This window comes from Sciurus carolinensis, chromosome 4 (genome assembly GCF_902686445.1).
Source record: "Sciurus carolinensis chromosome 4, mSciCar1.2, whole genome shotgun sequence".
Classification (NCBI taxonomy): Eukaryota; Metazoa; Chordata; class Mammalia; order Rodentia; family Sciuridae; genus Sciurus; species Sciurus carolinensis.
In genome coordinates this window covers 61,476,455-61,764,812 of record NC_062216.1, presented here as the reverse complement: position 1 = coordinate 61,764,812, position 288,358 = coordinate 61,476,455, and the positions used below count along the sequence as shown (strand labels likewise).

The window sequence follows — 288,358 nt, the reverse complement described above, 5'->3', positions numbered from 1 at the left end:
TTATTATTTACTAACAATATGATCTTTTAATCTCTTTGCAATTGCAATTATTCTGGAAAACTCATCTTTAACCATCCTTAGGAGATTACTCACACCTGTCATCTCTTTTTATAGATTGGTTCTTTCCCGAATTCATCTGAACATTCTTCAAAACAGCTCTTTCTTTATACTTTCATTTCATTTCTAGAAATATGTTATGAAACTTTTTGAGTTGTAGAGAGAATGGTCTTTTGAGCACTTGTTTGATGGATCTAGACCATAGCTAGATGAGAGGTTACACAGACCTAGAAACAGATTTGAAAGGTAGTATCAGATCCCAGACCCAACCATAACACATGCAATGGCATTACCAGGAGAATGGGAAGAAGTCCAGACCAGCAGGCAGAACAACATTCAAGAGATCTGGAAAATCCAACAGGATTGATCTCAGGAATAGTTCAAAAGCAGGCAAACCAGTGCTTTAAGAAGCATGTGGAATAATTAAAATTGAATTCTGATATACAATGGATAACAAATTCGAAAGGTAGGCAGCCAGAGAGATGAACCACTAGAATCAATAGTAGATTTGCCAAAAAGATTTTCAACCTGGAAAAGTGACCAAGATTAGAATCAAGAGCATGGAACAAAATAGAGAACCACTGAGCTTAGGTAAAGTCTCAGAGGCATGAATTAGTAGTTATCATATCCAATATTCTTGGTTTAGAAACCCCTTCAATGTCTTCTTAAATTAGAATTGACCCTAGTGGTCCTATGTCTCTTGATTCAGGGTTTTGATATGGTGGCAGAAAGGAGGGATGGTAGGCATAATCTTACATAACATATGGAAAACTCAAAATTGTCCCAGTAAATCATCATTTCTATTAAAAATGATTACATGTTTAGCAGGGCACTGTGGTATGCCCTATAGTCAGAGCTACTGAGCCGGGAGTTTGAGATCAGCCTGGGCAATATGGTAACTCTCCATTTCAAAAAAACAATAAACAAACACAAAAACCCCACCTTACATGTTTAATTCATATATTGAAATTACTAGAACTGATAAATCTTACTATTTCACCAAAATCCAAAGTAAATATTAATATAGTTCCCACTTTACAGAGCAAAATCTAGATAATTTCTAGGTATACATATGTAGATGTTTGGAGACTAGGGGTCCCGCTGAGGGTGAGGATGTATGGTGTCTACCCCAGTTCAGACACCAGAGACCAGGCTCTGAAGGCACAGATCTAATTTTACTTAGGATTGTACAAGACATATATAGGCACATTATCCAATCAGGTTAACATGCTTGTTAAAGCATAACAGAATCAGCCTATTGGTGAGTTATATGTGAAGATAATGTAAACAAACCAAGTATGTCTAAGTGATTCTGCCCAGCAACAAGTCTGAGACAAAGGACTGGGGAGAATGTTTCTTTTTTCTAGTACTTGGAGAAAAGTGGAGATCAGAGTGTCCCTTATGTATATGTTGTTTTTCAAGTGCTTTTAGCTCAAAGTAATTTTTATGCTAACGTGGAATATTTTAGGGTGGGCTATTCTGCCACCCTTCACAACTAAAATTTTTAATGAAAAAGAAGGAAAATATATAAAGAGTTTAGCTAAATTAACATAGTTATTAACTTTAGTGTCCAAGGGTGATATTTAATCTAGCATTTACATATGACTTTCATAATATTTTCATTTTTCTTTTGTATCAAATATCAACAATTCATTGACCTAACTTTGATATATATGCTATCAGTGTAACCATATGTAAGAAACTTGCAATATTGCCAAAGAAGAGAATAAAACCCATCTATCCACTGACAGCAAGTCCAGAACAAAAATATGAGTAGGCTGGAAGTTGTTAATAATTGATTTGTTCAATGCAGAGTGAGTTGTCACAAGAAGATGAAGAGTGGCCAAATTCTCTGTATTGCATTTTATAGACTAGGAGGTGAATTCAGGTATTACATGCTCCCTGAAGACCAATAAACCTATTATCCACAAAGCACACATTGCACCACAGTGGCACAGTTGTTACCCTGACAAACATTAATTTTTTTTTGTCTTTCTTCTGTGAACACACAAGATAATTTTCAAGAAAAGAAATGAAGATAGTGCATATTATTGAAAAAGAACTAAGTGCCTATTGTGAACTGAATCATGGCCCTCCCATTCGTGTACTGAAGCCCTAATCCCCAGTTGTGACTATATTTGGAGACAGGCCTTTCAGGAGATAATTAAGGTTAAATGAGATCTTGTCTGAGAAGAAAGTATCCCCTGCTATTGCTTGTGCATTTCCTTAGACATGTGGTTCAGAGAAAAAGTTGAGAACCACTGGATCAGGTAGGTGATTTCTATGATTCCTTCAAGTTCTAATAGTCTCTCACTTGTATGTCATAATTCACAATCTGAGCTGCATGGCATGCTGGGACATTCTAAGTCGTAGGTTCCATGAGCCAGAATCAGAGAGTGGCAGTGCCATGGGAAAACCTGTGGGTCCAAACTCCCCCTGAGGAAAAGATGTGCGGACAAATCAGCAGTGTGTATAACAAATCCATGGAGATGTGGGAAACCCCAGGTGAATCTAGGTCTGTAGATCCACAGTACTTTCTAAGAAGAGAAACTCGATTCTAAGAGCAATGGACACACCACTGGGTACAGAATTTCTGGACAATGGTGAGTCTCAGAATCACATGCATTTCTGGGACCATAAATCATGAAGTACTGACAAAACAGTCATTGCAAGAATACCAAGAATCCTGGAGGGAAGGGAATCTGGATTATAGTCTCTCAAAATGGGATGCAGAGCCACATTTTGTTTCCAGTGGTTAGGCTGCATAGGGGCCAAGAATGTTGGTGGACCAATCAGATAGATTGGCTATACCTGGAAGCCAGGATGGTGTGCATCTGTTGATTTGCAAAAGGTAAAGAATACAGGCAGTCTGTTGCTCATTGCTGCTTAGTGTTCATACAGTCATCTAGGGCTCTTTCCACCTTTAGCATATCAGTTATTTCTATAATCCACTCATGAGTAGGGAGAGCTTCTCATTTCTTGCATTTTTCATGGATTTCAGAAATGGGTAGGGCTGAACCTGCAAAGGGTAAAATATAAGCAAGTACTGACCAACACTTGGCCAGTAGAAGAGGGTATAGACTTCTTTAGGTTCATTTCAGAGATTGGAACAAGGACTGGATGATCATAGGTGGTAATAGGAGGACTTGACTCACTAAGGAACAGTTGTATAGAGTTGAACGAAATTAATTCCTCATCATTTAAGTGTTGAATTTAAGATCTGTGAGGGATGCCATTGAGGATGTACTCTGTTGAGATAGAAATTGAACTAGAAAATCACAAAGAGGCTGGTCAACTGTGTTCTTACATTTTAATTCCATTCTGTTTCTTTTTAGTGAATCAAACTTACCTAGATGTGCCAGGGGTAGGTTTAAAAAAAGCTTTTGGGACTGGGTTTGTGACTCAGTGGTAGAGTGCTTGTCTGGCATGCATGAGGCACTGGGTTTGATTCTCAGTACCACATAAAAATAAACAAAATAAAGGTATTGTATCCCTCTAAAATTAATTAAAAAAAAAAAAACTTCTGGTATTGGCCTCTACCAACACTTATTACTTCCTTTTTGTTTGACCAATTTTGACTTCTTGTTCCTCTGTCTCACATTCAGTGATTTCTGTCTTCCTTTTGGTTTAGTTCCTTGAATTCTTATTTTTTCATAAATCACTAATTTGCTTTCCCATTTTAGATATAAAACACAATTCAAGCTGAAAATCTTTATGAAAAATTTTGATATTCATCTCCTACACCTCATATTATTATCTAATGTGACTCTGTTTATGTCCCATGGGACACACTAGATAGGTTTGCTTTCAGTTCAGGCTTTACTGCCAAGAGAGGGAAATTGGACAGACTTCTCCATTATCATGTCTTTCTTTTGTGCAGACTAAATGATGTAGGAAGTGACCTGAGCTTACTGTACTTCTGAAACTACACTTTTCAAGAAAGGAGCATTTGAGGACAAAAATTAAATTAAAGGAATGGAGAAAGAAAAATGAGATGAGGTTATTTTTGAGCAGTAACTGAAGATGTACTTGAGAAGGGATATGACTGTCAATGGTTTGAGTTCCCTGAAGCAGACCCTGTGTCAAGAATTCATGTGCAAGTGATTTATTAAAAATACTTCCAGGACAATTGGGCAAGGGATTAGGGGATGCAGGGCAGGGACAGGAAAGAAACTGAGCAAAGATGAAAATTCAGGTACTCTGTTAAATGGTTATTGCTGTGTACAAACTTGGTAACTTACACAATGATTTATTACCTCAAGATTCTTTAAGTTAGAAGTCCAGGCACAGTGTAACTGGGTCCTCTGTTCAGGGTCTCAATCAAGTTGTCCTTTGGAATTGCAATCTCATCTGAGGCTCAGGGTTCTAAGCTCACTTGGCTGTTGGTAGAATTCATTTCCTTGTAGCTGTAGGATTCAAGGTGTCTTTCTTCTGCAAGGGACAGTACATTTTTTATTTTAGAAAAGGCCTAAGCACTCTTAAAGATTCACCAGATTAGGTCAAGCCCATTCCAGATAATCTCCTTTCTTATGAATCAAAGTCAACTGATTAGGGATCTTAATTATAGCTGTAAAATCCTCTAAGATTTTTTCAAATAATGTAACATAATCATAGGAGTAGTTGTCTGTCACATTTACAGGTCCTGGATACATTCAAGGGGAGTGGGTGATATCAGAGTATGGGTCATTACCTGTCATCTTGGAATTCTGCCTACCACAGGTGTAATACAAGATTCAGCCTAATCTCATAGGGAGCTCTGGAGTGGATTTACACTTTAGAATTTGTGGAAACTTGACTTCCATGTCCTGTCACCATCATTGATTAAAGGCCTCTCCAGAGGACACAAACTTCTAGGCATACTGGCCTTTCCACAGGTGTGGTGTTATGGTTTGGATATGATGTGTCCCCCAAAAACTCACATGTGAGACAATGCAGGAAGGTTCAGGGGAGAAATGATTGGACTGTAAGAGTGTTAACCCAATCATTGAATTAACCCAAATGGGATTAATTGAAGTGGTAGGGTATGGCTGGAGGAGGTGGGAATTGGGGCATGGCCACAGAGTATATATTTTGTATCTGGAGAGTGGAGAACTCTCTCTCTGCTTCCTGGTGATGTGAGCTGCTTCCCTCTTCCACACTTTTCCACCATGATGTTCTACCTCACCTGGGGCCCCAAGGAATGGAGCCGATCTTCTATGGACTAAGACCTCTGAAACCATGAGCCCTCAAATAAATGTTTTCTCCTCTACAATTGTGTTGGTCAGATCCTTTTAGTCACAGCAGCAAAAAAGCTGACTAAAAACATGTGCACAGAAGTTCTTACACAGGTATACAAAGAAAGTTACAGGTACAAGCCATTATAAACAAAAGAACATAGAATATGAAGGAGGAGCACAGAACGAATGAAGGAGGCATGAGGAATCCTGGTGAAGAACCAACAATGGTCACTCCTTGTAATACTCAGATCTACTTGAGTCCCATTGTACTTGAGTCACTTCATCCTTCCACAGCTCCTTCAAGAAGGTGGTTGGTTACATTTCTTGGGGGAAACTTACCAGTGGAACTTAAGTGAGAGCAACTAAAACACCCATTTCTGATGTTGGTCTTTAAATTACATCTGACTTTCCTTCGTAGCATAACCCTCCTCTACTACCCATTCTAATTTCTCTAACCCTTAGTGAGCATTTCTGCTGGCGTAGATGACTTACCTGAAGAGGTGACCCAAAGAGTCTGAGTCTCAGGTCACTAGGCCCTTATAAGTAATTTTTCCTGCAATTGTACTTTCAGAGCTAAAACTGGCCATGAAAGCACCAAGGACTGCCCAAGTGGATCATCCGAATCCTAAATACATCACTCTTGCCCCATTCTGTAGTAGCAGCTCTACCTCCTCATGATGAACAGGATCAATTGCCCCTTCCAGGATAGTAACTCCTTTCTTTGCCTTTTATTCTACTGGGAAGAGGAATCTACATGAACAGGGGGCAGTTCTAGCTTTACATTTTTTAGGACTCTTGGGGTGTCCTATGGTGGAAACAATCTCATTCTGGCCACCAGGATAGATTGATTCATGGAACCTACACTTGTAGTGACAGAACGGATAAATTGTCCCAAATGGATCACTGGGAAGTGTCAACAGTATTATTTCAATTTCTACTCTGTGGTTTCTGTGCCCCTGCACTTTACCTCTGGGGGGCAGAGCACCATGTGAAGCTCATTGGCATAAGGTACATACAATCTCCTGATGGACAGGATTCTAACCTTGCAGGGTGACATCTCTAAACTGGTGCAATAACTGCATCTTTAATAGCATTCCAGTGCCCGATCAAGCCAGCTGTACCTTGGCAATATAGTCCATGGAATGACCAATGGATCTTGCAATAGACATATTTTGTGATTCCTTTTCTTAGGTGAGTCCCTTGGTCTATGACCTTTTCATGTGGCACATCAAGGTATTGTCAGCAAGGAAATCAGACCTATAGAATCTGCCAATTTCAGTTAAAATCAGTTACTGTTCTTTACAGGTTGGAAGGAATCTGTTGCAATCAACCACCATGGGGTTCACTGGTCTCCTTGAAGGAAAGTACCATATTGGGAGCACAGTGTCAGTCCCCACTATTGAGAGACGTTTAGCGGTAACAATAGCTAAATTGGCACTGATGAAAGGGAGTCTATGCTGTGAACCCTATATAACCTCTGTATTACTTCACTTTTTGTTGCTATAACAAAATAACTGAGACCGGTACTTAAAAAGTGAAAAGATGTTCATTTACTCACATTTTTTTAATTGAAAAGTCTATAAAGTAGGGCAGTGGCTCTGGCAAGGGTTCCTTTAGCTACATCACATTATGGTAGATGATATTAAGGCAGGAACATATGTGAAAGTAAGAGATTACATGAAAAGCCAGAAAGTCAGAAAGACTGAAGAGGGACCATTGTTTCTCTTTTATAACAACTCTCTCACAAGAGCTAATCATGGTCCCATGAGGAGTACCTTAATCCCTTCTGAGGGCAGCACCCCCAATGGCCTAATGATCCCCCACTCAACCGCATTTTTTAAAGAGTCCATCATCTCTTAACATTACCATACTGGAACCAAACTTCTAGTACACGAATCCTTAGGGGACACACTCAAACCATATCCAAATCATAGCAGCCTCCTCCTTGACCTTCTTTGTTTATCTGCAGATGGCTAGGCATCTAGAAGCTGTTGGGGCAAGCCCTTAGTTGTTTAATCCCTCTCCTGCAATGGATCCATTCCATTTTGCAGTGGATACAAAGAACCTCATACTTTGAACCCATTCCTACAGGCCTCTAAGCTGTCATGTTTTCAGTCTTACTTCTTCCAGACCTCTGACCAACCAACAGAACTCTTCACCATAGCTTATGAACTATGATGAAACAATGGAGTGGTGGTGGAACTGGTCCATTCCTGTGCAGGCAAAAAGTCTATGCAATATCTGTTCAGAATTAAAAAACAATATCAAAAATACCTTTAAATTAGTCTGTTTTTTATTATCACTGTATAGGGGCAGTTCTAAAAATTGTTAGTGTTAAATTATCCTTTCATGTTGCTGGAGTGGACTGCTCCTACTATTGTTCCTCTATTTTGCTGTTTCTTGGCCCAAGAATTCTTGATGACCTTATTCCAGACCACTTCTCTTTTCACACAAAGAGATGATCAGGTGTACTGTGTGAAAATCAGCCATTGCGGAGGTTTTCCCTCACTGCTATCTTTCAGGACCACTCCTGCATAGGACCATAGTGCAACCAAGCCCATTTGTAGCTTCTTCCAATGATCTGGCCCATCCATGAGCCATTGTGGTAATTAAGTTCACCCTGTCTCTGGTAGTTAAGAGCCACCCTCTGGCCTCCAGTGTTCCAGAATCCTATCATTCCCATTGTCATTAAGGAGAAACATTCTGTGATGACACCTCAGACTAGTAAACCTGTACAATGAAGGACCCCACATGAGGACACTCTTGAGACACTCTCCTCAGCACATTCCTTAAAACATAAGTGAAAGGAGTGTCTTCTGGGCTCATGCAAAGAACATAGACAACTGACAGTTCCACAAGTTAAATAATAGATTCATTCAGACACATCCTTATTTCTGAGTCTTTTAGTACTATCCTTAATGGTCTGCCAAGGTATTTTTGGCATCTCTTCCTCTTTTAATGTGGGTCATTTTCCTTCACAAACTTTCAAAAGCCATCTCAATGGCACATTAGGTTAGGTTCCACTGCTAGAGTATGAATCTCAAGTCACAGGGTGGTGCCCTTATATTAAAAACCTCTCCTCTATCCAGCTAAGCAGACAGTCCCCTCTTCTTCCAGCAAACACAAGATCCACTCCAGAACTAATCTACCAGGACTTGAAGCTCCTTTAGTGAACACTTTCTTTGACAGGGAAAATACTTTCCCCAAGAGGCCACAATGACACTTGTTCCTTGTTGTTGGATTACTGACCAGAAAGAGAGGAGGCTGTTGAACTTGAGGGGTGCAAATATTGTCTTGAGGAGCACAAGGCATCTGCTTCACCTGAAGACTCTACAGGATCTTCAGGTGAGGGGCGAGGTGCTCCTCTAGCAAGGGAAAGTAGTCCCTTCTGGTTCTCAAGTCATCAAGGTCGGAGTCTTCAAGGTTCTCAAGTGCATCTACCGGATGTTGCTATCCCAAGTCTCAGGTCCACACTCCCCCCTGGACAAGGCCCTGTCTCTGGTCTAGGAGACTTTATGGGGCTGCAAATTCATCCTTTTCTAAAGTTCTGCTTACAATTAGGTGCAGCCTGGTCTTTAGCATCATATGTCCTCTGGTTTTTGGAAACAAACAGTCTGTTAATAATGCTGAGTAGCCTTTTGACTTTTACACCTGAGCTTGTAATTTTTTCTTTAGTTCATTAATAATGCCCAGAAACAATCAACCAATTTCACAGTCCTTATAATAACCATTTCCCTCATACTTCCCAAACAACAAAGAAATTACACAGACCAGGAGAGGCTCCTTCTGTGTCCCATCCCAAATTGCCACAGTGAAAGTCTTAGTGATTACAATTCTACAGTGTGACAGGGACCATCAATCCTCCGTGTATTCTACCAGTGAGGGAATTCTGGTTGCCATCTGGCTGGCAAGTGAACCAACACCAGAACTCAGTTTCCCAGGGTTGTGTTCTGAACTCACTGCCCAAAAACTAGACTCTGAGACAAGGATTTGTGATCCAGTAATTTAGTGATGAGGCACTTCCAGGAGAAATCTGTTGGAAGTGGGGATGCACACAAGACAGGGAAGGGAAGGAAGTGAAGTGAGTGTAAAATTCTGGGACAAGGCTCAACTTCATCATGGCCCTGTTGGGAATTATGGAGTATTTATAATTTATTAGCCCAAAGGTAGACCCACAAAAGATAAGGGAGATGGGCTTTTACATGTGTGTGCATGTGTGCTCACACACACATTAGTCATTGACTAAGGTGGAACCCTCCAGGGAGAGGTAGACATCCAGGTACATCTGCCTCTCTGCCAGCGTGGACATTGGCACTGGTAGCCCTTGGTCAGTGCTCTGAAGCGGGCTGATATGAGTTGTTGAAAGCAAAAGCCGGGCAATGGAGGAGGGTGTCCAAAGAAACCAAAGAAATGGTAAAAGCATCTGAAGGAATCTTCCCAAATGTCCACTACCCTGATCAAAGAGGGTGATTATCACAGTGGCACATTTGTCATCATGTCCAAGGGACTTTCTGGAATAATTGAGTAGTTGGATCTCTGGGTGGGGTAGAGAGGTGCAAACCACAGGACAATAGTAGGGCCAAGTCAGTAGGTCTTTTGCATTGTGTCTACTGAATCAGGGTGATGAGGATTGTCTCTTGTAAGTGCACGTGTGTGTGTGTGTGTGTGTGTGAGATTGGCAATTCCTCAGTGTGGGCAGGATGCTTATGTTCCCCATTATTTAATTTTCTTTAGTATCAATGAGTCCACATTCTAATATTAATGGTATAAAGGAAGGATATTGTTCTTTGCTTCATGGTGGATGCTTTGCTGCACCATGCTTACTTGCAGAAATACAAAGCAAAGAGAGGACAGCAGTGGAAATAGATCTGATTACTGCTGAGCACTCAACTAACCTAAAACCTGATTTACAGGCACTACAGATGGTGCACATACAATCATAGTTAAAAGCAAAACCAAACTAAAGACAAGCTCTTAGATATTACCCTGTCTCAAAATAAAAAGGATTGGGGATGTGGCTCAGTGGTAAAGTGTCCCTGGATTCAATCCCTGACATATTTTTTTTAAAAATCCATAATAAGAATTAACTTTTGTTGGGGCATGGTGGTGCATACCCATAATCCCAGCAGTTCAGGAGGCTGAGGTGGGAGGATCTTGAATTCAAAGTCAGCCTTGGCAACTTCGGGAGGCCCTAAGCAACTCAGTGAGACCCTGTCTCTACATAAAATGCAAAAACGTGCTTGGGAATGTGGCTCAGTTGTTGATGTGCCCTTGAGATCCCTAGCACCAAAAAAAAAAAAAAAAAAAGAATTAACTTTTGGGAAGGGATGAAGTTAAATGAGATTCACTTATTCAGCAAGCATGTGCTACACACTTGTTATATGCCAGGCATTTTGTTAGGGGAGAAACACACAGTGATGAATAACACACAGTACTTCTCCTTGAGGTTGCAAATTAGTGGAGGAAGCACATATACATAGTCATACAGTATGAATGTACATGTACATGATACAAAGTTGTTCTGTGAACAAAAATAAGAGTATATACAGGTTCAAAAGGCATAGAGAATGAAGCTGCTTAGAGATGTCTTAGAAATACTTGTTAAAACTGGTTACAAACTGGTTAAAGACTCAAAGGCCTTAATCTTTCTCCTACCGTAGAAGGGTGGGAGCATTATGTCACATCTGCTTTTAGTTTTAAAAAATTTTTATTTGTTCTAATTAGTTACATACAAGTAGAATGCATTTGTGCATTTCAACAAATCATACATAAATGGAGTATAATTTCTCATTTTTCTGATTGTACCTATTGTAGGATCACATCAGTCATGCAATCATACATGTACATGAGGTAATAACGTCTGTTTCACTCTACTGTCTTTCCTAACCCCATACCTATTCCTTGCCCTTCACTCCTCTCTACCTAAAGTAACTATTCTTCTCTGGCACCTCCCCAATTATTGTGGATTAGCATCTGCATATCAGAGAAAACATTTGGCCTTTGGTTTTTTGGGTTTGGTTTATTTCGCTTAGCATGATATTCTCCAACTCCATGTACCACCAGCAAATGCCATAATTTCATTCTTCTTTAAAGCTGAGTAATATCCCATCATATATTTTCTTTATCCATTTATCTGTTGAAGGACACCTAGGTGGGTTCCACAGTTTAGCTATTGTGAGTTGAGCTGCTATAAACATTTGATGTGGCTGTGTCACTGTAGTATGCTGATTTTAAGTCCTTTGAATATATATACGAAGGAATGGGATAGCTGGGTCAATTGGTAGAAGGTAACTCTGAAGTATTTAGAAAGAGCACTCAAAAATTATTGTGAGGGGTCTCTGAAGAGTGCAGTTAGGGTCTGCCAAGGTGTGGAAAGGGAGTCAAGTGGTAAGATCTTTGTCAGGGTTTGGATCTAGGTCAGATTGAGGATCATGGTTGAGGGTTAGGCTTCAGGTTTAGGGCTTGTGTTAGCACTAAGGAGAGGTGTAGGCCTAGGATTATGGTTTAGTGTTTTGTTTAAATTCTTAAAGGTAAGAAGCATTGGAATGATTAGAAGGTTTATAAGGGTTAGGATTAACGTTAGGGATAGGGTTATGGTGAATTTTAGGTCTAGTGTTTTAAGTTTAGAGTGTTAAGGCTTGTTAGAGTTTTGGTTAGGTTAAGAGGGTTAGATCAATGCAAATCAAAACTACTCTAAGACTTCATCTTACTCTAATCAGAATGGCAATTATCAAGAATATCAGCAACAATAAATGTTGGTGAGGATGTGGGGGAAAAGGTACACTTGTGCACTGTTGGTGGGAATGCAAATTGGTGCAACCATTAAAGTGAAGCAGTGTTGAGATTCCTCAGAGAACTTGGAATGGAACCATCATTTGACCCACTCTTTGGTTTATACTTAAAGGACTTAAAATGTTGCATGTGTTTCTGACTGCCTCCCAAAGCTGCTTTATAGCAGAGGAGAAGACAGCTTAATCACAGCACCTTATTAAGTTTTGCTAAATCTTATTTAAAATTAATATTTTGTTAACTCTTAAAGGGCTATCATGATAACTATCAACGAATTTTTATTTGCTTCTACCATGATAGCTCCTGTGAGGAGAGGAACCCTAAAGGTTGAAAGTCTACAAAGACTTTCCTGGTTTCTCCAGATAAAGTTTTTTCCTGCACATTCTACATTTTTTGGACATGATATACATATTGCACGGTATATTATATTGCAATTTGTGCTCTTACTCCAACTGAAATGACATATTTTTGGATTTAGTGACACATTTAACCTGGGCTAATAGAAGCTGGTACTATAGTTTATATGTAGATGGTTTTTAATAAATATTTGTGCATAAATGAGTGAATAAGTAAACGTATAGCCAAGACCTTGCAGTGATATTAGATTGATTGCTCATGAAAAAGTAATTAAAATATTACAAATTTAGGTTACTGATAACACAGTTGGGAAAATAAATGCTTTGTAGCTCTACCATCAAGGATGGGTAGAAGAGAAAATAATTAAGGAAGACAATTCAGAATAATAAATGAATGAATCAACTTAGCATCTATAATGTACAAGATACCATATCAGGGCAAAGTGTAAGAGTGAACAATACTGCCCCTCATATACAGTGATTATACAATGAAAATTGTTGTCCTATCACAAAGGAAATATAGTGTACAAGGAGGTTGTACATAGGGTGACCTAAGTGAGGGACCTATATTAGTGTGATATTTAGGTGGAGACCAGAGTGAGTTAAAGGTATACAATTGAATTAACTTCTAGTGCTACCACAATAAATGGCCACAAACTTGGTGGCTTGAAACAACAAAAATTTCTTCTCTTATAGTTTTGGAAGCCAGAAGTCCAAAATTAAGGTGTTGGCAATGTCATATTTTCTCTGAAGACACAAGGGGGAAATCTTTCCTTGTCTCTTCCAGCTTCTGGTAGCTCCTGGAGTTCCTTGGCTTGGGGCAACATTGCTTAGATCTCTGCCTCTGTCTTCATATGGGCTTCTTCTCCTTCAGGTCTTCTCCTTTTAGTTTGTGTGTCTCAAATCTCCCTCTTTTCTCTCAGTCTTTAGATAATCTCAAGATCCTTAATTTAATGACATCTACAAAGATAACTTCCAAATAAGATCACATGTCACAAGTACTGAGAGTTAAGAACTTGGATGCGTCTCTTGGTTTGTAGTCCAATCCTTCTATAGAGAGGAAGCAGCAAATCTGAAGACCCTACTGTAGAAATAACATGATAGTTTTATTCAAGAAATCAAAAGGAGGACTTCCATTTTGGAGAACACTGAACAGGTACATTTATAACTTCTTATCAAGCTCTCATTTTAAATGAACTTGAAATGAATAGATTCATAAAGGCAAAAAAGAAAAAAAAGGAAAAAGCACAGAGATAACAAAGAAGAAGTGAGGTCATACATTTTTGGAAACTAGTAAGCAGGGGGAGGAGTTTTAATTAACTTTAATAGAGCAGAGAAAACTGAAACTTAATATTCATTTTTAAATTTGTTCTAATTAGTTATACATGACAGCAGAATGCATTTCAAATCATTGTACACAAATGGAGCACAACTCTTCATTTCTCTGGTTGTATATGCTGTAGAGTCACACCATTTGTGCAATCATACATGTACAAAGGGTAATAATATCCATCTCATCCCACCATCTTTCTCACCCCACACTCCCTCCCCTTCCCTCACTCCCTTCTGTCCAATCCAAAGTTCCTCCATTCTTCCCTTGCCCACCGCCATTATGGGTCAGCATCTGCCTATCAGAGAAAACATTTGGCTTTTGGTTTTTTGGGATTGGCTCATTTTACTTAGCATGATATTCTCCAACTCCATCCATTTACCTGCAAATGCCATAATTTTATTCTTCTTTAAGGCTGAGTAATATTCCATTGTGTATATATACAAAAGTTTTATTATTTATTGAAGGGCATCTAGGTTGGTTCCACAGTTTAGCTATTGTGAATTGAGTTGCTATAAACATTGATGTAGCTGTGTCACTGTAGTATATTGATTTTAAGTTCCTTGGGTATAGATCAAGGAATGGAATAGCTGGGTCAAATTGTGGTTCCATTCTGGTTTTCTAAAGAATCTCCATACTGCATTTCAGAGTGGTTGCACTAAATTTGCACTCCCACCAGCAATGAATGAGTGAGACTTTTCCCCCACATCCTCACCAACACTTATGTTGCTTGTGTTCTTGATAATTGCCGTTCTGACTAGAGTGAGATGAAATCTTAGAGTAGTTTTGATTTGCATTTCTCTAATTATGGGAGATATTGAACTTTTTTATGTATTTGTTGATCAATTATATTTCTTTTGTGAAGTGTCTGTTTAGTTCCTTAGTCCATTTATTGATTAAGGCACTTGTTCTTTTGGTGTTAAATTTTTTGTGTTCTTTATATATCCTAGAGATAAATGCTTTATCTGAGGTGCATGTGGTAAAGATTTTCTCCCAGTCTGTAAGCTCTCTCTTCACATAATTGATTGTTTCCTTTGCTGAGAAGAAGCTTTTTAGTTTGAATGCATTCCATTTATTGATTTTTGATTTTGCTAATTGCACTTTAGGAGTTTTGTTAAGAAAATCAGCTCCTAAGCTGACAAGGTGGAAATTTGGTCCTACTTTTTCTTCTATTAGGCATGGGGTCTCTGGACTAATTCCTAGAACATTTATCCACTTTGAGTTAAGTTTTGTGCAGGGTGTGAGAGAGGGGTTTAATTTTGTTTTGCTGCATATGGATTTCCAGTTTCTCCAGCACCATTTGTTGAAGAGGCTATATTTTTTCCAGTGTATGTTTTTGGCAACTTTGTCTAGCATGAGATAACTGTATTTACATGGGTTTGTCTCTGTGTTTTCTATTCCACACCACTGGTCTACCTGTCTATTTTGGTGCCAATACCATGCTGTTTTTGTTACTATAGTTCTGTAGCATAGTTTAAGTTCTGGTATTTTGATGCCTCCTGCTTCACTCTTCTTGCTAAAGATTGCTTTGACTATTCTAGGTCTCTTATTTTTCCAAATGAATTTCATGATTGATTTTTCTATTTCTATGAAAAAAGACATTGGGATTTTAATTGGAATTGCATTAAACTTGTATAACACTTTGGGTAGAATGGTCATTTTGACAATATTAATTCTACCTATCCAAGAGTATGGGAGAGCTTTCCATCTTCTAAGGTGTTCTTTAATTTCTTTCTTTAGTGTTCTACAGTTTTAAGTGTAGAGGTCTTTCACCTCTTTTGTTAGATTGATTCCCAAGTATTTTTTTTTTTTTGATGCTATTGTGAATGAAGTAGTTTTCCTAATTTCTCTTTCAGAGGATTCATCACTGATGTACAGAAATACTTTTCACTTATGGGCATTGATTTTATATCCTGCTACTTAGCTGAATTCATTTATTAGTTCTAGAAGTTTTCTGGTGGAGTTATTTGGATCTTCTGAGTAGAATCATGTTATCTGCAAATAGTGATAGTTTGAGTTCTTCTTTTCCAATTTGTATCCCTTTAATTTCTTTTGTCTGTCTGATTGCTCTAGCTAGAGTTTCAAGGATGATTTTGAATATAAGTGGTGAAAGAGGGCATCACCGTCTTTTTCTAGTTTTTAAAGGGAATGCTTTCAATTTTTCTCCATTTAGAATGATGTTGGCCTTGGGTTTAGCATAGATAGCTTTTACAATTTGAGGTATGTTCCTCATATCCCTATATTTTCTAGTGTTTTTAACATGAAGGGGTACTCTATTTTGTCAAATGCTTTTTATGCATCTATTGAGATGAACATATGATTCTTATCTTTAAGTCTATTGATTTGATGAATTATGTTTATTGATTTCCATATGTTGAACCAACCCTGCATTCCTGGGATGAATCCCACTTGATCATGGTGCACTATCTTTTAAATATGTTTTTGTATGTGATTTTATGGAATTTTATTGAGAATTTTTGCATCTATGTTCATCAGGGATATTGGTTTCTTTCCTTGATGTGTCTTTGTCTGGTTTTAGTATCAGGGTGTATTAGCCTCATAGAAATGAGTTTAGAAGGGTTCCCTCCTTTTCTATTTCATGGAATATGTTGAGGAGTATTGATATTAGTTTGTCTTTGAAAGTCTTGTAGAAATCAGCTGAAAATCTGTCTGGTTCTGGGCTTTCTCGGGTGGTGGAATTTTGATGGTATCTTCTATTTCATTGCTTGAAATTGATCTGTTTAAATTGTGTATGTCCTCCTGATTCAGTTTGGGTAGATCATATGTCTATAGAAATTTGTTGGTGTCCTCAAGATTTTCTATTTTATTTGAGTATAAATTTTCAAAACAGTTTCCAATTATCTTCTGTATTTTGATAGTGTCTGTCATGATATTTCCTTTTTCATCAGGAATTTTACTAATTTGAATTTTCTCTCTCCTTCATTAGTGTGGCTAAGGATTTACAATTTTATTTATTTTTTCAAAGTATCAACTTCTAATTTTGTCAACTTTTTGAATTGTTTCTTTTGTTTCAATTTCATTGATTTCAGCTCTGATTTTAACTATTTCCTGTCTTCTACCACTTTTGTTGTTGATTTGTTCTTCTTTTTCTAGGGCTTTGAGATGTAATGTTAGGTCATATATGTTGATTTTTTATTCTTTTAATGAATGAGCTCAATGCAATAAACTTTCTTCTCATCACTGCCTTCATAGTGTCTCAGAGATTTTGATATTATATTGGTGTTCTCATTTACCTCTAAGAATTTTTTTTTATCTCCTCCCTGATGTCTTCTGCTATTTATACATCATTCAATAGTGTATTAGTCTCCAGGTGTTGGATGGAATAGCTTCTATTTTTTATGTTATTGTTGATTTCTACTTTCACTCCATTATGATCTGATAGAATGCATGGTAGTATTTCTATTTTTTTGTATTTGCTAATAGTTGCTTTGTGGCATAACATGTGGTCTATTTTGGAGAAGGATCCATGTGCTGCTGAGAAAAAAGTGTATTTTCTCATTGATGGATGGAATATTCTAAAATGTCTGTTAAGTCTAAATTATTGATTGTATTATTAGTTATGTAGTTCCTTGGTTTAGTTTTTGTTTGGAATATCTATCCAGTGGTGAGAAAGGTGTGCTCAAGTCACCAAGTATTTTTGTGTTGTGGTCTTGAAATTGAGAAGGGTTTGTTTGATGTACATAGATGCTGCATTATTAGAGACATAAATATTCATGATTGTTATGTCTTGTTGATGTATAATTCCCATAAGCAGTATAAAATGTCCTTCCTTATTCCTTCTGACGACCTTTGGCTTGAGGTCCACTTTATCTGATATGAGGATGGAAACGCCTGCTTGTTTACACAGTGCATGTGAGTGATCTGTTTTTTTTTTCCCAACCTTTCACCTGCAGTCTGTGCATGTTTTTCCTGGGAGGTGAGTCTCTTGAAGACAGCATATTATTGGGTCTTTTTTTTGAATCCAATCTGCTAGTCTACTTCTTTTGATTGATGAGTTTAGGCCATTAACATTCAGAGTTATTATTGAGATATGATTTGTATTCCTGGTCATTTTGGTTTATTTTTTGTTTTTAACTTGACTTTGTTTCTCCTTTGATTGGCTTTTCCTTAAGTATAGTTCCTCCTTCTGCTGATTTTCATTTTTGTTTTTCATTTCCGTCTCATGGAATATTTTGCTGAGAATGTTCTGTAGTGCTGGCTTTCTACTTGTAAATTCTTTTAACTTTTCTTTGTCATGTAAGGTTTTTATTTCATCATCAAATCTGAAGCTTAATTTTTCTGTATGTAAGATTCTTGGTTGGCATTCATTTTCTTTCAGAACTTGGTATATGTTGTTCTAGGTCCTCTTGGTTTTTAGGATCTGGGTGGAGAAATCTGCTGATATCTGAATTGGTTTCCCCCTGTATGTGATCTGATGCTTTTCTCTTGTGGTCTTTAAAATTCTATCCTTATTTTGTATGCTAGGCATTTTCATTATAATGTATCTTGGTGTGGGTCTGCTATAATTTTGTACATTTGGAGTCCTGTAAACCTCCTGTAGTTGATTCTCCATTCATTATTCAGGTTTGGGAAATTTTCTGATATTATTTTATTGAAAAGATTGTGCATTCCTTTGGATTTTATCTCTGTGCCTTCCCCTGTCTCGATACATCTTAAATTTCATCTTTTCATGTGGTCCCCTAATTCTTGGAAGTTCTGTTCGTGGTTTCTTACCATCTTCACTGTGTGGTCGACTTTAGTTTCAAGAGTATATCTTTTGTCTTCATTGCCTGAGGTTCTGTCTTCCAAGTGATCTAGTCTGTTGGTGATGCTTTTAATTTGGTTTATTATTTCCTTCATTTCAAGGATTTCTAGTTTTTTTTTTAAGAATCTCTATCTCTTTATTGAAGTGATCTTTTGCTACCTGCATTTGCTCTCTTCTATCATCCTTTACTTCACAGATCATTTTAACTATGTAAATTCTGAACTCCTCTGACATTTCTTCTACCGTGCTCTCAATTGATTCTATTATTGTGGCATCTTGGTTTGTTTTGGGGTGCTTTCTTCCCTTGTTTTTTTCATGTTGTTTGTGTGTCTTCCCCTCTAGCAGTGTGGATTGAGGTATTATGGTTTCTGCCCTTAGGTTTATAATGTCCCTGTAGGTTTCCAATATCTCATCTTTAAGGGGGAGATCAATATTAACAACATACAATGCAAACAGTATGTAGCCTTAAACCAAATAACTCCTATTAAGACATTTACATTTTTGTCACAATAAACAAAAATGATATGTTCAATTATTATCTACAATATAAACGGTAGGTTTGCAAAAGGGTCTACAGTTTCTTATGGTAGACAACAAGAGGGTGGGGGTATAGGATGTGATGTTTATGAGGTAGTAGGTGAGAATCTAGAGGTATTAGATCATAGGAAGAGTGAAAGAGGAATCCAAAGAAGTTGGTTGTTAGCAAGAGAAAAGAGAGAAGGAAACTGCAGGGAAACAGATAACTGAGAGGAAAATATATAGAGTGTTTTTTAAAAAGTAAAAATAAAAGAATATACAATAAAACTGGAATATACTATTCAGACATCCCAGTCCTTCGTAGCCTGATGCATGAAAAGTACTTGGTTTCAAAAATATCAGAGATTTGAGAGCGGGAAACAAAAAGAGAAAAATGAAAAAACAATCTTGAAGGAAAATTGAATAATTATTTCTGTTAAAATTTAGTATCATCTCTGCTTCCTTTCTCATCCAATCTGTGGGGTTGTCTGAAGGTTGCTGGTAACTCCACCCTCAGAGTGCTGAAGGTTATTAGGGTGGGAGGGTTAGTCTTAGAGGTAGAACTTCTCAAGGCAGAGTGTAGCAATTGCCATTCCTATCGGAGGACTGCATACCAGGAATCTCTTTGGGGTCCACTCATGTGATGCTGGTCTTATCCCCTTATGTCACCTGCAGACCTCACAATTCCTGCTCTTTAATTCAGTCTCTAAATTGTATCTCTCCTGCCCCTGCCCTTTTGATTTCCTAATCTGGAACCTCTCTCTCCAGAGGTCCTGAGGGTTGAGTGCTGGGACTTGTGCACCTGTCAAGGGAAATTGTTCTGTATTGGATGGATAAGGACCAGGTGTTGAAAGCTGTGGGCTGGTCACATAGCTGCAAGTGGTGGGCCAGGTTGGTGCCTAGGGGAATTGTTGGGAGACTGGGGATTGGTAAGCTGGGGGTTGCCAAACCAGTGGGACCAGGTGATCAGTAGATGCCAGACTGGGGAGGGAGGCAGGGACAAGACTGGTGTTGGGTCCCAGCAAGTGCTGCCTAAGTTGATCCTGGGAACCCAGTGGGTGTGGGGCTGGTTGGCTGAGCAAGCCAGGATTAAGATGCCCTCACACCCTCTTCCAGCCTACCAACCCTGTGCAAGTCTCTCTCCTGCCTCTGCAGCAAGATGGTGGCTATTAGCACACCTAGCAGGGAGACCTCAGGTGTAACCAAGCCTGCAGGGACTTACTGATGGTCTTCCAGGTCCTGGTTGTTGTCCCTAGATGGAAGCAGCCACATCCCTCATTGGTGGCAGCAAACCTGTAAGTATCTTGATCTTGGGCTTCCAGGCCCTGGCCATTGTCCCAAATTGGAAGCTGCACCAACTAAACATGGAGGTGGCAGAACTAGAGGTAACCCAAGATGACAATGGTGGTGTCCCAAGATGGAAGTGACTGCTTTCAGAGAAAGGGCAGTGAGGGCAGGCAGTGCAGTGGTGTTGGACTGCCTGTTCAGAGATGCAGCACTGTGGCTGGTGGTGCTGCAGTAGGTGCCTGCCTCCAGGACCTGTTCATCGTCCCAAGGTGGAGGCTTCCATTCAAGGGTGCTATGGCAGCAGCTGCAGTGTCCCAAGATGGAGGTGGCCAGGGGAGTCACATGTTGTTAGATGGGGAGGTGCTGTGCAGGAGGTTGTGTGACTGAAAGCTATATTCTTATATTGGAGAATTATAAGAAGCAGAAAACTAATTTCCCTTAAAACCACAAAAAGAGTCAGTTACTAAAGGCCCCAGGAGCAGTGAAAGCTAAGAGTAAGTGTTGGAGTCAAAAGTGATGTTTAGGTCTGGGGAGATAGCTCAGTCGGTAGAGTGCTTGCCTTCCAAGCACAAGGCCCTGGGTTCGATCCCCAGCACCACAAAACAAACAAACAAACAAAAAAGCAATGTTTAGCCAGAAATCTATATATAAAAGAGATTCCTAGATCCCTTTCTTCGTGTTTCATAACTAAATGCAACCCTTCCTCCAGCTCCTAAAGGACACCAAAGGTTAAAGTCTGGAGAAATTGAATTAGAGAAGTTGAGGACATCAGACAGAGTGGAGAGGAGTCAGTCAGGACATATAGAAGGCAGAGTAGGTAAGAATCTTTATTCTGAAAGGTGGAGACCCTCACCCAGCCAGTCATCTTTTCCTGTTTGCCTCTCAGAATGGTAACAACCAAACTTATACCTTCCATTCAATGACAGAGGGTACCCTTCTCTCTTTTTTGTCATGCTGGATATTGAACCCAGGGCCTTATGCATGCTAGGCAAGCACTACACTGAGCTACAGCCCCAAACCCTGAGAGGGTACTTCTCTAGGGAAAAAGAATGATCCCAGAAAAATAAAGTTAAACAAACTGATATTTTTAGGTCTCTTGAATTGCCAGGTCCTTACTCAAATGCCCTACAGTGGTTAAACCAGCTATGCATGGTGTTCTTCAGTCAGTTCTTCAGTATGCCAATGAGTAGGAATTGAAATTCACAGTTTACCACAAACTGGAAAAAAGTCAATATCATAAAGTACAGAGCCTAAAACAGAAAAGCAACTCTGAGGGAGCAGATAATGTGAAGAACAGATAAAAACTTCATATTTAATATCCTAAAAAAATTAGGAATGATACTTCATCCATGAAAAAATAATAGATTCCTATAAAAATAAGGTCAGACACAATAAAGAGTATTTGGCAAATAAAAATGTGAAAGATGAAATAAAAGCTGAACAGAGGTTGAAAGATAATGTCAGGAGAATCTCTCAATACACAACAAAATAACAATGTGATAAAATGTAGGATAATATATCTGATATAAAGGAATTTCAGAAAGAGAAAAAAATTTGAACCAAGTGTCAAGATTTGAAACTATCCCTAAGTTCCTAGGAGAATGAATGAAAAAACCAGAAGTTTAGTGTGTTAGTCAGCTTTCTGTTGCTGTAACAAAATACCTGAGATAATTTACTTAAAAGGAGGAAAGATTTATTTTGGTTCCTAGTTTTAGAGGCTTCAGTTCATGGTTGGCTATCTCCATTGTGTTTGGACCTATAGTAAGGCTCTGAGCATGTGTTAGATAGAGCAAAGTTGCTCACCTCATGGCAGCTGGGAAGCAAAGAGGGAGGAAAGGACCAGAGTTCCGATGTCCCCTTCAAGTGCAGGCCCTCACAAGAACCTAACTTCCTTTCACTGGGATCCACCACCTTGTACTACCACAACCAGCTGGAGAAAAAAGTCATCAACACATGATCTTTGGGGGACATTTAAGGTCTAACCCATAACATATAACATCAGCACCTTGGAATCCTCACAAAAAGTCTTCTAGTCACACTGACTGATGTTTATTCTCTAATAGATTTTGCAGAAAAGGCAGACATGAACAACTTGCAAAACACTGAGTTTTAATGTATTAATAATAGGTGGTCTATACCCCTTTGTACTTGAAAGTTTTACTGGATATAACATCCTTGACTCACATTTCCTTTCCTTGAGTATCTTAAATAGTAGCTCCATTTTCTTTTGGCATAAACCATTCCTGACAAAAATTTGTATCTAATTTATTTTCCTTTTTATCACTTGCTCTTTGTATAGATGTCCCAAAAGTTTTTTTCAAAGTAAGTTATTTTTCTCCCTCCGTCCTTCCCTTTCTTTCTTTTTTCTTTCTTTTCTTTCTTTTCTTTCTTTCTTTCTTTCTTTCTTTCTTTCTTTCTTTCTTTCTTTCTTTCTTTCTTTCTCTCTCTCTCTCTCTCTCTCTCTCTCTCTCTCTCTTTCTTTCTTTCTTTCTTTCTTTCTTCTTTTTCATTTTTTTTTCTATTCTTCTCACTGGCAATGGGACCCAGGGCCTTTCACATGCTAAGCAAGCACTCTATCACTAAGCCATACCCCCAGCCCAGGTTATATTTTTAGAATATGTCTTGCTATTGGAGGTTCTTAGGTTGATGAAGTTTGGGACATTAAGTGCTCTTTCAATATGTAGTTTTCCATTTTTTTAAAGTTTAGACAGATTTTCTTGAATTAAAGAGTTTAATATTTATTTTGTCCAGTTGCTTTACATGGAACAGATGCTTTGTTTGTGCCTGCTGATGGGGCAGTCAAAACCATCGCCCACTTTCAGATGCTGTTGTACATTTGACCCTCTGTGTTCCCACTGAACACTTTTGGCTCTGGAGTTTCTCCTGTTTTGAGGTCTTTCAACTCCTGTTGCCTCCCTCTGCTTTCTTTTGCATAGACACAGATACCACATAGGTATCAGGGTTTATGCGAGTTCATCCTTACCTGTGTGCTTTGGGGTTTGTGGGGGATATCTTGTTACCTAGTTTTGTTTTTAGTTTTGCTATACAATTACTCTGTTTTCAGATGGGGATCTGGGGTTATAAAAAACTACATTGCTGCTGCTGCTGTCTTTCCATAATCCCTCTCACTGGAATAAAGAGTAAAACTAAAAATTTCAGAAAGGAGCAAGAAACCATAGTGCTGGAAGCAAGAAAGCAACAAAGAAATGTCTTTGATCCTAAGGGGAAAATATTTTTTAACCTACAATTCTCTACCCAAGTAAATTATAAGAAAGATGAACTAGAATGAGAGAGTGAGTTGTGAACTATTGTTTTATTTTAAAACTTGCAGTTTTACTTGACTTAAAAAACAAAAACAAAAGTGGTGAGACCTTTTCTTCTAACTAAATAAAAATAAAAATTAAATAATAAAATCCCCAAGTGACTGATGTATAATGAGTAAGGGTAAGGAACACTTGAGATAAAGCTAGAACATCAGAGGGCATTTGGAAAGACCATGTGTGATAATGTGGAAATGAAAAATATTTGCACAAGATGTAGTCAGGAGACAATGTTGGTCCATTTCATGTGTAACATGTTGTAAAACATAGTCACAAAACAGAATTCAACAGGAAGAGAACAATAAAAATTCTACTTGGTAAAATAAGTAGGTCAATTATATTTAGCTTAACTTTACGGATTCATTTATCATGTATTTATTAGGTTATAATGATAACCAAAACAACACCATTCCTGCCTCATTTTGCTTAGAGTGTAGAGGGGAAGGAACAGCCTAAATTTAAAAATCATAGAAATATGTAACTATAACTATGATAAACTATGATAACCAGAAAACATGCAGGGCATACAGCAGTGAGGCAGTCTTCTGGGTGACACAGAAGAGTTTCCTTTCAAGGAAACAAAAGCTGGCCATGATGCTTGGAGCAGAGAGGGAAGAGGCAAGTTGTATATGATGAGAATGAAGAGCTAAGGGGAGGCCAGATCATGCAGGGCTGTGAGGGATGAAATCAGGATGCCATCTTTTTTGTAACAAAAATGGGAAATATTGAATAGTTTTATACTAGAAAGTTGTAAGATCAGATTTCTATTTTTAAAAGATCACTCCATGATGCCATCTCTATTACTTTAAATAACACATACATATATACTTTCAACAAACGAAGAATAGAGGGAAACTTCCTCAATGTTCTTGATAAAGAACCATTGAACCTGGCCTAGTGGCACACGCCTGTAATCCCAGTGACTTGGAGGCTGAGGCAGGAGGATTGCAAGTTTGAAGCCAGTTTCAACAACCCTGTCCCCAAAATAAAAGAGGTTGGCAATGTAGCTTAGTGGTAAAGCACTCCTGGGTTCAATCCTCAGTACCAAAATATATAAATAAATTTAGCAAACAAACTAGCTAACATCATATTTAATAATGACTGTTATAGGCTGAATTGTGTTCCCCTCCCACCAAATTCATATATTGAAGTTTAACTGCTGATACTTCTGAATGTAACTGTATGTGGGGATGGATTCTTTAAAGAGATAAGTTAAAACGAGGTCATTAGAGTGACCTCTAATCCAATATGGTTGGTGTCATAAGAAGAAGAGCTGAGTACACAGACAGGCACAGAGGGAGGACATATGAAGGCAAAAGGAGAAGGTGGTCATCTGTAAGCTAAGGAAAGAAGCCTTAGAAGAAACCAACCCTGCCGACACCTTGATCTCAGACTTCGGGCTCCAGTATTGTGAGATGCCAAAGTGCCACCCAGTCTGTGGCACTTTGTTATGGCATGCCTGCAAACGAACACAGTGAGAAACTAAGTGTTTTTCTGCTAAGGTCAGCACAAAGGCAAGGATGTCCCCCTCACCATGCCTATTCAACATCTTACCGAAAGTCTTAGTAAATTCAGTAAGACAAGAAAAGGAAATAAAGTGTACAGATATGGGAGAAAGAAAACTGTCTTCACTTGCAAGTGAAAGAATTATATATAGAAAATCTCAAATAATCAGTTACAAAAACAAAAGCCCCCTAAAATCTTCCTGGACCTAATTCAGGATATAAGGTTAATATACACAAGTTAATTTCTTTCTTATATACCAGCAATGAATAATTAGAATTTGAAATTTAAAGTACAATGTATTCACATTGGTACCAAAAAGTGAAGCACACAGGCATAAATATAACAAAATAAGTGTATGGTCTATATGAGGAAAACCACAAAACTCATAAAAGAAATCAGAGATGCAAACAAATTGAAAATGTCCTATGTACATGTAGGAAGATTGTCTCAATATTGTCAAGATGCCACTTCTTTCTCAATGGAATCAATTTCAACAGGTTACTTTATCATTGATTTATAGATTTAATGCAATCCCAGTCAAAATCCAAGCAAGTTATCTTACAGATATGCTGATATGTTTTTGCATACGTGTAGACATTCTTTAGAAAGATTATAAATTGCTAACAGGGATTGACTCTGGGGTGAGAAGCAGGGCATCTGGGGAGAGACTTGCTTTTATAACTTTTGAATTTTATGCCAGGTGCATGTATGTAGATGAAAACAATTAGACTAGAAAAGAATTTATACTAGATCAAACAGATACAGCATAAAAGAGAGATTAAGTCCAGGTCTTCTGAACTATACCTGAATGCTTTTTTCCACTGACACCATGAAAGTTGATAAGAGAGGGGATTTCTCTTTGTGTAGGATAGTAAGAGAGGGGATGGAAAGAGCCTCATGGTCAGATTAGGAATGGGCTAGGCACAGTGTTGGCTAAGCAGGGTGTTTGCTGTTCTGTAAAGCAGGGCAAGCTGCCCAAGTTTTATGTAGTGGGAAATTTGATGAAAATAATAGTAAGGGCATGTTTTTTCTTTTTTCTTTTTTTTGAGGTTCACTCCTTTTTGATTGGACCATCCATTTAGTCATACTTCAAAGGGGTGAATTAGAAAAGTGAGGTGTCTTAGTTCATTTGGGCTGCTATAACAAAATACCACAGACTGGGTAATTTAAAAACAACAGAAATGTATTTCATAGTTCAGGAGACTGGAATGTAAAACATTAAGGGGAAGCAGATTAGCTAACAGATTTTGAGTCTAATGAGGGATTTCTGCTTCTAAGATGGCACCTTGTTGCTATGTCCTCACAGGTTGCAAGGGGTAAGGGAGCTCACCAGAATTAGTAGAACAAGAAGAAATGGAGGGCTGACTTCATCAGAAGCTAAGGAGAGAGCATATCCATTGAGTAATTGGGAGGAAGGGAGGAAAGGTTATGGAAAAAAGCATCTGGAGCAACTCTACCCTCTACACTGATTGCTTTTTCTCCTGGACAAAAGATTGAGGAAGCCTGTGTTCAAATTAAAATTACTTCTCAGTGTTATAAAAGAATCTAGGATCTAAAAGTCATTGCATTTTTACATGTAAGCCCAGCTGTAATGCAATAATTTGCATTTATATAGCAACATTCATCTAAAGCAGAAATGTGCTTCCCCAGCATTAACTCATTAATCCTCACAATGTCCTTGTGAAGGAGCTGGCCAGCATGATTATCCCCCTTTCACAAATAAGAAAAATGGAACCACTGAGAGAGTAAGTGATTTGGGTGAGAATAGGTTGAGTCTATGTAGGGAGTTAATGCTAGTATTAATACAAGTCTCTTGGAAATGAGTTATAAATGATCTGCTCAACAGAGTTTGGTGTTCAGATTCCTCAAAAATTTTTAGTACATGAATATCTTACTTTGGCTTTATAACCAACAGAATCAGATTATTATTCAGGTTTTATTCACCCTGAAGGATGAAGAACAAAATTTGTCTCATGGGATTTCAAGTCACATACCTCCCTGACTAATAACTTTAGAGCCCAGGAGTCACAGACTCTATGAAAGGAATTTCAAGAAGAGGGTAATAATAAGAGAAAGACTCTTGGTTCCGATAGGTTATTAGCAATTTGTTTTGGTTTTTAAACACCCCAATATCCAACTTTAAAATAAAAAATTGAGCCAACCACAGTGGCACACACCTGTCTGCAGTCCCAGCTATGTGTGTGGCTGAGATAGGAGGATCACTTGATACAGCCTGGGCAACCATCTTTAAACACGGTTCCATTTTTTTTTTTTTTCCCTATAATGGGCTGTTTGAGAAGCCTGTCTACATGGCTTCAGTTTTCTTTTTCTCTCTTAAATTGACTTACCAATATACTTTCTTGTCCCTTATTAACAACTTTTCCTGATTTTTTTTTTCCCTTTACAATCTGATTCTCCTTTGTAAAAATCTTTCCTGTGACTCTGAGCTTATGTGGGGTTTTATTTCCCTAAATCCAGTGCCCTCATAATGACTGCCCTGCCCTGATGATTTCTGGACTTATTTAAGATTTACCATTTACAGTCCTGAAGTTCTCTGCTCTTTTCTAACTTCTGAGGTGGAGTAAGGTGGATTTTTCCTTGAGTTAACAGATCATTCATTGGAAAAGACAAGTCTTTGCTTCTTATACCTTATGAATGCATCTCAGGAAACATTTGTGTATTTCAGACACAACTCTTAGAAGCCAGCAGTCTCGTTCCTGACCATTGTTTGGTCTAATGAAAAAATGATGACAAGATTCTCAGTTGAACATGGAGGCAACAGGGATTTTTTTGTCAAGACATAGAGCATATTTTGGTGTGGAAATTAAATCACATGGACATTTGTAAAGAGGGGAAGGGAAATAAAGTAATTTGGGGTGGTGAGGAGAATTCAAATCATATCTCTGTTAACTATGTGATTAGTATCTGATTACTCTTACAACTCTCTTGGGCACCTACATGCTTTCTAGTCAGGGCTAGACATGAAGAAGTGTGTGTGTGTGTGTGTGTTGTGTGTGTGTGTGTGTGTTTTCAGTGATACTTGTCTTTGGAGTATGTTGCCATCTTGCATCATTATTATTACTATTGCTATGTTTAGGAACTCCAGATTCCAAAAGCTAATGCTGAGTTTGGCTTGGTGGCCTTCCTCTACCTTCCTCTAAGGTAACAGAGGGCATCAGGAAAAGACAGACGGTGTAATGATGTAACTTTAACCTGTGAGAGTCAACTTGCTCTTTCATCTACAGAAACAGTCTGAGGAAGTGACGAAGTATAGAGTCAAAGATAGAGACTCAAACTATAACTCATGTGCTGAATATTCTTATTTGGGCAGTATTTGTTAGCCCATTATGTTAGCTGTTGGGCCTGGGGGAAGGAGGAAGGAGATGGAAATGAGGTCTTTTTATCACTTCAGAAAATAATTTGATATGGACATTACAAGGGTATATTACTCTTTGAAAAATCTTAGCCAAATAAGGGGCTAGGTTTGTAGTTCAGTGGTAGAGTGCTTGTCTAGCATGTGTGAGGCACTGAGTTCAATCCTCAGCACTGCATAAAAATAAATTAAACAAAGGTATTGTGTCCATCTACAACTAAAAAATATATATTAAGAAAAAAATCTTAGCTAAATAAGAAAAGAAAAAGAATTATAAGCCGAGCCTGGTGGTGCAAGCTTGTAATCCCAGCAGCTCAGGAGGCTGAGGCAGGAGGATCCCAAGTTCAAAGCCAGCCTCAAAAAAGCAATTCACTGAAACCCTGTCTCTAAATAAAATACAAAATAGGGCTGGGGATGTGACTCAGTGGTCCAGTACTCCTGAGTTCAATCCCCAGCACCTCCCTCGCCAAAAAAAGAATTGCAGCTATAAAGGGATGCAGAGTCAAACAAAACAAAACAAAACAAACAAACAAAAAAACTAGCAAGCAAGCAAGTATCCCCTATCCTACCGAGATTTTATGAAATAAAGTTAGGATATTTTGTTTCTGTCTTTACATCTAAATACTTCCTTTGGTTTTTGACTTTTGGCAAAAATATCCCAGTCTCTACTCTGTATCCCACACTCAGTCCAAGTGGATTAGTGGGACTGACTCTGTCCCTCTACTACAAAAGTGAGAACAAATCCCATGCTGAGGTAAGCAGAGTATTACCCCGAGTCCTGTCAATCGACTCAGGAATTGACCTAATCCAAGCCAAGTCAATGAAATAAGCTTCAGAATTTTTATTGGGAACTATAGGGATAGAATTACTCTCTTACTGATGTGGTTACTAAGGTGATAGGAGGTTACCTTAGATCAGCTAGAGCTGCAGGTAGACATGTTTTATCATTCTCTGGGGAAGAACCTGCATAAGAATGAAATTAACATAGAGGAAGGCACAACCAATAGAGACAGAGGTTACAATGAAATTGAATATTTAAATCCAGCCTTGATGAAATAGAAAATGCATTCCTTGACTTTTTTTCAGTTACAGGAGCCAGTACATTATTTTTCTTTTGTATAAACAAATTTAAGTTGCACATCTTGTGCCTGAGAACCAAAGGGTTCTGACTAATATTACTTTTTATTGATTAATGTCTTCCTCTTTCCATTGATTTGTTTGACTTGTCTATTTTTAATATAAGCTCAACATTTTTTATTGTCATAAAATATACATAACATAAAATTCACCCTTCTAACTCTTTTTAAGTGTACAATCTAGTGGCATTAAGTACATTTACAATGTTGTACAACTACCGCCACCTTCCATTTAGCTCAGCCTTTCTGAAAAAGCAATATTTCAGTTAAATTTTCTTCTTTATAATCTGCTTCCTAAGAGGTCTAGTCAATTACAGTAATACTGGATCAAAACCATTACATGAAATTAACTTACAAAAGCAATACTTGTAAGGGCAAAGAAATAATCCATCCACAGGTCACAAAGGAGCTATTTCTCCCAGATACATATTGAATAGACACAATCTTGTTGTACCCTGAATACCTTTTAGTTTAATATTAGTTTTATAGAAGGGCCCAGTACAAGGAAAGCCTTATTAAGCAATGAAGCTAGTTTAAGACTCAAAATTAGAGACACAAATGGATGTATAAACACCTCTGGATCCCCCCTGGCAGGTCAAATTGCTCCAAGTCCTGCATCCTATTGTTGGAAATATCAGGTGTCCTGGGCACCCGAGGAGCTGAAATAAACACTTGGACACTAATCAGCTCTGCCAGGAAGGCAAGAATTTTACTTCTACGCACAGAAGGGTGCACTGCAATCAAAACCGAAAGCAGGAACATTGAACAGGAAGTCTGCTGAGCTTTTTCATCCCTGGCACAAGATCCCGCCCCCAGATCCTCATTAGCTGAATACTATGGGGGTGCACAATCTTCCTGAGCATCACCTAGGTTTTACTGTCTCCATTGAGTTACTTATAGTAATATACCTTTAGTTGTCCCCACCTCCCTTTGTTCTCTTGTGGTAGAAAAGTCCTCTTGGATTGAGTGCCTTTTGGCATGTGTACAGTTACTGAGAAGTGGAGGCTGAGGAAGTACAGATATAGATAGGCAAGCAACCATTGTAGGAAAATGGTTGTCAGGAAATGAGGGGATTAAAATGGAGCTTCTCTGGTTTGACAGAAAAGATTGAAAGTCTTTTTTGATTTGCATCACTTTCACCCTTCAGAGTCTTTAAAAACTAATTTTGAAAGCATTTTAAAACTTGGATCAATGGCGAATAAAGGACAATGAAGTGAATTATTGGTGGGGCACAGGTATAATAGAACACAGTAAGATGGCCTCTTGGAGAGTTCGTGTGTCTGGTGAAAGGGCTAGACAGTACTGCTGAAAAGGATGCTAGCTCAGGTTGCATCTGGAGACAACAGTGGAGGTTTCCATTTAAAATCCTAGGGGAAGTGGTCTTTTGTTTCCTAATATTTAAATATGCCTCCTTTCCTTTTCCTTCTTCTGTTGTTTCTCTCCTTGTATCTCTTGACGAGTTTTTCTCTCACATGTCCACCTTTCTCTCTCTTCCTTTTCTTTGCCTTAGTCCTGTCTCATTCCCAGAGACAGCAGCAGGCAGCACTTAATCATGTCCCCAAATCTCCTTAGAACTCCAGAGTGAATCCATTTCTGGTCAGGAATCACCTTGATTTCTCAAAGAAACTAGACTTGCCCTGTTCTCTTGGCTAACTGCGTGGAATTTTAGAAGTCATGTTTCTTCTTATGTGCATGAAATTTCTTTGTAGATGTTGGGTTATTGTGATTTTTAAGAGTTCTGATACATCAAGTTCTCAGACATCCTCCAATGGAAAATGCAAAAGAAATTATAGTGGTCCCAGTCTAGAGTTCTTATCTAGAGAAAGTATAATGTAGGAATAATTTTCTCAAGTCTTATACAAGGAACTGCTGATCAAAGATAATTCAAAAAAATTGACAAGGATTAAAACATTGTCCTGCTTCCTTCTTTACATATAACTTGTGATGTTGAGGTTATTGTGTTGAATTTTGATTTAACAATATGTTGCACATGTTGGGAATTACCTCACACCTGTGAGAAGACAAGTTTTTCTCTAAAGGGATTAATTATTTTTGGTGTCATTTATCCAGCTGGCCTTAACTGAATACATCCAACCTTAGAAAATCTAACAGGATGATTACTTGTGTTCCATTGAGGCCTCTTTCTTTTCAGGGAAATATTTTAAAGAGTTTTCAGGGAGACACACGTCTGAATGTGAACAACTGGGAAAGAGATATAAAGCTGCCGGAAGTTTGACATTAGCTACTTTCCTATCTAGAATGTATTTTTCTAGATACTGTTATGGTCACAGAATACCATGTTCTGTCCCAGAAAATACCGTGCAATCCACCCTTTCCCAGCACAGCTCGTAGGTCAAGTTGTAGATAAGTAATAGTAGATGGATCATTTGGCTTTTTGCTAAATGGTGCTTTTTTTTGAGTCAGTTAAATGATTATGTACTTCACTAAAAGGTGATTTACAGTCAGGGCTTCAGGAAAGGGCAAGTTCATGTTGCATCAAAATTATAGGGAGTCTAGAAAGCTGGTCTTCAAAGAAAAGGGGGAGAATGACTTAGCAATGCAGGCAAAAAGAGATTGGAGATCACATAACACCCCATATTGGTTAGGGGAAGTAATGTTAGCTGCTACAATAGACAAAATCCAGTGGCTTAACTGATACCTATTAGTGTTTGACATAATAATTTATTTGTAGCTATGTAAGATGCTCTGTGTTGCATAATGTGCATTAATTGAGTCCATTAGACTGCTGGGTGGTCTTGTACTTAACCATCCAGGGACCTATGGTCCTTCCCTTTTGCTATGGCCTCCTCTAGGGGCTCATAATTGTATTTTTGATACCCTTTACTATATTAGTTAAATAATGCTCTGTAACAGATGAATCACCAAGCCCAAAATAGTCTTGACAAAATAGTCATTTACTGCTTGTTCACATAAAGAAATTTGAGATTTCTAGTTGGAGCAGAGTCAACCATGTGAACATTCTGGGACCCAGAATCCTTCCATCTATGGTTCCATGTCCCCTTCCCATCAAGAATTTGGAATGCTACCATTTGTTTTGTTTTGTTTGTTTTGGTGGTGGTAGGGGTTAAACCCAGAGCCTTGCATGCATTAGGCAAGCCCTCTACCATGGAGTTACATCCCCAGTCCATGTATAGGTGTTTTTATGAGCTAGACCTTCAAAAGGGAATGTCATGTCTACTTACATTCCACTGTTAAGATCTCAGTCTTTCGCCCCAGCTAACTAAAGGAAGGTTGGGGAACATAGTCTAGCTGTGTCCCCTAGAGGTAAGGAAGGTGGACTTGGGAGCAACTAGGTGATATTTATCACAAATAACCACTATGATATTTTCTACTTCCTTTTCTTTCTTTTTCTTGCATAACACTTAAGACTGTAAGATATACTATATGTATTTTGATTTTACTGCCTATTTCTACTACTATTGTGTAAATTCTTTGATTTAAAAAAAATAGATTTGTTTGGCATGGCACAGTGGTGCCTGTAATCCCAGCTACTTGAGAGACTGAGGCAGAAGAATTGCAAGTTCAAGGTCAGCCTTGGCAACTTAGTGAAATCCTGTCTCAAAATAAAATACATATTTAAAAAGGGGCTGGTGTTGTAGCTCAATGGTAGAATACCCCTGGTTCAATCCCCAGAATTCCCCACCCTGCAACACACAATTTTCAGGGAAATTATTTACTGCTATATCTGCATCATTTAGAATATAGGATAATAGATGTTCAATAAATATTTACTGAATAAATGAATGAATAAGACTAAAAACTTCTTTTTCCCTATGTAGTTCAATCATCTCTGCTTTGTTTCCTATCTGTGAAAGTGGGGCTTCTTGTTATCGTTGTTTTGTGGAGCTCAGGATCAAACCCAAGGCCTTGTGCATGCCAGGCAAGCACCTTACCACTGAGCTATATCCCCAGTCTCTATGAAAGTGTTTTTGGTTGCTTGTGTCTTTTCCAAAATATGTCTTTTCACTTGAGATAATTCTACTGTGGTTCTTTTCTCTTCTGGCAACTATAAAAAGCCTGAATTGAGATAGTACTTGCCTCATGAAATAGACTAGGATATGGGAGGAGATGGGGCCTGAAGGCTTCATCAAGCAAATTTTACCTCTTAGGTATGTTTTACAGCATATCAGATTTTTTTTTTTCTGTTTTGTTGTTATAGTATTCCAGCCATGTGTTAGCTTTAAGAATATTAAGCATGGGTCTGGGGTTGTGGCTTGGTGGTAGAGTGCTCACCTAGCACATGTGAGGTACTGGGTTTGATCCTCAGAACGACATAAAAATAAATAAAATAAAATTTAAAAAGTTATTGTGTCCATCTACAACTAAAAAATTTTTTTTTTAATTTGAGGCAATATGACAGAGACTACTAACTGTCCAAAAATTCCATTCCCTCCCCCTATAATAAAAGAGTCATTGTCTTCCATGGCTCTACATTTCCCAGCTTCCCTTATAGCTAGGTATGACCATGTGACTCATGTGTTCCCAGTGGAATGAGCAAAAGTGGTGTGTGCAGCTTTCTCCTTATTTGTTTAAAGGGTATCCCCAGTTTGAGTAGCCTGAGTGCCTATGAAGCCATACAAGGAGACCACAAGGCAGCTCTCAGTGTGAGACCCTGAGGAATCATGTGTATAGATTTTCCCACCAACCTGGAATAACCTTCTGGACTACCATGAGAGATAGAAATAATTTTTTTAAATGCTATTTTTTTAAGTTCTTTAAAAATTATTATTTTTTCCTCATATTTTTGGTGCATTATAATTGTATATAATGATGGGATTTGTTGTTACATATCTGTACATGCACACGACGCACAATATAATTATAATTTGGCCAATATCACTCCCCAGCACTTCCCTTCTCCCTCCTCTTTCTCCTTTTCAGTCCCTTCCCTCTACTAATCTCTTTGATTTTCTGTGAGATCCACCCACCTTTTCTTTTCCTTTTTCCTCTCTAACTTCTGCATCTGATAGAAAACATATGACCCTTAACCTTCTGAGGTTGACTTATTTCCGCTTAACATATGGTCTCTAGTTCCATCCATTTTCCTGAAAATGACATAATTTCATTTTTCTTTATGAGTGATTAAAACTCCACTGTGTTTATATACCACATTTTCTTTATCCATTTATTTGTTGATGGATACCTAGGCCTATTCTATAGTTTGGCTATTGTGAATTGTGCTGCTATGAACATGGGTGTGCATGTATCACTGTAGTAAGATGACTTTAATTCTTTAGGATAAATACTGAGGAGTGCTATAGCTGGGTTATAATGTTATTCTATGCTTTGTCTTTTGAGGAAACTCCATGCTGATTTTCATAGTGGTTTTACTAATTTACAATCCTGTCAACAGTGTAAATGTTCCTTTTTCTCTGCATCCTTTCCAGCATTTATTATTATTTGTATTATTGATGATTGCCATTCTGATTGGTGTGAGATGAAATATCAGTGTAGTTTAGGTTTGCATTCTCTAATTGCTAATGTCATTGAACTTTTTTTCATATATTTGTTGGCCATTTGTATTTCTTCTTCTAAGAAGTGTCTGTTGTATTTATTTGCCCATTTATTAATTGGGTTATTTGCTTTTTTAGTGTGAAGTTTTTTGAGTTCTTTATATATTCGAGATATTAATCCTCTGTTAGAAAAGCAGCAAAGATTTTTCTCCCATTCAGCAGGTTCTCTTTTCACAATTCTCATTGTTTCTTGTACTAGGCAGAAAAAATGCTACATTATTTCTTGATGTCTTGTAACAACAGACTAATGAGAGAGACCCCAAAAGAGTGTCTTGGAGGTCCAAATTAGGACTGTGAGGTCTAATTGTTCTCTTCTCTGCTTTGGTGTGATGATTAAATTGTAGGCATTAGGCTGGGTCTGATTGTGCATGTCTATAATTCCAGTGACTCCTCAAGAGACTGAGGCAGGAGGATCAGAGGCCAGCCTTGGCAGCCTAACAAGACTCTGTCTCAAAATAAAAATAAAAAATGGGTTGGGGTATAACTCAGTATAGAGTGCCCCTGAGTTAAATCCACAGTACCACATATACACACAAATAAATAAAGTAAAATCAAAGGCATTAGGGTCAAACAACTTGGGTCGAACCCTGATTTTTCCATTTTCTGGTCCAAACATACAAATGAACCGTGTATTTTACTTAATCTCTCTGGGCCTTAGTTCTCTCTTTTGTCATATAACAAAGCAGCAGTTTACTGTAAATGTTTAAGAAACAGTAGTGATTTCAATGTTTATTCTAAGAATCCCTCCTCCATTACCAAATTTGGGGTGTTTGTGTGTATGTGTGGTACTGTGGATTTAACTCAGGGGTACTCTATACTGAGTTATACCCCAGCCCATTTTTAATTTTTTCTGCCCAAAGTGGATTTCCTTATAAGGTGCAGGAAGAGCTTTGGTTTAACTAAGTCAACCATGGTTGAACACTGAATGCCATCAGCAGAGTTTCAGAGGTGTTAGAAAGGAAAGCAAGTTTTATAGAGCTAAAGGGGGATTTTAGAAGTAAGGGAGACTTTCTAATTGTTTTTGAGGTGCATTTGGCAGCCCTTGCAATGAGGCAAGCAAGGAGTTTGAGAATATTTCAATAGAGGAAGGAGTGTTCAATATCAGGAGCAGAGGGTTTTCTGGAGCCAGCCATTTCCTGGAATAAGTGGAGGTCAATGGAGTGCTATTTTGTGGTGCTTTTTTTTGTGATCAGACTGTCATAATGGTCCTTTGGTGGGTTGGTTGCTGTGGCAGGCAGTTTCTCACACAGTAGTTTGGTCCTTTTTGTTGCTGAATAATATAAATGTAACATAATATACCATTCCATACTAAACTGCAATTTATTTATCCATTGATGAATCCTCTTGTAAGAAAACTCAATAGGCAATTAATAAATTTGTCAAACTATTAGTTAGGAGGATAGTATTCATATTGCAAAAGTATTCTTCAATTTAAAGTTTTTCTCCCTAAGTTCTTATCTTTAACTAGGAATAATCCTAGCAGCACTTAAATTATAGGTTTATTTATAGAAAGTAGACACACATTTTTTTTCTTTCCTTCTTTATGTGGCAGCAATAAGAAAAGAACCCATGGTCTTGTACATTCCAGGCAAGTGCTCTACCACTGAGCTACATCCCCAGCCCAATTTAAATGCTTTTTAATTTTTTAATTTATTTATTTGGTACTGGGGATTGAACCTAAGGGCACTGAACTATTGAGCCACATCCCCAACCCTTTTTTATTTTTTATTTTCAGACAGAGTGTCAGTTGCTGAGGGCCTTGCTAAGTATCTGAGGCTGGCTTTGAACTTGTGATCCTCAGACCTCAGCCTCCCAAGTTGCTGGGATTATAGGCGTGTGCCCCGCACCTGGCTATATGCTTTTTTCTAAGTGTAAAGATTTTATGTGTATACTTTTAGGGTTTTATTCCAAAGTATTCTTGGTAAGATTCCTTTTTATGACCCCAGAGCTTACTGAGACTCAATCATGCATTTAGTGATGATTTTTCATACTCTCTTGGGGAAAAGAAGTAGAACAATGAAACTGTTAACTAGTTTTCTCAAGCATCACCAAGATCCAACTATACTTTTCTTTGGAAAAAAAAAAAAAAACTCACATTATCATCACAAATGGAGCACTTACAAAGTTCCTATGAGACACTGCTGTGCAGATGTCTATATCTATGGTTGTACTAATATTAACATGATTAGTACTAACTGATATTAATATTATACTAATATTGGAACTAATATGAATACTAGTAATAGAACAAAGGAATGGAGATAAATCTATTCATTGACTCCTTCTTAACAGAGGTAACAGAACTATAATTAGATGATATCCTTGTTCTTTTCTTCATCAAAATAGTCTAAGGGGTCAGAGTGCTTTAACCCTTTGAGGTAGAGGAAACTATGGAATCTAAGAATACTGTGTTCCTTTTTTAAAGGTAGAAAGTGGGGGATGAGAGGATGCATCTAATTAAATATGCAAAAATAAGGACCCTATTAGGCTAAAAATGGTGTGATAATAACTTGTTTAATTTTATTTTGATTAGAAAATAAACAGGTGTTCAAAATGATTTTTACTGACGTCTTTGTCTTTTGGCATTTTAAAACTTTTTCCTATAATTTATTTAAAAGAAACAAATTAGATGTAATGTCCCCCAAAAAGAAGTGATCCCTTATTTTAGCAAATGTTTAGCATAGTTACTAATTGATTTTCTTATATATGTCTCTATAACTCATCACTTTTCCTGAGCAGGTAGAAGAATGATAATTTGCAAGATTGTATTATCTACTTACAAGTACTCATGTGATTTCTCTCTCAGAAATCTCTTTGATTAAATGCCTGCATCTTACTTATCTTTCTTCTAAAAATAATAGATTATTTGGCGTTATTATTTTCATGTAACAAACACTTATGTGCTAGGTGTCAGGGATGCAGTAGTGAACCATCAATAATCTTATCCTGAAAGCAAGTTGAAAATACTGTCAATGAACAGTTTGTCAAGTTGAGATTTTTCTTTTGGGGAAAAGATGCAGAGAAGTGAGGAATAAAGAAAAAGACCTGAAGTGAGATTTCTTTGTCTTTCTTTTTCTTTTCTTTCTTTCTTTCTTTCTTTCTTTTTTAAATTTTTAAGCAAGATTTCTTAAGGAATGGAGTCGCCCTTATCATCTTTCCTTCCATGAGCTGGGAAAGACAAGAAATTTGGTACTCCAGAGGTGGAGGTTTGGGATTAAAATTATCATTGTATAGAAGGAACCCTATTCCCTTGCTCTAAAATAGAACATTATTTATAAGATGCAACACACAAAGAATGGCATTCTTTAAATTTAAGAGAGATGGAAGATGTAGCATGGGTTTGTATAATGATAGACATACAGATCAAAGAACAAAACAAGTTTGCTTTATCTTACAGAAAAAGTGAAATTTATTTGAAATTATCCTTATAAGGTAAAAATGGGCAGAAATTCAATCTTGAAGATGTTTTTAAATGAATTTTTAAAATAATTTAATTTAGCATATTTTTTGTTATACAGATGAGAAAGTCTATTGTCTTTATTTTTTATTTGTTCTGATTTGTTATACATGACAGTAGAATGCATTTATGCATTATGATAAATCACACACTTTTTAATTTTTTTTTTTTTTTTAGTTGTGGATGGACACAATACCTTTATTTTATTTATTTTTATGTGGTGCTGAGGATTTAACCCAGTGCCCCATACATGTGAGCCAAGTCCTCTACCACTGAGCCACAACCCCAGCCCGAACAAGTTCTTTTCAACAACTTTCTACTGTTTACTGATAGAGAGAGAGAGAGAGAGAGAGAGAGAGAGAGAGAGAGAGTCTTAAATGCAAACACTAAATTCCCACACTGACCTGTTTCCTTTGATACCTAATCAGTGGCCTACGATGTTCAGAGCAGGAGGGGATTGCTCTGAAAGATAAGAGCCATCCCTTGCTATTTGAGTGACTGTTCATGCTGGCAGCAATTTTCACAGAGAGAGAAAACACCAGATACAAGGGAAGAAAAGTTCCTTTCCATTTTCTGTTCCTCTATAATGCCAAAAATAATCTGCTGAAAGTTAGGGGGTGAGGAAAACTAACAGATGACTAATGCTTTGTATATTTAAAATTTTTTTCATTTTTGTAAACATCAGATCTCAGCCAGGAGCTTCTTTCCCCCAAGAAAGTCTGACTAGAAACCGGGGATCAGATAACCCTGTTGTCTGAGCTCACAGCATCCTCTACTCCCCATTTCATGGCACTTAGCACCCCCATCCTGACCACATTTCACCGATTCACAGATGCCCTTTCTTTCATATTTGGTTTTCATCAAGGGAGGGGTATATCTTATTGTTATTCTTGCAGAAATAGCAGTTGTGGAGTAGTTATCATAGTCTGCACAAGTGTCAATGCCCAATGTACCAGCATCAAAACTTATAAAATAGGTGTCAGTGGCATGGAAGAAAGTCCCTGAGACAAGAGTGGAGCTCTCTTAACCTCTGGGAACCCAAGGGTTGTGGAGTTGAAATAGAGGGGGATGGTGAATCCAACCATTCCAAAATGGGAGTCAAAAGCCAGCTTAGGATCCCAGTCCCAGCAGCTTCTAATTCTTTCATGGACTCTTCTAAGAAATGCTGCATGGCTCATACTCTTGGTGTCATAGAGGAGATCAGTGTGTAGGTAAATCTTCTAAAAAGGGGATTTAGAAGAGAAGGGCTCTGACTCTACAAATGTTTTAGGAATATATTAACCAACTTATTTTCCTTCACCAGTTTTCCTTCTTAGGTATTCACAAGAATATATGCAATCCATATTTAATTAAGTCTAAACTCTTTCAATAAGCATAAAAAATTCTAAAGGATAACAAAGATTTGTATCATCATATAATTTTCTTTTTTTTTTTTTCTTTCTTAGGGGTGCCTGAAACAATGGTGTGTTAACTATGATATAATAGCTATTTAGTGTCTGTATTTTCCAGGCCACAGGGAAGGGCCAGATGTGCTTCCTTTACCTCTGGATCCTCAGCAGCTGGCACCAGACTGGGACAGAGCAGGCACTAAATATCTTTCTGATGAAGTGACTTGAATAGAGTCCCTGCCAGGCAAAGCCAAGACTGAGACCAAAGGGTTAGTGCTCAAGACAGATGTGGAAATCTGAAAACCAGCTTGCTGCTTCTGGCATTTGACTCTGTTAGTCTTTCATTTAACCATAATACCACTATGCAGTGTTTCTTGGTATTGCTTTGTAAAATTAGAAACCCTGTGCCGACAACCTGACAAACTTACAGACCCTTCTCCCCTTCCTCTGCTTATCTCTACTTTGGCATAGGAACTGGGTGTTCAGACTATATGAGTAAGTGGAAGTAAGTGGAAGTGTGTCAGGTAAACTAAATAAGAAAGAATGGTGCTATGTTAGAAGTCTACAGAAACTGTATATGTAAGCCTTTCATCACTGTGACCAAAATACCTGATTTAAACAACTTAAAGAAGGAAAGATTTATTTTGGCTCATTGTTTCAGTTGGTGGTTGACTGGCTCCACTTTTCTGGGCTGGAGATGAGGCAGAATATCATGGCGGAAGGGACTAGCAGAGGAAAGCTGCTCAACTCTAGGCAGCTGAAGAGAGACAGAAGGGGAGGAAAGGACAAAAGATACTGTTTCAGGCATGTCTCTTGTGACTTACTTCCTCTAACCATAACCCACCTTCTGCAGTTTCCACTGCCCTAAATTTTTTTTAAAAAATGAATTGACCACAGTGAATAATTATTTTGTACTGAGTAGAATAATAATTTAAGATTTAACAAGTAAGAGATTCTGCAGGCCCAGTGATAATCTGGTGGTGGTGGTGGAAGCTGTTATTAATTGAATGTTCACAATGTGCCTGATGTTATTCTTCATATTATCTAATTCCACAATATCCCATTGAAGTAGGCACTGTTATTTTTGTCGTATAATGAGGAAATGAGGCTGGGATGAATTCTTTATCCAAAGTTACACACCTTATATGTAAGCAGAACTGAAATGAGCTTAGGCTGGTGAGCTTCAAAGTCATGTGTAAAACATACTGTAGAAGAGCTCAGCCTGGTTAAAATTTAAATTCACAAATGCCTAGGAAAATTTGAGACATAGAAAACATTCAAATTAGGTAAATTTTGAAAATATTAAACATATGATTATTTTATCATTTCTTATTTTTTGGCAGCCCTGATTTCCTGAAGCTTTAACCAAGACTTCACCTGCCTGTTGCTATGGATCAAATGCTTGTGTCCCCTCAAATTCACATGCTAAATCGAATCACCAATGTGGTGGTATTGGAAAGTGAATCTTTTGGGTGGGCCCTGCACAATTAGGATTAGTTCCCTTGTATGAGGAGATAAGAACACTAGCTGGCTCTCTTTCCACTGTGTGAGGATGCAATGAGGAGTCAAAATTCGGCAACCCAGAAAAGGATCTTCACCGCAACTTGACACTGCTGGCAGCCTGATCTTGGACTTCCAGCCTCCATAACTGTGAGAAATTACTTTCTGTTCCTTATAACTTGACCAATTTATGGTACTTTGCTAAAGCAGTTTGGATCAAGATACCTATCATACAACCCAGCAAAGTCTACAAGTATCCTGTTGTCACTTTGGGCTTCTGGAGAAAAGTCACTACTGTATCTTGCAGTTGTCTTTCTCCATACATGATGCATGTGAGAATAAGAGAGCAGTTCAATGACAGGGAGAGAAGGCAATCGAAAGTCAAAGGAAGGTAAGAACAAAGAACTGTGAAGGAACCTATGAAAAATTGAGAGGAGAAAGATATCACTGCCTGATGCCCTAAGGACAGCTGACAATTGGCGTGAGATTTTTCATGTCTTTTAACACAATGGAAAACCCATGACCTTGCTTTATTTATGAGGCAACTGAATATTCTCACTCTAAAATGAGTTTTCAAGACTCCTGTTTGTATTAGATTAAAGAAAAGCAATCTCTTCATAAGTTTTCAAGTACTCAGTGTTTTTAGCTATTCAGATTTTTCTTTGTGAATGTATTAAAACCATTAACTTTTCATGATACCCATGAATTTGCAGAAATAGAGAAATATATCATCCAATTTAAGGTATAAAATGTATCCTACTTCTTTTAGTCTTGCTCTTTAATTATCATTTTTCTGAACTTAAATTATACAGCTATCACACTGTGCAAATAAAAAATTTCTACCTTGACACGATCAAAACAAGATATTTGGGTACATAACTAAATTGCATGTTTATCTTCAATATATCTGATTCATTGCCTTACAAAGAACTTGTTTAATTATTGGATGTAAGAAAGCACTGATTTCATGCTGCCTGGGTGAGCATTGACTCCAAGTAAATGAAATGTCCAGAATAAGCAAAACTATAGAAACAGAAAGATTTGTGGTTCTTAGAGCTGAGAAGTAAGGAGTTGGTAGAAATTGGGATTGACAGCTCATTGGTAAGGGGTTTCTTCTATGAGGGATGAAAAGTCTCTAAAATTAAAATCATAGCAATGCTGGTGAACTGTCCTTTTTCACTTCCCTTTAAAACCCAGCAAATTTACACAAGAGAGTACCTGTAAGTATTGGGATAGCAAGCTTACATGGTTACATTCAGTTATAGTGATGAGACCTGCTATTGTTTTTATCTTGTGTTTTGCAAAGTTGGAATGTGGCCAGTGATTTCAAATCTATACACGGAGTGCAATGTTTTCTGGTGTAATTAGCAAGTGAGAATGTAAATGACTGATGCTCTGTTTCTAATTTTAGCTTAACCATAAAATCATCTTTTAAAACCAGGAACTACAACATAAAAAAGGAACTTATATTTAAATAACAATGCTCCATCTGTAGAAAATCAAACCCAATTACAGTAACCCTTTATTTTCTCTGTGCCCTCATTGTTGAATATCCAGGCAAGTCAAGAGGATAATGCCTTAGCATCTTTTTTCTCCTGCTTGCAGTTATGCAATGAATGAGTAAATGCACACACACAAAAAGATACATTAAAGGAGATCACATATGTGAAAGAAAATAACAGAGTGTCTAGCATGTGGTGGGTATGTGATAAATAAATGATACAGTAGTTTCTTAATAAATAGAAGGGGATTGTTTCCTGCAAAATAGAAAGCAGGCTTCATCTTGAAGCTTTTCACTAATGCATAATTACTATTTCATTATATGAGCGATTCAGGATATAATTAGTGAGTTTTAGTAGTTAGACCTTTGCATATTGGGGTAGTGGCTGGAGAACAGAATGTCGAAAGGAGATGATCTATTCTTTTGTTAGGACTCACACTTTGTTAACATGCATGGATAAAAGAATATTCCATCTGTTTGGTGGGTGTTGGTATCTTTAACCTTTCACTCTGATCTCCTGTGAGAACTGTCAGGAAATTTTTTAATTTTCACTCTTCTCCTTTGAGAACCACAAATCAAGTTGTAGATATAGTGTCTTGGGAGACAAAGACACTTTCCAACTTAGCAACGCCAGCCTTCAAGCTGATTTGAGAGAGGTGTTGAGGGCCCAGATACCATGCCAAATTGCTTTGACCTGCAACAGTAATGGGACACAGAGAGATTAGAGAATTCAGAGAAAACACGAAGCACAGCAAGCCATTCCGGCAATTTCATTAAATGTCCCCATAGTGGCCAAGCATCTAACAACACACTCATCCAGTTAGGAGTGGGGAATGTCCAAAACACCTTTAGGGGAGCCCTGAAGACAGACATAAGATCTGTAGCCTTTCTAAAATCAGATAGTGGCGGCCTTGTTTTAAGGATGCATAGGAAAAATGAGGTGTATCATTCGCTCATTCATAAATTTCATTCTTCCATTTAGCTTAATAAATATGAGTGTCAATTATGTATCAGACTCTCTCTTAGATAGTGGAGATACTTTAAAATTAATGGTGATGCTGAAATGGAAATGGAGAAAGGGGAAAAGAAAATATAGTTATTTCTAATCGTCCCTTACCTCCTAAGAAGAAGCAGCCTAGGTTGTTACTGACTAAAGTTAATAGCGAGAAGGGTCAAAGTGGCAATAAACAGAGAACAAGGAGAAATAGTGGGATTGTATCAGAAAAAAAGCTTTATTGGAAGATGAGAAAGAATAGCCCTGGGAAAGGGAAGTAGTGAGGGAGAGAGAAAAGCTTGAGCAAACTGAATCTGCTGGGAACTGATTTTAAAGCTCCTGGAAACTGATTTTAAATCCTGATGAGTGCTTTTATGATTACTTCTGCAACTGTGGAATTAGAAAAAGAAACTGTGAGAAGGGGGAAAACTGACAAAGAGTTTGAATTAGTGACTTATTCTTTTGGAATTTTCTTCTTGGTTATTTTTGAATTGATAAAAGCATTCAGACAAAGAGTTAAAAACATCTCTTTCCTAATCTATCACATAGTTCTTCTTCCCTAAGGCACCTACTGTTATTTTTGTTGTTGTTGTTCTTTTAGTAGTATTTTATGCAATTAAAAACAAATATAGGCAGCGTACTCCGGCACGCAAGCAGCTTCAGGGACCAGGATAGGGCAGCCAGAGACTTCCCCAAGTAGCCTGGACCCCTGCGGTGGGAGGTGCCTTTCAAGGCTAGCTTCTCGGACCAGATCGCCCAGTGAGAGGCTTTCTACATAGAGCCAGCCACAAGTCCCCGAACCAACGGAGAGCTTCGATCCACAAGCAGCCTCTGGGATCAGGGCAGGGCAGCCAGAGACCTCTTCAGGCAGCTCTGCCCACTCCGGCTGCAGGCTCTTTCCACGGGGCGTTCCAAGATGGCGGCCTAGATGGTGACTGCATCCCCAGTCGCTCCAGAACCCAGGAGTTAAGAAGGGGAGGCATTGAGAGACTCGGATTGAAATAGAGTCACGGGTGAGTCTGCCCACTGGGTAAAGCTTGGCCCAGGTGGCAGGCACAGATAGGGGTGGCTTATCAGAGCAGGGCAGGGCAGCTAGAGTCTTCCCCAGGTAGCCTTCCACACTCTGGCGGTGGGCTCCTCCCACACGGCCAGCTGCATGGTGCAGGCCCCCAGTGAGAGCCTTTCCGCACAGAGCCAGCTCCAAATCCTGGAACCAGTAGGGGGCTAGGGGCAGCTTTCTTCGGATGCACTGCATTATCAAATTCCTCCAAGACATCAGGCTACTGAAGGCTGGGAGGTGAAACACTGGAAATCTACCGGGACACTGTAAGCCAATAATGGAAATCTGCAGTATCTCAGGGTCCCACTGACAGCTGACCAATATGAGAAAACAAGGGAAGAAAATGTCCCAAACAAACCTAGATACTACATCAATAAAACCCAATGACAGCACAGCAGAAGAAATGTCAGAAAGGGAGTTCAGAATGTACATAATTAAAACGATCAGGGAAGCTAATGAGGAGATGAAAGAACAAATGCAGGCATTGAAAAAGGAGATGAAAGAGCAAATGCAGGCATTGAATTATGAGATGAAAGAGCAAATGCAGGCATTAAATGATCGCACCAATCAACAGTTAAAAGACCAAATACGGGAAGCAAGAGATCATTTCAATAAAGAGTTAGAGATACTGAAAAAAAAGCAAACTGAAATACTTGAAATGAAGGAAGCAATAAACCAAGTTAAAAACTCCATAGAAAGCATAACCAATAGGATAGAACACCTGGAAGACAGAACCTCAGACATTGAAGAAAAATTATTTAATCTTGAAAACAAAGTTGGCTAAACAGAGAAGATGGTAAGAAATCATGAACAGAATCTACAAGAATTATGGGATATCATGAAAAGGCCAAATTTAAGAATTATTGGGATTGAGGAAGGCTTAGAGAAACAAACCAAAGGAATGAACAATCTATTCAATGAAATAATATCAGAAAATTTCCCAAATCTGAAGAATGAAATGGAAAACCAGTACAAGAGGCTTATAGAACTCCAAACATACAAAATTACAACAGACCCACACCAAGGCACATTATTATGAAAATACCTAACATACAAAATAAAGACAGAATTTTAAAGGCCGCGAGAGAAAAGAATCAAATTACATTCAGGGGGAAACCAATAAGAATATCAGCAGATTTTTCAATCCAGACCCTAAAAGCTAGAAGGGCCTGGAACAACATTTTTCAAGCCTTGAAAGAAAACGGATGCCAACCAAGAATCTTATACCCAGCAAAACTTACCTTCAAATTTGATGATGAAATAAGATCCTTCCATGATAAACAAAAGCTAAAGGAATTTACAAAAAGAAAGCCAGCATTACAGAACATTCTCAACAAAATATTCCATGAGGAAGAGATGAAAAACAACGATGCAAATCAGCAACAGGAGGCGCTAGCCTAAAGGAATAGCCAAATAAAGGAGAAACCAAATCATGTCAAAAACAAATATGAGTCAATTGACTGGGAATACAAATCATATCACAATAATAACCCTGAATGTTAATGGCCTGAACTCATCAATCAAAAGACATAGACTGGCAGATTGGATTAAAAAGAAAAATCCAACAATATGCTGCCTGCAAGAGACTCATCTCATAGAAAGAGACACCCATAGACTAAAGGTGAAAGGATGGGGAAAAACATACTATGCACATGGACTCAGCAAAAAAGCTGGAGTATCCATCCTCATTTCAGATAATGTGGACTTCAAGCCAAAGTTAGTCAGAAGGGATAAAGAAGGACATTTCATACTGCTTAAGGGAAGCATAAATCAGCAAGACATAACAATCATAAATATCTATGCCCCGAACATTGGCTCATCCACGTATGTCAAACAAGTCCTTCTCAATTCCAGAAATCAAATAGACCACAACACAATAATACTAGGTGATTTTAACACACCTCTCTCACCACTGGATAGATCGTCCAAACAAAAATTGAATAAAGAAACTATAGATCTCAACAACACAATCAACAATTTAGACTTAATGGACATATATAGAATATACCATCCAACAAAGAACGAATACACTTTCTTCTCGGCAGCACATGGATCCTTCTCTAAAATAGACCATATTTTATGCCACAAAGCTACTGTTAGCAAATACAAGAAGATAGAGATACTACCTTGTACTCTATCAGATCATAATGGATTGAAATTAGAAATAAATGACAGAATAAAAAACAGAAACTTCTCCAATACCTGGAGATTATATAATACACTATTATATGATGAATGGATAACAGAAGACATCAGGAGGGAAATAAAAAAATTCTTAGAAGTAAACAAGAACAAAGACGCATCATATCAAAATCTCTGGGACACTATGAAAGCAGTACTTAGAGGAAGATTTATTTCATGGGGTGCATTCCAAAAAAGAAGTAGAAATCAACAAATAAACGACTTAACACTACAGCTCAAAGCGCTAGAAAAAGAAGAGCAGACCAATACCAAAAGTAGTAGAAGACAGGAAATAGTTAAAATCAGAGCCGAAATCAATGAAATCGAAACAAAAGAAACAATTGGAAAAATTAACAAAATAAATAGTTGGTTCTTTGAAAAAATAAACAAAATTGATAAACCCTTAGCCACAGTAACAAAGAGAAAGAGGGAGAAAACTCAAATTACTAAAATTCGGAATGAACAAGGAAACATCACAACAGACACGAGTGAAATACAAAACATAATTAGAAGCTATTTTGAAAATCTATACTCCAACAAAACAGAAAACCTCGAAGACATCAACAAATTTCTAGAGACATATGAATTACCTAAACTGAACGAGGAGGACATACACAACTTAAATAAACCAATTTCAAGCAATGAAATAGAAGAGGTCATCAAAAGCCTACCAACAAAGAAAGTCCAGGACCAGATGGGTTCTCAGCCGAGTTCTACAAAACCTTTAAAGAAGAGCTCATTCCAATACTCCTCAAAGTATTCCATGAAATAGAAGAGGAGGGAACCCTCCCAAACTCATTCTATGAAGCCAATATCACCCTGATAACTAAACCAGACAGAGACACATCGAGGAAAGAAAATTTCAGACCAATATCCTTAATGAACATCGACGCAAAAATTCTCAACAAAATTTTAGCAAATTGCATACAAATATATATTAAAAACATAGTGCACCACGATCAAGTGGGTTTTATCCCAGGGATGCAAAGTTGGTTCAACATTCGGAAATCAATAAATGTCATTCACCATATCAACAGACTTAAAGTTAAGAATCACATGATTATTTCAATAGATGCATTCGATAAAATACAGCACCCCTTCATGCTCAAAACACTAGAAAAAATTGGGGTAGTGGGAACATTCCTTAACATTATAAAGGCCATCTATGCTAAGCCCAGGGCTAATATCATTCTAAATGGTGAAAAACTGAAAGCGTTCCCCTAAAAACTGGAACAAGGCAGGGATGCCCTCTTTCACCACTTCTATTCAACATCGTCCTTGAGACTCTAGCCAGAGCAATTAGACAAACCAAAGAAATTAAAGGGATACGAATAGGAAAAGAAGAACTCAAACTATCCTTGTTCACTGATGACGTGATTATATATTTAGAGGAACCTGGAAATTCCTCCAGAAAACTTTTAGAACTCATAAGTGAATTCAGTAAAGTAGCAGGTTACAAGATCAATGCTCATAAATCCAATGCATTTTTATACATAAGTGATGAATCTTCAGAAAGAGAAATTAGGAAAACTACCCCATTCACAAGAGCATTGAAAAAAATAAAATACTTGGGAATCAATCTCACAAAAGAGGTGAAAGACCTCTACAATGAGAACTACAGAACACTAAAGAAAGAAATTCAAGAAAACCTTAGAAGATGGAAAGATCTCCCATGTTCCTGGATAGGCAGAATTAATATTTTCAAAATGGCTATACTACCTAAAGTGCTATACAGATTCAATGCAATTCCAATTAAAATCCCAATGATGTACCTTGCAGAAATAGATCAAGCAATTATGAAATTCATCTGGAAGAATAAAAAACCTAGAATAACTAAAGCAATCCTCAGTAGCAAGAGCGAAGCAGGGGGTATTGCAATACCAGATCTTCAACTCTACTACAAAGCAATAGTAACAAAAACGGCATGGTATTGGTACCAAAATAGACAGGTAGATCAATGGTACAGAATAGAGGACATGGACACAAACCCAAATAAATACAATTTTCTCATACTAGACAAAGGGGCCAAAAATATGCAATGGAGAAAAGATAGCCTCTTCAACAAATGGTGCTGGAAAAACTGGAAAACCATATGCAACAAAATGAAATTAAACCCCTATCTCTCATTCTACACAAAACTCAACTCAAAATGGATCAAGGACCTCGGAATCAGACCAGAGACCCTGCATCTTATAGAAGAAAAAGTAGGTCCAAATCTTCAACTTGTTGGCTTAGGATCAGACTTCCTTAACAGGACTCCCATAGCACAAGAAATAAAAGCAAGAATCAACAACTGGGATAGTTTCAAACTAAAAAGCTTTTTCTCAGCAAAGGAAACTATCAGCAATGTGAAGAGAGAGCCTACAGAGTGGGAGAATATCTTTGCCAACCATACCTCCGATAGAGCGCTAATTTCCAGAATCTATAAAGAACTCAAAAAACTCTACACGAAGAATACAAATAATCCAATCAACAAATGGGCTAAGGAAATGAACAGACACTTCACAGAAGAAGATGTACAAGTAATCAGATATATGAAAAAATGTTCAACATCCCTAGTAATAAGGGAAATGCAAATCAAAACTACCCTAAGATTTCATCTCACCCCAATTAGAATGGCGATTATCAAGAACACAAGCAACAATAGGTGTTGGAGAGGATGTGGTGAAAAAGGAACACTCATACATTGCTGGTGGGGTTGCAAATTAGTGTAGCCACTCTGGAAAGCAGTGTGGAGATTCCTCAGAAAGCGTGGAATGGAACCACCATTTGACCCAGCTATCCCACTCCTTGGCCTATACCCTAAGGACTTAAAATCAGCATACTACAGAGATACAGTCACATCAATGTTCATTGCTGCTCAATTCACCATAGCCAGATTGTGGAACCAACCTAGATGCCCTTCAGTTGATGAATGGATAAAGAAAGTATGGCATATATATACAATGGAATATTACTCCGCAATGAAGAATGATAAAATTATGGCATTTACAGGCAAATGGATGAAATTGGAGAATATCATGCTAAGTGAGATAAGTCAATCTCAAAAAACTAAAGGACGAATGATCTCGCTGATAAGCGGATGAGGACACATAATGGGGGGTGGGAGGGGTTAGCATTAGGTTTAGGATTAGGTTTAGGGTTAGGGATAAGGAGAGCGGTAAGAATGAAGGAAAGAAGGACTGTATAGAGGGGAAAGAGGGGTGGGAGGGGTGGGGGGGAGGAAAAAAAATAATCAAACATCATTTCCCTATGTAAATGTATGATTACACAAATGGTATGCCTTGACTCTATGTACAAATAGAGAAACAACATGTATCCCATTTGTATACAATAATTAAAAAAAATTTCATTTTCATATTATATGTGTATTTTCACATATGCATAAAATAAAATCCTGGGAGGACAGTGATTCAAACTATTCACAATAGTTATTTTGAATGACAGGGTTGTGGGAGATCATGTTTCTTTAAACTCATCTTTCAAAGTTTATGCCAAAGTATCTATTACTTTTATAATGAGATAAGAAATTTTTGTTAATGTTTTGTAATTTTTTACAATTTTTTCCTATGCTCTTTACCTCTTGGCAGAAATCGAAGGGCAGATTTATAAAATCTTTCCGTCTCTCTCACTGCATTCTCCCTTATAACTAGTTCCATTTTTCTTTTAGTGTAAAACATATGAACATCATTTAACCTAAGGAAGAATAAGTAATCGAATGGACATATTGCAGAGTTTAGACCCTATACAGTATTTTCTCAATAAACTAAAAATTGACATGTGCCACTTTCTAAAGAAAAAAAATAAAAATTAAAAAAAAAATAAAAACAAATATAGGGGCTATGGTCGTGACTCAGTGGTAGAGCATTTGCCTAGCATGTGTGAGGCATTGAGTTCGATCCGCAGCTCCATGTAAAAAAATAAACAAGTAGAAATAAAGTTATTTTAAAAAGCAAATATAAGTATGCAATATTCTCCTTCCCTTTATGCAAATGTTATCACAATGTCCAGAGGAAAAACTTTGAAAATTGTCTGAGATTAGAATTACAATTTTGTGGGAATGCTTGGTTTGGCACTGAATATAATCAGATTCAGAATCAAAGATAGGGGCTGGGGATGTAGCTCAGTGGTGGAGCACTTGTCAAGCACATGAAAGGCCCCGAGTTTCATTCCCAGCACAAAGAAGTGGGGGCGGATTTTTAAAAATGTATTTTAAGACAGGGTCGATAAGTTTCAAAGGCTGGACTCAAACTTGCAATCCTTCTGAGTTGCTGGTATTACAGTCATGTACCACCCCACCACATCCTCTGTTGAGTATTAACAAGCAACACAAATCTCTTCACACCTTTTGACTACCTCCTATTTTTGTCCATGCATACAACTCTTCCTCAGACCTCCTTGTCCCTGGTGTTCTACTCCTTGTTTTCAGCTCTTGACTGAACAGTCCAACCATTTGTCACTGCCTATGAGACTCAGGCTACCTTTCTTTAGCACAAAATGGTTGAACAGGCAACAATCACCAAAGCCCTGTCCGTTGGGAGAATTTCCCTTCACACTGGTGGTCAGAGTCATCTCTGGTAAATAATATGATGTTATTAATATAGTGGACCAAGGTCTTATTCTATAGAATGTCCAGAGAATTAAGTTCCCTCTGGGTTATATTTTGATAGACTGTGCAATAGTTAACAATACTCCTGTGGTAAGATAGTAAATGTATAGTTTTGTCCAAATGAATATAATCTTTCTGATCTGTCTTACCGATAGAGATGGAAAATAAGGCATGTCATAGCTCCATGGCCACACTTCGTGTAACAGAGGCAGTATTAATAAGATTCAACAGAGATACCACACCTGACGTTGTAGGTACAATTTGGGCTATAATTTGGTTGGGTTTAAGGTGTTTTTGTTGCTGTCTTCCAAGATATAATTTTTGTAGGAGAATTGGAAAGTTAAAGGAATATATGGTTTAGACCATTAATCCCCGTATCCTCCAGGCGTTTAAGAATACAACGAATCTTTTTCATTCCTCCTGGGATATGGCATATATATATATATATATATATATATATAATTATATATTATAATTAAATTATATCTATTTACTTTATATCAGTGCTGGAGAAGAAGAAGTTACTGCTTCCCCTTCACCATTTTTATAAAGTTTATCCTACAAACCAAGCAACCAATGTAGGTATTTTGTCAACTATTAAGTATATGTGATCCAGTAATACATACATATATAAATACATATACACATTTGCAAGACACAAAAATAAGTTAATTATATAAAAAATACACAAATAATTAATTGTGTTTTTATATACTAGGATGAACAATAAGAAGTACCAAGTACTGGCAAGGACATGGAAGAATTGCTGGTGGAAATGTAAAATGACACAACTACTTTGGAGAACAATTTGGTAGTTTCTTAAAGAGTTAAACATACACTTTCTACATAATGTAGTCATTTCATTTCCAAATATTTACCTAAGAAAAATGAAAACAAATGTATATAATAACACTTGAACACAACTATTTTCATAGCACCTTTTTTTTTTTTTTTTTTTTTCTGTGCTGAGGATTAAACCCTGGGCCTCCCATGGGCTAGGTGAAGCATTCTGCAACTGAGCCACATCCCTAGCTCTAGTAGCCTTGTTTTTAATAGTCAAAAACTAGATACAACCTAAATGACCATCAATAGATGAAAAAAAATGAATGAATTTAGTAAGTTCATATAGTGGAATACTATTTAACAATAAGGAGTGAATTACTGATGCACATGACAATATAGATGAATTTCAAAATAATTATGCTGATTAAAAATAGGCAGAAGAAAAAAGAGTATATAGTATATGTATCAATTTATATGAAATTCTAGAAAATGCAAACTTATCTATAGGTGAAAAATTGTCCAATGATTGCTCAAAGATGGGAGAGAGTGTAAGGATGGGTATCAGAGAGGAAGAACACTTTTTCAGGGGATGGATATATTCATTGTTTTGACTCCAGTAAAGGTTTGGTAGTTATATACATAATCAAAACTTATCACATTGTACACTTAACATAGATACAGTGTTTTGAATGTTAATTATGCATCAACAAAATAAAACTTGAATGTCTTTTGACTAAGAAACTTCACTGGGTAATATATGTGTAAAATATATTTAATACAGCATTTGGTTGACATTGTAAAAGCTGAAAACAATGCAATGCTCATAATAAGAGGATTAGTTAAATAAAATTTTGATGCCTTCATAAAATGAAGCACTAAAGTCACTAAAAATAATCTCTACAGAGAAAGATTTGCAAGATACTTTAAACCTAAATAGTAATTTGTTCGCTGGTGAGAATATAAAATGGCGTGTCGACTGTGAATAATGGTTTGACAGTTCTTCAAAAAAATTAAACTCTCTTAGGTATTTACCTTAGAGAATTGAAAATATATGTCCCTGCAAAAACTTGAACATGAATATTCATAGCAGCATTATTCATCGTAACCAAAAAGTGGAAACAACTCAAATGATAAATGGATAAACAAAAAGTATATCCATAAAATGGATTATCATTCAGGCATAAAAAGGGATGAAGTACTGGTGCATGCTGGTTAATATAGAATAACCTGGGAACATTATGCTACATGAAGGAAGCCAAACATAGAAGGTCACATTTTGTATGGTTTCTTTGATATGAAATGTCCAAAATAGAAAAATCCTAAAGACAGAAAATAAATTAGTGACTGACATAGTCTGGGGGAAAGGAGGAATTGGGACTAACTACTGATAGTACAGGGTTTCTTTGGGTGGGATAAAAATATTCTGGAGAGTGTGGTGATGTTTGTACAACCTAATGAATTTGAGTGTATGCTTTCAAATAGTGAATTATATTTTATATGCAGTATATCTCAATTTTAAAAAAAGTTATGTAAAAAAAAGCCTTTGAGTAGTAAAAGGTGTAAACATAAAAAAGTAATTAGGATATAGTATAATTGGGTGTGGTAGAATACCATTTTGTTTAAAAATCATATGTATATACTAATATGTTTGCATATGCTAATACTACGCACATAATAACATATGCATATAAATAAATTTGGAAGATAATTCACTGAACTGAGGAATGATTAGGAGAAACTTTGAGGAGTGAGATAAGGAGAACCTTTATTTTTTAAATAACACAAATTTAAACTTTTTTTTAAACAAACATGTGATGAAGTAAAATTAAAGACTTTGTAAAATTATTTAAGAAATATACTAGCAGAGTTCACTAGTAAATATGTTGCATAGAAAATCTTTTAAAAATCCTTTAAAGTGGAAATCACTTTATTTACTTTTTATAAACTTTTTTTTGTACATTGAAAGAAATAATTTTCCTTTAATATGCAGGATATATATATAATAGGAGATTTGTACACTGAGTTTTTAAAATTACAGGCTTAAGCATTGTTAATTTTTAAAAAATCTATTTTTCATTTTATACAGAATAATCCGAAGTCTGCATCATGACTCAACAATATAGGGCTTACAACATATCCATCTCAACAGTGGGTTCTGGGAATTGGGGATCCACACAAACCCAGGTAGGAGGTTTATTTTTGGTTTTGGTACTGGGGATAAAAGTTCCATCCTCAGTCCTTTTTATTTTTTTATTTGCAACAAGGTTTTTACTAAGTTGCTTACGGTCTCCTGATCCTCCTGTCTTGTCTCCTGAGTTGCTGTGATTCCAGGTGTGTGCCACTACACTTGTGGGAAAAAGGGGACATAGGAGGAGTATCTCAATCCTTTCTCAAAGAAAACGTGGTATAGCATGCCAAGTCGCTGAAAAACTGTTCTAACACCGATTACTGTACTGTGAGCTCTTGGGAAAGATGCAGGAAAAAGAGATTGATAAATAAGAGGTGCTTTCTTTTTTAAGTTTATTTTAGTTGATATATAAAAATATAAAAAGTATACCTATTAATGGGGTACCATGTAATGTTTCAATACACGTGTACATTGTATAATGTTTAGGTTAAACATGTCTATCTTCTCAAACACTTATTTCTTTATGGGGAAAACCTTCAACGACTGCTTCTGCTGGATTTCTGAAATGTGTAGTTCATTCTTGTTAACTATGATCACCCTATTGTGCAATAGCACACCAGAATTTCTTGCTCCTATCTAACTGTAACTTAGTTCCCATTGACCAGCCTTGCCTTGTTCCCTGGCCTGTGTATTTACCCTGGACTCTGGTAACCAATACTACTGTCAACTTCTATGAAGTCCACTTTTTTAGGCTCTGCATATGAATGACAAGCACTTTTCTGTGCCTGGCTTATTTCACTTAACTTAATGATTTCCACTTCCATCCATGTTGTTTAACTGTTAGAATTTGTTCTTTCTTATGGCTGAGTAGTGTTCCATTGTGTTGAGGGGGCATTTTCCAGTGGCAAAGGATGAGGAGGGAGTCTAACTATTTTGAATGACCCCAGCCCTAAAACCTGATATTCAAAAGAGACCATGTTCAATCTTGAATCATTACCCTGTTCAAAAAGAGATGCCAGTACCTGTGAGACAGACCATTGATATGCTGGTCATTTGTGACCCTCTGTTCTATGCCCTTCAGCATGTTGGTGGCATGGAGGGGATGGCAGTCAGAGGCTTGTAATCTGTGAAAGTAAAAAGTTGTTTGTTCACATTAAGCACTGATAAAGTCATAAGACAGGGAAGATCACAGATCAGACAGAACTGCTATTTTAGTCAGAAGGCTATTTTAGTCAGCTTTTGGGTCGCTGTGATCAAAAGACTTAGTAAGAACAATTAAAGGAGGAAAAGTTTATTTCAGCTCCTGGTTTCAGAAATCTCAGTCCACCATTGGCTAACTTTCGGGTTCTGATCTTGAGATGAAGCAGAACATCATGGCGAAAGAGTATGACAGAGGAAAGCTGCTCAGATATGGCAAGAAGAGAAAGCTCCAAACACCAGGGACAAAAATATAAACCCCAAAGGCACACTTTCAGTGATCCACTTCCATCCTCCAATCATACCCTTCCTGCCTATTGTTATCATCCAGTTAATCTGTATCAGTTTTAGAAGACTCCTCATATGTAAACCATAGCAAAGTGTCTATTAGGGACTAAGAGGGAAGGTCCACAGCATCCTCAGCTTGAGGTGCAGGTAGTATGGAAAGTCTGAAATAAGGTTAGTATTGAAGTGGTGGAAAACAGAGAACTCCCAGACCTTAATTTTAATGGAATGATTTTAAAAAGAGAAATCAAAGACAGGGTGCCAGTCACAACAAATGCCCTGCCTTCATGGTTATCTAGTAGATTAAAAAAAATTGCTGGAGCATGTCCACATAACAAATAGCTCTTGCTAGAAGGTATTTGTGTGGTTGGGAGAGGGTCACAAGGCTTGGTGCAGCTGATGATTCAATATATTCTCATGAGAACAGGGACAGAGTCCTATCTTGCTGGTCTTTAGAGCCCTGGTAGAATAGAATTAAAATCTCCAGATTGAAGATTCTCTGCAACCACTTTAACCCAGGGAAAGAAGAGCAGTTGCTCACAATAGAGAAGGTAAGGAGCCAAACCTAACCCATACCACATGCATTAGGCTTGCTCATCCTACATCTGATGAGCAATTTATATCAGAAAGGGGAATGGAATTGGTTTCATCTTTTTTGTTTTATTGTTGGTGATTGAATCCAGGGGCACTTAACCATTGAGTTAAACTAGCTAAACTGCTGAGGCTGGTTTTGAACTTGGATCATCCTGCTTCAGTCTCCCAAGTTGTTGGAATTACAGGCTTGCACAACCATGCCTAGTTGGTTTCATCTTTTATTATTTTAATTTTTAATTTTTTTTGTTGTAGATGGACATAATACCTTTATTTTATTTATTTATTTTTATGTGGTGCTGAGGATGGAACCCAGTGCCTCACACATGCTAGGCAAATGCTCTACCACTGAGCCACAACCCCAGCCCTGGTTTCATCTTTTAAAGTGTTTCATTTATATTTTAACCTCAGAAGTATTTTCAGTGTCTCAGATAAAATTTTATCTTAAGTCTTTAAAGGCCCCCTGAAACAAGACAAAAGTATACTTTTAATTTAATCATCCTTATTTTCTGGTAATCATTTTTTCCCCTGTCTCCATTTTTACCCTGATTCTGAGTCCACACACTTTATCAGGCTATCTGTGCTTGTGGACTTGGGCCTCTGTAGAGGGAGACATGGGGCTTCACTCCAGATGAACTGTGCAGTACACCTAGAGCCTGTGACACCCCATCTGGGTTATGTATGCACTCATCTTCATCAGACCATGGTACTAGAGTAGTTTCCACTCAGCATCTACATTGGGCAAAGGATTCTTGTCCTTGCCCTGCTCTAAAAGGAAATTGGACACAATTTTGTACAGTTGAACCAGCTTAAACATGAGGGCATTAGGCAGGTGTTTCACAGCATATGTTTGTTGACAGGTAAATCATTAATCTGTCTTCCTTAACACTGCATGATCACAACCTGGCACAGTCAGTCCTGAGTGGGGATTGTTCCAGGTGTAGTCTTGTGAATTTTCATCTTATGTATCTTTGTCCACTGCCTTCTTGTTAGCCAGGCAAGCATTTCCTGATTTACCTGTCCATGTAGAGGCCCTGCCTGCCTATTCATGACTGCTGCAAAAGATGGTTAAAGGTCTAAAAGTTCACCAAATGACTGTTATGGGTGCTTCCAATGCTGGTCACCATGGGTGGTGAGGTGCATGTGTATGAGCTCAGTGAACTGAGCATCAGTGTAGCCTAACATGTTGGTGAGTTTGTGGGATCAGACCAACTGAGAACCAGTGGCCCAATACTATAGCCCTCCTGGGAGAGATTTCAGTAGATCTTTGTTGTAGCACACAAGGTAGCTTTGTGATTGGATCCATTTGATCTTCAAAAATCAACTCCAAGTTGGTTGATCCCCTCTGCATATGTTCGGGTACGATTACTTTCAGAGTTGAGGGCTATAATGGCTGTTCAGAGCTGAGTCACAGGGTGTAGGTCATTGGGAAAGTTGCCAGCATGGTGACCACATGAGAAGGCAGAGTTGCCTTCTTTGCCACTCTTAAAAACAAAAACAAAGACAACTTTTCTTTTTGAGATGGGGTTTGTTATGTTGCCCAGGCCAACCTTGAACTTGCTATCCTTCCACCTCAGCTTCCTGAGTAGCTGGGATTATAGGTGTGTGCCACCACATACACTCTTTTGAGAGCAAAAATACCTGTTCCTCTGTTGGGATCTGTTCAGTTACCATCAACCAAAGTAAGCACCCTTAGACTTGGAAAAAAGTTTCTGGCATCGGAAATGGTCAATTCCTTCATGCCTACCCTGCCAACATATACCATGTGCACCAGTGAGTTGGCCCAGCCCTGTTGCTGCCTGTAGGTCTTAATTCTGGCCCGATTCTTAGGTACCAGGTCAGTCAATATGTCTTTCAAATTTGTTGAGGAAGCACTGGCATACCAAGCAGCCTGAACAAAGACAGGATGCATTCTTGATTTCCAAGAGCTGGGAGGCCACAGTGAGTGAGGCACAGTGGGGAGAACTCTGGCATGTGGTGAGGAAGGAAGGAGGTGTAAAGAACTGTGGCAGGAATGACAACCACACTGGCAGGTGGACAGGATTCTTGAAATATTTTTAGTTTGAAAGTATTTTTTTTCTCAATACAAACCTGACTATTGAGCTTAAGAGAACTCCCTAATATTTTAATGTTACTTTTCAAAAAGCTTATTTCTCATGATCTGTTCAGACTCTACTTAAGGAGATTATTTTTTTTCCCAATTATGAGTTATAGTCACAATTAGATCTTTATAGATTCAAAATTATCCCCCGTCTCAAACTGAGCAAAATAAACACCAAGAGTAGCTGAGCTTTCCTCTTTTTGATCACAGATGCCTCCATATGATGGCATGGCAGCCATGATACTATACCTTTCAGATCTACTCTTGCAGGGATGATAATTAACCAAGGGCAGTGGCAGCTGCTTTGCCCATTTCCATCACTGTATTTAAACCAGTGTACTGCTTCCCCAGGACTGTTCCCATTGACTCTCTTGGTAGAATACTAAGGCAGGCCTATATATGGAAGACATAGGACTTCTTTGGAGGGCAATTTTGGACTCAGGCCTTGTTGAAACTTCCTTCGAACAAGGCTGCTGGCTAAGGTCTCCCTTCTCTCCTTCATAGGGGTCAAATCAGCATTGTCCCAGCCCTCCATTTTCTCTCACCAGTATTTATCCCAATAAATCTCTTACATATCTAATTCTATCTTGGCTTTTGCTTCTCAGATGACCTGGTAGAATGACCCAAGAAAATGATTTGAGACTGATGTATTAACCATCCAGTGGGTAAGGAGGATGTCAACTTGGTTATAGATATAGGGACATGGAGTGTCCCTAGCATAAGATAATAAGTCAAATGCGGAAGATTTCATTGATGGTGACCTGGGAAAATGTCCTGGTAGAGAAGAAAGATGTAGATGTGATGTTTGAGGCATTTGAAAGCTATGGAGAGAAAAATGTCCTCAGAAACAGCAGAGTTGGATGACTACTGTTAAGTTGAATTGATGCCAGTAGAGAATATTGAGTATAGTTAAACAAGCAGCTTATAGCTAGCTGTGTGAGTCTTATGAAGAGGTCCCTACTTTCTGCAGGGTGGCAGAATAGACACAGTTGAACAGGCTAAAGATCAAGTAGTTGGAATCACAGAGATTTATAGATGTTCAAATATTTAGCTAGGAATACTGTGCTGGGGTGGGGCAGGTGTAAGGGAATCTGGGAGCCTGGGAAAACCTGGGACCCTGAAAACTGGGATGAGGATGTAGGTGGATACCATTCTGCTGTTCTCTCTCTCTCTCTCTCTCTCTCTCTCTCTCTCTCTCTCTCTCTCTCTCTCCCTCTCTGTGCTGGAGATGGAACTCAGGGTCTTTTGCATGCTAGCAAAACATTCTACCACTGAACCACACTCCCAGACACTCCTCTCCCAATCTTTTAGACTTGCAAAGGTGTCTCATGATTCTTGTAAGAGCTAGCACTTCTATTGTGCAAGAAGATGTTGCAGAGGCCTCTCCCTCACAAGGCGATATGTGTTCCTCACAGTAGCTGCCCTCTTTTCTCCCATAATCTGATGACCAAAGATCAGTTCTAGCATAACCTGGGTAGGTATGTGCTAGGATCGATTAACAAGAAAGGAAACTGTATACCAGATGAGTTTCAAGAATTAGCTAGCATATACTGACAGGAGCCAGAGGAATACACTTTGGACTGCATTTTGAGAGTGCTTGAATAAGGAACTTGGAATTTGCTTTCTCAGAACCTGAGATCTAATATTATGTCAAGGACCTCAGGGAATAGGACAATCTCAGTATACCTGTGGTGGTTCTTTGAAATCTGGAAAATGATGTTTGAAGTTTGCAGAACTACTCAATTTGGAATAGGATAATACATTTCCAGTGCCTTCAAGGCTGTGACCTTACAGCCATTTTACATAGCACATCATTCCTCCTATAGGAATGAACTTCTTCCTGGCATGAAAAGTAGCCACTCTGGTTGAAGTTTTTCTTATTGTAACAGGTTTTTATTTCCAGGTAACATGTCTATGGAAGACTTAATTCTGAATAGAGATATATATATTACCAGAAACTAATTTTTTTCTATTATACTCTGCTTTATCAAAAAAGTAAAACATTTAAATTGTGCTATAGAAATTCAGATGTTGTCTTGTGATCTTTAAACAATAAATGAATAATTTCCCCCTAAAAAAAATGACCAAAAAACTCAGTAAAGTAGAAATTTCTGAATTGCCCTCAATAGGAAAGAAGTCTGCAACAGGTCTAGGTTACAGTGATTAGATGAAGGAATGAAGATACTGAGGGATGTGGGGACTCTAGAATGTACCTCGAAAGCATTCACTCTCCTGCCAACTGAAGTTTTCAGGGGGCTCAATAGTCAGGAGCATGTTAGGACATCTTCTCTAAAGTAAAAGACAAACAGATGCATCCTGCATCACTACTAGGTAAAAGATGTTCAGCACTTGGATAATCCTCTTTGTGTTTGAGTGACAACTTATTCCACAGATAAGAATACTCTGGCCCATATGGTATGTGACTACCAGCTTTGAATAGGACTTAGAGCATGAAACAGCTCTGTAACATGTACACCAGCCCTGCTGCTTGATCCATGTGATCAAACAGACCCTATGGCTTTGGAAGTGTCAGTAAAGGGAAAAGATGCTGAGAGAATGAATGGAGCTTATAGCAAGTTCCAGGGAGAGAATTAGCTTCCCCAATGCAGCCCCTGAAATTCTTGAAAAAAGTTATGCCAATCACTGAAGGAATAAATATCTTTCAAGAAATAGCAATTAAAGTGTCACTGGGCCCTGGTGGAAATATTCTGGACCATGGGTACATAATTACCCATTACGACGGGTTCTATTGAACCCTTCAAGTCATAAAGTTGAATAGGTCCAGCATTCCAGCATCAGAACTTGTTATATTCAAGATCAAGACTAAGCAGGACCAGAGACCATTAGTTCACTGCATGGATAGGCTGTCAGCAACCCTCTGTCATCTCATATGTATATCCATTTGGAAGTTCCCATATGACTAGCTGAAGGAGGAAGGAAAAGCCTGTACTTGACTTATGGATGGAGTAGTTCAGTACATGGGTGCAGGCTGAAAATGGGTAGGATGACCTTGAAAGAGAGTGGAGAGGGAGAATCTTCTCAATGGGGAGAGCTATAAGCACTGCACCTGGTATGAAGGACTGCACCACTTTGTATGGAAGAAGTGTCTTGAGATAAAAAATAAATCTGTAGTTCCTGGGTAGTGATCCATGGCCTGGCCATCTGATCAGGAGCCTGAAAGAAAAAGGATGGGAAGATCAAGGCAAACAGATCTGAAGTAGAGGCTTGTGGGTGGACATATGGGAATGGACAAAACTGTGAATATTAATATTCCATGGAAGAGACACTGAACATGACTCATACTGCTATTGGTCATCTCAGAATTGGCACGATGGGCATATGAACAGAGTGGACATGGTAGCAGAGACAGAGGCATAACTAGGGGATCCACTTCACAGCAAAGGATGTGGATGGTATAGGCCTTCAAACACAGATACCACATTATCTACAAGCCAGCCTCACAAAATGCAGAAACAATCTGTGGGTCAATCAGGAGAATAGGAAATATAAGAGATACATGTTTATGGCCACCACAAGTTCCAGTTTGCCCTGTACAGATCCACACCTCCACCTAATTGATATACTGACCCAGCTTCTGTGCTCTGAAATCTATTGCTGCCTTTACACTGAGGGTGTGCTTCTTTTAGACTGCTCCTCATCAATGACGGTGACAGGGTTACCAAGTAGGCCTGTACCTGCAAGATGCTGGCCTCCTCTAAGGAGCAGGTATCGTTCAAGCACTCTCCATAGGCATGGCTGAAAGTTGCTTAGAATAGCACTTGGTCTAGGAAATAACTTCTTTATCTCCTTCTTCCTTTCTTTCCTCCCTCTGTAGCTTCCTCTCTTCTTCACAGGGGCAGAACTGCATCATAGTCTGATGGCTCGTCCATTAGCTCCTTCTCCATTTCCCCTCTCTGGTTTTTTCTTTTATAAATTACTTGCACATCTAATCCCATCTTGGCATCTGTTTCTAAGAGGACCCAGACTAACACAGATGGCTTGTATCTATGCTGGTGGGCATCTAAGATAGAATGGCAAATATGTCAATCTTGCATGCTAAGTATGGTCAACTGGTGATGGCTGCCAGGAGAATGCTGGGTTGAGAAATATTCTAGAGTTATATCTATTCCATTGTAATGATAGTCATTGTCTATTGGAAAAGTTCGCCATGACAAAGGAATGTATGTGGTCTTGCCCTTTCATTAATCACTACTAATGAAATCTCTATCAAGAAGGGTTATGGTCAGAGAGCTACTATATGTGAAACTCCTATTATTGATGAATGGCATCCATAATGATAGTGAATTATTAATGATAATGATGGTTTAATGATTAATAATATGGATGATTCTGAAATAATTAAGAAATTATGCAATAATATAATTATATAATCATATGTAATTAATAATAGTGCTTACTGATGAATTATGGTTATGAAATGGTATATCATTGAGAATACTAAAGTAATACTAAATATAAGAAAATTTGTGGCTTAATTATTTAAGCAATAGTATTTTCACACCAAATGATGGTGAGTCATATGGAATCTAGAGAAAAAGATTGAAAGCATCAGATTTTGTTAGTGGTTTCTTCTCTGACTTGGGGTAACTGTGCTCTGATGAGCCAAAATGAATATTGCTGTTTTCTTTGCAGGTCTACATCATGAAGCCCATCACAACAGGATGCTATTCATGAGTATTACTCATTTTCCTACTGATTTTATATTTTCCCAGCAACATTCTGATGTTAATCAGGCTTTAAAAGCTGATTTTCTTACTGAAAACAATATGCTGACTAGTTTTCTAGTGTTTTATTTTTTCTAGTATTATTTCTTTCCTCTACGAAGTCATTTTTAAAATTATAAAATAATGCTTATCATAAATAATAAGTATAAAAGCAAAATTCTAAGTCCACTTCTTATGCAGACCTTCCTTCCAATCCTATTCCCTAGGAGTAATGCTTTGTTTTTTGTTATAAATTAATTGGTTTCTTCATTGGATATCCAGTGCTCAAGATTTTAATGATCTTGTTTAGAAGGAATCTCTTGTGAATTTGCTCAGAATGAATTAGTAAAACTTAGTTTCTAAATACACATTAATTTCTAAATACATTCAGTCCTTTTTATCTTCATGAACTAGTCTTTTGTTAAGTCTTTTATGACAGCCAACAATTTGCTTTGCAAGAAGTGTAAACTTTATTTACCATTCACAGTTGCTAAGAGATCAGTTTAGGAGAATATGTGTAGTGCTGAGCTCACTGCATTTTATGATTTATTTAGCCCTATGAACTACTACTCACTTATTTTTGTGTGAATCGTATCACTTTCAACTTTTTTTCTAGGAGTCTTTTCACATCCACCCCCACTCAAGGATAAAGTAGAGAGTGAGAAAAGTAACTTTAGTCCAAGTGTGAATCACTACACACCCACTTCAACAGCTTTTTAAAAAAGAATACAGGAAGACAAAATTGAAATTATATAGATGGGCTATTTTTTGTTTCTTAAGATTATTGTTATTATTGGCTATTTTCAAACTCAAAGTAACTCCTGATGAGAGAAATTAGTTCCCTAAGATGGGTAAGGATAATCTTTCAGTGTTCATAAAGTTTATTTTGAAATATTTTACTCAGTAGAGAACACATGGATTTTTAAAAAATGCTTTCCTTACTAGAATTCAGGGAAAATATCTTTAACTTAAGATCCATAAGGGAAATTATTATTTTAGAATCAGAAAAGACAACTTACCAAAATAATATTGATAAAATTATAAAGACAGGTATAATTGTATAACTTAAAAAACTTAAATCATGGTTTTACAAGAAAGAGGGACGAAATTATTTTCACAAATAAACCAAACTTATAGAGTGTACTCATTTTATTTAAGGCTGATGAGTTTTAAAAATAATTTCAATACTAAAAAAAATGATAAAATTTTTTGAGAATAACTTTTTAGATGGTACAGACATTATGGTAAACATTAATACAGAAATATAGTTGACTATAGAGTTAAAATTAGAGATATTTTCCCATAGATTAAAAAGATTTTTTCCCAAAAGCAACTCATTTACTCTCTCACAGTTTCATCAAATTAGAATTAATTTTTATTTCTATTAGCAGGCAAGATATAGCACAGAAATAAAAATTCTCTAAAATATTAATAGACATACCCACTTTATCTTTTTCATTAAATAAAATGTGGAATTATTTTGTATCACATTTATTATTTACCAGTTTTCATAAAATGTAATGCTGTAAATGTAGTTACCAAAATATACTGTAGAAATATCTCTGGGAGAAGCTGTGGTTTAGTAAATATTGCATTTGTTCAAGATAGTGACAGAGAAGCAAGCCTACTGTTCTCATAGGTTTTATTCTCTAATATTCATTTTTTGATATTAGAAGTCAGATAAGATTTAATAATGATTTGAGGCAAAATTAACATGCCTTAAACTTTTTTTTTATTGTAAACAAATGGGATACAAGTTGTTTCTCTGTTTGTACATGGAGTAAAGGCATACCATTTGTGTAATCATAAATTTACATAGGGTAATGTTGTTTGATTCATTCTGTTATTTTTTCCCTTTCCCCCCACCTCTCCCACCCCTCTTAAACTTTTAATATAACAAAGAGCACAGTAGTGTGGGAATGTCCTTTCAGTTATCAGACCCAGTGGGTTAGACTGATAAGTTTGATCATCTTCTATTTAAGGTCAGTGATTGTTGCTTGAGGAGCTTTATTTAATACATTTGTTTCCATTTTTTCTGTTCTTTTAAAATTTTAATGTTGCCTGTGGGTTAGTCAAGATATCAAGGTCGGAATGAAAATTTGCATGCCGTTTTAATACTGAATTTTTTTCTAGTTTGGGAGAAGCTGTTCTCTGCCCTCATGAAGTTGTTTGTAGCTTCATGTGTCCTACTGCTGTGATTCTTTTTTTTTTTTTTTTTTGTGGTGCTGGGGATTTGAACTCAGGAGGGCCTTGTGCTTGTGAGGCAAGCACTCTACCAACTGAGCTATATCCCCAGTCCTGTGATTATTAATATACATGCTGAAGTTTAGATTCCCATAAAACCTTTGCCATGACTTTATCTATTATACTATCTGACTCATGTCAATTTTTTCCAGAACATTTATGTCTTGTCCTTATTTTCATATATGAGGAATGAAATTTACTTCATTTTAAAATTGTATCTTTTTATGTATGTATGTATGTATGTATTTATTTATTTATTTTGCTGTGCTGGGAATCAAAACCAGGGCATCCTGTGTTCTAGGGAAGTACTCTACTGAGCTACTTCCCAGCCTCCAAACTTTTACTTTAAATACGAACCTATGTGAATGACCTTTGCAGTGTCATCTGAATTGAAATAAAGGCTTTGAAGGCATACTAGCTTTCATGCTAATGTTATCTTCTTGTTCAACCAGATGACAAAACTACTAATAAAGCAATAAATAGACAAACACTCTTTTGGCACATTTTCTACTTACTTATTCCCACGTCTGGTAGGATTGGTTTTTATAGGTCCTACCTAAACATGATTTTAGAAGCCATAGCAACTGGATTTAAATTCCTAAAGACACAACAGATTTGGGGGGCACAAATGAAATAACAGAATAAACACATGGTAAGATCAACAATCAAGTTATTTCTGAAAAATAAAAATCCATAATAATTACACATATAAACCAGTTTATTAGATTGTCAGTGATACTTTGAGACAAATTCAAGTTATTTTATTTTACTTTATATAAACAGAGGAAGGGAGGAAAGTTTTAAACTTCAAGCTTGTTCAGCATGTGTGCAGTTAGCATCCACAAAAGCACCATTGGATATGGAAGAATTAGCACCACAGAATTTTAGGACCTAACTGTTAACATGCATCACTGAAAAACTTGGAACCAAAAGTAGTACATGGTATGGTCTATTATAAACAATACAAGGCAATTTATGATTTCTTCTCATACGGTACAATACAATCACAATCAATGAGAACCTTTTAAGTACAATACAAGACAAAAAACACCTGTACCCTGTTAACACTACAGCAGTTACAGATTTTAAAAAAATGTTTCTTGTAAGAGGCAGTGGGTTGAATGATCCCTCCCCGCCCTCAATTTTTAAATTCAGAGTTGTGTAGTTACATGATCTCTTGAGAAAGTATTTTCAAATCTACATGTCTTCTACCTCAATGCTGACAAATGGTGGTTTGAAAACGGAAAGGCTGGATGAATTAAACAAGAAACCAAAAAATTTGAAAAGAGTCAAGAAATACTCCACTGTGGTGGAAGGTTTTCCACACAAGATCAGTTTGAAAATGATGCCAGTGGTGTTGATACTTCTCTTCCTTTCCGTGGAGGAATGCCAAGTACAGAAGCCTTGGATTCATGATGAACTTCGATTCATTTCTTTCACCAAATGCTTTTACTCTGGAGTGTAACATTAGAGATTTATTCCTTATTCCTCAACTGTTTTTGTAGTATCATTGGGTTGTTCCTTATGCTTGGTTTGACAACAGTGAAAAGGGTTGATATTCTCTCTGGATTTAGGGCAATTTGTGAGCTAAAGAAAAGATATTAATTTAAATTTAGCAAATAGGAAATTTTAAAGGGAGTTTCACTATTTTCACAGTACAAACCCATATTATTGAAAACCTTTCTGTTAGAAAGCATGTAACAAACCCTTAATTTTAGTTGTGCCTAGACCAATTTTGGCATATGAGAAGATACTGTATAAGAAATGTGCAGTAAGAATAGATACAGGTATATTCAGATCTCAATGCATTGATGCCAAGGAAAATATATTTTTACTCACCAAGAGAAGAATATACCTTGAAGCATCTATGCAGACACATGAATCAATCATGTATCTGCCCAGCTTCTAATTCTGGAATAGTGATAACAGGGTCATTTAGGAAAAAGTACTCAATTACAGTACAGCGGCAATTTTATGTTGTCTATATTTAACAGTGAACATTTTTGAAAATAGAATCAGTACTATACGGTAAGTTTACAATTCACCATGTCTATACTTGTAATACATGCGGTTATTTGTTTTCCAAATTTTTAAAAATCCCACTAGGACCAACATCTTTCAGAACAACAATCTAACATTAAACAAAACTTTCTAAGGAAAATATTTAGCATCACAGATATTTGAGAAAAGTCTGTTATTCAGCATCACAAAATACTCAATAGATCTACATTTAAGATTGTTCATGCCTTGACATTAACACACCTTTGGGTTAATGTATCTTATTTTAAAAAGAAAACAAACAAACCAAACAACTGACATGGAATTTGTCTTTAGTCTCTCCTTGATAAGAACAGACCTGATTAACTTGACTTCTTTTCTATACCATGAAATGGTGACTCCATCTAAGAAATTGCATTTACATTTAGTAAAAAGCATTTCAAACTAGAGATAGAAAAATGGTGACACAAAGAAAGACTTAAAGATAAGTGACATTATAGAAAAAAATTTTTAAAAATATTCTGCTCTCAAACAAAAAAGAAAGCAAAGTTCGTTCACTTTGAAATATTCTGTTGAAAAACATTCTTGAATGAAAGTTAGCCTATCTTAATGAATGTCAAAAAGATGTTAAGTTTCACTTGAGAGGGTGAAACCCTTTTGAAAAAAATTATCCTATGCTTTTCCTGCTGAACTACATTCATTCTATAAATCTACCGATTTCCTGAAGAAGAATACTGCACATAGCAGTACATTTTTGTAGATGATTTAAATTTGATAATTCACCAGGTATGGCTGACTTGAGCAAAGAAGAAACAAAACTGACTTCTTAATGTTTTATATTAAAAAAACTCAGCTAAAATAAAACTGAATTATGATAGGCTAGCTTAATAATTTTGATTGCCCTTATATTTGCTAAACATTTCAAGACAAGGTAGTAACAATTAAAAATAAAATTTTTAAAGTAAAAATTGTCCAAAAATTGTTCAGTGATAAAGTCTTAAATTTTACAATATTTTAACTTCAAATGATTGTAGACTAACTTAGACAGTTTTGCCATTATCACATACACTTTTGTTACTCTTGAGTTTTATTTTTGTATTGCTCATTGGTTATATTATGTAACATAATGTTCTGTTAAATTAAAATAGTTTGATTTATTACATTATACTCTAAGTGGTTTTAGAAAAACATATAACTAGGATAAATTTATAAAAGGATAAAGAATATTTTAAGAGATTTTAGACATTCTATACAGACAAAAAGCTAGTTCAAGGTAATAAAGTGCCTTCTTTTCCAGGTAATTAATTTTTCACTAAAATATTTTAAGGCTTTATAAGAAACCCAACATTATCAGAAGTTTGATAGTATAGGGGGTTATATTATTAATTAGCATTCTTTTGTAGCTCTTATATTATTTAATCTTTCAATCCATATAGTAATCTTTAATAACTAGTAGCTTGAAATTATAAACTTAAATTATCAATTCTGAATTCATTTTGTGGGTAAAGGAGAAGATGTATCATTTTTAAATGCTGTGACTTGTACATAAGACTCTCATGTTGCTTGGGAACAATCTGGTTTATGTCATAATCTACAGCAGCCGACGTCCCTCAAAAAATTCAATAGAATATTTAATCCTATGGCAAATGGGCTATTATTTTGTTCATTCATTCATATATTGTTTTCTTTACATTTAAAATGATTGTGCAGCCTAAAATAAAAAAGACCAGAGAAAACTAACAGGAAATTCTTCAGATATAGGCACAATGAATACCTTTTATTGCAACAGACTGTGCATAATCTGTATTGATGCCAACAGTTAATATTGAGCATTTATATCCCTTTTGCTTCTACTATCCATGGGTATATCACAGTAAAATACTATTAACCTAATAAGAGTGTATCTACATGATAGCCATAATCATACAGAATTCTAATTATTATATATTTAATTATTTCTCTTTGGGGGCATGTATGTTTTAAGCACATCTGTATACTCAGTTATTTAGGAAGGCCCAGATTTTAGGATGAATTATGACAACATAGATAACTAACTGCTCAGTCACTTTTAACCAATAAAACCCAATTAAAATGTTTGAAAATTCATTTTAGGAATTTAGCTATTTTGAAAAGATTACTGAAATGAAGTACAAGATTAAATGGGCATGATACCTAAAATGCTTTTCTGATTACCACTGGGTTAATTAAAAATGTTCCTTAAGTTAAAGGTTTTGTGGTCAGGATAGAGAAGGTGAGTGAAGACTCATTGAAAAGAATGGTTTAAGTTAATGTTCCACATAATTAGAAAAATAGGAATTATCAGTAGGGGAAAAGTGCTAGTCTTAGAATTGGGTTTGGTTTTGAATCTAAAGCCTAGTGAGAGAAATTCTAGGGTTTAAAAAAATTAAAGTGGCATAAACCTTTGTAATTGCACATTCCTTTACCAAAGTGCCACAAGTTACCATTTTTCTAAAATGCACGATTCTAATTTTCAGAATCTAACTATATATACAGTTTTACCTTTTTCATACTAGTATACTACAGTTTCACAAACTTAGCAGAAATATAACTAGGAAGATGAATTATAACTTTCTAAAAATGATAGTGTGTGTATGTTAAAAAAATAACTGTTAGGAGCCTTTGTCATTATGAAGATTCAAATCCAAGTATAGACAAAGCATTCCATGAAACATGAAAACATCACGAGAGCTTGTTTAGGCAAATTTTAGTAATACTCTGCCAGACAATGCACAGAGGTCAATATGCTTAACAGAAAACAAATTGATTTATTTATCCTGTTTTTTTAAAATCTATTTTACCACATATGATACTTATTCTCTTCAATCATGGAAGCAACAATATTATCTAGAAACCATATTATCTAGAAACTTCAGTTTTCAAAACCTTCAAATACTGAGGTTTCTAGCCTTAACTGCTCATTCCTATGAAGTATGGCAAAAATGTTGATGGGTGTGTTACTTATTTTCATGATTCTATCTCTCTATTCTAAATAGAAGTATACAGAGATAAAATAATGAGGACAAAAAAACAATAGAGACCAAAACACAAATATACAGAGTGAATAAGACAGTAAGTCATTGTATGAAAGTTCTTTGTAGTACTGAATTTGGTCAATCAGGGAAAGATAATTAAAAATGGAGTTCTCTTTACCATGTAATAATTGTATGATTATATATTTTTACAAATAAATGGCATGCACATAAATTTAAATTTTGAATATTTTAGTTATTTCTGAATGTAACGAAATTAAACCAGGGAGTTGTTTTATTAAACCAAGGCCAAAATTTTATATTGTTCAGGGGTAGGAGAGAATGTAGGATCATGATTCTCAATGACAGATTATTTGGGTTCTGTTATAACATAAACTAAACACTGTGGTGTATTGCTCCATTTAATTAGACAGGACATGCTGGTGTTGGGCATGGTGGCACATGCCTGTAGTCCCAGCTACTAGGGAGACTGAGACAGGAAGATCTGGTCAGGAGGATCACATACTCAAAGCCATGTTGGGCAGTTTAGTGGGACCCTGTCTCAAGATAAATTAAAAATAGGGCTGGGGTTGCCTGGCAAGTGCTGGGTTCGACTCTCAGCACCACATATAAATAAGTAAAATAAATTAAAGGTCCACTGACAACTAAAAAATATTTTTAAAAAATTAAAAATAAAAAGTTCTGGGGATCTAGCTTAGAGGTACAATACACCTGGGTTCAATTCTCGGAACGAATCACCCTCCCCACCCCTACCCCCCCCCCCAAAAAAAAAGGAAAGAAAGAAAAAAGAGACGGGTAAAAAGGTAAAAATTCTAATTTTGTTAAAATTGGGAGTAAATTATAGTCACAGGACATTAAATGTCTATCAAAAAAGTATCCCATCCTTTTCCTACAGTTTGAGAATCTTAGGTATAAGAAGGACCTATATAAAAGCTATATCCCTGGCCTGGGGATATAGCTCAGTGGTAGAGTGCTGGCCTGACATTTGCAAGGCCCTGGGTTGGATCTCCAGGACTACAAAAAAAAAAAAAAAAAAAAAAAAAAAAAAAGGAAAAACAAACAACAAAACAACAAAAACCACAGCATTTGAGCCAGACTGCATGGCACACACCTATAATACAACTGCTTGGGAGACTGAGGCAGGTGGATTGCAAGTTTGAGGCCAGCCTGGGCAATTTAGAGATACCCTGTCTCAGAATAAAAAATAAAAAGGACTGGAGGTGTAGTTTAGTAGTATAGTGTTCCTGGGTTCAATCCCCAGTGGTGGTGGTGGATGGAAAGTACCTATAAAAAAAATTATATAAATTTGTCTTTTAAAGATGTAGAATGGGATAAAAATATCCCAGTCTTCTGAGAAAATTAACAAACTTTAAAAATGTAAGTAAAATCAGTTACCATGATAAATCACTTATAACAACTCCCACAAACCCAACATAATGACAGGTTTAATCACAGAATGAATATTCACCTACAGAATCTTCTTATAGTTTCTGAGTTATAAAAACATAATACCCTGTTGGTAAATAATAGGCTTTGATAGTTTCAGTGTTTAGAAGTTGCTACATAAATACTTCAAATAAACATTGAAATGCAGAAGATTCTAGAGTGTGTGTATGTGTAGTGCTGGGGATTGAAACCAGGCCTCATGCTTTCCACACAAGTGCTTTACCACTGAGCCATAGACTAGCTCCAGATTTGCAATAGAAGCTGTAGACATTGTGGGAACTCCACACTATATGAGATATTCCAACTATATTTAGCACACATAACACCCAAATAATGTAAGACTCCACAGTCTTTCTTGCTAATATGCCCAGATATTTTCTTGACTTTGCAAAAGCTGGGTAGGAAACTGTGTTTACCTAAAATAACTTCTCCCAGGTTGCAGTCCTATATTGGTGACATAAATATTGGACATACATATGAGAACCATTCCTACTATATTATTTAATCTTGTTTTTCTAATATTCAGCTTTTTTATAGCACTTTCCTTTACAAAATGCTTCATAATACTACAGTGGTTATTTCTCACAGTATACTGATGAGGAAGGCAAAGTTAATAACTTGCCTGGTCAGGGCACTCCTATAATCAGTTCCGGAGGCTGAAGCAGGAGGATTGAAAGTTCAAAGCCAGCCTCAGCAACTTAGTGAGACCCTAAGCAACTCAGTGAGACCCTGTTACTAATAAAATATAAAAAAAGGGTTGGGGATGTGGCTCAGTGGTTAAGTGCCTCTGGGTTCAATCCTTAGTACCAAAAAAAAAAAAAAAAAAAGTAATAATAATAACTTGCCTGTGCAGTGATGGAGCTGCAAGAAGCTTGTAGAAGTCTTATGTAGTTTCTCTGTTCTGTATGTAATTACCTGACATTGCACAATGATCTGAGCACAATGTGTGCTCTTTGGGGTCAAATGTTGGATCTCATTGTCTGCTATAATATCTCCATCTATTGTTTAACTCACATGGTATGCATAATAAATATTGCCCATCCCTGCCTCTGAGAAAAGCTATGCTGGCCTCTTGTTGCTTCTCCACTACAATAGTGTAGGTAGCATTATGGTCTTAAATAATAGGGTAGTATTACTCATTCTTGAGTCACTATGACACAGTCTACTAAAATGTATTCTCCAGAGTACCAATGACACTATTGACTGGTACTATGATTATTCCTAAAACTTTGAATTATTCATCTATACCTTTGCCAGGCATTTGAGTTAAAAGTTGTACTGTGTATATGGTAAACGGTTCATTTTGCAAGCTAATTCAGTCATAATGAATCAAGGAAATAATCCTCACAGCTGCAATCATTAGCATGAATATGGAGCATACCAGAAAGAGATGAAAAGAAGGTTACACATGTACAACAGTGAGGTTCAGAGGACTAGGGGTTCTTCAGTTTTTTGGAAATCAGAGCAGGAAATCCAAGCCCCTTGAGGAGACAGTAATTTTACTGGACTTGGTGAATGCTGAGGAGGTTGGACTAGATGATGACAAGTCTTCTCTAGCTCTAAAATTCTTTATTTTGCTGTTCAGTGCTCAAATTGATTTTTCTTTTTAAGAAAAAAGAATAGTTAAAGCCCCCAAACTTTTATGTTTTGAAACTCTAGAGCAACTGCTAAGTATTGAATGTTTTCTTTTTCTTTATTCCTTTTTTGGTAACAATATCATGAACAACCTTTTAAATCTTGAATATTTAAATTGCATTAGTACAATGTGGATGTTTATAATACTTTATATGTCAGCAAAATTAGTATCTAGGAGTTTGTTCCTACTCCCACTACTTTACATGAACTTGCTGCCTTGAGAGTAGGTTGGTTTCATCAATGATGTACACTTCATGGCCTCATTTCCCATTTCAATTATTTCTTGTAAAGGTGAAATTATTTCTTGTAAAAAATCAGTTATGGTTTTAAATTATTAGTGGAAAAGTACATGGCTTTGATATTAAGTATAGATTTATACATGTAAATAAAATAACTTCTAGTTACAACATTTTGATTGAGAAGCAATGAAACATAAGTCAGAAAATAGGAAGTAAAAACTGATTTTTTTTTTTTGCAGGGGGTTGTTGGGGATTGAACCAGCAACCACTGAGCAACTTCTCTAACCTCCTAAAAACCTAATTTTGTTAACAAAAACAATAAGTAGATGGGAGGAAGACAGATGATTTACTATCAACTTTAACTTCTGCTAAGCTAGGACTTTTCAAAACCTTTCAAGTAGACTGTTCTCACTGAGAAATGAAGTTTATAATTCTTTAATTCACGTCTAAGATCTCTTTACCTTTCTTACATTAAGCTGATATCAGTTCTCGTATTCAAATGGAAAAAGGGACATAACCTTATTTTTTCATCTGGAAAGAAACATTATTAGCAGTTACTTAAAATTAATTACTACAACTAAAATGATGAACTTTATTAGAGAATTCAACTTATATATACTGCTGAAAATAAGGTATTGGTCTTTACAGTTTGGAACATATATCCTTGAAGCTTAGTGTGACAGCACTGTTGGTTCTCCTCATGGGTTAAATTGTACTAATGAGGTTTTTCTTGGTAATTCAAATGTAACTGCCTTTTATGAGAAATAAGACATAATGTCACCAATAGGCTTAAAGACAAGAATCACATGATTATCTCAATAGATTCAGAAAAAGCATTTGACAAAATACAGCATCCATGCATGTTCAAAACACTAGAAAAACTAGGGATAGTCGGAACATTATAAAACATTGTAAAAGCTGTATATCATAAACCCAAGGCTAACATCATTCTAAATGGAGAAAATTTGAAAGCATTCCCTCTAAAAACTGGAACAAGACAGGAATGCCCTCTTTCACCACTCCTATTCAACATAGTCCTTGAAACCCTAGCCAGAGCAGTTAGACAAAAGAAAGAAATTGAAGGAATACAAATAGGAAAAGAAGAGCTCAAACTATCCCTATTTGCCTACAACATTATTCCATATTTAGAACACCCCAAAAACTCCACCAAAAAGCTTCTTGAACTCATAAATGAATTCGGCAAAGTAGTAGGATAAAAAATTAACACCCAATTGCATTCCTATACAATGACAAATCAGCTGAAAGAGAAATTAGGAAAAGTCTCCCATTCACAATAGTCTCAAAAAACAAAAAACAAAAACAAAACAAAACAAAACTTGGGAATAAGTCTAACAAAAGAGGTGAAAGACCTCTACAATAAAAAACTACAGAACACTAAAGAAAGAAATTGAAGAAAACCTAAGAAAATAGAAAGATCTCCCATGTTCTTGGATAGGCAGAATTAAAATTGTCAAAATGACCATACTATCAAAAGCATTATGCAGATTCAATGCAATTCCTATTAAAATTCCAAAGGTGTTCTTCATAGAAATATAAAAAGCAGCCATGAAATTCATTTGGAAAAATAAGAGGCCCAGAATAGCCAAAACAATCAGTGAGAAAAGAAATGCAGGAGGCATCACAATACCAGGTTTTAAATTATACTGCAAAGTTATAGTAACAAAAAGGGCATGGTTTTGGCACAAAAACAGAATGAAAGACCACTGGACAGAAGAGAAGACACAGAGACAAACCCACATAAATACAGTTATCTCATACTAGACAAAGGCACCATAAACACGCATTGGAGAAAATATAGCCTCTTCAACAAATGGTGCTGGAAAAACTGGAAATCATATAGTAGATTGAAATTGAACCCCGATATCTCACCCTGCACAAAACTTAACTCAAAGTGGATCAAGGACCTTGGTAATAGACCAGAGACCCTGGGCCTACTAGAGAAAAAAGTAGGCCCAACTCTCTACCATGTTTGCTCAGGAACTTACTTCCTCAAAAGACTTGTAAAGCACAAGAAGTAAAATCAAGAATCAATAAATGAGATGGCATCAAACTAAAAAGCTTCTTCACAGAAAAGGAAATAATCAAGAACATGAACAGAGAGTCTACAGAATGGGAGAAAATCTTTACCACATGAACCTCAGATAGAGCACTAATCTCCAGGATATACAAAGAACTTACACACACACACACACACACACACACACACACAAAACAAAACTAAAAAAAAAAGATAACCCAATCAATAAATGGGCAAAGGAACTGAACAGATACTTCACAGAAGAAGAAATATGGTCAAAAAACACATGAAAAAATGTTCAACATCTCTAGCAGTTACAGAAATGCAAATTAAAACTACACTGAGATTCCATCTCACTCCAGTCAGAATGGCAATTATCAAGAATATCAAGTAGGGCTGGGAATATAGCTTGGTTGATAGAGGCCCTGGGTTCAGTCTCCAGCACCACCAAAAAAAAAAAAAAAAAAAAAAAGTAACAATAAATGTTGATGAGGATGTGGGGAAAAAGTTTCACTCATACATTGTTGGTGGGACTGAAAATTGGTGCAACCACTCTGGAAAGCAGTGTGGAGATTCCTCAAAAAACCTGAAATGGAATCACCGTTTGACCCAGTTATCCCATTCCTTGGCATATACTGGAAGAACTTGAAATTAGCATACTACAGTGACACAGCCACGTCAATGCTTCTAGCAGCTCAATTCACAATAAACAAGTTATGGAACCAACCTAGGTGTCTTTCAACTGATGAATGGATAAAGAAGATGTGGATGTGGCATATACTCAATAGAATATTACTCAGCTATAAAAAAGAATGAAATTATGGCATTTGCTAATAAATGGATGGAACTGGAGAATATCATGCTAAGTGAAAAAAGCCAATCCCACAAAACCAAAGGCTGAATTTTCTGATGTGTGTTTGGTAAACCATAACAAGGAAAGGTGGGGAGAGGAACTATAGAAGTTTATTAGATTAGACAAAGGGGAATGAAGGGAAGGGAGCGGGGATGGGAATAAGAAAGACAGTAGAATGATTTGGACATAACTTTCCTATGCTCATGTATGATACATGACCAGTGTAATTCCACATCATGTTCAACCACAAGAATGGGATCAAAATTGTAATGGGTTGCACTCCATGTATGCAAAATAAGTCAAAATACACCCTACTGTCATGTACATCTAAAAAAAAAAAAAAAGACAGGGTAAATTCTACACTATAGTAGGTCATGTTAAAGAGAAGTGCTTTACGTTAGTTTTTTGTTTTTATTTTGGAATGATGTCGGAATGAAATACAAGCATAGTAAAACAATTTAGACCCCAGGAGAAAAATAAGTATGAGAAGGCAGATGGAAAGTAGGGTACTTAGAGATAGGAGGAAGTGAAAGAAATGAGAAAACCAGTGAATGAAAATAACAGGAAACATCATTAATATCTACTCAATACTCTGCCTTAATTTCTTACATCATTTGGGTACTTTTTCCCATAGAACTGATATGAGCACTGTAGTACTATATGATGGTTCTATCTCCTGCTCACTGATAGTATAAACATTGAGAACATACTTAATTTCCCAGAAAGGCAAGAAAGTGGCTGTGTGTATGCTATCAGTATGTGACAGTGTTCTGAGATGCCTTTGTGTTCTTGTGGAATCTTTTAAAAAATTTTTTTTGGTTGTTGATGGACCTTTATTCTATTAATTTATATGTGGTGCTGAGAAATGAACCCAGTGCTCACACCTCCTAGGCACTCTACCACTGAGCCACAACCCCAGCCCTTGTAGAATCTTGAAGGTGGTGATGGTTAGGGGTGTGGATGGATTAGCCAAAAATAGTTCAATCCTCTCCTTTATTTAGTTATGTTAATTCAGTCACCTCTTTGTTAAGAATAGAATTCTCAGGGGCTGGGGTTTTGGCTCAGTGGTAGAGCACTTGCCTAACGCGTGAGGCACTGAGGCACGGGGTTCAATTCTAAGCACCACATATAAATAAATGAATAAAATAAAGGCCCACAAACAACTACAACATTTTTTAAAAAGAATAGAATTCTCTTGAAAATGACAATAAAGGGCAAAAATTCACCCTTTACCTCTACTAGAAATCAGTTTATAGTACTATGAAGAATCCAAGAATCATAGTATACTCTTTGCTTAAATTTATTCCTGCTCCCTGGGACCTCAATGAATTGTTGCATAAAATAACAAAATTTAGGTATGTATAATTAGGAATTTCAGCCAAACAGAAATGCAACCTGGATGTTGCTCTTTTTGTATCTACTCTTCTTCCATTTATATAATCTTTTCCAGGAACTTTATATCAAAGTGAGTTTCTAACAATAAAACTGAGTTCTTCAGGTTCATACTATGTCTTGTTGAAACTGGTATTGTGGTATCACCATATTGATAAAAACGAAAGCATTCTTTGCAGCATGTTTTGATAACAGAGATACTAAAAGAATTATCTATTCACCTGGGATTATTTTTCACATTTACTTTCTGAAGTTAAAGTAGAAGGACACAATAATTCTATGGCCACTGCAATTGCTAAAGTGTACCCACCCAGTGTCTGTTTTTAGTAGATAATTTAGAATCTCCCAAAATAGTGTCCCTTGATTCATATACACTAATTAATGTGGGTGAGTTGTTTGAATGTGAGGTATACTATCACTTAATATTAGAGTGCATTTCTACCCTCTGAATGGTTACTATCAATTTGCTGTCATGATTTTAGCAGTTAGTTATGTGTCAGTTCAGATACTCAGTAACAATCTGCTTGTTTCTTGCAAGTTTCATCAGCAACCAAAAGAAACTGTTGACTGATAAACTCAACAATATGGATGATCTCAAACCTACTAGGCTGAATGAAAGAAACAAAATATGAAAAAAATATATGTTAATTTATGTGAAATTCCAGAATAAGCCAAACTAACCTATGGTGATAGAAATCAGATCAGTGGTTGCTTTTGGAAGCTGGGATGTTATGGGGGCCTGGGTATGTTGATTGGGAAGTGGGTGTTACTTGGGAACTTACTGGGATGGGAGAGATGTTGTGTCTCCATATTTATCAAAACAGATTGAATGGTACATTAGCACTGGAGCATTTCACTCTATGTAAATTATTTAATAAAATGTTATAAAATATTACAACTAGATATAGTATTCTTGCAGAGGATCAGAGGTTGGTTGGCTTTTTTTTTTTTTTTTTTTCTTTTTCATTTCAAACTTCTCCCTTCAAACTGCCTCATAGATAGTAATATACCCTGGAGTGAAATCCAGGACCTATACTCTATAGGCACATGGATTTTATAACAAGGACTACTTGTAGAGCAGTAGGACACCACTGGTGTAGAAAGGAAACCAATTTGCTTAAAACTTCTGAATGGAAATGAAAGAAAATGTTAACTTATACTTCTTGGTATATAATCATGTACCAAATCATGGGATTTCACATTTCAAAACCATTTTGAATTCCAGTGACTTGGGTCCTAATTTATAATGATTACCTTATCACTTCAAATGTAAGGGGACATGTGTTCATCACGTTTAAAGAAGATACCTTCAAAGTCAAATATCCAATGAATTAGTTTCTCACAGAAATAATCTTATTATACTACTTGATAATTCTAAGTAAATGAGAAATTCTATTAGTTCTGAAAATAGGAATATCTTGAATGGAATTGATCCACAAGTAATGCCAAATATGCATTTACAATATTAAAACTGTAATCACAAGTCAGATAATTATTCTCCAATTTATTTTTTTGCAATTGCATCCAAATCTACCAAATTTCTTTTTTCTTTTTTTTTTTTTTTTTGGTGCTGGGAATTGAACCCACAGCCTTATGCTTGCAAGGCAAGCACTTTACCGACTGAGCTATCTCCCCAGCCCAAATCTACCAAATATTTAAGCTGTCCCAAGTCCACGTTATGCAGAGACATTAAAATATAAATTTTACTATTCATTATCATCTTCATGTGATACTAGATGAAAAAGTAAACAATTTCCCTGCATAATGCCTGACTATGGGAGGAAACAATAAGTACTTGTTGAATAAATAAATGAAGTCTTATTTCCCTGTAATTGCCATTTCTTACCTTACATAAGTATGGCTTCTTACCCTACAAACCAGATTTATTAAAAAGTAAAAGTTTAATCATATACTTATTTAGAAAACAAAAACAAATAAGTTTTAAAAATCCCTAAGCCAGACATTATTACCACTATTGCTTTGTTAATATAAAAACTGCATAAATTTAAATTGGGGCAATTAAAAAAACAAATTGATACAGGGTAACATGGATCCTTGCTATAAAATTTTCCTTTTAAAAATTCAATGACACTAAGGACATGGTTTGCCTCTCTAGAGTGAACAATAAAAACTTATGCGTTCAATAGAATGGATGATGATACTTATTTCATGTAAACATTTCTGAGAGTTGAGAGGTTTAAAGGTCCAAAAGTACCAAAAGAAAACAGAGTTTTAGTGCTCAAAGACAGAAAAATTACTGTTCAAATATGAAAATGGAAAAGTTGGGTATCAAGACTATGTCCATATGATCCTCTTTTATGACAGTCACTGGGGACTACATTATAATAGTTTCTTACTCTCCTGAAACCAAGGGTTAAAGTGCTCTTTCACTTTCAAAACCTATTTTTTTTTTTTAGAGTCAAAAGGGCCTGAAAACATCAGCTTATACTAATGTTTTCAACTTAAGAAATACATGAGAAAACTCTTTCAGTTGAGAAATGAAAACAAAAATTTTCTGAATGAAACCCACAGATGTCCACTGATTTTGAATCTAAGTAGTAGGGAAGCAGACATTGGGTAATGGAAGAACTACTTAACAAGATCTAGTTCATATTCCAAAGTAAACAGTTAAATGATTTTTGAACAAGTCACATAACATCTTTAGGATTTTCCCCATCTGTTATAATGAGGATAAAGAAGACTCCTTTAGGAAAAAAGTTGATGGCAGATTTAGACAAGAAAATCTTCAGGTTGTCAAGTCACTATGGTACCCACATCAATACTAGAAAAGAGGTGAGGGGAATTCTTTTAGAACTGGGGAAAATAGTCCCCAAATCTTGCAAACTTCCTAATAATGATCATCTATCTAAAAATAGAAACAAAGCAGTTATGTTTTCCTCTGGGAATAAATGATGCTTTGATACTTCCCGGTCTGTGGCTAGCTTATTTATTTTCTTACTGGTGTGTCTGGATGAATAGGATGTTTTAATTTTGATGGAGTTTAATGTATAATTTTTCTCTTTTATAGTTAGCGCTTTTTGTTTTCTGTCCAAGAAATTTTGGCTTATGCAATTATGATATTTTATATTTGACCAAAAACATTCAAGAGATTACAACTAGATCAATTCCTAAACTATGAACTGGGAGTTCTTGGGGTAAAATGTGGCTCCCTTTCAATTTTGCATAATTTTGTTATACCTCCTGGGGAATCAATCATTTTATAGGTTGGGTACAATTAATAATGATGTTAACATTTACTAATTGCTTATTATGTGACAGACATTTTGCTAATAGCTTCATGTATCTCAAGACATTTAATTTTCTTTGAGTGCAGTTTGGGTTATAGCTCAGTTAGGGTGTTTGCCTAAAGCATGTGATGCCCTGGGTTAGATCCCCAAAACCACAAAAACAACAACAAAAAAGCTTTTATTCTTCAAGAGAATTTGGTTAACCATAGGTTCTGTAAGGTCAAGGAGCCTTATATTTTGTTATTGATACACTCCCCCAGGACCTAGAATATGATCCAGCATATAGCAGGTGATCAATAAGTATAAATTGAAAGCTGAATGAATAAATTTTTGGAACAAAACTGTAAAGTTAAGTAATTGCCCTAAATTACACAAGTGAGAGTTTGGGCTTGAACCTAGAACTGGCTGACACCAAAGTCTGTGCTGCTAACTAGTTTACAGTAGGCCATAGATGGCCAAATAACTCTGTAAGGACATAGTACCTGAAAATTTGAAATTGCTGCTATTGCTTAAAGGGGTGGATGGAGGAAGTGAATTGTAATATTTATTGTTTTATATCTGCCATAACAAAGGCAAATTTAGAACTTTTATGAAGCTTCTCCTTGATAATCTTAGCATATTGATCTTTTAAAATTTACAAATATATAGTTTATAACAGATTAAGCCAATCTGTGAGTTCAACTTTTAGGACTATAAATATAGGATAATTCAATCTGCATGCAAGAATTGAGGATTCAGCCTGCTAATTCCCCAGGGATGCTACAAAAACATGGTTAACTGGAAAAGTCAGTGAGCAAGGTCATTTATTTAATGGAATTTCCTACTTAAGAGTTTTAATCACAATACTATTAACCCTATTGAAATGGAAACATTTCTAATATGTACTATTTTGATTTTCTGCTCTAATAAATACAACATAATGAACATGATTGAATTTTGTGTGCATGAATGGGAACATTGCAGTGCTCAAGTCTTCATTAACAACTTCAATTGCCATATAATGATGGAAAGGAAGATGATGTGAGTTCTTGAGTTAATTTGATAAAAACCTGGAGCATTCCTTTCAAATATATATATATATATATATATATTTTTTTTTTTTTTTTTTTGAAAAAGCCTGCTTCCAACTTATGTGGTCCTTTAGCTCTTGCTCATAGGAGTGTGGGAAAAAGATGCACTAGTTGAGTCCAGGGCCTTGAACATGGTAGGCAAGTGCTCTACCACTTAGCTACATTCCCAGCTCCACTAGTTTATTTTTAATTTGATGAACTTCACAAATGAAGTAAATTTTCTTAACAGTAAGACTTTTTTGAGGGCTATTCTGCAATGCAGGGGCCATAAGACTAGTGACAGTAAGACAGGAAGGGATCAAGTTCTGAAAGACTAGCCAAGGAGGAAAGCTCAGGCAGGGAGATTAAAGCACACAGAGTCAAAGACTCAAGAGTTTAAGGCAGAGGCTGATATGTATATGGTCAGAATCCAGGCAAATGATTTATGTACAGACGTGTGAACCAATGCAACAAATACTGTGCCTTTTATTAGAGCATGAACAGTGTGCATTCAGGGCAGAAGTGAGCCTAAAGATGAGATAAAAATAAGAACATGCCTAGAGTACATTTTTAAAAACACTTTAAATTAGCTATAACAACATGCCTAATTTTTACCAAACCCTGAAATTTTATTAGGTAACCAGGTGATTACAACAAATTATTTTACCTGCCAGAGTCTCAGTTTTTGTCATCTTTTAAATAGAGATAGTGATATGGGACTAAACTAAATTAGTATTTTCATTGAGATAAAATAAGACAGAATATGTGAAAGAAATATAAAAATAAACTTAAATTATATGTAAATTATAAAGTTTAATATTCTTTTTACCTTTACTTGAATTAGAAAATATTTCAGGCCAGGCATGGTGGCACATGCCTGTAATACCAGTGGCTCGGGAGGCCGAGGCAAGGAGGATCATGAGTTCAGAGCCAGTCTCAGCAACTTAGTGAGGCCCTGAGCACTCGGTGAGACCCTGTCTTAAATAAAATATAAAAAGGGCTGGGGATGTGGCCCAGTGGCTAAGCACCCCTGGGTTCAATCCTGGTCCAAAAAAAAAAAAAAAAAAGATAGTTAATGATCAGTTATGAGAAAACTTTCAAGACAAATCAATCTTTTGTACCCATAACTCAGGTTTCTGCTAATGGTTTTCAGCTCAATAGTGAAAACTATTAACTCTGCTGATTTACTAACACAGCCAGGGTAGAATGAGGCTTAAAACATTTGGCTAAGACACTGGTGAGATAGTCATCATAGTTGAGAACAACATTAATAAAGTTTTGTAAATCCAATCATGAAGAAAAAAGGAATCTGAAGCCAGACATGGTGGCACACTCCTGTAATCCCAGTGACTTGGTAGGCTGAGGTAGGAGGGTTGCAAGTTTGAGCCCAGCCTCATCAACTTAGTGAGGCAGTAAGCAACTTAGTGAGACCCTGTCTCAAAAAAGAAAAGAAAAAAGTCTTTCATGATGAGCCAGAATGAGGCTATAAACATGATGATTATAAAATCATCTCCAAAGTAGGGGCTCATTACCACTTTAACACAGGAGGCACGTGAGAACATGAAATGAAACAACAGAAGTGTTATATTCATCTGAGGACATAAAGAGAGATTTGGAATGGGGAAGACAAAATTATTTTTTGGAAATAGTTAGCATTGTATTTCTCTAAATCTGCATTATCTACATTAATGAAATATATTTTGAGCATTATGACAATATAGATAATTAATAATATTCAAGGAGGGACTATATAGAAGGATAAGAGGGGTGGGAGGGGTGGGGGGGAAGAAAAAAAATAACAGAATGAATCAAAAACTATTACCCTAGGTAAATGTATGATTACACAAATGGTATGCCTCTACTTCATGCACAGAGAAACAAGATGTATCCCATTTGTTTACAATAAAAATGAATTAAAAAGATAATTAATAATATTCAAAGGATAAACTGTTAAAAGGAAAATAAAATATAGCTTTTTATAATAGCTTCAAACATTCTCAAATATATAAACACACTGCCTGGCATGGAGGATAAGTGAAATATCTATTGAATAAAAACATGTCAGTTTGATTAGGTTCCAAAAATTGCTTTGAATCAAATAACTTTGGACATGCCACACTTAAAGCTAATGGCAGTGAAATATCTGTCTTTTGCAAATAATTGTATGCTTAGTCCCAACATTCACTGAATGAATAGAAGAACAACATCACTTATTAAGTAAAGAAAAAAGAACATTTCTGAAGTAAAATTCAGGATGTGCAGAGAAACAAAATATTCCATATTAAACTGTACCTTAATTTGTATTGATAACTTTTAAACAAAAATGACATAGTATTTCTTTAGGTTTTTAAGTGATCACTTTTATTACCATTTGTCCCCATTTAGATTTGTATGTTAAATACTGTGATTTCAAAGGCAGAATAGGAAGAGGGAAAGAAACCATGGGTATTAAATGAACAGGAATGATTTAAGCAATTATTCCAATGTTAGATATAAGGGGCATGCAAAGGAGAAAGAAAGTCTCTGGTTTTAAATTTAAATTCAAGTTAAGAAGACAGAATTTTCACATATGAAACTAAATTTAAAATATATTTAACAAGATTTAGGATGCGTATCTAAAAAAACTTTTGGAACTGGTAGAACAGCCTATTTAAAGCTCTTGTGTACAAAGTAAAAGGATAAGTCTTACTGACGATATGTATATCATGATCAACTAGTCTTTGTGTTAGTTCCAAGACTGGTTTTTCACACACACACACACACACACACACACACACACATACACACACACATGAAGTGTAACAAAGGAACTGGATAAATTAGATAGAGAAACAGTACATTGAAACTCTGTAAGATGGACATAACTAAATATGAAGGGTGCCATGAAGGATAGGATGGTTAACAAAGTCAGGTGAAAAAAAAAAATATTGGGAGAAAATGAGAAAAAGTCATAAAAGAAAATTGAAGATATCTTTAGGGGAAGTTTTGCTGACTCCAGGGATAACGGGCATTGACGGGGTTCTTAGACCTATCATCTATTCTGGGCTGATCCCCTCCACTGATAGAAAAGCAAGTCAGGGTCCACAAAAGTTCAATGACCTGTTCCAGGGTCAGCTGGAAGGCACAGATCTGGGGCTTTGCAAGGTAACAAAGGGTCCTTTGGACCTTCAAACTACACTACTGCACATTATGAGGTCAAAAGTAAGAATGAAAGGATTTTCTAAAATTCCATGAATACTTGAAATCATAACTAAACTAAACTTTTGGCTTTATTAATTGTAGTATAAACTTGGTAATTTAGTATTCACACCCAGTTGATTCCTACCTTTAACAAATTTACTAATTTGTCATTTAGAACTGAGTTATAAAAATCAGTTTAAAAATCAGGTTCTGTGTTTACTGAAGATTTTTTCCATATAAAATATTTCTATCAAATATGTAGATTTTATGTAATATGTACAAAATCAGATTCAAATCACCTTAATGGAAGGTACTGCTTGAATTATAGCTAACTTGATATGTCTTCCTTCTCCTTTTTTAATTAGTGAAGATGGTATCTTGCTATGTTGCTCATGCTGGTCTCAAACTTGTGGTCCTCAAGTTATCTTCCTGCCTTAGCCTCCCAAGTGTCTGGGACAACAGGTACCCACCCTCCCCACATATGACCTGGATAAATAACAGCTTGGCATGTCTTTAAATGTAGTATTTGGATCTTGTTTAAAAAGGAGTCAAGGCGGTGTGATGGTGCACTCCTGTAATCTCAATGGATTGGGAGGCTGAGGCAGGAGAACTGCAGGTTCAAAGTCAGCCTAGGCAACTTAGAGAGGCCCTAAGCAACTTAGTGACACCCTGCCTCAAAATAAAAAATAAAAAGGGTTTGGGATGTGGCTCAGTGGTTAAGTGCCTCTGGGTTTAATCACTGGTACCAAAAAAAAAAAAAAAGAGTCAAACAATAACCAGTCATTAACAAACCAAATCACACAGATACTGAATGACCCAAAAACTCCATTAAATAGAAGTACTGTTGAATAATACTTCAAGAACAACAATTCAAACCAACTTTAGTTATTATAAATCACACAGGCATTCTTCATTTTAAGTAAATTGAATATTATAAATGACAAAGTAGGTAAAAATTTATGAAAGAAAGGCTCAGAATTTTGGGGATTTTTCAGACTGGAAGGCACAATATTTTATAAGGTTTCCTATTTGTAAAATATTAGTGCCTACCTTTTGTTAGAGACTATAGACAGAGGGGAGATTAAGTTCTGGGTGCTGGCATCATGTGCTATGATAAGTGCAGGACACTACATAAATTTCTGTGATTTAAGGGTGATAATGGAGACAATGAAGAAAGATCTTAAATAGTGAGGGGAGCACTGAAAAGAAGAAGAGTAATTGATTAGTACTGTTATTAAACCAGTTGCAACTCCAACTCCTACACTCAATCAAGGGAGTTCCACCTTCCCCCTTACTAAGAAAACATTTCTAATTTTTAAATGAAAATCAAAGGAATAATGAGATTTAATGTTGAAGAATTCTCTTTGAAGTATACCAACAGTGTTAAAGAAAAATTTGACTGTTACAAAAATTTTGGAAATATTCAAAATGATTCTAAAATGTCATTTGCCTGAAAAACTCATAGCATTGATACTATAAATTATTAAATACATAAAATGAATGAAGAATCAGTTATTAATCAAGGGTCATGATCAACTAGTTTCTGTGATGGTTTCAAGATAATTCATATCAGGAAAAAATATATATTTTTTCCTATGGAAAGATAAACAGTATACTCATAATCATAACATTTTTGGTTATTTAGATGTATATTGCTTAAAGAATTTTAAAATTTATTATTTCTTTGAAAAATTTTAATAAGAGGAAGAAATTCTTTTGAAGAAAACCTTTTGAAAAATAAGTTTAAAAATGTGTTTTTGGTGTTGATTTTTTTCCTCACTGCCAATGACTTTGAAAATAGTATTTGAAATAGTTCATTTACAGAAAAATATTTTTATTTTATAGCTATTTCCTTCTAAATTATTTATCCTATATAGCTATTTAAAGCTAAACATTTGATTCTGAATTAAGCAAATATTTTGAAATCATTTAGTGAACATTGATATTGTCAAATTCTAGAAAAATGTTCAATCTACCATATAAATTATGTATTATGGGAAAACCTAGAATATACATACCAAAAATTCACAGAAATTCTAGCATTTAAGCCTAATTGCTCTAGTAACTCTAACCTCAAGCCTTCAACAAACAAACAAACAAGCAAGCAAGTACAAATGTCCATTTGGAGTCTTTTAGGTTTCAGAATAGGGGCTTACCTTCCCCTTAAGACAACAGAAAGCTTCCAGGATAAAATAGCCTTCACTTAAAAACACAAAGTTTATAATGATCTTTTATTTTAATATAAACACAATTCCTTTGTAATTTTTAAATTTTCTTACCTGTGAGCATTATAACAGTATAGGAGAAAAGGTTTATACAAGAGTGAAATAAGTGACAATAACCAGAAAAACTATTATCGAGGGGATAAGGGTTAAGAAAACATTTTGCATATTTTAAAAAAGGTTGAGAAGGAAGTATGGTGGTAGTTATCAGGGGCTGAGGGAAGGGCAAATGGGGAGTTTAATGGGCACATGGGTTCAGTTTTGCAACACAGGGGGTCAACTTATGAGAGATTGAAAGAATAATCACTTGACTCAGGCTAGAGAAATTTCAGAAAGTCTGTGTGGTGAAATATAGGGAGATGCAACCAGTAGTTAGGTGGAAAATAAGAACAGTTTGAACTTCAGCTTGAGTTGGGGAAGAACTGACATTCTCAGTAATCATTGGCTGGCCAAGAAAGCTAGCCAATAGGATAGTATAAAATCTTATTTTAAATACCTGGATTTATGCTTTTAGCCTCTCCGTGTTTAAAGCGAGAATTCAATATTTTTGGTTAATACAGTAACCTCTTCCCACAACCCCACCAAGAAAAAAAAATCATCAACCCATGGTGTCATGCCTGACTGTATTAAAACTTAAGCAATTCCAATGGAAAAACGATATGTAAGTCAAAGTTCCACATTTATATCAAAATGAGCAAGACAATTGAAATGCCAATTTCTGAACCCCATTCTGGACCAACCAAATCAAAATCTCTGGTGGTGGGGACCAGAACCTACATTTTGTGCACTAATGTCTGAGGATCACTAGACCAAATTTTAAGGGGAGAAAATGTTGTCCTCATTAACTAATGTTAATGTCATTTAATGGTTAGAACTCATTAGAAGCAAATATAAAGTTTAATGATTAAGGGAATCCTTGATGATATCATCATGGTCATGATTCTTTGGTTCCTCAGAGGCATAGTGGAGATTCTGTGCTGTATAAAGAAGGGACTATTCTCCTAGATTAAAATAATCTTTTTGAAGTATTAGAAGAGACATTTCTAGGTGGGTCCAATGGTAGTTTGTGCTGCGGGGTTTAGCAGCTCTTTGGTTAAACTTGAAATTTTTAGAGTTACAAGAACTTTAATAGTTTTAAAGCAGGGATGACAAATAGCAAATATTTGGCATGAATGCTGTTTTCTCTTTCTCTGTAGATGCAGACTTAAATTCTCTACACAGCACTTTAGGATAGCTAATCCACTGTAGTAACAAAAAAGGTGAAACCAATTTGCCATTACTTCTTTGGGGCAAGGAAATGGGGACAGAACTGGGCTCTCTTTATACTTTATACAGAAATTATACAGATAAGGACTGTGTGTATATAATATTTGAGAGAAAGAGTACAATTTTATTTAACTAATTATTTGCCCACTTGAATTGTGGAAATGTTACAGTATCACACAAAAGAACAGATGCTGGAAGAACTGACAAGGAAACAGTTGACATTGCCATGGAAAACTGAATTTTATACCGGATCAGACTACATCTTGGATTTAGATATTACTGTTACCCTTTTGCCCTTTACAAAGCTTTGAAACTCTCAAGGAGAGCATCACTTGTATTATTTGCCACAATAATTAATTTACTTGGAAACTTGTTCTCTAAATATTATAGGTGCTTGAGCTTTAAGTAGAATTTAATGTGGATTCTTCATAAATAAAAACTGAGTTCAACAATATCCAATGTTTTTCTAATTTGTCCTACTGCCACTTAGGTCTTTTTAAACGAACCTATAAGCAGAAACTTTTGAAATAGCAAAATAAATACTAAATTTATTCCTTTCATAATCCTTTTTGAAGAAAGATTAATAGTGAAAAATTTATTTGAAAACAAAAGAAAAAATTTCAGGGCAAATTTCATGAAAATGTTTTTAACTACTTCATTTAATTAGTAAAGTTCATGGAAATTTGAAAATGAGTTCTTATATTGTTTTGCAATACCAAGGAGTAGAAAAAAAGGTTTTTATTTGGGTCATATGTTTTTCAGATTAATACTAGAAAATTGATATTTTACTTCTTTATTCAAAATCATAAATTAACAGATCTGAATGCAAAAGTTCCAAGTACTATTCTTAATAAATTCTAAGTCTGAGTTGAAAAGAGTATTTGAGGTAGTAACAATTCTTTTCCAAATTATTAATTATCTTATGCATCCTATATCAAGTATGTGTCTAGTCTCTGCCTTAAATAATTCAAGAAACAGGGAAGTATTATTCTTGAAGTTTATCCTCATGTTGAGCTGAAATTTACTATGAATCTATATTCTGACACCAACTCAAATTAAAATTCTGACTTAAAATTTTTAATCTAAATTTATATTGTAGCTACAATACAGTGTAGTGAAAAAAGTTACAGTGCCTAAAATGACCCTTTTGAGTTCATGACTATATCTGTATGTCAGCAGTTATCTTTACTTAAGGATGTGTCAGTGTTCTGGAACACTAATCATTGAAGGGTAGTAACTAAAGAGAGAGAGGTCGATGAACTTACAGAACTGCCAAATGTCTGTGTATTAATTAATTTAATATTTCCAATAGGATATGATCCCCCAGAATAGCAGCTATTAAGAGGCTCATATATATTTATTATGTAGATTTATATATAAAAAATGGTTTATAAATACCTGGATTTATGCTTTTAGCCTCTCTGTGTTTAAAGCAAGAATTCAATATTTATATATAAAAGATGGTTTTATTAATTTTAATTAACACTAATTAAATAATGTCTACAAGGCTGGTAAACATAGAATGCATTATTTTTTAAGTGTTATGTTTTCAAATAATATGCTCCATGAGTCCTCAGGAGAAATATCTCTAAATTTAAAGCAATAGGTCCAACTGTCAATCTAAGAATGTACCATACCTACACTGTAATAGTTCCTCCATCCTGCACAGAGAGGATATAGGAAGATGGTGACAATATGGTAAGCTTATAAAATAAATTAGTATATTTTTCATCACTTATATGTCTTGAAATAATTAGCATTTTAGCCTTTAATTCTTTAAATTTTGTTTACTTGGCCTATTCTAGTTATTTCTGAATCATTTGAGTTATAGGCTATATGTAACAAAATGGAAAATGAATGGACTAAAGTAATCCCAAGGTCTCTTCAAGTTCTAATAGTTAATATTCACTAAACATGTGTTAACAATTCATTTTCCTTTACTAAGATTTACTAAAAATGATTCACTTTCCTTTATTGTTTTTTATGCCACAATTACTTATTAAATTAAAATATGCTTGTCTCCATACATTTAAAAGGTAAGTTTTTCACATAAGTTTTCAGAATTAAATGCTACCAGATTTTTCTCAGGATAGCTGTAGAAAAGTGAGAGGAAATCAGAAAGTTTGTTAAATGTGTGAAAGGACAAAAAAGGGAAGAAAAATTCTAGCCAACTATTTAAAAAAAGGTTGCCTAAGATTTGTATAATTCTCAAGGCAGAATAAGTAACACTCAGAGTCTTCTACATGATACTATAGTTGTTTTGACTAAAAATGTTCCTCTTTTGTCTTTTGTTGCTCATCAGCCTAGAACAGTGGTTCTAGAACAGTGGTTCTTAAAAGTATGTTCTTAAAGTGGTTCTTAAAGTATTTTCTTAAAGTATGTCAGAAATGCAAATTCTTTGTTCTCTTCCCCACCCTACCAGTCTTACTAAACAGAAACTCAAGAGCTGAAGGCCAGCAATCTGTGGTTAAACATACCCCAGAATTGCTCTTATTTACACTAAAGTCCTGTGCTGGAGTAATGGAGAAAAATATGTATCTGTAAGAAAAGCAGTTATCCTAGTTTATCTTGCAGTTAAGAGAAATAAGAGGAAACTTGGTAATTAAATATGAAAAGGAATGGAATGATGTAGGAAGCCCATGGCAGGAAGCGTTGTGAGAAATCACTAAGATGGCAGGAAAAAGTTGTGTGAAATAAACATAACTCTCAACAATCTTGATAAAATTTATTTCCAATAATTTAACATAGCCAGTTGAATTGTAGACTCACAATGAATAGTAACTTGTCTCTTTTTGCCCTTAGGAATAAAATTGGGATGATCCATCTGCAATCTTATCATCTGATCCCTTTTAAAAATTATTGACGTTTATTTGAAAGAGTTGACCAGGATTACAGATATAATCTGTAAGCTCTACTAAAGAGCAAATAAGTTGTATTTATTAGCAGCAACTTTAAACAGCTGAATAAATTCTTGTATAAGCAAATGTCTCTTGGTGAGACAGTCCCATACAACAGGGAATAATTTTGATAAAATAATTCCCAGTAATCTGAGGCAGGTTTATTTAGAATGGCAATGGGGAGGGGGTTAGATTGTGCTTTATTACAGTCTGGGGGAATCATTTTCACAGTAAGTGATAAAAGGCAGCCCGGCTTAACTGAATGAGCATAGTCTTTGGCTTTGGTGTGTATTTTGGTTAGAACATATTAGCTCTGAAAACTGTGAACCTGTTTCTAAGCCTCTGGAAATTACAGGAAAATGGGAGTGATAATGGGGTTATTATGAGTATTAGATATAGTAGGTAAAAGGGGCCCCGCAATGCCTAGTACAAAGTATTCAATAGCTAAGTTATTGTATTAATAAATCTTAACTGGTTTTTCCTTTTATTACCATTTTCTCTTTAAAAATGCTCATGATAGCCAGGTGCAGTGGCATGCCTGTAATCCCAGCTATTTGAGAGGTTGAGGCAAAAGTATCAAAAGTTTAAGACAAGTCCTGGCAATTTAGGGAGAGCCTGTTTCAAAATAAAAAATAAAAGGGGGCTGGGAAAGTAGCTTAGTGGTAAAGCAGCTTAGTGGTTAAAGCACATTGGGTTCAATCCCTAATACAAAAAAAAAAAAAAAAAAAAGAAAGAAAAAAAAAAGGAGCAACTTTTCATTTCTGAAATTACCTGTCAATCATGATAGTAAAAATAATTTTCTGAAGATCAACTGTGTCCTGAAAAGTTGGGGTAACTGAACTTTCAGTTCCTATCATTCCAAGTGATATCTGTTCTCTATTTACTCATCCTAAATTATTATGGTAGGAGTGTGGAGATTAGCTGAGTGAAGTAGTAGTACTTCTTTCTTATAGTCTATAAACTGTGCAATTTCAAAATGTAGCTCGTCTTTCTTTATTATGTGCCAATTGTTATCTGAAAAAGAAATATGATGAAGTGGGGCTGTGGTGGTGAGAGAAATTAAACTGCTTTCCAATAGGTACCATGTATGGGAGGGAAAAAGAGATTATTAGACTTATGGAAGTTCAGATTCTATTTTTATACCTGATTATAGCATGTCATACCCTATTTAGAGTATTTACTAAGCAATAATAGATTTTGTCCTGTTGGAATTCAAATCATTTGGTATAAATCACAGTGCTAGTCTATAGGATCTAGAAATGAAATGCAGTGGTGTCTGAAGTAAATTAGTAAATTATAAGGAATGTTCTGAATCTAGGTGTCTGAACATATTCTTATCCTGACTCCTACATTGTTTTCTGGTTCTAGAGTTTCAACTAGCTGGATAGTTTCTGCACTTAGATAACATCCTTTTTGTAAAGTTGCTTGGAATGTTTAACAGGAAGCTGAGGAAAATCTCTGCAAAACAGTAACTGCCAAACTAAACTACTCTTTCGTACCCCACTTAGATTTCAATCAGCACTGAAAGAAGCAATCAAGAACCTAAAATTTATCTGCTATTTTAAGGAAAGAGAGGAGACAAGAGAGAAAAAATTATCTACCTCAGCCAATTCATTCTATAGAATTTGTTGAAAACAGACCAATCAAATTGGTTGTCAATACTACCAGGTCAAAGATTATTTGTCTTATAGAATATTTCAGTAATGGAGTTTTGTATATACATTTATTTTTGAAGTAATTAAAATACATGTGCATATCCACTTCAGATACACTTAGGTTACTCTTAAATATTGTTCGATAAACAAACAGATACCAAAAGAGAGGCCTGGGGAGAAAGCTGTCACTCTTTCTTAATACTCTCTACTGGCAGTGATGGTAACATTGCATAGCGGAGGACTGGGGTACTTAAAAAAAAAAGTCTCCACCCTAAAAGCCTGTGTGTTGTTTCTCTTCTCAATCATCAACCTTTGCAGTTTCTTCACACTAAAACAATAAAGCATTAGGATGTTTAATTTTTTCTACCTTAGTAGTTACAGGTCCACTAAAACAGAACTACACTTCACAGATCAGTGTCCTTCCTGTCGTTCTTTGTTAAACATCATTTTAAAGGTAGGCTATTCAACATGACCACAGAAAAAGGGATCAAATGCAGTACTAAATTCTTAGTACCACAATTGACAGTTGTAGTTTATTATTTAGCAATGTAATTTGTGGTTATTTCAGGAACAACAGCACTTCAGGAAGTGGTATTAGTTTTAAAAATTCCTTTGTCACGCAGAATAATAGATGATTACAGAATGCTCCATTCGAAGAATAAAACTTTGTATAGATAATATTTTTTAAAAAAAAATGAAGTTAGATTTGTAGTTAGTATACAGTAACTTGGTCTTAATAAGGACTAGGAATAAAATTTTATTTCATGTTGGTAAAGAGATTCATAAATGTTATAGAACTAACATTGCTGCATTAATTCTTTGGGTATCATCATAGTTTGCAGCTTTATTTTAGTTGCTTTTAATTTATAAGGAGACTCTCTTATACTTTCCAATTCTGGTATTCTTCATCTGATTTTTCTTTCATACTGTGATGACTCAGAATTTTAGAAGTTTAGACTAAGAGAGAATGTTAGCTTCTAGCCCAATGTCGTTCCTTCTTCATGTAAGGAAACCACCCGACAAAAGTTAAATGACTTACTCAGGGAGGGTCAGTCCAGTATTGGCAGAATGAGGTCTTACTGCTTTTTTTCAGATTCTCGTTTAAAGGTGAAATAAATATTTAGTTTTGAGAATGACTTTTTCCCTCTCATTTCTGTTAGATTGATTTATTATATACCAACAAAAATAACCAGCCACTACTTTCTCTTGTTTCTTTTCTATTTGCTACTTCTACACACCAACTTCATCAAATCCATAACAAATAATAAATTCTCATCTAATCCCTAACGAATAATAAGTAAAATCCTGAAGAAGAATATTATCCTGCAGAACCATTTTCCCTAAGAAAAATAATAAGCTAAATATTTTTGATTGTAGTAACTTGAAATACTATAGAAATTCTGACTTTAAACAGATTAAAATTGGATTTACGCCATTAGTCTGATAAGCAGAAAAACCAGCCGAAGCTTCCTCCACCCCCTTGAGCAACTCTAACAATTCTTTAAATACCTTTCTTAGTGGTTATTTTCCTTCATCTTTACCCTGTTACTTCCTAGATAAATGAAAATTGTGAATAGGACAGTTCTTCCAGAAACCAAGAAGGTGAGAAGACAAGACAATTGCTATTCAATCTTAGAAACAAGTAAAAAAATATTAAGGAAGAAACTATATATTCCATTTAAATGAGTTATTTTCTTCATATTCATATAACAAAATAACTTTGATGCAATAGCACTGGACCATTATGCTTTAATTTACTGGTGGATGTCACTGACCTCAAGAATAAAGTTTTTCACAAAGGACACTTAAAAGATGGTAAGATGTGGAAAACATAATTTACCCGAAAACACAAATATGGAAAACTCTGATTAAGAATGGAGTGTTGGTAATATTTTTTTGGCCTAAATTTAAGCAAAATTCATTCTTTTTTAAGTTTTTAATTTAATTTTTTTGCAGTTTTGGGGATTATATCTAGGGTCTTGCTCATGCTAGGTGAGTGCTGTGCTACTGAACTATGTCCCCAGCCCTTTTTATTTTAAGACAAGGTCTAAGTTGCCCAGGCTGGCCTCAAACTTGTCTACTTCCTGCTTCAGCCCTCCCTCACCTTCCTGGGATCACAGGTATGCAACACTATTCCTGGCCAAAATTCATTCTTGAAAGTGAAGTTACCTTCCTTTTGACCCCTTTAAATAAGGAGAAATATACAAACACACCATTTTAAGTGTAAACACATAAATGCCTGGAAATTTTTAAAATCAATCTTATAGATTAGGTAAAGGATAATCAATGATTATGATGATCATGATGAATGAGTTATTCATGATTAAAAGAACCATGCTAAGGGAAATAAGCCAGACTTAAAAAGCCAAGGGTCAAGTATTTTCTCTCATATACGGAAACTAGACAGAAGGTTAAAAAAAAAAAGAGAATAATATAAAAGGGATCTCATGAGAATAGCAGGGAGGCCAATAGAGAAGAGGAAGGGAACAGAGAGGGAGGGAAAAGGAAGGGTATGGGGAAGTGGGGGGGTAATGAAATCTACCAAATTATGATATGTTCATGTATCAGTGTACAAAAACAAATATTGCTTTTATATATAATTATAATGCACTAATTAAAAAATAATAATAAAAGGGAGACCAGAATAATAGAGTAAGGTGATTAGGGGAGGGAGAAGAGAAGGGAAAGGAGAGATACTAGGGAACGAGATTAATCAAATTATGTTCTGGGCATGTAGGAATATGACATAATGAACTCCACTATTATGTATAATTATCATGCACCAGTAAAAAATGATTGGAACCAAACTCTCTTATGCTTTTAAAGTATGTTTATGAGAATCCTGTCTTCTAACAATACCTCTCTCATTTGATGAACAGAAAATAATGCCATCAATTATGGAAATATTATTATAAAGATTAAATCAATGCCTTAAAATTTTCCACCTTGTAACATTTTTATAAAATTTACAGACCCCAATCTATTAAAAAAAATTCTTTCTTCATCCATGTTTTAAAAAATATTTCTAATTGTGTTATTAATTATTTTTGGTACTGGGGATTGAACCCAGGGGTGCTCACCACTGAGCCACATCCCCAACCCACTTTCTATTTTATTTTGAGACAAGATCTCGCTAAGTTGTTTAGGGCCTCACTAAGTTGCTGAGGCGGGCCTCAAACTTGCAATCCTCCTGCCTCTGTCTCCTGAGTCACTGGGATTATAGGCATATGCTGCTGCATCTGCCAGCTTTTATTTTTCACTCTGGTTACTTTAATTTATAAAATTGAAAGGGTTAAGCACGGGATCTTTAATTTTTCAGATTTTTTTTTCATGATCAGTATAAAAGTGATCTTAATATGCATACTTAAGGGTTGGAAGTGTAGTTTAGTGGTAAAAGAACTTGCCTAGCATACATGAGGTCCTGGGTGTTAGATTCCCCAGGACACTCATTGGGATAGGGAAACCAGATCAAAAGAAAATGATGGGTGGGGGGTGTAGTTTGGGGAACTATTAAAGTAAGTTTGCTTTTATTTTCAGGATTAATAATAAAGCTAACTTCATTTTTATACAATTATATTACTAATTTTGTAGTCTTCTGACAGAGAATGGAGAAGGTTTAGTTGTCCTTCTAACTCTCAAATTCTCCATTTTTACTCTTTTCCAAAATCCTGGTCCCAAGGATTTCTGACAGACACTGGGTTCTTCAATAAAAAATTAAAGTTTTACACAATTAGGACCAGTTTTATTTCTTTGCATACACTTGGATTTGATGCAGTCATTACACAAATCTTATTTATATCCTTCATATTATTAAGATATTATTATATTAATAATCAAATGATTTCAAAAAGTTATAATCTTTCACTCACTGGTTCTTACAATGGCAAGGTCTTTGGATAAAAAAACATAATAGTAACAGAATTAGTAAAAACTGAAAGTTATAATTTGTTAAAGCTTTTAAATATGGGTGTTTTTCATTATAGAATATAGTTAAAATAATACTAGGTTGCATTATTTAATACCTGCTACTCCTCAACTGTATTACTTTAGGGAAAAAGACAAAAAACATTTTTTTGAGGGAAGAAAAGAGGGAAAGTAGAAAGGCAAGATGGTTAGGAATAGGGAAGAGAAACCAGTAGGATAATTTGAATATTTGTAAATTTTAAAAATTAATATATGTATATATTTGTATTTTAAGTAATTACCAATGGAATGTATTCAAAATTTCTTTGACATTCTGTTGGTGTAATAATATAAATTAAATGACAGATTAACTAGGTCAAGTATGATATTTAAGTAAAATAAAAACAATCCCTTAAATGCTAGATTTAAATTGATACTATGAGGTATGGGGAAGTGTTTATGTTTTAATTTATATGCTTAAGAATAATTTATGTATACACACATTTGTATATGCAGAGTAACTCTAGAAGAATACAAAAGAAATTGATAACACTGTTTTCTACTTTTCATTATCTACTCATCAGTAGCTTTTAAATTTTTTTCTATATGCATATTTTCTCTATTCAAAATATTAAAACCCCACTACTAAAATAAATTTAAGTGATTCATAATGTAATGTCAAAGTAAAAATGTAGGCTGATATTATTTTCCATTATACAAGAAAATATACTAACATATTATTTTTCTAAAATATACCTAACATAAATTTGGGTATATTTTCTCTATGACAGAGTTACTGTGATCTAAAACCCCAATAGTCACATGATGTCAAACTGGGAAACACATTTTTCCTGTACTTCATTGCTATAGTATTGTGGATTATGGATTGTCTCAATAGCATGCTAATATCATTACCCTATTTCCTCTGATGGGCTAGCCAATAGCCATCATTTCTCTATGAAAATCAAGAAATCTTTAAAGAAATTTAGATTTTAAGAATCTTATCTGGCAGTGATAAATATCATATCTGTATTATTTTCTAGGCATAGAATCAGTGTTAACTTCTCTTTGTTAAAACATTCTGCTAAAGGTGTTTGGTGTAAAGAGATTTCAAACTAAGTGGTGACTAAGCAAAGCTCTCACATAAAGCTTGGAATACGATTTCATAGTTTCAATGAAAGACATTTGGAAATAAGCAGGACAAAAATATCTCACACATGAAAAATCACTTTTCAAAAACCACTCAAAAATTCAAATTAAATCTTACTCATTTAAATATTAAAATAACTATAAAACAAAATTTAAAGGAATGACAATACATACATCAGTTTTCAATGATAGCTGCTCATTAAAAATGAGTATCTGAGGTTGTATTCCAATTTCATCCTCTTCAAATTGTGCAGCTGAGATAAATGTTTATTTTACTGAAAATATTTGCAAAATTACAATATAAATACATGATTATATTAAGATGACTATATATAATGTATTCTTATCTATAGATATAAAATGAATGCAGTAAATATAGCACACTCTTGATGAATTGTTAGTACACAGTGTTTCTCAGTAAAGTACATACAACCTATTATTAAGCAACAATTATCTAGTTTTCAAATGTACATCTTAGGAAGTTTTAAGGATGAACGGATACACTAATTCCCCCAATACCCTTTTTAGTTGGCGAAAGGTCAGTACTTCTGCAAATTTTGAAATGTTATATTTATTTTAGTAACATTAGGCTCTTTGTACTTTCTTAACTTCTGAAACATTATTTTTTTAGTCTGGGTGTTTAAAAAATACTATCTAACCATACCTGTAACTTTAGTATAGAATCATGCCCCTTTTATTAGTTACTTGAATCAGAATAAAAGAGAATCATCAAAAATATTTTTTAATTTGGAAAAATTCCCAGAATTAACTTTTAGAGTTATTATTGGGGGGTGGTGGTGGCTTCAAATAGATACAGCCTGAACTGCAATACTAATCTGGATAGAAATAGTTTTTTATTTATTCTAGTCCTTAAGAATACAAATACGAACTCTAAATTTCTCTGTTAAATGTATTGGGATTTGTTTCAAAAGCATCTTCTTACCCTTCTCCATTACACTGATTTAATGGAAACCTGTTACAACAACAGTTCCAACACAAACATATGCATGCAAGAGATCACCCTACAGATTCTAACTACATAGTTATTGAAACACATCCCACCTGTCAAGTGGCATAAATGTACATCTTCTATATACAAAAGGTAAAGTGCATTATTAAATTAGTGAACTGACAGATTGTCTGCCTGGACCATATAGCTTTCAAATAGACAAATGTGAAATTCTCCCATTAGAACCAATTTTTTTCAAGAGGTTCCAACTAGCTTTTCCACCCTGTCATTTTTTTTTTTTTTTGGCCATGCTCTTTAGTGCAAATATGCTTGTGTTTGACTCAAGTTTAAGGGACATGGCAGTTTGGGGCTTTAATAAAGAAAATTATAAAATGTGGCAGAACTTTAATACCTTTATAATACATTGCATCTTTTGCATATAAGCAACAAATTAGTGCTGCTTTCAATTGCTAGGAGCACACTGCCAACAATTAAGAGGAACCCGTTTCCAAATTTTATACTATTAGCTTATATTATTACAGTTTGAGTCTGTACCACATTATGCTTGGATTATTATGTGCAAACATCATCAGTGTTTTACCATTATACAGTGAACAAGTAATTTTGGTTACTAACTTCAATGCTCAGTTTTTACTTCAACATCCAGTTGCCTTAAGAATTTAATGTCTTCAAGGCAAAGATCCTATTATTTTGAAGAATACCATACACTTGCAGCTCCACTTATGTTACAAATGACAATAAAATAAAATATATATTGCACAGATAAAACTAGTAGCTTATTTAATAAGATACATGGCATTACATGTCCTAATTCCAGAGTTTTGAACTGGATCATGCTTAATTATGGCTAATGAATTCTTGGGAATTTTTAGTATCAAAAATCATAGCATTATTTTCATTTTTCAATGAATATGTTAACTATGAAAAAGTGAAACAAAAGGACTGGTAGAAGGCTTAATGATTCTAGAGTATATTCAATTGCCAGTATATATGCATCAATCCAATTTGCAGCTTTGAGATGGTAAAAACTTTGACGTATACATACAAGGCAGAAATTTGGCTGCTTAACTCATTCCTTACTTAAATAATTAATGCAAAATTAAACTAATAATATTTATATACAATGAATTAAAAACATTTATAGTTAAGTCTGACATAGTGTTGTGTGTATATACATATATATGTATATGCACACACACATACTCAAATCTTATCAGACCAAAAAAGAAATCATTTAATCCTAATGGATATAAATATTTTTAAAATGAAGGTTTTAAGAGAGAGCATACACTCACAGCAATAGTGATGGGAACAATCAAATCTTGTAATATTCACAGCTCCAGTTTGCCAAAATCTGACAGGTTGATTATTAATAGGCACTATGATGGGCAGCAATAACAATCAGTAGTACAGTAATTCAAGTGCACATCACTCCTTCATAAACCAAGAACTATTTTTTAGCAAGCCTACAAAGTTATGTTATTTTACAGTTTAAAAATTCTGTCTACTTTTATTGTCTCAACACCCACCATGTGCTATTAACTTTAGTACTAACATCATCTTCTAACCTTCAGTTGTTCCATAGTGATCCAGATGGTCCACAATTATAATGAACTGAGATTCCTCATACTACTTGAGGAAATGTGAAATCAACACCAGTATATATGTCTGAGTTACTGAGTTACTTATGTGATGTAAACCAATGAAATAAATTTTCTCAATTCATACCTTAAAGTTTTCTTAGTGACCTTACTTAAATGCATTTGGAAACAAACTCTGAAGGAAGAAACTTAAAATAATTTTGAGTTATAGCATAGCAAAGAGCTACATTCTGACCTCAATCCACGCAGCCAGCTCTCATCAATGAGAGCTATATTTGGGGGTTGAAATCAGTGTTCTGGCTCTTAAACATGATTATATGAATATACTGTGTGGGAGGTGAATAAAACCAAGATAAAAGACAATTTCATTCAGAATAAAATGCAGCCTAACAGAAGAAATTTTCAGTACAGGGTGGGTTGGTACACATATACACTATATCCACTTGTTTAAAAAATTGCTTAGGTGTTAAAAAATTGGTGTGGCACTTTCTGGAAAGTAATTTTTAATACAGGTAAAGGGATGAATCTTGTGTAAAGTAAACCTCTTTAAGTATCATAAAGAGCACCTTGGAAAATGCCTGAATTTTCCTTTCAAATATGTTTATAACCAATCTTATTTTCAAATAATATTTTTCCCTGAAACAAAATTTGTATTCTAAAGGCTTTTTAGAAAGACTGTTTTTTTCTCCCCCTTCTGGAATTAAAACACCTGTAAAAGTGTGGTTTATATCGGAGCTTGAATGGTTTTAAGGGTGGCAATTGCAAGAGTGCTAGTAAAGTATATTATTACAGATATAGTTTTATATCAGGTAACTGGTGCACCAACCCCTCTGAAGCAGTTAAACAAAACACATAAAATATAACACCTTGAATTCATGACATATTTTAGGGAAAAACCTATCACAATTTCAAACTAGCAAGAAATGCTAAAACACCAAAATTTCCATAGCAAAGCCACTGGATGAAGCCTCCCACTCAATTGTGATGTAGATGTAATTCCTGAACTGTTGGAAAGTCAGCAAAACTATATGGCACAACAAACAAAAGTGAAGATAAGATTTTCACTAGCTTAGGATACCCGATTAAAACTCTCCCATGGCTTTGATATGGCAACTGTAAACTGTAGGGTTACCACAAAACTTGAAAATTATAGAATACTGCAGTTAATTCTTAAGGAATATTATAATACCATATTTTAAAGGTTTAATTATCTAATAAGATTTGATCTTTTAGTGGTACTATTTAATATACAGTTATCCAATGGACAATATATTTCTATTTTTCTTTTATAAATAAATATAATGATATAATACTTGATGTCAGTTTCTGTTTCTGTGGTAACTGTCCTACAGGTAGCTTAGCAGTTTTTAATAATATAGGAATGGAATAGTGTTTTGGGAATTTGTTAAATAGAAATTCACACTTCCATATTAAGTATATGTATCTTTTTTTCAGGATTATGTCATAGTGCAATATAAATGATATTTAGAAGGTCAGAATGTCACATTTTGTGCTGATCTGCATACTTCAATAGTCTGGAGCAGTTGAAGCAGCTTAAATATTTAGCTCTGGGAAGGTTGGAATTCCCATAAGAATTTAGTGATCTATGTATAACATAACATGAAAATCAGACTTCTTGAAGTATAAACTACTAGAGGTATTACTAATAACAAAGGGCCAAAAAAAGAGGAAAAACTTCTTCAAATAATTATGGATCAGTACTTTTAGCCAATTTATGATTTTAAATTTTGCCTGATGGAGTTCAATTTCACTCTAGTCGAGGCATTCTTGTTCTTCACCACTGGCCCTTCTGTCATCCATTCTCTTTTCTTTATGGCTGTTGCAAATTTTCCTCATCTCTTCTTCATACTTGATAAAATTCTCCCCAAACCTTGTCCAAGCTTTGAATGGAACAGTAATAGTATTACGGTAAGGTGGCCTCACCTCACTTACCTTCAGGAAAATTCCATATTTATTAGAGCCCACATCAAAGTAGAACCTTTTATTGTCCACTCTGAAAGAAGTCCCCTCTGGGAGTTCAAGTGGGTCATCCTCTCCACCTCTTCGTTCTTCTATGTCCCCTTCACCATAGTCTTCAATTAGCTGAACCAAGGCATCACGAAACTCAATCATTCCTTGTGCTGGGAGGACAATAGTCTGTTCTTGGCCCAAACTGTGGCCAAAATAACCTATCATGCCAGTTCCCCGCATCATGGTTTGTCTAATCCTTAGGAAGCGGCCCCGCTGATTTTCCTTTAGGTCTAGGTAATATTTCCTATTGTCCCTCTCTATATAGTCTGTTTTGAGGACACTGTGAGGATGCTCTTCAGACCCTACGGAGACTGGCGGGGAGGGTGCTGAGTGCTTCTGCCTCCTCCTGGAACCTTGCTCTTTGCTGTGGCCATGCTCTTGCCTGTGGCCTTTCAGGCCCAGGTGGGCGTAATGCTCGATGAAGTCCCCTAAACAGTCCTTCAGCTCCGCTGCTACAGACAGGGATAGGGTCAGTTTACTCTTTCTGATATTGTCCTGCCGGCCTCTCCCTATCCAGACTTCGGCTATCTTTAGGAACCGGCCCCGGGAGCTTTGCTTCACGTCTAGGTAAAACCTCTTTTTCTGGATGTCCACTCGTTTGGAAGCCAGCTCTTGGATTTCGGCTGTGCCCCCAGACTGATTAGGGGTGGTTGAAGCAGCGTAGTGGGGGTAGTGAGAGTGCTGGGCCTGGGGATAGAGTCTACTCTTGCTTAGGCCAGAGCCCCCTATATTCTTGCCTCCACGGCCGCGGCCGCCGCCGCCGCCTCCCCTCCGCCTGGCTCTTTCCATCTTCAGCTGCAAGTGACAAACAGACACACGGGGTGGGGTGGGGGAGGGGTGTTGAGAACAATCGCAGACGCCCCTCAGCCTGCGCTGCCCCCGCCCGGGACCCCCACATCGGCTAGGAGCCCACGGCTCTGGCCTCTGCTGGACCTTCGGCGGCGGCGGCGGCGGCTCCAGGCTCTGCACCGCTCACACAGCATCCCTCCACCACCGCCTGGCCTCCCGCTCCCGCACGCAGCCGGGCCGCCCACCTCGGGCTCCGCAGTCCCGGGGTCCCCACTCAGCAGGCACTCACATCATTTCTGCTATCATCGCCGCCGCCGATGCCCTTCACGACCACCGCCGCCGCCGCCGCCGCCAGCTCTCGGCCCCTCTGCTGCAGCCGCCGCAGCCGCCGCCCCCCGCCTCCTCCCCCGCCGCTGCCCGCACTGCCCCCCGCCGGAGCAGCGGGGCAGGGGCATCGCCTGCGGCGCCCACCGCCGCCGCCGCCCCTCCTGCGGCCGCTGCCTTGATTCGGGCACCGGCCCGACACCAGCCGGGAGGGGAGGGGGAGGCGGGGAGGCTGACGGCGGGGGGCGGGGGGTGGACCCCGCCTCCCCGGTACAGCCCGCTGAAGGGAAGAGGGGATCTCGAGCCGCCCCTCGGGACGCGCCCTGATGGAAGCCCAGGGCGTGGGGACTGAGCGTGCGTGTGAAGTGACTAGACAGGTGTGAAGATGGGAATAAGGATGGGGTTATAGGAGTGCTCTGACTTCCCCGGATTCCGCCGGGATGTAGTAGGACTCCGGCGGCTCACCGGCACCTGCACGGCGCCTACACTTCCCGACGTGCTCAGCTGCATCCAGCCTCTGCGCATGCGGGCCGCGCCGCGCCAGCCCCAGCCGAAAGGACTTGGTGGGAGGGCTGCAGCTCCGCGCGAGCGCGATCGGTCGGGGGCGGGGCCAGGGAAGTGCGGTCTCCCAGAGCTGATGTGTACTGTGTGCGCCAGTGACGCTCCCTCGGCAGCGCGGGAGTAAAGTTGGTTGATTTGGTGCCTAGCCTGGATGTCTGGGTTGCACGTCTTGGTGTGGTGGCGCTCCACAAAATTTCCAGCTGGAGAATACCCGTTGAACTGGCTCTTCTCAGGGTAACGTACCCCCTCCACTCCTGCTTCCCTTAGCCCCGTACCCTAGGGTATGTCATTCTAGGCTTTTCCAACACTTGGAGGTATTCAGACCTGTGGTGCGGGTCCCTGGGTTGTGATTGGGAGATTCGTAAAACGGACTCTTTCCCCTGCTCCTCTTCCCGGAGGACCCCAGACCGCGAGTAGGCCTTCTTGGAGTTTTGTCAGTCAGCAGCTATGCTTCCACGCCCCTTCCGCCCCCTGCTTGTGCGATTAGTTGTCTATTGGTTGGAACTATCTTTCAGTTATGTCCTTTTGCTATTCCAGAAATCGAGACGTTCCATGTTTACCTAACAAAGTCCCGGGAAATAACGTGGTATCTGTGGTTAAGCAAGTTGTGTTGTGTTTCCTGAGTGCAGATCATTCAGTCTATAATCACGTTTCTTCTGGTTGGATCTGAATAGGCTTTATATGTAAAAATACTACTTCCCATTGAAGAGAGTAATAACATTCTTAGGATGTTAATTTAGGCTTCATATGGTTTACTGACTACACAAAGGATGTTGGAGATTGGGATGGGTAGGGCAGTTCAGCTTTCGATGCCATTGAGTAGTAGTCTCCATTTATTTATCGTGCCTTGCTGGGAATTGAATCCAGTGTCTCTCACTGAACAGCCCTATTTATTTTTGAAATGATTGGGAATCGAACTTAGCACACCGTACATGCTAGGCAAATGCTCTACCACTGAGCTCCATCCCCAGCCGTCCCTGTATTAATTCGACAAATACTTATTAGATATGCCAACAATGTATAAAGTAGAAAAATCTCTTTGCTGTTAGTGCTTACATTTTAGTGGAAAGAGATGTGCAAAAAATAAAATGTGTAGTATACTGGAAGGTGAAAATCCTATGGAGAATAATAATAAAAGAAAGGAATGCCGAGTATGACTGGGTACTGTAATTTTACAATAAGCGGTCTGGGAAGACCTCACCGAGAAGCTAATTTTTGAGTAAAGAGCTGAAAGAAGTGAGAGTTGGATTACCCTGTGACTATCTGAAGGAAAAGAAAGTGCAAAAACCCTGAGGGAGCCTGTCTGTAGTCAAAAGAGCAGCCTAGGAGACGAGTAAACTAGAGCAGAGCAAAATAGTAGGGAAAGAATAGGAGAGAAGGTCAGACAGGAAACAGCAGAGGACAGATTGGGCAGGACTTTGTGACCCACTTTGGAAATTTCCTTTTTCAATCTGAGAGAAATGGGAAGATATTGGAGAGTTGTGAGGGAAGAAACTTCATCTGAATTATCTTTAAAATTTGTGATAAAATATATTAAAAACAAAATTGGCCAACTTAACTACTTTTAAGTGTATAATTTAGTGACATTAATGACATTCACCATCTTGGGCAACCATTACTATTATTTCCAAAACTTTTACACTCTACCACTGAGCTATGCCCCCAACCGTATTTCTAAAACTTTAAAAAAACATCCCAAGCAAAAACTCTTCCAGCCTCAGTAACCTCTGATATACATTCTCTTTATGAATTTGCTCACTTTAGATATCTCATGTAAATGGGATTACATAATATTTCATCTTTTGTATCTGATAAATTTCACTCAGTATGATGTTTTCAAGATTCATCCATGTGGTGGCTCATATCAGAGCTTAATTCCTATTTTGTGGTTGAATAGTAAGTATTTCATTGTATATATGTACCATATTTTGCTTATATATTAATCCATTCATGGGCACTTATGTTTCTACCTTTTGGCTATTGTGTGAGTAATGCTGCTATGGTGTACATGTATCTGTTTGAATTCCTGTTTTCAATTCTTTTGTGTATATGCTCAGGAATTGATGCTTTTTGTTGCTCACTGGGGAACCGCCAAACTGTTTTCTTCAGTACATTTTGCAACTGTTCTAGTTTCTCCATATCCTTGCCAATTTCCTTTTATATATATATATATATATATATATATATATATATATATATATATTTTAGGTATTTTAGTGGGTTATGTACAGTGACATTTTATTTTGGTTTTGGTTTGCATTTCCTTAATGACTAGTGAGTGATGTTGAGCATCTTTTCATGTTTAGTGGCCGTTTGTATATCTGCTTTGGAGAAATGTCTCTTAAAGTCATTTGCCCATTTCTTTATTGATTTGTCTTTTTGTTGTTGAATTGTAGGGAATCTTTATTCTGAATATTAAACTTTTATCATTAATATATTTTGCAAATAATTCCTCCCATTTAATTAATTTTCACTTTTTTGATAATGTTCTTCCATTCCCCCCAAATTTTAATTTTGATGAGCTCCAATTTACCTATTTTCTTTTGTTACTTTTGACTTTGGTGTTCTAAGAATTTGTTATTATTTCTGTGTTAGTTTAGCATTTCATTACTGAAATCAAAATACCTGACAAGAACAACTTAGAAGAAGAAAGGTTTATTTTGGCTCATGGTTTCAGAATTCAGAATTCAGTTCATGGTTGGCCAGCTCCATTCCTCTGGGCTTAAGTGGGCTTAAGATGAAGCAGAACATTATTGCAGAAAGGTGTGCTCAACTTATGGCTGCTAGGAAGCTGAGGGAGAGGGAAAGGATGGAGAGGCATAGAAAAGGGACAGGAGGAGAGGGAGAGACTTATTTGCTCTTCCCCACTGACCTACTTCTATCTAGTTCCACCAATGGATTAATCCACTGATGAGGTCAGAACCCTCATGATCCAATTATTTCCCAAAAGCCCTACCTCTGAACGCATGAGACTTTGGGGGGGCATTCCAGATTTGAGATTATGGAAGAATTCAGTCATTGGAATGGCAAAGTATCTTTGAGGGAACAAATGGTACAGCAGGGTGTTGGGTAGTCATTGGAAGAGAGCTAGTCAAAAAACTGAGAGGCACTGTTTATTTCCTTCGATTGTGATCCAATGGACAAGTGCGGGATAGGACATAGAGCTTAATGGTTGTGATATTGATGGTTATGGTGATGATGAAAGTCTATTAGTATCCAACTCAAATACCTTCAACTTGATTTCTGTTTAAGTCTAGAAAGTTAGATAATGAGTTATATATGGTTATATTACAGCTCATTAACCCATAAGCTCTTCATGGATTTGTTTTGACCAAAGAATTCTTGTGGGAGTAGTAGGTAACCTAAACTATCTTTTTCTTTCTGTCTTCCTTTCTAACTGTGTTGCTATTGGGCTCAAGTGATCCTCCTACCTCAGTCTCCCAAGTGCTGGGACTATCGTCATGTGTTACCATGCCTTGCTCTTAAAGCATTTTTGCTTGTCAGTTCAAAATCCTTCACTAAGGGATTATTCAAATCCAGCTAATGTAAGGATTTTCTTGGCTTTCTGTGCAGTCTGCTTCTTGGTCTTTCCTTTTGGGATTAGCAGACTGTTGTGAATAATGTATTTGTGAGAAGTCAGGCAGAGAAGCAGGAGTACTCTATGACCTTGTAGTTTCATATCTAGGAACCTGTCCTTTAGAAATAATAATATTGATAATAATAATAATGATAATAGCAACAGTAGTAATAATAATAATAATGTCTAGAAACCGCCACCTTATGCACAAGGTTGTTCCTTGAGGATTATTTATTTGTGGTAAATTTTTTAAGTATACTGTCATCAGTAGGGAATAGTTAAATAAATTATGATAGCTAAAGATAATAGAATTTTTTACTGTTTCAAGAGATCAGATCAAGAAGTGATGTTAGGGCCAAGGATGTAGCTCAGTAGTAGAGAACTTGCCTACTATATGCAAGGCCCTCTGGGTACTGAACCATTTTTTCTTGTAATTATTTCCTAAACAATATAGTATAACAACTACATAGAATTTATATTGTATTAGATATTATAAGTAATCTAGAGATAACTTATATAGAGGCTATGTTGCAAATATACCACCATTTTATCTGAGACTTGAACATCTACTCATTTTGGCATATGAGGGGTGGTCCTGGAACTAATCCCCCATAAGTACTGAGGGACAATAGTACACAGAATTTCATTTTATATTAAAATTTAAATGGTAACTATTGCTGACAGTTTTCCTGTTTCACTTAGCACATATCATAGAGAACTTATTCATACATAGTTTTGTTTTCTTCTTTTACTCTCTGTGCTGTATTGAGGATGTGTCATTGTTTAACTCTTAATTTACCCTACTAATTGCTTCCTTTTCAATGATTAAAATGCTTCCTTTATCATATGTCAAGTTTCCATATTTATCTGGATCTATTTCTGGAGATGGTATGGTATGTTGTATTTAGTATGTATTTTTAAGGCATACAACATAAAGTTTTGAAATACACATAGTGAACTGTAGACTATGATTAAGCAAATTAACATCCATCAGCTTCCACAGTTACCTTTTATTTTCTCTGGTGAGAGCATCTAAAATCTACTCTCTTCATAAAATTTCAGTGTACTATGTAATATTATTAACTGTAGTCTTCATGTTATACATTATATCTCTAGATTTATTTATTTGTTGTAACTAAACTTGTACCCTTTGACTTTACTCTCCCCTTTTCCTCCCTGTCACTGACTGTAATAGCCAGGGTCTAATATTTGTTTCTAAGTATTTGAACTTTCTAAAGATTCTATATTTAAGTGAGACAATGTCATGCTTTTCCTTTTGAGTCTGACTTATTCTCCAGGTATATACATATTGTTGCAAATGGCAGTATTTTCATCTTATTGAAGTCTGAATAATCTATTTTTTTGTGTGTATGTCACAATTTATCTATTCATTCCTTGATGGGTTTACTTCTATTGCTTCCATACCTTTGCAGTTGTGAATAATGCTGCTGAGTGTTGAAGCCCTGATATCTCTATGAAGTGCTGATTTTTTGGGGGAGGTGGTTGGGGACTGGGGATTGAGCCCAGGGGTGCTTAACCACTGAACCACATGCCCAACCCTTTTTATATTTTATTAGAGACAGGGTCTTGCTGAGTTGCTTAGGGTCTCACTAAGATGCTAAGACTGGCCTTGAACTCTTGATTCTCCTGCCTCAGCCTCCTGAGCTGCTGGGTCATAGTGGTTTTGATTTGCATTTCCCTGATGATTAGTGATGCTGAGCATCTTTTCATATACAGTTTGGTCATTTTTATATCTGATTTGGAAAAGTTTGTATTCAAGTTCTTTGCCATTTTTTGTTATTCGCTTGTGAGTTTATGAGTTTCTAATATATTTTGGAAATAATCTCTTATCATATTTATGATTTGAAAATATTTTTCTTCTATCCTTGAGGCTTTCTTTTTGTTTTATTGATCGTTGCCTTGTTGTACAGAAGCTTTTTAGTTTGATATAATCTCACTTGTTTATTTTTACTTTCGTTGCTGAACTTTTGATGTGATGTCTAAAACATTGTAGCCAAGACCACCTATCAAAGAACTTTTCCTTGTTTTCTTCTAGTTTTAGGTCTTTAATCCATTCTGTATTGGTTTTTATGTATGGTGTAATATAAGCATTTGGATTTCTTTTTTTGTTTGTTTGTTTTTGTGGTGGTAGGGGTTGAACCCAGGGCCTCACACATGCTAGGCAAGTAATCTCCCACCCATGTCCCCAGCCTTAGGTTTATTCCTTTGCACGTGGATATCTACTTTCTAAGTACCACTTATTTATTTTTTAACTTATTTTTTTGTTGCTCTGGGGATTTAACCCAGGGCCTCAAACATGCTAGACAAGTGTGCTCCCACTGAGCTGCACTCCCCATCCTTTATTCATTTTATTTTGAGGCAGGGTCTTGTAAAGTTGCCCTGGCCAGCCTTGAATTTGCGATCCTTCTCCTTCAGGCTTCCAAGTAACTGGAATTACAGGTGTTTGCCACCAGGCCAAGCTCCCAACACCATTTATTGAAGAGATTATTGAAGTGTCTTCTTGGTAACCTTGTCCAAAATTAATTTACCTTGTATGCTTTGGTTTATTTCTGACTTCTCTATTCTGTTCCGTTGGTCTTTATGCCTGTTTTTATGATAGTGACAAACTGTTTTGATCTCTATAGCTCAGCAGTATGATTTGAAATCAGGAAGTTGTGATATCTCCAACTTCATTTTTTCCTTCTCAACATTGTTTTGATGGTGTGGTACTGTAGCTCAGTAGCAGAGGATTTGCCTATCATGTGTGAGGCTCTGGCTTCCATCCCCAGCATGGGGTGGGAGGAAATGTTCTGATTCTTCAGATCTTTTGTTCCATACTAACTTTGGAATTGATTTTTTTTTTTTTTTTTTTTAAATTCTTCAAGAAATGCCTTTGGGATTTTGATAGGAATTGTGTTTACTCCTTATCTCTTTAGGGTTTTAACAATATTAATTCTCCTAATCCATGAACATGTGGTAGCTTTCATCAGTGTTTTATAGTTTTATTTTACAGGTTATTTACTTACTTGTTTAAATTTATTAAGTTCCTGAGAGTGTTATGCTTCTTGATGTTATCACAAATGGGATGGTTTTTTCTGTCTTTTTTTTTTTTTTTTTTTGCAATGCTGGGGATTGAACTCCGGGCCTTTTGTGGTTTTCTCTTTTTGATAGAATATTTTTGGCGTAAGAAAATACAACTGAATTTTTATGTATTCATTTTGTATTCTGCTACTTTACTGAATTCATTTATTACTTCTTTCTTTTAATAGAGTCTTTAGGGTTTTCGACATAAAGAATTGACACAATGTTTTGTTTCATTGATTGATTTCTCTATTTTTACATCAGTTCTACACTATTTTGATTCCTGTAGTTGCGTAGCATTTCATAGTTGATAGTGTTTTCCCTTATTTGTGTTATTTTTCAAAAAAATGTTTACTTCTCTGAATTTTATTTATTTATTTATTTTTGTGGTGCTGAGACATAGTGAGGTATAGGTTCTTTGTCTCATGAAGAATGAGACCCAAGGACAGTGAAGGGTAAAGTAACAATTTATTTTTTAAACACAAAGAGTTCCCACAAGGGAGGGGTCCCAAATGAGTTGCCCTTCCCTGTGAACTTTAATATGAACTTATGTAGTTCTGTGAAACATCCTGCTTATGTTTTTTTCCTGGTATTGCTCTTTTGTACTGGAGATTGCACCCTGGGACACTTATCCACATCCTCAGTTCTTTTTAATGTTTTTATTTTGAGACATGGTCTCAAGAAGTTGCTTAGAGCCTCCTAAATTGCTGAGGCTGTCCTTGAATTTGCAATCCTCCCACCTCAACCTCCTGAGTCACTGGGATTACAAGTGCATGTCACCCCACCCCCTGGCCTTGATACTGCTTTTTGAGTGTATTGATTTAATTAGTATATTTACAGTTTTGAATCTAGCCATCTAGGAACTCATTGTCTTTTGTAGTCTTTTTTATTTTTTGATACTAGGGATTGAACTCAGGCACTTTGCCATGGTAGCATGTCCAGCCTCCAGTCCTTTCTAATGTCAGTAAAACTTTCTAGTTGTCTTTAAAATGGCCCTTATATATTTTGTTATGTTTATTTCTAGGTAGGTGGTCATTTTTGCTGTTATTGATTTTAGATAAAAATTTTGGATATAATTTGTATAATTTAGATTTGGATACAATTGTGTTTGATTTTGTATGTACATAGAAAACTGCTTCATTTGCACATGAATTAAATCTGTTCACCTGTTAAATGCATAGATAGAATTACCTACTCTTAAAGTGGCACTGGGGAATTTAAAAAATTTTAGGAGACTTTAGCTCTTTGACAAAAGTTAAGGTAATCTTTTATAAAATTTTTAATCAACTTGTTTTAAAGGTGAATTTTTTCCTCCTTTGACAAAATGCTTAATATGAGGAAAGATTAAGACAGAAGATACTTTTGAACAGTTTATTCATGGGGAAAGAAGAAATTAGAATGATTTCATATTCTCTTCCAAGCGCACTTCAGGCCTTTGTTTCTGATTCTAGTGCTCTTGTCTCTGCATTTTTGTAATCCCTTCTGTTAGTTTTGCAGGCTAGCTATCCAGAGGATAGCAAAGATTCATCTTCTCTTTAGTTCTCTTTGAAGCCAAGAAACTTGAGGAATGGGATTTTCCTAGTGTGTGGTGGGAATAATAGGAGCCATCAGAAAAAATACCTCCTTCTGTAAATTTTGATGTGAAGCATGAGAAAATCACCTCTTGGTATCAGATCTATTTTTGCTGTTAATTCATAAACCAGAATCACTGAACTACATGGGAAGGGTAATTGGCCTGGAAGAGAACTTTTTTCCTTGTGGGAGGTACACTAAAACAGAATTCTTGATTTTTTTTAAAAAAATCATACTTATATAAACTTGCTTTGTCTGAGATTATATTTGATGTTTTTATGAAAATTTCCATTAGATAAATTTATGAGTTTTTACAGATTGCATATTAATTTTCTGGTGACTTTTTCATCCAGTCTCCATTTTTATCTTTCCTTCTTCCACCCACACTACAATTGGTCTTGTAAAATTTTTACATTTTTCTTTCTACCTGGCAGTGCTGAATTTCAACCCAGTGCACTGCTTTATATCCTGAAGTTAAACATACTTCTTATTTAGGTAACTGATAACTTTGTGTTAAATTGCTGCTTTTTTTTTTTTTTTTTGTGGTGCTGGGAATTGAACCTAGGGCTTCATGCATGCTAGTCATTAACTATCACTAAGCTACATCCTTAGTCTGGAAAGTTTTGGTGTGTATACTTTGTTCTACCTGCTTTGTTTCTCCAACTTTATTTTTATTTAAGATAAAGGATTAAAGAAAGAAATGTATTGATTACATGATTTTTTTCATTTATATTCATATATTAGAATATAAGTTTGAAATCTTGATTCAACTAGGCTTAAAATAGGAAATTAGTTATTAAGATGGAACTTGAAGACTGAAATAGGACTGAGTTCAAGACTGGTTTAGTTCATTAACTGTGGCTCCATTTCTCATCTCTGCTTTCTTCTGTGTGTTGGCTTTGTACTGTTCTCAACCTGACTTCCATCATGTGTGGCAAAAAGACTGTATAAGAACTGAACTTCACATTCTCAAATAAAGGGCATCTCTTCTGGTAGTGTCTTCTAAGAGTACGACAGTGTTATTCTGAGAAATTGTCCTAAAAACTTGTGTGTCTCATTGGCTTGAATTAAATCATGTATTTTATTCTTTTGCGAAATACAGGAGATTGTTTTGTGCAGGCCTAGTTTCTGAGCCATTGTTGTGGCAAGGGGAATGGGATTACTTTTAGACCAGTTGAGTCTACCATGGGAACTGGGAATAGGTACAGTTTACCTAAAGCACATTGGCTTTGTGGGTAGTTGGTCATTATTTGAATTAAATTTATTGTGGAAAGGGTCAAAGGTCTAAGGCTACCAATATCCACATAATAAAGAGTCCTATAAAATTTCATCTCAGGCCATATGAAATAACAGTAATAAATGCAAAAGGAAAAAATAGACAACCTAGGCAAGTTTTATATTGACTTACTTGAAAACTTTCTCTGCAGTTTCCCAGGTTGTAATGGTTGATTTTAGCTGACTGGCTATAGCACTTACAGAACAGAGGAAAATCATTAAAAATAATGAGTTATTCAGTTGGTATGCCTGTAATCCCAGGGGCTTGGGAGGCTGAGGCAGGAGGATTGTGAGTTCAAAGTCAGCCTCAAGACCCTGTGTTAAAAAAAATATAAGAGCGAGCTGTGGATGTGGCTCAGTGGTAAAGTGCCCCTGAGTTCAATCCCTGGTACAAAAAAACAAACAAACAAAAATCCCCAAATTGTGTTCCTGGTTTATGGGCAGTGTGACTGGCTTTCACTATGACACAGCAGAGAGACAGAGTCTTTTTATCCTTTCTCCCTATGCTACCATATTAATGGCATTTCATTTGATTCATCCCATTTATACCTTATTTCTATTGACTTTATTAATACAGAATTATGCTTTAGATATTTGACAGTTATGAAAATTTGTTAGGTACCTAAAAGAACTAAATCTCTCCAAACATCCCATTACTTTTTATAATTGCCTTGAATTACTATAACTGACTCAATGCTAATAGAGTTTTATTTAGTTTTCTGGTTTGCTTGTTTGGGTTATTGGGAGAGAAGTTAGATTAGCAGAAATAAAGTAATAGATTGATGAAAGTCTTAAAAGTCTTTTTAGGGGATTTAATGAAGAACTTTGTCAGAGATTCTTTAGTTCCTCTGTTTTCCTCCATTCCTTTTTATTTTGGAATAAGTTCATAGAAAAGTAGAAAGGAATTCTTAAAAGCAATACAGGTCAATACCTTGTAAACAATACCTTTTACAATAAGACTTAAATGATATTAAGATTCTTTATATATGTGTGTGCATATATATATATGTATATATATATATACACATATATACATATATAAAGTAGTTGCTAGTATATTGTTAAGTATGTATAATTATGCATGGCCACATTTTTTGAAAATAATATAATAAATTAAAAGAATTTAAGAGAAATCAGACCCAGATTTTTTTTTTTCTTTTTTTTTATTTGGGTACTGGGTTTGAACCAAGGGGCACTTAACCTTTTTGTTTTGAGACAGGGTCTCACTAAGTTGCTTAGGGCCTCACTAAGTTGTTGAGCTGGTCTCAAACTTGTAATCCTTCTGCCTCAGCCTGTGGAGTTGGATTACAGGCATGCATCACCATGCCCAACCCAGGCCCAGACTTTTTAAAGTTCATTGTATCATTGATTAAATTTGAAAGTTTTTTTGACTGGAAGTTGCCTCTCAGTAAAAATAATATAATTATGTAGGTGAAATTCAAACTGTCTTAACCAAAAATAGGACATTGATACTAAACTGAATAGCTAAAATATTTAAGTTGCTTTGGTTTTATAAGTTTTCTGTGTTGGATTTTTTGAAAATGTTTACGAATCTTGTAACTTTATCAGTCATTAAAGTTTCCTTTTCTGCATTCTTTTCTACACATATCAAAAGTTGGATGAATATATGAATATTAGATTATAGTTGGAAACTCCTGAATACAGTTTGTGAAATGTAGTTAAAGAGAAAGAAAATACATTAATGTTGGAATTCATTTCTCCCTGAGTTGGACCTGATGGGTAACAATGAAGTATTGGATAAGCGAATCCATTTTCTCTTCTCAGTTTGAATTTATCATTTAAAAGAACTTTCTACCTATTAAGCACTTAAATGCTTAATTAAGTATTGATGAATTTTTTTAAAAATGTGTTTTTAGTTGTACATGGACACAATACTATTATTTTATTTATTTATATGCGGTGCTGGGGATTGAACCCAGTGCCAGGCAAGTACTCCACCACTGAGCCACAACCCCAGCCCTAACTGTTGATGAATTTATATACCTTGTCTAATTTGTGTGGATTGGTATCTCTATTTGTACCTGCAGATTGACAGCTTTGTGATCTTTTAATCCCTCTTAAGGGATTCTAGTATACTATAGGGACTTAATCCCTCCTAAGGAATTCCAGTGTACTATAGGGGCTGTGGTATAGTAACCAGTAAAAGACCTATCAGTACTCCTACCAGTATTCCAACTTATGTATAACTACAGTTTGAAAAATGTGACCTCATGTTTAACATTTTTTTTTTTTCACATTAGCCTTGTGGTCAACAAGATAAGTAATATAATATATAAAAATAACATCATAAGTCAAGTAATATAGTAATGGGATTCTAATCCCGTTTTCCAGATGAGGAAAACTTAGAAAAGCAAAGTGACTTACCCAAAGTCACATGGATACTAAGTGATCAAGTATCAAACAATTTTCCAAAAAATTTAAAGACAGATTTTTTTTTTTTTGTACTAGGGATTAAATCTGGGGGTGCTTAAATCACTAAGCCACATCTCCAGTCTGTTTTTTATTTATTTATTTATTTATTTTGAGGCAGGGTCTCACTAAGTGACTCAAGACCTCACTAAGTTGCTTTTAGGCTTTATTCTCCTGTTAGGTGTTTAAGACCTGGTTCCTATCTACTCTTAAGAGTTGGCTGAGATTCCTCAAGAGATCACTTTTGAGGACATAAGCTAAGCTTCCTCATTCCTAAGCTCTCCTCTACCAGTGGTACCACTTACCAGGTTGGGTCAGGGTCTGGCTGACCATATGATGCTTCTCTTAGAAGCATCAGGGACATTTTCATCTCCAGTGATCCTCCTCTTTGCAGAATGCCCACGGGTTTGCTTCCTGTTCTCTAGGGTCCTCTTGATCTTCCTGATTAGCAGATCAGGTGACTCCCCAGAGTTGCAGGACCCGGAGAGGGATCCCATCATTCTCTGGGTCCTGTCCTACCTTCCTACCTTAGAGAGCAAGCCAAAATGTTGACTGGTTTTTCCTTAGTCCTTTTACTTCCTTGACTTTGGTTTCCAAGTTTTTGGTTTTAAACACCCAGCAAGCCAGTTTTACCAGCCTTAAAGAGGGAGTAACAGGTTATATCTTCAATATCTATAATTTTATAGATACCCCCTTCATTTAATTGGGGTTAGCATTAGTACTGGAAGTCAGCATTATGTATTATCTGTCTTGTGGGTCATAGCTTATTATCTCAAATTAACCCAGTTTTTTGATTTTGTTTTGTTTTTTGTTTTTGAAGCAGTACCTCTGCAAAACAGTATTAGGCAATAGTTATAAAGTTTATAAGGAAAATACAAAATGAAATTAACTGAGCAAAAACATTTAGTTCGTGTAATAGCTATGAACCAAGAAAAGTGACTTTTATAACCTAAAAGCTTTACTTAGTTATATATTATATTCCCAGTTTGAGATCACAGTAATCTTTCAAACAAAAATCAATCTTTTAAACACAACTTTAAATGAGCTGAAATCTAGCCTATTTTGGAGCCATTTTAAATGAAGTAAGGTGGGAGTCAGAGCCTTATCTCCGGTAAGGCAGGGCTTTTCACAAATAACACAATATAACATTACATCTGAAACATGAATCACAGAAAGGCTAAGAGAGCTTTTAACTTTCTTTTTGTAGAAAAAGTGTCAGAATGCTCTCCTTGTACACCAGAGGCAGTGCCTTTTGACATCTTCAACTTAATTCCTAACAATTCAGACCCCCTATCATACAACTGCATAAATGCCTGTATGTACAGAATCTCTTTTATATACTTTACCCCTGACAGACCAACTTCAACATCAAGATCGTATAATAATCCAGAAAAACCATTCAAAGGCCAGATTGTTACAGTAAACCCTTTCTCTTAGACAGGTGTCCATGCAGCCAAGATCTCTACTCAAGAGACTACCAGTAAGATCAATACAGCATGCCTATATCTTAAAGGGCCAATAACAGACACAAACAGACAAGAAAGGATCAAAGTACAGATTGTGTTAACAGTAAACCATCTTTCTCTAGACAGGCTTGCACCTATAGGTGGTCCATTCAGCCAAGCTCTCTCTGTTCATGAGACTACTGGTAAAATCAACGCAGCATGGTCCATGTCTTAAGGGCTAGTAACAGACAAAAAAAACAAAAAACAAAAAAAAACAACCCACCAGACCAAAGAGGGTCACAGAAACCATGACTGACATACGGGAACCTTTAAAACAGTCAGATATACACATTTCTTCCACTCACTTTACCTTTGACAGACTAACTCCAATTGCAAGATTGTACAAAAAGAAATAGAGAGGGACAACCAGAGAGGAGCCCCAAAATCATGGCCAATAGATGGGAACCTTTAAACTGACCAGCCAAGATCTTTCCCAAGACACTACGTAGAATCAATGCAGTACTGGCCGTGTCTTAAAAGGGGCAGTAGCAGATACAAAGAAAACAGACAACCAGAGGGAATTCCCAAGCCCAAGGCCAACAAACAGATGAGAACCTAGAAAACATCATAAGGAAGTACATATATCCCTAGGTTCTCAAGTCCTGCTTAACTGTGACTCCTACACCAGTGGCACCACAGATATCCCCAGAAAGAGAGACCAGATGTTCCCACAAAGAGGAACCAGGTGTATGGAATCAAGGGTCTTTGTGTGCACACCGGGGGGCTTACCAAATGGCCAAGGGTGTCGTGACTTTCCTGAGTTCAGTATCCTTTTTCTCAAAATGAACCATGATGGAACAACATGTACTCTTCAGGAGAAGGTGGGAGTTCCCTGAAGCAAAAGGAGCTTTGGTAACTGCTGGGATGGTCCCTCAGTCCCGCCCTGTACTCACAAGAACAGCTCTTCTGGTTCAGCCTGAGACAAACTTACCATCTCCTAACTCTCCTGCAGTTGACTCTCCAACAAATTTGCCAGCACCATGAATCCTCAGCATAGAAGTAAGGTTCCATGGAGAACCAGGCCTGCCCAAGAAAGCTGGCAAGGGCTGCTCTCAGGTCCAATCTGTGGTGCCAGATTTGTTGCTGAGACCTAGGTCCTTGACCCTGATGCCAATGCAGTAATGTGAACACAGTTTTGAGAATAAGGAAAAAAACTTTTATTACTTTGCTAGCAAAGAGAAACATAGAGAACTTTTGTCCCAAAGACTGTGATTCTTAACAAGCAGCACTGGGGCCTGGGTTTTCTGACTCCCAAGTTCAGATTTCATTCCACTCTGCTTCTCTGCTTCTCTGATTTGCAGTACTAGAGCAATCTTACTAATTTTTGCAGTCAACTAGCTAGTCTTTGTTATTAGTTTCCCTTTGTGCATGGTGATGGAAATTCAACTTTATTCTTCAGAAAATCATTGTAAAACTCAATGAATGTTTGTAAAATTTGCATAAATACCAAAGTGAGAAATTGAAATTATAGATCAAGTATTGATTGCTCTCTTATGTTAGCAAATTTCAGAGTAATTGTAAACATTCTTGTCTTATGATTAAGAAATCAGTATTTATAAAACTGTCAGATTAGCCTTTACATATTTGAAACCAAATAGAATAGAACCATTTGAGGTAATAAGTGAAAATTTGTCCGTATGACAATATAACTATCTATCAGAGTTAAGCATTGAGTTATTTTTGTCCTGGATTTGAAATAGTTATTTATATGTGCCATTTAATTTAACGGTATTTTTAAAAAAATGCTTTAAAAGAGTGGGGTACCTTATTCAGGTTAGCCTTCAAGCAATTAGTCAAGTAAGTTACCATGGTAATAGTAGGGATTAATTTCTTTACCTTAGTTAGAGGTTTAATAAACAAATATGTCTGAGCTCATCCACTGAAACCCAACTTTTCTCTTGAGACTGGCATTAAGTGTGTCCATTTTCTAGAAGTTGACTCTGTTCTAAGTACAATAATGTGCTTTTGAGATGAATCTCTACTGTGTCAGTGTGAGTTAGAGGGTAGCTTAAAAACTAATTACAAAGCTTTCCTCAGCTAATTTAGAATGTGATTGCTCTTAAATTTGTTCTAACTTAAATCTGAAATCTTACTGGTGTGATTTTGATTAACATAAACTAGAAATGACTTGTCCTACTATCACATTGCTGTCAAATTGAATCACTTAAGATGATTTTTTCAAGACATAATTCATAATGTCAACAGATAACCCCTCAACACTTAATTGTCCAATATCAGCTCTATAAAAAAGTTCTACTCATTTAGCTATCATGAGGCATGTTTTGCAACTAACTTATCAGAAAGACTTTACCAAGAAGTTGCTTTCTTATTAGATATTTTATGAATGCATTATAGAGTTAGACACTAGCTATAGTACACTATTAATAACACTAGTATTGAGCAGTTTCTTTCCAGTCTTTGAGTTTCTTTTGAGTCTTTCCGAGTCTGTGTTATACACTTGGATTTGGCAAAATCGACAGTGGACCACATTTGACCTGATGCTTGTTTTTATGCTGACTTTGCTAAATTTTTAAGTGATTGTGAAATTTGTATAAATTCAGTGTTCAATGTCCATAGATAAAGTTTTATTGTTATAATTGTGCTTATTTGCTTGAATGTTTTTGATGGCTTTTGTGTTATAATGGCAGACTTGAGTAGTTGTGACAAAGACCTTCTGGCTCACAAATCCTAGAATATTTATTATCTGACCCTTTAGAGAAAAAGTTTGCTAATTCTTGTTCTTTAGTATGAAAAATAATTGTAGCCTTGATTGTTCATTTTTAAAAACCTTTGCCCCTTTTATTGTCATCTACCTTTTTTGACCCTCTTATTAATAAAAGGAACACATGTTCTATATTATAGAAATTTGGAATATATAAGAAAGTACATATAAAGCAGTAAATTAAATACCATCTACAATTACTGAGATAACCAGTGATATTTTGGTATACATTGCTCCAGAATCTCTTTTTCTCTCATGCACATACACCATATGCGTACATAAAATTAGAAAAATTATTTTTCAAAACTGTATTATGTTCTGTTTTATGTATGTACTGTAATTTTTTATTTAACTGTAATAATTGTTAAAAACGATTTTCAGTTTGAGCACAAGAAGCTAGTTTATAGGTTGCACAGTTAACATAGCCCTGATGGCATACTATTCTCCAAATCAACTCTTTTTTTTCATGCTTGTATGGAATCCTGTTTGGGACTAGTGAGGCAAGGGAAGTTGAAAAGTTGCCACTTTCAAATATTCTATTAGAAGATATGTTGATGATTTGTCAAATGACATAGAGACAACACTAATTCAGAAGATTGTTTAATCAAAAAGGTGTTCATTTCAGATATGAAACTTTGATGGTGGTCCCCTGAAGACTATAGAATCCTTAAAATAAAATCTAGAAGACATTACTTGTTTGGCAAAGAAGTTCCGAAACTAACCAGGGATGAATTCTTCAAAGTAATAAATGAATACTTTAAAATGTACAAGATATTTGGAAATAGGAAGGCACCAAGGTTTTACATTAAGTTCTATCTAAAAATATATTATAAGTAATATGTTGTCTATTCACAGAGAAGTGATTGTATATTAAAACTTACCTTTATTTTATTTTTTTATTTTTCAACATTTTTTATTGGCATATTATAGTTATACATACTGATGGGATTTGTTGTTACATATTCATACATGTACACAATATAACAATATAGTTTGACCAATATCATTACCCAGCACTTCTCCACTCCCTCCCTGCCTCACACCCGTGGGTCCCTTTCCTCTACTGATCTCCCTTTGATTTTTAGGGAATCTACCCCATCTTTGTTTTCCTTTTTCCTCTTTAGTTTCTGAGTATGATAGGACATATACAACCCTTAACCTTCTGAGGTTATTTTGCTTAACATGATGTTCTCTAGTTCCATCCATTTTCCTGCAAATGACATAATTTCATTTTTCTTTACGGTGGAATTGTGTTTATACACCATTGTGTTTATACACCACATTTACTTCATCCATTCATCTGTTGATGGACACGTAGGCTGGTTCAATGGTTTGTCGATTGTGAATTATGCTGCTATAAACTTGGGTATGCTTGTATCCCTGTTGCAAGATCACTTTAATTCTTCAGAATACATACCCAGGAGTAGCTGGATCACATGATTGTTCCATGCCTAGTCTTTTGAGGAGCCTCCATACTTATTCCCATAGTAGTTGTACTAATTTACAGTCCCACCAACAGTGTCGAGTGTTCCTTTTTGTCCACCTCCTTTCCAGCAGTTATTATTATTTGTATTCTTGATGACTTCCATTCTGACTGGTGTGAGATGAAATCTCAGTGTAGGTTTGCATTGCCCTAACTGCTAATGATAGTGAACATTTTTTCATGTGTTTGTTGGCCTTTTGTATTTCCTCTTTTGAGAAGTGCCTTTTTAATTTGTTTGCCCATTTATTAATTGGGTTATTTGATTTTTTGCTGTAAAGTTTTTTATCTTCTGAGGTCTTCAACTTCTTTTTCAGTGTTCTATAGTTTTCATTGTAGAAGTCTTTTGCCTCTTGGTTAGATTTATTCCTATTTATTAATTTATTTATTTTTTCTGAGACTATTGTAAATTGTTTTTCTGATTGCTTTCTCAGCAGATTTGTTGTGGGTACATAGGAAAGCTTTTTTTTAAATGTTGTTTTTATAACCTGCTACTTTGCTGAATTTGTTTATTGGTTCTAGTAGTCTTTTAGTGGAGTATTTTTGGATCATCTAGATATAGTATCATATCATATGCGAACAGTGATAATTTGACTTCTTTCTTCCCTATTTTTATCCCTTTTATTTCCTTCTCTTGCCTAATTGCTCTGGCTAGAATTTCTAGCACTATATTAAGTAGTGATGAGAGTGGACATCTTTATCTTGTCCCAGATTTTAAAGGAAATCCTTTCAGTTTTCCCCATTTATTATAAGGTGGTTTTTCATATAGCCTTTTTGGATGTTGGGGTAGCTTCCTTGTATTTATAGTTTCTCTTCACTGTTTATCATGAATGGGTGCTAATTTTGTTGAAGGCCTTCTCTGCATTTATTGTGATTGCTAAGTGATTTTTGTCCTTAATTCTGTCAAGTGATGAATTGCAATTAATGATTTGTGTATTTTAAGCCTCCTTACATCTTTGGAATAAAACCAACTTGATCATGGTGTTCAATCTTCTTAATATGTTGTCGAACATGATTTGATAATATTTTATTAAATATTTGTGCACCTAAGTTCATTAGGGATATTGGTCTATTGTTTTCTTGATGTGTCCTTATCTGATTTTGGTATGAGTATGATATTAACTTCATAGAATGAATTTGTAAGTGTAAGTGTTCCATTCCTTTCTGTTTCATGGAAATTTGAGAAGTATTAGCATTAGTTATTCTTTAAAGGTTTGGTAGAATTTAGCTGAAAATTTATTTTTTTTATTACTGCATGTATTTCATTACAAATTAGTGGTCTATTTAGGTTTTCTCTGTCCCCTTGATTCAGTTTTGGCAGATAAGAGTTGTCTAGAAATTTCTTCTAGGTTTTCCAATTTTTTGTAGTATAAATTTTCAAGAGTCTCCAATGATCTGCTGGATTTCTTAGATGCCTTTTTCATCTTTATTTTTATTAATTTTGTTTTTCTCCCTTTTTTTTTGGTTAACTTGGCTAAGGGTTTATCAATCTTGTTTATATCATTTTTTTATTCTCAAGTTCATTGATCTGAGCTCTGATTTTAATTATTTCCTTCCTTCTACTGGTTTTGGAATTGGATGTTCTTCTTTTTCAAGGGCCTCGAGATGCATAATTAAGTTGTATATTTGGGATTTTTCTTATGTAGGCACTCATAACTATAAACTCTCCTCTTAAAACTGCCTTCATAATGTCCCAGAGGTTCTGGTATATTGTATCACTGTTCACACTTGAATCTATGAATTTTAAAATTCCTCCCTTGATTTCTTCTATCACCCATTTATCACTCAAAAGAGTTTTGTTCAATCTCCACGTGTTTACATTGTTTCTGTAGTTTTGATTGTACCGATTTTTAATTTCATTCCATTGTGATCTGAAAAGTTGCAAGGAATTTTATCAGCTTTTTTTTTTGTTAAGAGTTTTTTGTTAAGAGTTTTTGTTATGAGTTTTTTTTTTGTTGTTAAGAGTTGCTTTGTGGAAAAATGTTCAACATCTCTAGTAATAAGAGAAGTGCAAATCAAAACCACCCTAAGATTCTATCTCATCCCAATTAGAATGGCGATTATCAAGAATACAAGCAACAACAGGTGTTGGCGAGGATGTGGGGAGAAAGATACACTCATACATTGCTGGTGGGGCTGCAAATTAGTGCAGCCACTCTGGAAAGCAGTGTGGAGACTCCTCAGAAAACTTGGAATGGAACCACCATTTGATCCAGCTATCCCACTCCTTGGCCTATACCCAAAGGACTTAAAATCAGCATACTACAGAGATACAGCCACATCAATGTTCATAGCTGCTCAGTTCACAATAGCCAGATTGTGGAACCAACCTAGATGTCCTTCAATTGATGAATGGATAAAGAAACTGTGGTATATATATGCAATGGAATATTACTCAGCCATAAAGAATGATAAAATTATGGCATTTGCAGGCAAATGGATGAAACTGGAGAATATCATGCTAAGTGAGATAAACCAATCTCAAAAATCCAAAGGACGAATGATATCGCTAATAAGTGGATGATGATACATAATGGGGGGTTGGAGGGGTTAGTGTTAGGGTTAGAGTTAGGGTTAGGGAGGGGGGCAAGAATGGAGGAAGGAAGGACTGTATAGAGGGAAAAGAGTGGTGGGAGGGGTGGGGGGGAAGGGGAAAAATAACAGAATGAATCAAACAGTATTACCCTATGTAAATTTATGATTACACAAATGGTATGCCTTTACGCCATGTACAAACAGAGAAACATCATGTATCCCATTTGTTTACAATAAAAAAAAAAAAAAAGAGTTGCTTTGTGGCCTAAAATGTGGCCTATTTTGGAGACGTTTCCATGAGTCACTCAGAAGAAAGCGTATTCAGCTGTTGTTGGGTGACATATTCTATAGATATCTGTTAGGTGTATTTGCTTTATAATATTTTTCAGGTCCAAAGAGACTTTTCCAAGTTTATGTCTGAATGATCTGTCAAATGTGAGAGAGGTGTGTCAAAATCACCCAGTATTATTGTACTGTGCCTAGCTGGGGCTTCAATTTGAGTAGCGTCTCTTTTATGTAATTAGTTGCACCCATTTTTGGGGCATAAATATTTATTATTTTTTGTTTTTATATATATGTATATATATATATTTAGTTACAGATGGACATGATACTTTTATTTTTATTTATTTATTTTTTTATGTGGTGCTAAGGATCAAACCAAACTGCCTCACATGTACTAAGCAAATGCTATACCACTGAACTACAACCCCAGCCCAGATATTTATTATTGTTATGTCTTCTTGTGGATTGTTCCCTTTATCAATATGAAGTGACTTTCTTTGTCTCTTCTGATTAATTTTGGTATTAAATCTGCTTTGTCCGATGAGAAAGTAGCTAATCCTGCTTGTTTTGGAACTCTGTTCGCATGGTATATTAGTTTCTGTCCTTTTACTTTCAACCTGTGGTTCTTTGCACAGGTGTGTCTCTCTTTTTTTTTTTTTTTTGTGGTGCTGGGGATTACAAGTGTGTCTCTTGCAAACAACATACAGTTGGGTTTTATTTTTTAATACATTCTGCCAGCCTATGTCTTTTAATTGGAGAGTTGAGACATTTACATTCAGTATTATTATAGAGAGATGTTTATTAATTCCTGACATTTTCATTTATTACTTGTGTTTAATTTGGTCCTATTTCTCATTTGATCAGCTATTCAAATGAGATTTGTTCTTTTGTGAATTTGGAGGTATTTCTTCTTTGTGCAGTATTTCTTTAAGTAAGTTATATAATGCTAGTTTTTTTTTTTTGGTTTTTATTTTTATTTTTTATTTATTTATTTATTATTATTATTATTATTATTTTTTTTTATTTATTTATTTTTTTTTTACATTTACATAGGGTAATGATGTTTATTATATTTTTCCCCTCCCCCCCACCCCTCCCACCCCTCCCACCCCTCTTTTCCCTCTACACAGTCCTTCTTTCCTTCATTCTTACTGCTCTCCTTAGCCTAACTCTAAACCTAACCCTAAACCTAATGCTAGCCCGTCCCACCCCCCATTATATGTCCTCATCCGCTTATCAGCGAGATCATTCGTCCTTTAGTTTTTTGAGATTGGCTTATCTCACTTAGCATGATATTCTCCAATTTCGACCATTTGCCTACAAATGCCATAATTTTATCATTCTTCATTGCGGAGTAATATTCCATTGTATAAATATGCCACAGTTTCTTTATCCATTCATCAACTGAAGGGCATCTAGGTTGGTTCCACAATCTGGCTATGGTGAATTGAGCAGCAATGAACATTGATGTGGCTGTATCTCTGTAGTATGCTGATTTTAAGTCCTTTGGGTATAGGCCAAGGAGTGGGATAGCTGGGTCAAATGGTGTTTCCATTCCAAGCTTTCTGAGGAATCTCCACACTGCTTTCCAGAGTGGCTGCACTAATTTGCAACCCCACCAGCAATGTATGAGTGTTCCTTTTTCACCACATCCTCGCCAACACCTATTGTTGCTTGTATTCTTGATAATCGCCATTCTAATTGGGGTGAGATGAAATCTTAGGGTAGTTTTGATTTGCATTTCCCTTATTACTAGGGATGTTGAACATTTTTTCATATATCTGGTGATTACTTGTACATCTTCTTCTGTGAAGTGTCTGTTCATTTCCTTAGCCCATTTGTTGATTGGATTATTTGTATTCTTCGTGTAGAGTTTTTTGAGTTCTTTATAGATTCTGGAAATTAGCGCTCTATCTGAGGTATGATTGGCAAAGATATTCTCCCACTCTGTAGGCTCTCTCTTCACATTTCTGATAGTTTCCTTTGCTGAGAGAAAGCTTTTTAGTTTGAATCTATCCCAGTTGTTTATTCTTGCTTTTATTTCTTGTGCTATGGGAGTCCTGTTAAGGAAATCTGATCCTGAGCCAACAAGTTGAAGATTTGGACCTACTTTTTCTTCTATAAGATGCAGGGTCTCTGGTCTGATTCCGAGGTCCTTGATCCATTTTGAGTTGAGTTTTGTGTAGGGTGAGAGATAGGGGTTTAGTTTCATTCTATTGCATATAGTTTTCCAGTTTTCCCAGCACCATTTGTTGAAGAGGCTATCTTTTCTCCATTGCATATTGTTGGAACCTTTGTCTAGTATGAGAAAATTGTATTTATTTGGGTTTGTGTCCATGTCTTCTATTCTGTACCATTGATCTACCTGTCTATTTTGGTACCAATACCATGCCGTTTTTGTTACTATTGCTTTGTAGTAGAGTTGAAGATCTGGTATTGCAATACCCCCTGCTTCGCTCTTGCTACTGAGGATTGCTTTAGCTATTCTAGGTTTTTTATTCTTCCAGATGAATTTCATAATTGCTTGCTCTATTTCTGCGAGGTACATCATTGGGATTTTAATTGGAATTGCATTGAATCTGTATAGAACTTTAGGTAGTATAGCCATTTTGACGATATTAATTCTGCCTATCCAGGAACATGGGAGATCTTTCCATCTTCTAAGGTTTTCTTGAATTTCTTTCTTTAGTGTTCTGTAGTTCTCATTGTAGAGGTCTTTCACCTCTTTTGTGAGATTGATTCCCAAGTATTTTATTTTTTTCGATGCTATTGTGAATGGGGTAGTTTTCCTAATTTCTCTTTCTGAAGATTCATCACTTATGTATAAAAATGCATTAGATTTATGAGCATTGATCTTGTAACCTGCTACTTTACTGAGTTCACTTATGAGTTCTAACAGTTTTCTGGTGGAATTTCCAGGATCCTCTAAATATATAATCATGTCATCAGCGAACAGGGATAGTTTGAGTTCTTCTTTTCCTATTCGTTATTATTATTTTTTGATTCTTGATATATATATATTTTTTATTGTAAACAAATGGGATACATGATGTTTCTCTGTACATGGCGTAAAGGCATACCATTTGTGTAATCATAAATTTACATAGGGTAATACTGTTTGATTCATTCTGTTATTTTTTTCCCTTCCCCCCCACCCCTCCCACCACTCTTTTCCCTCTATATAGTCCTTCCTTCCTTCATTCTTGCCCCCCTCCCTAACCCTAACTCTAACCCTAACACTAACCCCTCCCACCTTCCATTATGTATCATCATCCACTTATTAGCGATATCATTCGTCTTTTGGTTTTTTGAGATTGGCTTATCTCTCTTAGCATGATATTCTCCAGTTTCATCCATTTGCCTGCAAATGCCATAATTTTATCATTCTTTATGGCTGAGTAATATTCCATTGCATATATATACCACAGTTTCTTTATCCATTCATCAATTGAAGGACATCTAGGTTGGTTCCACAATCTGGCTATTGTGAACTGAGCAGCTATGACCATTGATGTGGCTGTATCTCTGTAGTATGCTGATTTTAAGTCCTTTGGGTATAGGCCAAGGAGTGGGATAGCTGGGTCAAATGGTGGTTCCATTCCAAGTTTTCTGAGGAGTCTCCACACTGCTTTCCAGAGTGGCTGCACTAATTTGCAGCCCCACCAGCAATGTATGAGTGTACCTTTCTCCCCACATCCTCGCCAACACCTGTTGTTGCTTGTATTCTTGATAATCGCCATTCTAATTGGGGTGAGATGGAATCTTAGGGTGGTTTTGATTTGCATTTCTCTTATTACTAGAGATGTTGAACATTTTTCCATATGTTTGTTGATTGCTTGTATATCTTCTTCTGTGAAGTGTCTATTCATTTCCTTAGCCCATTTTTCGATTGGATTATTTGCATTCTTGGTGTAGAGTTTTTTGAGTTCTTTATAGATTCTGGAGATTAGTGCTCTATCTGAAGTATGATTGGCAAAGATTTTCACCCACTCTGTAGGCTCTTTCTTCGCATTGCTGATAGTTCCCTTTGCTGAGAGAAAGCTTTTTAGTTTGAATCTATCCCAGTTATTGATTCTTGCTTTTATTTCTTGTGCTATGGGAGTCTTGTTGAGGAAGTCTGGTCCTAAGCTGACATGTTGAAGCTCTGGACCTACTTTTCCTTCTATAAGATGCAAGGTCTCTGGTCTGATTCCGAGGTCCTTAATCCATTTTGAGTTTAGTTTCCTGCATGGTGAGAGATATGGGTTTAGTTTCATTCTGTTGCATATGGATTTCCAATTCTCCCAGCACCATTTGTTGAAGAGGCTATCTTTTCTCCATTGCATATTTTTGGAACCTTTGTCTAGTATGAGAAAATTGTATTTATTTGGGTTTGTGTCCATGTCCTCTATTCTGTACCATTGATCTACCTTTCCATTTTGGTACAAATACCATGCCGTTTTTGTTACTATTGCTTTGTAGTAGAGTTGAAGATCTGGTATTGCGATACCCCCTGCTTCACTCTTTCTGCCAAGGATTGCTTTAGCTATTCTGGGTTTCTTATTCTTCCAGATGAATTTCACAGTTGCTTGCTCTATTTCGTAAGGTATGTCATTGGGATTTTAATTGGAATTGCATTGAATCTGTATAGCTCTTTTGGTAGTATAGCCATTTTGACAATATTAGTTCTGCCTATCCAAGAACATGGGAGATCTTTCCATCTTCTAAGGTTTTCTTGAATTTCTTTCTTTAGTGTTCCGTAGTTCTCATTGTAGAGGTCTTTCACCTCTTTTGTGAGATTGATTCCCAAGTATTTTATTTTTTTCGATGCTATTGTGAATGGGGTAGTTTTCCTAATTTTTCTTTCCAAAGATTCATCACTTATGTATAAAAATGCATTAGATTTATGTGCATTGATCTTATATCCCACTACTTTACTGAATTCACTTATGAGTTCTAAAAGTTTTGTAGTGGAATTTCCTGGTTCCTCTAAGTATATAATCATATCATCAGCAAATAGGGATAGTTTGAGTTCTTCTTTTCCTATTCGTATCCCTTTAATTTCTTTGGTCTGTCTAATTGCTCTGGCTAGAGTTTCAAGGACAATATTGAATAGAAGTGGTGAAAAAGGGCATCCCTGCCTTGTTCCAGTTTTTAGGGGGAATGCTTTCAGTTTTTCACCATTTAGAATGATATTAGCCATGGGCTTAGCATAGATGGCCTTTACAATGTTAAGGAATGTTCCCACTATCCCTATTTTTTTTAGTGTTTTGAGCATGAAGGGGTGCTGTATTTTATCAAATGCTTTTTCTGCATCTATTGAAATAATCATGTGATTCTTGACTTTAAGTCTATTGATATGGTGAATTACATTTATTGATTTCCGAATGTTGAATCAACCTTGCATCCCTGGGATGAAACCCACTTGATCATGATGCACTATCTTTTTAATATGTTTTTGTATGCGATTTGCTAAAATTTTGTTGAGAATTTTTGCGTCGATGTTCATTAAGGATATTGGTCTGAACTTTTCTTTCCTCAATGTGTCTCTGTCTGGTTTAGGTATCAGGGTGATATTGGCTTCATAGAATGAGTTTGGGAGGGTTCCCTCCTCTTCTATTTTATGGAATACTTTGAGAAGTATTGGAATGAGCTCTTCTTTAAAGGTTTTGTAGAACTCGACTGAGAACCCCTCTGGTCCCGGACTTTTCTTTGTTGTTAGGCTTTTGATGACTTCTTCTATTTCATTACTTGAAATTGATGTACTTAAATTGTGTATGTCCTCCTCGTTCAATTTAGGCAATTCATATGTCTCTAGAAATCTGTTGATGTCTTTGAAATTTTCTATTTTGTTGGAGTATAGATTTTCAAAATAGCTTCTAATTATGTTTTGTATTTCAGTCGTGTCTGTTGTGATATTTCCTTGTTCATTCCGAATTTTAGTGATTTGGGTTTTCTCTCGTCTTCTCTTTGTTAGTGTGGCTAAAGGTTTATCAATTTTGTTTATTTTTTCGAAGAACCAACTATTTATTTTGTCAATATTTTGTATTGTTTCTTTTGTTTCAATTTCGTCGATTTCAGCTCTGAGTTTAACTATTTCCTGTCTTCTACTACTTTTGGTGCTAATCTGTTTTTCTTTTTCTAGGGCTTTGAGCTGTAGTGTTAGGTCGTTTATTTGTTGAGTTTTACTTCTTTTATTAAATGCGCTCCATGAAATAAATCTTCCTCTAAGTACTGCTTTCATAGTGTCCCAGAGATTTTGATATATTTCTTTGTTCTCATTTACCTCTAAGAATTTTTAAATTTCCTTCCTAATATCTTCTGTTATCCATTCAACATATAATAGCATATTGTTTAATCTCCAGGTGTTGGAGTAGTTTCTGTTTTTTACTCTTTCATTTATTTCTAACTTCAATCCATTATGATCTGTTAGAATACAAGGTAGTGTCTCTATCTTCTTGTATTTGCTAACATTAGCTCTGTGGCATAATATATGGTCTATTTTAGAGAAGGATCCATGTGCTGCTGAGAAGAAAGTGTATTCGCTCTTGGTTGGATGGTATATTCTATAAATGTCTGTTAAGTCTAAATTATTGATTGTGTTATTGAGATCTATGGTTTCTTTGTTCAATTTTTGTTTGGAAGATCTGTCCAGTGGTGAGAGAGGCATGTTAAAATCACCTAGTATTATTGTATTATGATCTGTTTGGTTTCTTAAATTGAGAAGGATTTGTTTGACATACATGGATGAGCCACTGTTTGGGGCATAGATGTTTACGATTGTTATATCTTGCTGATTTGCATAAATCAGCAGTATGAAATGTCCTTCTTTATCCCTTCTGACTAACTTTGACTTGAAGTCCACATTATCTGAAATGAGGATGGATACTCCAGCTTTTTTGCTGAGTCCATGTGCATGGTATGTTTTTCCCCATCCTTTCACCTTTAGTCTATGGGTATCTCTTTCTATGAGGTGAGTCTCTTGCAGGCAACATATTGTTAGATCTTTCTTTTTAATCCAATCTGCCAGTCTATGTCTTTTGATTGATGAGTTCAGGCCATTAACATTCAGGGTTATTATTGAGATATGATTTGTATTTCCTGTCCTTTGGCTCATTTTAATTATTATTATTATTTGTTTGACATGACTTGGTTCCTCCTTTATTTGACAATTCCTTTAGGATAGTTTTTCCCTTTGCTGATTTGCTTCTTCGTTTTTCATCTCTTCCTCATGGAATATTTTGCTGAGAATGTTGTGTAATGCTGGCTTTCTTTTTGTAAATTCTTTTAGCTTTTGTTAATCATGGAAGGATTTTATTTCATTGTCAAATTTGAAGGTAAGTTTTGCTGGGTATAAGATTCTTGTTTAGCATTCATTTTCTTTCAAGGCTTGAAAAATGTTGTTCCAGGCCCTTCTAGCTTTTAGGGTCTGGAATAAAAATCTGCTGATATCCATATTGCTTTCCCCCTGAATGTAGTTTGGTTCTTTTCTCTCACAGCCTTTAAAATTCTGTCTTTATTTTGTATGTTAGGTATTTTCATTATAATGTGCCTTAGTGTGGGTCTGTTGTAATTTTGTGTATTTGGAGTTCTATAAGCCTCTTGAACTTGATTTTCCATTTCATTCTTCAGATTTCAGAAATTTCTGATATTATTTCATTGAATAGATTGTTCATTCCTTTGGTTTGTTTCTCTCTGCCTTCCTCAATCCCAATAATTCTTAAATTTGGCCTTTTCATGATATCTCATAGTTCTTGTAGATTCTGTTCATGATTTCTTACCATCTTCTCTGTTCAACTTTGTTTTCAAGGTTAAATATTTCGTGTTCAATGTCTGAGGTTCTGTCTTCCAGGTGTTCTATCCTATTGGTTGTGCTTTCTATGGAGTTCTTAATTCGGTTTATTGTTTCCTTCATTTCAAGGATTTCTGTTTTTTTTTTTTTTTCAATATCTCTCTTTATTCAAATGATCTTTTGCTTCCTGTATTTGCTCTTTTAACTGTTGATTGATGTGATCATTCAGTGCCTGCATTTGCTCTTTCATCTCATAATTCAATGCCTGCATTTGCTCTTTCATCTCATCGTTTGCTTCCCTGATTATTTTAATTATGTACATTCTGAACTCCCTTTCTGTCATTTCTTCTGCCATGCTGTCATTGGATTTTATTGATGTAACATCTAGATTTGTATGGGGCATTTTCTTCCCTTGTTTTCTCATATTGTTCAGGTATCAGTGGACCGCTAAGATATTGCAGATTTCTTCTATTGACTTATAATGTCCCTGAAGATTTCTAGTATATCCCCTCTTAGCCTTCAGTAGCCTGAAGTCTTGGAGGAAGTTGATAATGTGGTGCTCTACAAGGAAGCTGCCTCTCTAGTGGTGGTGGCCTTCAGGTGGGGTATATTCCCTGCTAGTGGTCAGAGGTGCCTCCACTTGTTGACCAATGGTCATCCAAAGGGGAACTAGGCTGTGGGCTGAGGCAAGGCCTGTTTGTGCCTGTGTCTCTGGTTTTACCGTCCTTGTGGGAAAACCTCACTCGGCAGGGAAGACTCACCTGGTGGGGAGGTCTGGCTGGTCAGTTCCCCTCCTAGAGGTTCCCCTCAATCCACAACTACTGCCTGGGCTGGGCAGAGTTCCGCTGCAACGTTCTCAGGGGCCCGGACCTACCTCCTGGGCCTGGGAGCCTCATCCTTCACAGATGAGTCTCCTTAGGCTGCCTCTCATCAGAGAATCTGCCCACAGTCCTGGAACCTTCGCTCCGCCCTTAGCGTGTCTCTGTGCAGCTCTTCCACCAAGAAGCCGCCTAGGTCCTGGGACCCTGCTCTGCACCTAATCGCCTGGCTATGTGGCCCCTCCTCTGAGCAGCCACCTGGAGCCCCGTACAGTCGCTCCGAGCCCCAGCGACCTGCCGCACATCTCTTCCTCCGGACAGCCTACCGGTGTTCCAGTGTGGTCACTAGGAGTCCAAGCAACTCACTGCGCGCCTCCTCCTTCCGCCAACCGCCCGTAGCCCTGGGCAGTCACTCCAAGTCCAAGTGACCCGCCCCGTTCCTCCTCCTTTTCCGGGTAGCCCCCCCAGGTGTTCAGGAGCACCCTCCTGCACGCCTCCTCCGGGCAGCCACCTGTAGCTCTGGTGCAGCTGCTCCGAGTCCGTGCGACCCGCCATGCTCCTCCTCCTCCAGGCAGGTCCCGTTGTTCAGGAGTGGTCGCTCTGAGTCCAAACAGCTCGCCACACACTCCTCCTCTGGCAACTGCCTGTAGCTCTGGTACAGTCACTCCGAGTCCAAGCAACCCGCCGCGCTCCTCATCCTCCTTCGGGCAGGCCCCGGTGTTCAGGAGCAGTCGCTCTGAGTCCAAACAGCTCGCTGCGCAGCTCCTCCTCTGGACAGCCGCCCGGAGCCCCAGTGGTTGCTCCGAGTCCAAGCGCTGTGCTGAGCGAACTCCTCTACGATGCTCCCAGTTGTCCGAGTTCATTGCTCCAGCGGGGGGAGGGGTGTCTCGTTGGGCAACTCACTTCACAAAGTTCCCTGCGTTCTGGGACTACCGCCCCATCCGGGACGCCTCCCCAACAGGAGAGACTCACCCGGCTGCTTTGAGTTGGTCCCAAGTCTCTCAGTATCTCCTCTTTTGTATCCTGAGTCCTGGAGCAACATGAAATGCAGCCACTCTCTAGTCCGCCATCTTGAAAACCTCAATGCTGGCTTAATAGTCAGGAATTCTTTTAGTTTTTGCTTATCTTGGAAGGTTTTAATTTCATCTTTAATTTTGAATGATAGCTTTTTGGGATATAGCAGTCTCACTTGACGGTTATTTTCTTTCAGGACTTGGAACACATCATTCCAAGCTCTCCTGACTTGTAGAGTTTGTGCGGAGAAATCAGAGGTGATTCTGATTGGCTTGCCTCTAAATGTGGCCTGATGTTTTCTCTTTAGGCTTTTAAAATTCTACCCTTTTTTGTTAAGAAATTCATTTTTGATTTTGTCTGTTTGGGGTTCTGAATTCCTCCTGTATCATGGTGTCCATCTCATTCTGATGGTTTGGAAAATTTTCTGTTATTATATCCCTGAAGAGTTTATCAATTATGTTATCAGAATCTTACAGTCCTCCTGAATTCCAATTTGTTTGTTTGTTTTTTTTTTTGACACCAGGGATTGAACTCAGGGACACTTAACAACCAAGCCACATCCCTCCCCCCTTTTTATGTTATATTTAGAGACAGGGTCTCACTAAATTGCTTTGGGCATCACTATGTTGCTGAGACTGGCTTTGAACTGATAATACTCCTGCCTCAGCCTCCCAAGCTGCTAGGAATACAGGTGTGCTCCACTGTGCCTGGACCAATGATTCTTAAATTTGTTCTCTTTATGTTGTCCCACAGTTGTTGTCATTATTACTCATTTTCTTTAATACTCTCTGAATGTTCAAGGCTGACCACTTGGTCTTCCAGCTCTGAGATTCTGTCTTCAGCATGGTCTACTCTCTTAGACTTTAAATTGAGCATTTTATTTGATTTATTTTATCTTTTACTTGCAAGATTTGTTTGGTTCTTTTTCAGTATTTCTTTCTCCTTATTGAATTTCTCACTCATATCCTGTACTGACTTTCTTAATCCATTCAGTTGTTTTTTCGTGTTGTCTTGGAATTAATTGATCATTTTTACAGTGATTTTTTTTGAATTCCTTGTCTGGTATTTCGTCTACACTCAATATTTGGGGGGTCATTTGCTAGTGAATAACGAACTTTGGGAGGTGTTGTTTTATCTTGCATTTTCATATTTCTGTAATAATGTCTTGCGTTTTATGCAACTGTTGGAAGGGATTTCTCTTCTACTCTTACATGTGAACCTTTGTTGGGCACAGTCTTCATTTGTGAAAGTGTCCTAGAGTACTCTGAATCGAGATCCCCTTATAGGTGTGGTGTCTACAGCCTTTATGTTATTTGTTTTTGTTTTTGCTCTATCAATGGATGTCTATAGGTAGGATCTGGCGGTCCACACCTAGCTGTTTCTTCTTGGTGTCTGCTTGGTTGTTTGGGTTTTTTCTCTTTGTATTGTAGTTAAAGATTATGTGTCATTAATTTGTGTGTGGAGCAAGGTACACTGTCTTTTAGTTGAGTTTAGTTCAGCAGCAGGATTTCTATCCTGTGAACCTGTACACAGGTTCCCAATACCTCACAGAATAGGGGAAACAAACAGTGCAAACAATATACAGCATTAAACCAAATACTTGGTTCCTACTAGGACATATACAATGTTAATAGCAACAAACCCCAGAAATTATAGGGTCAGTAATTGCCAGCTGCAAAAACAGTAAGTATCCATGAACTTTATCTGACATTAAAGCAAACAATAGGTGTCAACTATGTCACTCACAGCAGTAATAATTTTAACCACATTAATGGTAGGGCAGTAGTTATGTAAGCCAATTAGTACTAAATGATGATAAGAATACACTTCAGAGAAAATGTGATAGGAAGGTAGAAAAGAGTTTACAATTTGAAAAGTGCACAGAGAATGCAAAGGGATGTAGAATGTGATGGTTATAAGGAAGGAGGGGGGAAATTGAAGTACAAAGTAAAGGTAGAGTGAAAGAGGTATAATATAGCTGTTAGAAGGAAATAAAAACAGACAAATGAAAAACAATACAACATAAAACCAACATATACTGAGTAAAAATCCTAACTCTCAAAGGACAAGACAAGGAAAAGTAACTACATTTAAAATAGGCTAAATATGAAAAAAAGAAACAAATATGTATATGTGTATATATGTACTTGAACCATGAACCAATCAGCACAGCAAACACACACACACACACACACACACACACACAAGATTCTTTGGGCCTGACAAACCTGTGGGAAGTGGGAGACTATGTGCAGTACCCTATGGGGAGAACAGGTTGGAGAAAGTGGAGAAAACTGGGCTCTCTTTAGTTCAGTGAGTCCTAAAGTACATGGGGATGGAAGGGAGTAGCTACAAGGGGTAGGGAAGACTGGAAGAGGGCTTGAGGGCATCTTGCTATAGGGTTGCCCAGCCAACCAGTCTGGCACCCACCAGACTGGAGCTACCATTAATCTTCAGACAATCCTACCTATCAGTGGGGAAAGGAAGCTGAGAGAAGTTTTGAAAACCAGTGGAAGCATGGTCAATTTTCTGTAGAGACTTTCCTTTTTTTTCTTTTCCCTTTGTTTCACCACTCTGCCTCACATCTCTACCATCTTTGAGTCCAGATGTTTTTTATGCATCAATTTATTGATGAGTGAGATGTCTGAATAGTATAGTATAGTTTGGTTGGATATTCTTATGTTTTTACTTTTTTAAAATTGTATATATTTTTTCTCTCATTTATCTGTCTCCCTGAATGCTTTCATTTCTCTCATGCTTATAGACAACTTCTATTCCTCCTTTCACTCTTACTATAAAATCTTACCTCTATCTTCTCTCCTCTCTCATAAACATCACATCCTACCCTACCTCTGTTCCCTCTTTCATTTGCAACAGTAAACCCTTTTAGAAAACTTACTGTTTGTATTGTAGATAATAATTGAACATATAATTTCTGTTTATTGTGACAAAACTGTAAATACCCTTAATAGGAGCTTTTTTGGCTTAAGGTTGTATATTGTTTGCAAAGTAAAGGGAGAGTGAAAGAGGTATAATATAGCTGTTAGAAGGAAATAAAAACAGACAAATGAAAAACAATACAACATAAAACCAACATATACTGAACAAAAATCCTATTGAATGCTGTTAATATTTTTCTCTTCCTTAAAGGTGAGGTGCTAGAAGCCTTCAGGGACACTATAAGAATACAGATTAGAAACTGTACTGCCTCAGATCCCAACCACTAAATGGGAAGACACACAAAAACATGAAAAAACAAGGGACAAAGCACCTTAAACCAAGATATTCCAACAGTGGAATCCATAGACAACATAGTAGAAGAAAGGTCAGAGAAGGAGTTTAGAATGTACGCAGTTAAGCTGTTCGGTGAAGTAAAGAATATTATAAGGAATGAAATCGAAGAAGTGAAAGAACACTTCGATAAAGAGTTAGAGATTGTGAAAAAAAGTCAAGCAGAAATCCTTGAAATGAAGGAATCAATAAACCAAATTTAAATTCAATAGAAAGCATCACCAACAGACTAGACCACTTGAAAGCTAGAACCTTGGACAATGAAGACAAAATATATACTCTGGAAAATAAAGTTGACCACACAGCAAAGATGGTAAGAAACCATGAACAGAACTTCCAAGAAATATGGGATAACTTGAAAAGAACAAATTTAAGATTTATCAGAATAGACAAAGGTTTGGAGATACAGATCAAAGGAATGCACAATCTCTTCAATGACATATCAAGAGTTTCCCAAATCTAAAGAGTGAAATGGAAAATCAACTACAAGAGTTTTACAGGACCCCAAATGTACAAAATTACAGCAGAACCATACCAAGGCACATTATAATAAGAATGACTAACATACAGAATAAGGATAGAATTTTAAAGGGCTGTGAGAGAAAAAAATCAAATTACATATAAGGGGAAACCATTTTGAATTTCAGCTGATTGCTTAATCCAAATCCTCAGTGCCAGAAGGTCCTGGAACAACATATATCAAACTCTGAAAGAAAATGAATGCCAACTGAGAATTTTATATCCAGCAAAACTAAACTTCAGATTTGATGATGAAATAAAAACCTTCCATGATAAACAAGAGTTAAAAGAATTCACAACTAGAAAGCTGGCACTACAGAACATACTCAGCAAAATATTCCATGAGGAGGAAATGAAAAAAAAAACAAAAACAACAATGGGGGCCTTCCCTCCTACTTCCGGTGCTGTAGTGTTGCAGGCTGCTGAAGGCTGGTTTGCTTCGCTATGGCCATTACCCTCACTCAGCCTGTTGCTGGGCTGCGAGTCTGTACTGCTGTCGCTCGCTCGCTATAGGTTTGCGACCCCGGGGCTCGTGGGATCAGGCCCTACCGGCAGTGAGCTGGACCGGATTCCGACTGGGAGCCGAAGGAGCAGGAGCTGCAGGAGTTCCAGAGGTACCGCCTCTTTTCCCGACTGCCAAGATTTCTGTATGTGGATAGCCACTTTGGAATAAGAATTGATGAGCCTGGAATATCAACACTTCTTGGATCACTGCTCCCAGTCTTTGGTATCTTCAGTATTCCCCCTTATTGCTTAACTTTTGTATACTGAAAATCAGTGTTGTTTCTGTGATACTTGCCAATAATATGTTTGGGAGGAAGTTAAAAGTTTGTCTTCTGACCTTATTTTTTTCCCCCTGATCATTGAACACTTAACAGTTTTTGAGCTCTTAGTAAATCGGTTGTTTTATTTTCCTTAGGTGCAAAAATAAAATGTAGGGCTTTGTGTTGAAAAAACAAAAACAAAAACAATGAAACCAGCAAAGGGAGGACTACACTAAAGGAAGTCAATGAAAGGAGAAACAAAATCAATTCAACAGAAAGCATCACCAACAGACTAGACTACTTGGAAGCTAGAACCTCAGACAATGAAGACAAAATATATACTCTGGAAAATAAAGTGTTATTATTTTTATAAACAATAACCAAAATGACCAGGAATACAAATCATATCTCAATAATAACCCTGAATGCTAGTGGCCTAAAGTCATCAATCAAAAGACATTGACTGGTCTGGGGTTGTGGCTCAGTGGTAGCGCGCTTGCCTAGCATGTGTGAGGTACTGGGTTTGATTCTCAGCACCACATATAAATAAGTAAAATAAAGGTCCATCAACAACTTAAAAAAAAAAAAAGGCATAGACTGGCAGATTGGATTAAAAAACAAACAAACAAAAAGACCCAACAGTATGCTGTCTTCAAGAGACTCATCTCCCAGGAAAAGACATGCACACACTGCAGGTTAAAGGTTGGAAAAAAAAAAAACAAAACATCTCTCACATGCACTGTGTAAACAAGCAGGGGTTTCAATCCTCATATCAGATAAAGTAGACATCAAACCAAAGTTAGTCAGAAGAGATAAAGAAGGACATTTCATACTGCTTATGAGAATTATACATCAAGAAGACATAACAATCATGAATATTTATGCCCCCATATCCCCAATACTGTAGCATCTATGTACATCAAACAAACCCTCCTCAATTTCAAGAACCAAATGGACCACAACCCAAAAATACATGATGACTTTAGTACACCTTTCTCAGCACTGGATAGATCTTCCGAAAAAAATCTTAACCAAGAAACTATAGAACTCAATAATACAATCAATAATTTAGACTTAACAGACATATATAGAATATTTCATCCATCAATGAGAAACACTTTTTTTTTCAGCAGCACATGGATCCTTCAACTCTTAGCAAATACAAAAAAATAGAAATGCTACCATGCATTCTATCAGATCATAATGGAATGAAACTAGAAATCAATAAAATAAAAAATAGAAGCTACTCCAATACATGGAGACTAAATAACATGCTATTGAATGACAAATGGATAGCAGTAGCAATCAGGAAGGAAATAAAAAAATTCTTAGAGGTAAATGAGAAAGTTGATACGATGTATCAAAACCTCTGGAACACTATGAAGGCAGTGCTAAGAGGAAAGTTCATTGCATTGAGCTCATTCATTAAAAGAATAAAAAGTCAACAAATAAATGACCTAATATTACATCTCGAAATGCTAGAAAAAGAACAAATCAACACTAAAAGTAGTAGAAGACAGGAAATAATTAAATCAGAGCTGAAATCAGTGAAACAAAATTGAAACAAAAGAAACAATTGAAAAAATTGACAAAACAAAAATTGGTTCTTTGACAAAAATAAATAAAATTGATAAACCCTTAGCCCCACTACTGAGAAAGAGAGAAAACTCAAATTACTAAAATTCGTGATGAAAAAGCAAATATCATAATGGACACTTCTGAAATACAGAAGATAATTAGAAACTCTTTTGAAAATTTATACTCAAATAAAATAGAAAATCTCGAAGACACTGACAAATTTCCAGAGACATATGATCTACCCAAATTAAAACAAGAGGACATACACAATTTAAACAGATACATTTCAAGCAGTGATACAGAAGATGCCTTCAAAAGCCTACCAATTAAGAAAAGCCCAGGAGCAGTTGGATTCTCAACTGAGTTTTACAAGACCTTCAAAGAAGAATTAACACCAATGCTTCTCAAATTATTCCATGAAATAGAAAAGGAGGGAACCCTTCCAAATTCATTCTATGAGGCTAGTGTCATCCTGATACCAAAAGCAGAGAAAGACACATCAAGGAAAGAAAATTTCAGACCAATATCTCTAATGAGCATAGACACAAAAATTCTCAGTAAAATTCTGGCAAATTGCATACAAAAACATATTAAAAAGATAGTCCACCATGATCACATGGGGTTCATCCCAGGAATGCAAGGTTGGTTCAACATATGGAAATCAATAAACGTAATTCATCACATCAATAGACCAAAAGACTTTGATTATCTCAATAAATGCAGAAAGAGCATTTGACAAAATACAGCACTTTTTCATGTTCAAAACATGAGAAAATCTAGGGATAATAGGAATATATCTTAACATACAATGTTGAGCTTTCTACGCTAAGCCTAAGGCCAGCATCATTCTAAATGGAGAAAAATTGAAAGCATTCCCTCTAAAAACTCGAACAAGACAGATGCCCTCCTTCACCACTCCTTTTCAACATAGTCCTTGAAACTCTAGCTAGAGCAATCAGACAGACAAAAGAAATTAGAGGGATACAAACAGAAAATGAAGACCTCAAACTACCTGTATTTGCTGAGCACTTGATTCTATGTTTAGATGATCAAAAAAGCCCACCAGAAAACTTCTAGAACTAATAAATGAATTCAGCAAAGTAGCTAGATATAAAATCAATGCCTATAAATCAAATGCATTTCTATACATCAGTGATGAATCCACTGCAAGAGAAAGTAAGAAAACTACCCCATTTACAATAGCCTCAACAAACAAACAAACAAACAAACAAAAAACTTGGAATCAATCTAACAAAAGAGGTGAAAGACCTTTACAAAGAAAACTACAGGACACTCAAGAAAGATATTGAGGAAGACCTTAGGTCTAAATCTCTCCCATACTCTTGAATAGGCAGTATTAATATTGTCAAAATAGCCATATTACGAAAATTGTTATACAAATGCAATTTGTATATAAATTCCCAATGACATTCTTCATAGCACTACAAAGAGCAATTGTGAAATTCATTTGGAAAAATGAGACCGAGAATAGTCAAAGCAATCTTTAGCAAGAAGAGTAAAGCAGGAGGCATAATACCAGATCTTAAATGATACTACATAGCAATAGTAACAAAAACAGCATGATATTGGCAACAAAATAGACAGGAAGACCAATGGAACAGAATAGAAGACAGTGACAAACCCAATTATAAATACAGTTATGTCATACTAGACCAAGGTGCCAAAAATATACACTGGAGAAAAGATAGCCTATTGAACAAATGGTGCTGGGAAAACTGCAAATCCATAATGAAATTAAACATTTATCTCTCACCCTGCACAGTGGATTAAAGACTTAAGTACAGAGAAGGCCCTTGCTGGTTACCAGATCTGCTTGGTGCCTTTGCGCCTTGCCAGCACTCTTACACTGCAAGAAGTTTTAAGAATTCGCCTCTTCCTTAGCCTTCCATACACTACTGTCCACTGCATCCTGCTTCCTCCTTGATGATCCAGAGCTGGAGAGCACAGGTTACACTTGCTGCTTTGAAGGACAAGGTTGTTTCTGTTGAAAAGGAACTCTTAGAATTGCAAGATCTAGAAAATGAGCCGAAAACCCTTATTGAAGTGTATAAAACTCAGGTACAAAAGTTGTAAGAAGCAACAGAAATGGTGAAAAGCAGGTGTGAAAATTTGCTCTATGAAAATAATCCAATAACAAAAAACAAAAATAAAAATTAGAGAAGATTGAGGAAAATCAGAATCTTCTATCAAAGCTTTCTTTGGAGGAGGAAAATTAGCTAATTCAGTTGAAGTGTGAAAACCTTAAAGAAAAATTAGGACAGATGGATGCAGAGAATAAAGAAGCTGGCAAACCAAGAAGAATGCCTTAAGCACAGCAATCTGAAGTTTAAAGAGAAATCTGCATAATACTTAGCATTGGCTAGGCAACCGGAAGCTGCTTTAGAAGAAGGAAGACAAAGTGTTCTGAAAAAATAGAGAAAATGTCATCTAGTTATGTTAGTTACACCTATGCTACACGGAAGGCACTTGCCAGAACAGTGTAGCCATATTTGCTTCCATCTCCCAGCTCCTGTAGCAAAAACTGCAGCCTGACCATCTCAAGTGGCTGGGGGTGATCTCAGCTCTTCCAGGCCAGCTGGGAAACACAGCACTTTTTAAGCACCAGTGCACAAAACAAACTTCTGGATTAGCTAAGGGCAGGGTACTTTTTTGATCTCAGATTTTTTGGTACTAAATTGGCCCCTCTTGTTCCTCTGTGCTCTCCCTCCTTACAACACCATTACTGAAGCCAACACTGCTGCCACCACACGGCAACCCACTTGGCTCCAATTTAGTCTTTCTTCTTTGTTTAATGTACCCAGATTTCTTAATCTCTACAACACTCTTGACTGTCCAGTATTGAATTTTGGTGAAATCCCTCTTTTACCCATCTTGCAGAAAAGCGGTTCTACCATTGCTTGAATCCCAAGCCACAGAGTGACTAGGAATACACCCTTCCTCTAGCCTGCCATGTTGACTCCTCTTGCCTGCCATGTTGACTCCTCTTGCCTTTAGTTTTGAATTCTACATTAAGAGATGTCATAAATATAGTGAGCCTAGTGAAATTCAATCTCCTCTGTTACCTTCTTTTCAGCTTCAGGAGAAGTGTGCAATTAGCTAGTTCATTATTGAAATGTGTTGACAGTCCAAAGGAAGTTTTTAAGCTAAAAAGAAAATTTTAAATTATTCCTCATGAATGTTTCTTATTTTGTTTTATTGAAGTAGTTATTGGCTCCAAAAAATGGCACATTAACTGACATTTTTAGTACTTGAATTACTGAATCAAAAATGCAGTGATCTTGTGGAAAATATATTAATAGGTACTGCCAGTTTATGAATTCAGAGCAAAATTTCACCTTTAGAAAAGTGAAAAGCAGTGGTTTTAGAAGTGATTTTTAATTAGTGTTATTTGAATCCTAAAGAAGACTTAATAGTACTAATAGAGCAAAGTCTGTGTGAGACAAAGCTTTACTATTTTGAAATATTTGACATAAAAATTAAATTGTATTAAGAACATATCAGAAGAAATTAGAGTATTTCTTAAAGAAAAAGAAAAGGTATTAGATTTAAAGAATTTTTGCTGAAGAATAATTAAGGAGATTAAGTTACTGGAATAGTGGTTAATGATGAAAAGGAGATTTAAGTTTGTTGAGGCAAAAGCTTCTCTTTTGCTCTTTACTAACACTTGCTTTTTTGTGATGGTTGCTGTGTAGAATTTGAAGAAAATATTAAATCTTGATCAGAAGTGGAGTGTAGCACAAAACCTAATATGTTTTAACATTTATAGTGGGAAAGGGATGAGTTTGATAAGTCAGAAAAAGTAGAAGAAAAGGAATCTGAAGAAAATAAGATGAATAGTAATTTAGTCAAAGTACAGTGAAAAGGGAAAACTCAGGCTGCCTATGAATGAAATGAATTTCCCTATTGAAAGACAAACCTGTTTAAATTGGGCTATTAAAAATAAAAATAAAAATAAAAATAATAGCAAAAAAATCTCTTGACAGCCTTAAAAATAGGGATCAAGGTTGAAAAGTATTTGATAGTAGTAGATGGATAGGCAAAAAGATTTCAGGAAAGTCCAGTAAAATCCAGAGCAAATCAAGACACATTATTTATTTCAAAGGTGTATTTAATGTCTTTTAATGAAACAACATGAAGCATTATAAAATGTTAAAGACATGATTTTGGAAAATGATGGGTCAAAGTTGCTCATGTGTAACAACACACCAACTAAATATGTGAATGCAAAATTCTTTTCTGTGTGTGATTTTGTGTGATTTTGATGCTTTCCAACAATAACCTTTGTTCAATCAAGAGTTTAAATCCTTATGTACATTAAAGGATTTCCCTATTGCAAATTATCCCACAACTTTAATTTTGTGTTCTTTTTTTTAACCCCAAGATCTAAGTAAACTTGTCAAAAATGTTGGATTTGTAAACAAATTTACTTTTCAAATTCTTTACCTGGAAGTATTTAGATCAAATTTTATGTGCAAAAGAGACTTTATATCTAAAAATTAGATAATTCAAATTAAAATTATCTTAGGTAAGAGCTTTTAATATTTGTTTTTGTTTTGAGAGTGTAAATGAATTACTTAAAAATTTCAGGATTCTTGGTTGTTCTTATAGAGTTTGCATTATTTTCTGAAACCTAGTTTTCTGTCATTTTGCCAGTGATCTACTCTGAGTATAGCAAAAACTAGTTTTCCAACTTTATAGGCATACATTTGAAGATTAAGAGCAGATCATATATATACAATTTGGGATAAACTTGACTTCTTCAAGGATTTTGAATTTGTGGCAGATATGATCTTATTAACCACTAACATTTGTAAAATGCTTTACAGTTTATAAAGCATGTATATTTTGCACATTTTGTTACTACTTACAATGCATATGGTAACACCAAGAGTTGAGTTGTCAGTTCTGGTTCAGTGAATCATAGGTCTTACCCAATCCCAAACTTTCCTGATGATTCAGAGAATAATTTTTTTTTTTTTTTTGAAGGAGTCTTCTGTATTAGGGGATGACTTTGATTTAAGAAACAAATTTTGAGCAATGTGTGCAAAATCATTGCATAAAGGCAGTTTTGGAATTCCTATTTTATATTCTCATAATCGTACAGCTTTTTTCATTACCCTTCATGTATTAAGGAATCTGTAATTCCAGACTTATTTACAATAAGCAGTTTAGATGGTTGGACTCTACCTTGATGATCACATTTTCTAAATAGGTATTCCTTGGTTTTTCTTCTAGTAAATACTCCTTTTTTTTTTTTTTTTTTAGGTGTTTTTTTTTTTAGTTGTTGGTGGACCTTCATTTTATTTATATGTGGTGCTGAGAATTGAACCCAGTGCCTCACACATGCTAGGCAAGCGCTCTATCACTGAGCCACAACCCCACTCCTTAGTAAATACTGTTAAGGGGTTATGAGGCTACCATTTGACTTGAGGTCATTAGCATGTTTGCTTAGGACCCCTGATTGAGCTTTTCATTCTTCCTCCTCTTACTGTAGTCAGAGTGTTGCAAGCCCTTGGTTAATTCTTTTTATTCCAATGCAGAAGAGTAATGGATTTTATTAAGTAGAACAAAACATAAGAAAAAGTGATGGATTTTGTTTTGTATGGAAAATTTAAGTTTGATAAAGTAATTGTTTTAAGTTTTTTTGTTCCATAAATTATCAGTATTCTTAGTTTTTAGTTCATGCTTTGAGAAATGAGCAATTAGGGTTAGGGGTTGTATTACTGAATAGTCTCAAACATAACAGGCTATCCCTAAATCCTAAGTAGTGTTGACTGTTTAATATAATGTTTCATCATGAAAATCTTAAGAGTATGTTTATAACTGCTACTCCTTTGTTAGAAATTTGATACAATATGAAGTAAAGATGAGATTTCTTACTTAAAACATAAGGCTTCTTCAGTTTAGTGTAAGTCACATCAAGGTATGGATCCATTAGCAAAAAAAAAAACGTGTTACGATTCTCCGATTCTCTCATTCACAGTTTTCTTTTCTTCTCTTTGTTTTGTTTTGTTTTTGGTAGAGGCATTGAACCCAGGAAGCTTAACCACTGAGTCACATCCCTAGCCCTTTTTTAATTTTTGATTTTGAGACAGGGTCTCACTTATGGCTTTGCTAAGTTTCTGAGACTGGCTTTGAACTCGCAATCCTCCTGTCTCAGCTTCCTGAGCCCCTCAGGTTATGGCGTCAGGCCGGGCTCATTCACTGTTTTCTCATTCTCAGTTTTCTTTAGCCATACTTGGAAGTTTGGTTACATTGTAGAGAGCCCTCTAAATGTGGTGTGTGTGTGTGTGTATGATGGAATGTTACTCAACTTTAAAGATGAAAGAAATTCTGGCATTTGTTGGTAAATGGGTGGAGTTAGAATATCATGCTAAGTGAAATAAGCCAAAAAAACAAAGTCCGAATGTTTTCTCTGATATGCGGAAGCTAATTCACAATACGGAGGTGGATAGGGAAGAATAGTTACTTTATCTTAGGTAGCGGGGAGTGAAGGGAAGGAGAAGGTATGGGGGTGGGAAAGATAGAGCGAAACAGACATTATTACCTCATGTACATGTATGACTGCATGACCAATGTAATCGTGCAATATGCATAATCAGAAAAATGAGAGATTGCGCTCTATTTAAGTGAGCTATCAAAATGTATAAATACATTCTACTGTCATGTACAACTAATTGGAACAAATAGAATAAAAAAATTAAGAAAAAAGAATATTGGTGGCAGGTCACAGTACACACACACAAAAAAAATACTAGTAACAAATTTAAAAAAATCTCTAAGAAATTCTTAGTTTTAGGAAACATGCACTTTCTAGGAAAGGATATAAAAAAAATCCTTAATATCAAAGAGCTATTATCTGTCTTAAAAGGAAATTTTCAAGTATACTTGTAAATAAATCTAATGATCTTGCTTACTTTACTTTGATCTTAGATAATAACCTTTATATACAGAAAATTAATGATGTTGATTTTGTTTTTCTTTTGCTGTACTGGGTATTGAACCCAGGGACACTCTACCACTGTACATCCTTAGCCCATTTAATGTTTTATTTTGAGACATGGTCTCACTAAGTTGCCAAGGATGACCTCAAATTTATAATTCTCCTGTCTCAGCCTCCTTAGTCTCTGGGATTTCAGGCATGTGCCCACAGTACCTGGCTGAAAACAATTTAATATTTCATATATCCAAGGTTTCTCTTTGTTAATGAGGTAAAGATTATTTGAAAGGATTAAAGTCATAGAATAATAGAATTTTGAAATTGCTGGGACTTTAGGAAGAACTCAATTAAAATAACCCACTTGCTTTAAAAGAAAGATACTTAATAGATCTATAATATTATGTTTATTTTGCAATTCCAACTCTTATACTATACTTGGGCCTAGATGTGATAATTTATTATGTGTGTTCAGTTTTAAGTCTCATTGATACAGCTCTCTCTTGAGTTTTCTTTCAAAGATTTGTGTTTTTTTTTAATTTTTTTTTTATTTTGCAACTAGGGCATTTTAAAAATGGATGAAAAGAAGTTGGAAACAAACTCACAACAGCGGAAATTTCCTGAATGGATGTCAGTGCAGAATAAGAAACGTGCTGTAGAAGAAAGAAAGGTATTTTGTTTATTGATTATTCTTTCAGGTGGGAAATTTAACTTAAATCTGGCTGTAGAATGAGTCAACCCCACTCATAAACTTCAGGTAATTATTTAGGTCAGTTGTGAATGAACCAGCATCTAGTTGTTGAATGGGTAGATAGTAATAAATTTTAATTGAGTTTATTGTATATTTCCCTTTTATGTCCAATTTACGTAGTTGGCCTTAGTAGTTTTTTCCAATTCATATAAATTTAGAAACACTAACACAGGTGAATTTTTGGGGTAAACCAGTTTAAATCCTGACAACCAGTTGTCAGCATTTTAAGGCCATATATTACATACAGAATAATAATATACTTACCAGATAAAAAAACCTGGATGAAATAACGCTTTTATGAAAAGGATGAGAAGTTTCAAAATAGACTCATTAGAAAAAATAATTTTAACAATGGCATAGATTTTGTTAAATTGACCTTATCTAGAAAAGCATTAACTATAAAACAGAATTGTACATTGACTGTTTCAGTGGACTTTATTATTTTGGTGAACATTTATTATTTGATATGAACTTTACTTGTATCTGTTTTGAATTTTATTTTACTGAAGGCATGTATTCAGAAGAGTGTTTTTGAAGATGACCTCCCCTTCTTAGAATTCACAGGATCTATTGTGTATAGCTATGAAGCCAGTGATTGCTCTTTCCTGTCGGAAGATATTTGGTAAGAGATTTGAATTTCCTAACTTCATTGATTTTGCATCCTTAGAAGATAATAACTATTTTGTTAATATTTATATATTTAGTGAATTTTACAGTTGGGGAATTATTTCTACATGTAGGCTATTACTAAGTTCTAATCTACTTTTTAAATAAAAATAACATTATAAAAATATAATTTGTAATATATGTTCATTCATAAGCTTTCCTATTACTTTTTTTACTTTCAAACTTAAAATGTTATATACAAAACTACTGAACACATTTTGTTTATTACCAATTTAGAAAAAAATGCAAGAATTATTCAACCTCTAAATGTTGAGTAATATCATATAAAATCTTATTAAAAGTACCAATATAGTCATATTGAATAATGGCTATGATTGGTTCTTTTATTTGCTTAGTGACAGTCGTACCAAATGATCCTTAAAAAGAACTTTAGAAATGACTGTTAGTTTTAATACTTGCTGTAACAAAATTATCACAGACTGTATAAATTATAAAGTTATTTCTCACAGTTTTGAAGGTTGGGAAGTCAAAGACCATGGCACTGGCATTTTGTGAGGGCCTTTGCACTGTGTCATAACATGGTGGAAGGACAAGTGAGCAGAGAAAGGAAAAGGGCAATAGGGGGTAGAACTTGATAACATTATTAGTCCATTGAGGAGGACAGAATCCTCTTATTAGCCACCTCTCCTAGCATTGTTGCATTGAGGTTTAAATTTTCATATGAGTTTTGGAGGGGGTATTTAAACCATAGCAAATTAGAACCATAATCTTGCAATTTAAACCTCTTGAAACATTTTATGAGCATAAGTAGTGAGGAATTAATTCGTATCTTCTTTATTTTTATTTTTTCTTTCATTGTACATCATAATTATACATAAAAATGGATTTATCATGCCATATTTGTACATGCACATAAATTACTCAATCTCCTTTTCTACTGTCTTCCTTTTCCCTACCCTTCTCCTCCATCTTCTTTGAAGTTGTTACAACTGTTTTTTTTTTTAAACTGTTATACATTGGGTTAAAAAAATAGAAGTAAATTAAGCTATTTATTAATGTTCTCCTGGTGGTAGCTATAATCTAGAGATAGTACTCAGTTGTCCTGACTTCTACTCCAGTTCTTTGGGTTTTACTGTATTGAATTAAATTAGACTCACAGATAAGGCATATTCTTTATATATATATATATTTTTTTTTAAATTTTTACAGACTGCATTTTGCTTCATTTTACACAAATGAGGTACAACTTTTCATTTTTTTGGTTGTACGCAGTGTAAATTCACACCATTCATGTAATCATACATGTACATAGAGTAATAATGTCTGTCTCATTCTATTATCTTTCCTTCCTCCACCCCCTTCTGCCCCATTTTCTTCTATACCATCCAAAGTTTCTCCATTCTTCTCTTCCCCTCTGCCGTGACCCCCCTTGTTATTATCGTCATTCACTTCTCAGAGAAAACATTCAGCCTTTGGATTTTTGGGCTTGGCTTATCTCACTTAGCATGTTATTCTCCAGCTCCATCCATTTACCAGCAAATGCCATAATTTTATTCTATATGGCTCAGTAATATTCCATTGTGTATATATACCACAGTTTCTTTATCCATTCATCAGTTGAAGGGCACCTCAGTTGGTTCTACAATCTAGCTATTGTGACTTGAGCTGCTGTGAACATTAATGTGGCTGCATCACTGTAGTATGCTGATTTTAAGTCCTTTGGGTATAAACTGAGGATTGGGATAGCTGGGTCAGGTGGTGGTTCCATTCCAAGTTTTCTGAGGACTCTCCATACTGCTTTCCAGAGTAGCTGAACCAATTTGCAACTCCACCAGCAATGTATGAGTGTGCCTTTCCCCCCACATCTATGCCAACACTTGTTTTTGCTTGTGTTCTTGATAATAACCATTGTAATTGGAGTGAGATGAAATCTTAGGTTGGTTTTAATTTGCATTTTTCTAATTACTAGGGATGATGAGCACTTTTTCATATATTTGTTGATCACCTGTATATCTTATTCTGTGAAGTATCTGTCCAGTTCCTTAGCCCATTTATTGTTTGAGTTCTTTGTATTTTTGTTGTAAAGTTTTTTAAGTTCTTTATAAATTTTGGAGATTAGTGCCTGTCTGAAGTGTGTGTGGAAAAGATTTTCTCCCACTCTGTAGGCTCTCTTTTCACATTATTGATTGTTTCCTTTGCTGAGAAAAACACTTTTTAGTTTGAATTCATCCCATTTATTGATTCTTGCTTTTATTTCTTACACTCTGGGAGTCTTGTTAAGGAAGTCTAGTCCTAAGCCAACATGGTGAACATTTGGCCTTTCTATTTGGTGAAGGGTCTCAGGTCTAATTCCTACATCCTTGATCCATTTTGAGCTGAGTTTTGTACAGGGTGAGAGATAGGGGTTTAATTTCATTTTACCGCATATGGATTTGCCAGCACCATTTGTTGAAGAGGCTGTCTTTTCTCTATTGTAAGTTTTCAGCACCTTTGTCTAGTATGAGATAACTGTACTTATGTGGGTATGTCTCTGTGTCTTCTATTCTGTACCATTGCTCTACATGTCTGTTTTGGGGCCAATACCATGCTGTTTTTGTTACTATTGCTCTACAGTAGAGTTTAACGTCTAGTATTGTGATACCTCCTTTATCACTCTTCCTGCCCAGGATTGCTTTGGCTATTCTGGGTCTTTTGTTCTTCCAGATGAATTTCATGATTGCTTTCTCTATTTCTGTGAGGCATGTCTTTGGGATTTGAATTGGAATTGTGTTAAATCTGTATATGGAAGTATGGCCGTTTTGTTAATTTAATTCTGCCTACCCAAGAACACAGGAGATCTTTCTATCTTCTAAGGTTTTTGTTAATTTCTTTCTTTAATGTTCTGTAGTTTTCATTGTAGATGTCTTTTACCTCTTTTGTTAGATTGATTCCCAAGTATTTTTTTTTTTTTTTTGAGGCTATTGTGAATGGAGTTGTTTTCCTAATTTCTCTTTCAGATGATTCATTGCTTATGAATAGAAATGCATTAGATTTATGTGTGTTGATTTTATATCCTGGTGTTTTGCTGAATTCATTTATTAGGTCTAGAATTTTTCTGGTGGAGTGTTTTGGATCCTTTAAATATAGAATCATTTTGTGGGCAAACAGTGTTAGTTTGAGTTCTTCTTTTCCTATTCATATCCCCTTAATTTTTTTTTTTTCTGTCTAATTGCTCTGGCTAGTATTTCAAGCAAAATGTTGAATATAACATCTAGTCTTGTTCTAGTTTTTAAAGGGAATGCTTTAAGTTTTTCTCCATTAAGAATGATGTCAGCCATGGGCTTAACATAAATAACCTTTATAATGTTGAGGTATGTTCTGACTATTCCTATTTTTTCTGGTGTTTCGAGCATGAAGGGGTGTTGTATTAACTTCACTAACTACCTTTGACTTTTTAATATCATGTCTGACATTAAAAAGCATGAATGATTTGAAGAATTAGGGAGTTAATGAATTGTATTTATTTTATAAAAGGCAGAATTGTTTTGGTTTTTGGTTTTTTTATCCCCTGTCATGTGGTCAATTTTAAGATTTATAACATCTGTCAAACTAAAAAACTTCTTCCCAGTGAAGGAAGCATCCAAGAACGTGAAGAGAGCCCACAGATTGGGAGAAAATCTTTGCTACCTGCACCTCAGATAGAGCATTGATCTCCAGGATATATAAAGATATAAAAAATTTAACACACACACAAAACCAATTAATAAATGTGCAAAGGAACTGAACAGGCATGTCACAGAAGAAATATGATTGGTCAACAAATACTTGAAAAAATGTTCAACAGCTCTAGCAGTTAGAGAAATGCAAATGAGATTCTGTCTCACTCCAGTCAGAATGATAATTATCAAGAATACCAAGTAACAATAAATATTGGTGAGGATGTGGGGATAAGTTTCACTCATACATTGCTGGTGGGACTGCAAATTGGTGCAACCACTCTGGAAATCAGTATGGAGATTCCTTAAAAAACTTGGAATGGAACCACCATTTGACCCAGCTATCCCACTTCTTGGCATATACCCAAGGGACTTAAAATAGGAATACTATAGTGACACAGCCACATGAATGTTTATAGCAGCTCAATTCACAATAACTAAACTATGGAACCAACTTCGATGCACTTCAGCCCTTCAACAGATGAATGGATAAAGAAAATGTGATACACACACACACACAAGGGAATACTACTTAACCATAAAGAGAATTGCTGGGGTCCAGCCCTAGTACGGTTGGGGGTCCTAGGTGGATGGGAGGCGTTGGCGCGGTGGAGAAACAGCACACAGAGACACCAGACATTCTGAGGCTGAATCTGTCTTTATTTTTTCTGCCAACCTTTTTATAGATATTTTTCTTTACTAATGATCATATCATTTTATGGTTGGTTTAAAATAAGAAAAACCTTCAAAAGTACAATCTATGCTTCTTCTCAAAGTACACATTCTCTCTGTATGACAGCCTAGACCAGAACAACCTTATTTCCCAGCTAGATTAAAACAACCTTGTCTCCCAGCTAAACTGAAACAAACTTGTCTCCCAACTAAACTGAGGGCACCATGATCTGCCAGCCTTCAACCTTCAGAACAAACACATCACTAGATTTTCTGAGAAACCACCCCCACCATGAACTCCAGTGTTTAACAGTGAAAACAGTTTTTACCATTATTAAAGGGCAAAGAAATCAACTTATAGTTAATATTTAGTCTATTCTAATTTCATATAATGGCGGACTACAATCTTATTCTGATTCTCAAAGAATTAGACTAAACATAGGAAAAGCACAAATTATATTTATGATTAACCTAAATGTTTTTATTATGTAAAGTATCTCTAGAATCAACTATTGAAACTAAGAAAGCAACAAAGGCTAAACACCGCATCCAAGTTCAGAGTAATGCCTTTTTATCTATATATTATTATACTAAAGCAATCACAGTCTCCTTTTAACTTGAACACAGCTACAATTGTTTATTTTCGTATATTTTATCTATGTACTACTGCCAAATTTTTATTGTGCACTATTTTGTGTCCCAATACAGTAAAACCTTCCCAATGTTTTTCCAATAAGTTTCTAAATGATATATTGATTATTATTATTAAAAAGCAACTACACATGGAGACATGCCATGCCTATGGCCCCCAAGAGGGAGGATGATCAACAGAACTGTGTCAAGTGTTGAGTCCTTTATTCCAACAAACCATGTCAAGTTTCGGATCCTCTACTCCAACAGACCGTGTCAAGTGTTGGAGTGGCAGGAAGTAGACGCAGCAGAGAATTGAAATTATGGTATTTGCCAGTAAATGGATGGAACTAGAGACTATCATACTAAGTGAAATAAGCCAATCCCAAAAAACCAAAGGCTGAATGGTCTCTCTGATATGCTGATGCTAACTCACAGTAAGGGGGTGGGTGGGCAGGGGAGAATAGAAGTACTTTGGATTAAACAAAGGGCAATGAAGGGAATGGAGGAGAAATGGGAATAGGAAAGAAAGTAGAATGAATCAGACATTACCTTCCTATGTGCATATATAAGTACATGACTAATGTAATTCCACATCACATACAACCAGAAGAATGGGGACTGGGGTTGTGGCTCAATGTAGAGCTCTGCCTAGCATGCATGAGGTCCTGGGTTCAATCCTCAGCACCATGTAAAAATTAAATGAAGATTTTTTTTTTAAATATAGCAACCAGAAAAATGGGAAGTTATACTCCATATAGTATAATACATTCTACTGTTATTCATAACTAATAAGAACAAATAAAAAATGTATAGCCATTTAAAAAAAGAAGTGGACCATAAACTGAATAATTCCTAGGTATTAGAATTAAAAGACCTTAAGTTCTGAGAAGTCGCTATAGAAATTCTTGGTTACCTGGGGTAATTAGCAAAGACTCCAGAAGAATCACACCTTTTCATAAAAAAGAAGTTAAAAAAAAAAAGATTTATACCATCACAGGTTTCCAGCAATTTATGATGTGCCTTTGTGTAGTGTGGTTTGTGTTTATCCTGCTTTGGATTCATTGAGTTTTTTTTTTTTTTTTTTTTTCTTCAAATATTTTTCCTCTAATACTGATACACAAATTAGAGTACTTGATACTATTTCTTTATTTTCTCTTTTGTCTTTTTTTCTCTTTGTACTTCAGTTTGAATAGTTTCTTTTGCTATTTCTTTAAGCTATTTTTTCTTCTGTAGTATCTAATCTATTTATCTCTTATAAATTTTTAATTTTAGTTATTATATTTTTCATTTCTAGAAATTCCATTCAAAAGTATATGTCTGCCATTTTAGGTCTCATCATATTCATTTTTTAAAAAATTCTTGAACATATTTAGCATATTTATAATAGCAGTTTTAATGTTCTTGTCTCTTAATTTCATTATTGTAGCTTTTCCCCCCCTATTGAGTCTCCTGGTTATGAAAACATTTTCCTGTTTCTTCTCATGACTTTTAATTTGTTTTGATTAGAAATTGTGATTTTTTTACCTTGTTGAATTTTGTTGTCTTTCAAAGAAAGGAGTTTTGTTTGTCAGGTAGTTAAGTTACTTAAATATCAGCTTTATATACATATATATTAATATTTTTAGTTATAGATGAACATAATACCTTTTATTTATTTTTATGTGGTGCTGAGAATCAAGCCCAGTGCCTCACATGTGCTAGACAAATGCTCTACCACTGAGCCCAACCCAAGCCCTCAGCTTTATATTTTAAGGATTAATTTTAAGCTTTATTAGAGCCTCTAATTCTTATGGGTAATTTAACTGCATGAAAAGGTGTGATTCTTCTGGAGTCTTTGCTAATTGTCCCAGGTTCTGGAGTCTTTGCTAATTGCCCCAGGTGACCAAGAATTTCTACTGTGACTTCTCAGAACTTAAGGTCTTTTAACTCTAATACCTAGAATTTATTTAGTTTATAGTCCACTAGTAGTTTCTTGCTTAGGCTGACAGTTTGTCTATGCATGCTTGTCTTGGTATTTTACAAAGACTCAAGGACACCCTAGAAATACTTCTGGAGCTCTTTTCCTGCCTCGCACCCTTCTCTCCAGAAAGCTGCCCTACAACTTCCAACTGAGTTACTGTCTCTTTCAGAGCCCTGTCTCCCCATCTCAGCGCTCTCTCCCTGGATTTTTCTCCCTTGTCCTGAGTGAGCTATGCTATTAGAACTATGTTATTAACATAGACCAGGCACTTTGTGTCTTTCCACAGATTATTGTTATTGAATCAATTTACAAGCTGCATCACTTTTACTGATTTTAATTCACTGAAAATACCTAGGGTTAATTTGGTGCCAGGACCAACATAATCACCAGGTTCTTTTATTTCATTTTATTTCTTCTTCCCTGCCTCCCTTCCTTCCTTCAATCTTAATTACTAATAATCTGTGACACTCAAGTCACATATTCTACTTCACAAAATGATATACATAGGTTACAGTAAAACTAAGAAAGGGTTAAGACAGCCAAGGTAGCCACAGGGTTTCAAGGAGGCAGTGCCAAGGAGAAAGACAGGGCACAGATACAGAACTGTTGTATGGGGTCAGATAAGGGAACCAGTTTAGCAGAGTTGAGGCTGGGTACAGTTTATAGTGCCCTTTGAGATAACATCTATCATGAGTTCAGTGTTCAGCATTTCCTCAATGTTTTTTTTATTACTTTATGATTTTATATCCTCATATATTATTTTGTCCATTTAAAAACATGTAAAAATGATGTTAAACTGCATGTGTAGTATGTATTTGTATTTTTTAGTCAACATGTTTTTGAGAACTTTTCATGTTGATCTGTGTAGTTCCATTTAACTTTTATATGATTATATGATATTTCATTTTTTCAGTATGATACAATTTGTGCGTTCTCTGATTGACAGAACTTCAGTTTCCAATTTTATGCCAGTAGGAACAATGTTGCAATTAACATTGTTAAACATGTTTATCTCTTTGTATATATGTAATAATTTCATATATTTGTAAGGAAAATAGCCAGGTCATAGTGTTTATACATTTTCAATTAGATATTGCCAATGTTTTTTTTCCAAGAGAATTTTACCAATAAATGTTCACTAATGAACATTCTCACCTATATATATGTCTGTCTTAGCACTTGATACTGTGAACCTTTAATTTTTGCCAATCAGATACATGTGAAAGAGTAGAGAAAATTGGTGTCTTCACATAGTAATTTGATTTATTGGCTATTTGGATTTCCTTTTGGGAGTTGCCTGTTACTGTTTTCCTCCACTTTTCTGCTAGATTATTTATCTTGTCTTTTTCCTCCATCCCTCCCTCCCTCCTTTCTTCCTTTCTTTCCAGAGGCATTTTACCACTGAACTACACTAGCACCTTTTATTTTTTGTTTTGAGACAACCTCTAATAAGTTACTTAGGGCTTTACTATGTTACTGAGGCTGGGCTCCAGCTTGTGGTCCTCCCACATTAGCCTCCTAAATCACTGGAATTATAGGGTGTACCACCATGCCTGGCTTCTTAATAATATTTTGAGGAACTTTTAATATTTTCTGACTATTCATTATCAGTTGTATATGTCACAGATATCTTCCGCCTTTCCATGGTTTGTCTTTTAGTTTTTGTCATTTAGTTTTTAAATGATGTCTTTAGGTCTGCAGTTGTTAAAATTAATGCAATTAACTTATACTATTCTTCTTGCCTCCCTCCCGAAGCATGAATCTGTCTGATGGAGATGTGATAGGATTTGATATGGAATGGCCACCAGTGTACAATAAAGGGAAACTAAGCAGAGTTGCACTAATTCAATTGTGTGTATCTGAGAGCAAATGTTACTTGTTTCACATTTCTTCTATGGCAGGTTGGTTATCTCTTTTGGTTTCATTTTTATATTGTTGATAATTATAATATGTTGACTCTATCCCTGTAAAGTTAAATTCTTTCATTACCTGTTACTTCTCTCATCATCTTACATTTATTTAAGTATTTAGTTTCCATCTGATTCACTCATATTCCCTGTTTTATTTAATTTTCATAGCATCCTGTGAAGCATTAGTGTTTTTCCTGTTTTAAAGAAGAGAGAAATGAAGTTTAAAGGGTCTGAATGACCAGGAATATACTGTTGGTTCTGGCAGAGTATTCAGAGTACTCATTTTTTCTTTTCTTTTTTTTCCCCACATTTTTAATTGTTGCATTATGGTTGTACATAGTGATAGGCTTTATTGTTACATATTCATACATGCACACAATATAACGATAAAATTTGGCCAATATTACTCCCTAGAATTCCCCACTCCCTCCCCAACTCTAACCCCTGGCCCCTTTCCTATACTGATCTCCGTTTGATTTTCATGAGATCCCCTGCCTCCTCTTTTCCTTTTTCCTCTCTAGCTTCTATATATGAGAGAAAACATACAATGCTTGAGCCTCTAAGTCTGGCTTATTTCGCTGAACATAATAGTCTCAATTCCATCCATTTTCCTGCAAATGATATAATTTCATTTTTATTTATGACTGAATAAAACTCCATTGAGTGAATGAATATATATATATCACTTTTTAAAATTTGTTCTCTAATTAGTTATATATGACAGCAGAGTACAGTTCAACTCATTGTACACAAATGGAGCACAACTTCTCATTTCTCTGGCTGTACATGATGCAGTCACACTGTTAATGCAATCATATATGTACATAGGGTATTGTCCGTCTCATTCCACCATCCTTCTCACCCCCACACCCCTTCCCTCCCCTAACTGCCCTCTGCTCAATCCAGTTTTATTTTTTCTTATTATTTATTAATCAGGAGTTTTTAATTTAGGCAAGAGAAAAATACTTAAAGTGTGTTTCAGAATTAAACTTAACATAAACACAATTTAAAAATATAAATGACGTGTAAGAAATAGAGGTTAAATCCATCATACTTAATAGAACTTATGGAAATAAAATGTTATAGTTTTTCCCCAGGGATTAAAAATGCTGCTTGAAAATAAAGCAATTAAAAAGGCAGGTGTAGGAATTGAAGGAGATCAGTGGAAACTTCTACGTGACTTTGACATCAAATTGAAGAGTTTTGTGGAGTTGACAGATGTTGCCAATGAAAAGGTAGAAATAATAAGTGTATCATTTTCATAAACAAGATGATATTGTGGTTTTCTCTCTGAATGTTATCTTGTTTTTTTAAGACAATAAACTTAAGCTATAGACTGTTTTTGTATCAGTACAGAAATTCTGAGTGAATGTACCATAATGAAAACCAATTTTAATGTTTTGACCTGTACTTAGTTTCTTTAAGCAAGTTTCCTGTCTTCCTTATCCCTAATTCTTGATACTGTTTGACTTTATTTCCTGTATTTGCAAATTTAAGTTTTTAAAGTATTTGTACTAGTGCTTTTTTTTTTTTTTTAAGGGAGAGTATGAGGTAGCTATTGTGATATAATTCTCTGAGTGGAAGTTTGACCACTAATTTCACTTCCTGTATTTCACATATTTTATTAATGAAGTCATTAAATTAAATTCTCATATTTGACTGGGATGTGGAAAGCCTACTATAAACTATTCAGCTTATTTTTTCATGAACAATACTTACAAAATCTAAGAATTTCAAAACCTGCATTGGCAAAATTCCAGAGTTAAATTATTTTACTGTAGACCACAAATGAGGTGTTTAGTGACAGAAAATTTACCGAGGATTGTATTTTGGCATAAGACTTTCAGTTTTATTTGTAGTCTGGTCATGTGATAGTATTTAGGAATAACTGACAATAGAAAAAAGTAATTTTTGCTATGTTGCTTTCTTATTACTTCCAGCTGAAATGTATAGAGACCTGGAGCCTCAATGGTCTGGTTAAACACCTCTTTGGTAAACAACTTCTGAAAGACAAGTCTATCCGCTGTAGCAATTGGAGTAATTTTCCTCTCACTGAGGACCAGAAACTATATGCAGCCACTGATGCTTATGTACGTACTTAAAGATTTTTAGGTTATTACATATTTTTTAAACCTTAGCATAAATTACTTTAGAAAAACTTTATTGTGGAAATGGCATAAATTCTACTAAGATACTTAATACAGTTAGGCATTAAGAAACGCTTTCATGAAGTGAAACAATTCATGTCCAATTTGTATGTAAAAGTAATGTGAAACTTGCTGAAATCATGAAGGTTTAATAAGCTCAGGCTCAGAAAGCACAAATGGTATTGATGATATATTTGATAAGTAATTCAGAATAAGAAAAATTATAAGGAAATTTCTATATTGAAACTGACTTTATTTCTTATATTTATATTTAAACTGTGGCAAAAATTTAGAAAAATTGCCTCTAAATTTAACTTACTGCTCTGTTAGATATGTTTTTATAAGTACAAGTTTATATATAGTCAAATCTGAGCTTTGTGTGTATGTGTTTAATATGAGGAATATATTTTGTTGCACAAGGAATATTTTTCCCTAATTCATACTTTAATTTTTCGATGAATTTGTTTTCCGTTTTTCATCTATTTTTAGGAATGTAAACTTCTTTAATTTGTAACCTGAAAAATAATTTGTTTTTTGTCAGGGTAATAGGGTGATACTTTTCCTTTAAAAAAATTACAATACTTTTTCAAACTACCAAAAATTCTGTAGCATCTTCATTCGTGAAAAATCAGTGTTACATGAATCAAACAACATTACCCTATGTAAATTTATGATTACATGAATCAAACAACATTACCCTATGTAAATTTATGATTACACAAATGGTATGCCTTGACTTCATGTACAGAGAAACAACATGTATCCCATTTGTTTACAATAAGAAAAAGAAAATAAAAAAATAAATAAAATAATATCTGTATAAAAAAAAATCAGTGTTACTGGACGATTCCTGTTAACCATGCTCAGAATGAGAACTGCTCATACATTAACATTCTCAGCTGATTTAATGCAATGGAAGAAAGTAGATATCTGTAATCAAAGCTGATTTCTCTCACTAGAATGTATTTTGTTCAATTACATTTATAAGTCATATGATACCTGCTTATAATAGTGAGTGTTAATAAATGAAAATTTATATTTTAAGGCCAAGGCAGATTATTTTCTCTATTCTTACAAATTGAATGGTGATTAAATGAAGACATTTGTGTAACATAGGAGGTTGAATTCAGTATTCCAGGTGCTCTGTATATCACTCTTTTGGATGTATAAGGATGTGACATATACCTTTATTTTGCTAATCTTTAACCTGCTCATTATTTTTCTGTTTTCCTTAGGCTGGTCTCATTATTTATCAAAAATTAGACATTTTGGGTAATGCTGTGCACATGTTTGCTATAAATAAAGGTATGTTATGATTTTAAATGATATAAGGTGAATTTGCTCTTATGAGATTTAGCTCCAAAAAAGACAGTATTCATATATTTCAATAGTATTTTGCAATATTAAAACTTTTCAAATGTCTGTGCAGTGTTGATGTGAAGGCGAGATCTATCAAGGTCAAAGATTAGAGTTTTTGGTATGTTACTTGTGGTAGAGCAGAATTTATCACTTTTGTTTTGTAGCATTGCTATACATTAGCTTTTAGAGTTGGGGTTTGTGGGTTTGATAATATCAGTGAGGCAAAAAGCTTGTCTCCAGGCTGGAGATTATACATTCTTGCTATAACTATTTAAAATGCTTTATATATATATAATACTTTAAAATGTTTAAGATGCTATATATTTTTCTGGTTTAAATTGCCATATTTTTTCTGCTGCTTTTCTTCACTCAACTTAAGTGCCCCTGTCAGATGTTGTGATAGGTCAGTGACTGCAGAAAGAGTTACGTAAAGTGGATGAGCAGGAGCTTTTGTGTTATGTAGACCAGTGGTTGAATCCCAGTCATGTGACCTGGAGTGTATCTGTTTCCCTATGTTTGGAATTTGGATAATAGCAAATATCTATCTCAGAATAGTTGTGAGCACTAAAAGGGAAAAAAATATTTAAAGCCCCTATATGCAGTGGTAGAGAGAGTTTTTAATGCAGATAGAACTTCTCTAATCTGAAATATGGAAGGCTCTGAAATCCAGAACTTTTTGAGTGCTAACATGATGTGTGTATTTTGAGGTATTCAAAGATATTTCCTGGAGAAAGTGATATTTAAGGCAAGACCTTAAATATGAGCAGGCATTAGCTAGCTGAAGAGTAAGGGAAAAGTATTGTAGATACAGGAAACAGCAGGTGCAGAGTTTCAGAGGTCAGAGATATGCTGTTGTGAGCAGTAGTTTGGTATAGAGAACCATTGAGTTTGACAGGGTGAGTAATATAGGAGAAGCAGAAAAAGGAAAGAAGAAAGGCTATGTTAAGGAGTTCACATTTCCTCCCAAGAGCAATTGAAGCTATTGAGGGTTTTAAACACAGGAGTGAAATGCATTGTTTCAAAACAAAGCAGATCAAAACAAAATTTGAGCTATAAAGTAGAAAGTGGATCATAGAAGGCGAGAGTCACAGTATGAAGACCTTTTGGGAGGCTATGAGAGTAAACCCAAGTGAGAGGTAATGTTAACTTACCGGTTCTTTGTATTGAGTGATGTGGATAGCTTCAAATTACATTTAATAGATCAGTGTTATCAACAGAGTTTGAGAGAAGGATGAGAGGCCATTGTCAAAGACCATTCCTGTGTTGTTGGCACAAACAGTAGAGATGAAAAACATTGAGGAAGAAGAGCAAGACTTGGGGATGAGGAGTCGTTGTAGGATTTAAGATGTTAAAGGAGAGAAACTTCTAAGATACAAAGGGGAGGTAGCTTATAGGCACTTAGATATGTAGGCTGTAACAGAGGACAATGTGAGTTAGAGATAAAGAATTGGGACTAAGCTATAAAGAACTCTTGGTCTTTAATGTTTGTGTAGAGAAGGGAACACCACAGGAGTTATCACAGACATGGAGAAATTCGAGTGAAGAATATGTTCTAAGTAGGAGGATGTTATCAACTGTTAAATTCTGTATAGTTTGAGGAACTGGTACCTAGAATTAATCATTTAGATTTGGCAATGTGGCAATGTTTGTAGCCTTTTACTATAGTAGCTTTAGTGTACTGGGTGACAAAAGAGAGAGAGTCGTCATTTGGGACATGTGCTATTAAGGAAGAAAGGGGTCTCGAGGCTTTGATAACATGAAGGTATCATAACCATAGCAAGAGTTGAGTAGTGGAATTATATGGTTGGAATCATATTAATGTGAATAAAAGAGTAATTAAATCTAAGGAATGGGATCTTAAGTGTTGATTGGGTTATTTGTATTCTTGGGGTAGAGTTTTTTGAGTTCTTTATATATTCTGGAAATTAGTGCTCTATCTGAAGTATGAGTGGCAAAGATTTTCTCCCACTCTGTAGGCTCTCTCTTCACATTGCTGATAGTATCCTTTGCTGAGAAAAAGCTTTTTAGTTTGAATCTATCCCAGTTATTGATTCTAACTTTTATTTCTTATGCTATAGGAGTCATGTTAAGGAAGTCTGATCCTAAGCTGACATGTTGAAGATTTGGACCTGTTTGTTCTTCTATAAGATGCAGGTTCTCTGGTCTGATTCCAAGGTCCTTGATCCATTTTGAGTTGAGTTTTGTGCAGGGTGAGAGATAGGGGTTTAGTTTCTTTCTGTTGCATATGGATTTCCAGTTTTGCCAGCACCATTTGTTGAAGAGGCTATCTTTCTCCATTGTATGTTTTTGGCACCTTTGTGTGGTATGAGAAAACTGTATTTATTTGGGTTTGTGTCTATGTCCTCTATTCTGTACCATCGAGCTACCTATTTTGGTGCCAGTACCATGCCATTTTTGTTACTGTTGCTTTGTAGTGTAGTTGAAGTTCTGATATTGCGATACCCGCTGCTTCACTCTTCCTGCTAAGGATTGCTTTATCTATTCTGGGTTTCTTATTCTTCCAGATGAATTTCATGATTGCTTGCTCTATTTTTGTGAGATATGTCATTGGGATGATCTTAAGTGTTTATAAACAATCTTTTTTAGAAACTTGGTTTGAAAAGGGAATATTCGTTGATTCATATGTTTGTTGAGGGCTTATTATGTGTCAGACACTGTTATAAGTGCTGGAGAAAATTCACTGAGCAAAAAAGCCCAAGACCCTTCATTTCATTTGACTGAAATGAGGGAACACGGCATGTGGTTATCTGAAGTATGAGCCTTGCATGATTAGAGGAAAGAGTTCAAAGCCTTGTGTGATTAGAAGAAAGAGTGCTTGCTTTGTTTAAGGACCAGTGAGTGTATCTGAAGAGAAATGAATAGGGCTAAGAATGGTGGGAAAAGAAGCTTGAACTGGATCATTTAGGGCATTGTATGCTCTGAATTTGACTTCATGTTGTATAATGAAAATAAGTATGGTGATAGGTGATGGGGAACCTCAGAGGGTATGGAGAAGAAGAATATGATTACAATTTTATTTTAAAAGGGTTTTCCTGGCTGCTGTAAGAAGGAAGGGAGTTGGGAGACCATTTTAATAGTCCAGATAACAAATGACAATTGTTTGGAATAAGCTAGTAGCAAGAGAAGTGGTGAGAAGTGGTGGATTCTGTAGGTATTTTGAATATATGTTATGAAATATTTTTAGATGAATTCTAAGAGTTGAGATATAGAGACTGAAAGAGCAATCAAGATATTTTAGTTGAATCAATTGATAAATGAAAAGGTCAGTTATAGTGGAAGATTATGAGAAGAACAAATTTTGGTGGAAAATATCTAGATGTCACTGCAGGATTTGATAAATTTTAAATGGCTTTAATTAGATATTTTAGTTGGAAATGTGATTCTGGAATTTAGGGCAAAGGTTGAGGTTAGAGATGTAACTTTTGAAACTGGATGTGAAAATAGGGAATGAATGAAATAAAGAAGAGAAGAGGTATTGACATCAAGGACACTCCAATACGTAGGTCAGGAAGATAAGCAAGAAGATAAGAGAGCTGCAAAGAGAACTGAGAAGGGGTACTAATGAAGCAAGAAGTATAGAAGTGTAGCGTTCAGAAGCCAGGTGAAGCTGTTTTAAATAGGAGGAAGTTTTCAGCTATTTTAAATCTCTGAGTTTGAGCGAGGTGAGGATTCAGGATTAACAGTTAGGTTTAATAAAGTAGAGGCCATCACTAACATTTCCAGTAGGCAGCTTTGCTCTACTGATGGGGATGAAAGATTAATTGGAGTTAGCTTAGGAAAAAAATGGAGAAAATTTGAGACAGTGAGTATGGACAATTATTTTAAGGATTTTTGCTGTAAATGGAAATAGAGAAATGAATACAAAGCAATATAAGGTTTGGAAAGTAGGAGGATGAGGTAGTTCTCTTATTGTTTCTATTAGTGAAATTAGAGGTGAACCTGTTTCTTGAGTGAAAGGAGGAATAAGCGGGTGTTGGAGGCTCAAAGAGAAAGAAAAACGTGTCAAATAATCGTCTTTCCAGTGGGAACTATAGATCTGTGCCAGGAATTTAAAGTGAAATGAGTTATTCTCTTTGTGTTTTATTTTTATCGATATTCTTCTGCTTGGGTATAGGTAAAAAACAAAACAAAACAAAATAAAAAAACTGGATTTAATTAGAGTAGGGGTTTTGCCAGATAAATACCATTGAGGGGGAGAATAGAGTTGTTGAATCTATGCATCACAAGAATGATTACTAAAATGGGAGTAAGAAAAGAAAGTAAGACAATGGAGTGGGACTAGGAGAATAATGGACAGGAAAAGGTGGTAGGATCAATAAATTTGGTTCTGAAATTGTCAAATAATTGGAGGGAAAGAAAGTTACGCATGTTAGTGTTCATGGATAGAATACTTATAATTGAGCTTTTTTAATGTTTTTTGGTGTGTACTTGCACTTGTGAAATGGTGATTTTATTGTCAATTACAAGGTCAAGGATATATTTATGGGAATAGGTGACTGAGGTCGGTTGAGGAAAAAACTGTTGGAAATAGAGATGTCAGGGAATGGAAAAAGCTACACTTTTGGATGGACCATCTCTGTGAATGCTGAAATCACACAGGAATAATTGTGGAGGGAAAGACAGTTCATGAACCAGGTGTTAAAATCAACAAATAAAAGCTTGTGATTTTGAGATGATAGGATAATTGCAGTAATCAGGAATAACAGGTTATACAACCCAATGTCATATGCTTTATAGCTAGACTTTTTGAAGGACAAGGGAAGTGGTGATGAAAAAAATGCTAAGAAAGGAAAGGTTTGGGGACAGGAGGACTGAGATTTGGTATTGATGGAGAATAAGATTTAATGAAATTGAGAATTTGGAACATGATCACTGATTACAAGGTCTTGCATTTTATTTTGGTTATGACTGGTAATGAGGGCAACGAGGAGTTAGATTATATTATGTTTATCAAACTGTATCAAGTATCACATGTTGCTGTATGAATTTCTGATTTAGAAATAGTGCAGATGAGCCCACATTCTCATTTCTGCCTTCTCCTTCTTTCTAGGTCAATGACCTTAGGTTGTAGTATATATAAATACACATCACTTTAAATTTATTCTAAAATTTAAACAGCAAAAATTTTAAAGGGAAGCCAAGGGAGATGATTTGGAGAGTAAATAGAGAAGTTTTTTTATTGGAATTCATTTAGGGAAAGAATGTGAAAATATGAGCTCTAATACTACTTAGTGAAGTAGATGAATAAATATCTCTGCTTTGTAATTTGAAAATTAATACTGATTTTTATTTTTCCCTAGAGGAGAAAATCCTACCTGGTGGAATGAAGAAACAGTTGATTTCAATATCTGAGGACATGATGGATCTGGTTAAACATTTTCCTGACAGTTGCAGAAAATTGGAAAATTCACAGAGGTTAAATATGTTTTTATCAATTACATTTGTTCTTACTCCTATATATGAAGAATTAACTGTTCATTAAGGTAGATCCATACACCCAGATATCTAAGGATTTTCTGACTTCTTTTAGGCTATTTTGAGAAACATTATATTTTTGACATTACATTTGTATTTTTATTAAAGCAAAACAGAATAAGCACATATTAAGGAAAATACTTGAGGGAAAGTTATCTTTTTTTGGTTATGAACTTCTTTTCATAATTATATTTATGAGCATATTTTTAATGACATTTATAGTTTGTTCACTTGAAATTTTTAAATAAAAGCAAGTTTTATACTTAATAGCTTCATTGTTATCAATAGGTTATTATCTGATTATTATTTAAGACTCTTACCAAATTGGTAGACAATTAGAACAGAAGGCATACAAATTTTAAAAATTGTTTTATAGCGAAATCGCTAGATAAGCTGAGGTACTTGATTGAATATTCTACACAGATTCATAGACCTTAGACTCCAGGTGCTATGTAGCTAAATCTTTTTGGAACCAAACCTTGTTTTGGTCTGAATTGCTAAGCAGGAATGTTCTTGAATGGTGAACAATGTAATAATGTAATTCGTGGGCAAAGATATTTTGTAGAATTTGAAGTAGTTAGTTGAAATAGAAAATATTTGACGTGGGGGAAGTGCAGTGTTACTGTATTCTTTTTTGGATGAGATTTGTGATAGATTTTGATTAAGAGATTAAAGAATACAGCATAGAAATTCAGCTTTTTCAAAGTCATTTTTTCCCCTAAGAAGTTGTTTTGGTGGTTTTTAGGTAACAGAGAATTTCCAAAAGATATAACTTTTAAATGGGTAAGGAAGCACTAAAGCCATTTCTTTCTCATTTTTACATTTTTTCTATAAAATTAGAAAAATAATCTTTTATGTGATTTTTATATGCCTTTAAGATTTTTGTACTGGCAAATGAAATATCTACTTAGGGTAAATTTGCATATGCTTAGTGCTTTTCTTCATAACAGCAAAGCTAAATAGATTTTCTTAAAACTTGAATAAGAAATACTGGGTCTTATAAAGTTTTAGTGTCAAAACAAGAACTAATCAAATCTCTTATTTCATGTTCTTTGTTATATGTCTACAGTAAAACATAACTTATTTAGATTATACTTCTGAACTAGGAGGGAGCAAAAAAGGCAGCCAAAATACCTGCTATGCACATGCAGTTGGGCTCACTTTCTGCATTTCCAGTGGAGTATATAAGCCACATTCAGAGTACATTTGCTTTTTGTTTATAGATTCCATCTGATGAGCTTGGATATCAAGTTAAAATGACGATGATATGAATAAAGTATGATATGCACATGACTGCAGCTAGAACTGACAGCCAGCAATCTATGAAGGAATAGAAAAATCTATAAAAATCCTGTGCATTTAATAATTAAACTGTGTCACATAACTGTTCCTACTAAACTATTTACAGACAGTTCTTCAATTTGAATAACTGTGTATAATGCTAAATATTGTTTATAGTTGTATAAAATGCTCAATATTCTTTATAAGATTTAGAGAATTTCAGAATGTTAAAATCAGTGTTTTTAGTTTTTGAATTTAATTTTGCTCTCGATTTTGTGTTAATGTAGACTTTGCTTACAAGCTTGTGCCCAGCTTTGAAGTGCTATTAACGATATTTCAGTGTAGAAATATTTATTTCTACAATAGTTATTTCAGTGTAGAAATAACTCCTGAAACAACTTAGCACTTTGACAGTTGGTTCTCATAAAAGAGCAAATTTTTATTTGAATCCTTAATAAAAATTTAAAAGGCATGTTGGATTTTATTATTGATTTTTAAACACTGAAAAATTAGAAGACATACAAAAGCACTAATTACATGGTAAAATATGTCTCTCTTATCCTACTCCCATTAATTAATTTCTACTTTTATGAAGTACCTAAAAATTACTTTAAGAAGACCTACAACTAAAAGGCAAAGATGTACCTACTTTTACACTCTAATAGTTGTTTTCCATTCTAATTACTCAGGTTTGGTGATAATATAGTCAAATAGTTAAAATGTTATATGTTAGCAACTGCAATTTAGTTAAACTCAGTTAATATACATCTTATCTGTATTTTCTCACTTGTTACTTGCATACTGGTGGGAAATTTTTCTTCTCTATTTCAAAGAATATGTGTTCAGTTTTGAGAATTTTGAAAATGCAAAACAGTATCATTTTAAAATTGCAGCATAAACACTATTGTGCGTTGCATTTGGGACTAGTAATTGATCAGTAAGTTGAAAAAGTTAGCTATAAAACAGGATCATGAAAGTTTGCTTTTAGCACATATTAATATATTTGTTCCCATTTTTTTGGTATATACCAAGACTTTTTCTTTAATTATAGACCTCCTGTTGGAGTTCTTCAGAGTATATCTGAACAAAGAATACATTTTTCTCATTTCAGTTTCTTTAAAATGGAGTAGAAAATTAAGATGCTTGAAGCAATCTGAGTGTACAGTCCTCCAAATTTTCCTCCAAATTTTTATTTTTATTTGACTATAGTTTATCAGAGAACTTTTTTCTTTTTAAAAAGAAATTTGCTAGGTCTTTCCATGTGTTCAACTCAGAATTTAATGAAATAGTTTTTCTTTTATGTGGTCATGTATCATTGATTTTACTTTATGATTAATTCAATTAGTTACCCTTCCCCCACCAAATAAGTATAGATGATATAAACAAGTTGAACAGAAACACTGCTCACTATTAGCATACAAGTCAATTGTTAGATGCAAAAGTACCTAACTGTGCTAGAGAGTGTCTATAATATAATCACATGGGCACTAGGGAATGAAGAGCAACTTTTATCCAGTGGGTCTTCTAGCAGGAGGTCAGTTTAGAAAGCTTTAAAACTTTCCAGTATAATTATTACAATTGAAATTGAATAATCTTTCTTTAAAAATGTTTTAGGGTTTCTATAATTTTGAAGAATATTTCAGAAAATCTGTGTTCACTGAGGAAGATGATATTTGGTTCTACTAACACTGAGACTGAATTGAAGCCCAGCAATAATTTTAATTTATTATCATTGGAGGATTCAACTGTTGGTAGAGAACAACAGAAACAAATTAGAGAACATAAAATTTTAACTAAAGTTAAAGATGAGCCATGGGATATAGCACTTGATAATTTAGTTAAACATGATGGAGAAGATGTACTTGGAAATGAAGTAAAGCAAGAAGATGGATTTAAAGATGTAATAGAAGACAATAAATTAAAAGAAAACATGGAAAGAACTTGTTTGATGTCATTAGATATTACGGATCATGAACTCAAAATTTTGGAACAGCAGGCTCAGGAAAAATCTCCTCTTAAAGATGTTTCTTACCTATCTGCTGAGGTACTAAATAAAGAGGAAACACTTTGTTTTCTATTCATTATAGGGGTTGTCTGACATTTTTCTGTGAAGGGACACCTAGCAAATATTTTAGACTTTATGGATCATACAGTCTCTGTTGCAGCTACTCAGTTTTGCCACAGAGACAGTTTTGTAGTGTCACTGTGGCCATAGACAAATATAAACAAATGTGCCTTCTGTTTTTTAATAAAACTTTATATGCAAACATTGGGTTGTATTTGGTTTGTGAACCATAGCTTGTTGCCCTGGACTTAGTATAATAAATAGATTGTATAGTAGAAAAAATTCATAGTATCAATAGACATTTGTTGTAATTTCCTATTTTATAATTTCTTATGTTTTCTTATGTTTTTTATATAATAGGTATCTAATTTTTGTGAATTCTTTACATATCTGCTAGTGTTTACTTTATGAAATTTGACTTTTGGGTAGTTTTTACCTCATTTAGAATTTCTTTACCTGCTATAAGTTTTTAGTAAATATCTTTTTTTTTTTTTTTTGCGGTGCTGGGGATCTTATGTTTTTGCTTGACATGCCTTTGCTGTCATCTGTAGAGTCAGTAACTTATATTTTCCCCCCTTAATTTCTCATTTGTTTTTCATTAGTTTACAAATTAAGAAGTTCGTATTCTCTGGAATTTTATACATGTTTTGTAAGAAAATTTTAAGTTTTGAAAACTTTCTAATACGACTCTTGTTTTTCTAATGGAAATGAAATTGGAGAAATTGTTTTGGTAACTTCAATAATAATCATTTCTATTATTATACAGATCTATTTTGTTTTAAAATTGCTTTTCAAATATTCTCATTTCAATCATTTGTAAAGTAGATTCCTCCATTGGGTAATACCATCTTTTGCTACATCTATCTTACCCTTTAATTTTCTAGAAATTTCTTTTTAGATATATACTTTATTTTTTTAAAAAATTATATATATTTTTAGTCATTGATGAACCTTTATTTTATTTATTTTTTACATGTGGTGCTGAGAATCGAACCCAGTGCCTCAAAAATCCTTGGCAAGTACTTTACCACTGAGCCACAACCCTAGCCCCTGGATATATACTTTAAACTGATATTTTTCATATCCTATAGAATTATGATGATATTTCATGACTTGATTTTTTAAGCCAATTATAAATTTATTGTATATTTATTAGCAGTTTTTCCTTTATTCATTCTTTCATTCAGTTTTTTCAATTATTCATTCAAGATGCTATTTAAAAAGTAAAAGAACTTTTATCTCTTTTTTTTTTTTAACTTAAAACTAGCACATTAATTAAGACTATATTTTTCTTCCTTCTAGCTTAAATATGCATTTTGGGGGTGCTTTTCTGTATTTCTTTTGTGAGTTTTTGAACACTTGATTTACGGGGGATTGCCAAATTATTATAAAGATTCCTCATATCCAAACTGCAACAGCAGACCAAGTAAATAACTGGACACTTTTTCAAATATGTGTAGATTTTCTTGGAAATTTACTGATTTATTTGGAGATACCACAATCATAGTATATTAGCTTCTGTATCTTTTTTTTTCTAATCAGTAGATATAAAAGGATAATTACTGTTCTTGGCTTGTATGGTTTTTCAGCACTGTGAAAAGTTTCTGGTACTTAAAATGTTTGGGAGAGACAATTTGACATTGTTTAACCATAGTTAAAATTTGTACTCTTATTTAGAGCATGAATTTTATTTCATGTATGTTTATCTAACTTGTCTATCTTGCTGTGTTTCTTTTTTTTCCCTTTTTGATTCTTTTCTTTTGGTCATTCCTCCTTCTCCCCTTTTTAATACATTTGTTTAGTAGAGAAGAGGAAGATATCTAAAATTACCTAGCATATGGTAACTTTATTTTGTAGGAAAGATGGTTAAAATCTGGAAATTAATGTTTGAAATACTTTTTTTAAAGCATTTATCTCCCAATGATAATGAAAAAGATTCATCTTATGTAATTGAAAGTGATGAAGATTTAGAAATGGAGATGCTTAAGGTATGTTTTAAATTTTGGAAAAGTTACCTATTCTTTTTTAAAGGACACTTAAGTAAACTACTACCTGATTCTAAACCAGCTTCCACAACAATGAATAGCTACTAATTATGTAACATTAGAATATGTTTTTTGATTCATATTTCTATGTATCTTTATATGGTCTATGAAAGTCCTTTAGTCGAAATTATAAAAAATAATAAATGGAAGTTTTAATAAAAACATAAAATGAGAATGGTCGTTTCATGGTCTTCCATATCACTTCTTTGTAAAAACTTTCATGACGTAATTTTGAAATATCCTAATATTCTTGAAGTAGATAATCTTTATCTAGGGGAAAAATTAGATATTATGGAACCAGAATAAAACCAAATAATTTTTTTCACATATGTAATATTCTTTTCTAAAATTATTTTAATCTTGTTTTTTTTTTGTTTTGATAATTGCAAAAACATGTTCATTGTTTGCTTATGGCTTAAATCTTATCCTTACTCAATAAGAATGACTTACATATGATGTAGAGAAACTTACTACAAAAATAGCATTGAAATCCATATTTACTACTTCGAAATTGAAAACATTGAAATACAACAAAGAAAAAGTGTTTAAAATTATCCAAATTTAAAATTTATGGTAGATTTCCCTAGGGGCAGTTCATTGTATGCTATTAATGAACCTTGTTTATGCTGGAAGTATTCCATCTTTGGCCTTGTGCCTTGGAAAACATTCTTAGGCACATATTTATAGAGAAGCACACATGTTCTTTTGTGCTATTCCTTGCACATCTGCCAGCTTTGAACAAAATTGTAGGCTCTGTTAATAATACTTCTTTGTGTTTGATGAAAAAGATATGATACTGTCAGTGGTTTTGCTTTTAAAATTTCTTTTAAACTTTCAGTCTTTAGAAAACCTAAATAGTGGCATGGTAGAACCAATTCATTCTAAATGCTTAGAAATGGAAAGAAATCTGAGAATTCCTACTGAAGAAGAAGATGAAGATAAAAATGAAGTTATTGAAGAGGAAGAAGAAAAGGGTAAGCACTGAAAAGTGTTTTCTTTAACTCTTCTGATCCACACCACTGTCTTCAATTTAGAGTATAGATTTTAAGTGTTCTGGTGGTCAGGGACTTTGTGATATATGGTTACTGTCACAAAGTAACTATAAACTTGCTATAACCTGTAAACTTGCTATTAAATTCCTTAGTGCTCTTGTCTCCATAAAGCAGAGTCTTACTCTTTATATAAATGTAATAGAAGTGTTGTGTCATTCAGTGAATGTGGTCAATTATATATTCACCTTTTTCATCCTGAATTATATATTTTGTCTGGGTTTTAATGATGGTCAGAATCATTTACTAATTACTTATATTAAAGATCATTGTAAGTCACATGCATGGATATGTAGCATTGTTCTTCAGGAACTTATTAGTTAAATAAGTAGGACAATGTAAAGGAACAAAATGGACTTATTTTCACCTGACTGTATGTTAACTATAGTAAAGAATGTATTAAATGAACTTTCTGTGTAAGTGTAAATAATCATATTAATTTTGGGAAATTTTGGTTATTCTCATAAAGTAGGACTCTTACAAGACTTAGGCTTCATCACTGATACATGAAAATTTTAAAAATATTTTGTAGGTGGAAAGTATATATGAGTATTTTGATACATGTTTTCCTCTGTTTTCTTGTATTACATACAGGCATACTTTTTCCAAATCTCTTTCGTTTTCTATCTACAGTTATTAAAGTCAAGAAGTAAAATAACTTTAAATTTTTTAGTAATAAATTATCTTGATTGTTTTGAGCTTTCTTGGTCACACATGAATTTTTCAGCCAAAGGATAGATGGTGAAAGTCTCTTGGGTAGGAATAACATAACTCCATTGTACTGTGCAATGAGAATTTTGATCAGATAGGTAGTTAAGTTTACCTAACTAAATTGGTTTTTGTTTAGATGTAGGTTAACTAAATTTGGGTAATTAGATTGAATTTTAGGTAAATAAATTTTTATTTTATCTGTAGACTTCATTTGTGATACTAGTGTAATTTCTGATTACCATTAATTATAAGTTAATTAAATTATAAATTATGGATTGGTATATTTCTTGTTATGGTGAATTCTAGATGTTAGATCTTAGAAATTTAGCTGATTCCAAAACATCAGTTTTTTGCAGTGCTAGTAAAGACTGAACCACAACAAAATTCTAATACTTCAGTAGTAATCAAGATATTCACCTGGAGTCATCACTGATACCCAGAGGACCAAATTGGGTTGAAATTAAAAAGTAACCTCTGAAACCTACCACTATATTCTTTAAAAGAAACCAATGAAATAAACTCCTTCTTCCTCTTATTTAATATATTTCTATTTGAACATAAATGCCCATTTTGTTTTATTTTAAGATCTTTTACTGCCAGAACCCCATGCAAAGCATATTATTTGCCTCAAGACCTACTTTGGCCATAACAGTTTTAAACCGTGAGTATACTCTCAATTAACTAACTGAAATACTTAGTATTTTCTTCACAAAGAACAAAAAGGTAAATAACCCATTCATTTAACAGTACCGGCACAACTTCTCTGTAGTCATGCATGCCACACTATATTTCTTATATGTAACTATACAATTATTTCAACGTAGTATTTATATAAAACTTATTTCTGAAAATTGGTTTTATAAGTAAGGAAAAATAATTTTTGTTTTAACTAAATGCTTCTGTTTAGAAACTAGCTTAAATATATTAAAAAGTGAAATTTCATTTAATGCTGATTTTTTTCCATTAAATAAATATTTGTGTGCCTTTTTTGTGCATATTTTCCATAGTATGCTAATGTAATAGAAGTTCATAAGACAATATTTTAAAGAACAGTGGCAGTTTTATCTGTTTTAATATACTCAAATGTATTCACATCTAACAGGCACATTTTTACAAATAAAAAGATGAATAAAAGTGAGAATAAGTAAATTTGAATAAAAGTATTAAGAGTATAAAAATGTGGACTATATTCTTCCAGTTTTGAGAATTTGCAGAAGAATCTATTGAAGCATTTTTTTCCTTAAAATATTTTTATTTAAATATATCCTACATACAGAAAAGTACACATAGGTGTACAGATCAGTGAATTATATTAAAATTTTTTTTAGTTGTAGATGGATATGATTCCTTTATTTATTTATTTATTTATTTTACGTGGTGCAGAGGATCGAACCCAGTGCCTCACAGGTGCTAGGCAAGTGCTCTACCACTGAGCTACAACTCCAGCTCCAGTTCAGTGAATTTTGATGAACTGGGTACCTTGTGTAACTAGCACTTAGATAAGAATAGGTCATTATCAGCATAGCAGAAGACTAGCTCTCCAATTGTTTTTTCCCTTGACATTTTCCTAAGAAAAATTTCTAAGATACAGTAAGTTGAAAGGATTATTATTGTTATTACTACTACTACTGTGGACATGTGCATATCCACCACCTAGATTCTACAGTTAACACTTTAGTTGTTTTATCACATATCTATTTATCCATCTCTCTACCCATTCATTACTCCATCTAAGTTTTAAAATGTGTCTCAGGGTCAACTGTGGACACCATTATACTTCTCCCAAAGTACTTCAGAGTATAAATCTTTGATATAGTATTTATTTACAGTTTTTGGCGTGAAATTTACACATAAGGGAGTGTATAAACCTTCAATGTATGTTTGCAAATCTCAAGTGTACACACCCACATCCATATAACATAAGTCTTTTTTAAGATAGAGAACACTATCACCATGAAGTTCTGTCATTTTAAACCTGAAACATTTGTTTTAAGCATTGATTCTTTTGACTATCTAGTATAAAGCTTGGAGTTTATTTTATATTTTGTATATATGTAACAAAATTTAATACATATACCAAATGGAAACTTGTGGTTCTTCACTCAGCTTGAATGGGAAATTGATCAAATGAAGTTCTTTGTTTTAAAGCTCCAGGTTTTGAACATAATTATACATGAAGCTCAAAACTATAAAAGAAATTTTATTAACAGAAGTAAAAATTTAATAGGTTTAACTTATCCATTGAATTTCTTATTAATAATATAGCTTTATGCTTTTTACCTTCAAGGGTTCAGTGGAAAGTTATTCATTCTGTATTGGAAGAAAGAAGAGATAATGTTGTTGTCATGGCAACTGGTAAGTTATACTAAGCGAGTAAACTATCTTTTAAAAAATAAAACTTGAAGGTTTAAAAATGTTTAATTTCTCACTAAACTCTCAAAATACAAATAAAACTGCTGTAAAATATATAAGGCTGGGTACAGGGGATAGATGCTCAAATTTATGCATGAACAGTCTGAGGAAGATGGAATGTTAATACTTACCATTCAGCTATACAAGTGTATTGTAAGAAGAAAATTAAAGTTTCAAGGATTTATTTTAATTTCTGTGAGTGTATTATTTTTATTTTAAGGATACGGAAAAAGTTTGTGTTTCCAGTACCCACCTGTTTACATAGGCAAGATTGGCATTGTCATCTCACCTCTTATTTCTTTGATGGAAGACCAAGTGCTCCAGCTGGAGTAAGTAATGTTTGCATTGCCACATCATTGCCCTCTTCTTTTATTCTATGAGAAGAATTCTGATTTATCATGTATGTTAAAATTTAGTTCACACTAATGCATTTCTAAAAGTGCTTGCTTTATTTTTATTTATTTATTTATTTTTGGGGTACCAGGGATTGAACTTGGGGGCACTTGACTACTGTGCTACATCCCTGTTGTGTTTTGTATTTTATTTAGAGACAGGGTGTTACTGAGTTGCTTAGCACCTCACTTTTTGCTGAAGCTGACTTTGAACTCTTGATCCTCCTGCCTCAGCTTCCTGAGCTGTTGGGATTACAGGTGTGTGCCACCATGCCTGACTTTCTATCTTTATTAATAATAAGTGAAATGACACTTTGGAAGAAGGGCTTATCTTTTTTTAAGGAACAAACTCCACCACTGAGCTTACATCTCCAGCCTTGATTTTCTTTATTGAGTTCTCTATAATTCAAGGCTATCAGGTGGCTCTGCTAAAACTTTCTGAAAAAGCATTATTACATTATGCCAGTTTATATTGACTATTTCAAAATTCTTTTCTAGTTCCGTTACCCATATTCTTTAGCTTGGCATGAAGTATGTATGTAGAAGTATATTTTTTAATCTATGAAAACCTTTTCCATCTTCTTCAACCTGAGCTTTCAATCTTTTTTAAAGACTCGCTTTAACAACTGCTTTCTGATGTGGCCCTTGAAAAACTTTATCAAGTTAGTGAGATACAAAAAGGGAGAAGATTTCCTTTTGGTTTTTAAGTTTTAAAAAGCCTAATATGTCTTTTTTTTCCACATTATTTATTGAAGCATTATAGTTGTCATAATGATGGGATCTGTTGTTACATATTTATACATGCACACAATGTAACAATATAATTTGTCCAATATCACTCCCTAGCACTTCCCCCTCCCTCCTCTCCTCTCACCCCTTTGTCCTTTTCCACTACTGATCTCCCTTTGATTTTCATGAGATCTGCCCCCAGCTTTCTTTTCCTTTTTTTCTCTAGCTTCTACATATGGGAGAAAACATATGACCCTTGATCTTCTGAATTTGACTTACTTTGCTTACCTTAATGGTCTCTAGTTCTATCTACTTTCCTGTAAATGATATGAGTCCATTTGTATGTATGCCACATTTTCTTTATTCATCCATTGATAGTTCCATAATTTGGCTATTATCAATTTTGCTGCTATAAAAATGGGTGTGTTTATATATCACTATAGTATGATGACTTTAATTCTTAAGGATAAATGCTGAGGAGTAGTATAGCGGGTCAGATGGGGGTTTCGTGCCTAGCCTTTTTTTTTTTCTTTTTTTTTGGTGGAGTGCGGTAGTGGGGATTGAACTCAGAGGCACTTAATCACTGAGCCACATCGCCAGCCCTATTTTGTATTTTATTTAGAGACAGGGTCTCACTGAGTGGCTTAGTGCCTCACTGTTGTTGAGACTGGCTTTGAACTTGCGGTCCTCCTGTCAGCCTCCCTCACCACTGTAATTACAGGCATGCCTAGTCTTTTGAGGAACTTCCATACTGATTTCCATAGTGGTTGTACTAATTTAGTCCCACCACAAAAAGGGAGATTTCAAATGAAGAGTAACATGTTATTATATTTTTTAAATTCCTTCTCACTTAAGAATGATGTTGATATTTGTAGTGTATACATTGGTCCAGAATATTTGTCTTTCTTCTTATAGAATGTCCAACATTCCAGCCTGTTTTCTTGGATCAGCACAATCAAAAAATGTTCTTGAAGATATTAAATTGTGAGTAATTTATATGATTTCTAATCATGTGGTCAGTTTTCTGTGATATATGGGAGATTTTGTACACACATAAAATTTATTGAATCCATGAGTAAAATGACCATGATTTTAAGATGTACTTTTTTTATAGTTCATTTGAAGAATTATTAATTTTAAAATCTTCAAAACTTAAACATATGTTATTCTTAGTTCTTAGATTAGCATTGAATTATCAAATTTTGATTTTGAAAGAGAACTTGGAGAGTATCTAGATTTGTCTCATTTTACAGATGAGAAAACTGAAGCCCAGAGGTAAATCATTTGCCACTCAATGAATTTATGGTTGAAAAGGGACTGGATTCTAGGTCTTCTTGTCCCACTATTTCTATCATAATTAATTCCTAAGAAGAATATCATCTCAGATATACACAAAAACGTGTATATATTAATATATGTATATACAAATATACATTCATATACATGTATATTTACTGAGTAACCCAAACACCATCAAGATAATAGAATGTTACCGTTAATCTGGAAGGTTTCTTCATGTCCCTTCCTAGTCAGTCTTTCTCATCTTGTATCCTGGGACAAAGCACTGTTCTAATTTTCCCTACCACAGTTTAATTTTATCTTCTTTAGAATTTCATGTAATTGGAATCACACAATATGAAGTCTTGTGTAACATTTTTTCATTCAGCATAATGTTCTTGTGATTTCCTTTATATTGTTGCATGTGGCAGTAGTGTTTTAAAAAAAATTTCTGAATTAGGTCTGGGGTTGTAGGTCAACGATAGAGCACTTGCCTCAAATGTATGAGGCACTGGGTTTGATCCTCAGCATCACATAAATAAATAAAATAAAGGCATTGTGTCCATCTACAACTAAAAAAACAAAAAATTTTAAAAAATTCTGAGTTATATCTCATTCTACAAAAAAAAATTTGTTTTTTATGTTTCCTCATTGATGGATTTCTAGGGTATTTCTGGTTTTGTGCTATGAATCATAAAGCTAATTAAAACATTGTTATAATAGTCATTTGTGAACATCTGTTTTATTTTTAAAAACATTTTAATTAACTTTATTGAGATATAATTTATATATAATAAATTTTACCTTCTGAAACTATATAACTAGACAAGTTTGATGTATTTATATACCTACAAAATCCTCATCACAATTCATATAATAAACATATTCATTACATGCAAAGTTTACTTATACCTTTTTTAATCCATTCCTTCCTATCTCTGCCTTCCCTACTCTAGTCATCAAGTAACCTTTGATCTGCTGTCACTATTAATTAGTTTGCATTTTCTAAAATGTATATAAATAAGAGTCAGCCATACATCTGTGCTCTTTTTAGTCTGGTTTAGATAATGCAGCATAATTATTTTGAGATTTATGTATACATTAACATTTATTAATAGCTAATTCCTTTTATTATCAAGTATATTACATTATATGGATATGTTGCAATCTGTCCATTCACCTGTTGATAAATATTTGGATTGTTTCCATTTTTTTTGTAATATAATTTTTTTTTAAATTTATGTAATCATAAATTTACATAGGGTAATGTTGTTTGATTCATTCTTTTTTCCCTTCCCCCCACCCTCCCACCCCTCTTTTCCCATTATACAGTCCTTACTTCCTCCATTTTTGCCCCCCTCCCTAATCCTAACTCTAACCCTAACACTCACCCCTCCCAACCCCCATTATGTGTCATCATCCACTTATTAGTGATATCATTCGTCCTTTACTTTTTTGAGATTGGCTTATCTTACTTAGCATGATATTCTCCAATTTCATCCATTTGCCTGCAAAATGCCATAATTTTATCATTCTTTATGACTGAGTAATATTCCATTGTATATATATACCAGTTTCTTATCCATTCATCAATTGAAGGACATCTAGGTTGGTTCCACAATCTGGATATTGTGAATTCATGAGCAGCTATGAACGTTGATTTGGCTGTATCTCTGTAGTATGTTGATTTTAAGTCTTTTGGGTATAGGCCAAGGAGTGGGATAGCTGGATCAAATGGTGGTTCCATTCCAAGTTTTCTAAGGAGTCTCCACACTGCTTTCCAGAGTGGCTGCATTAATTTGCAGCCCCACCAGCAATGTATGAGTGTACCTTTCTCCCCACATCCTCGCCAACACCTGTTGTTGCTTGTATTTTTGATAATCACCATTCTAATTGGGGTGAGATGGAATCTTAGTGTAGTTTTGATTTGCATTTCTCTTATTACTAGAGATGTGGAACATTTTTTGATATATCTGTTGATTGCTTGTAGATCTTCTGTGAAGTGTCTGTTCATTTCCTTAGCCCATTTGTCGATTGGGTTATTTGCATTCTTGGTGTAGAGTTTTTTGAGTTCTTCATAGATTCTGGAGATTAGTGCTCTATCTGAAATATGATTGGCAGAGATTTTCTCCCACTCTGTAGGCTCTTTCTTCGCATTGCTGTTAGTTTCCTTGCTGAGAGAAAGCTTTTTAGTTTGAATGTATCCCAGTTATTGATTCTTGCTTTTATTTCTTGTGCTATGGGAGTCCTGTTGAGGAAGTTTGGTCCTAAGCTGACATGTTGAAGATCTGTACCTACTTTTTCTTCTATAATCTGCAGGGTCACTGGTCTGATTCCAAGGTCCTTAATCCATTTTGAGTTTAGTTTCGTGCATGGTGAGAGATATGGGTTTAGTTTCATTCTGTTGCATATGGATTTCCAATTTTCTCAGCACCATTTGTTGAAGAGGCTATCTTTCTCCATTGCATATTTTTGGAACCTTTGTCTAGTATGAGAAAATTGTATTTATTTGGGTTTGTGTCCATGTCCTCTATTCTGTACCATTGATCTACCTGTCTATTTTGGAACCAATACCATGCCGTTTTTGTTACTATTACTTTGTAGTATAGTTGAAGTTCTGGTATTGCGATACCCCCAGCTTCATTTTTCCTGCAAAGGATTGCTTTATCTATTCTGGGTTTCTTTTTCTTCCAGATGAATTTCATGATTGCTTGCTCTATTTCTGTAAGGTACGTCATTGGGATTTTAATTGGAATTGCATTGAATCTGTATAGCACTTTTGGTAGTATGGCCATTTTGACAATATCAATTCTGCCTATCCAAGAACATGGGAGATCTTTCCATCTTCTAAGGTTTTCTTTAATTTCTTTCTTTAGTGTTCTGTAGTTCTCATTGTAGAGGTCTTTCACCTCTTTTGTGAGATTGATTCCCAAGTATTTTATTTTTTTTGAGGCTATTGTGAATGGGGTGGTTTTCCTAATTTTTCTTTCCACAGATTCATCACTTATGTATAAAAATGCATTAGATTTATGAGCATTGATCTTATATCCTGCTACTTTACTGAATTCATTTATGAGTTCTAAAGGTTTTCTGGTGGAATTTTCTGGTTCCTCTAAATATATAATCATATCATCAGCAAATAGGGATAGTTTGAGTTCTTCTTTTCCTATTCATTTCCCTTTAATTTCTTTGATCTGTCTAATTGCTATGGCTAGAGTTTCAAGGACGATATTGAATAGAAGTGGTGAAAGAGGGCATCCCTGCCTTGTTCCAGTTTTTAGGGGGAATGCTTTCAGAATGATATTAGCCTTGTACTTAGCATAGATGGCCTTTACAATGTTAAGGAATGTTCCCACTATCCCTATTTTTCTAGTGTTTTGAGCATGAAGGGGTGCTGTATTTTATCAAATGCTTTTTCTGCATCTATTGAAATAATCATGTGATTCTTGACTTTAAGTCTGTTGATATGGTGAATGACATTTATTGAATTCCTGATGTTGAACCAACCTTGCATCCCTGGGATGAAACTCACTTGATCATGGTGCACTACCTTTTTACTATGTTTTTGTATGCGATTTGCTAAAATTTTGTTGAGAATTTTTGTGTCGATGTTCATTAAGGGTATTTGTCTGAAATTTTCTTTCCTTGATGTTTCTCTGTCTGGTTTAGGTATCAGGGTGATACTGGCTTCATAGAATGAGTTTGGGAGGGTTCCCTCCTCTTCTGTTTCATGGAATACTTTGAGAAGTATTGGAATGAGCTCTTCTTTAAAGGTTTTGTAGAACTCGGCTGAGAACTCATCTGGTCCGGCTTTTGATGACTTCTTCTATTTCATTACTTGAAATCGATCTATTTAAATTGTTTATGTCCTCCTGGTTCAGTTTAGGCAATTCATATGTCTCTAGAAACCTATTGATGTCTTCGAAATTTTCTATTTTGTTGGAGTATAGATTTTTAAAATAGCTTCTAATTATGTTTTGTATTTCAATCGTGTCTGTTGTGATATTTCCTTGTTCCTTCCAAATTTTAGTGATTTGGGTTTTCTCTCATCTTCTCCTTGAAAGTGTGGCTATGGGTTTATCAATTTTGTTTATTTTTTCAAAGAACCAACTATTTATTTTGTCAGTTTTTTGTATTGTTTCTTTCATTTCAGTTTCGTTGAATTTGGCTCTGAGTTTAACCCTTTCCTGTCTTCTACTATTTTTGGTGTTGGTCTGTTCTTTTTCTTTTTTTTTTTTATTGTATACAAATGGGATACATGTTGTTTCTCTACTTGTACATAGAGTCAAGGCATACCATTTGTGTAATCATACGTTTACATAGGGCAATGATGTTTATTTTTTTTTCCTTCCCCCCACCCCTCCCACCCCTCTTTTCCCTCTATACAGTCCATCTTTCCTTCAATCTTACCGCTCTCCTTATCCCTAACCCTAAACCTAACCCTAAACCTAATGCTCACCCCTCCCAACCCCCATTATATGTCCTCATCCGCTTATCAGCGAGATCATTCGTCCTTTAGTTTTTTGAGATTGGCTTATCTCACTTAGCATGATATTCTCCAATTTCATCCATTTGCCTACAAATGCTATAATTTTATCATTCTTCATTGCGGAGTAATATTCCATTGTACATATAATGCCACAGTTTCTTTATCCATTCATCAACTGAAGGGCATCTAGGTTGGTTCCACAATCTGGCTATTTTGAATTGAGCAGCTATGAACATTGATGTGGCTGTATCTCTGGAGTATGCTGATTTTAAGTCCTTTGGGTATAGGCCAAGGAGTGGGATAGCTGGGTCAAATGGTGTTTCCATTCCACGCTTTCTGAGGAATCTCCACACTGCTTTCCAGAGTGGCTGCACTAATTTGCAACCCCACCAGCAATGTATGAGTGTTCCTTTTTCACCACATCCTCGCCAACACCTATTGTTGCTTGTATTCTTGATAATCGCCATTCTAATTGGGGTGAGATGGAATCTTAGGGTAGTTTTGATTTGCATTTCCCTTATTACTAGGTATGTTGAACATTTTTTCATATATCTGTTGATTACTTGTATATCTTCTTCTGTGAAGTGTCTGTTCATTTCCTTAGACCATTTGTTGATTGGATTATTTGTATTCTTGGTGTAGAGTTTTTTGACTTCTTTATAGATTCTGGAAATTAGCGCTCTATCGGAGGTGTGGTTGGCAAAGATATTCTCCCACTCTGTAGGCTCTCTCTTCACATTGCTGATAGTTTCCTTTGCTGAGAGAAAGCTTTTTAGTTTGAATCTATCCCAGTTGTTGATTCTTGCTTTTATTTCTTGTGCTATGGGAGTCCTGTTAAGGAAGTCTGATCCTAAGCCAACAAGTTGAAGATTTGGACCTACTTTTTCTTCTGTAATCTGCAGGGTCTCTGGTCTGATTCCGAGGTCCTTGATCCATTTTGAGTTGAGTTTTGTGTAGGGTGAGAGATAGGGGTTTAGTTTCATTCTATTGCATATGGTTTTCCAGTTTTCCCAGCACCATTTGTTGAAGAGGCTATCTTTTCTCCATTGCATATTGTTGGAACCTTTGTCTAGTATGAGAAAATTGTATTTCTTTGGGTTTGTGTCCATGTCCTCTATTCTGTACCATTGATCTACCTGTCTATTTTGGTACCAATACCATGCCGTTTTTGTTACTATTGCTTTGTAGTAGAGTTGAAGATCTGGTATTGCAATACCCCCTGCTTCGCTCTTGCTACTGAGGATTGCTTTAGCTATTCTAGGTTTTTTATTCTTCCAGATGAATTTCATAATTGCTTGCTCTATTTCTGCAAGGTACATCATTGGGATTTTAATTGGAATTGCATTGAATCTGTATAGCACTTTCGGTAGTATAGCCATTTTGACAATATTAATTCTGCCTATCCAGGAACATGGGAGATCTTTCCATCTTCTAAGGTTTTCTTGAATTTCTTTCTTTAGTGTTCTGTAGTTCTCATTGTAGAGGTCTTTCACTTCTTTTGTGAGATTGATTCCCAAGTATTTTATTTTTTTCGATGCTATTGTGAATGGGGTAGTTTTCGTAATTTCTCTTTCTGAAGATTCATCACTTATGTATAAAAATGCATTAGATTTATGAGCATTGATCTTGTAACCTGCTACTTTACTGAGTTCACTTATGAGTTCTAACAGTTTTCTGGTGGAATTTTCAGGTTCCTCTAAATATATAATCATGTCATCAGCGAACAGGGATAGTTTGAGTTCTTCTTTTCCTATTCGTATCCCTTTAATTTCTTTGGTTTGTCTGATTGCTCTGGCTAGAGTCTCAAGAACGATGTTGAATAGAAGTGGTAAAAGAGGGCATCCCTGCCTTGTTCCAGTTTTTAGGGGGAACGCTTTCAGTTTTTCACCATTTAGAATGATATTAGCCATGGGCTTAGCGTAGATGGCCTTTATAATGTTAAGGAATGTTCCCACTACCCCAATTTTTTCTAGTGTTTTGAGCATGAAGGGATGCTATATTTTATCGAATGCTTTTTCTGCATCTATTGAAATAATCTTGTGATTCTTAACTTTAAGTCTGTTGATATGGTGAATGACATTTATTGATTTCCGAATGTTGAACCAACCTTGCATCCCTGGGATAAAACCCACTTGATCGTGGTGCACTATCTTTTTAATATATATTTGTATGCGATTTGCTAAAATTTTGTTGAGAATTTTTGCGTTGATGTTCATTAAGGATATTGGTCTGAACTTTTCTTTCCTCGATGTGTCTCTGTCTGGTTTAGGTATCAGGGTGATATTGGCTTCATAGAACGAGTTTGGGAGGGTTCCCTCCTCTTCTATTTCATGGAATACTTTGAGGCGTATTGGAATGAGCTCTTCTTTAAAGGTTTTGTAGAACTCGGCTGAGAACCCATCTGGTCCTGGACTTTTCTTTGTTGGTAGGCTTTTGATGACCTCTTCTATTTCATTGCTTGAAATTGGTTTATTTAAGTTGTGTATGTCCTCCTCGTTCAGTTTAGGTAATTCATATGTCTCTAGAAATTTGTTGATGTCTTCGAGGTTTTCTGTTTTGTTGGAGTATAGATTTTCAAAATAGCTTCTAATTATGTTTTGTATTTCACTCGTGTCTGTTGTGATGTTTCCTTGTTCATTCCGAATTTTAGTAATTTGAGTTTTCTCCCTCTTTCTCTTTGTTAGTGTGGCTAAGGGTTTATCAATTTTATTATTTTTTCAAAGAACCAACTATTTATTTTGTTAAGTTTTCCAATTGTTTCTTTTGTTTCGATTTCGTTGATTTCGGCTCTGATTTTAACTATTTCCTGTCTTCTACTACTTTTGGTATTGGTCTGCTCTTCTTTTTCTAGGGCTTTGAGCTGTAGTGTTAAGTCGTTTATTTGTTGATTTCTACTACTTTTTTTGAATGCGCCCCATGAAATAAATCTTCCTCTAAGTATTGCTTTCATAGTGTCCCAGAGATTTCGATATGATGTGTCTTTGTTCTCGTTTACTTCTAAGAATTTTTTTATTTCCCTCCTGATGTCTTCTGTTATCCATTCATCATATAATAGTGTATTATTTAATCTCCAGGTATTGGAGAAGTTTGTTTTTTATTCTGTCATTTATGTCTAATTTCAATCCATTGTGATCTGATAGAGTACAAGGTAGTATCTCTATCTTCTTGTATTTACTAACAGTAGCTTTGTGGCATAAAATATGGTCTATTTTAGAGAAGGATCCATGTGCTGCTGAGAAGAAAGTGTATTCGTTCTTTGTTGGATGGTATATTCTATATATGTTCGTTAAGTCTAAGTTGTTGTTTGTGTTGTTGAGATCTATAGTTTCTTTATTCAATTTTTGTTTGGACGATCTATCCAGTGGTGAGAGAGGTGTGTTAAAATCGCCTAGTATTATTGTGTTGTGGTCTATTTGATTTCTGGAATTGAGAAGGATTTGTTTGACATACATGGATGAGCCACTGTTCGGGACATAGATATTTATGATTGTTATGTCTTGCTGATTTATACTTCCCTTAAGCAGCATGTAATGTCCTTCTTTATCCCTTCTGACTAGTTTTGGTTTGAAGTCCACATTATCTGAAATGAGGATGGATACTCCAGCTTTTTTGCTGTGTCCGTGTGCATGGTATATTTTTCCCCATTTTTTCACCTTTAGTCTATGGGTGTCTCTTTCTATGAGATGAGTCTCTTGCAGGCAGCATAGTGTTGGATTTTTCTTTTTAATCTAATCTGCCAGTCTGTGTCTTTTGATTGATGAATTCAGGCCATTAACATTCAGGGTTATTATTGTGATATGATTTGTATTCCCAGTCAATTGACTCATATTTGTTTTTGACGTGATTTGGTTTCTCCTTCATTTGGCTAGCGCCTCCTGTTGCTGATTTGCATCGTTGTTTTTCATCTCTTCCTCATGGAATATTTTGTTGAGAATGTTCTGTAATGCTGGCTTTCTTTTTGTAAATTCCTTTAGCTTTTGTTTATCATGGAAGGATCTTATTTCATCGTCATATTTGAAGGTAAGTTTTGCTGGGTATAAGATTCTTGGTTTGCATCCCTTTTCTTTTAGGGCTTGGTATATGTTGTTCCAGGCCCTTCTAGCTTTTAGGGTCTGGATTGAAAAATCTGCTGATATTCTTTTTTTTTTTTTTTTCTTTCTATTGTAAACAAATGGGATACATGTTGTTTCTCTATTTGTACATGGCGTAAAGGCATACCATTTGTGTAATCATAAATTTACATAGGGTAATGTTGTTTGATTCATTCTGCCATTTTTTCCCTTCCCCCCCTCCCCTCCCACCCTTCCCCTCCATCTATACAGTCCTTCCTTCCTCCATTCCTGCCCCCCTCCCTAAACCCAAGTCCAACCCCAACACTAACCCTTCCCACCCCCCATTATGTGTCATCATCCACTTATTAGCGATATCATTCTTCCTTTGGTTTTTTTGAGATTGGCTTATCTCACTTAGCATGATATTCTCCAGTTTCATCCATTTGCCTGCAAATGCCATAATTTTATCATTCTTTATGGCTGAGTAATATTCCATTGTATATATATACCACAGTTTCTTTATCCATTCATCAATTGAAGGACATCTAGGTTGGTTCCACAATCTGGCTATTGTGAACTGAGCAGCTATGAACATTGATGTGGCTGTATCTCTGTAATATGCTGATTTTAAGTCCTTTGGGTATAGGCCAAGGAGTGGGATAGCTGGGTCAAATGGTGGTTCCATTCCAAGTTTTCTAAGGAATCTCCACACTGCTTTCCAGAGTGGCTGCACTAATTTGCAGCCCCACCAGCAATGTAAGAGTGTACCTTTCTCCCCACATCCTCGCCAACACCTGTTGTTGGTTGTATTCTTGATAATTGCCATTCTAATTGGGGTGAGATGGAATCTTAGGGTGGTTTTGATTTGCATTTCTCTTATTACTAGAGATGTTGAACATTTTTCCATATGTTTGTTGATTGCTTGTACATCTTCTTCTGTGAAGTGTCTATTCATTTCCTTAGCCCATTTGTCAATTGGATTATTTACATTCTTGGTGTAGAGTTTTTTGAGTTCTTTATAGATTCTGGAGATTAGCGCTCTATCTGAAGTATGATTGGCAAAGATTTTCTCCCACTCTGTAGGCTCTTTCTTTGCATTGCTGATAGTTTCCTTTGCTGAGAGAAAGCTTTTTAGTTTGAATCTATCCCAGTTATTAATTCTTGCTTTTATTTCTTGTGCTATGGGAGTCCTGTTGAGGAAGTCTGGTCCTAAGCCGACATGTTGAAGCTCTGGACCTACTTTTTCTTCTATAAGATGCAAGTTCTCTGGTCTGATTCCGAGATCCTTAATCCATTTTGAGTTTAGTTTCGTGCATGGTGAGAGATATGGGTTGCTGATATTCTTATTGGTTTCCCTCTGAATGTAATTTGATTCTTTTCTCTCGCAGCCTTTAAAATTCTGTCTTTATTTTGTATGTTAGGTATTTTCATAATAATGTGCCTTGGTGTGGGTCTGTTGTAATTTTGTATGTTTGGAGTTCTATAAGCCTCTTGTACTTGGTTTTCCATTTCATTCTTCAGATTTGGGAAATTTTCTGATATCATTTCATTGAATAGATCGTTCATTCCTTTGGTTTGTTTCTCTAAGCCTTCCTCAATCCCAATAATTCTTAAATTTGGCCTTTTCATGATATCCCATAATTCTTGTAGATTCTGTTCATGATTTCTTACCATCTTCTCTGTTTGGCCAACTTTATTTTCAAGATTAAATAATTTTTCTTCAATGTCTGAGGTTCTGTCTTCCAGGTGTTCTATCCTGTTGGTTATGCTTTTTATGGAGTTCTTAATTTGGTTTATTGTTTCTTTCATTTCAAGTATTTCAGTTTGCTTTTTTTTCAGTATCTCTAACTCTTTATTGAAATGATCTCTTGCTTCCCGTATTTGGTCTTTTAACTGTTGATTGGTGCGATCATTTAATGCCTGCATTTGCTCTTTCATCTCCTCCTCCAATGCCTGCATTTGCTCTTTCATCTCCTCATTAGCTTCCGTGATCGTTTTAATTACGTACATTCTGAACTCCCTTTCTGACATTTCTTCTGCTGTGCTGTCACTGGGTTTTATTGATGTAGTATCTAGGTTTGTTTGGGACATTTTCTTCCCTTGTTTTCTCATATTGGTCAGCTGTCAGTGGGACCCTGAGATATTGCAGTTTTCCGCTATTGGCTTATAGTGTCCTGGTAGATTTCCAGTGTTTCACCTCCCAGCCTTCAGTAGCCTGATGTCTTGGAGGAATCTGATAATGCAGTGCATCCGAAGAAAGCTGCCCCTAGCCCCCTACTGGTTCCAGGATTTGGAGCTGGCTCTGTGCGGAAAGGCTCTCACTGTGGGCCTGCACCGTGCAGCTGGCCATGTGGGAGGAGCCCACTGCTGGAGTGTGGAAGGCTCTAGCTTCCCTGCCTGGCTCTGATAAGCCACCTCTATCTGGCCCTGCCACCCGGTCCGAGCTTTACCCAGTGGGCAGACTCACCTGTGGCTCTATTTCAGTCCGAGTCTCTCAGTGCTTCCCCTTCTTAAATCCTGGGTTCTGGAGCGACTGGGGGTGCAGTCACCCTCTAGGCCACCACCTTGGATCACCCCGTGAAGAGAGCCTGCAGCCGGAATGGGCAGAGCCGCCTGAAGAGGTCTCTGGCTGCCTTGCCCTGATCCCAGAGACTGTTTGCGGATCGAAGCTCTCTGTTGGTTCGGGTGCTTGTGGCTGGTTCTATGTAGAAAACCTCTCACTGGGCGGTCTGGTCTGAGAAGCTAGCCTTGAAAGGCATCTCCCACCGCAGGGGTCCAGGCTACTTGGGGAAGTCTCTGGCTGCCCTATCCTGGTCCCTGAAGCTGCTTGCGTGTCGGAGTACGCTGCGCTGCGCTGGCTCCCGGACTCGGAGCTTGTTCTGGTCAGAAATGCTCTCACTAGTGGGCCCATTCCGTTCCGAGAACCTGGAGAAGCTGGCTGTGTGGGCGGGGCCCACCGCCAGAGTGCCAGGGCTGCCTGTGGAAGGCTCTAGCTGCCCTGCCCGGCTCCGATAAGCCACCTCTATCTGGGCCTGCCACCCAGGCCGAGCTTTACCCAGTGGGCAGACTCACCCATGGGTCTATTTCAGTCCGAGTCTCTCAGTGCCTCCCCTTCTTAACTTCTGTGTTCTGGAACGACTGGGGGTGCAGTCACCCTCTAGGTCGCCATCTTGGATCGCCGGTCTGTTCTTTTTCTACGGCTTTGGGCTGTAGTGTTAGGTAGTTTATTTGTTGATTTTTACTTCTTTTATTGAATGCGCTCCATGAAATAAATTTTCCTCTAAGTACTGCTTTCATACTGTCCCAGAGATTTTGATATGTTTCTTTTGTTCTCAATCACCTCTAAGAATATTTTAATTTCCTTCCTAATATCTTCTGTTATCCATTCATCATATAATAGCATATTGTTTAATCTCCAGGTGTTGGAGTAGTTTCTGTTTTTTACTCTTTCATTTATTTCTAATTTTAATCCATTATGATCTGATAGCATACAAGGTAGTGTCTCTATCTTCTTGTATTTGCTAACATTAGTTTGTGGCATAATATATGGTCTATTTTAGAGAAGGATCCATGTGCTGCTGAGAAGAAAGTGTATTTGCTCTTGGTTGGATGGTATATTCTATAAATGTCTGTTAAGTCTAAATTATTGTTTGTGTTATTGAGATCTATGGTTTCTTTGTTCAATTTTTGTTTGGAAGATCTGTCCAGTGGTGAGAGAGGCATGTTAAAATCACCTAGTATTATTGTATTATGATCTGTTTGGTTTCTGAAATTGAGAAGGATTTGTTTGACATACATGGATGAGCCACTGTTTGGGGCATAGATGTTTATGATTGTTATATCTTGCTGATTTATGGTTCCCTTAAGCAGTATGAAATGTCCTTCTTTATCCCTTCTGACTAACTTTGACTTGAAGTCCACATTATCTGAAATGAGGATGGATACTCCAGCTTTTTTGCTGAGTCCATGTGCATGGTATGTTTTTCCCCATCCTTTCACCTTTAGTCTATGGGTATCTTTTTCTATGAGGTGAGTCTCTTGCAGGCAACATATTGTTGGATCTTTCTTTTTAATCCAATCTGCCAGTCTATGTCTTTTGATTGATGAATTCAGGCCATTAACATTCAGGGTTATTATTGAGTTATGATTTGTATTCCGGGTCCTTTGGCTCATTTTTTAAATTATTATTATTTCTTTGACACGACTTGGTTTCTCCTTTATTTGACAGTTCCTTTAGGATAGTTCTTCCCTTTGCTGATTTACTTCTTTGTTTTTCATCTCTTCCTCATGGAATATTTTGCTGAGAATGTTCTGTAATGTTGGCTTTCTTTTTGTAAATTCTTTCAGTTTTTATCATGGAAGGATTGTATTTCATCGTCAAATTTGATGGTAAGTTTTGCTGGGTATAAGATTCTTGGTTGGCATCCATTTTCTTTCAGGGCTTGAAAAATGTTGTTCCAGGGCCTTCTAGCTTTTAGGGTTTGGATTGAAAAATCTGCTGATATCCGTATTGGTTTCCCCCTGAATGTAATTTTATTTGTTTCTCTTGCAGCCTTTAGAATTCTGTCTTTATTTTGTATGGTAGGTATTTTCATTATAATGTGCATTAGTGTGGGTCTGTTGTAATTTTGTGTATCTGGAGTCCTATAAGCCTGTTGAACTTGATTTTCCATTTCATTCTTCAGATTTGGGAAATTTTCTGATATTATTTCATTGAATAGAGTGTTCATTCCTTTGGTTTGTTTCTCTCTGCCTTCCTCAATCCCAATAATTCTCAAATTTGGCCTTTTCATGATATCTCATAGTTCTTGTAGATTCTGTTCATGATTTCTTACCATCTTCTCTGTTTGGCCAACTTTGTTTTCAAGATTAAATATTTTTCCTCAATATCTGAGGTTCTGTCTTCCAGGTGTTCTATCCTATTGGTTATGCTTTTTATGGAGTTCTTAATTTGGTTTATTGTTTCCTTCATTTCAAGAATTTCTGTTAATTTTTTTTCAATATCTCTAACTCTTTATTGAAATGATCTTTTTCTTCCTGTATATGCTCTTTTAACTGTTGATTGGTGTGATCATTCAATGCCTGCATTTGCTCTTTCATCTTATCATTCAGTGTCTGCATTTGCTCTTTCATCTCATCGTTTGCTTCCCTGATTATTTTAATTATATACATTCTGAACTCCCTTTCTGTCATTTCTTCTGCCACGCTGTCATTGGGTTTATTGATGTAACATCTAGATTTGTATAGGGCATTTCTTCCCTTGTTTTCTCATATTGTTCAGGTATCAGTGGACCGCTAAGATATTGCAGATTTCCTCTATTGACTTATAATGTCCCTGAAGATTTCTAGTATATCCCCTCTTAGCCTTCAGTAGCCTGAAGTCTTGGAGGAAGTTGATAATGTGGTGCTCCACAAGGAAGCTGCCTGTCTAGGGGTGGTGGCCTTCAGGTGGGGTATATTCCCTGCTAGTGGGCAGAAGTGCCTCCACTTGTTGACCAATGGTCATCCAAAGGGGAACTAGGCTGCGGGCTGACGCAAGGCCTGTTTGTGCCTGTGTCTCTGGTTTTACCATCCTTGTGGGAAAACCTCACTCGGCAGGGAAGACTCACCTGGTGGGGAGGTCTGGCTGGTCAGTTCCCCTCCTAGAGGTTCCCCTCAATCCAGAACTACCGCCTGTGCTGGGTAGCCTTCCTCTGCAATGTTCCCAGGGGCCCAGACCTACCTCCTGGGCCTGGGAGCCTCGCCCTTCACAGAGGAGCCTTCTTAGGCTGACCCTCCTCAGAGAAGCTGCCCGCAGTCCTGGAACCTTTGCTCCGCCCCTCAGCTTGTCTCTGTGCAGGTCTTCCACCAAGAAGCCTCCTAGGTCCTGGGACCCTGCTCTGCACCTAATCGGCTATGCGGCTCCTCCTCTGAGCAGCCACCTGGAGCCCCGTACAGTCGCTAGGAGTCCCAGCGACCTGCCACATGCCTCTTCCTCCAGGTAGCCTCCCGGTGTTCCGTGCAGTTGCTTCGAGTCCAAGTGACACGCCGCGCACCTCCTCCTCCTCCAGTGCGGTCACCATGAGTCCAAGCAACTCAGTGTGCACCTCCTCCTCCCGACAGCTGCCTGTAGCCCTGGTGCAGTCACTCCGAGCCCAAGCCACCTGCCGCATGCCTCCTCTTCGGGCAGCCGCCCGGAACTCTGGTGCAGACTCTCCGAGTCCAAGTGACCCCCAGCGCTCCTCCTCCTCCTCCGGGCAGCCCCCCGGTGTTCAGGAGCAGTCGCTCAGAGTCCAAACAACTCACCGCGCGCCTCCTCCTCTGGGCAGCCGCCCGGAGCCCTGGTTTGTTGCCCCGAGTCCCAGCGTTGTGCTGAGTGGCCTCCTCTACAATGCTCCCAGTTGTCTGAGTTCACTGCTCCAGTGGGGGGAGGGGTGTCTCATTGGGCAACTCTACTTCACAAAGTTCCCTGCATTCCAGGACTACCGCCCCATCCGGGACACCTCCCAATGGGAGAGACTTACCAGGCGGCTTTGAGTTAGTCCCAAGTCTCTCAATATCTCCTCTTCTTGAATACTGAGTCCTGGAGCAACATGAAATGCAGCCACCCTCTAGTTCGCCATCTTGAACATCCGGATTGTTTCCATTTTTGAACTGTTACAAATAAATCTTATGAACCTTTGTACATGAATCTTTGTATGAACATATGTTTTCATTTTATTGGTATATACCAAGGAATGAACTGATGGGATCAAGGGACATATATATTTATATATTTTTTTAAACTTTCTTTTTTCTAATTGGGGTTAAATTCATATAACATAAAACTTAACCATTTTAACTATTGTGAAAGTCAGGTGGCTTTTAGTGTTGTATCTATTTCCAGAACATTTTGTCAACCCCAAAGTTACTGCCACACTGATGAAATGGTTACTTCCCTTTGTCCTCTTTTCTACTTCATTCCAGTCACTAGTCTATTTTGTGCTTGTTCTAGACATTTTATGTAAATAAACTCATAGAGTTATGTGGACTTTTGTATCTGACTTCTTTTATTTAGCTTAGTATCATCATTCCTTCCTTTCCTTTTATTTCTGAATAATATTCTATTGTATAGGCATTCCTGTACAATAAACATTTTTTATCCATTCATCAGTGATAGACATTGGGTCGTTTCTGCTTTGGGGCTGTAATGAATAATAGTGCTATGAACATTTACAAATTTTTGTATGAAAGTGTGTTTTTAATTCTTTGTGTTTATGCTTAGGAGTGGAATTGCTGGACCATATGGTGAATCTTTGTTTAACTTTTTAAGAAACTATTGATCTTTTTGACAGTGGTTAAACCATTTTACATTCCCACCAGCTGTTTGAGGGGTCCAGTTCCTCCTTATCCTTTCCGTTTCTTGATGTGATCAGTCTTTAATTTTAGCTTTTTTAATAGTATCTCATTGTGTTTTAAATTTACTTTTCCCTAATTACTAATTATGCATCCTTTCATATACTCATTTGCCATGTGTATGTCTTCTTTGGTAAAACGTCTAATCATTCTTTTTGCCCATTCTTGATTTTTTTTCTCTTTAAAAAATTTATTGATGCATTGTAATTATACCCGTTGGTGGAATCCATTGGTATATAATCATGTACAGAACATAATTTAGTCAATTTTGGTTGTTTCATTCTGTTTTTCTTATTGAGTTTTGATAGTCATTTATATATTCTACATTCAGATCTTTTATTATCCTTTATTTTATTTATATTTTGCACATATCCCCATTTTTTATTGATTTATTATAGTTGTCATAAAGGTGGGATCTGTTGCTACATGTACACAATATAATTTGTCCAATATCACTCCCTTTGTCTCCTCCTCCTTCTTAGTCCTTTTCCCTTACTGATCTCCCTTTGACTTTCCTGAGATCTGTCCCCAAAAGTTTATGGCTTTTCTCTTTACTCTCTTCACAGTTCTTTGGAATAGCAGCAGTTTTTCATTTTGATAAGGTCCAGTTTGTCAATTTGTTCTTCTTATGAATTTTTACTTTTAGTGTTTAATCCAAGAAATCTTTGCTTAGTCTAAGGTCACAAAGATTTTATGTTTCTCTTAAAAGTTTTATAGTTTTAAGTTTTACATTTAGATCTGTGATCCGTATTTTAGTAAATTTTGTATATTGTATAACGTAGTAATTGCAGTTTATTTTTCACACAAGGATATCCATTTGCTTGAGTCTACCTCTTAAAAAGTCTATCCTTTCTCCACTAAATTGACTTTGTACCTGGATCAAAGATAGGTTAACTACATTTGCTGTGGGTTTGTTGCTGCTCTATTCTTTGTTCTGTAGGTCTATTTTTCTTGATTAGTGTTTAGACTATTATAGCTTTATTACATTGAAATCAGGTTGTAGCAAGTTCCTTCAGTCTTCTTCTTTTCTTTCAAAGTTGTTTTGGCTATTTTGGGTTGTTTATATTTCTGTAAGTATTTCAACATTACTTTTTCAACGAAAATACCTGCTGGGATTTTGATTTTTTAGTTTACCTTGAATCTAGAATTAGCTATCTTGATAATTATTTTTATTATTGTTTTACACTGAAGAAACAAGCATATTAGAGCTAACTTGCTAAAGACCACTCAGTTTGTAAAAAATAGAACTAAAATTCCAACCTGGGCAATCTGATATTAGAGCTTGTATTTTCTTTTGTGTCTCCTGCTAGTTAGAATATTATATTAATTTCATGAAGGTAAAGACATATTTGTTGTGTTCCTAATCGATTCCTAATGAAAGTACAATGCGTAGCATGGAATAGTCACTCAGATATTTGTTGGATGAATGAATTAAATATTTTAAAGTTATTTTTATACAGAAAATTATGTTTCATCTTATTTAACTATCTCTGGCTTCATTTGCTAAAATGGAGAAAACACTCTGTAAATATTTTGCCTAAGACCTAGCCTTCATTACAAACACTGTCTTTATGATTCTTTCTGCCTAGAAAAAGAAATTAACTGCCACTAGTTTAAGGAAATACTGAATTTTATATTAGGGGTAATGTCTCTTATGGATCCAACTAAGAAGAAGTTAGCCATCCCCCCTTGGGAAGAGATTGGAATTGGGTATGGAAATACAGAAGGGCTTTCTTTTTATTTGCATATGTGTCTTTGTCATTTTTCTTTCTGAAGAGATTAACTATTCTTGACTTTTCTTGTCACAAAATAGAAAATGGCTGCTCTGCAACTATTTTCTTTTTACAGTTGCACTGACTGACTGTTTCTTGATTAGATCTCCAGATTCTAAGGCAAAAACTTTTGGCTTGACTTTGACACAGTGTCTTTCCAAGGCCCAATAAGGTTTAGACAAGAAAGCATAATACATAGAATAAACATGAAGACTGAGGATTTAATCATAGGAGAGCAGGGATTGTGGGCTGTAGTTCTCAGAGAAGTGGGTGGTATGTGGCTGGGATTACATTGTGAAAAGTTTATTAAGGCTTGATCTTTTAACAAATACTTTAATTTTGGAACTAGACTGATAGAAATCAGGATCTAGCTTTTAATGTCACCTTAGTGCTAAATACTCCCTGATAATCATTTTTTATTAAAAAAAAAGCCCTTTACTTTTTATTTTCTTTATATGTGGTACTGAGAATTGAACCCAGTGCCTCACATGTGCTAGGCAAGCACTCTACCACTAGGCCTCAACCCAACCCCCTGATAAGCATTTTGACACATTTTATTTTGATATGTTGAAGAGAAATCAAAGAATTATTCAGTTTTTTCATAAGTGGTATAATATATTATTTAAAAATTTACAAGACGTTTTGATTTCAAGTAGTAACTCATTGAGATGATTATTTTCTTTATTGTAGTGTATTTCCTTTTCATTTTTCTTTTTCTTTTTTTGTTTTTTACAGAGGAAAATATCAGATTGTATACATGACTCCAGAATTCTGTTCAGGTAATTTGAACCTACTCCAGCAACTTGAGGCAAATATTGGTAAGTGACAGATAGGATCTATGTAAATACCTCCTGAATTGTTACCCTTTGAAGTTGAGCCTTTTAGTAAATACTGGATTTCCCTTCTGATAAGTTTATTTCAAATATTATCTCTTCCAAGGAATCTCTGATTCTGTAACTTGGTGTTTTTCCTGTCAATCTCTTAGAACACTATAATTCCTTTTGCCATAGAAATTGAGTCCCTGTATTATAATTACCTGTTTATGTATCCGTTTTGCTTCTCTAAGACTATAAACTTATTGAGTGAAAAATATCATTCTTGTTTATATTCCCTGAGTGTGGTGCTTGGCACATGGTTACTTAAATATATTATTAAATGAATGTTGACTACTAGGTTCTATGAAATTATAATTTACCTTTTTTCACATTCTAAATATGAATTAAATCAATGCAGTTGTTCTTTACCTTTGTTGTTTGTAAGACTCACCCTTTGAACTATAGAAAAATGTAGGTAACCAACTCTGACCTTGAAAATTCTGATCCAACAAGCTTGGAATGGGGCCTGGCAGCTCGTTGTTCATAGGTGATTCTGATGTATAGCCGAGTTGGAAACCATAGTACTTTTAATTATAAATGAGTATGCTTGATTACAGAAGAACAAAACCCAGAAACTTTGATAATCTAAGTCAGAGCTCATTTATTAGGAAATGTAAATATAGAATTAATCAAAATCTGATGCCATTTTTTTATCTTTCAATAAGAGAATAAATATATCTTCTTTTAGTATGCCCATACAACAAAATGTTACTCAGAAAAAAACAAGAGAAAAAAATACCAATACATTTGTCAACATGGATGAATTCTAAAAATATGCTAAGCTAATAGAGCTAGATACAAAAGAGTATATCCTGTATGATGCCATTTATATGAAATCCCAAAACTAATCTATGGTGATAGAACTCAGAAAATGGGGGCCTGGGGACATAGCTCAGTCAGTAGAGTGCTTGCCTTGTAAGCCCAAGGCCCTGGGTTCAATCCCCAGCACCCAAAAAAAAAAAAAAAAAAAGAACTCAGAAAATGGTTTTGTGTATGTGTGTGTGGTGTGATCAAAGGAGTAATGATTGAACTTTCTGGGGTGATGAAAATGATCTGTATTTTTTTTAAAATAGTGGTTATATGGTTTATACAGTTATCCAGACTTATCAACTGAACACCTAAGTTCTATATATTTTATTGTATGTTAATTATATTTCCAGAAAAAAAAAAATAAAAAGAGGACTGAGGGGTGTAACTCAGTGGTAGAGCACTTGTCTAGCATTTGTGAACACTTCGGTTTGATTCCCAACACACACCATACAAACACAGGGAATATACAGGGCATTGGGGTGAGCCTCCCCTTCTTGTCATTACAATAAGATAAGAACAGAAGAAATAAATTTGCTTATCAACTTACCTCTGGGACAGAGGCTCAACAGCTACCTGAGTTACCATTTTCATGCCCTTTGGGAAAACTTTGGGGAAAGAAGAGAGTTTTCAGGTGGTCACCTACAGTACTCTCAATGGGGCCCAGTTGCTTCCCAAAGAAGTGATATTGAAACCCACTCAACAGTGTTCACTTCCATATTGCTAAAGTATGATCAGGGTTCCAAGTTAAAAGAAAGTACACATAAAACAATAGATAGGCCCAGAAGAAAAAAATGTTATGACCATAACAATAGCTAAGTCAGAGCATTGTTCCAGAGCTGCCACTACTCCGTCTTGAGGTTTTGCAGAAGACATGACTTTCTCTGGACCACAGTTCTTTCCCTATAAAATGAACTTTTATTTTAACTTTAACACTGTAGGATTTTAAAACTCTTATAAGTTCATGTGGCCTCCAGGATCAGAGGGAAAAGACAGGCCTTGTGTTTCCCCTGAGCACTTTTACAGAGATTTACCTATTTTTTTTAGTTTAATGAGACCCCCAGAGGGATTCTGCATATCATTTAAAATAATTCCCTTCCTCTAACACACTTGTGGAATTAAGATTCAGGGAGAAAAGCAATAAATTTAAGACGTGAAAAGTTAATAATGTAGCAAACCCAATATGGCATGGAATGAAAGAGTAGATATTACTTTGTATACATTATCTCATTTAATCCTCACAAGAACTCTGTTTAAATCAAGTTTTTACCCCCAATTTTTATTTTATTTTTTTGTGATACTGTGGTTTAAACTTGGGGGTGTTCTACCACTGAACTACCTCCCCAACTCTTTTTATTTATTTATTTTTTTAAATTTTGACACAGGGTCTCACTAAGTTACCCAGGCAGGCTTGAAATTTGTGATTTTCCTAACTCAGCTTCCTGAGTGATTGGGATTACAGGTGTAGGCCACTACACCCAGCTTTATCTCCATTTTACAGATGGAAAAATTGAGGTTCAAAAAGATCAGGAAACTGCCCAAGACCACTCAATGCTACAGGCTGGATCTGAACCCAGGTCTACCACACACCAAAGTCTATGCTTCTTTCTGCAGCTATTTTGCAGGAAATAACGTGAGATCCTAAATCCCAAAGGGGCCCTATGGAATCCTAGCATTTTTTTCTTACATTTAACTCATTTTATGTTCTTAGTTAGCCCCTGGCATTACACAGAAGAAAAGGTTAAACCTATAGTTAGGAAGAGGAAATACCCTGGAAAATTGAAACACTTTTTGTGGCTCTGACTAAATTTCACACTCCTTTGGTTAAGCAATATCCACGTTTGAGAAACAACTCCTTCCCTCCTTAGCCTCCCACCTGCTGCCTGCCTTCAGACTTAAGTTGAAGGAGAGAAAGGGAAGAAGACTATATATACATCTTCGTTTAGTGCATATTTAAGCTGGAGGTTAGCAAACCCAAAATAGGAAGAAGTACTATGTGAAAAAAGTAAAGGAATAATGCTTTCTCATTTCTAATTGAACCAGCATAGCGGAGAACTCTTATGACAAATCATAAGGGGATGGATTTCTGCTGGGGAGGAGTAGGCAGAATTTAGAACAATCCCAATTTACACTTGTCTCCTTGTCTGGTATTTTATGTTCAAGTGAACTCTATATTTCTGTCCATGAGAGTTATGTCTTCCCCAGGTCAGAAAATGGGAAGATGGAAACGTTAATTTTTTTTTTTTTTCTCCTTGATACCTTTTTGACCAGATTCCTGCTCACGACAGTGAATATAGCTATCTGGTGTTGGAAGTCAACTGGACAGAAGATGTTTGCAGGAACCTATTCTATCTTATAGACTCTAGGGTAGCTACCTAGACTAAAAGTGGGGGGGAAAAAAAAAGTCAAAAGCAACTGATGTGATACTACAACATTGTACAATCAGAAAATTGAGAAGTTATACTCCATTTATGTATGATTTCTAAAAATGCATAAATGCATTCTGTAAATGCATAAATACAATTTTTAAAAAAAGTTTTATTCTTTTTAGGTATACATGACAGTAGAGTATATTTTGACATATTATACATACATGGAGCATAACTTATTCTAATTAGGGTCACATTCTTTTGGTTGTACATGATGTGGAGTATCACTGGTGGTTTGTATTCATTCATATATGAATATAGGAAAGTTATGTCCCATTAGTAACCAAAGAATTTGATGCTAATGAACCTACTTTGCTAATTTGCTTTCTTTTTCCTTCATACTCACAGCTAGTAAAATCTCAATGAATTGCCATTGTTTATTTGTGTGTCTGTCTTCTCTTTTAGAATTGTGAACTCGTCAATGTTTCTTGTTAATCTTTCACTTTTTATTCCTAGAAAAGGATTTAGATCAAAATGACCATGTAATAACTATAGTAATAATAGTATTTTTTAATTAAACTGGTTTTTTTTTTTTGCATCAGGCCCTATCTTAGCATTTTATGTGAATGATATCATTTAATCTTTAGAATAATAAGAAATGTTAGGTACTATTACTATCCACAATTTACTTGTGAGGAAACCAAGACTTGGAAAACTTGAATAACTTGTTCAAGAAAGTACACATGGTAAGTGGTGGATCCACATTTTACATCCAGGCAGTCTGACTCCTGAGCACGTATTTTTGATCACCCCCCTGGTGGAGTATTATTAGTACTCACATAAAGGGAAATTAATTTTGTCTTAAGTATTAATTTGGAAATCAAGAACAAAAGTAATATTAGTCATGACTTTGAAATATTTGAAGACATTTTAATGGATGGTTTTGCAATGAAGTGCATTACTACACACTATTGACTCTGTGTTAGTATATGTTTACAGTGCAGGGAACAGTAGAAAGAATGCTAGGGGGAAAAAACCAAATTATATTTCTTCTTACCTGCTTTGTACATAGTGAGATTTAGTTCTTTCTATACCATTTTACATTAGACAATGTGCATTTTATCTTGTCTTCTAATTCTGGCATTTCAGAGGAACTTTCTCAATATGATATGTAATCAATCATGGATAGTGATACACTTAATCTCAGTGGAAATATACTGACTCTTTTCATCTCTTTTGATAGCTAATCCATGAGATAAGATTTAAGGTATGAGAAATAGAATGATTCTTTTTTTAAGGACATTGTTGTGAGATTGTTCATAAGTGATAGTTTTTGGAAAAAATATAAGCCATTCATTTTCCAAGGAATAATAATAAAAGCTGAAATTTAATAAATTTATTTGAATCAATACTTTTCCCTTTTTTTTATCCTAATGTCTTTCATCCATTTATCTTTCATTCTCCTGTTCCCAGTAATGTTTTTTTAATGTTATCTGATGTTATTTATGCTTATGTTTTCATATGAAACAAATATTCTGGTTTGGGTTATTGTGTTTTTTTGGCAAGATTTATATAGTCTAACTGAAGAAAATAATGTTGATTTAGGTGAGTTTTTTTTTCTTTTTGAACTTTATTTTTTTCATTTATGTTTTTCTGTTTTGTAGGTATCACACTTATTGCTGTGGATGAGGCTCATTGTATTTCTGAGTGGGGGCATGATTTTAGAAGTTCATTTAGGATGTTGAGCTCACTAAAGGCAACTCTCCCAATGGTAAGCTTTGCCAAGTCCAAGGTGTTGTAATGAACATTTTCACCAACTAGAGCATTCAGGTCTGGGGAGTGGCCAAAAAGATGAAGACTTCTCTATTAAAAGGCAAATGGATGATGTAATCAGGGGAAAGGTTTTTAAAAAATTCTAACCTTGGCTTCTTTATAAGGTTGGCCTATAATTTATTGAGAAATATCACAGAATAAGGCTTGGTAAACCTTTTCTGAAAGGATCAGATAACAGTTACAATAGTCTCCCCCCTTATTAAAAGGGTATATGCTCCAAGAGCCCCAGTGGATGCCTGGAACAGCATATAGTACTAAAACCTATATATGCTATATACAGCATATGGTATATAGTACCTATATAGTACTAAAACTTATATATGCTATGTTTTTTCCAATACTTGCCTATGATAAGGTTTAATTTATAAATTAGGTACAGTAGGAGATTAACAAACATAACTTATAGTAAAATAGAATATAACAATATACTGTAGTAAAATTGCCAGTACTAGTACTCCTGCTTTCTGGAGCAGTTATTAAGTAAAATATCTGAATACAAGCACTGCCATATCTTTTTTATTTTTAATTTTTTATTAAAGCATCATGATTACACATAGTAATTAGGTTCATTTTGAGAAATCACACATGCAAAGAATTTGATTTCTCTACATTGTGTATAACCATAGAAATGAAATTATGTACCCCATATGTGTACAATGAATCAAAATACAGTCTGTAAATAATTAAAAGCTGAATAAAAAAAGGAAAAAAAAAGAATTTGATTTCAAGCTTCATTCCCCTCTTTTTCTTCTCCTTCTCCTCCCCCATTCCCTCTCCTCTCCTCCATTAAACTTCCTTCTACATATACACTATTCCCTTTGGTATAGAGATATATGAGTATAACATGATTTTGTTAAATTTATTCCATTTATCTTCCTCTTTACCTTCCTCCCTCTCCTTGTCCTACATCTGTTCCACTGATCTTCCCTATATCTTTGTGATATTCACCCCTTCTACCTCTTTTCCCTTATTTTGTTTTCGTTTCCACATATGAGAAAACATTTGACCTTTGATTTCCTGAGTCTGGCTTAGTTTACTTAGCATGATTTTTCTCCATTTCCATCCATTTATTGACAAATGCCAATATTTCATTCTACTTCTACTTTATGGCTGAGTAAAACTCCATTGCAAGCATTGCCATATCTTGACTATTAGTCTGATAACCAAGATAGTTACTAAATGACAAACCAACAAGTAGCATGTACAGTATGCATGTGCTGGACAAAGGGGCAGTTCACTTCTAGGTAGTATAGAGCTAATGGGAGTGATTTTATCACATTACTTAGAGTGGTATATCATTTAAGACTTATAAATTGTTTAATTCTGGAATTTTCCATTTAATACTTTTGGACTGTGGTTGACCATGAGTAACTCAAACCACAGACAGCCACACTGCAGATAATGGGAGACTAGTGTATATATCTTTCTAACATGTTCCTCTCTCTTTCTCTCGTTTTAAGCAAACTTTTAAAAATGTAAAGCGCTACTGTATATTCTTTACTTGTGGGCCATAACAAAACAGGCTGTGGGCCATATTTGTAGGCTGTTGCTTTAGAAACATGGTTAGATTACCATGCTTCTCAGTGATGTTTCACCTATAAGTTCTTTTACTCTAGGATGTAGTAAATCATAGTTATCCCCACTTGCATCATATTAGAAATCTAAAAATTCAGGTATTCTAATAGGATTTAAAAATATGTTTAGTTGTAGATGGACACAATACTTTATTTTATTTGTTTGTTTGTTTGTTTGTTTGTTTTTGGTAATGTGGTGCTGGGGATCAAACCCAGTGCCTCACGTGTGCTAGGCAAGCTCTCTACCACTGAACCACAACACTAGCCCTCTAGGGATTTTTTAAAAGAAGCTTTTAGTATTAGAATTCCACTTTAGGACTGGGGAGATAGCTCAGTTGGTAGAGTGCTTGCATCGCAAGCGTAAGGCCCTGGGTTCAATCCGCAAAAAAAAAAAAAAAGAATTCCACTTTATTCCCTTATAAAGAAAAACACGTGTTTTTACATGAATGTTCTACATGAATGGCATATTTTACATGAATGGCTTGAAAACACTTTATTGACAGTATTTTTTATTTTGAAAAGTTAAAGATTCTCAGGAAATTGTAAAACAAAAATATGTAAGGAGATCCTGTGTACCTTTCACCCAATTTCCTCAGTAATTGCTTGCATGACTGTAATATAATATCAAAACTAGGAATATGACAATTGTACAATATCCAGAGTTTTCATATTTCATCATTTGTAAGTTCTTGTGTGTGTGTACAATGTATGTGTGTGTGATATTTGACACCATTTTATCTCATGTAGATTTGTGTTACTAACACTGCAATCAAGATATAGAACTTTATTCTATATTCTTATGGGAATTTTATTCCCATAAGGCTTCCTGGTACTATCCTTCTGTAACCACACCCACAGTCCTCTCCACCCCCAACTTTAGTCCTTGCTAATAATTCATCTGGTCTCCATTCCTCTAAACTTGTTATTTCAAGAATGTTATATAAATGGATTCACAGTTTATTGCCTTTTGGAATTGAGTTCTTTTTTTTTTTTTTCCTCATTCCCTTGAGATCTATCCAAATTATCATGTATTTCAAAGGTTTGTTCCTTTTTATTGCTGCACAGTAATCCCAGTGTGGATGTACCGAATTTTGTCCTTTTATCTATTAAAGAACTTTTGGGTCATTTTTCAGTTTTGGGCTGTTATGAATAAATTTACTATGAACATTTGTGTGCACCTTAAAGGTCCTTCATTAGGGCAGTGGTTAAACAACCAGTGAATATATGTTTTTATTTCTCTGGGATAAATGCCCAGAGTGTAGTTGCTGGGTCCTTCAGTAAATGCCTGTTTTGTTTGTTAAGGAAGTGCCTTATTGTTTCCAGAGTGGCTGCACTGTTTTCACTTTCCACCAGCAATGCATGTGAGATGCAGTTTCTTCTCATCCTTGTCACTTTTTGGTGTTAACATTCTTTTTAAATTTTAACCATTTTGAGAGGTATGGAGTGATATCTTGCGTACTGAATGTAGATTTGTGTAATGATGAATGATTTTGAGCTTTTTGTATAATTTGCCTCTTTGAAGAAATCCCTGATTTAATTGGATTGATTGTGTTTTAAATTTTTTCTGTCAAGTATTAGGAGTTTTAAAAAATATGTATGTATATATACATAACATGTATGATATTATGTTATACACACACACACACAAAAAAAAAAAAAAAACCAGGTATGAGTCCTTGGTTAAATATGGTCCTTGGTTTGCAAATCTTTCCTTCCAGTTTTAGCTTCTCTTTTCATCATTTTCACAGTGTCTCTAAAAGAGCAAGCATTTAAAATTTTGGTGAAATCTAGTGTATCAATTTTTTCATTTAGGACTGGGCTCTGCACTTAGCCCTAGATGGCAAAGATTTCCTCCTATGATTGTTTTCCCTTAACTTGTTATAGTTCTATGTTTTACATCTAGGTCTGTGATCCATTTTGAGTTCAATTTTATATAGGGTGAGGTTTAGGTTGAAGTTCATTGTTTTCCCTATACAATGCTTCAGACCATTTGTTGAAAAGGCTGTTCTAACTCTGCTGAACATTTTTATACTGCTTCTTGAAACCGTTCTTTACTTGTCACAGAACAGCATACTCTCCTGGTTTTCTTCCTTGCTTTTGCCTTAGTCTCCTTTGTTTCTTCTCATCCCTTTATCCTTTTAATGTTGGCATGCTTGAAACCTTGGACTTTTTCTCTTGTACTCAAAACCCTTGTCATTTTATATAACATATAAGATTTTTCTTTTTGCAGTACTAGGAATTGAATTCAGGAACTCCTGTAGGCTAGGCATGCACTCTAACACTGAGCTATATCCCTAGCCCTAATCTTCCCACCACATCTCCCTGTGTTAGGCATTGAACCCAGGGTTGTTCTACCATTGAGCTACATTCCCAATCCTTTTAATTTTTATGTTTTGAGACAGGGTCTTGCTAAATTGCCAAGGTTGACCTTACACTTGAAATCCTCTTGCCTCAGCCTCCTGAGTCTCAGCGATTATAGTCATGCACCACTATGCCTGGCCCAACATATAGTTTTAACCATCTATACCCTTGATTTATATTGTAGCCAGCAATATGTGAGCGATTCAGTTTCTCTGCCTCCATGCCAGCACTTGGTATTATCATTATTTTTTGTTTTAGACATTTTATAGAATATAAATATAATACTTCAAAGAATATGTATAGAATATGTATGTATGTGTGTATACTTACGTGTATATGGTATACATACACATATAAACACTCGTGGATATATTGTTACCTTCTGAAGATTTATCTACTTAGATGTCTAATAGGTATCTCAACCTATTCCAGACTGCTTTTTTTCAGCAGCTCCATCCTTCTGGTATTGAGATCAAAACTTTTAGAATTTTATTCAACTCTTTTCCTTTTCTCATTCTCTATCATACTATTAAACAATAAGGAAATCTTGCGAGGTCTTCAGAATATACACAGAATCTAATCAATTGATCCCTGCTATTTCCCTGGTACAAACCTCCAACTTCTTTCACCTGCACTATTGAGTGATCTCCAGCTTTCACTCTTTTCCCTCCTCTCTATTTAAATACAGCATTTGGACTAATACTTTTAAAATATGTCTAATAGATTCTACTCCAAACCCTCTGGTAGTAGCATGCAGACATTGATACCATGACATTGATACCTCATCCTAAATGCCTCTTCATTCACTGCATTCCAGCCATTCCACCTTCCTTGGGCTTTAAATATACCGTCATACTTACATTATTGGATAGGGTCTGAGGAGGGCCCCCTGAAGGAAGAAGGGATCTCAATTTGGCTCTGGCAGGTTCTTCAGGATGCATCAAAAGAGGCTCAAAGGAAATAGGCTGAGTTGTAATAATTATAACCAAAGGTATATAACAGTGGTCCACTTCACCTTTTGAATATAGGTCTGAGGCTTACTTTTAAAAGAGACATGTTTTCCTTTTCCTCTTCATCCTCTCCCAGTCCCTAACCTGGGAGTGGGGAACAAGATTATGGCAAGTTACCTGTGCTCCACAGGAAGGAGATACCTGCCAGAGGATCTAGGAAGTGAATATCTCCCAAATTAGCAAGTGAATGTTAACACAACATCAGGCCTCAGGGGCAGGAGTCCCCTGTGTTTCTCCTTTGCTAGCAAAGCAATAAAACAACTTCTTCATTTTTCTCAAAAACCATGTCCTCATTATTAAATTGGCATTAATTGGCATTGGGTACAAGGACTGAGCTTTCAGCAACAGGTTGGCCAGGTGCAGTGGCCATGCTTATAATTCCAACAACTCAGGAGGCTAAGACAGTAGGATCACAAGTTCTAGGCCAGCTTTGGCAACTTAGTGACACCCTGTCTCAGAATAAAAAGTAAAAAGGGCTGGGGATGTAGCTCAGTGGTAAAGGCCTTGGGTTCAAGTCCCAGTACCAAAAAAAAAAAAAAAAAAAAAAAAAAAAAGAGAGAGGCACAAAGGAAACTATGTAAATGCAGAACATTGGAAATGCCTGTGGAGATTTGACATCATCCTGGTGAGTTCAGTTTCATGGAGCACAGTGTGGCCTGATCCTTTTAATATCTCTAAGTAGAAATCATCCAGTCAATAAATTATGTTTGGAATATACTCATATCATAAGTCTCAAACAGTAATTTCTCTTGGCTTTTTTAGTCTAACAAAAATACATGGTGTATGCTAGCAATCTATGTAGGTATTAATCACCTATACTCACAATACTTTTAAGATCAAAGATATTTTAAGAATTCAGACCTGGAGGAAAACAGGCCTTGGTAGTAAATGTGCTGGGTGTTCATGGACCTTCCTTGATGTAAAGTTACAGTTTCTTTTCCCTTCCCTGTTAGTTTCCTTTCTATCCATATTTATTTCTTCTGTCCTACCTCATTTCTACATCAGGGCCTTGCCCCTGACATTCCTTCTTCCTGAATTCTTTTCACCCAGTTAATTATGTGGTTTGCTCCCTTATTTCTGTCAGGTATTCACTGAAATATTGCTATCTCATTTAGGTCTCTTGGGCTACCATATTTGAAATATCACATTAATCTTCCCCAACATGAAACCTTCCTCATATACCTTTGCTAGTTTTAGAAGTAGTGTTTATCTCTCTTTAACTTCCTGTATTTTGTCTGTTTTCTGTGAGGCCCTGCTAAAATACTTTTTTGTGAGGAGGGATTTTTGATTTGTTTATAAAATCTGTAACAGTACCTGTCTCATAGTAGATGCTCAGTGAATAATGGGATGATTGAATGAACAAATTCTGATCAGAAAGCTGAGAATTAGTAACTTTCCCACATAGATAGCTGTGAAAGAGTTAGGCAATAACTAGGTATACCAAAGGACTATGCTAATTTTTACAGTAAATGATTTGGAAGAGGCATAAAACAGTTTCTGCCTTCCTTCAGGTAACTCATGGTCTAGTAAAAAAAAGTTTAGATTCATACATATAAAAATAAAATCAATACTCGAATGCATGAGACTCTGAATTTGATTCAGCTGCACACACACACCCACACAAATTAATAGTACCTAACAATATAAAGTATGTGGACTGGCACGAATAATACAGAAAGATTAATAGTGTTAATAGTACATGTAATAGAGAAAGGATTTCTATGGTGGAAGCTCCTAGGCACAGTGCCCTAGAACTGATTTTCATTAATTTAGAATGGTTTAAAGTAAGCTTTTGGAAACTAGGAAGATTGCTTTCTGTAATCTTTTCCTAGACCTTTCATTCTGAAAGGATTGTTTAAAAGGAATTTTTTAAATATTTTATGCAGTCTTAAACACTTTTCAGGTGGAATTAAGTCTTTTATTATGTCTGGCTATTGACGTCATTGTATCATTTTCATTTCTTGGGATGATTTAAATATTGCATGTTCCTTCTATTGAACCTCTGGGGCAGGGTGTTTGTCAAGCAGTGGCTAAGAAACTGTTGTTTCCCTGGAGTTTTCAAGAATCCTCTTTATTAGCTAAGTGGTGAGAAATGCCACCTGGTGGTTGTAACCCATCATTGTTCTTGGTGCTGTTTTTCTAATTCCAGTGTCACTAGGATAACTGATAAAAATCTGGAGTTCTTCTTACTGTATTATTTTAGTAAGTCTAAAAATAGCAAAGAGATCACTAGACCATTTGGCACAAAGATTTCTCTTTGGAGGTAATTACCAAAAGGAGCCTTGAGAAAGGGCAGCCAGGCATAAAGCTGTACATTAGTTTTTAGCATTTTGTGATATTTAAATAAGGGAAACTGTGATATCCATGAGACATGTTGTTCCTTTGTATTACTTTCTCCCCAGCACCTATCAGAAAAAAATATTAGCACATAATAGACACTCAGTAACTATTTGAAATGAGGGAATGAATTCTCTGTGTATTATATAGATTAAAATTAACAACATGACCCAAATTACAAGCAAATGGAATATAGTTTTCTCAATATTTGGGTGTTACACAACTGAAATATAAGATAAATATCTTCCTAGATTTATAAAGTCACAGGATTAGTTTATATTTTATTGCTTGTTTTGGCAAAAATTGGTGACTATAATCAAAGAAACCAAGATTTGATGATTCAGATAATTAATTTTAAGACTTAATAACTTGTTACAACTAGGTGGCAGTATAATTTTAGCATCCATCCAGATTGCTTCTGAAAATTTAAGAATTCAAACTATTAATTATGCTGTGACTACAAATATATAAACCAGGAATAGCATAGCAAAATGAGGATGTATGATCACCCTTCTCATAACCTGCCTGTTATTTTTTAGTTTGCTTATAAATTATGTGCAGTACCTGGAATTGAACCTAGGGCCTCACTCATGCTAGGCAAGTACTCTACCACTGAGCTACATCCCCAACCTTGTTTGCAAGATCTTAACATCATAAAGTACCAAAAACTTCAAAGAATAGGTTCTGTTAATTTTTGAAGTGAATCTTATTTTTTTTCTTTGATTTTATTATATTCTGTTACTTTATTTTCTAATTGCAGGAGCAACATTCTAAACTATGACTTTTAGAATGTTGAAGGCAAAAGAATGAAAATTTATAATAATTTTTACTGTTAGCAGGTCACTGGACTTGGGAATTTCCAAGCAAATGGGAATTTTTAAATTTCAGGGGTCTAACAGCCCCCTCTATCTCATTTTTTGATGAAGAAGGTCAGTGGCAAATCTGGGACTAGTGCCCATGTCTGTGAAATTTCCATACAGAAATCTTTTTAATTGTTGCAATAATAATAGTAGTTACATTGAAACTTTTTGAGTGTTGTATGCCATCCATTATATTCTGCATTTTACATATTTTGTCTCCCTTGGTCTTCACAACAATTTAATGAGACTAGTTCTGTTATTGTAGCCATTTTGTATAGGAGGGAACCAAAGCTCAGAGAACTAGATACACAGCTAGAAGACCCATATCTAATAAGTGGCAAAGACCAGATTTGTTTCACCACTGTGCTGTTCTTTTGCCTGATTTTTCTATTAACTTCTTGAAGATGTGACAATTTCCTTATTATCATAAATGCATTTTCTGTCTCTTGATACATTATATTGCTTAGAAACAAATCCAACCCTCTCTTCTTATGGGCTATATCCTAAAAACTTAACTTTTTATTGGCATATGCAGTTTAGCAAATATTTATTAGTGCATTTATAAATAGGTTGATTAAAGCACTTAACGAAAATGCTTTATTGTGAGGGTGAGAATGTGTATGTCCTAACAACTTCTAATATTTAAACTTCCCTATTCTCAGCCTTACATATGTTAGGACCTATGTATTAACACAGAAATGTATCTGTATTAAGTCTTGGTTGGAGAAATTAACTTCTTTGTAAATCAGCCCATTCATCTTTACTTCCATATGTAGGCATTCAAAATTCAGAAAACAGTCTGATTTAGAAGCCAGAGATCAATAAAATTAATTTTGGGGTTAAGTTTTTTAGAAGTTTTGCAGAATTTAAGGATAAAGAATACAAAAATGATACCAATTAATTGGTCATACTGGTTTTGATTTTTTTTTTTTGCAAAACCTCCCAAACTTGAGATAATTTTAATTTATTAAATCTATATTAATTATAAATGTAGTTTGTAATTTGTAATAATTGTAGTAAGTTATATCTAGTGTTTAAATGATTTCTGATTTTTAAGAATCTAATGTATTTAGAAGGCTGAAAAACAAGTAAGTAGTTTCTTTTTTCTTTTATTAAAAAGAATAATTTTAAGGCATTTTTTGACAGGGTACCTTCTGTAATAGTCTTGTTGTAAGAAGGCAGTAGAAATGTTCAGAATTAATGAGCATTCCCCTTTTTTTAAAGATCACGTTTACTTCACTCAGGTTCCAATCGTTGCCCTCACTGCTACTGCAAGTTCTTCAATTCGGGAAGACATTGTACGTTGCTTAAAACTGAACAATCCTCAGATTACCTGTACTAGTTTTGATCGGCCAAATCTATATTTAGAAGTTGGACAAAAAACAGGGAATATCCTTCAAGATCTAAAACCATTTCTTGTCAAAAAGACAAGGTAAGAATTTAATGGTTGATGAATTTGGGTAACTGTTTCTTTTTTTATAGAAAACTATTTTTTACTATTTCTTCCTAGTACATGTTTAACATATTTCAGATTTTACTTAGTTATGGTTCAAGTCAAGTGTGGTATTATATAATCACTTCAGTGACTTGAGAAAAAGTGTATTTTGACTAATTCTTCTATTATTTTTATATTCCCTGTTGATGCTTGAATAGGACATATTTGTAATCTTTACTACTCTTTGTCTTTTTTTTTTGTAACTTTTTTTCCTCAATTTTTTGACACTATTGGTCTCAATGTCTTATGCAAACATTTTCTTCTATTTTTTCTGTTAATTCTGCTAATTGATGTCTTTGTCCAGATTAAATCTCTCCTAACAGATTTCCCTTCTTCTTAGTGCTGGTTATACTCTGTATATAACTTTCAGATTTATCTTTATAAAAGCACACCTTTTAAGTCTTGGAGCACCTTTCTGGAATTCTTTTCTATGGAATGAAGATCAGGCTCCTTCACTTAATATTCAAGACCTTCTAAAGTGTCAGTATTTACTATGAAAAATTTTTTTGAAAACCAGATCAAGAAAGATCCTATACTCATTTTCAGTCCTCCTCAAGCAGAGGTATGGTAGCAGGGAACCACTGAGAGTCAGAATGCTTTCTATAGATCTGAGGCATGAAGTAGAGGGTAATTAAGGCTTTAGATCAATGACTTTTATTTCCATTTTCTTCTCTTCCTTTGATTCTGCTATTTGTCAGTATTCACATTTTTTTCTATTGAGTTAAATGTTTCTTAAAATAGCCTTATTTTGTTTTTACATTCACATTATATTTAAATTAGGTAATTAGATGAACCTCTTTTCCCTATCTCATTTAATAGTTAAGAAACCAGATAGGGACTGCTTTCTGTTTTTACCTTCAGGAAATTGTTATGAAGATATAACAGTCTTTAATAAGTTACTTGGCAAAGTTATGACTCCTTTTGTAAAAGAATTTGTTAGTTCAAATTTTTACATATTATCTATGTCTTTTTAAATTTTAAGTCTTAATTCCAATTTGAATAATACAGATGCACATAAGTTAAAAAATGGCTCATTTTTCAGTCCCATTTCTTTATGTATATTCGCTATTGATACATATTGATATTATGTATATTTGCTATTGATATCGCTACATAGACTTCTTTGATTCTGTTACTGTGTAGATGTGCACCCCTATTTTGTCATTGTTAAGTTTATAAGAAAATAATTTCATACCATATCCATTTTTTCTTTTATTTAAAGTATCTTTCCATATATTTTATTTTCTTAAATTGGGGCTTTAATAGGCAATCCAGATTTTGTTGAGCAGTTTTTTCTTCTTTGAAAATGTGTTTTTAAAATAAGATTTTTGTACACTTAAAAATAAAATGAATATCTTTTCTCACTTCTTTAAGAGTTTACTATGCTTGGATTATTCAGTAAGACTCTTGCAGTAAAAATATTACCTGATTTTTCTGTTTAATTTGCATAGCCTCTACCATAGTCCTTCTTAAAGATTTTGTAAGGATTTAATTTTTAAAAATGTTTGCTTAGTATCCCATTGTAGGAATATACTTAATGATAAATATTTAGATTATTTTTCACTATCATAGTATTGCTCTGAATATTTGTATATATGTATCTTTTGGCAGATAAGTATTTTTGTAAAATAAATTCCCAAAATTGAAATTGGAGCCGGATGTGGTAGCACATGCCTGTAACCCCAACCATGTGGGAGTCTGAGGCAGGAGGATAAGCAAGTTTGAGGCTAGCCTTGGCAAATTAACAAGACCTTGTCTCAAAATAAAAATAAAAAAATGAATGGAAATGTAGTGCAGTGGTAAAGTGCCCCTGGGTTCCATCCCTAGTACCCAGAAAAGAATCGATCCCTAAATTGAATTTGCATCAAAGGGTATATGAATTTAAATTCATATTTATTTAAATATTTATATTTATCTAAATAAAATAACTTAAAAATAATTTTTTGTAGTTATAGATGGACAGAATGCCTTTATTTCATTTGTTTATTTTATGTGGTTCTAAGGATCAAACACAGTGCCTCACAAGTGCTAGGCAAGTGCTCTGCCACTGAGCTACAGCCCCAGCCCGAAAATAACTTTTCATGAATCTAAAACAGTTTTCTGTCTATAATGATTAAGTCAACATAAATTAATATACTTAAGTAAATGAATACATTGAGGTATTAAATGTTTTGTGGAAATCATTGTTTATATTCTTAATAAGTAAACACAAATTTCTACAGTGGACATTCTAACATGTTTTTTCTTAAACATTCATGGTCTCCAGATTGCTAGTAAGTACTTCTTTGAACTATAAAAGCAGTCTTACAATATTACAAAGCTCTTGTTCTTTTAGTAAATAATTTTAATTTTATGAACATAAGAATAAGAATTTTTATACATATTTCTATATAAATATTAACTTCTATATAAATCAAGACTAATTGTTTCTCTGTTGTGTTACATTCCTAGAATATTTTCATCAATAGTTGATACATTTTTATCATGGCTTCTGCTAGAACAAACTAACTTATTTCTTGTTTTAACTTTGATTTGAACCAAAACTGAGTCAAAAGTTTTTGGAGCTTAATACAATTCATGTCACATTTGATTCTCTGTAATGTTTTAGATTTTCATTCAGTTAAATATATCATTGTTTTTTATATGCTTTCTCCTTTTAGTTTTTTACTTAGTAGAAAGGGAATGTTAAATAAGATAAAACCCAGACTGGTCTGAAACACATTTTCTCTCTCTCTTTCTCTCTCTCTCACTATGTTTGTTCTTTTTTTTTTCAGTTCTGATTGGGAATTTGAAGGTCCAACTATCATCTATTGTCCTTCCAGAAAAATGACAGAACAAGTTACTGCTGAACTTAAGAAACTGAAGTTAGCCTGTGGAACATACCATGCAGGCATGAGTTTTAATATAAGGAGAGATGTTCACCATAGGTTCATGAGAGATGAAATTCAGGTGTGAGAATTGATTGTAATTACTCTCTGTGCTCCTTAGAGGAAATAGATATTTCTCAAATTTTATCATATCTTTATTGAATACTTTTTTGTATTGAACATAATACAGCCTCTCTGATTAAGGGAATCGGTGTATAATGTGAAGAGGCTAGTGCTTTTACAATTTATTACTTGTCATTGATATTTATTTGGTGCCTAATGAATGCATAAATATCCTGAATTCTAAATATTCACTTTTCCTCTTTTTTACAATTTACTCATACCTTAGTGCAGCGCTAAAAGTATAGCTGACCTCTTCAATTCTTAATATCTTACACTGAGTGATGCTTAGAATCTTAATATTTTCTCTTTTATAATTTTGGAAAAAAAGACTTTTGTTTGTGATTATTATAACCAAATCTAACTTTTATATTTGCATGTAGATTTGCCTTTTAGTCTGTGACTGTTCATTCTTATATTTAATTCTAACTTTTTGTTTTATATCCATTTGTATTTTCATTTGTCCTTTCATGATGCCTTAAATGCTCTTCCTTTCTGGAATGAGGTTGCAAAACATTTATTTGATAAAATATCTTTATTTTTATCTGAAAGTTCATAGGAACATTTTGAAAATCAGGCCTGTAGAATTGGTTGATCTCATCTAAAAATAGTATGATTAAAATTAGAATCAATATTGTGTTGCTTATTAACTCTTAAATATAGAAAAAAATGCCTAGTCTTCTTTGCACAAAGCTTTAACTTATTATTATTACTGTTATTATTCCTGTATTTATTTTTCTCTCACCCTTCTTATCATCCTTTAACTTGTTCAGTATTTTTTTCTTTTTTCCTTTTTATTCTCCTGTCCTATCTTAGCTCACATATTTTCTTTAAAATGGTACTTTAATTTTTATCAGTTATACATGAACTCTGTAACTAGCCGGTCATGAGCCTTTAGATGTTTACTGCTATTTCTGAGTTGCTGAGGTTGTCTTTGAATTTGTGATCTTCTTGCCTCATACTCCTGAACTACTTAGATTACAGTGTGGGCCACCATGCCAAGCTCTTTTTTGTATTTTAAAAAATTTTTAAAATTTTTTTGTTCTTATTAGTTATACATGACATTAGAATGCATTTTGACATGTCATATCATACATAAATGGAATATAACTTCTCACTATTCTGGTTGTATGTGATGTAGAATTATATTGGTTGTGTAATCATCATGTCCCATTCATTCTATTATCTTTCTACCCCCCATCTCCATTCCCCTTTGTCTAATCCACAGTACCTCTATTCTTCCCCTATTGTAGTCTGCCCCCTTATTATGAATTAGCATTCCCATATCAGAGAAAACAATTGGCTTTTGGTTCTTTGGGATTGGCTCATTTTGCTTAGCGTGATATTCTGCAGCTCTATCCATTTCCTGGTATCTTGTTGTTAATACTTACGATTTTGTAGTTTATATTTCCCATTTATTCTTTCTTAAATTTTGCCCACATCATGTAAATCTTATCTTGGTATATTCATTCACATTAGATATTCTATCATATCTTCTTAGATGTGGAGATAAAATTATTTTTCACTTCACCATCTTTAATGAGAAGTTTCCATCTTAGAATCATGTTAGAATAAGATACTTTACTATCACATAAGATTCTTGAAACTTCAAGGTAGTATAAACATTTCATTTAGTACAATAAATATTTTAAAGATCCTCTTTTGTGTCTCGTATTACAGATGTTCAGAGAAACCACTTTATTTTATGCTTTTTATAGAGAATGAACAGAATCCCACTTTATACTTACTAATCTTTAAAAAAAATTTTTATTTATTTTGATTCATTGTTAAAAAATGGGGTAAAACTTATTTCTCTGGTTATACACGAAGTAGAGTCATACCATTTGTGTAATCATACAGGTACATAGGGTAATGACGTTTGTCTCCATCTGTTTTATTTCCTTTCCCCCATCCCCTACCATCCTTCTTTCCTCTCCATTCTTGCCTCCTTCCCACCCCCGTTATGTATCATCATCCACTTATCAGAGAGATCATTCATCCTTTAGTTTTTTGAGATTGGCTTATCTCACTTAGCATGATATTCTCCAATTTCATCCATTTGCCTGCAAATGCCATAATTTTATTATTCTTTATGGCTGAGTAATATTCCATTGTATATATATACATGACAGTTTCTTTATCCATTCATCCATTGAAGGGCATCTAGGTTGGTTCCACAATCTGGCTATGGTGAATTGAGCAGCAACGAACATTGATGTGGCTGTATCTCTGTAGTATGCTGCTTTTAAGTCCTTTGGGTATAGACCAAGGAGTGGGATAGCTGGGTCAAATGGTGGTTCCATTTCAAGTTTTCTAAGGAATCTCCACACTGCTTTCCAGAGTGGCTACACTAATTTGCATTCCTTCCAGCAATGTATGAGTGTACCTTTTTCCCACATCCTCTCCAACACCTATTGTTGCTTGTGTTCTTGATAATGGCCATTCTAATTGGGGTGAGATGGAATCTTAGTGTAGTTTTGATTTGCATTTCTCTTATTACTAGAGATGTTGAACATTTTTTCATATATTTGTTGATTGCTTGTAGATCTTCTTGTGTGAAGTGTCAGTTCATTTCCTTAGCCCATTTGTTGATTGGGTTATTTGTATTCTTCGTGTAGAGTTTTTTGAGTTCTTTATATATTCTGGAAATCAGTGTTCTATCTGAAGTATGAGTGGCAAAGATTTTCTCCCATTCTGTAGGCTCTCTCTTCACATTGCTGATAGTTTCCTTTGCCAAGAAAAAGCTTTTTAGTTTGAATCTATCCCAATTATTGATTCTTGCTTTTATTTCTTGTGCTATGGGAGTCCTGTTAAGGAAGTCTAATCCTAAGCCAACAAGTTGGAGATTTGGACCTACTTTTTCTTCTATGAGATGCAGGGTCTCTGGTCTGATTCCAAGGTCCTTGATCCATTTTGAGTTGAGTTTTGTGTAGGGTGAGAGATAGGGGTTTAATTTCATTCTATTGCATATGGTTTTCCAGTTTTCCCAGCACCATTTGTTGAAGAGGCTATCTTTTCTCCATTGCATATTTTTGGCCCCTTTGTCTAGTATGAGAAAATTGTATTTATTTGGGTTTGTGTCCATGTCTTCTATTCTGTACCATTGATCTACCTGTCTATTTTGGTACCAATACCATGCCGTTTTTGTTACTATTGCTTTGTAGTAGAGTTGAAGATCTGGTATTGCAATACCCCCTGCTTCGCTCTTGCTACTGAGGATTGCTTTAGCTATTCTAGGTTTTTTATTCTTCCAGATGAATTTCATAATTGCTTGCTCTATTTCTGCAAGGTACATCATTGGGATTTTAATTGGAATTGCATTGAATCTGTATAGCACTTTCGGTAGTATAGCCATTTTGACAATATTAATTCTGCCTATTCAGGAACATGGGAGATCTTTCCATCTTCTAAGGTTTTCTTGAATTTCTTTCTTTAGTGTTCTGTAGTTCTCATTGTAGAGGTCTTTCACCTCTTTTGTGAGATTGATTCCCAAGTATTTTATTTTTTTTCGATGCTATTGTGAATGGGGTAGTTTTCATAATTTCTCTTTCTGAAGATTCATCACTTATGTATAAAAATGCATTGGATTTATGAGCATTGATCTTGTAACCTGCTACTTTACTGAATTCACTTAACAGTTTTCTGGTGGAATTTCCAGGTTCCTCTAAATATATAATCATGTCATCAGCGAATAGGGATAGTTTCAGTTCTTCTTTTCCTATTCGTATCCCTTTAATTTCTTTGGTTTGTCTAATTGCTCTGGCTAGAGTCTCAAGAACGATGTTGAATAGAAGTGGTGAAAGAGGGCATCCCTGCCTTGTTCCAGTTTTAGGGGGAACGCTTTCAGTTTTTCACCATTTAGAATGATATTAGCTATGGGCTTAGCGTAGATGGCCTTTATAATGTTAAGGAATGTTCCCACTACCCCAATTTTTTCTAGTGTTTTGAGCATGAAGGGATGCTGTATTTTATCGAATGCTTTTTCTGCATCTATTGAAATAATCATGTGATTCTTGACTTTAAGTCTGTTGATATGGTGAATGACATTTATTGATTTCCGAATGTTGAACCAACCTTTCATCCCTGGGATAAAAGCCACTTGGTCGTGGTGCACTTTCTTTTTAATATATATTTGTATGCGATTTGCTAAAATTTTGTTGAGAATTTTTGCGTTGATGTTCATTAAGGATATTGGTCTGAAATTTTCTTTCCTCGATGTGTCTCTGTCTGGTTTAGGTATCAGGGTGATATTGGCTTCATAGAACGAGTTTGGGAGGGTTCCCTCCTCTTCTATTTTATGGAATAGTTTGAGGAGTATTGGAATGAGCTCTTCTTTAAAGGTTTTGTAGAACTCGGCTGAGAACCCATCTGGTCCTGGACTTTTCTTTGTTGGTAGGCTTTTGATGACTTCTTCTATTTCATTGCTTGAAATTGGTTTATTTAAGTTGTGTATGTCCTCCTCGTTCAGTTTAGGTAATTCATAAGTCTCTAGAAATTTGTTGATGTCTTCGAGGTTTTCTGTTTTGTTGGAGTATAGATTTTCAAAATAGCTTCTAATTATGTTTTGTATTTCACTGGTGTCTGTTGTGATGTTTCCTTGTTCATTCCGAATTTTAGTAATTTGAGTTTTCTCCCTCTTTCTCTTTGTTAGTGTGGCTAAGGGTTTATCAATTTTATTATTTTTTCAAAGAACCAACTATTTATTTTGTTAAGTTTTCCGATTGTTTCTTTTGTTTCGATTTCGTTAATTTCGGCTCTGATTTTAACTATTTCCTGTCTTCTACTACTTTTGGTATTGGTCTGCTCTTCTTTTTCTAGGGCTTTGAGCTGTAGTGTTAAGTCGTTTATTTGTTGATTTCTACTTCTTTTTTTGAATGCGCCCCATGAAATAAATCTTCCTCTAAGTACTGCTTTCATAGTGTCCCAGAGATTTCGATATGATGTGTCTTTGTTCTCGTTTACTTCTAAGAATTTTTTTATTTCCCTCCTGATGTCTTCTGTTATCCATTCATCATATAATAGTGTATTATTTAGTCTCCAGGTATTGGAGAAGTTTCTGTTTTTTATTCTGTCATTTATGTCTAATTTCAATCCATTATGATCTGATAGAGTACAAGGTAGTATCTCTATCTTCTTGTATTTGCTAACAGTAGCTTTGTGGCACAAAATATGGTCTATTTTAGAGAAGGATCCATGTGCTGCTGAGAAGAAAGTGTATTCGTTCTTTGTTGGATGGTATATTCTATATATGTCTGTTAAGTCTAAGTTGTTGATTGTGTTGTTGAGATCTATAGTTTCTTTATTCAATTTTTGTTTGGACGATCTATCCAGTGGTGAGAGAGGTGTGTTAAAATTGCCTAGTATTATTGTGTTGTGGTCTATTTGATTTCTGGAATTGAGAAGTACTTCTTTGACGTATGTGGATGAGCCAATGTTCGGGGCATAGATATTTATGATTGTTATGTCTTGCTGATTTATGCTTCCCTTAAGCAGCATGTAATGTCCTTCTTTATCCCTTCTGACTAGTTTTGGCTTGAAGTCCACATTATCTGAAATGAGGATGGATACTCCAGCTTCTTTGCTGTGTCCATGTGCATGGTATGTTTTTCCCCATCCTTTCACCTTTAGTCTATGGGTGTCTCTTTCTATGAGATGAGTCTCTTGCAGGCAGCATATTGTTGGATTTTTCTTTTTAATCCAATCTGCCAGTCTATGTCTTTTGATTGATGAGTTCAGGCCATTAACATTCAGGGTTATTATTGTGATATGATTTGTATTCCCAGTCAATTGACTCATATTTGTTTTTGACATGATTTGGTTTCTCCTTTATTTGGCTATTCCTTTAGGCTAGCGCCTCCTGTTGCTGATTTGCATCATTGTTTTTCATCTCTTCCTCATGGAATATTTTGCTGAGAATGTTCTGTAATGCTGGCTTTCTTTTTGTAAATTCCTTTAGCTTTTGTTTATCATGGAAGGATCTTATTTCATCGTCATATTTGAAGGTAAGTTTTGCTGGGTATAAGATTCTTGGTTGGCATCCGTTTTCTTTTAGGGCTTGGTATATGTTGTTCCAGGCCCTTCTAGCTTTTAGGGTCTGGATTGAAAAATCTGCTGATATTCTTATTGGTTTCCCTCTGTATGTAATTTGATTCTTTTCTCTCGCGGCCTTTAAAATTCTGTCTTTATTTTGTATGTTAGGTATTTTCATAATAATGTGCCTTGGTGTGGGTCTGTTGTAATTTTGTATGTTTGGAGTTCTATAAGCCTCTTGTACTTGGTTTTCCATTTCATTCTTCAGATTTGGGAAATTTTCTGATATTATTTCATTGAATAGATCGTTCATTCCTTTGGTTTGTTTCTCTAAGCCTTCCTCAATCCCAATAATTCTTAAATTTGGCCTTTTCATGATATCCCATAATTCTTGTAGATTCTGTTCATGATTTCTTACCATCTTCTCTGTTTGGCCAACTTTATTTTCAAGATTAAATAATTTTTCTTCAATGTCTGAGGTTCTGTCTTCCAGGTGTTCTATCCTGTTGGTTATGCTTTCTATGGAGTTTTTAACTTGGTTTATTGTTTCCTTCATTTCAAGTATTTCAGTTTGCTTTTTTTTCAGTATCTCTAACTCTTTATTGAAATGATCTTTTGCTTCCCGTATTTGGTCTTTTAACTGTTGATTGGTGCGATCATTTAATGCCTGCATTTGCTCTTTCATCTCCTCCTTCAATGCCTGCATTTGCTCTTTCATCTTCTCATTTGCTTCCCTGATCGTTTTAATTACGTACATTCTGAACTCCCTTTCTGACATTTCTTCTGCTGTGCTGTCATTGGGTTTTATTGATGTAGTATCTAGGTTTGTTTGGGACATTTTCTTCCCTTGTTTTCTCATATTGGTCAGCTGTCAGTGGGACCCTGATATATTGCAGATTTCCGCTATTGGCTTATAGTGTCCTGGTAGATTTCCAGTGTTTCACCTCCCAGCCTTTAGTAGCCTGATGTCTTGGAGGAATTTGATAATGCAATGCATCCGAAGAAAGCTGCTCCTAGCCCCCTACTGGTTCCAAGGTTTGGAGCTGGCTCTGTGTGGAAAGGCTCTCACTGGGGGCCTGCACCGTGCAGCTGGCTGTGTGGAAGGAGCCCACCGCTGGAGTGTGGAAGGCTACCTGGGGAAGACTCTAGCTGCCCTGCCCTGCTCTGATAAGCCACCCCTATCTGTGCCTGCCACCCAGGCCGAGCTTTACCCAGTGGGCAGACTCACCTGTGGCTCTATTTCAGTCCGAGTCTCTCAATGCCTCCCCTTCTTAACTCCTGGGTTCTGGAGCAACTGGGGATGCAGTCACCCTCTAGGCCGCCATCTTGGAACGCCCCGTGGAAAGAACCTGCGGCCAGAGTGGGCAGAGCTGCCTGAAGAGGTCTCTGGCTGCCCTGCCCTGATCCCAGAGGCTGCTTGTGGGTCGAAGCTCTCCGTTGGTTCGGGGACTTGTGGCTGGTTCTATGTAGAAAGCCTCTCACTGGGCGGTCTGGTCCGAGAAGCTAGCCTTGAAAGGCGTCTCCCACCGCAGGGGTCCAGGCTACTTGGGGAAGTCTCTGGCTGCCCTATCCTGGTCCCTTAACCTGCTTGCGTGCCGGAGTACGCTGCGCTGGGCTGGCTCCAGGACTTGGAGCTTGTTCTGGTCAGAGATGCTCTCACTAGGGGGCCTGCTCCGAGAACCTGGAGAAGCTGGTTGTGTGGGCGGGGCCCACCGCCGGAGTGCGCAGGGCTGCCTGTGGAAGACTCTAGCTGCCCTGCCCTGCTCTGATAAGCCACCTCTATCTGGGCCTGCCACCCGGGCCGAGCTTTACCCAGTGGGCAGACTCACCCGTGGCTCTATTTCAGTCCGAGTCTCTCAATGCCTCCCCTTCTTAACTCCTGGGTTCTGGAGCGATTGGGGTTGCAGTCACCCTCTAGGCCGCCATCTTGGATTGCCCCCACAAAGTAGTATCTCTGTCTTCTTGTATTTGCTAACAGTAGCTTTGTGGCATAATATATGGTCTATTTTAGAGAAGGATCCACGTGGTCTGAGAAGAAAGTGTATTCAGTCATTGATGGATGGAATATTCTGTAAATGTCTGTTAAGTCTAAATTATTGATTGTGTTATTGAGATCTATGGTTCAGTTTTTGTTTGGAAGATCTGTCCAGTGGTGAGAGAGGTTTGTTAAAGTCACCTAATATTATTGTGTTGTGGTCTCTTTGATTCCTGGAATTGAGAAGGATTTGTCTGACTTACATGGATGAGTCATTGTTTGGGGCATTGATATTTATGATTGTTATGTCTTGCTGATTTATGGTTCCCTTAAGCAGTGTGAAATGTCCTTCTTTATTCCTTCTGACTAAGTTTGGCTTCAGGTCCACTTTATCTGATATGAGGATGGACACCCTCACTTTTTTGCTGAGTCCATGTGCATGGTATGTTTTTTCCCATCCTTTCACCTTTAGTTTGTGGGCATCTTTTTCTATGAGATGAGTTTCTTGAAAGCAGCATATTGTTGGGTCTTTCTTATTAATCCAATGTGCCAGCATGTCTTTTAATTGATGATTTCAGGCCATTAATATTCAGGGTTATTTTTGAGATGTGATTTGTATTCCTGGTCATTTTGGCTTATTTTTGGTTTTTAACTTGACTTGGTTTCTCCTTTATTTGGCTATTCCTTTAGGGTCGTTCCTCCCTTTGCTGACTTACATCGTCATTTTTCATCTCTTCCTCATGGAATATTTTACTGAGAATGTTCTGTAATGCCAGCTTCCTATTTTTAAATTCTTTAACTTTGTTTATCATGGAAGGATTTTATTTTGTCGTCAAATCTGATTGTAAATTTTGCAGGGTATAAGATTCTTGGTTGGCATCCATTTTCTTTCAGAGCTTGAAAAATGCTGTTCCAGGCCCTTCTAGCTTTTAGGGTCTGAGTTGAGAAATCTGCTGATATCCATGTTGGTTTACCCCTGAATATAATTTGATTTTTTTTTTCTCTCACAGCCTTTAAAATTCTATCTTTATTCTGTATGTTAGGTATTTTCATTATAATGTGCCTTGGTGTGGGTCTGTTGTAATTATATGTTTGGTGTCTTATAAGCTTCTTGTATTTGATTTTCCATTTCATTCTTCAGATTTGGGAAATTTTCTGATCTTATTTCATTGACTAGATTGTTCATTCCTTTGGCTCGTTTCTCTCTGCCTTCCTCAATCCAAATAATTCTTAAATTTGGTCTTTTCTGTGATATCCCATAATTTTTGGAGATTCTGTTCATGATTTCTTACCATCTTCTCTTTTTGGTCAACTTTGTTTTTAAGATTAAATATTTTATCTTCAGTGTCTGAGGCTCTGTCTTCCAGGTCTTCTATCCTACTGGTTATGCTTTCTATGGAGTTTTTAATTTGATTTATTGTTTCCTTCATTTCAAGAATTTGTTGGTTTTTTTTTTTTTTCAGAATCTCTCTTTATTGAAATGATCCTTTGCTTCCTGCATTTGCTCTTTTAATTGTTGATTGGTTCAATCATTCAATGCCTGCATTTGCTCTCTTATCTCATTGTTTGCTTCTCTGATCATTTTAACTGTGTACATTCTGAACTCCCTTTGAGACATTTCTTCTGCCATGTTGTCATCGGATTTTATTGATGTGGCATCTAGGTTTGTTTGGGACACTTTCTTCCCTTGTTTTCTCATATTGCTCATGTATCTTCCCCTCTCCTAGTCTTCAGTAGTCTGAAGTTTTGGAGGAACTTGATAGTGCAGTGACCCAAAGAGTATGCTGTCCCTGTAGAGATGGTGGACTCCAGGTGCCGTATATTCCCTTCTGGTGGGCAGAGGCACCTCCATGTGTTGACAGGTGGTCAGCTGCAGGGATACTAGACTTTAGGCTGGGGCCTGGCTGGTCTGGTCCCAGCTCTCTGGGCCTACTTTCCCCCAGGTAAGTCTTGCCTGGCAGCTCTCTAGTTACCAATCTTTAATGAGTAAATTGTGCAGATACTCTATTCTATTGGTGATTTGTTGAAATTATATTAAATTCAGTTTTATGCCAGTTACTTTAATGATTAAATTACTGTTTCAAGTTTTAATTCTTTTAAGTATGTTTTTCAAACTATTCTGTTATTTATTCTCAGTGTGTCATAGCTACTATAGCTTTTGGAATGGGCATTAATAAAGCTGACATTCGCAGAGTCATTCATTATGGTGCTCCTAAGGAAATGGAATCATATTACCAGGAAATTGGTAGAGCTGGCCGTGATGGACTTCAAAGTTCTTGTCACATACTCTGGGCTCCAGCAGACTTTAACTTAAATAGGTAAAAACTATTGCTCTCACCTCATATCTTTCTTTCTTTCCAAGAAAATATTTGAGGCTGGGTTCAAAATTTCAAGTAATTTGTGGGTATATTTAAGGTATAAAAAACAAAAACAAAAACAAAAAACCCAAATTAAAAAAAAAAACCCAAATCAACAACAACAACAACAAAAAGAGCAGAAATCCAAAACAGACAACATTTGTGAAGAACATTGATGGTAAATGTTGCCACATAGAGGAGATGACCTAGTTTTAGCCATTCCTCAGTGTGAAGCATTACCTGAATCACTTCTATAATTAGGCATATGACATAGGTCTTCAGAATACTTTCCTACTGTTGCACATCAAGTGAATAGTACTTTTTTCCTCCTCATATTTTCTCTTGTTGTACTATCTTCAGCCATAGTTACTTCAGAGTCTGTTTAATTTGTTTATTCTTTCATATGTATGTGCAGCATAATTTCATGAAATCAATTTCATTCTGTAGTTCCTTTTCCTTTCCCTCTTCCCTTCTCATTTGCCTTCTGTTTATTCTTGAAAAGGTGTGCAAAACTATTCAGGAGATTTTTACCATTTGATAATTGATATTTATAGAATTTCTTCACAGAAGACTAGAAATAAACAGGATGAAGTTAGTTGCACTGATTTTTTTTTATTATTGTATACAAATGGGATACATGTTGTTTCTCTATTTGTACATGGAGTCAAACCATACCATTTGTGTAATCATAAATTTACATAGGGCAATGATGTTTGATTCATTATTTTTTTTCCCTTCCCCCCCCACCCCAGTCGCACTGATTTTTTAGAAGACAAACAAAGTGGGGTATATTCCCTTCTACTGGGTAGAGGCAGTATGTTTTAATACTGTTTAACAATTTTAAATAAATTCAGGATTATAGAACCCCAAAATACAAAGATAGTTTTGGAGGATCCAGAAATCCTGAAGAGCTAGTAGGGATAAAGGCCTGTACTGGTGATGAGCCTCTTTTGGTATTCCTTATATAAATGTTTTTAGTTTCTCATAAAGAATAGACTTTTCCTGAGAAAAGATCAAAATTCATATATAATAGAAGACTTTCTGGAAAGCAAAGAAGTGTGTGACGAATAAATCAAAATGAAAAACTAGCATTTTTAGTAATTTTTCAAAGGCAGCTAAACAGTTGATACTTGGACATAGGTAGAATTCTTTTGAAAGCAATTTTTATAAAAATTACAAAAGTGCTTGCCTCTTTTGGGGGCATTGACCGGGAAGAAATATAATAGAACTTACTAGGGTAATTAGAAATATTCTTCATCCTAATATGAATGTGGGTTTTGTAGGTTATAAATAATAAATGGGAAAAAATTGCTAATAGTTGTACACATCCCTGTGAAATTTTGAATTGACAGGAACTGCCTTACTGAGATACGTAATGAAAAGTTTCGATTATACAAATTAAAGATGATGGCAAAAATGGAAAAATATCTTCATTCCAGGAGATGTAGGCGACAGTATGTATTATTTATTTTATTTTATTTTTTTGTACTGGTGATTGAATCTAGGGATACTTTGCCACTGAGCTGTATCCCCAATCCTTTTTATTTTTTGTTTTGAGACAGGGTCTTGCTGAGTTGCCCAGTTTGTCTAGGAACTTGTGATTCTCCTGCCTCAGCCCGTTGAGTAGCTGGGATTATAGGCATGTGCCACCATTCCCAGCTATATTATTTATTTTATATTAGTTACTTGCCTGGGTTTATGGTTGTTGCTCTTTTAAGAAAAACATTTGCTAAATAATTAGGATTATTTGCAAAGAATATTTTGATGATATTATGGTATGCTAAGTTTTAAAGGCAGCTTTCTTTGTGGCTGAGTAAACTCAAATAATGAGGTTCCAGGTAAATAATTAATGGTGATTTTATCTAATTTTTAGCAATGAACTTAACACATATTTTTCCTTTTATTTAATTTAAAAATTTCTCTTGCATAGAATCATCTTGTCTCATTTTGAAGACAAACAACTAAGAAAGGCCTCCATGGGTATTATGGGAACTGAAAAATGCTGTGATAATTGCAGATCCAGGTACAGATTTCTTCTTGATTAACATTCTAAAATTTTTGTTTCTCTTTCAAGAGCATGTTTATATTGAATTTTTGTTGAATATGTATTTTAGTTTTTTAAAACTAAATGGATTTATTTAAAAATTAAAAAGCAAATAATTTGGAGTATTTTACTTTGTGTAATAGGTAATATAATAGAATGGTAGATCTAAACCTAAACAATAGTTAATTAAATGTAAATTGTCTAAAAATGCCAGTTAAAGGCATAAATTGTCAGAATTGGTTTAAAAATGTAACCCTATCCTACATGAGGTAAGAAATCCATTGCAAGTGTACTTATATAGGTAGGTTAAAAAAAAGAATGAAATATGGTATACCATGAAAACATAGGTCAAAAGAAAACTGAAGTTGCTGTTTTAATGTTGGGTAATGGACACTTTGGGCAAAAAATACAGAGATAAAAAAAGGACATTGTAAAAAAAAGGACAATGTAAAAGGATAATTTCACTCATTTACTAGTCAGGATTCTCCAGTGAAACAGAATGATTTCATATTAAGGGGGGAAGAAGGAAGAGAGGGAAGGAAGAAAGGAATTATGAGGGATTGGTTATAAGAAATTGGCTTACATAGTTGTGGGGTTGGCAAGTTAAAATTTTAAGGCAAACAAGCAGTCTGGAAACATGGGCAAGAGTTGACGTTGCTCTCTTGAAGTGGAATTCTTTCTTTAGCAAACCTCGTTTTTTGCTCTTAATACTTTCAACTGATTGGATGAGACTTATCTACATTATTGATGATAATTTCCTTTAATTAAAGCTAGCTGATTATGAATATCAATCATAGCTACAAAATATTTTTGCTGCAACATTTAGATTAGTATCTAACCAAACAACTGAGTACCTCATACTAGCCAAGTTGACACCTAAAATTAACCATTCCAACCAAGAAGACATAATCCTAAATGTATATATACTCAATCAAAGAACCTAAAAGAACTGAAAGGAGAATAGGGAATCCACAATTATAATTGGCGACTTTAACATCTTCTCTCAGTAATCAATAGAAGGAGTAGAACAAAAAATCAGTAAGGGGACAGAATGAACAGAACTGTCAACAACCTGCATTTAACCATAGAAATGAAAAGATGTACCCCATTTGTGTACAATGAATCAAAATGCTGACTGTAAAAAAAAAAAAATTAAAAAAAATCTGGAACTTGGAAAAACAAAAACAAAAAAACCACCACAACCTGAATCTAATTAGTTTTTATAGAACACTTCACCCAACAGCAGGAGAGTACACATTCTTTTCTGGGGAAAATGGAATGTTTACGAACATGAATCATACTCTGGGTCATAAAATGTTAACAAATTTGGAAGTAATCTATTTGGATAAAGTATGTGTTTTGACTATAGTGTAATTAAACTAGAAAGTTGTAACAGAAGGATAGGGGGAAAGTCTCTAAACCCTTGGAAATTAAATAGCATACTTCTAAATTATCTATGAATCAGAGAGGAAGTCTCAAGGGAAATAAGAAAATATTTTGAACTGAATAAAATAAAAATACAAAAGGTATAGCATACAGTTGATATAGTGCTGGGAAGGAAATTTGTAGCCTTAAATGTTTATCATATAAAGGGAGAGAGGTTTCAAACCAATAATTAAGCTTCCAACATAAGAAACAAGAAAATCAGAGCAAAATAAACCAAAAGGAAGTGGAAGGAAGGAAATAATAAAGATAAGTACTTAAAGTAGTGAAATAGAAAACAGAAAAATGGTAGAGAAAATCACTTTACTCAAAAGGTCATTATTTGTTAAGGTCAACAAAATCGAGAAAAACTGCTAGTAAGACTGACAGAAAAACGGAAAACAGATTTATTAGTAGCAGGCATGAAAGAGGGAATTTTGCTGCAGACCCAATAGATATTAACAGGGATAAGAATAAAACACTATGAACAACAACTCAGTATATATATTCAGTATTGTAGATGAAATTACTTAATTTGATTACTTTATAACTTCAAATTAACTACTGAGCTACATACAATGAAATAGATAAACCTGAATGGTCTCCCAACCATTTGAGAAAGTGAATTTCTTATTAACAGTCTCCAAAAATAAAATTTCTAGCCTAGAAGTCTTCAGTGACAAATTCTAGCAGACATTTAAAGAAGAAATGATATCAGTTCTACAGTATGGTTCCATTTATATGATATTCTCTGAAACTTGTAACTAAACTGTAGGGATGAAGAAAGATCAGCAGTTGCCAGAGGTGAGGGGGAGGGAGAAGGTACATAAAATGGTAGACAGAGGAGTCTTTTGGAGTGATGGATTTGTTTTGTGTCCTGATTGTGGTGAGAGTTAGATGAATCTATGTATATGAATCCATGAAAATTGTCGAATTTCACACAAATATGACTAATGTAATTATATACTGATCGAAAAATTAAAACAAATGGTACACCTGCTTGGGTTAGCTGTTTTCTGACCAGAATGCAGTTGATTTAGAAGTAAATTAGAAGATAAAAAAATTCTTATGCATCTGGAAATTTTAAATAACATTTTTTTTTTTTTTTTTTTTTTTTTTTTTTTGCGGTGCTTGGGATCGAACCCAGGGCCTTGTGCTTGCAAGGCGAGCACTCTACCAATTGAGATATCTCCCCAGCCCTTTTTAAATAACTTAATCAAAGAAAAATCAAACTGGAAATTTAAAAAATTTTAGAATTTATTGATAAGTATATTAAAAACCAATAAGATGTAATACAGGTAGTTCTTTATGGGAATTTGATAGCTTTAGTTAACTCTTATTAGCAGAGTAATCATCCTACTAAAGAGGTAATCATCCTACTAAAGGGGTTAGAATAGGAGAATAAGCCTAAAACAGTTTTTTTCCCCTCCCTCCAAACATTATTTTATCTGGAATGTTGAATGCATTCTTACTGCTCTTTCAAAGATACCAATTGAATTAGGTAGTTGAACTATATTAGTTGATTTTTCCTAAGGATTTTTTTTTGTTCTCATCCTAAAAAAATTCTCACTTGTATTAGTAAAAGTTTCAAATAAACCCGAAGGATGATTTATAAATTTAACTCCTAGATGTATTTAAATGAAGGGTTTATAATCTGTCGTAATTTATAGTTTAAATTTAAGTTAGAGTTTAAACTAACAATTTATTGGATAGGAGATTTTCTTTTTAAGTTAAAAATTTTCTTTTGCAACAACTTTTTTTCCAACAAAACCTATAATGAAAGTCCAATGTTCATATAATTGATCAAGTGGAACTGTTGTACTTTCTTGAACTTCTTAGTCTTCTTCCATCTAAAGTCTGAGACACTTGCCATGAAACTTGGTTTCTTAGGGCACTAGAGGGGAACCATTAGCATAACATTCTGGGATGCTGTATTATAGTTTATTTTTCATGTTTAAGATATTTCACATGCTCTTGGCTGTATAAACTTTGTATCCTATGAAGGAGTTGACACATTTGAGATATTTTTTACTTGACTAATTGTTAAATCTTTTTATTTCTTGAGGTATGTACTTTGTCTATGCTGTCTTAATAATTATTGTTTTTATTCAGATTGAATCATGGTGATTCTAGTAATGACTCAGATGATACATCACAGGACTTTGGTCCACAAGCATTCCAGCTCTTATCTGCTGTGGGCATCTTAGAGGAAAAGTTTGGAATTGGGGTTCCAATTTTATTTCTCCGAGGATCTGTAAGTATATGTGAATGACCTTCTTAGTTCTTTTTTTTTTTTTTTTTTGACTCTGTTATGCTTCCTTTAGAGGTTTATTGTGTTATGATTGTAGCTTTGATTTTAGGTGAATTATTAGAAATGCAGGAAATCTCATTAATTTACATTTAAGCCCTGCAATTTGTTACCTTTGACTGAACATGTGTGTGTCACATCTATTGTTGTTTTGATGTTCCAAGCTTATGTTCAACTTTGCATCTCAGTCTGAAGTATTATATTAGTTTATTACATTGCAGTTAGGTGAATCCCTAGACTGATCTTTCTTAGGATAATTAAGGAAAGTTAACTTTCATTATCAGGGGGATGGTAGAACAAATTTGTGTTTTTTGGCATCCAGGAAACTATTAAATTGAGCAAAACTGTAGTTTGGGGGTTATTTTGTGAAAGTTTTAGTTCATAACAATATTTGGCAGCTTATGTTTTTTTTTTTCCTCTTTTATTTCCTACCAGAATTATTTAAAATTCCAAGAAAAAAATTTTGACTTTACTTGTGTTTTGTAAAATAAAATATGATTTTATTCCTGATAAAATAAAACTAAGTAGTCTCTATTGATACTAGTTGACTAAACCAAGAGTGGAAGATAGGATACTTTATAATTATGCACATTTATTTAAAATATTCTTTAAAATTCTTATTTTGTATGTAGAATTTATAAAATAATTTTAGGAAAGTAGTTATTTGTTAAATAGTAAAATGCTCCTTATAAATATTTTTTTAGTTTTTATTTTGTTTAGAAAGGAACCTGTTAACTTAGTTAAGAAATATTTTTAATGAAATATGTTGAAAATATATTAGCTTTTCATTTACTGATACTTTAATATTCTGAATGGTGTTTAAAATTTTATTTTTAAATCACAAGTTTGATCAGAAATTTATTAGAAGTATCACCTAAATAACTTTGTTTTAACTCCTATGGGTGATACTATATTTTTTATATAAAAAAAAACTTCAGTTGCATGAGATAGCTTAAATATAATTTTTATAGATCTCATTTATATTTTGTAACCTTTAACCTTTATATCCCAGATGAATGTATAACTTAAAAACATTATCCTTGTTTTAATTTGGTATAATCCAGTGGTATCCAGTATCAATAAATAAGTTTAAGTGGGCTCCTAGACCAACTTCAACTGGTCACAAGAGGGATCAGATTTCACCTATTATTTGAAAACCAAGTCAGACCTTTTATACTGACAGTGTCTTTAGGGAGTTCTCAAATTAAAAAGTTTATCCTTTATGAAATTTTATACTACCCTTGCTAGATAAAAGTGTGAAACTTTTTAAGAAGTACTACTTAATGAAAATTTAGAGACACTAACTGCAGGGAAAATGAGGCAAGTTCCCCATCCACCCCCCATTTCAGTGATCTTGCTTTCTACTGGGATATTATTTAAAAAATCATAATTGTAATACCTTTGAGAATTGTTCCCCTTAACCAATTTAGGATACATTAATATCTTTGTAGATAATTTTGATCTGTAAAATGATGTGTCTTAAACTGAGAATGTTTGGAGTTTTTTAAGGAAATAATGTATGTGTATAAATATATAACAAATGCAGTTTCAGCAGTACATGATTCTACTCTCTTACACAAGATTTGCTAAATAACAAACATTTATGCAACTTATTTACAAATTTGTAAGTGGAGTTTAAAATTTTGTTTTAAAGGACATGTTATATTAGAAACTAAATCATCATAGTATTGCTTAAAGAACTTTGTTTTAAGTTGTTCACCATCTAAAAAATTTTAAACCCCCTATGTGGATATAGACAAGATATGCAGTGGCCTTAATTTTATAGATTAGAAAATGGAAACATAATCATTAATCTGTATAAGAAAGATTAAGTGAAACTTCTTTTCCTGATCACATTATTAACATGCCCTAACATTAGATAACAGTTTGGATAAAAGTTGATTTTACCTAGGCAGCCATTGGAACTATTGGTAAGTTTTAATCAAACTCTAATTTTCAAAGTACCTAACAGTAAAGGACTATCCTTTGATTTTTCTTGACAACCAGTTTCATCTGATTGAAATATATTCCTAGAGATAACTATTGTTACTTTGTCCTATGATTTTATTTTACATAGATTAACAGCTCAAAATGACTTTGTGAAGCCCTAAAGTAGTAACTGTGAGCCTCTTTTGCTTGTAGGAACTGAGAAAGAGCCTCTGTGTGTGTGTGTCTGTGTGTGAGATATTTAATAGAAGCTCTGGGCATATTTTGTACCCTAAGAACGTAAACTTAGAAATTAAAGCTTCTTGGGTTGAAGTTTTCAGCTATTTTTCCACTAGCTATTAAACATCTATTTTTGTGTAAGGCATTATATTATATTTTGTAGTATATCCAAAGTTGAATTAGATGAGACTTATGATCTAGTATAGAAAAGGTACTTGGGAAGAAATAAGTATAGTATAGAAAGAAGTAAAGGATATATGAACAGATTGAAGTTCTGGGGAGAGTGTTCTTAGGGGAATAGAAAAGTCTTTATGACGATTTCATTGGAGCTTTCTATTTTATAGGTGATAGAGTAGATTTTTGAGAGGTATAGTTTATTTGGACATTTGGAGATAGAATGAAGGAGGAAGGGTGGAGAACAATGCTTCTCCCAGCAGAAAGAATTACTATAAAAGCAATTGTGAGTTTTAAAGAAGTTAATTTGGAAAAGTGGCAAGATTTTTATATTTTGTTTTTCTCTATTAGATACTGGGACAGAGAATTATTTATCAGAAACTCATATTTCAGGTGGTATACACTGGCTAGTCAGTTCTCTTTATTCCAATTCTTATTCATCAATTAGATTTCCACACCCAAAGATATGCCTTAGTTTTGTTGACCCTTGTTTTTCCAATCTAATTTTCAAAGGAAAATAATGAGATGAAAATTTCCTTTTTCAGACTACATCCCATAGAAGTGTAGATTCTTGATGCCAAAAGTTGTCAAAAGGACTGTTTGGCACTATAATTTTATTTTATTCTAGTTGAAAGGTAGTTTTAAAATGACTTGGTCTTGGCCATACTGTTACTTTGTGCCAGAATCAGGAAGGACAAACAGCTTTCCTGACAGTGCCTTTTGTGTTTATTATGCTTATTAAATACAGTTCTAGATTTATATTTTTAAATCGAATGATACACAGATAATAGAATTTGTTGTTGGTTGACAAGTGATTTATGTATAAAATTGTGTCCTCCTTAAAAATCAATGCTCAAATCCCTTTATTCTCTCAATAGCAACTTTCCCATTCCAAGCAGTATCTGACAGTAGAAAACCTGGAAAGTTAAGTTAACTGGAACACTTAAGCAATTAATGGAGGATTCCTTGCTCATTGTGAGAAATCATAAACATTTGTTGTTGAAAGTTCTTACTGTATTTCACTTTAATTCTGTTTTTTTTTTTTTTTAAGTTACTTGGTTCCATTTAGGTTTCTAATTGAAAAGGGAATATATGATTTCTTTAAAAACAAAAATGCTTTTTATCAAAGAACAGAGATACTTTATTCCCTGCATGGCTATTACCATGGAAACAAGACAGCATAAATTTATTCACATAGTACTCAGTATTTACAATGATTATTAATCATAAAGGGAAAAGACAGTTACTCCTGACTAACCAGGAAGTCTTATTACTTCATACTTGTAGATGTACACAAATTCAGTTTTTTTCTGCTTAGGAAAGGAAAATCTGTAAGAGTAATTTTTAGTGTCTAGAGAACTAGAAAGTGCTAGTTAGGCAACTTAATACCTTTGGTGTTACTAGTTTATAAGCAGTAGAATATCCTACAATAAAGATGAGCCCCATAGCAGATGTATAGGACTGTTAGCAAGTTTTCCAGAGGAGACCAATACTGTTAGATTAGGAAATTCAGGTTGAGTTAAAGGATCAGTGGTTAACTAATAAAAAGAAAGTTAATATTACTGAGACAGGATTTGTCCTACTTACTCACTTAATCTGTATAATATCCCCAAGACATAGAAACTATTATACTCGTGTATCAAGTCAGGCCATGGAAGCATAGTTAAGTAACTTGCCAGAGCAGTGACTTAAACCCAGGTAATCTAACTCAAGAGCCTACCTATATATCTATATTGGTTGTGTGTGTATGTGTGTGTGCATGCATGCAGAGTGCATGTAAAACTAATAAAAATTTGGAACTAGTTGTCTGGAGACCTGTGTTCTAATCCTAGCTGTAGTACAAAGACACAGTGGGACATGGCATAGCATGTTTGAACCTCTAATTATTTGTTAGCAATATAAGAAAAAGTGACTTAAGATAGATCAAACAGATGCAATTTTCCTTTTAGTTTTGAAATTCTATGATATTTTCTTTTACTTCATTAATTTTTCTAAATAAATTTTATTGTGTCTATTTTTAAGGTAAACAGCATGATATTTTGGGGTACATAAATATAATAAAATAGTTCCTGGAGTGAAGCAAAATAATGTATCCATCATCTCAACATAATTACCAACTTTTTATTTGTTTTTGTGGCGAGAGTAGCTACAATCTATTCATTTAACAGGAATCCCAAATATAATAGTGTTTTATTAACTATAGTCCTCATTTTATACTTGAGGTTTTTAAATTTGTTTATCCTACATATATGATGTTTGATTACAACAGTCTATTCAAATCAACCCAAGGTGAGTGTTAGCATAGACAAAGATTGTGGATAAGAAAAAAAGGTGCCATGTTTTACCTAGTTGTTTTATTTTGCTAAATCTTGTTCTAATAACACTTTTATAAATATAATCATCATGCTACTAAAATTCGTTACTTAGCTGTTTTAATAAGACGTCTATTTTTATTTTAAAAATTTAATAGAGAGCAGTTACAGACTGTTAACTGCTCCTGTTGGAAACATTTATTTGTATCCCAGTATCTAGGCACTGATGCCTCTGTCTCTGGTAGGAACTTATCCTCCTTTACTTTGTTTCATCTAGCTTCCTTTTTATGAGGGCTATACCATATTTAGGCTATTTTGGAAATCTATGCCTTAGAAATGGTAGTAAATGACATAAATGTGTAAACAAACCTGTTTAGAATTCACATTTTTGGGCTGGGGAGATAGCTGGGTTTGATCCCCAGCACCGCAAAAAAAAAAAAAAAAAAAAAAAAAGAATTCACGTTTTTAGCATTACAAAATGATAACCCTGTAACCATTATGTTCTCATTAGTTGGATAAAGCTAGTACATTTTTAATAGAGCCTTACAGTTCCCTGAATTATGTCTTTTGCAACTTATCCTAGATATTCTTTTAATTTTGACCCCTGGATTTGTATATACATTGGTTGTTAAACTTTCATAGATGAAATGTAAAACTGTTGAATTATCTTCCCAATTCTAAAATTTTAGGCTGCATGTTATATCAAAGTATTTATAATATAATCACCTCTTCACATATTGAAGGGATGTATATTTTTTATAGCATAAATATAACCTAAAATATAGTACTTGTATTAGAAAGCTAATGATCATTCTAGTTAATTTAAACAGAAAGCGTATTAAGTGACTTAGGAAATTATTGACAAGGTTACTTTGCAAAGTAGTCCGTCAAAGGAACAGCTATCTCTTCTGTGACCAGGAAGCTCTCAATTTGGTAAGCTACTGCTCTGATACTTTACTCCAAATTGCACTGAACTGGAAGCCATAGCACTTGGGAAGGTTCTGTTTTTGCTGGCTCTGAGAACCACAATGTGCTTGCTATAATCTCTATCAACAAAATGAATGCTTCTTGATACTTACAAAGGTAATAGTTGTTTGCTGGGTTCCTTGCTAATGTTCATAAAAAACAAACCTCTGCAATTATATATTATCTACAAACTAGTAGAGGAATAGCTTTTGCCTCACACTTAGCTTTTGCATATCATGCAAATATACATCTGATGAGCAGAACTTAAATCATATCCAGAGCCCTGTCTGAAAGAGTTTCAGAAATAGTGTTTGTGACTTCCAAGATTAGGCAGTAGAAGTGGATTGAGGTTAAGATGACCCTTGAATTATAATCTGCCATATTCACCTCAAGTACATTAGACAGGAATAATTGTCTATAAAGCATTCTGTTCATATATTACCATATACATTTAAACTGATATTTAAATGTACAGGATGAATGAAAGAGGCAGAAAGAGGGTGATGTGAATGGAAAAGTACTTTATAGGGAGTGTAGGTGGGTAGAGACCTCTCTGTTAGAGGATAAGCAAATTGCATATGACAGGCTAAATTTCCCAGTGTTTCTAGAACTTGTTGCTGTGAAGGATCTCCTGTAAGAATTCTCTCATCACTTAGGGGAAAATACCTTAAAAAATCAACTGTTTAGCATGCACTTGTTTTCCTTGTTATATCTTAGTGAAGCAAATAAATCATAAATGATTAAATAAGCTGTATAGGATATAATGAAGAAATGCACAGTAAAAACAACCATGCATGGAAGACATGAATTGTTACAGGACTATTGTGTCACATTGTCTTTTAACACTCATTGTTCTGAACTTGATCTGTAGATTGTGATCATCTTTTTAAACAATAATGTATGTTGTTCGAAGGTCTAAAGAGCAGAGATTAAATATTCTAAACACATATTTAAACCAATACATTGGGAAGTATTGGTTTATCAGTTATATGTGACAATTTCTGTGCTTATTTAAAATATAAAAGGAATACCATATATAAGTTGGATACTCAGAACAAGCAGGATGGGTATAAAAGTTTTATAGGGGCCTGGGGTTATAGCTCAGTGGTAGAGTGCTTGCCCTACCAGGTGTGAGGCCCTGGGTTTGCTCCTCAGCACCACATAAAGATAAATAAAGAAAATAAAGGTATTGTGTCCATCTGCAACTAAAAAAGTTTAAAAATTTACTTTAAAAGTTTAAAAATTGTTAAGGTTGAATTTTTTTGGTTAAATTCAAAGAATCAATGAATGGGTTTGTTTTTTATTTAGTCTATTTAATTGAATAGGCATTTTTAGATATTAATTTTATTCCTGATTTCAGAGTTCTCAGCGTATTGCAGATAAATATCGTAGTCACAGTTTTTTTGGCACTGGTAAGGATCAAACAGAAAGTTGGTGGAAGGCCTTTTCCCGTCACCTCATAACTGAAGGATTTTTGGTAGAAGTTCCCGGGCATAACAAATTTGCAAAGATTTGCACCCTTACGAAAAAGGTAAACAGTATAGAAGTCTACCTGTTTCACTTAATTTTTCTCAACTATGCATTAAGATTATTTTTGCTTTCAATAGGGTAGAAATTGGCTTGATAAAGCCAATACAGAATCTCCTCAGAGTCTTATCCTTCAAGCTAATGAAGAGTTGTGTCCAAGGAAGTTTCTTCTGCCAAGGTTCACTTTTCAGTTTTTATTTTTTCCCTGTTAACTTATGAGTTCTTGATGTTGTTGTTGCTGTTTCAATGATTCAAATTATACCAATTTTAGGTACCACTCAGGTAAAATGAGTTGCCTGTTTTTGCATATTTACTTTAGTTAATTTGGAGGAAAGGGAATCTGGGGAAAAGATAAATCACAGAATATTTTCTTGGTCGATGGGAAGTAGCTGATCATTAGAAAACATCTTTCCCATTGATTAAGTAGCATTGAAATGAATGCTGAAGAATTCATATACCACATTTCCTTCTGATGTGTAGAAGGTGGGAAGGTAATGAACTTATTGCCTACTTTTTAATACCTTTGCATGTTATTGGTTCTGTATCATTTTTTTCTTTAAAACATCTTTCTTTTCTGTGAAAAGAAATCACTTTTAAAAGTCATCCGGGTAATTTTAAAAGAAAGGGTAATAAAATCTCATCTGCTATTCTGAGAGAGTGGGGGTGGGTATGATGATTCACGATTAGATAATTGCATTTTCACATTTGAGATAATTTAATTTTACTATTTTTCAGTTCTAAGACTGTATCTTTAGGCACTGAACAGCATTCTTCTAATCAAATACCAATTGAATTAACTGCAGAGAAGGTTTGTTTTAAAGAGGTGGTTCTTATTTATTTCTTTTTTTTATTGATGCTACTCTCGTTTTAAAACATTATATTAATTCCCCTTTATATAAAGAAGAAAATGCACATATAACAAATCATGAATTGAAAAAAAATGATATGAACAGAGTAAAACCTGATACGTGATTTCTGGAGCTATTAGAAGAATTAGAAGTATTTGAGGAAAAAAACTTAGTTTGATTCTTTTAAAACTATTTGGTAACTAATTTAGCTTAGAGTTTTCATATATTTATAATACGGTTGATAGAAAAATAGCTTACTTCCTAAATATTCTCATTAAAGCTACACTACTCGCATGCACACACGCACACACACGCGCGCACACACACACACACACATACACTCTCTCTCTTGCTTGCTTTGTTGGGATCTTAGAAAGCTATTGCAGATTAAGGACTTAACTCACAGGTGGACATTAGCTAATTAGAATGTGGAAAGTGGACACGTAGGTGAATTAAGCTTTCTAGTGTACTTTTTCTGCTTTATTAAAGTATTCAGAATGTAATTGCATCAGTTTTGTGACTTGGCCTCTTACTATGTTTTAGAATATTCTTTTGATCATTTAGCAGTTTTGGAGCAGTGGAACATTTGGTTGTATTTTTGTGTTTTATTTTTTTGGTACTGGGGATTAAACCTAGGGCCTTGATCATACTAGGCAAGTGGTCTGCTACTGAGCTACATACCTAGCTTTTTTATTTTGAGATGAGGCCTCACTAAGTTGCTGGCCTTGACCTTGTGATCCTCCTGCTGCAAGCCTTCAGAATAGCTGGGATTATAGGAGTGTGCCTTTGCACCTGGCTATTAAGTTGTATTTTTAATTGCCTTTAGAATTTTAGAAGTTGATAGTTTGAGAGCTTATTTTCAATTGATTTATTTAATGATCTAGTCAGTCAAGAGGACAGATTGTCATTCCGTGATTTCGTACCTTTTTTCTTTGTATTTAAAGTTTTTTTTGAAACTTCTAATTTTTTAAATACCTTTATGTGTTTAAAAGCAGTCTGACTTGGAGAGGACGTCTTCTTCCAAAGCACTTGCTAACATTTCTTCTGGGAGTAACATTCCTAAAAAAAGGTACAGCGTTCTAAATATTTATTTTCTATAGTTACATTATCACCACTACTTTCCTTTCTTTCCTGAAGAAAAAGGACTATCACATGTTGGCTATTGCATTGACAGAAGGAAGTTAAAGCATAAGCTTCCAGTTCCATAATTATTAAAGTAGACCCATACAAAGGTAGTATCAATTTAATAGGTACCATTTCTTGGGTATTATTGTTCGCCAGATTCTATGTTAAATGCTAAGCACTTCATATGTAATACCTCATTCAATTCTTACAATAGTCTATGAGTTAGCACTCCTGTTATTTATGTCCATCTTATAGTTGAAGATACCAAGGGTTAAGAGGTTAATTTGTTGAAGAGCATATAGCAAATGGCAAAGATGACTTTTAAATCTTTATTTGTATATACCTAGCTTTAACCACTATTATTATATTTGTATGAAATATACCCACTTCATTTGCAAAAAAAGATATAATGGCAACATAAACTGGTGAACATAAAAGTTGAGAGAGAATAAAGATATTATACTTGTTGAACATTTAGGCTTACTATTTGATTTGCTGACTTAAAGAGTGGGAAGTGTGCAAATTCCAGAGTTTCTGAGTGTTATGGGGTGCAACTTAAGAACAGACCGATCACCACTGAGAAGTCCAAATTTGAGAGTCTTTATTAAGCCGGCCAGCTGACTGTCTCACACAATGCCCCAAAAAATAGCTGTTGGGAGAACAGCCCCAACCACAGGGTTGTAGGGGTTCTTATATCAAAAATCACATTAATCATAAATGTCTGTTGCTATGATTTGAAATTACACATTAACATCATGAGATCATGGACAGAGGGGGAAGTGGGTCAAAATGACCCTTACCTAGGTACAAACTAAAGAATGGTTACTAACATCTACACAATCACTGTTCACATGGTACATTGTTTAGGAGCAATAGGAATCAAAAGAGAGCAATTCTTTACTACATAGGAGTTGCCACTGTATACTATTAAACATGTCACACCAAGTAACTGATGATGGGCACAGAGGCGGGGTGTTCCCATGGGAGAAGCTTATTTCCTATATAACATGGAGTCTCAGAGCAAAATGGAGTCTGTTTAGTCATTTTCCTTAGAGTCTGGCCTATAACATTCTCATGGTGTCAGATCTGTCAGCCCATCACATTCCCCACTGGTTTTTTGTACATAATCAAATCATTGATTTATTAGTAGTATATAGGTGATTATAGTGAGTGTGCAACACCATTAGTTTAACAGACTGGATTCTATCTCTGACATATTTAAGTCCAAATCTATTTGTCTACTTAAAGTTTTGAAATTCTGGTTTCCAGTAATCAGGGCAGTGGTTCCTACAGCTGTGGAGCCCACTATACCTATTCCCACTAGGAGTGGAACTAAGACAGGGGCCACTTGTTTAGATATTAGTCCCATATGTTTTCTTATTTCCTCTTTATCATAATAGTACACCTGGGGAATGATGTGAACAGTAACACAGAATTTATCCCATTTGGTAATCTCAAAAAGTTGAAGGGCTAAGCATGGAGTTATTCCTGACAGTTCAAGCAAGAGAAAAAACATGTTTAACATTTTTTTAGTCTTATCTTTAGATGGTGGTTGGGGTCTCTGAGGGCTGTCCATTTTTGTGTTGTCTTGACTCGGATGTGATGAGTCCATGTTGTGAGTAAGGTCCCTTCCATTTCAGCCGGGTGTTAGTCCTTTCTGGAACAATTTGATGTAGACATAGTCTTCTGACTGAAATGGGTGTTGGAAATCAGTGGTCTCTTGGGGCTGGTTCTCTCTTAAGTTGAACCTGTTGGAGAGACTTAACACCAGGTTAGAACAGGAGCAGGTTCTTGGTAAGGGTGGAAGAAGGGCTCTGAAAGCATTAACATTTTAATCTCTCAGAGGTCATTTGCCTCCAACTTTCTGGACCCAAACTGGCCCTTATTTTTGTGATTTAGCCCAATTTACTTATCTATATTGACTGTCTTTTTAAAATTTTTATTATTAACCTTCTAATTTTAGGGACTTTTTACTGCTGTAAGGAAAAAGGGCGATGACCACTCTTGCTGCTTCGAGCTGAGAGGGGGGCGATGTGGGGTTGGGCAAGCAGTAAAAAGTTCCTTTCTAGGGGTAAAAGTCTTGTTCTATAAAAGAAACAAAAAACCATGAGTACAAAATAAATAGCATCTAGAACATGTCAATGAATATCATGAAGCTGATAGAAATTAATAATCTCTTACCAGGAGGTGGAAGAGCTGAGAGATTGTTCCCATAAAAAGGCCTAACAAAGTCTAACAAGACTGGAGAGGATAAGGCCATAATTGTAAATCTTTAAACTGTTGGCGTTATCAGGAATGTAAGCACAACGTTTAGTTAGGTTACTCAATGTCATCTGATTTTTGTAAAATATCTTTTTACTGGCATGATCTTTTTGTTTAGTAGAGATCCCTTTGTTTTTGTTACCTCCAGTTTTATTTATTTTGGGGGCTAACACAAGTGTACATCTTAAGTTACATGAAAATAACTATTGTTTTATTTTTAAAATGTCCAGGAATGACTGTGTTTTGGTTTTAACTGTGTTGCTAGGTGTTTAAGACCAAGCTTGTCAAATTGACCTTGTTCCTATCTACTGTTAAGAGTCAGCTGAGTTCCCACAGGGGTCACTCTTGGGGAACTTGAGAGCAGCTTCTTAGCTCCTTTAGTGCCATTCACCTGGTAGGGTCTCCTTGATAAGGTGGCTTCCTTTTAGGGATGTCTCCCTTTCCCAAGGACCCTCCTCTGCAGCAGGTACACTGATTGGCTTCTTATCTTCTAGTGGTCACATCAACTACCTGATCGGAAGTTTGTGGCCCAGAGTTGCAAAGCTCCTTAGAGAAGTTCTCTTGTTCCCTGGGTTTAGGCTGACTCTGAGGGCAAGAGCCAAATATTGTTTCTCTTTGACCCCTTTATTTTAATCTCAATCTTTAGGTTTTGATCTTAAACATCCAGCAAGTCAGTTTCACCAGTCATACAGTAAGAGTACTGGGTTTTAACTTTAATGTCTATGACTTTATAGACCCACTTTTATTAAACTGGGGTCTATATTATCTGTCCTATAGGTGATGACTTATTATCACAAATTAATTTAGATTGTTCTTGAAGCAGCACTTCTGTAAAACATTAATCAGTCAACAGTTACAGAGTTTACAAGGAAAATACAAAATGAAATCCAAAGAAAGCTGAGAGAGCTTTTAGCTTTCCTTTTGTGTAGTAAAGTGGCAAAATGTTTTCCTGTTTCATGATATTAACTTTTAAACAGATCAGACTCTCATTATCTTTTAGAAATACATTTACATTTTTATCCCAGTGCAGAAGGTAACATAGGGTTCAGGTCCAGTTACAGAACACTAAATGATATAAACAAATCCCCAATAAAATTTCTTATTCTGATAAGTTTAAAATTACCATTACAACTTTAGGTGGAGAATACCAGCTTAATAAAATGTTCTTTTAAATCTTTAAAGACTTGTATACCTGGAAGATATGAACACATTTAATATATGAATAAGAATAATAGAATCATAATTACATTGATGTTTTTATATTAACCATGTTTAACTTTTACAGAAAATTTAGACTTTGTAATGTAATACAGTGCTCTAACAGTTGCTATTTAACCAGAGTTGTACAAACCCCCAATTTTTAAGACTAGTTGCTCTAGAGAATAAAATTTAACACACACAATGTTAAGAGTAAATTAATATTTTAAGAATTATTGGTCATTTCAGCGTATAGACTGAACTTTGGTTTATATCAGTACATTAATATTTGACCTTAGGAAAAACCTTGAATAGTTTAACTGTTGTGTTACTTACATATACATGTAAACCTTTCAAAATTTACTCTTAATTAACATTTTGTAATTACTTAGATACTCTTGTTGTTTACTTATATGTATTACAGTCTTATTTTATCACATAAAGACTTTTTTATCTAGAAACATTTTTATTAAATATATTTTTATATCTAAAACCTTGTAATGTTTTAATCTGTTGATCCCCTTTTAAAATTTATATTCTGAAACAATCTTTATAAATTTCTTAATTCAGATAAATTACTCCATTTTAATCCAATGAAATACTTTGTTACTTACTCTATTTAAATACAGTTGAAACTTTTGGACCCTTTATATAGAATAATACCTGTTAAGACTTTTAGTAATCTTGTTTTTAGTGATAACATAAAGTAAATTTAAACCCTTTTTTTATTTACCAATTTATGAAAACACCAAAAATGTTTTAAGTATGTTACCCTGTGGAATTTAAGGAGTTAAGAGTACTTATTGTTAATTTAGCAGTTAGCATTTTAACTTTCTAAACCAATCAGATGTCTCTAACAAACACATCCATGATCAATCCCATATATCTTAAATCTAATTTAGTTATTTTTTTTAAAAGTCAGGTTATCAGAGAATTATATTGAGCCATATCAGTCATTTCTTTCCTGTTGAAGAAAAACCTAGAAACAATGGATATTAGACATTTTATAAAATTAACATTTTATTTATTTTTTGACCACCTGGAAACAAAACTGTGTTAGTAACTTGAAAGCCATATTTTTGTTTACCCAATTTAAAAACCTTTTAAATCATGTAAATCAAAGCATTTGGATCCATTTTTTAAAATTTTAATTTATGAGCTCACGTGTTAATTTTGGTACCAAATATATGTAGACATGACAATACACTAGTGTACATATACATAAAATAAACAGATGAACAAAGACCTTATAGCTTATTTTTAAAACCCATTAGATTGAGAATTAACCCTTGTAAACTGGTCTTTGAATGAAACAGCATTAAGAAAACTTTATAGTTGGATAAAATAGGTCTGATAAAAAAATTAACCTAGGTGCACCAGATCGAAATTATGAATTAAAAAAAAATAGAATTTTTAAAAGTCTTTGGCCTCCATCCTAAATTGGTCCTTCTCATCAGAGATGAAAAGGAATTAAGAGAATATAGACAAAGGTTATGCCCTATCCCTCCCTGAAGGAGTTTCCCAAAGAGGCAGCAAGGGAGCTGTTTCCATTGGTCTTCTTGGGAGAGCCCCTTAGGTTGGGGTCTTGTTCAAACCAGTTTTCCTGGTCTCTTGGATAGCAGCCATCAAAATTTTAGCCTGGCATTTTGGTGGACCAACTCCAATAGTTAGAAGTTCCTATTGTCAGTAGTTCCTTCAGTGAACATGGTTAAAAACCCTTTTAACCATTTTTTCCCCCAAATATGATTATAAAACATTTGATCAAGATGTTCAGGCTGCCCAAAGACACTTTGGTGGTCCCCTGAGGGGGGCCATCTGACCTCGAAAGTTGGTCATTCTCTCTCACAGAATTTAGAGAGAGAAAAGACATTGCAGCAGGTTCCATAGTCACTGGCTCTCTTCTGGAATTCCTGGAAATTAGTTAACATGCACTGGAGGGGAGTACATGACTGACGTGAGGGAGACTGACCCATGCTTACACTTAAGGGCAACAAAAAAAACCAGAAAAGGACAAACAAACACAGAACAGATAAAACACCAAAGACACAGACAAGTGGCCACTCCAGATTCCAGACCAGAGGAACTGAGCAACGTCTTGCCAGTCCCAGACTCGGGAAGTAATGCTGCGTCCAGCCTTCCTCAGAGTCTCCAGATGCGGATCTGCCAGAAACACACTTACCGGTCCCTCAGGGGTGCAGAAACAGGTGACTCTCTCGGAGAATTTAGTTCAGTCCTGGTGTGGGGCTCCACAGACCGTACAGCCTGGGGCTGAGGAATGTCTCTCAGAGGCGTTCCCTAGGAGCAATGTTGTGGCCTTTCCCCTCCACGGGAGTTTCCAGGTCAGTGGTGAGCGGTGACTGCTCACCAGGTGGCGAGGATTTCGCTGGGGCCTCCAAATGTTATGGGGTGCAACTTAAGAACAGACCGATCACCACTGAGAAGTCCAAATTTGAGAGTCTTTATTAAGCTGGCCAGCTGACTGTCTCACACAATACCCCAAAATATAGCTGTTGGGAGAACAGCCCCAACCACAGGGTTGTAGGGGTTCTTATACCAAAAATCACATTAATCATAAATGTCTGTTGCTATGATTTGAAATTACACATTAACATCATGAGATCATGGACAGAGGGGGAAGTGGGTCAAAATGACCCTTACCTAGGTACAAACTAAAGAATGGTTACTAACATCCACACAATCACTGTTCACATGGTACATTGTTTAGGAGCAATAGGAATCAAAAGAGAGCAATTCTTTACTACATAGGAGTTGCCACTGTATACTATTAAACATGTCACACCAAGTAACTGATGATGGGCACAGAGGCAGGGTGTTCCCATGGGAGAAGCTTATTTCCTATATAACATGGAGTCTCAGAGCAAAATGGAGTCTGTTTAGTCATTTTCCTTAGAGTCTGGCCTATAACATTCTCATGGAGTCAAATCTGTCAGTTCATCACACTGAGGAAGGAGAATTTGAAAAACATGTCAGGGCCTGTGTTACACATACACAGTTTAAATGGACTGTGTTTACATTCATATCAGGTCAAAGTATATAAATGTGATCTATGATTGTTATGCACTTTCTGATGCTTTGCTCACTTTGATAACAGTACTTTGTGCTGACAAAATGTTTATCATAATACCAGTTTTCCATCCCAATAACTCCTTTTTGTTTGAATATGTGGAATGTAATTACCATTGTTTTATATGAACAGAAAGTATAAGGAGTATAAAAAAACAATATGTCCATTAAATATCCTGAAGCATTTCTTCATTTAAATATTTATTTTGTTTCGACTAGGCTGCTTCTTAGTTTGAGGTGCCATTTTAGGCTCTGAGATTCAGTGGGAAATAATGGAGACATGGTTACCAGCCCGTGCAGAGTTAATACTGTAATGGGATATGTAGGGAAGGGAACATAAAACTACAATCCAGGAAATAATATTTTGGAAACAATAGAGGCTTAAACAGGGCTTCCCAGAAGTGATACTTGAAGCTCAGGTAGAAGTCAATCAGGTGATGTGAGGGAAACTGTTCTAAGCAGGGGAACTGTCCACATGTAAAAAGCTGAAAGCAAATGAAGATATGAGCTCAGCAGTATTGCTAGAGATTACCTGGTCAGTAGGGAGTGGTAAAATTTAAGACTAGAGAATTAAATAGGGACCAGAATATCCAGTTTCTTCTAAGCGCTTGACTAGATCATAAAGGCAGTTAGGAATCTAAAGAAGTGTTTTGAACAGAACAGTGATGTGGTCAAAGCTCTACTTTTGAACAAGGGTTGACAGACTTTTCTGTAAAAGATCAGATAGTAAATACTTTAGTCATTGAAGGCCAAAACTTCTGTGACAGCTGCTCAGCTTTGCTCTTGTAGCCTCAAAGCAGCCACAGGTAATATGTGAAGGAATGAATGTGACCGTGTTCTAACGAAACCTTATTTATGGACACTGAAAATTAAAGTTTATATAATTTAACATGTTCCAGAATGATCTTTTGTATTTAAATCCATTTCAAAGTATAAAAGACACTTTCTTAGCTAAGGCCTTCCCAAACCAGATGGAGTTGGCCTGTGGACCACTGTGTGCAAACCCTTGATTAATCTGTTTATTGTGGAGGGAATAAATTGCAGGAGGGTTAGAGTTGTTGTAGAGACACAAACAAGGAGGTTATTACAGTGGTCTTTGCAAGAGGTGGTGGTAGCATAGAGGAGGGAAATGGCAATGGGCATGGAGAGACACAGACTTGTAAGATATTTGGACTTCTAAGAACTTGTTTTCTTCAGGGCTGGGGATTGAACTCAGAGCATCACACATGTGAGGCAAGCACTCTACCACTAAGCTTCACCCTTGTCCTGGCCATAGAATTGTTAGGACTCAGTGATTGAAAAAAATAGGCGGGTTAGGGTTAGACATACTTAATTTGGGATACCTGTGAAATGGTCTAGAAATGAATTTAAATTATAGATTCAGTGTATAGAAGCACACAGGGCAATTTTATTTTCATCAGATAATACATATGAAAAGTCAGTGGTACTTCAAGGTTTGTAACACAGCATGCCAATCCACTCCCTTCCCAGGCCTACTTAGCTCTCTGTTCTATAGAAGCTATCATTTTCCAGTCTTCCAGCTGATTTCTCTGGTACTTATCTTTGTATTTCTAAATGACATGCTCAGATACTATTTTATGACTTATCAATTTTAGAAATATTTTATTGAATTTCTGTCATGATAGGTTGCTTTCCTTCAGTCCTCCCCTCATAATTATGTTTTGGTCATATTAATAATTTATTTTTATATTATAGCCACACAAATATTTAAAACCAAACTACCTTTATTTTTCCTTATGTTAATGTCTTTTCTTCTTCCCTGATTTTAGTATTCTTTTTCTCCTATTTTCAATACTTTTTTGCTTGTTTGCTCTCTTGGAGAGTTCCTTTACTTTTTTATCACCTCCCATCTAGTGAACATTGAATTTTAGTTATCAAGTTTTTAATTGCTGAGAATTTTTGTTCTCTTTTTGTTTCTTTAATAACATATAACAGCATTTTCTTGTTTCATAAATATAGTATCTTCATTTATCTCTCTGATGGTATTCATTGTAGTTATTTTGAACCATTATTCTGTGAACTTGTAATGATTTTCTTAGTCAGCCCATTTTTTGTTGTTGTTGTTGTTGTGAAACTCTTTCTGTATGTATATCTGCCTCAGGGATATTACCCAGGATTTGGCCAGTATATATAAAAATAAAATTTCTTTTGTGAAATAGTTTAAAATCATTTTGCACTTTAGTATAAAGATTCTATAAATACTAACATAAAGGTTAATATGTAAAGCAAATTTATAATTTTCTTGATTAACCTGATAGTACTAATTCTTTGAACTGGAGTTATCTTTCTTCAGGTTCAAGTCTATTTATTGTAGTGATAGGATTTGATAATTAATACTTAATTTGATATTTGTGAAATCCTTTATACTAGAGTTTCTAAATTCTTATAACAGAGAAATCTATAAACATCTCTTAAATATCAAATATGTTCTCCCCTTAGTCCCCAAAAGCAGGAATTTATTTAAATGTGATAGCTCTTATGTAGACTTTCCTTTACAATTTCATTTTTATAAATATTTCTGTTTCCAATTAGTTTATCAATGAGAAATGCCTCTTGTAGAATATCTAGTTTGCTGCCTAGCATCTTTCATACCATGTTTCCTCATTAGGTATAGTCTTTTCCTCTTTTGAAGTGTCCAAAACAAAGCAGAATTACTTTTTTTTTGTTACTGGGTATTGAACTCAGGGGTTCTTTACCACTGAGTCTTATCCCCAGCCCTTTTTATTTTTTATTTTGAAACAGTGTCTCACTTAGTAGCTTAGGGCCTTGCTAAGTTGCTGAGACTAACCTCAAACTTGGCAATCCTCTTGCCTCAGCCTCCTGAGTTGCTGGGATTACAGGTATGTGCTACCAAGTCTGGCTACTTCTTTTTCTTTATACTTGTTTGATTTTGAAGAAAGTTCTGAATAATATTGTACTTCCCATCAACTGAAAATCAGTGATTTTACATCAAGAATTATAGATTGTGCCTGTATTAGTTAAGAAAAAAAATGTCATATGGATGGATAAGCAGTATTTTCTTTCAAAACATTTGTCTGAAGAGGAGGATAGGATAAATACTTTCCTTAAGTATACCAATTTTGTAGAGAACTGAAATTATAGTTTTAACTTTATCATTATAATGACTATATTTGTTCTGAAATAATTAATATCTGTCTGTTGCCATTTAAGTAACAATTACCCTCCTGGCATTGTTAAGAATAAATATTTGTACTAAGTTGGAATGTTATTCTCATTTTTGTGGGCCAAATAAAAATAAAATTAGGAGAAATAAAATTTTCTATTATTTGTTTATTTTTTAATATTTTAGTATCATGGTGCAGTCATCAGAAAAATCTTACAGTTTCTCAGATCCTGTTCTTTTGGCCCAAGAGCAACAGTCTGAGGTAAGGTTTTTGTGAAAGGGGGTAATTAGTTTATGAGAGGGGAGTTAGTATTCTATAATTGCTTAAAAATCTGCCAGTTTATTAAAAATTGTTCTTTAGGTAAGAATCTGAGATAGAGTTCAGTTTGTTTTTGTCTTAAGGGAAAATGTAGTACTTGAAGTTCTGCACATAAGGACTGAATTTTTCCAAGTACATTAAAAAAAATGTTGATTTCTTTTTTCTTTTTTTTTTTTTGTTGTTGTTCAGGTTATGTTATATTGCAAATTGGTAGAAGCTAGACAGAGACATGCCAATGTCATGGATGTTCCTCCAGCTATTTTGGCAACAAATAAGATACTGTTGGATATGGCTAAAATGAGGTAAGCTATTTGTTTATGTTCTAATATATTTCCTTCTGACATAATAGAATTGTGAAATATATCATTAATAATAATCTGAGCAGGGCTTCAACTATCAGATCTGTGAACTATCTCCCAAATCTCCCATGTTGCTATGCTGATGTCTTTGCTAAGTTTTAGTTCACATTTCTACACGAGTGAGAACCAGCTATGTTTATAGCAATCAGATTTAGTATATATAAAATCCAACTCATTATCCATTTACCTCCCATAATAGTTCGTCCAAATGCCAGTACTTTCTCTCTGAACCTCTCATTTTTAGTGGTGCTATGATGTGTCTAATTACATGTTTAAAACCTGATATTGTTTCCACTCCTTAACGTATATCCCCCTTCTTTCTGTTACTCAGAAAATTTCCATTTGAATGTTTTGGTGTTTATCTGTGTATGTCTTCCTGCTTGTTCATAATAATCTCATGTTATTGCAATAGCCTTTTAAGTGGTCCTTCTTCAGTTTATCTGTTTTATCTGATATGAGTACCAATTTAATCTTCTTTTACCATGTTTTACTTCTGAAATGGTTTTCCATTATCTTAACTTCTTTAGTCTAGAATCCAGGCTCCTCCATTTATGGACTTAAACCTGCTTTTTCATCTAAATCAAGGAATTCAGAATGATTTATCTTACTTGGATTATCTTATCATTTATTGAAGATTTCTTTTCAACTTATATATATATATTTCTTTATAGTCTTGCGTTTGCCTTGTGTTTCCTTGATTTCTCAAAACTCTTCTTAAGAAATCCTTCAAGATCAAGTTTTATTACTGTTTACTCCATGAAGCCCTTTATGGTATTAATCAGCAAAGTAATTCCTCTCGCTTGAATTCATAAAGGATTTTTAGATGAATTCTAAACATGCTTTTATGGTACTTATCACATAATGATTTATTAATTTTTTGTAATTAATGGTAGACATATACATCTTACAGATTTTAGTCTCTCTGAATAAGATATTTGTTCCTTATCTTTTTGTGTCTTTCACAGTACCAAGCACAATGCTAATAAACACTAGGCATTTAATAAATATGTAGAAGAAATTATTTCCAAAAAGTAGTTGCTGTATTCATATATATGTATAAAAATATATACATATATATTTTTAGTTGTACATGTACACAATACCTTTATTTTATTTTTATGTGGTACTGAGGATTGAACCCAAGGCCTCACACATGCCAGACTGGCACTCTACCAGCCCTGCTGTATTCATTTTTATACTTCCTTCCAAAAATGTGTTTCTGTCACTAATTTTCATTCATTCATCTTTATACTTCTTTTAAAAGATTGTTTCTGTCACTAAATTTCATTCAATAGATGTTACACTAGTGCAGAATTTTTTTTTTTTAAGTTGTAGGTAGACTTAATACCTTTATTTTATTTTTATGTGGTGCTGAGGATCGAACCCAGGGCCTCATCCTGCTAGGCAAGCGTGCTACCACTGAGCCACAACCCCAGCCCTAGTGCAGAATTTTCTAATGATATTACAGTGCTTATATTTTACAATAATATTTTGTTAAAAAGTCTGTATTCTAAGGCAACACTCTAATATTCAGAGAAGACATTTAAGAAAAGAAGTAAGCATTAGATGGGTGGATTTTTAGAAGATGATGGTCTTTTGAATATTAGACACAATAAGAAATACAAATCAAAAGCCTAGTTATAGCAGGTTTCTGTTATAGGTAAACATTTAAAAAATATTTTTAGTTGTAGATGTACACACTACCTTTATTTTATTTATTAATTCATTTTTGTGATGCTGAGGATCGAATCTAGTTCCTCACATGTGCTAAGCAGGCACTCTATTCCTGAGCTACAACCCCAACATTAGGTGAACATTTTGTAGAAAAAAATGATTGAATCTGTCTTCTGAGAGTTTTTAAGCCTCTTACTTGTCCTCAATACCTCCTAGTTTTCACTTTTGTAATAATAAGTAATAGTGCAAAATAAAATGTTAGCCTACTTCTTTTTTTTCATGTATAATGGAGTATAATTTCTCATTCTTCTGGTTATACATGATGTAGAACCCAACCAACCATATAATTATGTATGTAAGTAGGGTAATAATGTCTGATTCATTCTATTATCCTTCCTATCCCAATACCCCTTCCCCTCCCTTCACTCCTCTCTGCCTAATCTAAAGTAACTCTGTTCTTCCCTAACCCCCCCCCATTGCCCCATTGTGAATTAGCATCTGCATATCAGAGGAAAACATTGGCCTTTGGTTTTTTGGGATTGGCTTATTTCACTTAGTATGATATTCCACAGCTCCATCCATTTACCTGCAATGTCATAATTTCATTCTTCTTTAAGACTGAGTAATATTCCATCATGTATATATACACACCAATTTTTTTTATCCATTCATCTTTTGAAGGTCGGTTCCATAGTTTAGCTATTGTGAATTGAGCTGCTATAAACATTGATGTGGCTGCATCACTGTAATATGCTGATTTTAAGTCCTTTGGTATAAACCAAGAAGTAGGATAGCTGGGTCAAATGGTGGTTCCATTCCAGGATTTCTTAGGAATTTCCATACTGCTTTCCAAAGTGGTTGCACCAATCTGCAGTCCCAGTAACAATGTATGAGTGTACCTTTTTCCCCACATCCTCACCAACACTTATTATTGCTTGTATTCTTGATAATTGCCATTCTGACTGGAGTGAGGTGAAATCTTAGAGCAGTTTTAATTTGCATTTCTCTAATTGCAAGAGATGATGAACATTTTTCATGTTTGTTGTATTTCTTCTTCTGTGAAGTATCTGTCCAGTTGCTTAGCCCATTTATTGGTTGAGTTATTTTGTTTTTTTAGTGTTTTTAAATCTTGGAGGTTAATGTTCTATCTGAGGTGCATGTGGTAAAGATTTTCTCCCATTCTGTAATTAGCCTGCGTCTTTCTGACAGTAACCTGTTTACCAATTAGTACAGCTACTATGTTTTAGTGGTGATGGAGGGTAGTGGTGGTTTCATTCATGAATTGCTAAAACAGCAAATCTGTAAGAGGAGGAAAGCAAAGAAAGAAATTTATAAAGCTCTTGCCTGCTTGTAAAATATGTTGTTTTTTTATTTTTGAAAAAAATATACATTTATTGAATATCACTGTGAAACAGAACATCAACTGTTTTGCTGGAGTGATGCTGTTTCAGTGGCTTATTGATTTTTTTTTTTAAATTATAGACCAACGACAGTTGAAAATGTAAAACAGATCGATGGTGTTTCTGAAGGCAAAGCTACTATGCTGGCTCCTCTGTTGGAAGTCATCAAACAGTTCTGCATAGTAAATAGTATTCAGGTATAATGCTATGGTTTTCAGGAACTGTTATAAAATACCCTTTTTTGGACCATTTCAAAAGTGACATTTTAGCCCTTTATTTGCATTTTCATACTGGACACTTAGAAAATGGTTTCAGATTGTTTTTCCAGTAAATAGTTATAAAAATGTGTTAGTTACCTTTTAAAAGATGAGACTAAAGCTATTATCTGGGAAACTGTTGTTTCTATTTCATTGGTAGGCTTTAGTTTGAAATTTGAATAAGTCCTGTATTTTAGGTTGATAAATTATTTCATTTCATTTCATAGCTTTCATTTTATTATTTTTAGTCTTCATAGTATTTTCATATCCTTTTATTAGTCTTCATAGTTTTTCATATCCTTTTATTATTTATTGTTCTGCCTTCAGTGACCACAAGTATCACTTGTGTTTTTTTCTTAAACTCCACATGCACATCATGCTGCATGGCACAGCACAGGTAAGACCCTGAGAGTTTGTGGAAAGATTACAGGACTCAGAATCAAAGAATTTCAGTTCTTTATGGTTTACTTGGTGATTCTGAACATGTTCTTTAACTTCTCTGAGTCTCTATGTCCTGACTTACACAATGGAAGTGATACTTCCTTCTCTATCCAAGGAAGCAACTGGGTAACATTAAAAAGATAAGACACGGGACGCTTGTAAAAAGCTGGAAGAGTTAAAAACACGCAAGACTGTTTTTTAAGAGATTGTTTTTTTCTTCTGTGAACCTCATGTAAGCTTTGGGCAGACACTCACGGATCCTGCTCTAGAAAAATCATTCTTGAACTCTATGTAGAAAACTCTTCTCTTTTTGTATATAGCATTTCCTTTTTTGAAATAAAATATCTTTGGCAAGTTTAAATTTTCTTTTTCATACTCGTATAAGATGTGAAAATTTCTTATATTTCATGTTAAATACTTTGAGAATAAAATTAGTGTCTTAATGATTTGATAAAGAATGTCATACCTACTAGCAGTAATTGAATAAGTTCCCTCTCTTTGGACACTTAATAGTAATATCTTCTTTCATGAATTAGTGGCATTATTTAATAATGAATGAATTATCTCATCCTGTCCCCACTAAGGAGAGGAAACTGAAGTAGGGCAAAAGGTAAATGCTCTAAAGGGTAGCTTTCGGAAACTTCTGGTTAGAAAAAAGACTTTTTTTTTTTTTTGGTACCAAGAATTGAACCCAGGGCACTTAACCACTGAGCCACATTTCCAGACCTTTTTAAATTGTATTTTAAGACAGGATCTGACTAAATTGGTTAGGGTCTGCCAAGTTGCTGAGGCTGGTTTTGAATCTGGATCCTCTTGCCTCAGCTGCTGGGATACAGGTGTGTGCTACTACATCTGACTAAATGCTCACTTTTAAGATTAGGAATTATCTGGATTATTCTGTAAATTAAAACCATTGATTAAAGAAATGCCCATTAATGTTTATTAAACCAGTGTTGTTATCATGACTTTTGTTAAATTTTTTAATATATTTATTTCAAATTTTGAAATAAAACTTAAATACTACCATAATACAAATCTAAAGTTACAAATACAAGCTAGGTGTGGTAGCATGTCACTATAGTCCCAGCTGCTCAATGACTTAGGTGGGAGGATCGTTTGAGCCCATTAGTTTGATACTCTGTCTCAAAAATAAAGTAAAATAAATAAAAAAGGAAGTTATAAATATGACATGAGTATTAAACCCATTAATGACCATTTTGGAAAATATGCTAAAGTCACTTTATAAAAATACATCTTATGGAGAGACCAAGATGGTGCACTAGAGGGCGACTGCATCTCATGTCACTCCAGAACTCAGGATTCAAGAAGAGGAGGTATTAAGAGACTCAGGACCAACTCAGAGCCGCCAGGGGAGTCTCTCCCACTGGGCGAAGCTCCCCCGACGGGGCAGTAGTCCTGGAACGCAGGGAACTTCATGGAGTAGAGTTGCCCAGTGAGACTCCGCTGCTGGAGCTGTGAACCCAGACAACTGGGAGCATTGTAGAGGAGGGGTCGCTCAGCGAGACACTTCAGAGGAGAGCAAGGGTCCCAGGACCAGCGGCAGGACTGGACCACAGGCAGCTTCTCGGAGGAGGGCCACCCAGCGAGAGGCTTTGGCACAGGGTGAGACTCCCTGGCCCAGGCAGTATTCCGAACTCCAGGGAACGTCGCAGAGGAGGGCTACCCAGCGAGAGACTCACTTGCAGGGCAAGGCTCCCTGGCCCAGGAGGTAGGTCCGGACCCCTGGAAATATCACAAAAGAGGGCTGCCCAGCCCAGGTTGTAGTTCTGGACCGAAGGAAACTTCTCGGAGGAGAGCTGTCCAGTGGGACTTCCCCACCAGGTGAGGCTTTCCCACCAGGGCGGTAGAACCAGAGACATAGGCCCAGATCAGCCATGCCCCAGCCCACAGTCTAGTCCCCCTTTTGACTGACCATCGGTCAACAAGTGGAGGCGCCTCTGCGCTCTAGCAGGGAATATACCCCACATGAAGGCCGCCACCACTAGAGGGGCAGCTTCCTTGTGGAGCACCACATTATCAACTTCCTCCAAGACTTCAGGCTACTGAAGGCTAGGAGGTGAGTTATTGGGAATCTACAGGGACACTATAAGTCAATAGAGGAAATCTGCAATATCTCAAGAGTTTCACTACTAGAGGGGTAGATACCTGAGCAATATGAGAAAACAAGGAAAGAAAGTGTCCCAAACAAACTAGATGCTACCTCAATAAAATCCAATGACAGCGTGGCAGAAGAAATGTCAGAAAGGGAGTTCAGAATGTACATAATTAAAATGATCAGAGAAGCAAACAATGAGATGAAAGAGCAAATGCAGGCTTTGAATGATTGTGCCAATCAACAGTTAAAAGAGCAAATGTGGGAAGTAAAAGATCATTTCAATAAAAAGTTAGAGATACTGAAAAAAACCAAACAGAAATCCTTGAAATGAAGGAAATAATAAACCAAATTAAAAACTCGATAGAAAGCATAACCAATAGGATAGAACACCTGGAAGACAGAACCTCATACATTGAAGACAAAATATTTAATCTTGAAAACAAAGTTGACCAAACAGAGAAGATGTTAAGAAATCATGAACAGAATGTACAAGAATTATGGGATATCATGAAAAGGCCAAATTTAAGAATTATTGGGATTGAAGAAACAAACTAAAGGGATGAACAATCTATTAAATGAAATAATATCAGAAAATTTCCCAAATCTGAAGAATGAAATGGAAAATCAAATATAAGAGACTTATAGTACTCCAAATATACAAAATTACAACGGATCCTCACCAAGGCACATTATAATGAAAATACCTAATTTACAAAATAAAGATAGAATCTTCAAGGCTGTGAGAAAAAAAAATAAAATTACATTCAGGGGGAAACCAATATGGATATCAGCAGATTTCTCAACCCAGACCCTAAAAGCTAGAAGGGCCTGGACAACATTTTTCAAGCTCTGAAAAAAAACGGTTGCCAACCAAGAATCTTATTCCCAGCAAAACTTACCTTCAGACTTGATGACAGAATAAAATCCTTCCATGATGAACAAAAGCTAAAAGAATTTACAAAACAAAGCCAGCACTACAGAACATACTCAGCAAACTATTCCATGAGGAAGAGATGAAAAACAATGATATAAATCAACAAAGGGAGGAACTACCCTAAAGGAACAGCCAAATAAGGGAGAAATCAAGTCATGTTAAAAAAACAAAAGTGAGCCAAATGACTGGGAATACAAATCATATCTCAAAAATAATCCCGAATGTCAATGACCTGAACTCATCAATCAAAAGACATAGACTGGCAGATTGGATTAAAAAGAAAGATCCAACAATATGCTGCCTGCAAGAGATTCATCTCATAGAAAGAGATACCCACAAACTAAAGGTGAAAGGATGGAAAAAACATACCATGCACATGGACTCAGCAAAAAAACCGGAGTATCCATCCTCCTATCAGATACTGTGGATTCAAGCCAAAGTTAGAAGAGATAAAGATGGACATTTCTTACTGCTTAAGGGAAGCATAAATCAGCAAGACATAACAATCATAAATATCTATGTCCCAAACAGTGACTCATCCATGTACATCAGACAAATCGTCTCAATTCCAGGAATCAAATAGACCACAACACAATAATATTAGGTGACTTTAACACACCTCTCTCATCACTGGACAGATGTTCCAAACAAAAACTGAACAAAGGAACCACAGATCTCAATAACATAATCATTAATTTAGACTTACCAGACATTTATAGAATATTCCATCCATCAGTGACTGAATACACTTTCTTCTCAGACCACGTGGATCCTTCTCTAAAATAGACCATATATTATGCCACAAAGCTACTGTTAGCAAATACAAGAAGATAGAGATACTACCTTGTTTCTATCAGATCATAATGGATTGAAATTAGAAATAAATGACACAATATAAAACAGAAACTACTCCAACACCTGGAGATTAAATAATACGCTATTGAATGATGAATGGATAACAGAAGACATCAGGGGGGAAATAAAAAAAATCTTAGACGTAAACGAGAACAAAGATACATCATATCAAAATCTCTGGGACACTAAGAAAGCAGTTCTTAGAGGAAAATTTATTTCATGGAGTGCATTCAATAAAAGAAGAAAAAAATCAAGAAATAAATGACCTAACACTACAGCTCAAAGCCGTAGAAAAAGAACAAAGCAACACCAAAAGTAACAGAAGATAGGAAATAGTTAAAATCAGAGCTGAAATCAATGAAATTGAAACAAAAGAAACAATCAAAAAAATTGACCAAAAAAAAGTAGGTTCTCTGGAAAAATAAACAAAATTGAAAAACCCTTAGCCACACTAACAAAGAGAAGGAGAGAGAAAACTCAAATTACTAAAATTCAGAATGAACAAGGAAATATCACAACAGACACAATTGAAATACAAAACATAATTAGAAGCTATTTTGAAATTCTATACAACAACCAAATAAAAATCTCGAAGACATCAACAGGTTTCTAGAGACATATGAATTACCTAAACTGAACGAGGAGGACATACACAATTTAAATAGATCAATTTCAAGCAATGAAATAGAAGAGGTCATCAAAAGCCTACCAACAAAGAAAAGTCTGAGACCAGATGGGTTCTCAGTGGTGTTCTCCAGAACCTTTAAAGAAGAGCTCATTCCAATACTTCTCAACGTATTCCATGAAATGGAAGAGGAGGGAACCTTCCCAAACTCATTCTATGAAGCCAATATCACCCTGATACCTAAACCAGACAGAGACACATCGAGGAAAGAAAATTTCAGACAAATATCCTTAATGAACATTGATGGAAAAGTTCTCAACAAAATTTTAGCAAATTGCATACAAAAATATATTAAAAAGATAGTGCACCATGATCAAGTGGGTTTTATGCCAGGGATGCAAGGTTGGTTCAACATCCGGAAATCAATAAATGTCATTCACCATATCAACAGACTTAAAGTTAAGAATCACATGATTATTTTGATAGATGCAGAAAAAGCATTTGATAAAATACAGCACCCCTTCATGCTCAAAACACTAGAAAAAATAGGGATAGTGAACATTCCTTAACATTGTAAAGGCCATCTATGCTAAGCTCATGACCAATATTCTAAATGGTGAAAAACTGAAAGCATTCCCCCTAAAAACTGGAACATGGCAGGGATGCCCTCTTTCACCACTTCTATTCAACATCATCCTTGAAATTCTAGCCAGAGCAATTAGACAGACCAAAGAAATTAAAGGGATATGAATAGGAAAAGAACTCAAACTATCCCTGTTTGCTGATGACATGATTATATATTTAGAGGAACCTGGAAATTCCACCAGAAAACTTTTAGAACTCATAAGTGAATTCAGTAGAGTAGCAGGATATAAGATCAATGCTCATAAATCTAATGCATTTTTATTCATAAGTGATGAATCTTCAGAAAGAGAAGTTAGGAAAACTACCCCATCCACAATAGGTTCGAAAAAATAAAATACTTGGGAATCAATCTCACAAAAGAGGTGAAAGACCTCTACAATGAGAACTACAGAACACCAAAGAAAGAAATTAAAGAAAACCTTAGAAGATGGAGAGATCTCCCATGTTCTTGGAAAGGCAGAATTGATATTGTCAAAATGGCCATACTACCAAAAGTGCGTACAGATTCAATGCAATTCCAATTAAAATTTCAATGACGTACCTTACAGAAATAGAGCAAACAATCATGAATTCCATATATACTCAGCCATAAAGAATAATAAAATTATGGCATTTGCAGGCAAATGGATGAAATTGAAGAATATCATGCTAAGTAGATAAACCAATCTCAAAAATCCAAAGGATGAATGATCTCCCTGATCAGTGGATGATGTCACATAGTGGGGGGTGGGAAGGAGGTAAGAATGGAGGATAGAGGAACTGTATAGAGGGAAAAGAGGGGTGGGAGGGGCGGGGGGAAAGGAAAAAATAACAGAATGAATCAAACACTATTATCCTATGTAAAAGTATGACTACACAAATGGTATGCCTTTACTTCATGTACAAACAGAGAAACAGTATGTATCCCATTTGTGTATAATAAAAATAAATTTGGGTCTGGGGAGATAGCTCAGCTGGTAGAGTGCTTGCCTCACAAGCACAAGGCCCTGAGTTCTATCCCCAGTACTGCAAAAATAAATAAACAAATAAATAAATAAATAAATTTTAAAAAATGTATAATCAAAAAAAAAAAAAATCCCAATGATGTACCTCGCAGAAATAGAGCAAGCAATCATGAAATTCTTCTGGAAGAATAAGAAACCCAGAATAGCTAAAGCAATCCTCAGCAGAAAGAGCGAAGCAGGGGTATCGTAATACCAGAATTCCAACTATACTACAAAGCAATAGTAACAAAAATGGCATGGTATTGGTACCAAAATAGATAGGTAGATTAATGGTGCAGCATAGAGGATTTGGACATAAACCCAAATGAATACAATTTTCTCATAACAGACAAAGGTGCCAAAAACATACAATGGAGAAAAGATAGCCTCTTCAATAACTGGTGCTGGAAAACTGGAAATCCGTATGCAGCAGAAGGAAACTAAACCCCTATCTCTCACCCTGCACAAAACTCAACTCAAAATGAATCAAGGACCTTGGAATCAGACCAGAGACCCTGCATCTTATAGAAGAAAGAATAGGTCCAAATCTTCAACATATTGGCTTAGGATCAGACTTCCTTAACAGGACTCCCATAGCACAAGAAATAAAAACAAGAATCAATAATTGGGATAGATTCAAACTAAAAAGCTGTCACTCAGCAAAGGACACTATCAGCAATGTGAAGAGAGAGCCTACAGAGTGGGAGAAAAATTTTGCCACTCATACTTCAGTTAGAGCACTAATCTCCAGAATCTATAAAGAACTCAAAAAACTCTACACCAAGAATACAAATAACACAATCGACAAATGGGCTAAGGAAATGAACACACACTTCACACAAGAAGATCTACAAGTAATCAACAAACATATGAAAAAATGTTCCACATCTCTAGTAATAAGAGAAATGCAAATCAAAACTACCCTATGATTCCATCTCACCCCAATTAGAATGGCAATTATCAAGAATACAACAACAATAGGTGTTAGCGAGGATGTGGGGAAAAAGGTACACTCATACATTGCTGGTGGGGTTGCAAATTAGTGCAGCCACTCTGGAAGGCAGTGTGGAGATTCCTCAGAAGCTTGGAATGGAACCACCATTTGACCCAGCTATCCCACTCCTTGGCCTATACCCAAAGGACTTAAAATCAGCATACTACAGAGATACAGCCACATCAATGTTCATTGCTGCTCAATTCAAAATAGCCAGATTGTGGAACCAACCTAGATGCCCTTCAATTGATGAATGGATAAAGAAACTGTGGTATATATATATGCAGTGGAATATTACTCAGCCATAAAGAATAATAAAATTATGGCATTTGCCGGCAAATGGATTAAGTTGGAGAATATCATGCTAAGTGAGATAAACTAATCTCAAAAAGCCAAAGGACGAATCATCTTGCTGATAAGCGGATTATAACACATAATGGGGAGTGGGAGGGAGGCAAGAATGAAGGAAGGAGGGACTGCATAGAGGGAAAAGGAGTGGGAGGGCTGGGGGAAGGAAAAAATAACAGATTGAATCAAATACCATTATCCTATGTAAATATATGATTACACAAATGTTATGCCTCTAGTTCATGTACAGAGAAACAAGATGTATCCTATTTGTTTACAATAAAAATAAAAAAAAATTATGAAAACTATCTTCTTGTGAATCATACCAGCAAGTTCCTAAAGATTTTAGTTTCTGATACAAAAAAGTATTTAGTAATATCCAAGACATTTGGCAAAATAATCCAAAGGAATAATCTCAAGAAGTTATGGCTGGAATGTGACTTTAGTAATCAGAAATTTAATGAAATATTGAATATATATAAAAGTCTTTTTGAACATAGTGGTAAATTATGGAAACATAAATAGGAAAGGCATAAGGACAAATGTAGGCAAAGCCTACCTACGTGCTTTTCAGATAGAAGACATTTTGGCTAACTAGTTTTGAACATTATATATTAACTGGCAAGGAGAATGCCTCAGTTTACCTTTGTTACTAAAATTACTGAAGACACTATCTTAAATTCCCATTTTATATTCCAAGCTTAGTAAACAACTTTTAGGAAGGCTGGCTTCCCGTATAGCTCTTCTTTAGGACAGAGCACACCAGTTGGGCCAAGTGAAATGTTCTGGTTGTGTGCCTCACTATAAATAAATGAATTTTTCATCTTAGTGTAAACACTTTTAAGTCCCAAAATGCAACTGCTCTGTAACAAGGAACATCAGAGTTTTAAAGTTGCAAGGATGAGGACTGAAACCCTACACTAAACCATCAAGGCTTTTCTAGAAAACACTTATTCTGTCTTGATGTGTCCTTTTTAAAAACTCTGAGGTGCAGCCATTTGAAACTTCAAAATAGAAATAGAGACGTGAGACACCTGGCCCCGTTTTATTTAGACCTATCATGTGCTCAGAACATCAAATCCCCACCCTTAGGGTTATTTAAAATTCTCTTTGATGTTAATGTGAAAGTATAGTTCTGAGATTCTTTTTTTTTTTTTTTTAATATTTAGTTGTAGATGGACACAATATCTTCATTTATTTACTTATTTTTTTGGGGTGCTGAGGATCGAACCCAGTGTCTCACACATGCTAGGCAAGTGCTCCACCACTGAGCTATGACCCCAGCCCATCTGAGATTCTTAATGAAATTCTCCCAAAGGTTTGGAAAACATGTAGGATAGTTCAAATTCTAAAATTAGGTATTGTATATATAATAAAGAAAAAGTCAAATGTATTTCTCGCCAAGCAGTAAACCAAAACTTACATAACAAATTTTTAAATTGAACTCTCTAAATGACCGAGACAAAAAGTAAATGGCTTTCCCAAAGAAAACTCATAAATATTCTTCCTCATGTATCTAAACAAACTTTAGTAAGCCATAGTGATAAAAAACATTGCCAAAATGATACCAGTGTTACTCATCAGGAGATGAGGCTCTTTATTAAACTAGTTTGTTATTGGTTTTTTGATGACTGTAGTAGGCTGTTTTATATGTGATTAAGAAAAAAGTTGTCTATATCTTTATGATTTTTTTTCAGGCTTTAAAATATTCCAGTATTTCTTCATTAGTTTTATTTTTACTCTGTTTTTTTCTTTTACATATATTTTAAGGAACCATATTTAGAATTTTACATAATGTTTAAAGGTTAGAGCTCCAGTGGGACTATATCTTTTAAAATTAATTATGTGTATGTATGTATCATATACATATATATATATGCAATATGTAGTATGCTTTATAGATATAGTTATGATATATTAGCCAAATTTGTGATTGTGGTACCTGAAATTGAATGTTGATTTTGTTTATTCATTCAGTGTTCACTTGGAAACAATTTAGGGATATAGGAGCAGAGTGGTTCAAAGTATAGTTCCTTTTCTGATTGACTAAAGAGAACACTAGTAAAGTTTGTCATCACAAATATTTTATTAGAAATTTATGTCCTCTAGCATTACTTTTCCTTTTAAATTCAATATGTAAAAAATTCAATTTCTTTTTGAGCTCCTCATTAGAAATCTTGGCTAACTTCATTATTTTTTCCTGATGGGAAATGACTATATATTGATATTATTATATCTGTCATTGATGTTAGTATCGATTACTCATGCTACATTTACAATTATGTAGGCAGACCTCTTTTCAAGTATAACACCCCAAGAACAGAAGAAGAGTCTGGAAGTGAAAAATAAAAAATGCTCACTCTCACAGTCTGTGGCCTGCACATATTCTTTATTCCAAGAAAAGAAAATGTCTTTGGTAAGTGTTTCTTTCATGTTACAGAGAATTTTTTAGTTTATTTAAACTTGTGTTTTATTAACTTTTCTACATTACAGGTGGGAGTTGGGATCAATTTCTTCTAACACTACAAGACGTCTAATTTTATCTTTAATTTTAAAACAGAATGATATTTCCTCTAGTAAGCCCATTCCTCCAGTCAAGCAGGAACAGCAAGACTGGTTTTGTTCAATCCCCAGAAACCACACACACACACACACACACACACACACACACACACAAAAGAAACAGTATCCAAGATACACTAAGTTTAAAAAAGGGACATGCACAGTGGTGTAAAAAATAAACATATAAATGTATATATTCTTGCTTTTATATTCACATGTCCTTATATATGTCAAAAATGTATACAGTATCTCTGAAAGGATATCTAAAAGCTGGAAATAAATTTCAAAAAAAACTTTTCACTCTGTCTTCTAGCACTGTTCTTTTTTTTTTTCTTCTTTTTTCTTTAAAGTGGACAGATGTTCTTTGGTTAAAAAAAAAAAAAAGATAATTACTGAAAGGAAATCGCCATTCCTAACAGTTTTTCATTGTTCTTATATAAATTCTTAAGGCTATTAAGGTTTTGTTTATTTGTTTTGATTGGTATACCAAATGAAGAATATATCTTAATAGAATAAGGACAGAATAAGGCTTCTAGCTAAGTTTAATTGATTTAAATTCCTGTCCTCTTTGACATTAAATTGATTTGGAACATAACATGGGCTCCAGTGCCAGCTTTTCCTATCCACTGTGCCTCAGTCTGCTAAGCTGCATTATACATCTTTTATTCAGCTCAGAGCCCACTGTAAATAAGAATAAAAACAGTTCATAGTTTATCTTACTGACATAATGATCTAATTAGATAGTCAGGTTCCTCAATTAAAAGTACAAAAGTTGGACTGGTGATATAGCTCACTTGGTAGAGTGCTTTTTGTGAAAGCACAAGGCCCTGGGTTCAATCCCCAGCACTGAAAAAAAAAAAAAAAAAAAAAAAAGTACAAAAGTTATTATCTGAGAAACCAGATAATTCCATTGTACTATTTTTGTAACAAAATACATGTTGAATAAGAATTTTAAGTTGAATCCTTATGTAAATAGTAATTTACACATACATGTTAAATATACCTGTATATCCATGATTTGGCCACATATGTATGGGAGAAATGGATATAGTTATTAAGAAAGTCTGGTACAGTCTCCATATTTTCTGAATGAAGCTCATTCTATAGCCAATGATATGAGGTTTCATATGTTATATTACATATTCATGGTTAAAGATACAAACAATGGTATATCTTTATTTATGTCTTTTGCTATTATTTGGTAGTATTTTATTGTGTGATATAATGGTTAATTATTTGTACCTCCCTAGAGTCTGAGAGGGTCTTGCCAATTAACCACCAGGTTAAACATGCCTAACAAGTAATTAATCAGGAGCAATACAATTAGTTTGAGGTAATTTGATGCCTAGTATCAAATAACCATGATATTATGCACACATGATGCCCACTTTTTAGTAAAAAGGGTAGACATTAAATGAAAGTAATTTAATACTTCCTTTGAAGGATGAAAGTATCACCTTAAGTGAACTGTTCTGTGAAGTATCAACATTCACAAAAATAAAGTCTACAGACTTTAGAAATGTATTGGGAATATTATGAAATGTTAGAGCTGAATGACTAAGCTTTCTGAGTGTTGTGAAAAGAATGTTTGACCTAATACATATTTTAAATATATTTGGGGTCACATTTGTTTTAAAAACTGTGTAAATATGAAACACTGTCCTAAATTTAAAATAATTTATGCTAAGTTCAATAGTTAGATAGTTTTGACAGTCATCGTTAAAATTATTGTTATTATTTTGTGAAAGAGCCAATTTAAAACATCTGTTAAAGTCTTTGCATGAACCTTTTATAGAATGCATCTGGAGTCTTATCACTAAGCATTTTAGGATTTGTCTCTTTGGAAATTGATGTATCTAAAGCACTGTCATTTCAAGTATGTAGAATATTAGAATTAAATTTTCTTTATTTTCAGTAGGTTGTGACAGCTGTAAGGCTTACATGGAATGGCTTCTCTCTGCCACTAATAGTTTTCTAAAGTGAATAATTAGGGATGAAGATTGAATTTTGGCTAATTTTGTTTTAATCAATATAATGAGTAGAACCTGTGGAAGTCTATATTAATTTTAAATTAAATGAAAACTTTAAGTAGTGAAAAAAACTTTGTTTTCTTTTTTTGGCTACTGTTTTTCTAGATTAGCATAGCTGAGAAGAGAATTCTGCCTCTCACAGCAGTTGGCATGCACTTAGCCCAAGCAGTGAAAGCTGGCTACCCGCTGGATATGGAGCGAGCAGGCCTGACTCCAGAGGTTCAGAAGATTGTTGTTGATGTTATCCGAAACCCTCCCGTCAACTCAGGTGATAAACATGGCCCTTCTTTGCAGCCTTAATGACTTGAGTCACTGAACCCATTTGAAGTAAACAAGCAATCTGCTAATACTTTTCACTTTAACAGAATTGATCCTTTATGCTTTTTATTGTTTTAGAAAAACAAATTTTCTTCAGTGTCATTCAGAGGAATGTATACTGAGAAATTCTTTTTTTCTTTTCAACTTCAGATTACAACTTCCCCAGCCCCCAAACAGGGCACTTTACCCTTTTCTAATTTATACCTCATCACTTGAAAAAACATTTCTGCACATTCATTCCCAGCAGCTTGCTGACACCTTGTTTTCCCCTAAATCTTTCTGATTCCTTGTCACCTGTTTCACGTGAGTAATCTCTCTAATCCACAGAATGGTATCCCTCACTGTGACGTGGGATGAATAGGCCAACCTCTGTAGCTCCTGTGGAAGGATTTGCAGAATCTCAACTGTGCTCATAGAAATCAAACCTCTTTGCTTGCCTGCAGAAAATTTTAAGTAATAATCCATTGTTTACAGAAGTAAAGTTGTGGGACATTAGAGGACTTCTCCCTTAAATGTATAAATATAACCTTGGTGTGTTATAATTCATTGTATCTGAAAATTTTTTTCAAACTATTAGTGTAGAGCAAACATAAGACCTTATCTTCAAAACCACATGAATAATTATGTTTTATTACCTCAAATTCTTTCCCACATGGAAACAATAATGTTCCTCCCAAGAATTTGAAAATAAGGGAAATAAGATCACTATCTGAAAGCAGTCAGTAGTATTTAATTATCAGTGCAAAATTAATCAAGTCATCTTAAAAGACAGCATTATTCCTGGATTAAGCAAGACTTCACTGAAAGTGTAAAGAACAAACACCTTCCATTAACCCACTGTGGAAACCCAGAAAAAGGAGAGATAGGCAAATTCCAATGGAGCTCATTTGAGATCCAGAGATAAGGAGTGGTGACCTGTGAGCCTGTTGATATGTTATATCAAGATAATGTCAAATACTCTTAACAAGCAATTCAGCTTGTCACTTTCTAGCTTTCTGGTTATAATTTGACTTACCATGCATATCTGTCTATAGGGAAAGCATGCTCTAGTCACACTTATTTGAGTATCTATGTGATAATTGTGTATTAATTATAAGAATAAATTGGAATTTTTTGAACTCAGTCAGTGTGAATCTGCTAAGGGTTAAATTAGGTTTCTAATTTTGAAAGCCTGAGGCCCAAATCCCATGCAATAAAATATTCAGGGTAATTTGTATGTAGGTCATCTTCTTAGAAAGCTAGCCAGCTCTCTTGGTTATAGTCCAGTCTTTCTAACATCAGCAGCCATTTTGCTGGTAATTAAGGCAGAGGGAGGAAAACAGAAATTACTTTGAGAGATTGGATTAAGGTGGTATAGACCTGTTTCTTCATTGCAAAATGACACTGTTTTAAGAAAAGTCAGACTCAAATGCCTTCTTGATTTTAATAATATGAAATTATTTTTTCATTATAATTGTATTATCTCTCAGGACTCAGAAAACAATGTGTCTTTTGATAAAATTTTGAGTAGTAGGCAATATTCTCTGAGTTTGCATATATTTCCTTTTTTGAAAAGGAAAAATGTTTGCTCTCATTTGACTGCTTTCCTTAAATCCTGAAGACTCTCAGATGGTTTTACCTAGTCAGTGAGAGCAAAGGCTCAGGCACCAGATAGATATGTGCTCAGACCTTCGCTCTCCAATTTCATGGTTATGTAACCATTAACACATATGTCCGGCCAGAATTACTAAAGGTGTATGTTTCTGTTAAATACACTTGGCTGTTAATATCTGTGGGTTCTGCATCCCAAGTCTCAGTTTTCTCATCTTTTTAATAGGGAGGGATAATATTGCTTGTCTTACAGAACTGTGAGAAATAAGTTTGATAATACTCAGAAAGCCCTGGCACATCATAAATAGTAAATGGTGGTGCTAAAAGATGATGATTGAAGTAGATGGTAAGATCTTACAGCATCTTAAAAATGCCCTTTAAATCTGATTAATTTTATACTTTATCCTTTTTAATAGCTAATTAAGGATATATGAAGTTGATAAATAGGTATGTAAGAAGGAAGATTTTAAAAACTAGTCATCCGCAGTGTTTGTGGGATATTGGTTTCAGATCCCTCCTCTCCCCACCATGGATTCCAAACTGTGGATGCTGAAGTCTCTTATATAAAATGGTTTAGTATTTGTATGTAATCTACATAATCCTTCTGTATATTTTAAACCATCTCTAGATTACTTACAATAAATACTTACTACAATGTAAATGCCATATAAACATTTACTATATTGTTTTAAGAAATAATGACAAAAAATGAACCCAGGACATGAAATCCAGTGATGCAGAACCCACAGATATCAATAGCCAAGTGTATTTTACAGAAACATACACCTTTAATAATTCTGGCAGGACTTAATGACCTTTTGTGTGTGTGTTCATCCTAAAGAGTTCTTGGGCAGGAGGATCACCACTTCAAAGCCAGCTTCAGCAACTTAGGCCCTTAGTGAGACCCTGATTCAAGATAAAAAAATAAAAAGGGCTGGGGATGTGACTCAGGGATGTGACTCAGTGGTTAAGCATCCCTGGGTTCAATTCCTGATAACAAAAAAAAAAAAAAAAAAAAAGAGAGAGAGAGAGAGAGAAGGAGAATGAGAATAATTTTATTATTCTTGGACAATATTCTTCAGTGACATAAAAGGAATGTTCTAATCTCAGTTCACTATTGGCAGGGTGAAATAGTAAAGGAAGATTTAAGATTATATTATTCAGTCAAATATTAACAACATCTGTTTTATTTTATTTGTCTATGATAAAGAATTGAGTTGCTGTTAATTTCATTTCTAAATCATATGTTTTGGATACTTTATATTTGGAAGAAATTGGAAACATTAAATTTTCCCTTTCCCGCTTACACCCTGTTTTAGAGACAGAAAAGTGCAAAATTGTTTTAATATCATATCTAAGGTTAATAACTGAGCAAGGTTTTCTTTTACTATAGCCTGTTTAAGTTGTACTGTCAGTTAACTTAAAAGAAGAAAGTAGACAATTTATAATTCTTATATAGGATTCAGGCTTATAAACTTCTAACTTGATGAGTAAAATAAATTAGCTTTTGTTTCACTTAATAACCACTCTTGTCTTTAAATACTGTCTACAATATCTAGTATCCTTTATGCTGAGTTTAGCAATTTCAGTTTCTGATGTTAGATGGATTTTTAAATTAATCAGTATTCAAATCAAACAGAATATGTAAACATGAATAATTCTTATAATTGAACAGTTGATTTCAACAAATATCAGGGAGATGAGAAAAGTGTTTTGTAATCATTAGTGACTAAAATATTAATAAAACATTTGTCTTTACCACACCATATGCAGAGTAGCATTAAATTTCTATTTGGAGATAATATCAAACTGAAATTGCAAAAAACACAAGAGAGTATTTTAAGATATACTTATTAAAAACATATTTTAGCTTTCTGTCAATACATTGTGTATAAGTTGAATACATAATATGAAAAAAAATATTTTTGTGGCCTACTTTACTTCCAGAGCCAAAATGGAGAAAGTTAAGAAGGTTGTGATAACCATGAGTTCTGACTTTTATTTCTTTTGATAAAGTCTATTTATAGTCTGTAAGATACCAAACATTGATGTGAGACTTTACTTTTAGATTCTTGTTTTTCTTTGATAAATACTATTTGTTCTCATACTGGAAAAACATCATTGAGTTATAAATGATAAGAAATCAAGATCTACTTACTATGTTAGTATATGTTATTTTCATCTTTTATTTAACTGTAGCCTTATCACATAATTGTGTTTTAATGAACAAGTTTGATTGAAATTTAAGTTTGGCACAATCCTGAATTGAGAAATTTTTCTGGATTTTATGTAACTTAGTCTTTACCTAAAAATAAAGTGCTGGTATATTCAAATCTTATTTTGATATACCCTTACTTGCTAAATAGATTTTGGCTATATAACTTAATATTAATAGGAATTCTATTCCTTTTTAATTTTCTATATTTATATAATTGTAAACTTATTGAGTTGAGATTCTAACTACGTTTAATAATAAATGAAGCAAGGCATTTAATGAGGTGTGTAGATAATATTTTGAATAATTTCTTTCTCTGGCATTTTTATGTGCTTGTAACTGGAAAATTAAAGGTGGCTTCTGAGGGACCTGCCACAAAAGTAGGGGTAACATGATCTAAAAAGCACTAAAGGAAGGAGTACAGCTAGTATTATCATTTAATTCTTCAGTAGATATATTCAGCTCTTATTTACATGGAAAGTTGGAGTGGAATAAGATGGATCCTTAAAGCTAGATGTCACTTAGTCTCATATATATAATGAAGGATGACTTTAAGATAGACATATAAAAGGTTCTTAAATGTGTTAAAAATGTGAATTTTCTAATTACACTTAAAATTATATTAACTTTATGCATTTCTTAAATCACTAACAGTGGTTTAACACCAGAAGCAGATATTTATATATTTTAATTTTATGAAAAAGAAAACATAAAGTTAGAAACTAATTGATTCAAAATATCTTCTTTATTCTTTTTAAAATAACTCATTTAGCTTATATGACACTATGGTAGTTCAAGATTGTATGAATTATAAAAAAATTGGTTTGGAAATATTACATTTATAACATGAAGAAATTAAGGGCATATTTAATTTTTAAATTCCCACAGAAGAATAATGCCATACATTGTAGTTATATTAATTGATTAGGTTGTGGGACAATTTATAGTTTTCTAGAGCAGCACTATTCAATGGAAATATGATATGAGCCACTTAGGCAATTTAAAATTTTCTAGTAGCTACAATAAAAAAAACACACAACTTTAATATCAATTTAATTCACTTGATATACTAACATTTTATTATTTCAATAGATAGAATCTTTATTACAAGTATGATTAGCTCCTATTTTAAGAATAAATTAAGAAATACTAATTTGTATTTGATGTTTGTAATTCAAAGCATTTTCCTGTAGAAACTTTTCTCTAAATGGTTGTTTTGATTCTCAGGGAAGTCAAAAAAGGCAGTTTGAAACATAAGTTTATTCAAAGTCAAAAGTACTGACCTATCTTGGAACCAGGTGGGTTGAGGGAATGCAGGAGTGAGGGGGACATGTTTTTACTCCATTGCCATTTTGTAGGGCTATCAGCATGTGAAAGAGGAAATTTTTCTTTGGTAGCCTTCCTCCTTTCTACAAAATATTTCCTACTATATGTAGCTCATAGGTTTTCTAAAGTATTCTGCATAATTTGTTTTAAAATTGTTTTTTTCATTTTTTACAGATATGAATGAAATTAAATTAATTAGAATGTTAGTTCCAGAAAACATTGACACATACCTTATCCACATGGCAATTGAGATTCTTGAAAACAATCATGATAGCAGTCTGTTATGCCCACCTTCATGTGATTCCAACAAAAAGAGATGTCTTCCCAACTCTGAAGAAAGCTGTTTAAGTTCTAAGAGAAGCAAGGAAGAAGTAAGCACCAATACTAAATTATATGCAGAATTTTCATAAAGTATCAGTTTGTTCAGTTTGCATGTACTAATACTAGAATGATTTGTACTTTTTCATTAATTCAGTATAAGTATAATATTGGTGTTCATTTAGACATAATTATACAAGCATGAAATATAATTTGCTCCAATTTAGTCCCCAGTACTTCACCTTTCCTGCCTCTTCTCCCTCCCCTATTGCTTCCCCTTCTCCCTTCCCCTATTCCCTTTCCTCAACTCTACAGACCATTCTTCTGTTTACTTATACTTTTTTAATTAGTTAATTATGGATATACATAATTATGGATATACATAATTATGGATATAAATACTTTGGTATGTTCATGTATGTACATAGGAAAGTTTGGTCAGTTTCTCCTTCCCCCCTTGGTCTCCTTCCTCTACTCTATTGTTCTCCCTTCTATTTAGTTGATTATGTAGTGTATCCACTTAAATTGTACCAGTATTGACTTTATAGCATATAGGGATTTCATACAAACACCTACTTTGCTCAATACCTTAAAAATAAGATATCTGGTCTTTTGAAATTCTATACTTAGGTTTGTATATAGTCATGTCCTAGATAACCTAATGAGATTTAATTAATTGGAAATCTTTACATTTTTTAAATAATTGAGAGCTGGGTATGTGGCTCAATGATAAAGGGTTTGCCTATCATGCACAAGACCCTGGGTTCAATCCCCAGCACTGCAAATGAATGAATGAATGAATGAATGAATAAAATAATTGAATAGTTCTAAAATGGACATAGAAGTAAATATATTTTGGGCAGAATTAATAAAATTTATCTTCTGTGCCCAGCTTTTATATATATATATTTTTTTATATATTATATATATATATAATATATATATATATCTTATATATATTATATATATATATATATAGAGAGAGAGAGAGAGAGAGAGAGAGAGATGCTGATGGACCTTTATTTTAGTCGTTTATTTATATGTGGTGCCAAGAACTGAACCCAGTGCCTCAGCCAGATGCTCTACCACTGAGCTACAACCGCAGCCCTATGCCCAGCCTTTCATTTAGGTTCATTAAGTGCTTAAGACCCTCTTATTAGGTGCTTAAGACCCTCTTATTTTTTTCCCAACTTCTACTTGTCAATACAGAAGAAGATGTAACTCATTTTCCCTTGTTACTTTTATCTTTACAGTAAAATATCATTCTAACCACACATTAGCATTTTTACTTTTTCCACTGAAATAGCAACAGATGCTAACAAGAGAATGGGGAGGGATTTTGGGAGATGGGTGAGAGGAAGTCATACTAAGCTTACTGGATTCTAAAGATATGCCTAATTAAGCCCCTTTTTCCCCACTTAGGGGAATAAGAGTATTGAGGCATGAAGGGGAGTACATTATTTGGTGAGTGAGCTATCAAAGCATCTTTTGTCAGCCTCCTTGTATGGACAGGTGCTTTATTGGAGGCCTCCTTTCAGAGCCTTTTGTGTGTTAACATTCATCTTCTTTATTGACTTGGGTTTTACCCCTTCTTCTGTCCCATTTTATCATTATGAGGCTTTTGATAAAGAATGTCATTATAATGAATTATTTTTATTAGTTGATGCATTGTTATAATTATTATATCAATTGTATTTGCTATTAAAATAGAAGCTTGATCTAGTCTTTGTTTAATGGAAGAAGACTATGTCTTGGTAATGATAGTTTTGATTTGAGATACATAGGCATACAATGGGTTCTTTGAATATGCAGATTTTTATTCTGGAATGTTTTCTTCAATTGTGGCTTTAAATTTTTTTGTTTAATTTAAGAAAGTTTTCTTAAATTATATTTTCACTATGTGTTCCATTGTTCTGTATTTCTTCTTCAGGGACTTCTATCTGCCTTACCTTCCTTCAATATTGGTTACTTCTCATGAATACTTATTTTTCTTTACAGTTTTTTCTACCTATTTCTACTATTACTGTTTGGACATAATAGGTTGTGTTTATTATTGTTTTCTGCTTAATTTAATATTCACTTAAATTCTTTCTCTTTTTTTCTTTCATTCTTTTTTCTGAAAATTTCCCTTCAATTTTGAGTTTTCTGATTTTGGTTTATGATGTTTTTCATGTTTTGAGTAATATTCTTAATGTTTTTCAGCTCATTTTCAAAGGTTACTGTTTTATTCTGTGTCTACACAGGTCTGATGTCTGAGATGTGACCTTGATTCTTTTCTGTGCTCATTTTAATGTGAAATTAGTTTCCCTGCACTTTAAAAGAAGGCATGTGTCAGCATACCTTTTCCAATTTCACATAATTCTAATGTTGTTTTGTTTAATATTCAAAATTTGAGATATATAGGACTTTCTTTTCCGTTTGTTTTGGTTGTACCCATCCTGCTCGATTTTGATAACTCTAGCAGTTTTTTCTGAGTGTGGGGCCTTCTCCTGGAAGAAAGCTTTGGGTAGTCACAGAATTCATCAAAGCTCTAGCTACTTCAAACACCAGTGGAAACTCTTCACACTCACTTACTAATTGGGTTAGACAGAAGCCCTTCCATTTTCAGATGCTGTCCTTACATTACTCTGTCATCTCTGTCACACTTTCTAGTGTGCACTGGTGGACTGTGTTTCTTTGTTTTTGTTTTTGGTACCAAGGATTGAACCAACCCAAGAGTGCTTAACCACTAAGCCACATCCCCAGCTCTTTTTATGTTTAGTTTTGTTTTTTGAGACAGGGTGTCACTCATTTGCTGAGGCTGGCTTTGAAATCACCATCCTCCTGCCTCAGCTTCCCAAGCTGCTGGGATTACAGGCATACTGTGTAATCCCAGTGGGTTGTTTTGGGGTTCTCCTGTTTACAGACACCTCACTACTTGCTGCTACTTTTTCTCATATAGATGTTTATCATGTTGGTCTTAAAAAAAAAAAAAATTGTTGTTATTATTATTGTACTGAGAGGATTGAACCTAGGTGTGCTTAACCATGAGCCTCATCCCCAGACCACCCTTTTTAAAAATTTTGAGACAGAGCCTTGTTAATTTGCTGAGGCTGGGCTTGAACTTGAAATCCTCCTGCCTCAGACTCCTGAGTTGCTAGGATTACAGGTATGCACCACCACACCCAGTAGCTCTGTTGGTCTTAATGGCTGTGGGTGGTCTGTCTTTACCTTCTTAATAGTTTGGTTTTCCCTAGGATACCTCCAAGCTAATTTCCTTATAAATGTAAAAGATGAACTTTTCCCATCCCCTTAAATGCCCTTCATAGTATGAAGTCAAACTGCTTGTGGTTTAATATATAATACATAACATTTTTTGTTTTCATTTTCAGTAAAAATAAAAATGACCATAACAAAAAAGTTGAACTCAAAAATAAAAAGATGGATTTTGGTTTTGCTATCTAGTTTAATACTGGGATTTAGAAATATTAAAAAACTATGCTGCTGCATGCTGCCATCTTTCCAGTACCTTTTCCTTCTTTATCACTTTTTTTTCCTTCTTATTTTTCTTGACTACATAAGAGAAAGAGAATTTTCTTTTAAGCCCTGTTTTTTTTTCCCTTTTTTTTTTTTTTTTTGTGGTGCTGGGGATTGAACCCAGGGCCTTGTGCTTTCGAGGCAAGCACTCTACCAACTGAGCTATCTCCCCAGCCCCTCCCATTTTTTTTTTATTGGTGCATTGTAGTTGTACATAATGTTGGAATTTGTTGTTACATATTCATACATGCACATGATAAAACAATGTAAATTGGCCAGAATCATTCCCCAGCATTTCCCTTTCCTTCCCTTCCTTCCTCCTCCTGTTCCCTTTCCTCTTCTCTACTGATCTCCCTTTGATTTTCATAAGATACCCCCACACCTTTTTTTTTCTTTTTCCTCTCTAACTTCCACATGAAAGAAAGCATATGACCCTTAATCTGAATTTGGCTTATTTCATTTAACATTATGTTCTCAAGTTCCATCTGTTTTCCTGCAAATGACATAATTTCATTCTTCCTTGTGGCTGAATTATATTTATTATATTTATCTATTCATCTGTGATGTACACTTAGTCTGGTTCCATAGTTTGACAGTTGTAAATTGTGCTACTATAAACATGGGTATGCATGTATGACTATAGTATGACGACTTTAATTCCTGAGGATAAATACCAAGGGTGGTATAACTGGGTTGTATGGTGTTTTCATTTTTAGTCTTTTGAGGAACCTCCATACTGATTTCTATAGTGGTTACACTAATTTATAGTCTCACTGACAGCATAAGTTTTCCTTTTTCTCCACATCCTCTCCAGTATTTATTATTGTTAGTACTCTTGCTGACTGCTGGAGTGAAATGAGATTTCAGTGTAGCTTTCACTTGCATTTCCCTAATTCCTAATGATGTTGAACAATTTTTCATGTATTTGTTGGCCATTTGTATTTCTTCTATTGAGAAGTGTCTGTTTAGTTCACTTGCCCATTTATTAATTTGATTATTTGTTTTTTAGGTGTCAAGTCTTTTGAATTCTTTATGTATTATGGATATTTAGTCCTTTGTCATAAGAGTAGATAGCAAAGATTTTTCTCTCATTATTTAGGTTCCCTTTTCACCTTTTGAATTGTTTCCTTTGCTGTGCAGAAGTTTTTTAATTTGATGCCATCCTGCTTATTAGCTCTTGGCAGCATTTCCTGAGCTTTAGGGGTCCTTTCAAGAAAGTCATTGCCTGTGCCTGAATGTTGGAGTGTTGACCCTATGTTTTCTTCCTGGAGTTGTATAGTTTCTGATCTCATTCCTAGATCTTTGATCCACTTTTAGTTGTTTATTTGTGTGTGTATGTTTGTGTGTATGCAAGGTGAAAGTGGATATCCAGTTGTCCCAGTACCGTATGTTAAAAAAACCTATCTTATTTCCAATGTATGTTTTTGGCACTTTTGTCAAGGATCAAATGACTACATTTTTGTGGATTTGTCTCTGTTTTCTATTCCATTGGTCTTCGTGTCTTGCTTTTATGCCAGCAACATGAATTTTTTTTTTAATGTATCTGTGGTATAATTTGAAGTCAGCTATTGTGATGCCTCCAGCATTGCTTTTATTTGACTTAGAATTGCTTTGACTCATCTGGGTCTTTTATTCTCCCAAATGAATTTTAGGACTGTGTTTTCTAGTTCTGTGAAGAATGTCATTGGTATTTTGATGGGGACTGCATTGAATCTCTGTATATTGCTTTTGTTAGTATGGCCATTTTAACAATATTAAATCTGCCTACCTATGAACATGAAACTCCTTTCATCTTTTGTCTTCTTCAGTTGCTTTCTTGAGTGTCCTGCAGTGATTACTATAGGGAGGTCATTCACCTCTTTGGTTATATTTATTCCTAGGTATTTATTTATTTTTTAAAATTCAGATGTGTATTTAATAACCAGAAACTTTACAGTTCATAAAACACATTTATAAAATGTATTTGCATGCTTGCTTATAAGCATCTCAGGAGGATACTGAAGATTATAAGCCTCTTGAAGGTGAGAAGCAAGCTTTCTATTACTTTATCCACAGCACCTAATTTGTAACACATTTTTTTTTTTGAGGCTATTGTGAGATTCTTTTCCTGATTTCTTTCCCAGCAGACTCATATTGTTATGTAAGAAAGCTGTTGATTTTTGTGTGTTGACTTTGTAACCTGCTACTTTGCTGAATTTGTTTATTAACTCTAGCAGTCTTTTGGTGGAGTTTTTTGGATCTTGTATGTATAGATCATATATCATCTGCAAATAATGATAATTTGACTTCTTCCTTTCCTATTTTTATCCCTTTTACTTCCTTCTCTTGCCTAATTACTCTGGCTAGAATTTCAGGTACTATATTAAATCGGAGTGGTAAGAGTGGACATCTTATTCCAGATTTTAAAGGAAATACTTTCACTTTTCCCCCATTCACTATGATATTGGCTTTGGGTTTTCTATAAATAGCCTTTATGATGTGGAAATAGTTCCTTTTATCCCTAGTTTCTTCAGTGATTTTATCATGAATAGGTGCTGAATTTTGTCAAAGGCTTTCTCTGGATCCTTTGTGATGACTGTTTTTTGTCCTTAATTCTGTTTATGTGATGAATTATCTTTATTGATTTGTGTATGTTAAACTTTCCTTGCATGCCTGTGGTAAAACTAACTTGGTACAATCTTGAACAATCTTTTTAACAATTTGAACAATCTGCTTAATATGTTGTTGAATATAATTTTCTAATATTTTATTAAATATTTTTGTATCCAAGTTCATCAGCGATTATGGTCTTTCATTGGTGTGTCCTTATCTGGTTTTGGTATGACTGTGGTACTACTGTTCTTTTTTAGGCATAGGCTTTTGTGTTTTTTTTTTTTAACTAAGTGAACAACGCATGTCATAACTATTTTGCATTTCATAAAAATTTTAAAGGTTGTGGGAACACATTCTGGCAATTTTCCAATGAAAGACAGAGATCATGGAAATTCCCTAAGACTAACTTCTTGGAGTCAGCCATCCAGCCATCCAGAAAAAGAACATTTATTCTTAGATTTTCATTCACAGGTAAAATTGATTTTTGAAACTTGTTTTCATGACAAATATGCCAGGCTTGATAACTAATATGTTTAGATTTTTCTTAGTTATATATGAAATTAAATGTGAATATGACTTATTTCTCTTTGCTTATACATGTGTGTGTACATAATCAGCAAATGAGCTTATGTTTTCTATTACAACTTAATGGCAATAGTATGGTGATAGAATTTGTAATATTAAATAGAGGTAAATAGCCCCATAAAATTCCTTTTTATGGTGACTGGGAGTTTTATTGTTCCACTGATAAAGGAAATTGACACTGGAGGGCACTATTTCTAATAAGTGACTTAGCCCTCATAATTAAGGTCTCTTCAGATAATTATTGTTGAAACACAAAAGACACAGAATATAAGTATGTATTTCCCCTCCCTTTTCTCAGTGAAATAAGATTACCAACAAATGCTATAGAAATATTGTAGGAAAACAATTATATTAGTGAGTGTCAAGAATAAGTCAAGGTATGTTTTGATATTTCATTTAACTCAAATACTTCAGTGATGCTATATACTATCATTCCCATTTTCTGTGGAAGAAATAGAGATTTAAATAACATGCATGAGGTCATACATATTGCAGGAGGCTCAATTGGAATTTAAACCTAGTTCTTAGGACAATTTTTTTTAACAGTACTGAGGATTGAACCTAGGGGTGCTCTACCACTTAACCACACCCTCAGTCCTTTTTAATTTTTATTTTGAGATAGGTTCTCACTAAATTGCCCAAGCTGACATTTAACTTTTGATTCTTCTTTCTCAGCTTCCTCAGTAGCTGGGATACAGGATGGCACTGACAACTTTTTTAGAATATAAAGTTTCATAGTGTATTACCCATGATCTTTTGCTTTTTTTCTTATCCTTAAATATTTTAATCCATTTTTAAACATAACAAACAATAAAACATAGCCAGCAGTTGATAAATAATACATAAATAAAACCATCAGTTTTTAAAATAAATTATGTTATAGCTGTACCTTAGGCTAACAGATGCATTGCAACTTGGATAAGGCCACCTTCTGTTAAAGCCTTTAAATAGCACCAATAACTAAGTTAACTCTGCTTGATTCCAAGGCATACTCATGTTAGAATGATTTCTCTGTCGTGTTATTCTGAAGATCTAGTATTCAAAATGAATGCTCAGATTTATGCTATTATAGATTTAGGGAATTCTTGCCTATTTAATTTTTTTTTCATGTGCAGATAGTATGTGTTTTTTTTTTTTCCAGGGACTTTTAACCAGTAGCGAAGAGGCTTTTTAGTGCTTGAGTTTCTAAAATTGTGTGCAATGTTGCACATTTGTTCATTTATCTCCCCTTACTGTGAAGGGGATATGTAGTTGTCAGTAGAGTCTCAACGGACTCTGATTTTAAAAAAGATTTTTTTTTCGTTATTTATTGACTGTTTTTTGAGTGTCTGCTATGTCTTGATCACTCTTCAAGGAGCTGAAAATAAGTGAACCACTCTTCTAGTCTATCTGCCATTGTGGACATTAGAAGTTATGTTCTTTTTCAAATGCCTAATGTATAATTCTGTGTGTCTGTGTGCCTATATGACTGTATACCTTTCTCAGAAAATTAAATTCATCATTTTGGTCAACCCAAAGCAAATTCACCATGGGAGTAAAATAATGTCCAATTTCTTCCTTTACCTAATTAGTGTCTAAGAACAGATAACAAGTAATTGCCTAAAGAAATGATAATGGTTTCTTCTCTTTTTTTATTAGCTTTTTGACCCAGAAATAAGTACTATTTGGTTTGGTTTGGTTTTGTGTGGGGAGGAAAGGTGGTTGTATATTCAGGAACCTGTGTTACGTTTTTTGCAAATGATATTTTTTCTTTGTTTCCTGTAGACTTCATCATCAGGAACCTCAAAGAGAAAACTACCTGAGTGGTTTGCCAAAAGAAGTGAAACATTGGCTGCCACCAGCAACAAAACAATGACCAAAACAAAAAAGGAAGGTCTTTTTAGTTAAGTTGGCAATTATTAGAATGAGTTTTTATGACTTATTATATTATTATAAGAGGAGAGAGAGCTATATTTTATTTTTGAAAAAGAATGAGGAGTAATAGTTTAGCTTAAAAATTATTCTAATCCCAAAGTCAAACTCACCTGTATATTGAAGGACTGGCATCTTAAATTTTCACAATTCAGATAAAGTATTTGGGTCTTCTGAGAATTTAAGTGACTATATTATAAAATAGAATATTAAATTAGATTTTCTTTTAAGATTGCTTTTGGAAACTGTGTTGCTGTCCTGTTTTTTAATTTCTTTTTTTTATAATAATATCTTTGGAAAATGTAATGTGTGATGATTTAATTTGTAGAACAGATTAATAGTTGTATAGTGATTAGGTGATATAAAATATTCTTAGTTTACCAAAAATCTGTCTTGCAAGTGTAAGGAAGCATAGTTATTTCATAAATTGTCTTTCTTACCTTTCATGGAAGCTTTTGTGTGCATTATAGATGGTATTAGTTGACCAGACCAGTGAAAATGAAACGATATTTTGAAATAAAAAAAAGAAAAAAGAAAAAAAGAATCTAGTTGCATTAGGAAGCTATGCACTTTGTATTTTCTAGTTTCTGTTATTTTTCAAATAATAAAATAATTCCTTCATATTGATTATTATAAAGATATATACATATATAACTTGCATTTACTTAATTACTCCAAGTACCTTTTTTTATTTGAGAATGTCAGCATTGGATTTAATATCTCTTATATAGTACAAATGAATATTTGAAGCTCATACTCTGACAGTTTGGTAAACCATGATTATATAACTTTAAACAATTCATCATACAATTTATAAATACATTCCAGAACCTTAATTGCCTCCTATCCCCCCAGTACTAGGGATTGAACCTACGGGCATTCAACCATCGAGCTTCATCCCTAGATCTTTTTATTTTTTATTTTAAAATGAGGTCTCACTAAGTTGCCCATGCTGGCCTTTATCCTTCTGCCTCAGCCTCCTGAGAGATGGGATTACAGGTATGTATCATCATACCTAGCTGATTGACTTTTTTGTTAATAAAAATAGCCATTGTTAATAAATATATGAGAAGAAATATATGTGTATTATAAAAGAATTAGAAAATCCAGATAGTAGAAAAAAGAAGACAATAAAAATCACCCTTAGTTCTACTAAATAGATAATCATAGTTAACCCCCTTTGTATATCTTGCTAGACCTTCTCATATTTACTCCTTTTCTTAATTGGTTATATAAATAATACATGAATGAATTTTAATTGTAAAACACTCTACTTAAAAATTAAATGTTTTCTATGTTATCATTTTCTCACATCTCATTGCCAGAAGGAACCACCTATTAAATATGTCATTCATAGTTTTCTAGTTACTTCTACATTTCCATGCCTTTGCATTCTGTGTGATGAAGTGGCAAGTACACATAAAACATTCTTGCTTCATGTCAAAGTATGATGGTCATCTCCAGGAATTTGATTTTGTTTGATTGTTTGAGTTGTGAATTGACTTGGCAAAGTATGTTTCATGGAATATAATTTTTACCAAAAAAAATAAAATAAAATGACAGAAAACTTGGTTATTCAGCAACAGTTTCTCAAGATTGAATGATGTCAGCTTCTTGCTTCAAGGAAAATAACCAAGAGATTTGTTACCAATGATAAAATTTGAAATTCCTAGTAAAATTTATAATTTTGGAAAACTTGTATCCTTTACCAAGAACTTGTCACCTGCCTTAAAGACTTATCTAATGAGATGGATAATAGTTTTAAAATTTGATTCTGATATTAAAGATTTTATATATGTTTAAAAGATTTGCATAACTCAATCAGTATTTTCTGGATGACTAATACAGATAATGAAGTTGTCAGCTAAATGACTTTCCCAATTAGTAAGAGCTAGAGGCAGAGATAGAATAAAAACCATTGAATTTCATGTTGGGGGCTCTTTTCTCTAAAACACAGAATATAATCTAATCTCATAAATATATGAGAGGTTTTTGTTTTATTTTTTGTTTTTTTTGATGCTGGGGATTGAACCCAGGTCTTGCTCATGCAAAACACATGCTCTACTAACCTCTAATATTTTTAACATTTAATTCTCATTTTTACATTCTTGATTCAACTTTGTGTAGGCTACAATAAAGGACCTAATTCCAAACTTTCCATGCCAAGTTTATGCTTTCTTACCAAGAAAAACCTATGGGCATAGAACATATTTTTTGGAATGCACCATTTTATTGGGTCTTGTCTAAAGGAACATAAGCAACATGAAAGACCCTAATGGTCAAGGAAACTAAGTCAGAGGAAGGGATATTTTAAAAGTGTATTAATGGAGTTTGGTCCCTTTCAGCTTTTACTTTTGTGAGAGGGTTCAATGGAGAGCTTTAATACAGATGACACTTGAAGCTTTTGAAGAGGATCTAAGTCTTGATGTGGTTACTCAACTCTTGAATGCATAATTATGGTGAGCCATGGTCTTCAAAAACTTGGTACTTGCTGCTCTACCAAAGTGCTAGGATTTGAATGCCACAATACAAATTGATTCATGTTTTGTCCATTAATGGTCCATGGGTTTCTTTAAATGAAGTTCATGTTAAAGTCCATAGATAGCAGTGTTCTGCAAAAACTGCCAAGGATCCAACGCTCCCAGAGACCACAGACCCCCCGCCCCGCCCTTCATGGACCCTCTGCCGCCAACATTTATTGTTACTTATATTCTTGATAATTACCATTCTGACTGGAGTGAGATGGAATCTCAGTGTAGTTTTAATTTGCATTTCTTTAATTGCTGGAGATGTTGAACATTTTTCCATGTATTTGAAAATACTTTGACAGATCGTATTCTGTGAAGTGTCTGTTCGGTTCCTTTGCCTATTTCTTGATTGGGTTATTTGGTTGTTTTCATTGTTTTTTGGGTTTTTTTTTTTTTTATTGTAAACAAATGGGATACATGTTGTTTCTCTGCCTGTACATGGCATAAAGGCATACCATTTGTGTGATCATAAATTTACATAGGGTAATGTTGTTTGATTCATCCTGCCATTTTTTTCCCTTCACCCCCACCCCTCCCACCCCTCCCCTCCCTCTATACAGTCCTTCCTTCCTCCATTCCTGCCCCCCTCCCTAAACCCAACTCCAACCCCAACACTAATCCCTCCCACCCCCCATTATGTGTCATCATCCACTTATTAGCAATATCATTCTTCCTTTGGTTTTTTGAGATTGGCTTATCTCACTTAGCATGATATTCTCCAGTTTCACCCATTTGCCTGCAAATGCCATAATTTTATCATTCTTTATGGCTGAGTAATATTCCATTGTATATATATACCACATTTTCTTTATCCATTCATCACTTGAAGGACATCTAGGTTGGTTCCACAATCTGGCTATTGTGAACTGAGCAACTATGAACATTGATGTGGCTGTATCTCTGTAATATGCTGATTTTAAGTCCTTTGGGTATAGGCCAAGGAGTGGGATAGCTGGGTCAAATGGTGGTTCCATTCCAAGTTTTCTAAGGAGTCTCCATACTGCTTTCCAGAGTGGCTGCACTAATTTGCAACCCCACCAGCAATGTATGAGTGTACCTTTCTCCCCACATCCTCGCCAACACCTGTTGTTGCTTGTGTTCTTGATAATCGCCATTCTAATTGGGGTGAGATAGAATCTTAGGGTGGTTTTGATTTGCATTTCTCTTATTACTAGAGAAATGCAAATGTTGAACATTTTTCCATATGTTTGTTGATTGCTTGTAGATCTTCTTCTGTGAAGTGTCTATTCATTTCCTTAGCCCATTTGTCGATTGGATTATTTGCATTCTTGATGTAGAGTTTTTTGAGTTCTTTATAGATTCTGGAGATTAGTGCTCTATCTGAAGTATGAGTGGCAAAGATTTTCTCCCACTCTGTAGGCTCTTTCTTCGCATTGCTGATAGTTTCCTTTGCTGAGAGAAAACTTTTTAGTTTGAATCTATCCCAGTTATTAATTCTTGCTTTTATTTCTTGTGCTATGGGAGTCCTGTTGAGGAAGTCTGGTCCTAAGCTGACATGTTGAAGCTCTGGACCTACTTTTTCTTCTATAAGATGCAAGGTCTCTGGTCTGATTCCGAGATCCTTAATCCATTTTGAGTTTAGTTTCGTGCATGGTGAGAGATTTGGGTTTAGTTTCATTCTGTTGCATATGGATTTCCAATTCTCCCAGCACCATTTGTTGAAGAGGCTATCTTTTCTCCATTGCATATTTTTGGCCCCTTTGTCTAGTATGAGAAAATTGTATTTATTTGGGTTTGTGTCCATGTCCTCTATTCTGTACCATTGATCCACCTTTCTATTTTGGTACAAATATCATGCCGTTTTTGTTACTGTTGCTTTGTAGTAGAGTTGAAGATCTGGTATTGCGATACCCCCTGCTTCACTCTTTCTGCCAAGGATTGCTTTAGCTATTCTGGGTTTTTTATTCTTCCAGATGAATTTCATAATTGCTTGCTCTATTTCTGTAAGGCACGTCATTGGGATTTTAATTGGAATTGCATTGAATCTGTATAGCACTTTTGGTAGTATGGCCATTTTGACAATATTAATTCTTCCTATCCAAGAACATGGGAGATCTTTCCATCTTCTAAGGTTTTCTTTAATTTCTTTCTTTAGTGTTCTGTAGTTCTCATTGTAGAGGTCTTTCACCTCTTTTGTGAGATTGATTCCCAAGTATTTTATTTTTTTCGATGCTATTGTGAATGGGGTAGTTTTCGTAGTTTCTCTTTCTGAAGATTCATCGCTTATGTATAAAATGCCTTAGATTTATGTGCATTGATCTTATATCCTGCTACTTTACTGAATTCACTTATGAGATCTAAAAGTTTTCTGGTGGAATTTCCTGGTTCCTCTAAGTATACAATCATATCATCAGCAAATAGGGATAGTTTGAGTTCTTCTTTTCCTATTTGTATCCCTTTAATTTCTTTGGTCTGTCTAATTGCTCTGGCTAGAGTTTCAAGGACGATATTGAATAGAAGTGGTGAAAGAGGGCATCCCTGCCTTGTTCCAGTTTTTAGAGGGAATGCTTTCAGTTTTTCACCATTTAGAATGATATTAGCCATGGGCTTAGCGTAGATGGCCTTTACAGTGTTAAGGAATGTTCCCATTATCCATATTTTTTCCAGTGTTTTGAGCATGAAGGGGTGCTGTATTTTATCAAATGCTTTTTCTGCATCTATTGAAATAATCATGTGATTCTTGACTTTAAGTCTATTGATATGGTGAATTACATTTATTGATTTCCTGATGTTGAACCAACCTTGCATCCCTGGGATGAAACCCACTTGATCATGGTGCACTATCTTTTTAATATGTTTTTGTATGCGATTTGCTAAAATTTTGTTGAGAATTTTTGCGTCGATGTTCATTAAGGATATTGGTCTGAAATTTTCTTTCCTCAATGTGTCTCTGTCTGGTTTAGGTATCATAGAATGAGTTTGGGAGGGTTCCCTCCTCTTCTATTTTATGGAATACTTTGAGAAGTATTGGAATGAGCTCTTCTTTAAAGGTTTTGTAGAACTCGGCTGAGAACCCATCTGGTCCTGGACTTTTCTTTGTTGGTAGGCTTTTGATGACTTCTTCTATTTCATTACTTGAAATTGATCTATTTAAATTGTGTATGTCCTCCTCGTTCAGTTTAGGTAATTCATATGTCTCTAGAAATTTGTTGATGTCTTCGAGGTTTTCTGTTTTGTTGGAGTATAGGTTTTCAAAATAGCTTCTAATTATGTTTTGTATTTCAGTCGTGTCTGTTGTGATATTTCCTTGTTCATTCCGAATTTTAGTGATTTGAGTTTTCTCTCGTCTTCTCTTTGTTAGTGTGGCTAAAGGTTTATCAATTTGTTTATTTTTTCGAAGAACCAACTATTTATTTTGTCAATTTTTTCGATTGTTTCTTTTGTTTCAATTTCGTTGATTTCAGCTCTGAGTTTAACTATTTCCTGTCTTCTACTACTTTTGGTGTTGGTCTGTTCTTCTTTTTCTAGGGTTTTGAGCTGTAGTGTTAGGTCATTTATTTTTTGAGTTTTACTTCTTTTATTAAATGCGCTCCATGAAATAAATCTTCCTCTAAGTACTGCTTTCATAGTGTCCCAGAGATTTTGATATGATGTTTCTTTGTTCTCGTTTACCTCTAAGAATTTTTTAATTTCCTTCCTAATATCTTCTGTTATCCATTCATCATATAATAGCATATTGTTTAATCTCCAGGTGTTGGAGTAGTTTCTGTTTTTTACTCTTTCATTGATTTCTAACTTCAATCCATTATGATCTGATAGAATACAAGGTAGTGTCTCTATCTTCTTGTATTTGCTGACATTAGCTTTGTGGCATAATATATGGTCTATTTTAGAGAAGGATCCATGTGCTGCTGAGAAGAAAGTGTATTCGCTCTTGGTTGGATGGTATATTCTATATATGTCTGTTAAGTCTAAATTATTGATTGTGTTATTGAGATCTATGGTTTCTTTGTTCAATTTTTGTTTGGAAGATCTATCCAGTGGTGA

The 288,358-nt window shown here is 35.1% G+C and overlaps 2 protein-coding genes and 1 pseudogene across 9 annotated transcripts; 1 reads left to right on the top strand and 2 right to left on the bottom strand.

Annotated features, from left to right (window-relative positions):
- Nucleotides 1–57,399: 57,399 nt before the first annotated feature.
- LOC124982714 (citrate synthase, mitochondrial-like) lies at nucleotides 57,400–58,771 on the bottom strand (annotated as a pseudogene).
- A 7,076-nt stretch (nucleotides 58,772–65,847) lies between these two features.
- Nucleotides 65,848–104,908, bottom strand: Purg (purine rich element binding protein G). 3 transcript variants are annotated; one of them, XM_047551371.1, is made up of 3 exons: nucleotides 104,790–104,908; nucleotides 103,634–104,506; nucleotides 65,848–67,515 (listed from the first exon to the last, which is right to left on the bottom strand). In XM_047551371.1, the coding sequence occupies exons 2-3, from the start codon at nucleotides 104,498–104,500 to the stop codon at nucleotides 67,411–67,413; spliced, it is 972 nt and encodes a 323-aa protein (XP_047407327.1). In that variant the 5' UTR covers nucleotides 104,501–104,506; nucleotides 104,790–104,908; the 3' UTR covers nucleotides 65,848–67,410. The 3 variants fall into 3 exon arrangements, with proteins under 3 accessions (XP_047407327.1, XP_047407328.1, XP_047407326.1); XM_047551372.1 differs by lacking the exon at nucleotides 65,848–67,515 and adding an exon at nucleotides 99,155–99,384 and having other exon boundaries at nucleotides 103,625–104,506; XM_047551370.1 differs by lacking the exon at nucleotides 65,848–67,515 and having other exon boundaries at nucleotides 99,398–104,506.
- Nucleotides 104,909–105,443: 535 nt separating this feature from the next.
- Nucleotides 105,444–283,629, top strand: Wrn (WRN RecQ like helicase). Of its 6 annotated transcripts, none has more exons than XM_047549837.1 (35): nucleotides 105,444–105,619; nucleotides 149,123–149,230; nucleotides 149,821–149,933; nucleotides 158,654–158,799; nucleotides 159,895–160,043; nucleotides 160,749–160,898; nucleotides 162,191–162,260; nucleotides 167,636–167,750; nucleotides 170,706–171,135; nucleotides 173,064–173,144; nucleotides 174,040–174,175; nucleotides 175,547–175,622; nucleotides 177,249–177,316; nucleotides 177,594–177,702; nucleotides 179,410–179,478; nucleotides 198,195–198,277; nucleotides 203,175–203,281; nucleotides 212,730–212,917; nucleotides 215,755–215,929; nucleotides 226,109–226,290; nucleotides 227,682–227,783; nucleotides 228,260–228,352; nucleotides 231,908–232,049; nucleotides 239,082–239,252; nucleotides 239,329–239,426; nucleotides 239,984–240,056; nucleotides 241,092–241,165; nucleotides 251,096–251,171; nucleotides 251,418–251,530; nucleotides 254,744–254,858; nucleotides 265,147–265,275; nucleotides 267,557–267,719; nucleotides 273,075–273,271; nucleotides 279,666–279,797; nucleotides 281,676–283,629. In XM_047549837.1, the coding sequence occupies exons 2-35, from the start codon at nucleotides 149,135–149,137 to the stop codon at nucleotides 281,796–281,798; spliced, it is 4,344 nt and encodes a 1,447-aa protein (XP_047405793.1). In that variant the 5' UTR covers nucleotides 105,444–105,619; nucleotides 149,123–149,134; the 3' UTR covers nucleotides 281,799–283,629. The 6 variants fall into 6 exon arrangements, 5 of the variants coding, with proteins under 5 accessions (XP_047405793.1, XP_047405791.1, XP_047405794.1 ...); XM_047549835.1 differs by having other exon boundaries at nucleotides 241,089–241,165; XM_047549838.1 differs by lacking the exons at nucleotides 239,082–239,252; nucleotides 239,329–239,426; nucleotides 239,984–240,056 and having other exon boundaries at nucleotides 241,089–241,165.
- Nucleotides 283,630–288,358: the final 4,729 nt, after the last annotated feature.

What these genes read in the sequence shown, in the direction of transcription:
- Purg (XM_047551370.1), bottom strand. Translation starts at nt 104,500, where the DNA reads ATGGAAAGAGCCAGGCGGAGGGGAGGCGGCGGCGGCGGCCGCGGCCGT.
- Wrn (XM_047549835.1), top strand. Translation starts at nt 149,135, where the DNA reads ATGGATGAAAAGAAGTTGGAAACAAACTCACAACAGCGGAAATTTCCT. An exon ending in TCACATTTCTTCTATGGCAG is followed by an intron (nt 158,800 to 159,894) that starts GTTGGTTATCTC and finishes AAAATGTTATAG; the next exon opens with TTTTTCCCCAGGGATTAAAA. An exon ending in GCATAGTAAATAGTATTCAG is followed by an intron (nt 254,859 to 265,146) that starts GTATAATGCTAT and finishes ACAATTATGTAG; the next exon opens with GCAGACCTCTTTTCAAGTAT.